General features: G+C 35.7%; 6 protein-coding genes across 8 annotated transcripts in view; 5 read left to right on the plus strand and 1 right to left on the minus strand.

Moving 5' to 3' along the window:
* Positions 1-11,692, plus strand: part of LOC148837464 (kinesin-like protein KIF27) — a 21,729-nt gene extending 10,037 nt beyond the window's left edge. Inside the window, exons 9-17 of the mRNA XM_088912340.1 lie at positions 2,336-2,541; positions 2,958-3,155; positions 3,568-3,675; positions 4,360-4,536; positions 4,664-4,879; positions 5,518-5,724; positions 7,671-7,869; positions 8,857-9,021; positions 10,499-11,692. Of these exons, the coding sequence (XP_088768466.1) occupies positions 2,336-2,541; positions 2,958-3,155; positions 3,568-3,675; positions 4,360-4,536; positions 4,664-4,879; positions 5,518-5,724; positions 7,671-7,869; positions 8,857-9,021; positions 10,499-10,935 (1,913 nt within the window). The 3' untranslated portion in view covers positions 10,936-11,692. The remainder of the gene's footprint in view (positions 1-2,335; positions 2,542-2,957; positions 3,156-3,567; positions 3,676-4,359; positions 4,537-4,663; positions 4,880-5,517; positions 5,725-7,670; positions 7,870-8,856; positions 9,022-10,498) is intronic.
* A 6,177-nt stretch (positions 11,693-17,869) lies between these two features.
* On the plus strand, positions 17,870-30,105 carry gkap1 (G kinase anchoring protein 1). The gene is made up of 12 exons (XM_088912341.1): positions 17,870-17,930; positions 19,567-19,814; positions 20,817-20,972; positions 21,432-21,509; positions 22,574-22,706; positions 22,796-22,818; positions 23,178-23,330; positions 24,345-24,431; positions 24,957-25,020; positions 26,154-26,224; positions 26,653-26,733; positions 29,566-30,105. Exons 2-12 carry the CDS (start codon positions 19,578-19,580, stop codon positions 29,602-29,604), a joined length of 1,122 nt encoding a protein of 373 aa, XP_088768467.1. The 5' UTR covers positions 17,870-17,930; positions 19,567-19,577; the 3' UTR covers positions 29,605-30,105.
* Positions 30,106-32,891: 2,786 nt separating this feature from the next.
* LOC148837466 (ubiquilin-1-like) lies at positions 32,892-52,787 on the plus strand. 3 transcript variants are annotated; one of them, XM_088910136.1, is made up of 12 exons: positions 32,892-32,906; positions 33,157-33,317; positions 36,979-37,130; positions 39,209-39,333; positions 42,111-42,373; positions 45,318-45,476; positions 46,723-46,948; positions 48,651-48,793; positions 49,546-49,629; positions 50,739-50,854; positions 51,164-51,335; positions 51,616-52,787. In XM_088910136.1, exons 2-12 carry the CDS (start codon positions 33,198-33,200, stop codon positions 51,766-51,768), a joined length of 1,713 nt encoding a protein of 570 aa, XP_088766262.1. In that variant the 5' UTR covers positions 32,892-32,906; positions 33,157-33,197; the 3' UTR covers positions 51,769-52,787. The 3 variants fall into 3 exon arrangements, with proteins under 3 accessions (XP_088766262.1, XP_088766261.1, XP_088766263.1); XM_088910135.1 differs by lacking the exon at positions 32,892-32,906 and adding an exon at positions 32,994-33,008; XM_088910137.1 differs by lacking the exon at positions 32,892-32,906 and having other exon boundaries at positions 33,045-33,317; positions 48,654-48,793.
* A 2,932-nt stretch (positions 52,788-55,719) lies between these two features.
* LOC148837467 (gluconokinase-like) lies at positions 55,720-62,917 on the minus strand. The gene is made up of 5 exons (XM_088910138.1): positions 62,777-62,917; positions 62,168-62,198; positions 61,994-62,080; positions 60,380-60,423; positions 55,720-56,793 (listed from the first exon to the last, which is right to left on the minus strand). The coding sequence occupies exons 1-5, from the start codon at positions 62,812-62,814 to the stop codon at positions 56,448-56,450; spliced, it is 546 nt and encodes a 181-aa protein (XP_088766264.1). The 5' UTR covers positions 62,815-62,917; the 3' UTR covers positions 55,720-56,447.
* Positions 62,918-64,628: 1,711 nt separating this feature from the next.
* Positions 64,629-164,039, plus strand: frmd3 (FERM domain containing 3). Its single transcript, XM_088911780.1, has 15 exons — positions 64,629-64,952; positions 112,921-113,025; positions 118,287-118,329; positions 121,601-121,679; positions 133,820-133,917; positions 135,360-135,483; positions 136,884-136,971; positions 137,260-137,348; positions 139,360-139,423; positions 140,302-140,337; positions 142,533-142,618; positions 144,654-144,728; positions 147,893-147,961; positions 148,215-148,339; positions 159,808-164,039. Exons 1-15 carry the CDS (start codon positions 64,848-64,850, stop codon positions 160,440-160,442), a joined length of 1,821 nt encoding a protein of 606 aa, XP_088767906.1. The 5' UTR covers positions 64,629-64,847; the 3' UTR covers positions 160,443-164,039.
* Positions 164,040-169,907: 5,868 nt separating this feature from the next.
* Positions 169,908-230,370, plus strand: rasef (RAS and EF-hand domain containing). The gene is made up of 29 exons (XM_088910626.1): positions 169,908-169,958; positions 170,575-172,891; positions 174,855-174,969; positions 177,391-177,479; positions 180,533-180,661; positions 180,968-181,029; positions 183,111-183,255; positions 188,128-188,291; positions 193,920-194,074; positions 194,933-195,010; positions 195,967-196,156; positions 196,481-196,608; positions 197,681-197,797; positions 210,062-210,208; positions 211,924-212,014; positions 216,313-216,408; positions 216,970-217,047; positions 217,146-217,261; positions 218,007-218,075; positions 218,424-218,508; positions 219,634-219,716; positions 220,001-220,235; positions 220,734-220,868; positions 221,780-221,927; positions 223,398-223,479; positions 223,933-224,047; positions 224,824-224,943; positions 226,868-226,944; positions 227,917-230,370. The coding sequence occupies exons 1-29, from the start codon at positions 169,908-169,910 to the stop codon at positions 228,017-228,019; spliced, it is 5,520 nt and encodes a 1,839-aa protein (XP_088766752.1). The 3' UTR covers positions 228,020-230,370.
* Positions 230,371-288,358: the final 57,988 nt, after the last annotated feature.

The raw sequence follows: 288,358 nt of genomic DNA on the forward strand, positions 1-288,358 counted from the left end.
TTGAGTGCAAAGGTGGGACACAGAACAGAATGTGTGTAGGTCTCCTGGCCCAGAACTGGGGTCCCCTGATTTAGGGGGTTAGAGAAGTAGAGAAGTCAAACCTGTTAACAGAAATAACAGTAAGCCAAAACATTTTATGTGAAACATGTCCACAAGAAACAAACCCTTGAATTACATATTGAAAATAGCTACAAGTATGCAGTCATTTTAACTGTAAAGAAAGTTATTTTGGTTCATATATGGAAAAAAATATTTATTTTCTTTCTGTATTTTTTGTCCATAATAAAATTGTGATCTGTCTATCCTTATTAGAATGGTCAGGCTTCATGCTGACCACTAGAGGGTGTGGCAGTTTACCCTTGTTACCCTTATATACCAAACCCTACGTGTAGTGAAATTTTCACTTTTATTGATGAGTGGTTTAATTTTAAAGTAAACTTTTTGATTTTCATTGATTTTGATTGAACCTTTTTGAAACTTTGTAATTTGCTTGTGCTTTCTAAGCCACTCTGTATTCTTCACTGTTTTGGGCTATCTGGTGCCCCATATCTGATAAATAATTTGTGTTAATCAAGAAACAAAGGAGAATGGGTTATTCTTAAAACTTGCCATCTGTTTTACCAAGCAGAGGTAGTCCTCACCTAGTTTTGCTTTTTTTCTGATTCATATACAAGGGAAAAAGCAAACAGCAGATAGTTTCTTCACTGTGAGGGAAGGCAGTATCGTCAAAATGTCCCATTTTAATCATTTGCGTACAAAGAAAGTGGTTAATATAATTTGATGAAAAGGCCATGTACTTATTTGCTGGCATTAACAAAATAGACTTGTCAATGGAAAAAGTTTTAAGTTCTTTTCTGTTTGTATGATCGATGTGTCTGACATGATCTTTTTGTGTTATTGTGTCAGTAAAGTAGTGAAATATGCGTGAAGTTTTCATCTTTGGTGTTGTTGTAGGCACACATCAACTAATCTGTCAAGAGAAAAAGGATTTATCAAATCTTTCAGCTTGATTTTGTTGGCAGTACTTTTAAACCTAAAAACGATAATTTCTGTCTCTGATTATTACAGAAGACAAAGGCTTCAACTCAACAGCAGAATAAAACAGATTTAAATCTGTCAGAAGCTGTACTGAGAAGCAAAGAGGAAAGCCTTTTAAGCAGATTTTGTGCTTGCAAAACTGGGCTGTATTTCCTTGTTACTGGACCATTAGAGAGATCTGTGTTATTACTCTCTGCATAAATATACTGTGTTGTGAATATTTATATGAAATGTTACGGTTCTGTTGCTTCCAGTGTTGATTAAGTGATTAGCTATATATGCCCATTTAAATATTATTGATATGTGTTATATTATTATATGTGTTCCATTGCTTTTTGCTATAACTTGAGTATACTGCTTTTGATTGTATTTAATATATTTTGAATGTTAGGTTTTTGAAAGCATATTACTAATTTTCATATTCAGTTTTGCATTTTATTAGTTAGTTTCTACTATGGTTTCTAGTTAAGCTGCAGATGTGGTTCTGGGGTGCATGTGTGAATCATTTCCAGTCCCACCTGTAGAGCACCAGATATGACTTTAACTTTTTATGATTTGAATTTTTGTTTTTAGGTAAAAAATAAAAAGTGCTCATGTTTGTAGGAATAAGCAATAGGTTTATTCCATGCTGAAAAGAGAAGAAAGAAAACACAACGTTTCGGCTGTGGAGCCTTCTTCGGGTATAAGAAAGATAGGGCAGTCAGCAAAGATAATATAGCACAGGAAAACAAAAGCCAGGAGGGAGGAGGAGGCGGGATCAGGGGAGAGGCAGAGTGGCCAATCAAGTGACAGCAAGCATCTAGCTCCTGACTGGAAGGTACCGGGTTCAATCCCAGGTAGGGGCAAGCGATGGAGCTTGCTCTAATTCCTTCCAGACGGCTCCCAGGTCCACTCAGCCTGCTTTCCAAGTGAGTTCCAGGGGTTAATCCTTCTGGGTGTAAGAGGCTGGCCGGAGGGTGATACTGACCACATCACCTCCACCTCCAGTGTCGGATGGTCAAGAAACATGGTGGCCCCTGCCCCCCATTCCCCCATGGGCCTTGATGGCCTGAAAAGTGCCTAATTGATCCAGGTGCTTCTTGAAGGAAGCCAGGGTATCAGTTTCAGCATGGCTGGGTAGCTTGTTCCACACTCCCACTACTCTTGAATATTCTGGGAATTCTGAGCAAAGCTTGAAAATGAGAAACTGAGGCCCATCTGATGTTAAGCAGCAGTCGTTATTTAGTAGCTAAATGGTGGAAAGAAATGATCATTTTATCATAAATTCATGAGCACATTCACGTCTTCATCCTCTTAGGTAAGGATGCCCAAGCAGTAAACAGGCACTATTCCATGAAGATTGTACAGGTGGAGCAAGAAGCTGAGCAGGCCAAGAGGGAGCTGAAAGAGACCCAGCAGCAGCTGCAGGAGCTGGAGGCCAGGGAGGGGCAGGATGGCACAGAGACAGCCCAGCTCCAGAGGGATGTCAGCAAGAAGGTGGACACAGCAAAGATCAAAGTACAGGTGGGCTATATTTCTCACAAAGCAAAGGTAATACCAGAAAGAAAAACAAAAACTGGACATGTATCTCCCAAATCATTTTCTCAGGGTTTCTGCAAGACATAATTGGAGACAGGAGGCACTGGAGGCACTTTTTTTCTTTCATTTCTTGCAATTTATAACTATTGAATGTGCATCAATCTATAGGTTTATTTACTTTTGATTTTAAGATTTGATCATATTTATTGAATAAGACGCTGACTGGTGAAGCATTTCATCGTAAAATATTGAATTCAAACATTGAGCATATTGGAACAGCACCAATCTTGATAGTGTAAAATCCAAATATTCTGGTATATGTTACTTATGTTTCAGAGTATATTCAGAAAATGGAAGCAAAAGGTTTGGGTGTGTTAAACATGCCTGTTTTTGTTTGCTAGGTACTGCAAAAGAAGCAGCAAGACACAAAGAAGCTGGCATCTCTCTCGGCTCAGAGTGAAAAACGTCTGGCCGAGCTGGAGCAGAATGTGGAACACATGAGACGACAGCAGACACTGCTGCAGAAAAAACTAAGGGAGGAGACAGACAAGAAGAGAAAACTGGAGGCTGAGATCATCAGGGATCAGCAACGCATTAAAGTGAGTCTTCTCAGACTGCACCTTTTCATTTTATTTTAGTGTGTTAACAATTTGTCTATTTTAAGGTAAAAGCAGAATGTATTAAAAAGGGAGAAACTCCAGTTTGTCTTTGTTGACCCCCTAATTTTATAATTATTATTATTTTATTATGTGCACTAAGAGGTATCTTTTTTAATTATAGAATTTCTTGTTACATTTTTAAAAATGCTTCACATTTATTTTTATTCATTTCTAGATTAATTTTGATTAAAAAGTTATCTTGTTGTACTGGAATGCAAGTACTGTATGAAGATTTAAAGACAATTTTCGTTATTTTTAATGTGCGTCAATGAAAAACACATTGCTTTACAAGACTGTTCTGACTTGTCTTCTGCCAAAAGATGTTATTAATTTGCCATTTGAAATTTCATAGGAACTGCAGTTAAAAACTGAACAACAAAAGAGAATACTAAAGGCAAAGACAGAGGAAGTAGCTGCCTTTAAAAGGACAAAGCACATCAGCACTCCTGATGATGAGCAGGTATAAACTTTTTTTCTATGCCCGGCTTCGTCTTTTCACTATCTCAGACAGCACCAGATGCTTTAGGGGAAAAAATGTAATGAACTGTAACAAAAATTCATCTCCTGTACTTAAGGATTTAATGGAATATTTTGAAAATACAGGACATAATGGAAGCACTCTGGTCCAGGGTTGATTTTGTTTAATTATGGAGGATATTAAGGAGATTTTTAATTTCCTGGACATTTAATCTGTTGTGTATTAAATAAGGCTGCTCAAAAAGTAAGGATAGAGGAACTACTAAATTGCTTATCAGGTAAAATGCCACTTTCTTTTTTTAACCTTGAGTTCTCTGGTTTGAAACAACGCTAACTAGCTTTCTGACTGTGACCAGGACTTTACAAGAGTAGTGCAATGTTTGTAGAGCACTGCCAGGTTCGGGTTTAATTGGATTGACTAGCGGATATTTGCCCTATTTGTGCACTGGGCACCGCATGTTTTGTTTGTGTTGTGTCTAGGCTGGGGTAGGTTTGCATTGATTTTTATACTCCTAGTAGTGTAGAAAATGGTATTTAGTGACTTTCAGTCCTTCTTCGGGTTAACCCTTAACTGAGGTCTCTTGGTTATGGAAATGCACGGTTATCTTAAATGCTGAATTAAACATGTATTAAAGACTGAAAATGATTTAACACCTCTCTATTGAAGAGATTAGAAGCACAGCGGAAATGGCTTGATGAGGAGGTGGAGAAGGTTCTGCAGCAGAGGCAGGCTCTAACTGAGTTGGAAGAAGAGCTGAAGAAGAGAGAGGAGATTATTGCCAAGAAGGAGGCTTTCTCTCAAGAGAAGAGCCAATTAGAGATAAAGAAACTGAGGTCCAGTCAGGTGAGGAGGATGCAGAACTACCAGCTTCTGCAAAGAAAAAAAATCTTATGTGACTGAAAATAAGTGTGAGGTGAATACATTTTGTTTGATTGTAACCTGCATTACTTTGATGTATCTATAATTGTAGGCTGTAAGCAAAAATATCTTAAAGCTGTCAGCTCAGCTAAACGCGGTGGACAGAAAGCTGTCAGAGAAGACTAGCCAGCTCCAGAGCAGCAGTGCCGAAAGCAAGAGGAGGATTTTCCGAGAGGTGGAGGAACTCCAGCAGGAGAGAAACCAGCTGCTGAAGAGAAGAGACAGCCTGGATGAGAAACTGAAGAATGGCAGTGTTTTAACAGTAGAGGTACTGCATGTGCCGCAGCCATTGATAGGACATTGAAAGTTGGGACAGCTGAAACACTGTTGCGTTTATTACAGAAAATTCTTACGAACCAGGAATAAACTGGAAGAAAATTTAGAAATGTTCACACAGAACCAGGAAAGTTTGAAAAGTTTAGAAAGGTGATTGTTACAGGACCGGTTCAAATTGAAAGGTGATAAGGAGAAGGAGTTTGCCTTTGGCTTTGGCTTCATACATTTTGTTGTGGTGCATACATATAATAATCATTTTCTATACTGTATATATGTGACTTTTTTCCAGCATATCATATAAACACACATTAAAAATACAGCCGATGCTATTAAATAATGTAGTACCTCTTAGCCCCATTGATACATATTCAAGACAAACTTTAGAGTTTTAAGCTCTATTAAGTTCAGCATTCATTGAAAATAACCATTTTCATTTTCAGATAATGCATTATGTCTAATTTAACCAAGATTTTCCCTCTCTGATTTTTATCCATCTTTTAGCTTGTCCATAGAAAAACAGGTGTTGCATGGCTCAGAAAATGAAAATTCAATACAAATGTTTCTTGGATTTTAAAGTGTCAGAATTGCAAACAAGCTGGTTTATTTGCATTTTCTGATTTGTTTTTTCAGGAGGAACGTCTCCTTTTCCAGTTAGAAGAATGGGTAGAGGCTCTGGATGCTGCAATAGAGTATAAAAATGACACCATTGATAGCAGACAGCAATCACTCAGGACTTCCACTGAACCACTGATTAGCAGCAAAGAAGGGGTCATGGATAAACTGACCACTCTTTCCTTCACTGAGATCAAGGTTTTACTATTGAAGTACTTCAACAAGGTTTGTTCTGAATTAAAACACAATTTAGGATTATCATCCTAACTATTTGGATACTAGTGTATACTGCATATATCCTATTTGTTAAAATGGAAATTTATTAATAATCTCAAAAGAAAATAGATGGAATGTGTTTCACCGGCTTTTGTCTACTGTATGTCAAAGTTGCATACTGTAAATGTTCGTCATTCATTTACACAATGTAATCATTAGATGCTGTTTTTTTTTGTCGATTTAGTCCACATTTCCTCCCAGAGCATGTTATTCAAGTTGCATTATTTGTTCTTATTCTCCTATCTTGTAGAGTTATCTTGTTTTTCTTTATGGTATAAGTAATTTATTGTGTATCTGTCTCTGTGTTTAGGCTTATTTTATCATGTTATAAAACAAATTATTCAGCCACAATCTACCATATAACTGTGTATAACACAGAAGAGTGTAATTATATCAGTCTTTTACAAATATGCAGTTCATGGTACCATTGACATGTTATACCATAGACACTTCACAGCATTTCAACTCTTTCCCAGATGTTTTCTCACATTCTGTTTCCTATTAGAAGTTACAAATTCAAATAATATTTCATAGGTCACTTTTCCCTATTTTTGATGAATCATTATGGTTTTAGTGCCCATCCTTAGTGTTTTTGATAATCTCATCAAATGTGGAAAAGAAAAGATTAAAGTTTGAGGCTTTAAATGGTGTTCAAGCTCTCAGGCTTATCTTAATTTTTAACTATTTTCCTCCTTTGGCATCTTGTATACAGTAGCTACATTGTAACCCAACCTAAGTGTATTATCTGTTTCCACAAATTTTCTATGCACTTAAATGGAATATTCTTGCTTACATTTAGTTGAATAGGAAAATGCATTGCAGGCTTTCACCTCCGTGTCACAGGGACAAAACTAGTCTACTGTATGTCTGCTATCACCAAAATTCTCTCATACATGCATACAATGAAGTATAAAGAGCAGTTATGAATACATGATCGCTGATCATGAATCTCCTTACTTTGATTTGTAATATTCATGTTTCTCCTCTGCCCTCTTCGGGTTCTCTATTAAAAAAACAAAACAAAATGTAGTCCTATGGCAGATGTAGTCCTTTTCCCAAAACCCTTGGGAAAAGGGTGTAAATAAAATCCTTCCTTCTGTGTTGCACAATGGTTTTACTGGTCTTGAACATCTACAAATGCAAATTATCCTTTACACAGTTTGTAAAGTGGCAAGTATTCTTTGTCAGCCAAAGACATCTTTATTGTGCAGCTGCCATCCTGAAAAAGAAATAAATCAGTCCTTGGATTAAATCCTCAGTTGCCATGGTACTTTCTTCGGTACTTTCCAAAATAAAGCAGCGAAAGGGAGTGCAGAAAACATCTGAAATGGAAATGTCACAGAATCAATTTCCAAATGTCTTGGAAGCAGAAATTAGGCCAAGACTAAAAAACAAAAGTTCACAGAAGTCCTTCTTGAGAAATTTACTTTAAATTAATAATTAGAAGATTATATAAATGTCTGTTTAAAAATGGTTATTTGGAGATAGTCTGAAATAAAGAAGCATAGAGGGTTTGACAGTCTACAACAGCAACTTATGATAACAGCTCATGGACATATTGAACCAATTACATTAATTTATATTGTTTACAATGCTAAAATAGCATGGGAGAATAAAAGCCTCAACAATTAAAAAATCCTGTTTCCACATACTGGATGTAAATTGAAAGATTTATGTGACAAGACCCAATCACATAAAACCTTGACCAGTCCTCATAATTTTATGTTGCAGAGTTCACTTTTAAGTAATGTTCTTTCTCTTGTCTTGTTATGTCTGTCGGGCTAGATTTAGCGGTACTTAGCTTTTTGTCTAAACGTTTGAGAGTGTTTTGAGCTGATTGACACACTTCGTGCCTACAGTAAAGTTGTCTCACACGCACAGATGTCCTCCCTCAGGTGGTGGGTCTCCGTGAGTCCGAGCGGAAGCTACAGCTGCAGTGTGAGGAGATGAGAATGCACCTCGAAGAGGAGGAAGGCGTAGTGCGCAATCTGGAGTCAGCCGTGGAGCGGCTCACGCTGGAGATGGACAGACGGCTCACACTTCAGCAAAGAGAGCACGAGCACAAGATGCAGTTACTACTGCAGGAGTTCAGAGGTAGCCAACTCACAATGTCCCAAAGACTGACAGTTGACAATATAATGGTTATAGCATTGAATGGTTGACTGTTATGTGAGACTTTTTCCAGTTTCTTGACATTTTGTGTGCCAACGTAAGATTGGAAAAACACTTTGAGCATTTTTTAATGAAAGAAAATAAATAAATTGCAGCTAATAAATATTGGGATTAATAGAATTTATGTTTTTTATGCCTCTCAGTATATTTAAAATATTTCCGCCTTTCTCTGTTGCTGAGGCTCCCTATGGCAGTTGAAGAGGTTAAACTGAGATTCAAAGCCCAGTTTACTATATGTAAAATTTTGTTCTATTATGACATCCGCTTAGATTGAAGATGACAGTTGCTGCAATGGGAGTAGGGTCAGTGGTGGGGGATTGTAGGCAGGGAATTGCTGGTATTTATCTTCTCCTGAACTTTAATAATGAGATCCATTTAATTACGTCTTTGTGTGTTTTAGGGGTTATTAAAGCCCAAGCCCTATATAAACTAATCTTGGAATAACCAAGCTGTGCGATGTATGTTAACTTATGTTTTGTGTTTCTGTAAAAGACCTTTTAACAGCTTCGATCTTTCATTATTCAGTGAGCTGAGTTTTAACCATCATTATCTAGAACTGTCTCATGGTATAGGTTGTAGCTTATTGTATTTTTCAGTCCTGAATATTGAATGATGTGGAGTATTAGAATTTGTCACATTTTTCTACTTCTGCTTTAAAATAATAATGTAATACAAATACATTTTTCAAATATAATTTATATGTTTGGTATGAGAAAAATAACTGTGATTTATGTTGTAAAATGTATGGTTATAAAATTTGGACAGAAATCTATATGCAGTTATCATCACTATGCATATCAGTTTGTGTGTGCATATTCACTATTTGTAAATTGTATTAGCTGCCATAAAATGCACAATCCAGTAACTACACTTGATCATTTTGCCATTACTCTGCTCTGTCTTTTACAGAAGGTAGAGGGGAGTGTTTTGTTGAAAATATTAAAACCTACGAAGCTAAAATCCAGCAGCTGGAGAAGGACCTTTTTTTCTACAAGAAGACAAGCCGAGACCTGAAAAAGAAGCTGAAAGAGTTGGTAGCGGATTCCCTTAACCAGCAGCCTGCTTTTAGAAAAGGTAGGCCTCACGGGAGAAAGCAAAGATTTACTTCAGTTCATTACAGCATTGCTACTCATTCCTGAAAACAATATTGATTAGTTCTTCATTATTCCTTAAATATTACATTTTGATATAAAATTAGTCATTTAAGAAGTACGTCTTGAGTAAATGTAAAAAAAAAAACTGCACTGCAAGATGCCAGGTGTGACCACCCTTGCTGAGAAGCAGTGTCTAATTTGAAATATTTAGATTTAAATTGGAATGAAATAATATAGCTAGAGCTCAGATTCCCCACACTGCAATTAACTGAAAAGGTAGAGGTTACTTTTTTAATGCTACAAGGATTATCCTCCCAGTTAAAGTCTGAACCTTTGAAACAACATATTGTTACCAAATATAGAGAAAATCAGGAACTGACCAGGCAGATTAGTCAATAATAAAATAAATTATCATAACCCCCAGCTTATAAGTGTGTTCTCCCAGAACACACCCGAGCTGTTGTTATAGGTAGAGGCATTTATTTATTATTATTGTTTATTATTAACTGGAACAGGTTTGGTGAAAAGGATAATAATTCACACACACTCTGTTAAATATTTATTAACAATGACAGTGACACTCACTTCACTACACACAACATAAACATACAACACACAAGTTTACAGACAAGTGGCTTCAGAGTCCTATGTCTAGTCCACCCAGAAAACCCCCAGTACAGGACTTGAGTCTTAAATAATGCCTGCAGAGGCCATAGAGGAGATAAGCTGTTTTCTAAACTAAATGCAATACAACCTGCAGTTAAATCTCTCTCACTAACCTGGATGCCATAAAATAAATGGATAATAAATCTCCCTATTTTAAATCCACCCACTAGCAGGAGAGGCAGTATTAGACTGAGGGATTCTCTTTACTCGGGGAAACTCCCAAGTCCTCTAAAAGTTAGAATATAGCAAACTCTTTTATCAAGATTCAAACAGTTAGCTCCGATCTGTTTTTTGGATGATAATGAAGCAGGGACTCTTGCCTCTCCTCCTGAGAACTCCTCCTCACTCCTCTCTCTCATGGCCTGACCTTCTTTTTCCCTTTTCTTTCCTCTTTCCTTCTCCTGATGTGATCTTATTTGACCTATTTTCTGGACCGTTGATTGACACTTAATCATTTACCTAGAACTTAATTAACCAAGGTAATCCAAAGTAAACTTTGTGATTGTTCTGATCACAGACTCAGGGCCCCCTACATCTCAGCAGACATCCCACTTCTTTGAAGATGGAAATGTGTTCACTTCCAGGTGTTATACACTTTATCAAGATTATTAGACACCTCCATTGTCACCTACTTCACCTTGTTAAATATTATACTATAATATGTATTTTATAACTCTTAAGATTTCTAGTAAAATTATTATTTCAGTATAACATTAATTTTTGGGGAAAAATGTACAGTATCTCTAAAACCTTCATGCATCACCAATTTCTTTTAATATTGTCTTCAACAGGTAATGCAGATGGCCAAGACAAATGTCTTGTGCCAGAAGATTACAAATGGACTTCCGTGTCTGAGAGCAGCAGAGAAAATAGGAGCTCAAAAGGGTGCAGTGATAGTCCTGTAACTAGTGGCCGGTCACAGAAGATCAGTGGATGTTGGGATGAGTTAGAACAAATAGCCAATGCTCCTTCCGTATTTCAGAGCAGGCAACGGGTAACGAATAATGAGGAACCGTCAGTAGGCTATGATGTCCCAAATTCAGCAGCCCCACAGACAAGCAAAAGTGGGATTCAGTTTCCTGAGTTAACTCCTGTGAAAATGTCAAGAAGAGAGTTGAGGCAGATTTCTGCATCTGACCTGCCTGTTAGACGCTTCAGCCTTGGAGTAAGTGCCACCTCCATCCAAGAAGACTCTATAGAAGCATTCCAAAGCAAGGAAGACTTTTAAGTCATGACACAGTCTGTAGCACGTTGGAGGTTCAAACATCTTAATCATATTTATGTGGTTTAATATTCCAGATAAGAGAGGCACCCGCCTTACAAAAGCTGAAGGTTATAAGCACTTCGGAACCTGGGTGTTAGTATAAGGTATTAATAGTTTCTTATATAAGTATAACTACAAAATAGTCAGAGTTTTCACCTTAAGAATTAATCGCACTAAGTGTATTGAACATAATTTAATGGTCTGTATACAGTATGTGACAGCTAAACATGGCACTGGGACTAAGTCTTTGAAGAGACATAAAAGGACCATTAAAGTAGTAACTTCAAAGGTAAAGCAGTGTATTGCCAGTCTAGAACTGTTATTTGTTTAAAGGCACTAGATGTTTTTTTTAAGTAACAATCATGTATGTAGTATTGTCAGTTGTTGGATTTTGTGTCTTTGTTTGCTTGTACTCTTCATTTGCCAGTTCCAGGATTTTTGCATCACCAATCACCCATTTCTCTTACGGCTTGGAAGACAAATATAATTTTTTAGTATTTAAGAATGTTCCCTTAATATTGCTTATTGTGTTCATGTGTAGTGTTGTGAATTGACTCATTTAGATGTCTTGTATTTATTCCTTCAGTACTTTACTGATATTAAATTTTGTAATGTACTACAGTATATTGTTTAGAAATAAGATGTTTTAACCTTTCAGATACCATTTCTTACATGATTTAAAACTTATTAATTTTTAAGTAAATAAAATGTTTTTGAAGAGAGTAATATATTGCTTTTATACTAGGAATTTACACTTTAAAACATAAGCTACTACAGTGGACATAACGTGAACTTTTTATTTCAATGTTTTTGGATAGGTATATAAAGGGATGTACAAGCTAAATAAGCAGAATGCCTAGATAAATGTGCTTTTCTCTGTGAATCCAGAATCCTTGTGTATGTGCACATGAATAATTGGACATTGCTGATATGCTGTTCAAAAACCAGGAATGTAAAGATGAATGCTGAAGCTTCTAGTATTTTTTTGCAAATATCCTTTCTTAATCCATTGCAGCATATTTTGCACACTTTCATTTAGGGTTCCTTTGTATCTTGTATGAGGTCAGGTTATACAGTGCCCTCCAAAGTATTTGGACAAAAACGTAAAATTTCATTGAGCATTAAACAAATTATTCTGTGCCCGAGTTCGAAAGATTGTCTATTATTTTTAGGATATGTTTTGCAAATAATCATTTTTCAACCAAAGCATATGTTGTGTTCAGTCCCCCAAAGTTTAGGTGACCATAATTATTGGGACACTTTACTTAAAGCAAATTAAAGCAGTGAAAAAGTCTATTTTATTGCAGATCCTTTGCTTGCAATAACTGCATCAAGCTTCTGTCCCATTGACATCACCAGACTCTTTGTTTCTTCACTTGGGATGCTTTTCCAGCCTTTAACTGCAAGCTCCAAGTTGTTGCTTGTTGGTGAAGCTTTCTGCCTTCAGTCTCCTTTTGAACAAATGAAATGCAATGCTCAATTGGATTCAGATCTGTTGATTGACTTGGCCAGTTTAAAATGTTCCTCTTTTTCTGTCTGATGAACTCCTGTGTTAAGCGCACTGTATGTTTCGGGCCATTGTCCTGCTGCATAAGGAACTGCAGCCCAATAAGTCTGGTGCCATTTTTCTTACATTTGCAGAAAAGATCTGTTTGTTGATCTCTGAATTCATCTTACTGTTGCCATCTTCAATTAAGATATCGATATCGAGCATTGAGCCTGTCCTGTTCATGCCCACATCATGATACTCCCTCCACCATGCTTTACTGAAGAAGTGGTATGCATTGGCTGTTCCTGTTTTTCTCCAGGCTTTAGCCTTTTCATCACTTTTGATGGATGTTTATTTTGGTTTCATCTGTCCATAAAACCTTGTTCCAGTACTCTTGTTGCTCATCTCAGTATTTGTTTTTACAAATTCCAATCAATCCCTTTTGTTTATGCTGCTGGTGAGGGACTTACACCTTGCAGTGCAGCCTCTGAATTTTTCTTTGTGAACTCTTCTGCAGATTGTGGTACTCGAGATTGGCTTCCCCACACACTGGAGATTATTTTTGATTTCACTAACAGTAATTTTGGGGGGTTTATTTACACTTAGAAAATCATTCTTTCATCCACTGCGTTAGTCTTTTTTGGACGCCCTGTTTCTCTGCCTGAAGAACTTTTAAGAACATTCCAGATTGTTGATTTGCAGTGCCAAGAGTCTTAAAAATTTCTCTGATGGTCATTTTCTTTCCTCTCATTTTCAAAATGGCCTTCTCTTCTGTCATAGTGAGTTCCTTTGTCTTCATGTTTGTTTTTGCTAATTCAAGTAAAAGACTTCAGAAGCAGTTTCAAAAGACCTCAACCATGCCTATACCTTCACAGCTCTTTTATGTCTGTGTGAAATGTATGTAACGTGTAACCCCTTGGCAATTAGAAACACCTGTAAACCTGTTTGTCTCAATATTTATGCTCATCTAAAATGTGGGGAGTTGATAAAAAAAGTGCTGTTGTTGTATAATGGTGAAACATTTATGCATAAAAATAATCATAGTTAAAAGGGGATATTCTCTTCTTTTGTCCAATATTCATCTTGTGATTTGAAATCCAAATTTCCTGAGCATACAGCTATAATGGGCTAATTTGAACTCTTGTCCCAGTACTTTTGGAGGACACTGTGTATATACATAGGGAGATATTTAAAATACAGAAAATGAATACAAGGACCAATAGCTAGTATAAGAACATACTCTTCGTTTGCAAACAGTGTTATTAAATGAATAAGTCAAGACTGGTTATAGTTGTTTTCTTTTACTATGGAGCACACTGAGAAAGGGAGTGGACACAATATTATGCTCTTACACTTTCTGTTCTTCAAGATAGAATATGGTGGCATCACATATCGGTGTATGATTACAGAACTGTTGATACTCTCAACACTAAGCTTGTTAATGAAAATATTTCACCTTGACATAGCGGGAATCTTTCTTCCTAACTACACTGTGTCCTTGTGATTGTAAAGCAGTTAAAGTATTGGGATGTTTTGACAAATCCAGGCCATCAGCTGACATTAAGAATACTAGTATTACTCAGGGGACAATTATATAATATGTGTAAATCATTAGCCAAAGGAAAGCATAGTAAACAGTAAGTAAGGCTTCAGTCTTCATTGTTACTTCAGTCACTAAGCGTTTGCTTTTGTAATCTATTGTCAAAGCAGCAATAGCAATTTTCATTTGCTTCTTTCTGAATTTGTGCTTCAAAGTAGAGATATTGTAAATTAGGGAAGATGTTTCTTTTACTGTTAAAAAGTTTAAAAAGATGCATAACCAGGAATGTGGGAATTGCCTACAGTATATCACACCAATTGGCAATCAAAACGTAAGTATGGAATATAATTATGTATAAAATGGACTTACAACAAGTCTTTTCTTTCACAATGATTAAAATTTAACATATAAATATAACTCAAAGTAAGACAAAATTTGTTAGTTGCAACTTCAAATGATATTGCAAACATCAAGCACAGAGGTGTTGAAAATCCGTGTCCTTCTGAATGTTTACTCGCAATACACTTATGATAAAATACAATGCACTTTGCAACCGTTGCACAATCAAAACTTATTTTTAAAAGAAAGAGTATATGAATATGCTCATATGACTAATGTTAGTTTTTATTAATAATACCAGTCTAAAGTGGGGTCCACATTGGGTATATTTTAGCTAATCTGGATTTTAACAGATGGACAATTTGGAATTGTATTAAGACATGCTGAGCACGGACTGATGAGGAATCTGCCATGGGCATAGGAATCATTATGTCCTATTCCCAGGCATTTTCCTTTATTGAGGATAAAGGTGGACAAAGCCAGGGGAGAATAGTGTAATAGTTTTTTGATAATTTTCTACTGAAGATGAAGTATAGAATCAGGTGGCATGTCTGGGAAAGTGTAGAATTTATTTCCATGCAGAGAAATAAATCTGGAGATAGGAATGAAAATATATGATAAGGTACATTTTTGGCAATGCTGATTAAAATTAGAAATTGATCAAGGAAACCAAGAAAGAATCTGATTAAAATTAGAAAAGGTACCTCTAATATAAAGGTCTATAAAACATTATGTCTAACATTTCTGTGGAAAATGTTAAAAGGTTCATCCACAAGGGAAGGAGGAAATGGCAGAGACCAAAGCACCTTTGAAACTGAATCCTGCTTTGAATACAGTGAATAAGCTAGGGATCGGTGCTGTACCAAGATGGAGAACATCCAGTGGTAGACCTAAAACAATGAAAATTTAAAGGTTTATTTGCAAGAGGTCTCTTCCTTTGAATTACCAATTCAGGTTGTTCGTGCTGAGAACGTACATACCATGTTATGGATATGATATGGCCCAATAATAAAACTGAAGGTTTCGAAGACCAAGACCACTGCTTGGCCTCCGGCTCTGAAAATCTTTCAGATTGTGATCTTTTGCATTATAAATAATGATGAAGTAATAATGATCTAGAAATGGAAAATGACTTTGGAGATAAAGACTGAAATACATTGAATAAAGGTAAGTGAATGTTGCCTGAATTGATGCAACCTGGGAGTGAAAGAGGTAGCACAGACCATGTGGATAATATTAATACAGTAAAATGTAGCAGGGAAGTAAAGTTAGAATATTGTAATGGTGGGAGATGGGGAAAAGTGAAATAAAGCAGAGAACGTGGGCTGTGCTCTTTGGTGTCATGGCTCATTGGAAATGACAGATTCCAATGTCTGGTGTACATCAAGAAAAACTAGAAGGTTTGGGTCAGATGGCTGATCAATATACTGTATCACTTGTTTATTTCAAGTTCTGTTCCAAAGTTTGTTTGCTCTGAAAATCTTCTTTAAACTAAAATAACCAAAACAAACAAGAAAAACTAGCTCCCATCAAGTCCTAACTATACAGTACTTTGATAGAAACTTTTTCTCAAATTACACAAGAAGGTTAAACTAATTCCAAACCTCTAAAGAATAATAATGGTATAACTATAATTCTGTCACTCACTACTCTTTATCTCTTCATCAGTCTTCTCTTCTCAAAGAGCCTCTCAGCTCCTCTAACTAGCCTTGTCAACAGGTGTACTTAATTGTGGCCTCTCAATCTCTTCTTTCACTGATTGACTACACCTGATTCTTCTCAAGCACGGGAATGACTTGTCCTTGCAAACCTGGCCTTTTCAGTTGAAATTACAGTGGGGAGAACAGTCTTAAGACAGTGTGAAAGGGTCTTGTTTAGGATCTTAACATCCACATTTCAAAGGGAGATGGGATGGTATGAAGACCTACAGTCTAGGGGGTCCATATTCGGTTTTTACTAGTAGTAGTATATTAGTAAGATTCGTTGTTTTTTTTTACTTCGAACATAAACTGGAATCAGAACTGAACACGTGAGAGTATGAAATTAGATCGGACCTTTGGCACAAAATATTCTTTTAAAAATGTTATGGTGAAGCCATTTGGCGTTCTGGCGCACTATAGCTGCCATCGCATCAACCGGGTGATTACCTGTAAAGCGCTTTGAGTGGAGTATCCAGAAAAGCACTATATAAGTGTAAGCAATTATTATTATTATTTGGTCAGTTCAATTTACCATTGTGATTAGAACTGATCAAAGAAATATTTCTTCCTGTGACGGAGGCTCAGGAAGTAATACAAGTGGGATATAAAAAAAATAGTTTACACTTATATAGCGCTTTTCTGGACACTCCACTCAAAGCACCTTAATAGGGAATAGGGACAGGTAATAGGGACAGGTAATTTTCAGGTAATAGGGACTCCCCTCCACCACCACCAATGTGCATCATCCACCTGGATGATGCAACGGCAGCCATAGTGCGCAAGAACGCTCACCACATATCAACTATCAGTGGTGAGAAGAACAGAGTGATGATGCCAATTAAGAAACTTACACCAAATATATATTTGGTGTAATTGAGCTGCTTTTCTGTTTCATAGGTATTGGGCCTGTGGCAAGTGGATTATAATTAAGTTATTTTTTAAATCTTTTCAATTGTTTCAGAAAATCATATTATTCCAGTATTGGCTATCTTTGGTGTTTTTCTTGATAACACCACTGTAACAAGATTACATGCTGAAACTTCAGCCTTTGATCCCTTGGAATAAGTCTCCCTCCCATGTCTTATGGACACCGATTAAAAATTGGACAAAGTGAAGATTCGAGGAAAGGTTTCTTAAGCAGCATTGCAGCCCAGTCTTATATACAATATGTTGATGAACTTAAACTGACTTTAGTGCCATAGCTATGAAAGGTATCGAAACTGGCAGTGCTATAAAAGAATGCTTATCTTTTGCTCTCTTCTTCTCATTTCTTTCCCCATTTTCCCTTTTGTTCTACTCTGCAGTGTGTCTTGACTGTTTTGTTGTAATTAGCATAAAGGATACAGAAATACAGCAAACCGTATTTTCTCCAATAAAAGTTTATGAAGAGACAAGGTTTCATGTGATGTAGTTGAATGTTATTCCCATGATTAGAGACAGGTATATCGAGGTAGGCAGACTGGAAGATGGAACAATTACTGTTCTTCCATTGTAATAAAATGTAAAAGAAAATAAATGTGGGTGTATTCCACGTATACTGCAGATACACAGCATCTGGGATATATTAGCTGCAGTATTATAATTAATATTATACTATCACACTATCAGGTTCGAGTGTTAAACAGTCTATTATGTTCAGTTCTGCTGTTATAAATATATTTATCCTTCATCCTTTAATTTCAGCAATTGTTTTTTTTCCAAATTGAACATAAAATCACGCTATGAAATATCGGCGCTCGCTATCAACTGAGAGAACAATGCAGCCCTTGAACCCAACCTCACCCTCACCTCAGCGTCAAACTTAGCCTGTTTTCTTTTTTTACTTCCGGGCCACCGTAGCTCAGGGGTTTTGTTGTGAAGTGACGTGAGACTGCAGAAGACACTCAAACAGGTTCAGAAATTGCTTTTAATTATCAATCTTACACGTTTACTTTGGTTGGTTCGTATAATTCAGAATCATGTTTATTGAGTTTTTAACGGTCTGTTTTGTTTGGTCAGTGGGTTTTTTGTACGTATTTGAAAAATCTGTTTGGCTTTACTTTTGGAAAAAAAGCGAAGGGGGAGTAAAAGCGATTAGATTTTCGGTTCACTTTACCGAATTTTCTAAGTTTTTGCCGAATCTTTCGTCGTGAGAATTTGTATTGGCAAGTTCAGGATTTTTTACATTCTGTTTTTGTTGGTATATCTGTAAACTGCAAGTTGAAGCTTTCGTTTGGTAAATCGATCTAGACGGGGTAAAAATGTTTTCAAGATCAATTTTGAATGTGCTCCTATAATAAATGTAACCCTCGGTCGCTTTAATCATATTGCTTTGTGAAGCTACAACACGATTCACTAGCCAGGAATTTGGTTTGAAAAATAACGAAACTTGGTGAATACGGTAGGCTTGTGTGAGGCTTTATTCAACTGCTACTACTGGCATTCTATAAACATGTATAGATATATAAATAGTTACATAAGCATTATTTCTTCGTATTGGGGAAGGGTTGTGAAGGCATGCTTCTCATAAAGAGAAACGATATTTATAACCTTTTATGTTTCTGTTCATTTCGTTTATGTAGCGCCTTTCACCCTGAAAAATCCCAATTTCATGGTAGGAGGTTATAGTAAAACGCATGAAAACATGCCAGCCTCTTATATTTATTTTTTAATAGCTGAGTTCATGAAGATTTTCAGAGGTTGATAATTTCCATTAAGGAGGCATCATGGTTTAGTTTTTGTCTTTCTACAGTAGTCTCCTTTTTCCGTTCAGTACACGGTTCACAGGTTGAATGTTGGTACTGTAAATGTTTTTAAGTGGTCATCTGTACTGCAAGTTCAGTAATGAATATTAAATTTACACTTAGTTTTACTGTGCATTTTGGGTGAATTTGGGTGGCATGGTGGCGCAGTGGTTAGCATTGTTGCGGTGCAGCATTGGGATCTGTGCAATCTGTGTGGAGTTTCCTCCCACAGTCCAAAGACATACTGGTAGGTTAAAAGGTGTCAGGGGAAAATAGGCCCTGCGATGGGCTGCTGTCCTGTCCAGGGTGTGTCCTGCCTTGCACCTGTTGCTTGCCAGTATAGGCTCCTTCTCCCCCACAACCCTTTTTGGATAAAGTGGTTAGAAAATAGCAGGGAATAAATGGAATATGCATTTTGCACATCCTGTGATGAAGTGATTTTATCAAATCATTTTCTAAAGGATTTCAATTGATCGAACAATTGTGTAGAAGAGCTGCACTCTGTCCTTATTAAGTGCCAATTTCACTAATGAGTGACATTGCCATAAACTTTGACTCTGAGCTTCATTTTTTGTGTTAATTTAGTCACATAACCTTTTTTAAGTCACAAATACTGTGGTTCTGGGAATAAAGCAGTTCCATTCAAAAGTACCTTTATTGGTGGGATAAGACTAGCATATCAGTGAAGATACAATCCATATAATGTTTTTCTAATAGTGCTTGCGTGTCGCGAATAAATAGAATAGATCTCCGCATCCTCTCGGCGTTGGTTGGCATTGGCTGTGACTGTGGAATTGTTCGCAGGTGCTCCAGAGATGGCCTCCGCCGTGCTGTCGTCCGTGCCCACCACTGCCTCCCGCTTCGCCCTGCTGCAGGTGGACAGTGACAGCGACTCGGATTCGGAGCCCGGGAAGGGCAAGGCTGGCCGGGAAGCAGGCAAGTCCCGCTCCGGCAAGTCAGCCGGGGGCAAGTCCAGCAGCAGCAGCAGCAGCGAGAAGAAGAAGGACAAAAAGAAGAAGAAAAAAGGGCAGCAGCAGAGTGAAGCCAATGAGGTACAGCCGTCAGAGACGCCGGAGTTCTCATTTGCTATATCGTGAGCAGCTGTTTTTTTTAATTGTGAAACTAAAAACAGCACGACAAAACTTCCGAGACTTTGATTTCCTGTAACACGACAACATTTGGTGCGGTCTGCATCTAAGCGTATACGTTTTGTTTCCACGAGATCTTTACAGAACAGGCTGCTTATGGATTTCTGGAATTGCAGAGCAAGGGAAGTCTTGATATGCAATACATTGTATATGATGGTATCCTGAAGTTAGGTTTTCATTTTAGAAGGCCATACAGTGTTTGGGTTAGGTGGTGCAGCTGGCTGCCTGTCAGGATACATTTTCTGCCCCCTGTAATATTACTCCAGAGCTGAGAAAGTGCATGTTAATCAATAGCAGAGATTCCATACCTTTAGTCTGTCTTAGTTTAGATGCTATTATGGTTTTTGAATTCTGCGTTCAAAGCCTAAATAATAGCCCGAAATCTTGCTAAAATAACACGCTTGTTTGCAAAACTGGCCATTAGAAATAAACCTATATGTTCACGTTCAATTAAAGCAGCGCTCTGTAATACTTGCCAGTCCTTTCATGAGCAAACTCCTGTATCTCAACCCATTTAAAAGGTGTTGGAAGAATGCCATAGGAGCACAGAAAGAAAGTCATAGGCACCAGATAACAGTGGACATTACCTTAGGTAGCATAGCTCTGATGGTTTCACATGACAAGGATTAGGTTTTCTGAATATGTTATTTAAGAATGAGCCATTGTGGGCAAGTCTGTTATGTATTTAAATATATAATTCATATAGGGTCATTAACTTTCTGTTTGGCACAGACTCTCAACAGGAAAAGTAGACTGAAAATGGGTGGATGGAAGTTTTCCCCCGTTTACCATGAGCCACACCCCTGTGTGGGGATTTTCAACTCTTTTTATAACTGTTTTCTTCATTTATGGCTTTCCTTGTTAACGCCCAGTAAGAGGCTGATGTGCTGTGTTTTATCTGGACAGCTGAGAAGCCTCGCTTTCAAAAAGCTCCCCCAGAAGTCCTCTGTGCCAGCATCCACGGTCAGTCTGCAGAACATTGCTGCTGACCTCATCCACAGCTCTTCAGAGCAGCAGGCCCCCGAGGCCAGCTGGCAGCAGTGGAAACAAAGGGATGAACAGGTAGAGGGTCCTCCTTCACTTCCTCTCTGTCTTGAACTCCTCTGAGCCGCTGCTCTGAACCCCTTCATCATCTCTTACCCACACAGTGTCTGTCGATGCCCCATAGGGTCAATGCACAGCTCGGAACCACAAAAGAGGTCTTGGGTTTCACACAAAAAAACAGCTGTTCAGTTTTAGAGGCATCATTCACCATTTTTTCCCACTATTTGAGCAAAGAAAAAGATTACAGTACCTAACAAACTTAAGTGTCATTTTGTTATTTCTCCTTATAGTTTAGTTAATAGTTAAGTTTATATTTAAGATGTTTTCATTGTTGCTGTATACTGTACACTGTATGTAACTGAAGTGTTAAAAAAACTTAAATGAATGTGTCCATGTAATGTTTACTTCTTGGAAAGGTTTAAGAATATTTTCAACTTTTCCACCTTGTTAATCCGTTTTCTTCTTTTTAACTTGTAGTTAACAAACGATCTCTATGAAGCAGATCTGGAAAAGGCCTTAATTTTAAGCAAACTGGAATATGAAGAGCATAAACAGGTACTGTGCTTGTGGTAATGGACTCAATTATTGGATAATATCCTAGTAAATAGTGGACTGTAGTACTTTATTACATCAGTGATGTTGAGTGCCACGTTTAACAGCTCTAGGAAGTTATTGGTTGTTCATATGACTCCTTGCCCATTTAAAACTTAGAATTATGAATGATTTCTCCACATGCTGTCTATAATTATTCATGTGGCATATGCTTCTACTCAGTTAAACTAAGTAGTGATCTTTATTACATTGTAATCATATATATTTAAAGCATGCTGTTTTAATGCTGTTCTTAATTCTTGCTTTCTTTGCCTATATCACACCTTTCCTGTATTGAACCCCATGATTTATAGGAAATTTCTCCAACCTAGAGCAAGAGTAGCAGATAGGAAAGTAGGTTTATAGATAGCAGCCAACCCGAAAATAATTCCAATTATTTGTCATTTCTGAGCTTCACTTTTTTGCTAAGTAGAGTTGTTCTGGACAATTATAGTGACCTGCACTGCCCAGTGCAGTTTACAGTTAATGCAGAATGTTACTGCTTATTATTTAAAATGAAAGAAGAATGGGCTTGTTTGCTTCTGTATTTTTTTTGTGTTCAATGAGTCATAATACTGCATCTGTAGGTTTTTGGGGGATAAAGAGATATTTTACCTTATTGAATATCTCTGATCTCCAATGGTTGTACAGCAGATTAGATATATAATGATAGACCTTAATGCTTAACATTATATTGTAGCATTTTCCTGAAAAGGATATTGACATTAATATGAAGAATTTGAAACGTCTTTAATTTACAGAAATTAAGTTCTGATTATACTTTTAAATAAGGATGTGAAGTTTTCTTACAACTGTATAATATGATTATACTACATAAGATCCTATTGCTGAAGAAAAAAACCTTGAGATTGGTCAAAACAAATCAGCCCTCTTCACTTACTTTAATGAATATAAATGATTTTTGTTGTGCCAAACGGAATGAGTAACATACAGTAGGACTCATCTTACACGTCTGAGATATAAAAGTCTGACTTTTTAAAATTATTTGTTAAACATTTCTTCCTCAGGATTATGAAACAGCGGAGACAACCTCACCGAAGTCCAAAGGTGCAGGGAAGAGAGATAAAAGAAAAAATCAACAGGGTAAAGACAAACCACTCACTGTGTCCTTAAAAGACTTCCAGACAGAAACACATATAGGTAAGTGTGGGAGATGCTTTTTAAGTCTTTTCTTTTGTATATCCATACATTCCCAGAATAAAAAAAATGTATACTTTCTTTTCTTTCAGATCATCTTAATAAGAAGCAAGAAGTAAGTATGATATGTTTGACTGTAATAAAACTATACCCAATGTACAGTTTTGGTTTTATGAGTATTGGTATGGGTCTGAAACAGACTGTGTATGCAAATAAACTTTGATTGTTAAATTCACATTAGAAAAGTATAAAGAACCAACAGTATTTTGGCCTTCTCAAATAATTCAAATTATGTTAGATTTGAACACTATCTACATGTACACAAATCAGCCTAACTTAAATCAAGAAGGGTTTTGTTTTTTTCACTACACCTTAGGTTTTTTCTTTTTTCTTCTGGGAAAGTCTGATGTTCATTTGCATTACTTGCTTGAGTGATGAAAGTTGTCCTTTGCTGCCTCTTCTGACTTTTCGCAGGAATCAAAGTCTATCAACCCAGTAGTCCATGATGACAAATTCTTCAACAAACTGGAAGATGATGTCAGTAAAATATTACTTAAAGAGAAGAGAAGGGAGCAGTTCACCAGCACTAGTGGCACTGAAATCACTGCATCTGTTGAGCATGAAATGGTCAGTGTAAACCATATTTACATTATTTTAGATTTAAAAAAAAAAACATGTACGAGTAGATTTTAGTTAAATGTGACTTTTTGTAGGAAGAGTGACTTGCTTCTTAATGTAGGCTTAATTATGTTATGGTATAACATTATACCAAGACTTTTTAATTTTTTTAAATTGTGTTAGTTTTGATTGCAGTCATGCAGTAAAACAAATTAAAATGACAGTCACACATAATAAATAGCTGTCATGTAACTCCTTACACAGTTTAGTTGATCTTCTTGTATAAGGATTGATACACTGGACTAAGGGTGTCTAAGCTTAATTTGCTATGAAATCTTTTAAACCAGATTTGATTTAAATTTAGTTCAAGCAGTCCTCGCATACCAAAAATCATAAGATTTCTAGGCACGACCATGACTGAACATGGTAATATTTAATTACTGGTATTAAATATTTGTAGTCTTTTGTGTTTTGGGCGTTCATCGATGAAGTACCTCTCTTTAAAATGTTATTAGCTACTTTTTTAGCATTATTTATTGAAATTATTTAAAATACCATAGTTATGGTTATTGTACGCTATGTATTTTTCTTTTCTGCTGCAAATAATATTGTCAGCATATCTTGTTCAGTAACTGGAGAGAATAAGTGAGCAATATGGTGTATACGCTGTATACTGCCCTACTGTTTACATTTTTGACACTTAAAAATACAAAAATATTTTGTGCTTATTTTCATTTTATGAATAGAGAACACTTCACCAAAGGCAATGTATTTATTTGTGTTGATATGTTCAAGATAGCGTGATTTGATTTTTATTTTTAAGTATCCAGCATAAACTGGTGTATTTGCAAAAGACAGCTGTCTTTTTGTGTTGCCTTCATAGGGCTTTGTTTAACTCTCCTTGGTTTTTTAAATTGAAGACATATTTGCACACAGTGCATCATTAATGTTAAACTTTTTTGTCTAAAAATTAAGACTCAATTTAGTGCTATTCTGAAAAACTAATATAAAAGTTCATTTTAGGATGTAAGAGCTGAACAGCTTAAGTATGAACTGGAAAAGAAAGAGTTGGAAATAGAAAAATTAAAGAAGATTATCTCACAGTGGGAGGTATGTAAATTCACAAATGTTCCCTGTGTTGTCATTCAGTGTGCTTCAGCTGTGACAGCTGTGATTACTGGACACTTTATTTAATTTTAGAAATATTTTGATAGTTTCTTTAATCTGCATTGCTATTTTATTAATATCAAGGCTTTGTTGTAGCCTTCTGTACTACTTCCAATATGGACGTTTGTTCTTGCTAAAGCAAACAACAAAATAAAGCAGAACAAACAACTTTTCTTTTCATCTGATGAAACAGTCAGGTGTCATCATGTTTTGTTTCATGTTAGTTCTTTGTTGACTGTAAGTTAGATGTTTTTTGTTGTGGTATCTTGAGGAATTTTCCAGTATTTCTAGCAAAGTAGTCTACTGTAAATGTAGAAAAAAAATAAAAATCGCAAAGAGAGCGTCTTGATTTAAGATGGTTCTTTTTTTCCAAATATAGTTGCTGTTATGCATCATCGTGTAGTTGGATTTATATTGTACAGTTTTTCCTGGGCAGGCAAGCCTAATACTAGATTTGAATGGTTTCAGGTCAAATATAAAGAAGTGAAAGCAAGAAATGCACAACTTTTGAAGATGCTTCAACAGGGGGAAAGTAAGTACTGTGTGTAATACTGTGCCTCCAACAATATACTGTGTTGATTTCCTTTGATTTGTGTAACCATTTTTGTAAAGGGTTATAGTAGAAATAAAAAACACAGAAATTCAATTGTACAAAAGGTGTGAATCTATATGCACCCAGTCCTCGAGGTACAAACAGTTGGTATATGAACATCTGCACTACGTCTAAACTGATTCCCATAAGAATTAAGAATTTGGCGGAATGCGCTAGGATTATATGAACAATGAACTAAGGCTCCCTCACTGGTATCGCTGGGGGATGTGGCTCAAGGCTACTGTGTACAGTGAGTCATTTGCTCAGTGACAGCACAGTTTTGCTAATGTTAATAACATCCAGCTTTTGATCTGTGATTTTCTGGCTGGGTGTTAATAGCCATAAAAATAGCTGAGAAAAGGAAAAGTTACAAAGATACGTCATATCATAAAAAGAAGGACAATGACCTTTAAAATGAAAGTCTCTATCACTTTCAATCAAATTGTTTCAACTTAAAAATTACTTGGGTTTTGAACGGGACTTTGGAACATAACCTATTGATAAGCCAAGTGTACTTTACTTAAATTGTCTAAACAGTAGAAACAGTATTGGCTCCAAATGCATTATTGTTAAATATACAATTCATGTTATTATAATTAGGGATCTTTTGATGTCTAGTAAACATGTACGGTCAATGTAGATAGGAATGAAAATCTAAGGATTTGGGTGCCAGAAAAGTCTGTGATAACATGCAAGTTTCTATCATTATCCATGCCTTTATCTGACATGACACTTTCCAATTGTATACTGCTTTAGTCAAGTTCGCAAAAGTATTACTGCAAATGAAAAGATGAGTTTTATGAGTCACAACAGTATTTTGAGTAAATGGTTTTAAACTAGTTCTGTATTTTTGACCTTTAGGCCTGTCTTGCCTCTATACCCTTCATATCCTATAAATATTTTTTTTGTAATAAAATTACTTTATTCATAGTGTTTAGTGAATGATTATAAACCAATCTCAAATCTTTACAAAATGTTTGACATAATAGGTGTGTTATCAAGGATCTGCATTGTTTCCTTAATATTGCATGTTTTTTTACTGTATGTTTTAGACTGATTTTATTTTGTTCTAGTGAAGGACAAAGCAGAAATATTATTGCAAGTTGAAGAGCTGATGAATATTAAGGAAGAGCTATCATCACAGGTGTGTTAAACAGACTTGGCTTTACTTTAAGAATGTTTTGGTCTGTAAAACAATATAAGAACAATATAAGAGATACAAACAACAGGAGGCAATTCAGGCTCTAGGTTCTGCCTTATTAGGTTGTTGTTAAGTATTGCATTTCATTTAATGCAGTTAAGAGTTAATGTTTCATTTTTTTCATCTCATTGTGATTTTTAAAGCACTAAATAAGGGCAATATATATTTTGTGAGAAGATTATCAGGATTGATGCAAAAAAGATCACAATGTATTGGTCATCTTTAAGTTCCTTTATTCTTCTGTGTAATTCACTCTGAGGTTCAAGATAACTGGAGAAAACCCTACTGCTTTAAAACTGAAAAGAACAGCTTTTTGGGTTTAATTACCTGTGGGATAAATGAGTGTGTATCTTTTTTGGCGTTTGTTTTAGGTGACTTCATTGCATGCAGCCCTTGAACAAGAAAAGTCAAAAGTAAAGGGATTACAGTCTGAACAGCCAAAGCACCATCAGGTAATATATTTTATTCTTGTGTTTCTCAACTTACAGAAATGCTGTGTTTATTGAGTTTATTGAGGAATTTGAGATTGTGAATTCTGAAATGCAGTAGTTGACTGCACATTATCTTAATATCCTCTCAGCAGCCTTTTATTATTTTTAAGACTAAGCTGGTAATTAGTGATTGTCCATGTCCTGGTACTGTGTGCCCTGGTACAGGGACATTTCAGAACTTGTATGGCATATATCACTGCCCATCATTCCACCGATATTTGCCTCCACAATCACAGCATTAAACAGGTATTTCTTAGTCCACAGGTTTTATATTGGTTGTTATTTGAACAAAATTGAGTTGATTCATTGTATTAAACAGTAACTGCACTCGTCGACCATGACAGTTGTTGCAGGCCCTGAAGTAAGTGGGTATCTCTCCCTCAAGCATATGCTAAAGGTCTGATAGTTCATGCTTTGTTGTCTTCAGGCATGTGACAGGGCAGTCATATCCAGGGGATCAGTGACCCAAGATCATACAGTGACCACTATGGCTGTGGTTGTTTCCATTGCATGATAAACGGAACCAAGCAATGTATTTACTCTAATATACATTAAGTACTTTATTGCTTCTCTGTATATATATTGAGTTTCAAAAGAAACATTACATTTAACTGCAACAGATTTTAAAAATTAATTAGGAAAGTGGCAATATTTCTCTAGAAAGTACACTGACATTTTATCAAAGCGCTATAACATAGAAAAATAAATCTACTGATCATCTTGCTATTAATATGGTTAATCAACAAGGGGCCTACAGTGAAAATCACAAGGTGGTAGCATTTTTGGCCACTTCTGAAAGCAATACAAGCTTTCATCTGTAATGCATGCTTTGCATCAGATTACAGATGATGTCTTGTAGGATTCTGTCATTTTTTAGCCCAGGCAAACTCACCCCACAGATATTCTTTGGGGCTCAGTTTTGATGAGTAGAGCATCCACAGTGTGTTACATTTCCATTTTGCAGGAAAGCCACTATACACGTACCATAAGGACATGTGTTGTCCTGTTGAAATGCTGTTACATATGGATAGGCCCCACAGAAAGGATAGGATGTGATCACCCCAGACTTTATCAATGTAGCGCTGTGCAGTCAGGCTGCCATTACTACAACCAAAGTCCTGTAACAACTAGAAACTCCTGCCAGACAATCACACTTGGACTTCCCCGTCAATTGGTCTGTTGTACACAACAATTAGTGTCATGTTCTGCATATCTACACAATATTTGCTGATGTCTGTCAGGGTAGTCAAAACAAAACCTTGATTTATCACTAAAGAGGATTTGACCCAGTCATAGATGAAGCCAATGACTTAATCTATAGTTCAGCCTCTAATTTACTGAAGACAGAGTTTGCTGGAAAGTGTTTTTAGGAATTGGAAGACTGCATTATCACTCTGCTTTGTGCCACTGCCTGTCCACACGTGGTGAAGAGTACATCAGGGCATTAAATTGCAGTGCACTGCGTTGAGGATCTTGGTTCTGAACTGTTTTAACTCCCACCTTACAGTTCATATCTCATACTGTTTGATTTCCTGTTTGGCCTGATGAAGGAAGCTCTCTCACGTTGCAACTTCATTCCTGAGAGTAAGGTCCAAGTGGCAGTGCAGATATGTCCTAGACACCAGCCATCATCATTTTATCATGAGGGAAACACTACCTTGTGATGTGATGGTAGAAGTGTGTGGATGTGTAAGTGGCTTACAATCTGTAAAGTGCATTTGGTCCATAAGCATAATTCAACTGATTGACTAATTTTACACACACATAGAGAAGTAGTTACAAAAATACTAAGCCTTAGAAGGATATTCATGGCAAGAGGCCTCTGCTTTTCAGCTTGTCATAGCCCAGACTGGTGATACTGGAGAACATTTAGCCAAAAACATTCTGAAAATGTTTCAAGATTTCAGTAGACATGATGGTGTGTTTTTTTTGTATTTCATCAGATATGTCATCCATTTCCATGGGAAAGCAATGTTTCTTGGTCACTGTTTTAATTATGACAGTGAAACTTAAATGTAGCATTTAAAGGAACGTGGAAAGCCATTAATCCTGAAGTCAATAATAGACAGAATCTTAAATGTTAAAATAATTTCTCACAAAAATAGCTTTCTTCTTATTTGGAAGCAGAATGTATTCTTAGAGCATTAATCCCTTGAAGGGCCTATGTGAGAAAATTTGTCATTGGAAAGATATTTCTATTAGCCCAGCTATTCACAAATCTGAGGGTTTTCACTGTTTTCTCAGTTATTCACAATGTAAAATCCAAAATATTTAATCACCTGTTTCTAATTTTGTATGAATTTTGCATTTCACAGCTGAATAATGTTGTATTAGTTTGGGCAAATTTAATGTAAAGCCCAGTTCCAAATCCTTATTTGAATAATTGTAATTACTTAGATTTAAGTTGTACATCCAAAAATATCTTCTTATAATGTTTTATTTTATGAAATGTCCATTCAGTTACTTTGAATATAAGATTGGTAGCAAACAAGAAGACCATTTGGAAAAGAAAGTGAATCTAAAATTTCACTCAGCTGTTGCTTTCAAGTTTGTCTTCAAGATCCTGGTAGGGAAGCTTGTTTCTGATAACCCATAACTGTAAAGATACATTTCCTATTCTCTGTCCTCAGTGGACAGTGGTAAATGTGTTGGGTTCTACAGCATTTAGAATGAGAAAGTGGACATTTGGGGAATGCATTGTAACAGCATATTGTACTCTTTGATTTTTTAATCTTTATTTTTAAAGAGTTTTAATTTTTAATCATAGTGACTTGCTGTTTTTTTTTTTTTCAGGGAAACAAGAAAGGTAAAAAGTCTGAATCTGATATATGAAGACCAATGAGGGAATACACAGCAAAAAAAATCTCTACAGGTTGATATCACTAAAAAATTGTACTTCACTTTCAAACTGTAATTGCAGCATTTAATTTCTGGGATGTTATTTGCTTGAAATATTAAACCCTGGTATTTAAATGGAAGGGGTAAAGTTATTCCTTGAATAAAGTGAATATTTTTCCCAGACCTTTTCTTCAGGTTTATTCAGAAACTTTTAAACTAGCCTTTACTGATGGTGTCTTATTGGGAAAAAAATAAGTATTATTGCAGTTCCTAAACTGTTACCTTGGTTAAACTGTTGGAAAATGTTTTCTTAACATTTCGTTAGTGGTGTAGTGGGTTTAACCTCAAGCTTACCTGTACCTCTAGGTGGGTATGTACCAGGATTAGTTGAGTTAGACCCCATAATCAGAAAACTCCAGCTGTTTTTCCTCTTTCTGCAAGTTGTTTTTTGTTAATTAAATCTTATACTAATAAAAGTTTCTAACTTTACAAAAATTCAGTGTTGCTTCCTGTCATTTGCTTTGTGTTCAAGTAAAATAAAATATGCAATGCAAGGATAGATCTCTTTTTAAGGATCAAGTCTATTTTTTGCTGCTTCTTTTCAATAATGTGTGTACATCTAATTAAGGTTAGAAATGTGGAATAATTGTCCTAAATTTAATTTGTGGTTTACAGGCATACACACTTTCCTCTGAAAAAGAACTGATATACAGTGAAAATTGTACACCCTCTTCAAACAGTACCTGTACACCAAGTTGATACTTATCAACCATAATTTGTTGTGGCAGCTGTTGGCTTTAATGACTGTTGCATCGTGACAACACATATTTACTGCTGCAGTATTTTTGGGTCATTCCCACATTCCTGCATTCAGGAGGCATGTTTCTGAAGAGGCGCTTTATAAAGTTGGGAGTACTGTGCAGGCCCTGATAGGGAAAATACATTTCAACCAACCCTGAGCCTGAGAGTTTGATAAAACACATTCCTATTTGAAGAGCATTTTGAATTAAATAGCTTATTATTCAAGGAGGTTGTTCTCCACAGTTCAAACAGTATGGAATCCTATTCAGGTATGCAGATACCTCACAAACAAGCTTGCTTCACAATAAGTGGACAGTGTCAGAGCCCCACCATTATCCTTCACTGCAGTGCAACACAATCCACATGTGCTTGGAGACTTAATTGGATTTATTCCTTGCAGTACATGCAGTTGCAGGCCATTGTGCTTACATTCCATGCCTATTTTTGAGCGATGTTAAATACACATTCACAGGTGTAATGGCTAACACACACCTGTCAAATGTCAAAATACCCATATTCATGCATAACCCACTGTGATGTCCAAATTAATGACCACTTAACGATACACGTGTTTAAACATTATTGCAAAATGCCTACCACATTTATATGAAAATTCTTGAGGCTTATTTAGCATTCTTTAACAATATAACTGCAATAGCTGTTGTAGGAATGTTATTTATAATGACTTTAATGTGTTTTTTTGTTTCTGGACCTTCATGGTTGATACTATAGGGTTATGCAGAAAACATTTTATCCCTTGAAAGAACAAGTAACAGACATTACAAAATTCAGACCTGCATCTCATGTGAGAATTAAATCCCTCGTGATGTTGGGTTCCAGTAAAGTGTTTTATTTCTTCTTAGCTTGAACTTTACACAATTAATATAAAACCCCAAAAATACAAATAAGGATTATGTAGCACAGGTCTTCCTCAATCTCTGCTCTCCCTGTCACCCTTACAAGGATCAAGTCCTTCTTTTATTGTATTTTGAAATAAATAGGATTAATAGGATCAAATACAGGTCCATAAATAAACTTGGTCCAACATCAGTGTTTTCTTCTAGCTCCTAAATCATTGACTTCGGTAGACCCATCATAGTACTTCCATGTACTGGTTGATGACTGTAGATTGGGCAAACTCACGTCTCATCCCTTTGACGCTTAACTGTGCAGCTAACTGTGATTGCCTGCCTTCCACGTTACAATTGTATTTAAATGGTCAAAGCTGTACAGATTTCAGTTTTGTCATGCAACAGCGTGGTGTGGTTTATACTTTTAAAATATGTTAATTTCCAAATTTTAATTTCATAAAGAGGTAGGTAAGGCGTTCATCAGTTAAGAAATACAGGTTTTGAATTTTAATTCAGACCATTTTATGATTTCTTTCTACCCAAAATTTTACAAAAGTACATTAGCAGTAAATGTATATTTCAATCAATGTAAAATTTCCTGTAAAATATAATTTTGTTACTTTCTCTTTTTAACACAATTCATTCTGCCTAGTTATTCTACAGGATGTATTTAGATGAATGTCTTAGTTCCAGTTTTTTTACATTTTAAAAGGATGATTAGTAAATTAAGGTTGAGAGTAGGAAAAAATTAAACTCTGGGATAAAAACTAAAGATTGAATTAAAAAAAGAATGAAGCACCGGTTTACATCAGTGATTGTGATCTCAGAGCTTAGAGTTCTCATTGATGGCTTCCCAGTCACATTCTTTCTTAACTGAGCACCTGAATTGCTTTATTATAACTGTTCAAGCTTGCGGAATTTTACTACGATTGTGAAATGTCCAAATGTTTTAAAAAGAAAACGTAAAACATTTTTAAAATGTCTGATCTGGCAAATTATTAACTTTAATTTAAAGCAATCAAATGTCAATTTCTGGTCCGTAACCACCTCTACAGATATCTAACTATCATAAATTAATATTTCTATATAGGAAAAATTTGGAAACTGTACGACAGCGTGGTTTAGTTTATACTTTTAAAATGTTATGTTCCTAATTTTAACTTCATAATAAAGTAGCTAAGGCATCCATCAATTGAAATACTGTATTTTGTAATATTAATTTTGACCCCAAACAGTCCATTATGTATTTTTTCTACCCAAAATGTTACAAAAGATACAATTCAGTATTGTTATTATATAATGCGTATTGTTACTTTTTATGAGACCTTATTACTTCTTGGGAATTAACTTTTTTTTAAATAAATGATTGTTCTGGATCTTCAAGAATACATAATATAGATTAGTGAAGTTTCACGGTGAAACGGTGAAAACATATTTACTGAACAACTGTGATTCTTTAAAAAACACGACCTGTATCCTCTATCTGCTTTCTGTAGTACTGCAGCATGAACCTACAGTCGAAGTCAAAGGTCACACATGCGCAGTTTACGTTTTCGTTGGGGGAAGTGGCCTTCCCCTTTCTAGTAACTTCCCCAAATGGCAACGTCATCGTCCAGCAAGTCAAGCAGACACAATAAAGCCAATGTATTTACATTCTCAAGTATTTTTAATTTGCGGTCTTTTACAAAATTCACGACTTTGCTTTGTAAGAAATAAGAAATTCTTGGAGTTTCCTAAAATAGCTGGGTACAGTTGCTGGGATTTATTTTACCCATGATGCTCTGGACTAGGTTACAATCAGGAAGCAATAAGTTGAAGTGATCAGTTTCGCAGACATTTAATTTTAGATTGCACGATTTAGATTTCTCACTTATCATTTTGTTTTTGTCGTCAGCTGAGAACCAACAGGGATTCAAACGAAAAACTAAAACCGACATGGCGGACAGTGGAGAGACCCCAGGACCCTCCTCTGATGCCAAAATCATCAAAGTGACAGTCAAAACTCCTAAGGAGAAAGAGGAGTTTGCCGTGCCTGAAAACAGCACCATCAAGCAGGTGAGTCTCTTCGAGATACTGTTACTGTCATTTAGCACAGTCTCACCTCTAGAATCAAGACAGTCGTATCTTGATCGAGGTGATCTCTATCAGTAACAGTGATATTAGTTAAATCAGATAGTCGGCGACGATAGCACATCTGTCTTCCCCACCCCTCTGCACACACGGTTTGCTGGGTGAATACCAAGGGAGTTTCATCAGAGCAGGTTACTGCAGTGCTGTAGCGTGAACTCGAATCTCTTGTATCGCACCAGAAACCTACGTTTCTGCACAATTTTCAGGAATGTATGTTGGGCTGTTTTGCTTCTGAGGTTTCAGTTTGCAATCTCAATGATGTGATTCGCTTTTTCCTGGCCTCTCCTTCCTGTATAGACCGCTGCATGTAACTTAACTGTTACCTGGGAATATGAGTAAAACACACAGAAACCTTTGAAGATGTAGAAGATTGTCCGATTTGGCATCAGAAATTTGTAGTTGGGTGAGCAAAAGTGGCAAAAATGAAGGGTGAAGAGCCCATATTAAACTGGTGCAAAGGGTAAAGGGTGAGGGATACTTTTTTGAAAAAAGTTGCATTTCTTGTCAGAATGATTTTCTAGAAAATACCAACTTCTCGTAGAAGAGTTGTGATGGTCGTTCCTGTCTTTTTAATTATGTAGGCCCTAATGTATGTAGGTTATTCTTGCTACTGCCAAATCACAAGTTTTAGAGACTGGCTAATTTTTTAAGCACCTGAAAATATTAATTTGCATTAGACGTTGGCTGGAGATGCACAGATTAGGTTAGTTATTTTAATCTGCCGTTTTTTGGAAAGAAAACCAACAGATCCTCCTATGCCAGGTTTCAGCCATTTCTACTGGTGTCTGTGGGGCTTTTATTTTGATGAAAACATGCTGAGCAAGTGTGCGTTCAGTTGTGAAATTAACTTTTAAAGTTGGAATTTTAACCAGGCTGTGGTATACATCGTGCCATACGTTTCTGATGATTCCTTGCAATTTTTTATGATGTTAGATTAAATTTATCCTACACAGAACATAACATCTGTTTTTACATTCAGGCTATCTTTAATGTGAATTTGCTAAATACTCCAAAACAAGAATAATTCACAATCAATTAGTTTGTGTTCTTGGTTTAATTAAATAGAGGAATGTTTTTATACATAGGTTTATTTTAAGCCGCATGGAAAGAATAAGACTGAAGATTTTTTCTTTGGGAGAACTGGACCTTTTTGGATAGTTGTGTGTTTATCTTAACATTTTTAGTGCATCAATCAAAGTGGCATAGAGGAATTAAAAGAGTTTTCCTGTCTGTCGTAAGACAATGTCCTCTGACAATTCAACATTGAATTTCACTAACGATGCTGTTTCATCAGCACTGCCATTAGGTTGATAAGATGAATTTGGCTGCTGCTTGTTCTGGGATTGCACAGGAAGAAGGGAATGAATGGAATTCTGGCAGCAAATAATATTAATTAATCTATGATTTTTTTTAGGTAGGGCATATATTCAGAGAAACCTTATACTGTGCAATTTACAGGAGGTATAGGTGAGTTTTAAAGAGAGCAAGAGAGTGTGTGCTTGCTGGAGCAAGTGGCACCTCTTTAGTACGTATTTGTACCACACACCAATGTGTCAAGTTCATAATGATTGCTGCGCACGCTTCATTTCGGCAACTGCTGGAGGCAACTCCTCTCACTACTACTGCTGTCTAGCTGATTTTCCAAAATTTTGGAGAATGTGGTGCATACAAAGACAGGCCTTCCATCCTGAAAGATGCACTTCATGGCAGTCTGAACTTAATATATTGTAATCGACGAGTTAGCCATCAATTATAAATCAATAAGGAAATCCAAAAAATTGGGTTTTAAACAATGAGAGTAGGCATGACACATAGGCATCACTGTGATGTCTGGCTGAATGTAACATAACTATATGGCAGTGCATCTTCTTAAAGGTTAGATAGAAACATTTCTTAAAACTTAAAACATTCAACCTTTCCAAAAACAGGGAGACCCTTTCTCTTCCAAATCTAGTCTTAATGATATCCAGCTCCTCTTAAGGCTTTAATAATTTGGATGAATGACAACTCCTCACCAAAATGAAGAGGACTAGAAATAGGTGAAGTAGCCATCTCACTTAAAACATTTTACATCTAATATATCTCTAGGCATTAAGAAAATGAATAACTGCTGGATTACATTACATTATGGATTACATTAAACAATAAATAAATAATAAAATAAATGTAATTTGAAAAAAAACTAAAGAAGGGTGTGATACATTCTAGAGAAGTAGTAGACCCTGGTTGTATACCCAGTAAAATAGATGGGTATCAAGGAATGGTCATTGGGGGCCTTATGGTTATACTGCCAGTTAATTGACAAAGACGATATTGTAGCATTTGAATGCTTGGTCGAGAAATCAGGCCTTCCTAACTCTCATTTTGGTAGATATATACAGGTCAGAACTTATCTTAAAGACAGTTTGAGCCAGAGTGTAACAATGAAAGATATAGAATCTCTAATAAAAGATTTCAAAGCCAGGTATATAAATTATATGCAGGCAGAATACAAGCGATAAGAGTAAGATCCAAATGGGAAATGGAGGTTGGCACTTGCATAGCAATTGAGGAAAAGGAGGACATGTTTAAATTGGCATAAAACTGCTAGTTCACGTTCATGGAGAGAATATACATGGAAAATTCATGTTTATTATTTTTAGCAACCCCCCCAGTTACAAGTCAAATGTGATGTGAGTACAAACATGAAGGAATTGTGTGAAACAGCTGGCAAATCATACAAATTGTTTGATCATAGAAAGTTATGAAAATGTATTGGCAAAGATTCTTGAAGAATTGCTTTTGCAGTACAGAGATATGGAGGAGACAGAGCCCAAAAAGCGAGATGGGACACCAGCCCATTGCAGGGCCAACACTGACACCAACGCACAGACTAACACCAGGGCCAGTTTTCCCAGAAGCCAGATTACCAAACAGTGTGTCTTTGGACTGTGAGAGGAAACTGGAGCACCTGGTGGAAACCCATGCAAAAACAGGGAGAACATACAAACTCCATCCTGATAGCAGTCCAGGTCCAGAATTGAACCTACCAGGCACCAGTGCAACCACAGCGCAACTGTGCCACCCTCAATAGGGATGAAGGTTCATAAATATGTGTAAATATCTGGTAAAAAAGCTCCATTATTACCAGTTAAGATGACCATATCTCTAAAACTATTTGAGATGTTAATGTTCTGTCTCAAGCAGAATTTAAATCCAACAGTTTGAACCTGTACACATGAGGAGGCAAAGGAAAATAACTAAATTATGTAAAAGTTACTCATTCTTGTCTAACACATGGAAATTGGGCATCATTTATTGCAGTTTGTTTAAAGAACGACTAAAATATCATTGTCAAGTATTGTTCTCAGTAAATCACAGTTAATAAAGTTTGCACTTTTCTTTAATTTAAGTATTCATAGAGTTTTTACTTCAATGTACAGTATTGCTGTCTATATCAAGCACCGATGGTAATGAAAGAGGAAGATCTGTATTGTTTTCCTTGTAAGAATTTCCTTGTTATATTTAAACAGTTTTGGCACAGGGCTGTAATTGATTCTTTTCATAACTAACAGTTTAATAGTAATAGTTTGTCTCTTCTTTTCAGTTCAAAGAAGAAATATCCAAGCGTTTCAAGGCGCAGACAGAGCAACTGGTTCTGATATTTGCTGGTAAAATCTTGAAAGATCAGGATCTGCTTACCCAGCATGGAATCCATGATGGGCTGACTGTTCACCTCGTTATCAAAACACAAAGCAGGTAAGCTCGCTAATCACTCTTGGTATTTGGTTGGCTTTATTTCATTAGTGCTTTGTACTGTAATAGGGGGCCAACGAAGAGTCCTTATAAAAATATTTATGTCACGGGATCCAATAAGAATTCTAACAAATATAATTACATGAGGCTAGAAACGACATAAACTATGGAAATTTTAAAAGATCAAAACAGGAAGAAGTAGCAGTTAGGAGAATGTAATTGTGTGTATAAATAGGGCCTTACTAATATAACTGTGTATGAGAATTATTAGCTTGATTTACAGTGCCAAAAAAGTTTATGAACCCTAAAGATAAATATGGAGATTTCATAGTTTTAATATGGTAGCCTACTTGCATCAAAACCAGTCTTTATGTAAATATCGAATAGGGTTTAATAGTATTACATATGGGGGATATGAACAAGTAAGTGAATCCCCTTGTTTCAAAAGCTCAGTTAAGGGAATAATTCAGGGAATCAGGTGTTTTAAAAAAAAAGAGTAGATATTGGGGGCTGAGTTTGGTGTGTGAAAACAATTCATACCACGAAATCTCTGAGGACCTCAGAAAGACTTATTGATGTCCACAAACGGGTACACAACCGTGTCAAGGGAACTGGGAGTCTACCAATCCACTGTTGGACAGATCTATTAATGAAGAAAGTTTAAGACCACATTAACTTAACTCGGGAATGATCATCCTACCAAAATCTCTCCCAGAACAAACAGGAAAATCATCAAGCAAAATACAAAGAACCCAAGAGAACATCCAAGGAAATGCAAGCCACTCTTGGCTAACGTGACTGTTCATGACTCAGCTATGAGGAAACAACTGAACAAGAATGTTGTTCATGGAAGGATAACACGGAGAAAACCACTGCTCTCCAAAAGTGCATTGCTGCCTGTCGAAAGTTCACCAATAAACATATTGATGATTGACAAGGCTTCTGGAACAATGTTCTTTTGACAGACGAGTTAAAGGTAATCAAAATAGTGCTTTCGAACAGTAGAACCTCATCCCAACCATCAAGCACAGTGATGGGATTTGGGTCTGCTTTGCTGCCTCAGGACCTGGATTGCTTTCCATCATTGACACAACCATGAATTGTGCATTACATCAGAAGACTCCAGAGGAGAATATCAGGCCAACCGTCTGTGACCTGAACCAAACCGAAATTGGGTCTGGAATGAAATGGCTGCAGAAGAAGAATTTCCATGTTCTACAATAGCCTAGAGCACCTGCAGCTATGTCACCATGCAGCTCTTAACTGGCTACCTGCTGAAGCTAAGCAGGGTTGAGCCTGGTCAGTACCAGCAGGGGGGCCCACCCTGCAGTCTGTGTGGGTCCTAATGCCCCAGTATAGTGGCGGGGACACTATACTGTAGTGGGTGCTGTCTTTTGGAAGAGACGTTAAACTGAGGTCCTGACTCTCAGTGGTCATTAAAGATCCTCGGGCATTTCTTGATAAAAGTAGAGAATTATCCTGGCATCCAGGCCAAATTTCGCCCCTCGGCCTTTACCGTGGCCTTCAAATTGTCCCCATGTATGATTGGCTTGCACTTGCCCTGCGATGGACTGGCGCTCTGTCCAGGGTGTACCCTGCCTTGCGCTCTAGTCAAATTCCGGACATAAAACCCCACAGAGATGTGACAGGATCTGAGGCAAGTCCAATGGCCCAGAGATGAAGGAATTCTGTAAAGAGGAATGGGCCACAATTCCTCAAAACCGATGTAAGAGACTGATTAGGAATTACAGGAAATATTCAATTGCAGTCATTGCTGCTCAAGGGGGAGCCACCAGTTTCTGAATATAGAGGTCCACTTCGTTTGTCAGACATATATTGATAGTGAATGTTGTATCATTGGAGCCTAAATAAATGTTGAAACATGTTGTGTGTGTCATTTGTCCTATCAGATTAACTTGATCTATTATTAGGACTAAGATTAAAATCTAATCAGATTTTAGGATCAAATGTGTGAAATATGTGAAATCCTAAGGGGTTTATTTATTTTTTTAGCACTGTATTTCTTAACTAGATGGAAGTAAAGGAGAAATTTAATTTCCTTTTCCTTTTTTTATTTTAAGGTCACAGGACCAAGCAGCCCAGTCATCCAGCAGCTCGTCTAGCAGTAGTGCAGGAGTCTCCACTGAGTCTAGCAGCACAACTACAGCTACTACAACACCAGCCTCCAGCAATCCTTTAAGTCTTGGTAAGAAAGGCTGCTCTGCATCTACCTTCAAAGCATTACACAGCTGGTGCTGAAAGTCTTATAATCATTAATGGCAATTATACAGGTATTCTTAAAGCTTGTGCTATATACAGTATACAGTACAAGAATAAACGGGCTCCATTTACAGGCTTTCCAACTTGTGGTTGTACTGAAAGTTTCAGTATCAGGCCTCACACCCTGTAGCTAAATATATCCTTTTATTATATTGTTTAATGCTTCTAATATGCCCAGAAATATTTTTCTGAATAATGAAGGCTTACACACAGTGTTGTTTAAATTGGGGAAAAAAAGCTTCAATAGTTTTTTAATGCTGTTAAGACATGGTGTTAAGACCAGATCGATTAGAATGCAAAAGTGAAATTCTTCTAATATAGCCATAAGAATCTATCTTACATAACTCTTAGAATTGTATGGGTTAAGGCAGCACTGTGTAACACCAAATACAGTACCTTCAGTGCCTTTTCACTTTTTGTACTGTTGTAAGATTTACATATCCTTTGGGGCTAAATACTGTAACAACCTTATAGAACTATCCAGAGAAGTTGCTGAGAATGGACTTTGACTTGGTTAAGAATCTTATGCTGGAGAGTTTTTTTATATGTATTTTTTTTAGTTTATAACTGATTGTTTAAAAGTGAAAAATGGTGTGCAAACACGATCCAAACATCAGAATGTGACCCTGTGATGGCTTGAGTACTGTATCAATTCATCTCGCAGTTCACAGCTCGGTTGATTGCTTTTCTGAAATTTTCAAAAGGTGTCTTTAACCTATTAACTGTCCAATTCCTGGGAAAAACTACATTTTATCTTGTTCACCTAACGCAAAAAATAGGATAGTAATTCCCATGTGGTCCACTTGAACAAACAGCAGAAGGGTTTGCTCTATGGTCTGTTTTAGGTCTGAATCGGTCTTGTTCTTGCTGTTGAACATGTTGGAAACTGCTGAATTCATGTCTAGCTGGGTCATTATTTGTTCAACTTTATCTGGACCACAATAATAATTAATTCACAGGAGCAGTCTTCTTTTTCCGTTTCAGTGAAAGTTCCCGGAGGGAGGCTGGTGACATTTGTACTAAAAAGGTTACTTTAAAAATTCCACCATTTATGTCAATTAATTTATAAAATGAGGAGAATTCAATTAAATGAAATCTTAAGTAACTTTAAATTAGGTTTAATGTGTTGTGCTATTCAAATACTTACAGGAGCAAACATGGCAAAATGGAGGTGGGCTTTATAGTATGCCTGCTGATAACAATTTATGACGTTTCACATTAACAGCAGCCTGTACGGTATTTACCACACTAATGAACAATCTTTACTTTCCCTCTTTTTGATATGTTTTGACGTTGCCAGGTAGCAAACCAGAATGATGACTTTTTTCAGCCTACACATCAACTTGCATTTTCAACCTCTGATGGCTTAACAAAACAGCCTGCAGAGATGGCTGCTGACTGCTCTTTGCAACGGTAAACTGTTGTTGTTTCTAAAGGAGAAATGGCTTGCGACTTTGTAAATGAACCTGTTGTCATCTAGTTCCAAAAGCGAACGTTTGGAAATAAATGCAGCCAACTGTATCTTTTTCTTTACATATTTTCTTTCAGATGCATATTTGCGTTTTGTCACTGGGTTTTTAAGAAAATAATCGTAATGCTTTGGCCAGTATGGTCACCAGCGATTGCTGTTCTTTTCATTGTTTTCTTTACTGTTACCCCTCAAAATTAAATGTATTTGACAAGACACTCCTGACCAAGAAGATCATGATAGAAAATCCTGTTTTTGCCATAGTGGTAAGCGTTGTATGTGTGCATGCATGCACAGAGAAGTACTTTATTCATTTTCATTCAGCATACATTTGCCTGAAACCTTTCATCTCGACCAGTGGTTCTAAGCCATTTCATGAAAGCATTCCCCGTCAACCCAAAAATCAGAAATTGAATAACAACAACCACTTGGGTGCAAGTAAATAGATCCACCGAGGAAGCAGCCAAAAAGGAAAACAGAGCAATACAAAAAATGTTTTATCTGAGAATTAATGTGACTCTTGGGGATGTAAAGCAGGCCTACATCTCCTAGAGTGCTGTGCTCCGTACTACTCTGATATGATACGAATTGTGTCAATTTTAGTGCTGGGAAAACAGTACTTGAATATTTGATAAAGCATTTTTGTACATTTTCAGATACAATATGTACAGTAAAGTTCATTCTCAGTAGGCTTCAGTTGACTGAAAGAAGAAGCTCATTTGCCACGTGAACTGTGCTGATACATGATGCCAACTTACCAGAAAGTATATTTAGTATGTAATGCGAAGGGTAGCACGTGGCTTTGATGTGTGATAAGATTGATGGAGATGGGAGTTAAGGTGAGCCTTTCAGCAGTGAATGGCAGAGAGCAAGTAGCTTACTTTTATTACTTTTTTTAAACCTAATGCATCTTCAAACTAATATATATTTCTTGGGCAAACATTTCAAAACATATGCCTCCTCTTTAAGGTAACACTGTCAGTCTGATATATATACATGAAACACTAAAAATAAGGGAGTAAAAGTTGTACTCGTGCCATTTAGATGGGTAAGAGAATTGCACTTCAAATAAATTGTTTCTGCATGCTGAGCTTATTCTAGGTACTCAGATTTCACTCTGATATTGTGCGGGGAACAATCTCAGCATCATCCCTCAGGACTACTACTGATGACGATGTTCTTAGCCTCTCCTTATGTTGTCATTTGTACTGAAAGTGGGTTTGTGTGTGTTTCAGGGGGCTTTGGAGGACTGGCAGGCCTAAGTGGATTAGGAATGAACTCTGCCAACTTCTCTGAGCTGCAGAGCCAGATGCAGAGGCAGTTGATGTCCAACCCAGAAATGATGGCTCAGATCATGGAAAACCCCTTTGTACAGAGCATGCTGTCAAACCCGGACCTGATGAGGCAGTTAATCATGGCAAACCCCCAGATGCAGCAGTTGATTCAACGAAATCCAGAGATCAGTCACATGCTGAATAATCCAGACATAATGAGACAAGTAAGTAGAGGTGCGCGGTACGTACCGTGGTACATTTTAGACCATACCGATACGCTCGGTAATTTCCGGCAATTTCTGGCAGCGGTTTTATTTTTTCAGTTTTGATTTTCTACTGTTTGCATTCATAAAATCTAATTTGATTCAAAGAACAAAATGACTGCAAAAAATGTCATTAGCTTTAAAATGAGTGAGTAAAAAGGTATTTCCCACATATCATTGGCTAGTAAGTTTAGAAATACGACGTGATTTTGGAAATCACGCGGAAATAGTTGCAGCTGATTGGTTCAGAACGACCTTGATTTTCAACAATATGGGCATTCCCAATGACCCATTGAACATGTGCTGTTTTTTCTAGTTTTTCTGATTCTACTGTAACTAGTCGGGAAGGAAGTCTAGTCTTGATCATGTTTTTAATTCCATTACTACCATTAGACATGCTTTGATTTTCTTTCCTTTTTTTTACGCTGTTTAAGTCAATATAGAATGTCTTGTCTCAGCAATGTTTTAAGTAAGTCTTGAGGATTCTTTGAAGTTTTAGATGAAATAGCCAAGGACAGTCGAACATGCTAAACATGTTTCATAAGGTTGTGAATGTCAACTTTACTCATTGTAAAGAAAAATGTTACAACTCACAAGCACCCATCATATTTTGAATTTTACATTATCCTGCTAAGCAAAATTAACCTTGTGAAAAAATATTTAATTATTTAATGATTGACTAAAATCTGCATGTTGTCAAATTGTTCCGTTACACTGTTCAGTGTTATTTCTAGTTCTTTGGTTCCAATAAAACAACAAAACAACATAATTTTCCTTACTTTATTTTGTATACAACTCAATATGCTTTACTAATCATGAAATCAAACTAGGAGAGAGACTCCATATATAAAAATGCAAATAGTTCTTGGTATACCGTGGTACGTATCGCAGTACATGCGTGTGTACTGCGGTACATTTTCCAGAAGGGGTACCCAACCCTACAAGTAAGTACAGGGAAACACGCTGGAGTGGTGTTCCTGATATAATATCGGTTTGTCTTTGTTACATCAATACGTGGGAGGGAATTTAAATCTGAAGGAGTAATGATTCTTTTGTTCAGTGAGGACCCTTAGTTTTACACTCAAAGATTGGGAGCACAATGAAAAAGAGTAACGTAGGGTAACATTTGGTGAATCAGTGGCAAACTTGGGGATGGAACCAAGAATTTCCTGGACCATTGAGCCATAAAATATATGGAAAAATGATTTTGTCCTTTTGGGTAATGTAAACTTGTAGTGAAATAGGATGTTTGTTCTCTTTATTTTGATTGTTTTACCTGAACAACATGAATAAATCAGGATATGTTAGAGATCCTTGGTAAGGTGGCATGAATAACTTGTCTTCTGTATTTAGAGAATCCAAGGCCAAGTGTTTAGATTGACAAAGAAAATGCATATCACTGGATTCATTTTCAAATTTTCAGTATACTCTAGTACATATACCAATGTTGTGAAGCAGTTTTTTTTTATCATTAAACATCTGTGACACTTAACTCTAATGCCTTGATACAGGATACATTTGAATGTAGTGGAGAACTAGTATCAAATGTCTTCTCTTTGCAAGAAGCATACTGTATATAAAATATAAAGTCTTCAAGCAGGGCTCACAGAGATAATACTACACAGTAAATCTTCTGAAGTCAGTGCCTGGATTCAATATTTCTGTGCAAAAACAATATCACATTATAGTGTGATTTTCACCTTTGAATATCCCCTGAAGACAAAAACAAAAAATGCAAATAAAAATGTTACATTAAAAAGCTTGCTGAATACATACCGCCTCAAGGAATCTAGGTTCTAGGTACAGTATATGACAACACAATATGCTTCAGATGTTCAAGTCCTAAAGTTATATGGGATTATTTCAAAGTACTGTGATGTGAAAATGTTAATCTGGCCATTTCCCTTTCAAGTGGTTTAATTCAGCATGATTCTCTGAAAAATGCAGTGTGGTGAAAAAGTACACCCCCTTAAGATTTTATGGCTCAACATATTTAGACTAATTTAATCTTCACCTCTCCTTCATCAAGACCTAACAGTAGGTAAAACTGACAAATTATGCACAAAAATCTATATTATCATTATTTTAAGTCAGTTAGCCTACAATACCTTTGTGTGAAAAGGTAAGTGCACCCTTAGTTCTACCATCTCGGTTAAGAGGGTAGAGTTCATGAGTCCACCATCAGAATAAGACTGAATAAGAATGACTCTAATGGAAGGATACTCAGGAGAAAACCCCTGCGCTCCTAGAATAACATTGCTGCGTGGCTTAAGTTTGCAATATTGCTTTTGAATGAAAAACAAGACTTCTGGCACAATGTGTTCTAGACAGAAGAGTCAAAAGTGGAGTTGTTTGGCCATATGAGGATAGCCTCATCTACTTTTAGAACTTGGTGAGGACCAGGTGAAGGTCAAATCTGTCTAAACATATTAGACCATAATAATACATAATATATACATATCCATAATACATTAAACATAATACACCATAATCTTCTTAAGGGGGTGTATCTACAGTTTCAACAACAAAGTATTTTTGAGTGTGATATAGAACATGGATTCAATATGTAAATAAAAGTAATATTGCAGTGTTACAGTATGTTGTTACAGCAAACATAACCTGGTGAATCCCTCTAGTAAGAACATAAAAATGGTTACAAACAAGAGAGGGGCATTTGGCTCATCTAAATCATTTTGTAATCAGAAGGAATTAAAGTCAAAGCTGTGCTACAATGTACTGTTTATTGCTCTTCACTTTCCAGCCGCCTCTGTAAAAACAAAGTTGTTTTATGATCCCTTAAGATAGACTGCTTCAGTGTCAATATGGTAATTAACCAGTTGTTTTACATTTTCTTATTGCTGTATCATTAAGATGCTTGCTAGATAATACAAAACTGCCTTTGTAGACTTTGGAGCTTGCCAGAAATCCAGCTATGATGCAGGAGATGATGAGAAACCAGGACAGGGCACTAAGCAACCTCGAGAGTATTCCAGGAGGCTACAATGCTCTGAGGCGGATGTACACTGACATTCAAGAGCCAATGCTGAATGCTGCTCAAGAGCAGGTGAGTCCTTACACAGTCCGAATTTGAGGGAGAATGCATACTCTTCTGATTTTATTTTTGTGGAATAGAACATTTTAATTCCACTTTATGCTGCACCTTAATCTGTAGGTAGTCAAATACCACTCTAAACTCTATTTCCAGGAAAATCTTTGAGATAGGATCTTTGTGGGTTCCTGGTAAGTGCGCTGCTTCAGTCTGAATGCCTTTCATCGAGAATAGTAGACTTCTTCATACAATCAGACCATAATGTAGATAATATTATGGGCTATATAGTTCTCAGGAACACTGACTGAAATGATCATTTTTCTATATTCCCTGTGTAGATATAGCTTCAGAAACAGAAATTCATAAGAACAACCTTTTCAAAAAAGTCGCACGTCACTCTGAGTATTACAAATACAGATGTGCTTCTTGTAGAAATTGTGTGTCTGCTTGGGAATTATTATTTGCTAGTTGATTAATTTAGATCAGGTGAAATAATTTTCTGTCAAGCCCCATCAGTTTGATGTTTGATGTTTCTGCCATCGTGATGTATGTCCATAATACCCTAGCAGAATTAGCTATTCTGGTCATTTAATTTTCATTAATTTTTAACCTGTAGTGTAGTTTCTCCCAACTTCTCCTTGTTGAGTTTACATTTTCTGCTTATGGCAGGGCTCTGTTTAATGCACACTTTCCATTAACGTTGAGAGCATTGAACTGAATACCCATCACTTGGTTGTAAAAGCCCTGTAATTAGTGAAGAAGGAGTAGAATCTGAGGTTTTATTTTGCGATTTCAAGGTTACGTTGAGCACAATTTCTGTGATCTCTGTGGAAGTAGGTGGGTGGGGGTACATATATTTACATTAGAGTTATGCTGTTAAATGGGTTCGCTGCTGGTACTGATGTTTTGTTATTACATTATATTATGAATTTGGATGAAAAGTCAAAAGCAGGTTACCACTGATACCACTTCACAATCTAATTACACTGAACTCGTTGACACCTGCACTTCCCCATTATAAAAATGTGCTTGTAAGTTAAGATAATGATCAGAAAAGAAGTGCCCAGAAGAAAAAAAAGGTTATAAGCCAATATGTTGTTCAGTTTACATAAATGAATGGAGTACATTTTTAATCTTTCCTAAATCCACAGGTTGGGGAGTTTCTCCTTGATATTTATTTTTTACATAGGATTGAAAGTATCACTTCAGAACTGTACTTGTCATGTGATATCCTGTTGGCTCTATTTTCCCCCAATTTCAGTTTGGAGGAAACCCCTTTGCTTCATTGGTGAACAGCGCATCTGGAGGTGGGAGTCAGCCCTCACGCACTGAAAACAGGGACCCTCTGCCCAACCCCTGGGCACCGCCTGCCAGCTCACAGCCTGCCTCCTCCAGTGCCACTGGCGTCACTGCTAGCACCACTACCCCTGCTGGTGCCAATCCGGCACAGGGCACCGCCCACCCCAGCCTGGGGCCAGGGCTGGGAGGTAAGCTTGCAGATGTCATGGTGTTTCTTTGTTGTTCAATAAAATGACATCAGCAGCCTTTTGTCTCGTTCTGATTTACTGTAAAAATGAGGACCATGGGAAGTCTCTCCCCCCTTGTAAAATTGTCCATAGGTGACGTATTCTGAAATAGTTTACATTATTTTAAGAAATTACACAGAGTGGAATACATAATGTGTTGCAAATAGCTTTTGCTTTTGTGTCTTTCAATTTGGGAAAAGCCATTTTTTAACAAACCTGGTGATGGTGTCACAGTCATCTACAACACTTTGGAAGAGATGTAGACAATACACAGGAGTCGTCTGAGATGTGCATCATTAAACCTTCAACCCTCCAAAAAAACAAGGCTTTAATTTCAACTGCAGGATGGGTTCTATGTCTTTGTACTCATGAGTACCTGTAATAGTGTTGTAACTTAAAGTCTGCTGCCCACAGTTCTACATATTTGAACTGATGACCTACCAGTCTATAGAACTCTTACCAGAGGCTTCTTGGGATAAACTGCCCAGCATTCCTTCAAGATTTCCTCCCCCAAAGATCTTTTATTTTAAATCAAAAAAGAATATAAGGCTGTTTTCACACATTATTCTAGAATCACAAAGGAAGATGTTCAATTTCTTCAGTCCAAGAAGTATTTTGAGAAAGATGTCCTTCCATTGTGGAGGCACTGTGGCTCAGTGGTTAACACTGCTGCGTCGCAGAGCTTGGGCCCCGAGTTCAGTTCTGGACCTGGGGTGCTATCTGCATATCTATATGTTCTCCTTGTGTTTGTGTAGGATTCCTCACAGTTCAATAACATACTGGTAGGTTAATTAACTTCTCAGAAAATTGGCCCTGGTGTGAGTGTGTGCTTGTCTGTTTTTGCCCTGTGATGGTGTCCCATCCAGGGTGTACCCAGCCTTGCACCTGTTGCTTGCTGGGATAGGTTCTGGCTCCCCAGTGACCCTGAATTGGAAGAAGTGGTTAGAAAATGGATGGTTGTGCTCTCGTTGATGATTTTGTCTTAGTGGGGTCTAATGTTTTTGGTCTCAGCTGTGTCATTACTGGGAGCAGCTTCCTGGAAGAGAAATATGACAGGGCTGGATGTTCATATTTCCTTCTGACGGCTGTGTCCTGGTAGTCGGACTGGATGCCATGCAGTAGAAGATTTTTCTGATTTACCAGTCTTACCTTAGAGATATGTTTATACAACTCTGCTGCTTTAAAATAAGCACACCAGAATCTAGTGGAATCAAGTTTTCCTGCAACAACTCCAGACCTGTTTTTTAAAAATACAATATCTGCTTTCTGCTTGAGTGCATCAAGTACAAAACCAGTAAATAAGCAGTTGCTCCATATTGTATTTTGTTTATCTCATGCTTTTTATTTTTGTGTTATGGGTGGTCATTTTCATATAGGACTCTGGAGAGAGGGGAAGAAATACCAACTACAGTTAGTGTGTTTGAAGTGCTTAATGGGTTTCACTTACAATGACCAAAATAATATTTGTTTTATTAACTGATGTGATCTGCCTTTTTCATAGAAGACTACAGATTGGGTGTTGCAATAAAATGAGATATGAATTTGTAAAAACCTAATAAAAAAAACATTTTTGATAGACTCTAATCCATTCCATCAAGCAGACGAAAAAATGAAAACACCATTATAATTTATCTGAATTAATGTTTTGATTTTTTTTTTTCAGCAGGAATGTTTAATACACCTGGAATGCAGAGCTTGTTGCAGCAGATAACGGATAATCCACAGCTGATGCAGAATATGCTGTCAGCTCCGTACATGAGAAGTATGATGCAGTCACTGAGCCAGCACCCAGACCTAGCTGCACAGGTACATAGAGAATAAAAAGAGTCTGTCTGTCTGCCTGACGATATATGCAGTATCCAGCCATATATCCATACATGAATTATTCAACTCCCCACACCTAAGTTCATATTAAAGGGAATAAAAGTGCCACTGACAAACATCACAATTATTTTAGTCTGCAATAAACTACTAATTGAAAATAACCCCATTGTTCCCTCAGCCTCTTTGAATTTTAAAGTATGACATACTTTTTATGTAAGTATGCATAATTTAATTATTTGAAAACTTTGCATGCTTACAAATTGGTTTTACATTGACCTAAAACATTCAGGCTTTAATTTCTGGTCAGGTGGAACATTCCTTTAAACTTTTGTTCACTCATTTGTTATTTCTTAAACTTTATCGTTTATCTTGACTGATGTCTTCTGAACGTTTTTCACTTTATTTTTGTTTGAAGTACAGTAGGGTTGTGACACCTGTGAATATAATATGGAAATTAAGGTCGGAAATGATGCAAAACTAAAGTGTGCTTTATGTGAAAGTACAGCAGGAGTGATTATTATTTCTGCTACAGGCAATTTACAATGTTGATTGAGAGCCTTATGTAATAATTTGGTTTATAAGTTGTCAATCTGTATTTAAAACTCATCTTGTCAGGACATGTTTACTAAGATCTTGTTAATGAAACATGCTCTGCATTATTACAGAGTCAGGACAGAGTCTGTAGAATTTCTCTTCCCATTACTTGGTAGTAAATGCCACCTGCTGTTTTACAGATGATGCTGAATAACCCACTGTTTGCTGGAAACCCACAGCTGCAAGAGCAGATGAGACAGCAACTCCCTGTGTTCCTTCAGCAGGCCAGTGTGAAAAACATAAAGCAATGTCCATTGATATGTAGTACTGTTAAACAAGTCATATTTGTTAGGATCACAAACCGAGTTAATATGAGTGAGTAGATATACTGTATGAGCTATGTGTTAGTTGGATTTTATATTTTTGAGATCATGCTAAAGTCGTACAGTTACTAAATGTAACTTCATGGGTAAAAACAGTTAATCATGCAGTTCAAAAGGGAAGTATTTAAAGTTTTATTTTTAACAGTCATTTAATTCTCATTTTAAGACCTTCATTTCCAAAGACAATTTTTACTTACCAAACAGGTGAAAATTTGTTAATGCTTTGTAAAAAAGATGCATCCCTTTTTGCAAAAGACATCCCCTTCTCAATAACTCACAGAGCTATAGTTTAAAGTGAAGCAGATCAGTGAAACTGTAGATTGATTTATGAGGCAGCAGATTTTATAGCTCAAATGTATGTTGCTTTGGATAAAAAGATCAGTCAGGTCAATAATTCAAATTGCAAGAAATTTTAAATATTTTAAATATTCCTGCAGATTTTAATATTACTTTACTTTGCATCCACCCATACAATATAGAAGTTATAAGTGGAAAGTATATTTGTCTGCAAAGAGCATGTATCTCTATTTACACTGAAACACCTAGTGTCTGCTTACATTATCATGATGCTGCTATGGTGTGCTTGCAGAGTTTGCTGACTTATTCAAACAATTTGTGGATTGATTGTGGAGAAATGGAATGTGATGCACAACCAAATGGGACAGTGAAAGACGATGTCACCGTCTTTGTACTACTTTATACCATGTGACAAGCTTGCAAGCTGTTGTAGACACAGCTGGCAGTTGCACTGAGCCAATGTAGCCCCTTCTGGTGTGAACACAAGAATGTGTCCCCGATGGTCCCATGTGTACACAGATTTCATTGCTCCTCAATGCTGTTTTCAAGAAATGGTTGTTTTAATTGGTCAAAAGATTTAATAAGCACCCTACGTTTTTAGATTATAAATGCTTGGGAACTGTAAATGCTTTAAAGTCTATTTTTATTATATACATTTTAAAATTGTAAGTTGTAATGTCTTATAATTGCTGTTGCTTTTTTTCTCTCTTCAGATGCAAAATCCAGAAACCTTAGCTGCCATGTCAAATCCTAGAGCAATGCAGGCCTTGCTACAAATCCAACAGGGTTTGCAGACTTTGGCAACAGAGGCTCCAGGCTTTATTCCAGGGTAAGGAGTGCTTTTTACAGGCTTAAAATTGGAGAAGGCAAAGAAACATATATTTATTTATTTGACAAATAATAAGTAAATATTTTAATATAATGTGTTCTGCAAAGCTGAGAGGTATATATGCTTCTAAAAAGAAATTCCCCTCTTAACCCCTTTTCTACAGTCTGCATTTTTTTACTTAGTCCACTTGAAATTACAGTACATTTCTTAACAGACCTGCTGGAACTGAAGAGGTCAGCATCCTCCAAGTCTTGTCTTGTCGGACAAGTTCATCCTCCTGCTCTTAGCCTGTGGTTGTGATTCTTACAGGTTAAACGTGGGTGGTCTCGGAGGACTGGGGAGTGCTGGTGCTCCAGGCAGTAGCTCTGTTACAGGCTCTGGTACTGGGGACATAACAAGCAGCAGTCATGGAAGCCTGGAGGCAGGGCAGCAACAGTTTGTCCAGCAGATGTTGCAAGCCCTTGCTGGAACCAGTCCGCAGGTAGGGAGAAATTCAGACTTCCAGATCGCTGTGGCTTATGAGACAGTCTCATGCAAAGACATGTTGTGGAAATGCCCCCAAACCTGAATGCTTGTAAACTACCTTTAAATTATTGGCTTCTCGGGATCTAGGTAAGAATATATTGACCCACTTGAGGACCTTAAGTGTCCCTTAAGAAATCACTTTAAAGTGATGAACCAAAGGTGGCAACAGAATTAACTACATTTTCAGTCACACACTATGTATTATGAAAAATGTCGTGTTTCCTTTCTCATGTCAGGCTCAGAATCCTGAAGTAAGGTTTCAGCAACAACTAGAACAACTCAGCGCAATGGGATTTCTTAACCGTGAAGCCAATTTGCAAGCACTTATCGCAACAGGAGGAGACATCAACGCTGCAATTGAGAGGCTACTGGGGTCGCAACCCTCATAGCACCCCTGTTTCAGGCTGCAAACAAATGTAATTTATTTTTGATATAACAGCTGTTCAATCTTTAAAATACTTGCTTTATTTCACTTTGAACCTGAAGACATTGGTCTTATGTTTAGGAAGTTTGGGAGCGTTGTAAAGTGAAGTTTAGTAGTTGTATATGAGCAGTGGGAATCAGTCCATTTTCACTAATAACGTTGCATGATTCCAAAACAAAACTGAAGACTTTAACACATTCATTGTGGTTTTTTAGACCATTCTCAGCTTCTTACAGTTGTGTGAGCTGGTGTATATGATGCAAAACTGTCATACTTTGTATTTCCGTTTTTGGTTCTTAGCCTTCAGTAGTAATTTATATTCAGTTCAAAGACAAAACAGGCTAGAGTACAACTGATCACGGCTGCAATTGTGGTATATTGCTTCTTGGTTAAATAGCATGTTATTTTTGCTAATGGAGCCTTAAGATACATGACCAGATGTATTAAACTGGTATGCTAACGTAATTATCCAGAACAGTGTTTCTAGAAGTATAAAACAGATGTATAGCTCATTCAAAAAATTATAATTATAACAAAATTTGAATTAGACAAGTTGTAGACTTTGAATTTCCACATTATGTAATTACATTACGTAATTTAAGTGAACTGAAGAATCTTGTTAGAAACACTGATCTGGAAATCTATACATGTAGTACACCTGTACAGAGAGACAGCATTATAATTTGTCTTCTGATATATACAGTGATTAACCATCCTTGATTGTTAAAATCCTGCGTCCCTCTGAAGGGCACTGTATACCCAAATTAAAATGGTGTGCTTTTTTATTTTATCATCGGTTGACTCCTCATTCTATTCAAGAAAAGCGTTAGGATTTGCATCTCAAGATGCATTTTCAATTCAAAATGTCACTTGTGATATTAATCTTGTTACTTTTAACTGCCTTGTAAAAAATTATATCTTTTTGGTTTTTATCCGTAGCTAATTCCTCCTGTTCACAGGTCAATAAAATCAAGTGTATAAAAATATGTCCTTGCAATTAATGCAATTTATGTTAAATTGTGTTGCTTTCATTTGATTTCGTTTTATAACTTTTTTTTTACATTTGCACATAAGTACAGAGCATATTTTAGATATTGGTGTTCTATACTTTGAACTTACTACTCTCAACTTCAACTTAATACATTTTTAAAGACGCACTCTTTTTACTAGACCAGAAAATTTAATCAATCAAATCCCTAAAAATGAAGCATGAAAGATCAGTAAATGTCTGGCATTATGTGGACCATGTTAATGTTAACATGTGTAACATTTCTTTACATATATTTGTAACAATGTTTAAGAATAAGATTACTTTATTGGCTATATACAGTTTCTTGTATGAGGAATTTCTTTTCGCATACCCCAACTTGCTCTCCATGAGAGACACAGACAGGGAGAGAAGCTTGGGGTCAGAGCGCAGGGTCAGCTATTTATACAGCGCTCCTGGAGCAGTTGGGGTTAAGGGCCTAGCTCAGGGGCCCAACAGAGTAGGATTCCTCTACCGGCCGCGGGATACAAACCACCAACTTTCCAGCCACTGGCGCAGATCCTTAGCCACAGAGCCATCGCGCCGCCCCCAAAGTTAAAGTGACCGAAAGCATGACAGGTGGCATCACTGCATGGCAGTGATCGAATCTAAACTGTAAATCTTTCTGTGCAGACTCTTTATGTTCTGTGTTTTCATTGACGTCTCCACACTGCCATTGTGTGCATGTCAGTGAATGTGTGTGTATGGGCTTACATCCTGGACAGTGGCCGACCTCAGCCCTCTAAAGGTAGATGGATGAAAGAGTGAATATACTGAATATTGAATGAATGAATATTCCATTACTTAAGTGGAATAACAGATCAGAAGAGTTTTTCTAAGCACACTATTCTAGTGGTTAATTCAGCATTCAGTAGAAGCCAACATTTTCAGTGAAGTCCAATCACCAAAAGAAGTAGAAGTAGTGACTCAGATTCCACTAGGTGGCAGTCAAGGTATCATTTAAATACTGTTTTACATTCTACAGGGACAGAAACATTTTAGACAAGAACAAGTTAAACCTGTACAATTTTTTTTCTATATTTTTATAAAGGCTCCAAGAACATTCAGGAAAATGTTCATTAAATAACTATGCATTACATAGGTTTTAATGGCCATAAAATGGGAATGAATTAAAGAACTCTACTCAAAAAGTCAGTAGATATCTACCTTACACCTATAACAGTGTTGCAAGCTACTATCACGTTTCCAAGTTAACCATATGTTTTAACATTGTTAATAATTCAATTTAAACAGACAGATAGACTTCATTTGCTGTTTTCTGTCAAAGGTTGAGAAAAACAACAGATGCACAACAGAAATTGAGTTACCAGAAGAAGCTCTTATTTACTTGCCTAAATCTTTAAATAGCTTAGTTTTCATGTATTTGACATTTTCAATTTTCATTTCTTAAAATGTTGATGCTTTCACATTTTTATAAAGCTTCTCAGGTGCTTGGCTGTTTGATAATCGAAGAACAGCTTGAAAGTGCCAATTAATCAAACTTCCAGATCAATTAAAAATTAATAATAAGGAAGTAAATGCTAAATTCAAATGAAATCTGCAGAATGATATTCTTTCAAGCTCAGAATTCAGACACAACACTCATTAGTGTCAAATGTGAAAGTAAGGAATATGGCATTTGTATTCATACGGCACCATGCATGTGCAATACACAGATGGAAGTTTAATACTCTCAATTCATTTCCAATTTCCAATTGTACCTACATTTTTATATAAAAGCAATGACTTGTTCCATAAACTATAAATTGTGTGCTCTTTGCTTTGTATCTATTGACAACATCTTGTAAAAATTGTAGTGCAGTACTTTGTAAGGGATTCTAAAATGCCCTGAGAATATTTGAGATGAATGTTTGTAATGACATGTGATGGGTTTTTCGAGACAATGGGTATAAACTCGATCTTGGTTCCAAATCACATCTTCAAATAATCAGAATGACACCTTTTTCGGAAGGAGTCCAAAAAAGTCACTTTAATTGGGTAAAATGTCTCCTGTAATAAAAAACATGCTGAACTGAATGTCAGTACGCATCAACAGCCAAACAAATGTGATAATGTCAACCCTGTCATGCGAGATAATACATATTGCACCGCAAGACCAACACAGATCCCTTGTTAGTCTTATCAGTCACCTTTGGATTCATGGAAGACAATCATCCTCAACTGCAAGGGATAGCCAATGAATGTGTGTGTCAAGAAAACGTTTTGCAAGGTTATATTTGAATTGGAATTTCCAGGATATCCCTACACAGTATTACTGTATTTAAAAATATAACGTACAAAACACATCTTTGACATGTACTAAAATAGTTATTAAAGAGTGGTAGCAGGATTACCACGTTACTGCCTGAGTTAAGAAACTAAGCAAAGCTAGACCTAGTCACTACTGGGATGGGAGACCTCTGAAGAAATCCAAGTCGTGCTGATGGACCACTATGTGGCTCTTTTTCTTTGGGACCAGTATTTCACGTAATTCATGAAGGACACTGTGGCCTTCATAAAGCTCCCACTTAATTCAATTGGTAAAGGAATTTTCCCTATTCTCTCCTGATCTGGGGTGTTGTGAGGCTGCTGGCATGTAAATGACTGTGTATCACCTAAGTGGGTATTGCCTTCGGAGGTGGATGAAGTGGGTCTCCTTCCATGTCAGGAATTATTAAACTGTGTATGAGAACTGGAATACAAGGGAGAACTAATCTTACTGAATACATTTCTTTATTCAACCTTCAGCATTTTAAGTAATAATTACCATTTATCTTCAGTAGCTTCATTGTAATTAACCTCCACTCTAAACCTAGAATTTGTTGTAGGATCAGATCAAATAAACCAGTGTAACAACATGTCTTGGATGATAAAGAAATAAACCCAGAATAGTTAATTCTGTATTTAATAGATATTGTTTTACAATATGTGCATGGCAAACCACAGTTTTGGGTCATCCAGATTTGGTCATTTTATTTCTTATGCTATACTAAGCAAAGATAACTAGAATCTAAAACAAGTTATGGTCATCATAAATGCTGTGCCACAGTAAAATCTGTATGATATACTGTACCATTCTAACATTATTGGCCAGAAAGATGCTTATTCATGGCACTGGACTTAGCAGCCCAATGCCTACCCAGACGTACAGGGTGCAAAATGGGACCACATCCAGGACAGACAGCCCAGGGCGGCACCAGGACAGTTTAAAAGTATATCTTTGGAATACAGAAGGCAGCCAGAGCAACAAGGGAAAGCCCAGAAAGAACCCTGGTCCAGAATTGTACCCAGCACCCAAAATTTGTGAGACAGCAATACTAATCAACGCTTCTCTACTTAAACCAGAGTAGGTCATTATCTACCAAAAATATACCCTGCTTAATTTGTACACAGGATATGTTTATTAGCTTTTATTTAACAATTTAAAAGATAATGGCAGAAATGAAAAATCCTGAACAAGATTGCAACACTGTTTCAGTGCGCACTTCCAGGAAAAATGTTGAAGTATTAAATGGGGTTTATGTATTGAATTAAAGGAACTGTCATTAATGCATTTCCCTCTGTATTGTGCATTCTGCCAGGATCCAGCCTGCTGTTGACTTGAAGTGTTTCCATGGTTACAAATGTGAAGAAAGAGCTTTCTCTATCTCAGCTGTAATTTCTTGGATGCCACTGTCAATGTCCACAGTAATAGAGTTCTCGTCTTCAGAAGGGGGCTCCAGGATGTCAAACTGGGACTGAATCAAACTTGCAGCCATGAAATGTCCTTTTCTGGCAGCCATTCTTTTACAGATGAGCTCCATGGACCCATGAAGGTACACAAACAGTATTTCCTTTACAAGATCGTGCCGAAGCTCACTGGGATTTAAGTATAAAATATCTGATCCAAACACCAGCAGCTCTCGGTAGACTTTCTTCAGAGCAGAGCATGCCATGATCGCATGTTTCCCACCAGACAATTCCCTAAATATAACCAACACAAATGTTATCATTAACATGAGTTTCAATGTACTGTTGCAGAAATGAATACTGCTTACATAGAGGAATGGATTGGGATCTTCAGATAAGAGGATTCTCCGGCTGTGCCACTTATTTAAAACGTTGATCAGTTTAAATTATAGAATATTATGTGTAAAAAAGACTGTGATGTTGGTAAGGAAAATGTAAAACCCCACAAAGAAATATTCTGCACTTTCTGTATTGGCACATTGGTTGTCCAATGCTCTCATCCAAGGTAGCTTGATCTTTTAGACTACACAGTGTAATAAGCATCAGAAAGTTACAAAAAATAGACAGTTTATACTGCATGATCTCATTAAGATAGGAATAAATATCTTTTTGACATACAGTACAGTGCTTGCATAAGAATTTAACCCTAGCTCAGAGGACAATCTTAATTCCTCAGTGAAGACTATGATGACATGTTCAGTCATCAGCATGACATAACCCCTAGCCAATATCAAACATTCCTGGATCTGTTGAGGTGTCTAAGGGCCAAGGATTAAGATTCTTGTGGGGCACAAACCAAAGCTAAGAAGCTATCATGATCCATGTCCTAACACACCTACCACACAAATTCCAAGGGCTCAAAAGCACACCGAAGCCAAAAGGCTGCTCATGTAATTAAAAGGATCTGTAACACCTACAAGTTCCATAGTTTAAGATCACTATAACAGGTTCACGTACCAAAGACCTCATTTTGTGAAACAGCTGCAGCTCCAGTGCAAACATGGATTGCTCATAGAAAGTATTATCCACCATTACATACAGATGTTCTATGTCTAATCAGGGAGATATAGAAATCTTGTCTGGAAGTTGCTTTGTCTTGAACCATGTGATTGTAAATGTGTACAAGCACAGATGAATTTCCAAAAAACTATTCACAGATTTTTCCAAAAGTTAACAAGAGGTAAATTACAATGCCATCAAACTCTAAAGATTGGTTTGATATACAGCTGTTGGTGCGCACAGTTTTAATTTGGTGGTAAAGTAATACCATCATTTAATGTGAAACAGTAGAAAATCACTTTCCCCATCAATATTGAGCTTTACCAAATATAGGAGTTGGTACAGTATATTTTAATCAATTGTAAGTGTTAGACCAGTAAGTGTTTAAGCAGCATAAAAATACAGCAATGACAAATTTATAAAACAACCAAAAAAAGAGGACACTGATCTAAAGTGATGTAAAATTTTGCCAGTCTAAAAAGTGGTAGGAGCACTCAGATGTGAGTAAAAGCATCAGATTTCAAGAATGAGATCATCTGTTTGAAGGGTGTTACACAGAATTCAGTGCGTAAAACCAATTTTCATGTGTTCTCTTTGCTGACACGCCTCCTTGTTTCAGAATCAATTATCTTTGGTGCCAAACTCCAGCGCAGCTGGGACTCTTAAACCTGTCACTAGCTTCATCTGTTCAAAGCTGACAAAGTAAGCCCTCACTTCCAAAAATGCAGATGAGCAGAATGCTTTCAGGCAGCTACAACTCAAACTGAATTGTAATGAAAGCAAAAATACCTTTCCTGCTTCTAGAATATAGCAGAATATTCTGTGGCTAAGTAATGTCTCCAAACCTTTAGCTTGAAAAATAAAAAAAAATATATAGAAGGCCAGCAAAGATCAATATTACATGATACAGATAGGGGGAATTTATAGAAATACTGAATATATAAAAAATAGTGTAATCTGTTTATGTTAAGGACAGATTTATTTTATCAACTGAAAGCATTTTGAAGAAATAATTAAATTCACAGAGGTTTAACTTTTCATTCGTTATCCTCTTGCATATGTAGATTATCATACTATTTTTAAAGGTATTTTAGAGCCACAGATGTCAAGCTGCATCTTTAGTAAAATCTCTGTATGCTCAGGTTTACACATCAGTGCGGTAACCTCATTTAACTCCCAAAATGTATTTTTCCTAAAACTGTTCTCTAGCATGGTTAACAAAACCTAAGCCCAGTAAACTAAATATAATTAAAGAAAACTAGCAAGGAAAAAAATGAATAAAAGCGCATACAGTCTTCTGAAAATATTCAGACCCAATGGTCCTATGGTGTCACATTTAGCAACATTACAAAATTATGCATACAGTACACATATTTAAATTAAATTTTATTAAAAATTATACTGAAGATCTCTAAGGATAAGACAGGTTACAGCAAATGTCATCAAAAGCTAATGAGAAAAAACTGAAGTATACTGAAGTCATAATATATAAAATAATTTTAACATAAAAATCAATATTTGGTGGAGACAAATAACAGAAATTACAGGCACAAGTCTTTTTTGATCTCTGTCAGCTTTGTCCCATTGCTTGGAGAAATTTTGCCAATTCTTCTTGGCAGATTTTCTCAAGCTCTCTCAAGCTGCTTAGGGAGCGCCTAGTTTTCAATTATTTTCATAGATCCTCAATAGGACTGAAGTCAATCACTAAACTCAAGCATATTCATCTTATTATTCTTAAGTCTTTTTTGGCCATGAACTTTGAAACGTTATCCTGATGGAAGGTGAATTACTGTCCCAATTACTGTCTAAACTTGCTTTTAGAAGCAAGTTTTCCTCTACAATTTGCCAGTACTTTACTCCATCTAGACTCCCATCATTCTACACAAGCTTCCCAATTGCTGCAGATGAGATGCAAAACTATAACAATGCTGCTTCCTCCATGCCTGACAGTAGTGAACTTAATATATATGACAGGATAGTGTCAACTGTGTGATGCAGTATGTTGGGTCTGTGTCAAATGTAATGACAGATGATGATTACCCACAAACATTTGCTCCTGTCTCAGCAATTTAACTTCTTAACTCTTTCCAAGTTGCCATTGGACCTGTGGTGGCATCCCTAACCAGATTCCTCCTTGCCATGCTGCCGATTGTGGAGGGACAGGCTTATCTATGTATATTAGACAGTGTCTAGGTACCTTACACTTAATAATCACCTTCACCATGCTCAAAGAGGTGAAATGTTTTCATAACCTGCTCCAGATCTGTGTCTTTATACAAGTTTATCCCCAAGTTGTTTAGAAAGCTCTTTGGTCTTCATGGCAGAATCTTCGCTTGAAATTCACTTCCTGAACGGGGAACCTTACAGAGGTAGGTCTATTTATTCTGAAATGTGAACCATTATTATTCGACATAGACAGAAGCCACTCAACTGATGGGGTGATCCTGAATTAATTATAGTTTGCTACAGAAAAATAATGATTTTTCCATTTTCTTTTAATGTGCCATTTTTATTTGAAACTTTGGAGTACATTTTGTTTATAAGTATTAATTGCCACATCAAAGAGTCATGAAAATAAGCTTAAAGCCCACAACACATGAAAACTGTGCAAGGGTTGAAATACTTGTACTGTGCAAGGCCCTGTATAACATCATGTTTATTAACTAAATGTTTATTGCTGTACTAAGTGTGTTTCAAAATACTTTTTGTAGCAAAATATTTGTGGAACTACATGTGAGTAGATCTTGATAATCTAGATGAGGAAAACGCTAATAATTCTTCAATAACAAAACAGAATGCAAGAGTTTTCAAGATTTGTTACCTTAGGATTATGTCATGCAAAATGAGTAACCAAGGAATCCTGTCCTGTTGAATAAACATATAAAACAGTCACAAGAGGAAAAAATATTACAAAATGTAATCATTTACCTAAATTAAAACACTGTCTTATAAAGCAAGTTACATTGCTTAGATTTTAATATCTTTGTCCTACGTCAAATGGCATTCTTTTCTGGATTCTAGATACTCATAATAATTTTAACAATTTTTTCATAAAACACCCATGGCAAGGAACAGATTGGATGATCCTGTTTATGTGGAAATGATTTGTGGAGCAACTGCTCATGGACAGTAATTACATATAGAGCTTTACTGCATGGAGTTGTTTTTAATTTTTGTAAATAATAACATATATAAACATACATTTCAAGAAACAAATGACTGGCCTCATTAAGAATATTTAATGAGGTCAACCAAAACATTTCACAAAACTTGGCAATCTTTTGAAACTGAAGCCATTATTTCACAACCCTAATAAAACCATACTTTAACACTAGGTGTCACCAATGTTAAAAGTCTTGCCATCAGTCAGACTGGATTTGTTAAATGCACTGTCATAGCCCATCCATCCATTTTCTCACTGCTTTATCTAATACTCGGTCGCAGGGGATCCGGAGTCTATCCTGGCAAGCAATAAGAGCAAGGCAAGATACACTCTGGATGGAATGTCAGTCCACACAGATACAGACACACAAATTTCCCTAAAGCCGAATTAACCTACCAGTATGCCTTGGACTGTGGGAGAAAACCCACATAAATAAAGGGGATAACATACAAACTCTGTGCAGACAGCACCCCAGGAAATTAACCCAGGGCCCCAGCACTGCTAACCATTGTACCACAGCGAGTCTGATTTTATTTTATAAATCATTTAATCGAATCGAGATATTGTAGTAACAGAAGATGGGAGTTTCTGAGGATCTTAATACGATGAATCACCAACCTTTTCTATTAAATATCCATTTGACATGTGATGGAAGTTTTACAGTAGTAAGATCTAATTTATTTTCTGCCTTGAAACTTCACATTACTGTGGAAATTTCCAAAGCTCTTCCCAAAATTCCAATTTAAAAAAAATTAGGACACTGTATAGAAAATACCATACACTTGACTTCATTTAAGCTTCCTTTCCAAATGAATGGCAGTATACAAAACCACTTGGAAATATGGTGGATGATTAATGGGTGTACCTGCCCTCAAACTTTTATCCAGTAGCTGTGATTAAAAAGCTGTGGCATCTCAGGTGGTTAATTTTGGGCATCTTAAGAAGGAGGTCTTCATAAGGTTTAAATATCTACAATACATCACAATTCTCAAATTTTGTTTTCTGCTTAACACAGTAAAGCATTCCACACATGACCCTACATTTTTCTATCTTTGGCAAAGATCAGGCCAGTACCACAAATCACTGATCTCTAATGCTGCTGCTCTTAATGGCCATCTTTAGTGAACCTTAAATACAATCAAAACTGTCTCTTTATCATTAATAATCATTTCTTGCATGTCAAAAAAATATTCTCAAATATATTTGAGACTTGAAACTGCTCATAGCAAAAGTGTAGCAGATAGTCACCAAATGACCTTAAGAGCCTAGTACCTGGTCAGTCAGTGGTATTCCATTTGACATTTTTTCTCTGTTTTCTTTGGGATGATAGTCGTCTCCATCAAAAAAAGTCCATCCTAGCTACAAAAAAGATGCATAACCGAAAGTTAACATTCACGTAAGTACACATAAGCATTTGAATAACCTACTGTAAAAATCAAAATTTACCTTGTTTGCTAGAGATGCTCCCACAGTACTCCTGAGAAGCAAAAGGGCAAGTTATTTTAACAACTTGAAACAAATGCCACAAAGGACACCTAACTGGCAAATCCTAATACAGCACAGAAATTAACAAAACAATACATGATATTGTAAAGAACTGTTAAAATACCCTCGGAAATTTCAGTTGTTTACATACTGGAGTGCAGGGACAGCTGAGCTTATATTGATTAGAGAATGAGATCACTTAAATCACAAAACCAAGAGAACTAAATAAACCCAATGCTTTAACCAAATTCATTTAAGGCAGTTAGGTCGTCTACAGTGTCCTTAAAAGCACACATTAAAACAACCTTTCCCCATTAACTTGGTACATTTCTGTTTGAAAGCGCAACAGTAAAATCGAAACATGAGACGCATTTTAACGGTTTTTAATTATTTTAGTGAACATCAGTCATTCTCAAATTAAATCAGTTAAGATGAAATCTTGATTTGAAATGCCCCCCTATAAAAAAAAAAAATTGTTTACTAAAGACATGCTTTCCATGACGAACGCTAACTCCAATATCAACACATATGTTCACTGATCAAACTACGTATAGTGAAGCAACAACGTACTTCCCACATCCACATACTCCCATTAAGACAAGTATCATTAGGCTCTGTGCAGCGAAACTCCGTTTATATAATCCTTATTATTATAAAACTGCTCCTGCTGCACCAGCAGAAGGTCGCAAACGCGCAGTACTCTTACGTGAATCCATTTCCGCCTTTACATTTAAAGCTGTAGTACACGTGGAGGCCCGTCACAGGGAAAGCTATTTAATACTTTAAAAAAAACAGACTTCAGAAAGTGATTTTTATAAATATAATTTAGTCTTATGTCTTTATTATATGAAGTTTTATAAATATAATTGAGTCTTATGTCTTTATTATATTACGGATATTCATATTATTCTTATTCATATTCACATTCATATTATTATTATTATTATTATTATTATTATTATTATTATTATTATTATTATTAGATTCTGAGCGGGCCGTGTCTGAATTTTCTACTGCTGCTTAGCAACTGTTTTCCAGAAATGCTGTGTATGGAGCTTTTTAATAAAATAAATGCCACTATCTGTTTGGGTAGCATGCTTTTAAATTTCCCTGAATCACTGAAAAAATAGAAAGGGTGAATATTTTAAATGACTGCATAGGCAGAAATCAGTAATTTACTTTATACCTTTGAAGTACTCTTATGTATTACATTATTAACCAATTCCATAAAGAACACTGGGAAACAAACCTAAAAATTATTGAATTAGCCTGCGCAACAATTCATATTTATAATTAGTTTAGTGAAGTATTGTGGTTCTTCTTAGTACCACGAACTGTTACCTTCTTAATATATATATATATTTGTTTTGGTGAATAAGAAAAAAACAGTTGTCCCAGTTGCAGTGAGATCATGCATATTTTCTGGGAACCTACCACACTATCTTGCATAAAAAAACAGGGCTGGGCGAAAGAGAACTTGTATACTGCCAAGAGCAGCAAAGGTTCACCGCTGGTTGACTTTAAACCTTATGTTATACATCCTAATAACCTTGAATATCGGATGTGCAAAAATGCTGTACATTTCTAGATGGATTTACCTACTGTTATTAAACATGCGCTTTAGGTGTTTTAAGTATTTTTTTATTAATGTAATGCAGTCAGAAGTTATCTTCTACAATGTAACACACATTCTGGGAGAATTTGTTTTTACATTGTTTTCCTGTGTCGCATTAAAATGAACCACGTTGAATCGCGCACACACACAGTGATGCTAAGTTACATTAGACATCTCAAGTACGGCCATTAAATTATTCATTGCATTTCACAGACATAAAGAAGAATGAATTAATGTTCTTGAATTGAAGCCCACTATACTACACTTTGGACCATAAACGTCATCAATTTTGAACACGTTAAATGAATAAATGATGTTCTGCTGAATCTTTTCAAGGGATACAAGATCACATGTCCGAATACCATGCGGGACGTATTTCCAGAGATATTTCCATAAAATTTAAAAACATCCTGAGGTGGTGCTATAAAATGCTCACAGGCACCCATAAGGATTTTGCTCCACAAAAACATTGCAATCAGTGATGAAAATCAAAAGTATTCTACACAGTGAACATTTACTTAAAAATTCGCTGTAGTTTATATACGGTTCATACTGTATGTGATTGTTTTCAGTGCAATCCGCTGTATTATTACTATCCCATGTACATTAAAGATACATTCTTGATTGCCAAGCAATGCATTATTAAATATGTGGATTTTAATTGATGTTCTTCGTCTTGCACTGCATTTGCATTTCCCATCTAGTTACAGAATTAGTCTGTGTGTTCTTGTTTGAAGACACTGGTCATGTGCAGGTTGAATAAAAGCCAGGCGTGTTTCTCGAGTAACTATGAATGGAGAGAAGCGCAGAGTAGCTTGTTCGCTGGGGACAGAAAGCGGCTCTGATCACAAACGTCAGAAAGAGCTCTCCTACTAGTCTGCAGCAAGGCGATCCTTCGATTGCTTGCAACTGATGGTTTCCATTTCATCATTTCAGTAGCCTTTTACACCAGTTCTTCTGCTTTACGTTGCCTTGTGACAGAGGTCTTCGCGTTGTCATGTAGAATTAATAAATAACGACAGAATAATGAAAATGCTTCGATTTCGCACTTCAAGTGTCAAATCCTTAAACCAGGAGATTAAATGTACCATCAGGCTGTTGGATGACTCGGAGATCTCATGCAATATACAGGTATGCGAAAAGCTTTCTTCTCATTTGTTTATTTCCAGCATTTATAAATTTTTGGATGAACGTATCGACGCACATTCAAACCTTGCGGTTACCAAGGAACCCCTTTCACGATGTAAAACGTTAGCTCATTGTGTTGTGTTTATGGAACAATGCAGTTACAAGCGTGCTTGTTTACCAAACACCACAGATTCTTTCTTACATTTTGCATCACATTGTAACACAACTACACTTCAATGTGAGAAGGGTGAACTGTGAAAGCTACAATTAGAACGGTATGTTCTAAATTAGCAGTGTTCTAAAATATAAAATCGATTTTTATATTGTTTAAACCAAGAGACTGGAAAACTTGTTCATAGGATATGCGCATCTATGGATGTCCCCAAGAATAGCCTCCTTAGAAAATAAATCAGAACAAAACCCATTTAAAAGCACAACTGCAAATGTGTTGTTTGATATAATACATTTTTGGAAGTAGGTAATACATTAACCGGAGTCTTTTGCATAAGGGCTATAGCAACACGAATTAAGCTTGATATTTTAAAATAACCCACTTCTACTGAGTGGACAGAAAGCTAGGAATATTCGTTCTCTAGTGTAATTTGTGCTGCATGGTTTCCATTTTAACTAAAGAAAGTTACGAACTAAGAATAAGAGGGAAAAAATCAGATGGGTGTGGTTCTGATTACGGTGTGGGTACTTAAGTGGACGCAAGCTTGGTGTGGTGATGTTTCTTTGACTACGGGTGTAGTTATACTAATTGGCGTGTGGGGCTGGGAGATTCGACAACACACGTGGCTTTATCAATAATGTCTGAAATCCTGGCTCCATGAATAGTTTTAATTGAATCTGCTTTTTGTGAAATATGTACGCGAAGGTGAAGCATACAGGCTGTTTTTTTTTACAATGACTTAAATGGGACATTGGCAATGGAATGGCAGACAAAACGTTTTGTGGTATGAAACCACTTTTATTTACTGGTGGTATGTGTTTGAAAATGACTTGAATTTACTAGACATGAGAGTCTATAATTTATTTTTAATGTGAACTAGTGACACAGTAATACCCTACTTTCCTTCTTCCTGAGGTGCTTTTTGAATGGTCTTAAGATCAGCACATACAGATAGGCCCGCTAGTTCACAGTGCACTGGAGGAATCAAAGCTTCAGATTGTTATTGTCGTCAGTGTTTAGTATTGTCTTTAATATTGGTGGAAAGGAAGGGCTTTACATTTTCACTTTATAATGCAGCCCCGTGAAAGCTATTGATAAATTGTGTATTTAATTGGCAGAATATCTTTTTTGCTGTCTTAATGTAGAAGAGGTAATGCCACATTTAATAGAACATTTAATTCATTTTTTGACTCGGTTCAGGTCAGGCATGTCCAGTTCTGACCCTGAAGTGTTTGAGCTCCGAAGGGTTTTCATTTCAACCCAGGTCTTGAGGAGTTAAAAAAGTTGTGACTTGATTGGAGCACTTTGACAGTTTCTCCCAACTCTTCAGTTGCTACTACTTGAAAGAGACCTAGATAACCTCCAGGACTGGGACTGGACACCTGTGGCTTAGGCCCCTATGAGCAAAGGACTCTTAGTATGACGAACCAGAGGACTTTGCACTTCAGGCAGAACCTGGAGCTCGTCAGGTTTCTGCCTCATAATATAGCACAGGATTGGTGCTGGCAGGTACTCAGCCTGGCTAAAATAAAAACACCTTGTTGTCTGAAAAGAAAAAGAAAAAAACTCAATAGAAAGACTGGCAATTTACATTTCTATCACTTCACATTATCGTGCAAGTATTACATCTGTTGTATTTGCTATCACCAGTAAAATGAAGTTATGACAGTGAATGTAGTATTTTTAAGAACTTAGTTTTAGCTATTTTAGCTAGCACAGCGAAAACAGATGTTGTTTTAAATCAGATAAGATCTACATGCTAAATAAAAAAGATAGAGAATATAGAACATTGGAACATACGATTACAAACAAGAGGAGGTCATTTGGCCCATCTGGCATGTTTGGTTGTTTGGTAGATAGCTGTACAGTATATTGATCCAAGGATCACTTCCAGTCATATCTTGATGGAAGTCAAGGTACTGTCTTGGCTTCAACCATAAGGCTGGGTAGCTTGTTCCATACTCCCACAACCCTTTGGGTAAGGGTGCTTTATGTTCTGGGTTCAAAATGCACTTCCACACAGTTTCCTCTTGTGTACTCTGGGTCACGTTTCACTGTTCATTCTGAAAAAGTCCACTGCATCTAATCCATCAATGCCTTTGAAGATTTTTTTGCCCATGTAATCTTTTCAATCTGAGTTTAAGTTTAAATTGACTAATGGAATACTGTTATCTGTGCACCATGCATGAAACGTCTTGTCATCATCTGGAGTTTTAAGGCGTGCCGAGAACTATTTTATGAACCTTTTCTTAAATTTGAATGAAATGAAAGTGTTTGCCTTGGGAAGATAGAAAGGGTGCACGTTTCTTGTTTGCCTAAAATGAATCTTAAATACATTTGACACTTCCTGTAGCATCCTTGACAACTGCACAAAAAAGATAAAGCAAAAGCTTGTATCTCCAGTGAAATAGCAAGATATCCTCAGGCCAGTGCAGTGCACTGAGTCAGTCTACACATACCGTGCAAATGGCAATAGGAGAAAGAATTTCTGAAGTGTGGCATTACGGTTGCAGAAACTCTCTAGTGGGTGAATATGTTTAGAAGAATACCATATTATAAGATATTTGTCATCACTCTATTGTTGCCAGATTTACTACTAACTTTGCCTTGCTACAAACCATGCAATCTAGCGATGATACAATAATATATCATTGTAAATAGCATTTATTTCTGTATTTTATGTTCTGTGGAAAAACAACGGTTTTGTTTATGTTTCACAAAAAAACGCTGTTCATACAGCCTTACCAGTAATTGGAAACAATAACAGTCTCCTTCAGCTAATACCTTACTGTGAAAAAAGCTGAAGGAATCAGGAATTTGTAGTTTCTCATGCAAGATAATGATACCTTATGGCAAAACAACTCAATCATCTAGTTAGTTAGACAGAAAAAGGGTTAATGGAATCCTGTTTCATGGCAGCTTGTGATTTATATTTTATGAGTAGTGGCACAGTAGTCACAAGTCATTAAATTCTTACCTTATAACCAAGTGATATACAGTATATTCAGGTTTCTTCATTAGATAATTCATTAGATAAAAGGAAGATAATTCTGAGAGAATGTAATTGAAACTAATAATGACTGCTATGACAAACAGAAATATTATTTAAATATACAGAATTGTACATCGTACCTTCTGAATGTCACTACTGCAATGCCAGAAATGTCTACCTGTTGTGTTAGTGCAACATAAAGAATTGTTAATTGTAACATTAATTCTACACATACCTTTCTTTTTGAAGATAAATATGGAAGCCTCTTCTGTTCTTCATGTGAACAAATATCTTCTGTATATGAAAAAATGCTTTTCTCAAAAATTGTATTTTGTTTTCTTAAAATTCTTGTAAAGGTATTCCGGTGAGTCTTCCATGGAGCATGAAACATTATAAGTCATGTATTACTAGTTTTATCATGCAATGAAGCCTTTACTTTTTTAACTTGACTTTTTCTGTCTGTTACTTCTTCCATTCTGAGGATTTGGAGGATTTGTAAACATTCATATTTTACTTGGAGACATTCCGATATGCTGGCACAACAGTACAACAGTGGTGCCCCACCTGAGAATTGGGCCAACCCTCCAGTTAGAACTTAATGGAGAGAAAGCAGAGTACAGTGGCTTCAATTATTAGATTGCGGTGATCCAATTCTAGGGGTACCACAGGGATCTGTATTAAGACTACTTCTCATCTTAGTGAATATCAATGATCCTGAGACTCAAATGGTCAACCTGCTTGAATTTCATAGATTACAGCAAAATAGGAGATAAAGGAAATGTTATAGAATTAAGTCATTAAAAAAAATTAAGACAAATTTCCAGAGTGGGCAGACAAGCGGAAGATTATACTGTATTTAATGTACACAATTTTCTATGTCATAGAAAATTTGTGAAATTCCTCTATCAAGACTGTGTAATTAAATAAGATAAACAGAATCTCAACATGAAGGCATGAACAAGTTTCTTTTTTATTAGGTTTGGTGAGATGCATGTTTTTTGGATAGTGTTAAGGCCATGCATAGCTTCAAGGTCAGATAGCAGTACCCTGGCTGTATTACAACCTGATGCACTTTAGGTAATCAAATACCGCTGAATAGACATCAAATCAAGGACTAATTACATTCTTCTTTTCAGGTCACATACCATCTATTTTTAACAACAGTTTCAAGCTGCTCTTTTACAACTCGATGAATTCTTTAAGAATGATAAGGATATTGATTCTTTCCATATTAACATCTCAGGACAAGAGTATGCTACATACTATAGAGTGTTTAAAATACAATTTCAGCCAAAGCATAAAAAGAGTTTGAAGTAGCAACAGTGTTAAGACAACAGTGTGGAATAGTGATTATGGTTCTGGATTCAAGACTGGAAACACCACTCTTTTACCCTTTAGCAAGGTACTTCTGTCAAATTGCTTTGCTTAATGCCCTGCTGTAAATGGGCCTCTGGGTTATAAATGATTTTTTTCTCAATTGATTTATCCGGTAAAGTAAAGGAATAAAAAACAGTCCAAAATCAGTTCAATTATGAGGTGTTAAACTGAGGATGTGATTTGTAGAGCACTGAGATAATTATGTGATACAACTTGACCTATTAAATATTATGGTGAAGGTGGTGCCTTTTATCTTTTTTTTCTGTGGCATTCTGTGAAGTTCATATTTTAACACTTAATATCTGATGGTGTGGATGAACATACAGTATAGCACGTAAAGCAAGTGTTTTGGACGCTCAGTTGAATGAATGTACAGTATATGAAACTATTTACAATATATACTTTTTTCTCACATTAAAATAACTATATTTCACTGGTATTTTTTTTTCTTGAAGATAAAAGAATTATCACAGGGGCAGAAATGAATTCTGCTTTGTCATTGTACAGTATATGGATAAATAAACAATAAGCATCAATAAAAAAGTAAAGCTAAAAAAGGATAAAAAAGAGACACTGGATTATTGCATGCATGTTTTAAATGCCCTGCAAGGCCGTTTAAACCGACTTTCACAGATGATTAGTTTTTGTTGTCTGCAGTATTCTGCTATTTATTTTACAGTATATTTAGCTGAAATAAGACACCTGGCCCCTACCAGCAGTGCTGAAAGTGAATGTGCTTGCCAGATTTCCACAGGCCTTGTCTTGCACCTGATGTACAGAAGGGCTGAATACCTCAGCAATAGAATAACAAATAGGATTAGCAACCTGGCATAAAAAGACTAATTTGATGTAATTAGACACTTCATGTTTGTTGAGGGAAGGTGTCAGAGAGACATTTTGCTGAGGCTGGGCTGTGTGTGAGCAACTAGGCTGACGCAGCTCCCCACCTGAAATAGTAGATTAGTATTTTAGTCAGACTCTCACAATCCTTTATAGAAAAAAAATGCCTCCTGGTCTCTGTCTTACACACACTTCTGTTTGTTGTTCTCTTGTTTCACTGTTGGTTCTGAAGAAGTCCAGTGGGTGGACTTTGTCAGAATGTTTGAGGATTTTGAAAGCTTGAACGAGGGCCTTTTACACTCTTCTCTGTTCAAGATTAAAAGATTACATTCTTTTAGCTTGTCAGTGTAGGGCATTCCTTTAAAACCAGGAAGGCATCTCATCTTCTTCTTTGGATCTTTTCTGTTGAGGTAGTGACAAAAATGTTCACACAACTTTTAAATTAGATCTTATTAATGCAAGGTACAATTTTAATATAACATCCCTTGATTTACATTCTACACTTCTGGCCTTAATATTCTGTGTTTCTTTTGGTGTGTATACAGCTGTTTTTTAAATAGCAGTTCTTTCAAACTTATAGTAAAAGCACCTTAGAATTTATAGTTTGTGTTTTTCCTACCTGTACTATATAAAACACTGATAATAAGCTGGAAGATTCACCCTATATGTACTCTGTCCATTCATTGACCAATTCTCAATCCAAATACCTGTATATGCATTTTCTAGAATGCCTACCTCTTGCAATTTGAGAATTGTTTTTTTTATGAGGAGCTTCATCAGGAGCCTTCTGGAAATCTGAGTATACCATACTTTATACTCTATTTGTATCCATTGATGATGTCATACGTCAAAAAACTCTAAACAAGTTAGTGAAACTTGAGACTTGTCCTTTTGTGAAACCATGTTATCCCCTAGAATAATCATGGTTCTCTAGAGATGACCCTGTAGTTGCTGTCATTCTTTTCATCTCCATAACATAATATGTAATAAAATTAAGAGTAAGTGGTATTAACTAGTTGGTTCACTTTTGTTACCTATTTTGTGGACAGGTGCTACAATTTTCCAGTCCTTGAATATTCACTGCCTGCAGTGACTGTTGGAAATGTTGTGGTAATGGCCTGTATTAAATAAGTAAAATCTTACATATTCTATTTCCACACAAGTTCACGTTGGTGGTGGTGGAGGGGAGTCCCCATTACCTATAAAGTGCTCTGAGTGGAGTGTTTAGAAATGCGCTATATAAGTGTAAGCAATTATTATTATTCCGACCCACAAAGACGCAGGGTGAGCACCCCCTACTGGCCCCACTGACACCTCTTCCAGCAGCAACCCTAGCTTTCCCAGGAGGTATCCCATCCAGGTACTGACCAGGCTCACACCTGTCTAGCGTCAATGGGTTGTTAGTTGTGAGATGTAAATCCCTTTGATAAAAGTGTCAGCAAAGTAATTCCCTCTTCTTCTAACCATGAAATTATGAATAATGAGAATAATGCCATGGGTACAGCTGAACCCTCTTAACTGTCTCAAAATACATGAAATTATGAAACTTATAAATTGAAACTGAGGAAATGAACAACTAGTCCACATAATTGCTAAACATTCCCATCTACTATTAGGTGAAGATGTGCACAGTTTCTTACTAAAAATCAGAATCAGAAGATTTTTACACTGACGTGTTTACTTGAATTTGACAATTCAATGGATATGTTTGTACTCCGATGGGATCCTTCCAGTGTGACCTTTCTACTCCAGCCATTATTGTTCCTTGATGAATTCTGGAGTCCTGTTGTTCAGTAGCCTTTTGGAAAGTGGTAAACAAATCGCCATTAAATGCTTCTTTTTGTTTTGGAAATAGTTTGGGACAAGGCTTAACACCTCAGGCCTCAAAAGCGATTGCTTTTAAATATTCTCACAGGGCTCTTACATCAATTAAATTAGATATTGTCCTTGATATTGATATTGGTGAAAATGTGTCTTGGACTCATGAGGAGTTTAAACAACCTGTATAGCTTCCAGGACTGTGGGCTGTCTTGAAGGAGGTCGACTGCCACTAGCTTTGCACATTATGTTCATATCGTATTGCCCTTTCATACCATTCTGTATCATGAGTCTGTTGTACATTGATAGTACATTTTGCCATTCTTTATCAACGCATAAATGTTGGGTTTTACTTTGTGTTTTCACTCTCTGCTGATTAGAATATGTTTTGGTTTCTAAGAATTAAAGATGGTTAAGTGTTTCTGATTTTATAAAAAACTGGACATGTAGGGAAACACAAATGTCTTTTAGAAATATCAGGTAGTTGATTCCAGGTGTTGCTGGAAGTGTTAAAAAAGCCGATGAGTTCATCTTCAGATACCAGGGAGTCCATAAATTGAATATAAACTTGATTTGCCTCATCTGTCAGCATCCCATTAAATCAGCCCTGTGCGAGAAATGAAATTATCTTACTGGTGACCTTTCCTTGGCTGTTGGCAGTCAGTGGTCTGTGACACTTCTAAGAAAGCTTTCCTTGCCCCAGAGTGAAGCGCAAGATGGGTTTAATTTGTGCTGATTCCACAAGGAACGTAAATATTTTTTCGACAACCTAATTTCCACTAGTTCATTTCAGGACATTTTCACGTAAATGTCAGAATGTGATGAACTCTTTCTGAAGCCTTGAAGGGGGATTGTTGGTTTCATTGTGAAATCCCAGTCTCTTGTGTCACTGTTTTTAAGGGGGGTAAATTGTTTTTTTTAATGTTTGTTTGGAAAGTTTGAAATTATTTTGTTATTTAAAATCCTTTACAGCCTATCTACACTCAGTGCTTTTTGTAAGTCATTTTAGGTACAGAAGGATTTTCTTTATGAATGTTTGCAACCAAATTGTGTGGAAGTGAATGAAAATATGACAGGAAATACTATATTCAAATATGAATGCAAATGCTCAGTACATTAAAATTCACTACCATTCATGGACTGCATGTTTGTGAATACCGTCCGTTTATCTTTCCCTCTGTATGTAATGGCTTTTTTAAATCAATCTAAAATTCCGTGGATTTTTTGTTTAGAAACAGTGTGATATAATCATCATTACAATGACTGTTTTATATAGAACTTTTCATTGTACATCATCTCAAGGCTCTGTGATGTATAAGCAGTTCTCAGCTTCTCAAGTGGCATTAACCTTTTTATACCAGAAATGTATAATTAATGAAGCTGACTTGCCACCCTGCCAGGTAGCTGTGTTTAATTTTGCTGATTATGATGTCTTTGTCTGAGCATCACCCTTTCACCTGAAGTCCTTGTCTAATGTTAGCATGCTTGTACTGGCAAATGAGCCCATATGATGACTACTTGGCTGTAGTAGTTCCTACAAAACTGGTCAAGCATGAAATAAAGCCATTCACACCGGTACCCAGCTTATCTGTGCAATAACCCCTCCCCAGACTTCTAGTCCACCACAGTCTATAGCTTCACTTTAATCTGTCATCTCTAGGAAAGCCTGTGATGCACCTGAAATGTGGTGACGTCAGCATAAGAAGTATTTCCCAGCAACGGGAAATTGGATATGCTATAATGATTGTTCTTCTGTCTGGGCTTTGCAGATTCCTCTTTGAAAAAGAAAACAGTAGCCCAGAATAGCTCTTTGTGCTGCATTTTTCTTCTGACATATTTTTATCACTGAATGTCACCTTGTCTTTACAAAAGCAAAATTAGAAAGAGATAAGGGCGCTCAAATTTCTTGGACCTAGACATTTTTGGTACACTGTTAAACACAAGAGTTTCTATTTATTTCACTTGTTTTGTTTCATTTATTTTTTTATCAGTTTATAAAGGTTTTCAATAGTGGTTTAACAACATGAAAACCAAAGATATTTAATACAAAAAAATAGAAGCCACTGGGTTTATGTTCAATACCAGTGGCACATCCCATCCAGAGCTAAGCTTAATAACTTTATGATAAGAGTCAGAGATCAGCTGCTCATTGAACAGGAAGTATTAGTTTCACGTGTGAAGCAAGACAGAGAAGCCTGTAGCACATGTTTGTGTTTGTTATGTATTGGAGGGTTTGCGTTGCTTCGTTACCTGTTAAAGTATATAATGAATTACATCCAAAAATAACTAAAATTAAGCAATTAACATCTATCCATCCATTTTTTAACTGCTTCTTCTAATTCAGAGTCACGGGGGGACCTGGAGCCCGTAAGCAATGGGCACAAGGCAGGATATAGCCTGGACAGGACGGCAGTCCAGTGCTGGGCAGACACACAGACACACTCACAGCAGGGCCAGTGTTATCAGAAGCCAATTAATCTACCAGTATGTTTTTTTCAACTGTCTGAGGAAAGAAGAGCACCTGGGGGAAACCCACGCGAGCATTGGAAGAACTCAAACTCACTCAAACACAGATAGCACCCCAGGTGTGGAAATTAATCCCGGGCACCAGCTCTACAAGGCAGCAGTGCTAAACACTGCCACTATTTTGACCAGTAATTCACATTTCTCCCTATTTTCCCATGTGGTACTGTACAGGGTTAGCAGGTGGAGAATGTATTGTTTTACTATGTATTACTACTGTTTGCTAGTAGTACGTTCAAGTCCTATCAATCATTTTTTTTTATGATAATAAAAGTAAACATGTTTAACCTTTGCTTTACATTTACTGAAACTAAACCTCTGGCATTTGTTTTGTGTGGGAGGTATTTTTTATTATATAGTACATTACTCATTAAATTCCTTAAATGCACAAGAGATGTAATGGACAAGGGAAGCAAAATTGACCATTCTTGCTTGTTTGATTGCTGGAGGTATTGATCCTAGAAGCTCATTTAGCAGCTCTTTCAAGAGCATCAGCTGTCACAACATGGATGAGTAGCTTGATGAATAGTTTGTTTCGTATTTCTGTTCCAAATTCACACGTTGTGTGAAGTAGTGCCTTCCTTGTTTGACATAAACACACTTCACTTACAGAAGACAATTTTGTGCTTCCTGTGCATGATATGTGGAGGTTACCTTTCTACACTTTCTTTCAATATGGTGAACATTATCAGTATCTTTCCAAAAGCAGATTTGAATATATATTTATTTGAAGAGGTTCTTTGTAGTGTAAAGTTATGCTTTATTTGCTACTAAGAATGTTAGCATAAAGTTAAAGACTTACTGTAGGTAAGTGTATAACATTATGAATGACAAACTCTTTAGAAAACAATTTCTGCTAAAATAAGAAACTCATTATGAGCAGTATTTATCTTTTAGCCAGGTTTTATTGCAGAATCTGTAATTACATACCTTTTTGATGAGCAAAGAATAAGTGAAAAGACTTTAAAATATTTTTCTAATGTACTTCTTAATATGCTGTGAAGGCACTGAGATGATAGTTGTCCTGTTGGAAAGTTAATCATACCTTATTCTTAGGGTTTTAATTAATCTTATCTTCATGACAGCTGCTAAAGGGGATATTATAAAATATTAATAAAATCAGCATACTCTAAATCGGAGCCATTGAATTTGGTATATCTCGCATACACCCTAGTTAGAAAGTTTTGTGAAAATGTGCGATATTTCCTAAAGTGTTCTGGTAATTTAAAAAAACATGCATTAGACATTGCTGTTTGCTGGATACTAGGAGCCAAAGGTTGGAGAGGATCTTACAAGGTTGATGTTTTACACTTTAAAAAATGCTTTTAAGCCAATTACACTCAACGTCTTATCCATAATGGATGCTAATTCAATTGGGAGAGCATCACAGTGGAAGAAATCAAATTTGGCATTTAAAACAATGCCAATGAGACAGCTGTTAACTGCCTAGCTTGCCTCCAAGCAGAAGTCATAATTTCATCTTTCAGTCTGGCTTTGACATATTAAAGGAATAAAGACTATTTTTACTTTTCATTAAGCAGTAGACTGGATGGGAGTGTCATTTATTGAGCTATGCTTTGTATACCCAGTATTTGTGAAGTTTTGAACCTTTTGTTTTTAATTTAGTTTAGTTTTAGTTTAGTTTTTTACACTTGATACAGGGTGAAGTGATACTTGAGGTAAAGAGCATAATAAATAACCATAAATATGGAAAATATGCTTCTGATTATTTGGATTACACTCTTCTATGGGCCAAACAAAATATAATCAACAACAGAAGAGTACCTACTGTTGTGGTCCGTCAATCCATTTTCTAACTTCTTCATCCAATTTAAGGTCATGGGGGAATTGGAGCCTATCCCACCAAGCAATGGGCGACAGTCCATCACAGAGCACACACATACACAAACCCAGACATGCTCAGACCAAGAACCATCTTTCCCAGAAGCCAATTAATTTACCAGTATGTCTTTGGACTGTGGTAGGAAACCCATGCTAACACAGGGAGAACATACAAACTCCATGCAGATAGCTCTCTAGGTCTGATAATGAACCCAGGGCCCCAGCATTGCAAGGCAGCAATGCCAACCATTGCACCGCCGTGCTGCCTACTACTGATGAGGTGTAGTCTGGTGTTTTTGATGAATTGGGAACTTTTGCTCATTTTTCTAATGTTGGGCAGCTTTTTAGAAAACGTTAGTCTTAAATAGTTTGATTTAAAATGAATTCTTCAGAACAAAATATCTTTTCTCATAAGTTAAGTTATTCCATTAACCCTGGTTCTCTGAAAGAGAAGAGTAGCCATCAACCAAAGATAGATAGATATTTCCATCCACAAGGTAGGACAGGGCTGAGTATTCCAACACTGCCAACAGGCCTGCAAAGTACCATGACCTTATCTCTGTATCTTCACCTGAACCTCTATCTGTTCTTCTAAATTGGTAACCCTGCACAGAGGCTGCCCAGACACCTGTGGAGATAAGAGGCTTCTCATCTCTCAGGGAACCAGAGCTACAGAAGTAACTTAATGTTTCTTTCAATGTTGAAGAGTCAATCGATTGGGCAGTATACCAGTGTTACGATTGTAATATGAGAGCAGCAATCCAAGGCCATGAAGGAGAACTCTGCAGGCAAGGCAAGGGTGCTAGCACGAGTAGGGCAGGCTGACAGACTGGAGTGTCCAAGTCGTAGCCAGGTTCGTAATAAGGTTCATAATAAGGTTCGTAGCCGGCAAAAGATGGGGCAAAAGGGCACAGGGAAACCCAGAAACAAAACATCAAAGAAAGGTCAAAAGATTGGAGAAACAAGAGACTAGGAATGTCAAGGTTTGAGACTGAAGCTGTATGACTGAGGAGGAATGTGACCTAGAGACAAGTCTTAAATATCCCATTCATGATGAGGTAAGCAATGATTATTTACATGCAGGAGGAAATTATCTTTTTTTTGGACCACATAGTCACGACAACCAGCTGATTAGTAGATTGAAGAGAGATTCTGCCAGTTGTCGTGCACCTTTTAGCGTCTTGTCCAGTGTTCTGGTGGGAGCGAGTATAGAAATTGTGTGGTAGGTCAGCAGAAAACATTGATGTACTGTAAATGCAGCAAGACTGAATGCCTAGGCATTAGAATTCTCACCATTGAGAAACGTAAGGGACCTCTCACATTCAGAAAAGGAAATCCGTGCTTCTTGTGAAGCTAGCAGTCTCTCTGGGGAATGGTGGTCTTTGAATGGATCATTCTACCAGCAGAGTTCTACCCAAGAAAGAGAAAAAGACCAGTAGCTGACTGTGTATACTATACATCTGATGTAACATAAAGGCATTGAACATGCCAGCAAAGGTCGAAGGTGAAACGGACCTACTGGAAGGGTGGAGGCAGCAGCTGCCATTAAAGCCAGCAATGCCTGACGTAGAAATACAGTAACTGCCCTTCCAAATCTGAAGTGGGAGAGACATGTGGCAAGATATTCTGTCCTGAGACAGTGCAGCCCTCACTGCTAAGTGGCTGTTCTCCAGGTTGTCTGCAAGACTGAACCAACAAGGGTGGTCTGTGTCAAGAGCTTGTTGAGACCCAGTTGGCTTCCTGGATAGTGTGCATATTAACCTGTTTTTTCAGATAACTCTTATTCCTTATAAACTTAATATATATCCAATGTCACCTAGAAAGGTCATTAATAAGAAGGAATGGAGGTTAAGCTGATGCTCCATTTAAGTAAATTGAAAAGGTGTAAATCAATGTAGTGAATACAAAATTTACTTTAGTGAGCTTTCCATAAATTCTCTTTACGACATGCTCCCTAAGGTGTGCTTTGTTGCTACTCTGCATTCTTGCTGATGAGATTATTACAGACAGGAAAATGAAGAGAGAAAGGCAAAAGGAACTTTGTGGAGCTTCTTGTTTATTTATTTTACCATAATTTAATATGCACTTTCAGATCATGCATCATGGAGAGGAGACAGACCAAAATGTCCTAGAAGGTGAATCAAAGGTATTTTCTGTGTCTTGGAAAAACAGGATTCAGACAGCATTGCAGAGCAGAGCTGGAATGGATGATAGTGAGCATGCAGGTGGATGAAGCACAATATTCCCAGTGGACAAGGGGATAAGGTTGGAGGGAGTGATGTTCCAGAGGCCTGAAGGAGCCTTTGAGTGGGTGGGGTAAAAGTGGCCATAGAAAAGGCCATTGGCTGTTGGGAAATCTATCTTGTCACCTGTGAACATCCATTGCCAGACCAAAGGTCAGTCCTACAGTAAATAGGTACATTCTCACCATCTGGGATACATATCTGCACCAGTGCTAACCATCATGCCAATGTGTTACTCAGATATGCATTTTTGTAAAATTAAAATAGATGAAAAAATGTAAAACAGATGGAGATGTAAAACCTAACAGTATAACTGTGCTTCATTACCATCTGTGAAAATTAAACAGTTTTTGTATTTTCAGAATAACCCCTGCTAAATATGTTGTAAGATGATTTGAATTAATTAAAAGGAAGATGTTCAGGCTTCAAAATGGTATTGTGAAATTGACATTTTGCACTCTTAATTGTTCACTATACCTAGATTTCTTGTTGCATTTCCCCAATCCAGATCTTGGGATCTAGAATCCAGCCAGGCTTTTTAATTTATGAACATGTTAAGGGTGAAGAGGAGAGAGAAATTTGTTGGCTACTTTTCAGTTCACATGCAACTAAAATTCTAGATAATCTAAATATTTTCTGTGTCCAGAAAAATGGGAACTCACATCTTGTTGTTTACAGGAGCCATATCTTTGTGTTTAAATGTACCTTGTTTTTAACACATTAAGAGAATTGTGTTAGAAAAAAAAATATCAGGCTATCCAATGTGTTCACAACTGAGACGATGGAAAAAGGATTCTAAAAGTGGAGATTTATGTTTGAAATCTGCACGGTTGAACAGATCTGATTCTGCGCATTTAATAAATTGAGTACATTCGAACTATTTTTTCTCTATTTTTCTATGTGAAGCTTACAACTAGCTTGCTGGTCACATTCACGGTTGTTCATTGAGGAGTGCTACATAAAAGCTGTGATTTAATGAATTTTCTTCATATGACATGGAAAAGCCTTTTGTACAGGAGGAAAAAACCAATTTGTTTACAGTTACAGTTGTTCTAGTCTGAATATATCTTAAAACCTTTTATGCTGTTTTTTATTTACTTGTCCTTGGACAGGAAATGGAAAACCTATGAATTATAAATACTTAAAAATGGCATTCATCCATCCATTATCAGTTAACTGCTTATTGCTGGTAAGGGCTGTGGGAAGCATGGCAGTACTATACCAATACCCTCACAGGATAAACTGACAAATTTGACTGTGATTTCCATTCACTTAATATTAAGCAGGTAAGAATGAAGTGAATATAATACGCAATTTTAATATACCTCACATAGATTGAGGGATGTTAGCTGCTGAATTGAAATGGTACACATGGCTAATGGTTGCTTACTATCTCAGACCACCCTTAGGATGGAATGCCTGTATTGACCTAGTCTTTTCAGCAGTAAAGATGAAAAAGCAGAGGTGAGATAGCGAATTAGGGAATTGTGAGCATAATACAATATTCTCTATTTGGAAATTATGCAGATTGAGTTTAAAACAATGATTTATGATTTCATATAAACAGAGGAACAAGATGGAGTTTTAAGAAAGGCAGAATAGAGTAAGTGGTATAGAATCAGTATAGAATAGGTGACAACAGACATCTGCTCGAGCCATGGAAAATTTCATCTCAAGGATAAGTAAACCAAAGTCTAGAAAACTGTGGCACAAATTGTTTAATAAATTAAGACACTAAGTATCTCTGCTACATTAATTACAATTTGCATGCAGACTGAATGAGATGTAGTATCCCATGGTTGCTGCACTTTATATGTGTCTGTCTAATATTAAGATATGAACGCAAGAAAACTGTAGTAAGCTAAATTTTAAAAGGTGGTTACAGGCATGGGCTCCCAACGTCTGCTGCTGACATTTGGTGAGGTCAGTGGTTTTATTGATGGAAATCAAATGAAATGAAATCAAACCCTTGGTGTTACAGTACCTTTGACCCCGTGCTGTAATTGACATGATTATTTTTCTTTCACCTGCATCTCATTTCTCTGTTAAGTTTCTTGATCTGACTATCTGATGGTGATATTGATACATGCCTTTATTTAAACAAGATTCGACTACTATAATGCCTTCTTACTTGGGTTATCTTCTAAGCTCCTAACTAACTAGACTTCAGTATTTCCAGAATTCCATAGCCCATGTGCTCAGCATTAAAGGACTCAGCACATAACTCATTTCCTCTGTAAATTGCAAAGGCTCCCTGTGAGATTTTTTCTGAAGGGCATTGATGATTAGCGTTCAAAGATTACTAATACTGTAGTTCTAAGTGACACATAGAATGCCCGAATGGATCTGATAGTAAGACACTGGTATATTCTTGACAACAGCAACCATGTACTGCGTGTACCTCCTTATCTATGGTTTTTATCTATACTTTCTCAGTCTGCGGTTTCGTGTCTTTGTGGTGTTAATTAAAAAAAGGCTAGAAGCTTTTCCAACTAGCCCCGGATCTTAATACTCATATTACCCAGCACTTCTGTCCAGCTTAATCACACATCCTTGAAAATTACGGTGTCCATTCACTTTAAAGGTACATGCTTTATTTTTTTTGTATTCATTTTTATAATAGAAAGCTGTGCAGCATTGTATTTTCTGTAATGCTATTTTGATATTTGGCACATTTGTATTGATTTGCACGGTGTATTAGCTAAACCCGTGGTGTAGAGTTATCATATTTGAATATTAAAAAAGAGAACACTTCATCAAGAGGGGGTTGGAGGGATATTTCTACCAGTATCTCTTAAAATGTATTAATACTATATACAGTAACATGTAATATTGTACATTTACTTGTACATTGTACACAACTTGTACATTTATAATATATATCTTGTTTGCCACAGAGATGTAAGTACTAGGTCTACACAGCAGGCACTCAGCTTCACATTCTTCTCTACCACTTCGAAAACACCGGATAGGCTCCGGCTCTCCTGTGGCCCTGTACTGGATAAAGTGGTTATAAAGTGGATGGACGAACTATTCAAATGAGGAATGTTTTCAACCTGATGATAGGGATGCCATTTTTTAAATCTTTAGCTTACAAAAGCAGATGCGTTTTCACAGTTTGAGGTTTAATAAACGTAAACTAATTAAATATAAATGGAGATTTAATAATGAATGTCCTAACCTAAATGACAGTCCTTAGGCATTCTACTGTAGCTTCAGAATATTTTCATGCAACAAAGAATTCCATAACCCCTCCTGTATCTCTGAGAATATTGCAGTGACTGAATAAATAATTTTGCAGTCATTTATAAGCAGTATAGCTGTGGCTCAGAAATTTTGATTTTACTAAGACAAGGAGCTGGTAAATGTGGTTGGTTTCTACCAAATAAAATAACAGGGAGGAAGCTCAGGTGTCAGTGCTTTTAAAGTAATGGACTAGAAGTCTGAGGTGAAAATGCACTGGTCTGTATTTTGATAGAAACTTTTGGGAGAAACAAATTTGAAAAGGAATACCCAATTAGTTATCGATTTGTTCAATGATGTGATTTGGTAAACATCAATATCTTTCTTTTTCCTTTTGAACATTTACCACAATAAAACTGTATTGGGATTTTTCAGTTTTACCAAGCTTATAAAGAAATGTGGATCACCATAGTTTTCCATGTTCTCATGCTTTCTAGTGCCCCCTCTGAGCTTTACTGTGCTTTTATTTCAATGAGCTTTACTATGCTGCTGTGCTTTGATCATGGTATACCGCATTAACATTTATAAGGGTTACTGTTTTAGTATTCTAATCTTCATCAAAAGAAGGAGATTCTTTACAGCTTTGTAACTAAAACAGCCTTCTTACAGATAAATGCCTATATCATATATTATGTCAAACTGGAATATTAATAGTTCTACCAGCAATTTAGTAAGAATAACATAAGAATATGAATTTGTTCATATACTTATATGTTAACATTAATTAATTTATTAATATTAGCATTGATAATATTAATTTGTGCAAATTATCATTCAGTACATACAGTATATTGAAGATTGCCACATTAGGATTATCTCTCTACATTAGTGGCAAATTAATACATTTTCCACAAAATAATTAAAAAACACTCTCCAAGATAAGATTGAAACATACAACATGTTATTTACTTTGTATTAGTTAACCTTGGGCTTTTTGCATCTTCAGTATTTTCCATGTAATTTTTTTTTCATGAATCAGTGGAAAAAACATACATTTGTTTCTTTTCACATCATAACACACAAAGGAATGTGCTTCATTTTACTATTTAAATGTGTGTCTTGCACGAGGATATTTAAAGACTTGAACACACTGGTTTGTGGGGAACAACCCTTAACTACAGGTGTACGTTGGGTTAGACCAAAATGTATTGGAGAAGTTATTAGTAGATTATTACAGCACTATTCCATATCCTCAAACAAACTCTACTCTACAAAAAGCACGGGGTTGAAAATCATCCAGGGATTGCCCTCATCTCCCCTCCAGAACAAGCAGCAACCTCCAGCACCAGGACGTCTTCCTTCCCAGTTCTTGGTGGGGAGACTGCGTCCCCTACAGAGCTAAAAATAACAAAGGAATTTTGCGATGCTTCTCAGTATCTTCCTTGTTAGAATGGAAATGATGTAAAAGAAGCCGAGGAACATAAATAAACATGACCGTGTTTTTTTTTTGCTACTCTTTAATAATGTGAATTTTGTGTTCACTATGATTAATGTAGCCTATTACATTATCCCATTAGGAAAACTGTATAATGCTATTAGAATACATTTAGGGATGCAAGTGCTCATCCCTGGAGTGTGTTTACATTGGGGTGGCTCACTGCAACTGGATTAGGCCATGATGAGTGGCGCCTTTACATGAATCTGTCACACAATGGCCTGAGCAAGGCCAAAGTAGGTCCGTTTTATTTCAAACTGGCTCCGCCGCAGAAGCACTCAAGCAAACAAGTGCAGTCTATTTACAGTGCTCCCAGTCCCCCACAGCAGAAAACAACCCCCCCCCCCAAAAAAAAGAACAAAAACTAGTTATTCAAAAAAAGGTAAATCCTCTCTTTTTTATGCAAAGGATTGTGGGAGACAGACTCCTCTGTCACAGAATCTAAATCGTTTTTTAAAAGAATTCTATGAAAGTTGATGGGAAGTCATATTATCAATGTGCCTGCTGCAAATGATTAACTTAATCAACATGTGATGTCTTGGGAGTACTTTTAAAACCAAGAGGAGGAGGCTCTTCTTTATGCAAAGGATTGTGGGGGTAGGGAATAATTTGCCCAGTCATGTTGTTGAAGCAGCTGGATGAGCTCCTTGGATCAATGGGCTATTAACTTCTACATGATGGACTAAAAGGTCACACGCAAGAGGCCATTTTTATATTCTTATGTTCTTAATAAAAAAAAGAATATTCAGGGTACTAAAATGCCAGAATGTCTGGTTGAAAAGATATTGTAAAGCTTTATTAGTGTCAGTTTAGTTTTTATTTAGACTGTGTGCAGATGAGTGTGTGAAACTTAGGAATATGACAGAACAGACGAGTGTTAGTATAGTGATAATAAAGTCAAATATAGTTTACAGAAAAAAGCCAAAACGTGTGTAGTAACAAATTCTGACTTTGCTTCATTTTAGACCCAATTACAGACCTGATTTTTAAAAAGTGCATTTACTGTTTTAAATACTTAGTAAATTAAGGGCAATTTTAAATTGGTTTACACATGATTAAATCCATTAAAGTTTTTTTTTAAATAATTTAAAATGGAAATTGTGTAAAGATTTATAAATATTAAAGACATTCATTGCAAAGACAGCTTAAGAGATTGGATACTATATGTCAGAGATATAGGTTTTTGTACTATCATACTACATTCAAGCAAGTCAACTCACTGTAGTAATCTAAAATATGCCCTGTGACAGCACTGGGTTTAGCCTGTCCTCAGTGTAATATACCTAATTGGGTAAGAATTGGGCCCCCTCCCCTAATGAATGTATTGGAAATTCTGATTCATGGATTGAATCATTGTATGTTCATATCAATACATTTATTACTATATAAACAGAATATCCTGCCTAAAGTTTTCTGTTTAGGCAGGATATTCAACTTTTCTACCACTTTCTATTGGCTTAAAGTAATTGCCAGAGGTCAGACATATAAAAACCCAACTGAGAACGTCCTTGACAAAAATGGAGGGCAAAGTGGTCTTGACTAGGTGAACTATTATTAATACATTCCAGTGCATGAGTATCCTTGAGGAATTATAGCCTTTTATACAAAGTAATATGAATTATTAAAATTACATTATCAGTTGACAACATCTGACTTCATCTGACAGCGTCTATGGGCCACTGAAATTGTGCATCACCTGCTGAATACACAAAGGCAGAGAAACAGTCACAAAAGATAAGAGGCCATTTAGTAGTTATTTTTAATATTTTAACACACCCCTTATGTTAATTTATTAGTATATGATAGTGGTCACTTCTCTTCTGCAGGGAGACACCTGGGGCTGGAAGTTGCGTCAGTCCTGGATGGGAGATGAGGACACATAGTGTCTCTACCTGGTAACCCGGGGAGCCTTTAAGTAATGAGTGGAAGAGAGTTTGTGCAGAAAACGTTTTAAGGATATGGAATAGCGCAAACCTGTTAATAAGTTCTCTAATCCATTTGGGCACAGTCCTCCCTGTAAATATTTAAAAGGGCATTCAAGCTCTGTTCTCTGCACTGGTGTGTTTGAATCTTTCAGTATGTTCACCATAACACATTTGTCCTGTCTTGCTCTTTTGTTTGTTAGCTATCTGAGGATCTAATCCTGCCATTTCTTGAAGGATGCTTCAACAATATGGCTGGATAGCTTGTTCAAGATACCCACAACCCTTTTTGTAAAAAAATAAGCCTCCTCTTCTGATTGAATGTCCACATTGTATTGGTTAAATAATTTGCAGCAGAGCCATTGTTGGTAGACTCAGGCGAGATTTGTTCTGGTAGCTTCCAGTATTGTCCTGTGGTTCAGTTTTACTGTTGATTCCATTTGGCTGACTCTGTAACTATAAACATTCCATGCTTACAACTTATCGGGGTACAACATTCCTTTAATCCCAGGGATGTATCCGGTTGCTTTGCACAGAGCAGCAATCTTGTTTTTTTAATCTGGTGACCAAAATTTAACAGTAAGTGATGTCTTGCTTGTTTACCATTTTAACATAACATCACTTGTTTGAAATTCTGCATATCCTAACATTCTTTGCTTTATTTATTAATTCTTCACATTGTTATTATCTCTGAGACACTTTCATTCATCGATTCTTTACTGTTCTTTAGTTGTTATAGTACTGAAAATGTATTATTATTATTATTGGAGATTAAAATATAATAAGTAATTCATCATACAATCATTAAAGTAATTACTTTTATTAAGTACTCCCTGTATTATCATTAATCTTATGTGCAGTTGGTCAAGGCATCTAATTACACATCTTATGAAACACACTTATAAAAAAGGTTTATCACCATCTGTTTTTGTCAGTCCATCTCTGTTCCTCTCCCGTATATGTTGGCTGTGCCCTCATTTTCATCTCCTGTAAAAACTATCAACCTGATCTTAAAATGAAGAGTGAGGATGTTGTGACTGTGAAGGCTAGCACACCTATTCAGCTCAGATTTCTCTTTCTGTTGAAGTGATTTCAGTTTAATCTTTCCGTTTGTATAGATTTGATACCTCAGTCTTGTGCTTGTTATAGTCTGACATAGAGTGTACTCACAATTTTCCCTCATAAAGCACAAGTTCAGTATTAACAATTTTGTAGTTTATCAACAATAAACAATCCTTAACAGCTACAGAAAAAATATAAATTGAATCCTGTGGCATTTAGTGTATGAGGCTGTACAGGCCAAAGGAGATTTTATGTCAAGTGTCCACTGTTATGTAACATTTCGTTTTCAAATTGGGATTGTTCTAAAACTAAACATCATAAGCTAACGGTATAAAGTACAATTTTCTCTTCTCACCAGGGTAAGATTTACCCCATTGATTAAACCTTCATTATACATACAATATATACAGCATACTGTGCATAGTTACATTTCTTTTACAGTTTGACTGTATCATATTTATGTTATGTAAAGATGAACTCTAAAAAAACTTATTTTAAAGAAATGTGAAATGCGAAAGTACTCCACAGTCACTTGTGAGGTTAAAAATATTTAGGTCCTGTTTTCTCGAACACTTTGCGTCTGTCTGAGATTTTGTCTGGAGTATGAATGTAAAGAACAAAACATTCTACGGATACGGCCTTGTTTGGTACTGAACAAATACTCTGAATTATTATTCTTAAATATATCCTCACTATTCACAGCATGTTGTTATGTAATCATGTATTGCACAGTCACAAGGATAAAGGGATTATATAGTGTACTATGTACAAATCATTGCTATTCTGTGCAAATAAATAGTCACTTCACTTTTCCTGATCATTATTAATATAATATCATTATTATTCTATTAACAGTGTCATTGAATACTACTAGGATTTTAAATAGTTAAAGATACATTAGGCACTTGCAGGCATCTTGTAGTTGGACTCTCAGAGCATTGAACTATTCTCATGGATTTAATTATTTTGTCTAAGGAATTAAAAGCCTCACACACATGAGCATGATTAGACTGTTTAGACACCCTTTTACTTTCTCATTTCAGCCTCATTATATTTATTTATGCTGATAGAACTTCTACACCAGTACTCTTCAACTTCAGAACTCACGCTCTTAGTTGAACCTGTTTTTTGATGTATTGTTTGACCTGTTCTAATACTCATGAAAGGGTATCTCTTCCTAAAAGTACTAATGAACACTTACAAGGACACAGTAAAGAGTGTCTTTAAGAAGCTAGCGTGTGCATTTAGAAAAGGATAAGTATGAGGATGGTGGTAAGAAAACCATCTAAAGTTACTTGAAAAGGCATTGAAATAATAAGGCTGGGTGAAGGAGCAATCGAGAACAGTCTCTTGGACTGATGAAATAATACTGGGAGTTTTCAGCTTCAGGTTGTAATAGCATATGGAAATGATTGGAGATGATTGTCAATGTATACATTAAAACAAGAGGCTGGTTTAGTAAATGTCTAAGGATGTGTTATTGGTTTTATAAAAACTGTTTATTCTAAATGTGAAGAGTACATTTGAAAAGAAATAGTCATTATCCTTTAGGAAAGTAGGTTGAGGGTGGGTGCTTTTTTTGCCATAAATAAAAAAATGATTTATATTTACAATCATATTATATTTTTAAACGTAACAGGTTTTCAATTTTCATATGATATGTCTGCATGATTAACAGGTTTTGCTATAAAGGTTAAATCTGAGGAATTGAGTAGGATGGAAAGCTAGTATATCTCATCTCCAGACAGGAGATCTTTGTTTCAAGTGGCTCTGAGGGGCTTGTGTTGCTACATGAAGTGAATGATCTTAGTAAAAGCCAGAAGCAGATGCTTTGATTAAAAAAAAAAATCAATATCTCAAATGCCCCAGAGGTTGAACCTGTATGATGTGGGTCACAATGTAGAGCACAATGCATCTTGTTACGGTGCAGTTGTGCAATGTACAATGAAGTTCTCTTCTATCTTCTTCAAGCATTTAGAGATATATACCGTACACTGCAGTGCAAAGGTCGTTTACATTTTGCATTGCTACACTCTTCACTCGATGGCTTTCTTTTTGTAGAAGTACAATTATATTGTGTTCTTTTTCTTTTCACTAAAAGATTGGTCATTTTGTTTTAAGATAATCACTTATCTTGATAGATTTGTATATTCTACTCCTGTATTAAAAGTAGCCTTTTAGTTTTATGGGTATACAGTATAAAGAGGAACACGTGATACTATTTCAGATGGGAATATCTGACAGTCTCTTAGTTGTAGTTTGTAAATGGGGTATGTTATCTAAATGGGATAGATTATCTGCTACAACACTTCATTTTGTCTTTGACTGCTCATGCACATCTTAGATTATGATCAATATGACTTAACAAATGCTGAATGACAAGCTTTGTTTCTTCTATACGAAGACAAGCTTATATCTCCCACTATAAGCTGTGAAAATAAAGTTTGTTAGAACAGTAAAAAACACTAATGTGGGCTTTGAGTAAATTTTGACACTTATAACATGTACAGAGTAAGTGCAGACCCTGTCTAAGATGTTAAAACTTTTTTAATTTCAGATGTGTTCAGTACATAACAAAATATATGTAGGATGCAATTCTGATTTTCTCTTCTTTTACTTTTCTAGTTATTTAATTTCCACTCAAATTGTTAGGAAGCATTAAGAGTATTCCTATCATGATTCAAATCCAATGTGCTGGAGTACAGAGCCAAAACAACAAAAATTGTGTCACTGTCCAAATCCTTACGGACTGCACTGTATATTATAATTGGTACAATATCTGCTTATATCTATATAGTGCTTTTTATCTCAAAGTGTTTTGTACGTACGATGCTTTACACCTTGGTTATAAGTGAAAAAGTACTCTGGGATCTTTAATGACCAAGTAGTCAACTCCTTGGTTTAAAGTCTCATCTGAAGGATGACACCTCTGACAGTAGTTATCTGGGCATCATATTGGGACATTGGATTGGAAAATAGAACAGTGCCACCTACTGAGTACTAAGCAGGTGTGAGCCTGGCTAGTACCTGGATGGGAGACCTTCTGGCAGAAGCTAAGGTTGCTGCTGGAAGAGGTGTTAGTGCGTCTGTGTGTGTCATAATGTCCCAGTATAGTGACAGGGACACTATGGCTATCATTGCATTATCCAGGTGGGGTCTGCACATTGGTGGTGGAGGGGAGTCCCCATTACCTATAAGGCACTTTGAGTGGAATGTCTAGAAAAATGCAAGTGTAAGAAATAATAATATTATCAGGGAACTGTCAGAACATAATGTCAGACTATAAGCTTCAACTTTAAATTAAGAAGTTCAGTATTCAGTAAAGGGAAATAAGCCCGTGGGAGGTACTGTACAGTATTTTCACTTCTGGATGATGGGAATACCCAAAGTGCAAACCATCTGCCAATCTTCAACCATGAATTTAAAGAGTATTAAGTGTCTGCTGTTCCTACATAAGTCTATGCCATCAGGTTTTGCAAGTTTTATTTGTACATGTATGCTGACTATACAGGCAATACATAGTCGCATCTTGCTTCCTGCATTCCTGTCAGCCACTCTCCTTGAAAATGGCAATCTTGGTCATATTCCTAATAACACAAACGTAACATGACTACCCTGCTGAGTTGCTGTAGCTAGATTTTTCCATGCATTATTTAATCTAGGGGTTCTTTTACAGTTTGGCAGATTAAACTTTCTATCATGAGTCAAGTGAAAAAAGCTGCATTCCCTGGAAATCTAAACCAGAAAGCAGGAAGGTTGGGAGACTTGATCTTGTTAGAAATGAAGGCTGCAAATGTTTCATTGAATGAGAATAAGCAACACGCTGTCAGCAAAAGACTTATTGGAAGACCTTTGCTTGGCACCAGCAGTGTGGAGCAGTGCTTAGAGTTTTGGACTTATAACTGGAAGCTTGTGGGTTCAGATCCCAGATGTAGCACATTGTTGTATACTTGAGCAAAGAGTTTCACTTGGATTCTTCCAGTATCATATCAAGCTGTATTATGGATACACATATAAGTTATTTTGGATATAAGCATACAATAAAGTAGTAATAATTATACAATAATAATACAATAGGTTCAGATGTTATGTACTCTTCATAGGCAGTCAACATAACATAACATCACTTTATTAGCCCTATACAATTTCTTGCATTACGAATTCGTCTTTTCGCATACCCCAGCTTGCTCTCCATGAGACACAGACACAAAGACAGGGAGAGAGAAGCTTGGGGTCAGAGCGCAGGGTCAGCCATTGTACAGCGTCCCTGGAGCAGTTAGGGTTAAGGGCCTTGCTCAGGGGCCCAACGGAGTAGGATTCCTCTGCCGGCTGCAGGATTTGAACCGGCAACCTTCCAGCCACAGGTGCAGATCCTTAGCCACAGAGCCACCGCTCAAGAAATTAAATTAAAATGAAGAATAGTATTTCTTTGTACAAATTGTAACAAAATGTTTATTAATACAATCAAAATACATTGCCAGCAGCTTTACCATTTAGTTGCCTCATCTGATCAGATTTCAAAGTTCAGCAAAACTAGGCTTGACCCATACTGGGATAAGGAGAGCAGATGGAAAACCTTGGATGTACAAATGGTGCCAGTAGACTAGCTGGTGGCACTGTTCTCAATTAACCAGCATTTCCAAAACCAATACAGCAATATAGTGACCAGAGACTTGCTGTAGGAGTGCCATCCTTCAGATAAGACTTTAAACCCAGCAGATGAAATACACTACACACAAGCAAGCAGTTCTTATAATTGTTATTTAAATGTTTATGTTGTTAACTATATTCACTATCAAAGTAGTTTCCAATGTTTTTTTTTTCTTCACAAGATAAGGAAATGTATTTCAAAATTAATCATTCCGTTCTTGGTATGGAATGTTTTAGTAATATTTTGCATGTTTCTGCTCTTGGGATAATTTCATTCATTTATTATTTCAGTTCTCTCAATTTCCTTCTAAAATATTTATAGAATATCTGCTGTAAGTGCGGTCTTTTTTTCATATTAATTGAATTTTAAATGCTAGTCACATACTGGAAGGATTCACTGCTGAGTCTGATAGTTCACCACAGAATTGGTCCTGATTTTAAATTCTGTAAAAAAAAATTATGCTGAATGACTTTTAAAAGTAAAAAAAAAATGATGCAGTAGGTCTAGGGAAACCATTAATATTTTAGAAAATGTTGCAGTGTTACTTATATGATATAAGGTGATCTGTAATTTAATGTACCTTATACACAAAGGAATGTAGCAGCCTTTGAACAGGATTGGAGAGCAACAATCGCTTTCAGAACTTAATGCTGCTTTCCAAGCCTTCCCAAGGTAATGCCAGTTATCCATTTTTTTTAACTTAATTCCACAGGGTTTATGTTGCTAAACAGACTTTACTAGTATGTAAGTCTGTATGCTTATGAATACTTATTTTTTATGCAAGGCTAAATCAGACTTAACAGATATTGAGTATTATATGCAGAGATCATTCAAAGTTAATAAATATGTTTGTATATGGAATTAATTAAAGCACTTATGAATTAGCTTATTCTTGCAGTAGTTACACTGTTTTTTTAACAAGGAAGATATTACTGCAAACTTAATGCATTGTAAATGAATAAAAACTTGTAGGGAATTAAAAATGAAAACAAAAAAACAGTAGGGAATGGATGTTTCTGTGTGACATGGATTTAAACAAATCATGGTAATATACTGTACTGTACTTTCACCAGTAACCAAGATTAGTTGGGACGCTATAAGTCTGCTGAGACAAGTGATCATTAGGATTAGGCTGCATCTTGATGATTCTTGATGGTACCATATTTTTTTTAGAAGACGGTGTCCAGATGTTCACCATCTATGATATACAGTACAAAGATATACTGTATAAGTGAATCTCCGACAATCACACGTTAAATTCAAATCCACTTCTTGGGATTGCATGAATTTCTGTGCAAGTAATGGTTACATCCCTATTGGTCAACATTGCTGCTAATATTTATGTACTTTGGCATAAAAGCAAACGCCAAAAAAATATTACAACTCCACTTTTACTTTTTACAGATACAGTATAAATAGGGGTTCTTTTAAATTATGACAACTATTTATCGATGTCAAATATCTATACATTGACATGCACCATTCTGTAGAATGAGTTTATCTACTGTAGGTACATGTACAGTATATAATAGTAACTCTTTGCACAGGATAACGTAATACTGTGAAATACAATACACTGTGTAGGTGACAGAATAAACACAGAATATAGAATGTGTTTTTGTGTTCACTACCTAAAATTGAAATTTATGTATCTCATATAAATCAGATTAGTTGAAAGCTACATGTTTAGCAGTATAATTAAAAGCTGTTCTTTGATACACTTCAACACTGAATTATAGAATCATCTCCTTTCAGGCAATTATCATTTAGCAAAGTGAAGATTCTCTGTTTTTATTCCTGTCATGTTTGCCTCACTAGCAACTGGTTGTTAACCATCTCTTGAATATGATTTAACAGGATCAGTAAGTATTATATAACCTTCAGTAACATCAAAAATACCACACTGCTAATTCTGAACATTTCCTGTGATGTTCCACAGTTATTGTATTTTTATAAAGGCAGGTTTATTATCTGAGCCTGTCACTGGGATTTGTTATATGTGTGTTTCACTATGTGGACAGCTTGCCTGCAGTATCAGCTTTCACTTTACTATATAGTCTAAAAGAACAGACAAGTATCTAGATCAAGCATCTAATGTTGTCCAACAGCGTCAAGCTACTCCGGCTTAGACAAAATCTTCTCATGTAAACTTGTGGACGAGGAGAAACGCTGCTGCATTCAGGACTTGCAATGTATCCATCTTATTATCTGTTATGTTTTAATAATGCAAACCTTACTCTTAGTTTAAAATATTCCTTATGCAATTTATTTTAACTACCTGTTTCCCAGGATGCAATCAATTTAAAGCAGCTTGTGCAATTTTTTGATAGTGATGGAGAGCTTCTTTCAGATTTATTTAATACCCAGATATGTTTCACCTAAATCACATTTTATGCCTGGTTTTCCATATATAATTTGAAAAGTCATTAACCCCTAAAGTCTCAGGCAGGCTAATAGCTTGAACAACCTCAGAATATCCATGTCTTTAAGAAGATAATATTTCTATAGATTAGTTTTAGGGTGTCCATTAGGAGGACAGTGTCATTAGATATGTAGTAAAACTATTGAACGAAATACATTTTTAAAAACTCTAAGGAAAATGTTAAAGAAGCATATTAAAGTTAAGAAAAATAAGGCAGAGAGAAAAACATCTCAGGAGTGTATTTCAAAGCTTTCCAATTACATTTTTGTGTAATTTGTTCCTGTAATTTATGGTTAACCTCTACAAGAAGCCAAATAAATTTAATCTGTTTTAGGTTTTTTCAAAATTGTTCTCTTTGGTTTTATTGTCCCCTGGAATATTTAGTATTCTAAAGGATTAGGGCAACAAACACAAAGACTTATCTCTGGGCTGTGAACTCCGACAGAGGACACCATTGGGCCTGAAGCCCAGAGATTTGGATGACCTGAAAGAATATTAGTGTTGAAGAGGATAACACATAGGAGAGATAGAAAAGTTGAACCTCCACATTGAAGAAAGGAGTGAAAGCAGGACTATACTATAACTATACCTTGCTAAAGTAAAGTGTGTTAAGTGGTAACGATATGAGAAAATGGCCCCCTCACGTTTGCTGTATCAGTGGTTGGCTGCTTACACAGAAAGCAGCCAAGAAAGCAGCAATACAAAGGGTCAAAAATGCATGATAAACACTTTCGTTTTTTATGGCATCTGCAAGTTAAGAAATGCAATATGTAACAGGAAAAAAAAGATGAATTCACAGTGAGAAACAGAGTCTCCCTGTGAGACTCCAAGAAACTGACAGATCTAACCTCGGAAGGTGTCCGGTTACAGCAGCAATTAGGGAGGGGAATGGAGAATTCTACAGTCTGTTCCAAGGGAGAGAGAGTGAACTGGGCTATCTGATGGAAATGTTAGTTCAGGTTTAATGGAGAGGCAAAGTCTCGCAGTGAGACTTTCACATACTGTCTGCTCAGGTTTGGGCGAGACATTTGTTTGGAGTTTCAGGGCTCGGAGTGAGACACTTCTTTAGAAGTGAAAGCCCCAAGGTTCCATCTGGGTGAGTTCAGGGTGAGTTGTCTGGCAGTGGCAGGAAGGCTCTCACAGAGCAGCAGTCTCAGTTGTTGCCGTGCTAGACAGCCAGTAAGGTAAAGAATGTGGCAAAGCGGATCTGGCCAAATAGGAACAACAAATTTCACTGTGACTTACTAGCAAGGTATAAAACCGAGACGGAGAAGGCAAAATTCAGGTTAAAAAAAAGGTTAAATTAAACAGCACTTGTCCAGCCACCACTTCCATATCATGGTTATAAAGAGGTTATAATGTGTGCAGATTCCCCACACTTGGGCCCCTGCTAACTGTCTATAAGGGGATCTGTAACAGGGATGCTTCGGTGCTCATTATATTAAAAACACTTGTTTCTCTACATCCCAACCCTTTCTTTGAGCATAGTCACTACATTTAAATCTATTTTGTAAATAGTATATACTGTAACTTGTTTTAAATGTGCATTGTATAACAGTGCTCAGTATAATGCTGAATTACAGCTCCCATGGCTTTTCTTAATTGTTATGAATTGTGGTTTTGAGTATGTAGTGCTACTGTTAATTGCCTCATTGGCAGTTAAGATTTTCACTTTCTCATGCTGAACAGTATGTACAGTACCGTGAAATGTTGTCTTGAGACGTTCATGCTTCTACATTAAAGGCAGCTGCATGCAGTTTAAAAGTTTCTGTTTTAAAATTGAACTGTTATCAAATGCATGACAAAAAATAAATACCTTACCTATATTTCTTTCGTGAGCTCTGCTGGATACTTCTGCTCTATGTCAAATAAGGGTCGTAAAACATATATACAGCACATGTATTGAAAAAACAAAAGAATAAACAGTGACATTTGTGATTTGTATAGTCTATTTAATCTCAAATCAATGCAATATGATTTTCTCAAATGTTTTTTTTCCTTTATAGGTCTGGACTTATCACTGTCTTTGTAAAATGTTCTTGGTGGTTATAATACGGTTTTTACAGTTTGTCCTTTGGCTTTATTGGTTTACCTGGTGCCACTTTAAACTTCCATAAAAGCTGAGAGAAGGCAGCATCCTGTCAATTTGAAAATGTATGATTTGCTGTCACAGATAAATAAAGGACCTTTGTGTATGCTAGACAATCACATTTTGTGCTACTAATTTAGAATTAATAAGAAAAAGACAAAATATTAGATTTGCTATTCCACTGCTGTTGGAATGTGAGGCTCCATATTCTGTACTATTTTGTAGTGATGAAAAATGCCCAGTGTGCAAGATACTGTACACAGACGATCAGAAGGATTAAAAGTCAGTCATGGAAATCTTTTAATAGTTGATGTACATGTCCAGATTACACTAGATATTAACCACTACAGAGAAAAAAAAATGAAATTTTAATATATTGATATTTTCAGTATTCTAAATGTATTTTAAAAATACAATTACATCAAATTCACCGAAAGGGTTCAACAACTGATGAATGGCATGTTTGAATGTTTTTTTTTAATCTGAGGATTATCCAGCTGTATAATTTAATTGCTAGAAAAGATGGAGATACAGCAATATATGGTATAAGGCAGGTACAGTATTTAATTAATTAATTGCTTACACTTATATAGCGCTTTTCTGGATACTCCACTGATTAGTGAGGGCCAATGGGAAATTTGGGCAGGACACCGGGGTTACACCCCTACTCTTTTTGAGAAACACCCTGGGATTTCTAATGACCACAGAGTATGAGGACCTCAGTTTTACATCTCATCTGAAGGACAGCACCTGTTTACAGTACAGTGCCCCCATCACTATGCTGGGGCATTAGGACCCACACGGACCTCCAGGGTGAGCAACCCCTGCTGGCCCCACCAACACCTCTTCTAGCAGCAACCTTAGTTTTTCCCAGGAGGTCTCCTATCCAGGTACTGACCAGGCTCACACCTACTTAGCTTCAGTGGGGTCCCAGTTGTGAATTGCAGAGTGATATGGCTGCTGGCCATATTTACACTAACAATGGGGCTACTTTCTATAATATTTACTTTTCTGATTTTCTTTATTGTCCTTAATTATCAACAAACTAAGTAGCCCAACAGAGTAGGATTCCTCTGCCAGCCATGGGATTTAAACCAGCAACCTTCTAGCCACAGGTGCAGATCCTTAGCCACAGTGCCACCTCTCCACCCATATATGAAATATGTGAAAATATATATATTTATTTCCTTTATATATGAAATAATGGCCAAAAACATAGTTCACTGAAATTGTTCCAGCTTTGTTAATGTTTGCTCCCATTACAGCTTTGTAATTTTTTTGGAACTTTCCATGCTCATTACCATCGATCAAGTAAATAGAATAAGCTATTCAGTATATACGATATACGATATTTGATTACATTTTGCTTGTATATGTTTTGGTTTTGAAGAAGTTTTATGTCTGAATTACATTGGTAAAATCCTTGCTGCTTCTCTGCTGCAGAGATTCATGAGCCCTCTCTACTCTTTTGTTTTTTCTTAAAGTATTGTTCTGTTGCACTATTCCCCTGACAATTGTACATTGCAGAGAGCTGAGACAGATGTAAGGAACTTTGTCATTTATTCCAGCTTTTAAAGCCATGCTGTTTCCAGTGCCAGAACTATGTGATTAAGCTGGGGTGTTAGAACAAAGTACTAATTAACTTTGTAAGAAAAAATTTGGGGCTGTATTTCTCACATCACTCTGAAACCTACATTTTAATGATTTCCCTTATACATCCATACTAAAAATAATCAAGGGAACAATTCTGAGAAACGTCACATTTGAGCTTCTGTTTGGTCAGTATTTGTGACAAGAGCACTCTCCTTTTATACAAATTGGGGAGTTTAAGTGAGATTCAGGTCACGTTATAGCTGTAAAAGCCTGATTAGCTTTCTGGTGGTGTGTTGCACAGGCGGTGTAAATGCAGACACTGTTTATAATAAAAAACAATGCCTTATTTGAAATGAAGACATGTAGCGCAGCATAGTAGAATTCTAGCTTGGATCATCTTTGTATGTTGAGCAGAAATTACAGTTCATTTGCAGACTAATAGCTGTGATTATATCCCAGACCTCTACAAATCTGCCATGATCTATCCTACCATCTAACTCGTACAAGTAAGGGACAAAAGAAACACCAATGTAAAGTCAGCTCATAGGGTATTGGGTCATCACATGCAGCCAGTACAGTCTTCCTACGCATCTACTGGGATCTGGAATTCTGCAGTAGGGCTGCACCATTCTTCCGAAACAAAAGTGGAAAACATTGTCTCAGTTGTCATTCCAGAATATCCCATACAGTAAATGCTTGCTTAGGTTCAGATCTGGTGACTGGGGAGGCCATGATACATGGATAACATCACTGTCATGCTCATCAAATGATTGGGTGACCACATGTTCTGAGGAAAAAGGCATTGTCATCCTGGTGGACACCTGTCCTGGCAAGAATGAAATACTGCAATATGTGGTGAAGTTACTCAGTACTGTTAAAAAGCGATTAGCATTGGCCTTACCTATAAATGGAATGAGAGTACAGAATCTATACCAGGAAAATGTGCCCCACAACATTATGGAACTACCTGAACCGTTCACTGTTGGAACCAAGCACACAAGTGCTACACGTGCACTTCTTTGTTTCTTGAGAACACGGTGAAGGAAATTATATTTGACCGTATCCCATTTCTACAGTTTTCTATAGTGCATTGCAGTGCTCTTTGCATCACTGGACTTGCAAATGTGCATTGCCGTGTGTGATGAGCACTTTCTGTATTGCAACATGATTATGTTATTCTGCTCTGGAGAATTCTTGACAGACTTTCCTGTTTCTCTTCTTTATTACCATGTTCACCTTGTGCATTCTATTATAAAATTGTTACAGGAGTTCAGAAAAGAATGACCAGGGTCATTTCAACCCAAAGGTCTGATTAAAAGAAGCTGTGAATCTCTTCATTCTTAATAAATAATAAGTAAGAAGAGGCATCAATGTAAAGCAAAATACAATGATAAATATTTTAATATGTCAAGAACAAGTGTGCAGGGATAGTAAATTCACTTTTAAGAACACCAGACAGGTTATAAAAGAGAAGGAACAATTTAGGCCATTATCTTATTTGGTTGCTAATCACTAATGGAGATGAGTATCAGTATTATACAGAGAGCATTATTAATAATTTTACAAGCCATATTGTGGAGAATGATGGAGAGGATAATGGAAGGGCCTAAGATATTGTAAAAAAATGTCTTATATTATTATGTTGAAATTAGATTGATTGCTCTTGCTGTATTAGATATCCGGTATTACTTGTCCCAGAGATGACATTCATCTCCTTTATGGCATTAACTAATTGCTTCAAACCCCTTATTATGACTAAATACGGGTAATTTTTATGGTGATGGCTTTCACATGCTCTGTGCAGGTCAAGGCTGTACAACAGTTTAATATAAATCAAAAGACAATAAAATCAAGGACAACTGTAGATCACAAGGCTCTCTAGTTTAGAATCTAATGAAGGTGAATTTTTCTCTTTAAAGGAAACAGTTGTCTAGGCTCACAGTGTTGGATTTTTAGCATTAGTGGAATAAAAATCAAATATTCAAAAAATTAGTTATGATATATTTAGATTTATTAGAGACTTTTAAGAAAATGGGAAATGCTGAGATTAAGAAGCCACAGCACATGTGAAAAAGACTTTTATATTTTGTAGACAATGTGGGGTGTAATTGAAATGGAAAACACTATGTTAGGATCTATAGTTAAAAGTATATAATTTAAATCCAGGGATGTTATCTTAAAATTGTTTAACACACTAGTAAGGAATCATTTAGATAGATAGATAATACTTTATTAATCCCGTAGGGAAATTGATGTGTTACAGCAGTCCAGCCCAAGACAAGCAAAAACAGACATCAGAATAGTTATAAAACAAAAGACAACAAAATAAATAAAAATAAATAAATACATACTGTAGGTGTGTGCAAAATATGATGATCATAGTCGCTGTAAAAGCAATAAAATATGTGCAAAATGTGCATAGGTTTATACAGACTGATTGTCCAAAAAGTACAATGGAGCAAACATGCTGTCCATAGACAAGCAAATGAAGGGCTAACAGTCCTAGCGTAGGGCAGCGTTATACACCCTGACAGCTGCCGGGAGGAAAGACCTGCGGAAACGTTCCCTTGAACACCGTAGCTGGAGCAGTCTGTTGCTAAAAGTGCTCTGCTGCCCAGTAACAGTCCCATGAAGCGGATGAGAGGTGTTGTTCATGATGGCTGTGAGCTTGGTCAGCATTCTTCTCTCAGCCACCACCTCCATGGGGTCAAGGCTTAGCCCCAACACAGAGCCAGCCTTCTTGATAAGTTTATTGAGCCTATTTGCATCTTTTGTCATGATGCTGCTGCCCCAGCACACAACAGTGTAGAAGATGGCCGCCGCCACCACTGATTCATAAAAAATGTGTAGCATTGTTCCACACACACCAAAGGACCTGAGTCTCCTAAGAAAATAGAGTTGGCTCTGACCTTTCTTGTACAGGGCGTCAGTGTTACCAGACCACTCCAGCTTATCATCCAGGTGTACCCCTAAGTACTTGTAGGAATGTACGCCCTCTATGTCCTCACCCTAGATGGAAACAGGGTTCAGCGGAGACTTATTCCTTCGAAAGTCAAAGATCATTTCTTTGGTCTTGCTGGTGTTAAGCTGGAGATGGTTAAGATGACACCACTCCACAAAGTTGGTAATCAAGCTCCTATATTCCTCCTCCCTCCCCTCTCTAATACACCCCACAATTGCAGAGTCATCCGAAAACTTCTGCAGATGACATGTCTCAGAGTTATACCTGAAGTCAGAGGTGTAAAAGGTGAACAGGAATGGAGCAAGGACAGTCCCCTGTGGAGCCCCAGTACTGCTAACAATCTGTTCGGACACACAGCTCTGTAGCTGTACATACTGTGGCCTGCAGGTCAGATAGTCTATAATCCAGGACAGCAGGGGAGTGTCCACCTGCACCGCCCTTAGCTTATCTCTCAGTAAAGGTGGATGGATGGTGTTAAAGGCACTGGAGAAGTCAAAGAACATAACTCTCACAATGCTCCCCGTCTTCTCCAGGTGAGAGTTAGCTCTGTGTAGCAGATAGATGACTGCATCCTCCACTCCCAAGTGTGACCGGTAGGCGAACTGCAGGGGGTCCAGTGCTGTACTCACCAGGGTTCTGAGGTGGTCCAGTACAAGCCTTTCCAGAGTTTTCATTAGGTGTGATGTAAGTGCCACTGGTCTGTAGTCATTCAAGACTTTAGGGTGCCCCTTTTTGGGTACTGGCACCAGGCAAGATGTCTTCCAGAGCATCGGAACCTTTTCTAATCTCAGGCTGAGGTTGAAGATGTACTGTAGCACTGAACCCAGTTGGTCCGCACAGATCTTTAGCACCCTGGAGCTGACACCATCAGGACCTGCTGCCTTCCCTGCATGGAGTCTCCTCAACTCCCTTCTGACCTGGTCAGCTGTGATGGATAGGCCGAGGAGGGCAGGGGAAGATGGAGTAGGAGTAGGAGGGATCACATGATGGGGTGACTGAGGACATGAAGAGGGTGTCTGGGGTGAAGGCCTGTGAGGTGAATGGACAGTGGACCCTGTATCGAATCTGTTAAAGAAAAAATTCAGCTCATTGGCCCTCTCCAGGCCTCCCTCACTCTGTTGGCCGCCGGACAACTTGTATCCGGAGATCTTCCTCATGCCATTCCACACTTCTCTCACATTGCTCTCCCTCAGCCTGTCCTCCATTTCCTCCCATAAGCCACCTTGCTCTCCCTAACTCTCACCTTCAGCTCTTTCTGTGCTCGCTCCAGCTCCTCCTTGTCACCTGCCTGGAAAGCCCTCTTTTTCCTATTTAGGATGGCCTTCAGATCACTGGTGACCCAGGGTTTATTATTGGAGAAGCAGCGCACTTTCCTGGTGGGCACTGCACTGTCAACACAGAAGTTTATGTAGTCAGTGATGCAGTGGGTAAGACCATCAATGTCATCTCCATAAGGCTCACAGAGTATCTCCCAGTCCGTTGTTTCAAAACAGTCCATCAGTGCATCATTAGCCTCAGCTGACCATCTCCTCACTGTCCTGGTGGTTACTAGTTGCTGTAGTACAAGAGGCTTGTACAGAGATAGGAGGTGAACAAGGTTGTGGTCAGATCTGCCAAGGGGGGGGAGTGATGTGGAGCTGTAGGCATTCTTGACATTAGCATACAGCAAGCCCAAAGTCTTGTTATCTCTAGTAGGGCATTTAACAAACTGACTAAAAGTAGGCAGGGTAGAGGAGAGCGAAACAGGATTAAAATCGCCAGTTATCAAGAACATGGCTTGTGGGTGACGAGTCTGTACTCCGGCTGTAACAGTGTGTATGACGTCACACGCTGAGGCTGCGTCGGCAGAGGGCGGGACATATACCAGCACAACAATAACCTGCGAGAACTCCCTAGGTAGGTAATATGGCCGCAGGCTAACTGCTAGTAGCTCAATGTCCGGGGTGCAGAGCTGTTCTTTTACAGTTATATGATTAAAGTTACACCATCTGTTACTCACAAACACTGCTAGCCCTCCTCCTCTCTTTTTCCCGCTCTCCTTGATTTTCCGATCCGCACGCACCATCTGAAAACCCTCTATTGTAGCTTTAGCGTCGGGAACCAGTTCGTTCAACCAAGTCTCTGTGAAGCACATAATAGAGGACTCACGATATTCCCACTGGCTCCTCGTCAGCGCCGCTAGCTCCTCCATCTTGTTGGCAAGAGATCGTACATTCCTCATTATGATGGAGGGTAAAGAAGGTTTGTACCTCCTTTTTTAACCCGATACGTTGCTCCGGATCTACAGCCTCTACTCCGTTGAATTAGTTCTCTGGGGATCTCCAATTGCTCACCCGAGAACACTGCCGGCTTCCGTAACATGAAGAGCTGGTCTCTGGTGTAAACAAAAGAGCCCGGTTTGCTCGTTGTACACGCCGATTTAAAAAGTTGCTCAGAGACCGTCATGACTCCGAGAGAAAAAAAAACAGAAAAAAAAACGAAAGTAAACGATATCCCAAACTAAAACTAATGTAACTACCGGTAGTAACAACAAAAAGGACACACAAATCACAAACTAACTGGAGCTCTTGCAACAGGCTGCCGCACTCACGGCGCCATATTTAATATTAGAATTGTGTGTACAATTTTGGCTATCATATTAGAGAAATATGTTGCTGCTCTGGGCAGTCTAGAGAAGAGCAACTAGATAGATTTTGGGGCTTAAGTGATTGTCTATTCTGACAGGATAAAGGAACCAAACGTTTTAGTTTTAGAGAAGACTACAAGGAGACAACATACTGTATAAGTATTAAGAATTCTCAAAGACCCTTAACAAAGACAACCCAGCGGATGTCTTCATTAACCCAACAAAAGGTTTCTAAAGTGTGGAATGATTCAGTTGTCAACCCAGTAGCTAAAGTCAAGTTCACTCGATGATTACACACCAGTAGCCATCACCTAACTGGTTATGAAAAGAATACAGTTCGCTTACAGGGCAGGTAGGGGGTGGAAGATGCTATAACATGCCATCTCAATCTAGTCCTCCAACACCTTGAGAGAAACAAGACCCATGCTAGACTGCTGTTCGTGGATTTCACCTCTGGATTTAATTGTATCCAACCTCACCTATTGGCAACTAAGCTATTGTCAAACTTTGGTTTTGATCTCAATCTCTTTAGCTAGGTTACTGATTTCCTAACAGGCAGAACTCAGAGGGTGAGAGACAGCAATGTCTTATCCAACAAAAAGCATTCCTCTGTGGGTCCCCCCAACGATGTGTATTGTCTCCCTTACTCTTTGTTCTATACACAAAGGTTTACAAGAGCTATCACCACTCAAGACACATAATCAAATTTGCAGATGGATCAATCGTTGATGAGTTTGCCACCTGGTGTGAACAAAACTTCCTCAAGCTAAACATGTCCAAGACCAAAGATATGATAATTGACTTTAGGAAGAACACCCACACTCCCACCCTAACCTACATCGGGGGAGATTCAGTGGAGCTGGTAGAACAGTTCTGGACTCCAAGCTTAATTTCGAAGCCAATACTAGCCTGATCCTCAGAAAAGGTCAACGGCGTCTTTTTTTCTTAAGGAACCTTAAGTATTTTAAGGTCTGAGTAGCAAGAACAAACTGGGCAGTCTTATGAAAATATGGCAGAAGGTCATTGGCGCTGATCTAACTCTATCATTCATGTATGTCCTTCACATCCCCTTTTAATACTTTCCAGTTACTCCCATCAGAACGCAGATACTGACTCTCCGACTTCAAAACCAACAGTTTCTCAATAAGTTCTCATTCATACCTGTATCCATATCGTTACTTGTCCCCCCCTCCCCCACCCTGGGGATAATAAAGACACTTTCTCTCAGAGTGGGCATTGAAACATGAAACAGAGAGCACATGGAAAGCAAGTGGAAGCTTTTTGGAAGTGCACTTAAGATTGAAAACAGGGAGTTGTTGTGGGAGTGGGAGTATGACACAAAGAGCCATTTTGTTGAAGCCGATATCCTTGGTTCAATTAACTACTAACAATTAACTACAAACTACCAAGAGAATTGCCTTCTCTTGTTTGTGATATTTCTTACGTACTTATGTTTTAAAAATGCTGGCAACGTTCCAATGAATACCACCTTTAATTATGGGCAGGTTATAACTTGCAGTCAATATTGCCACTTTCCTACACAATATAGTTAAAGGGCAATAATTTAAGGCTGTTGATAATTCGTCTTGTGTATACCCATCTTGTGGATGGTCCTGAAATATATCCATTGGCAAGTTTGATTTTGACAAAATATTTGACCTGCTTCATAACTGATTGTATATAAATCATAAAAGTATAGGACATGATTGTGGTGGACCTAAAATAAATTAAAATAGATACAGGGAAAGAAGGTTTAAAAAATATGAGTTAGATGTAATTGTGTTTCTTTAAGTGCCCAGTAAAAAAGCATAATTCTGAGCAGCAGAATGACATGTGGTATATCTGAGGTATAATATCAAAGTGGTGGCTCCTTGGCTAAGGATCTGCACCTGTGGCTGGAAGGTTGCCAGTTCAAATCCCGCAGCTGGCAGAGGAATTCTACTCTGTTGGGCTCCTGAGCAAGGCCCTTAACCCCAACTCCATACAATGGCAGACCCTGCGCTCTGACCCCACGCTCTCTCCCTATCTGTGTGTCTCATGGAGAGCAAGCTGGGGTATGTGAAAAGATAATTCCTAATGCAAGAAATTGTGAAGGATTAATAAAGTGATGTTAAATAATAATGATCAAATAATACATGATATGTGTTCTGCAGGTTGTACTGGTTAAATAAACAACAGCTGAAGCACACACAAGGTGATTACAAAAACAGAATTTTAATTCAAGGTACTGCTTTGTTTTGTCATTATCTGAAGAACATTAAATGTAATTGTGCGTTCCATGTGAATATGGTATCATTTTTTTCTATTTATTTGGTTGCTTTTAATTTTTAGTCTTGTGCCTGTGCACCTTTGCAGATTTGAACATTAATGAATGCTGTTTTATAAGGAATACTAAAAGTAATTCACTCTTGGTTTCATTAGTATGACAGTCAAGGGTCACAGACTTGTTCTCGTGTCTAAACACTGTATCACTGACAACAGAATAGCAGAATAAATCATAGCTAAGGGAACAATTTCCGAGCCTGTTTCTGCATCTCAGAATGTCTGTGATTATGGTTATTGCTTTAAGGGTGAGCATGAAACTGTAAATTTGTGGGGGTATATTTAGCTCCATCTGGTTCATCAGTTTTGTTGAAGACCTTGAATTGTCTCATGTGGGACGTGATATATTTACTTCAGGAAACATGTTTCCAGCCAATCCTATGACGTGTTTTTTTCTGAGAACAAAATGCTTCAGTTAGTGTGATGGTTCGAATCAATGACATGAAATGTGTCTTGTATTTGGCTACATTAATTCCTCCCTAGTGGACATTGTACAGTCTCTATGTAGTTTACACCTGCTGACTCTGAGCATTGCACTTTTTCTGAAGCAAAACAATGTTAAAAGTTCTTCTCTTGAGAAGGCTGTTCTGTGTCATACTTCAATTCTTTATTTAGCTGCATTTTAAGGTTTTGTGAGTTACAGTTCATCTTAATTGATTGACAGTAAGTTCTATGTGATATATAAGATATTGTGTCATTTTATAGTTGCAGTTAGGTCCCAGCAAATTGTGATACAGGAAACTGCAAGGTGGACTTCAGCTATCATGGTAATGTACAGTAACTTGCTAAAGGAAGCAATACCAAAACAAGTCTGTGAGTTAACAGGCCAGTTTCTCACTATAATTCTCCATTGTTCTCCTGTGCATAAATTATCTGATTTACGCAACTTGCAAATTGTGAGAGGTTGTTCCGCCCCCTATCTGAGAGTTCCAGTATGATTAGAATCAGTTCTACTTTCTAATATTCCATACTTTACTTTGTCTTGAAAGGTTTCCCATTTAACAAATGTAAAGGGTGATACTTCTTTTTCTATAGGGTTTCTAGATGGAAATTTACTATATTATTTAAGGTTGGTTAACAGTTACAAAACTGTTACATTTCATTCCCCTTTGAGCCTTGCCTTTTCAGTATGGAAATCAGACATTTCATTTCTTGTGGGCTGTAATTTACAGTATCTGCAGCATACAGATGTACAATTATGCTGTCAAATAAACAGCTAGTATGTTTATGCTTATCTTTAATTTTGCCTAATGAGTATTACTTGGAACTAAGGTCCCATTTCATCTCAAGGATTGTCACAACTCTCTTGATTGTTTTTTATCTTACATAGTGAATTTAAATCCCTTTGCTCTTGCTGTCAAATATTTGTATTATTTTTTAAAAGCCATACATTTTGTGTGTAAAGTGAAAATAATCATCTTTGGAAGGTCTCAGAATAGCATAAAATGATACAAAAATCATGTTAAAAGCATGTTTTGTGTGGCCATTCCATTTTTTTAAAACCAACTGGGCTCAGTACTTGACTACCGGGTTAAGGGGTTTAAAGAGTAAGAAACAAATGAAAAGGGATATTAAGGTAAAATATGAAACATGCTATTGTTGCAGGTGTAAGCAGGTGACAAGGTGGTGGCACAGGAGTCAGGAGCAGTGTCCTTGCGCAGGCTGGTAATTAGTTCCCCGCTACCAGCTGCAGTACTCCTGTCCTGTACCATCCTGAGAAAACATCTAGAATCACTCCCATGGCATTTTCTCATTTCTCTAGAAAATAAACCTTTAAATAAGGAATCCCTTTTGAGTCCATTCTCAACGCGTGCCTTTGACAACAGACCACCACTGGTAAAGCTACCAGCTCTGGGCGGGACCTGCAGGATATCAACACTGATCTGCAGCTTAGGGACTCACGAAGTAGACCTTCAGGTTTACTGGAAGTGTAGTTCCTACAACTAATGCTGATATACCAGCCAGTTTCTGTACTCTGCTTTCCGTGATTGATGTTAACCTGTGTGCAAGCACCGTACACTACCAGTTACTGCCTGCTGTAGGGAAGTGTTAGGTCATGGTTACACATGCATCCTTTGCATCTTCACCAGATGTAATTTAAAGTTGCTTGGGATAACAGCTTCTGCCAGATGAATACAAGTAAATACATTCAGACTGTCCTTTATCTTCACAATACTATCCTCTCAGTTTTCTTGATATTGTGAGATTCTTCTTGTGAAAAATGAGGGAAAATAATTTTAATAGAAATATTGTACAGTATGTTTCAATTAATCCATAGAAATTTTGTGCTTGATTAGGGAGTTAGTAAGCTACAAACAACATTCCACATGTCTTACAAATGTTTTTAAATTGAATAGTTCAAATACAAAAAGATAATGTTTTGAGTGAAAAACACTTTATGAATTTCTGCTGATTTGTCTGCTGATGATTGTCCTTAAAACAGATTCTGGTCATTAGGATAAATACGGATAGGATATGATAGCTTTAAGGAGGCATTTTCTCATCACAGACTGTACTGCAGACCTTCTGTGGTGTGCTGGGAAGAACTTTGTCCATTAAACATGCCTGAATTGTCTTTGTAGATGTTGTGAAAGGGATTGAACTGGGAAGCTGGAGAAATGATATTCCACCTTTTAAATGGGAGATTTGGGGTGCTTCAGTATCTGGCAGCTTAATTGTGGTACTTACCTAATTTGATTTTCAAAGCATTGCTTAATTGTATATGTGATGTTTTTCATCTGAACACTTCATGTACTTTCATATCTGAGATAAGTGACGTGAATACTATATTTTTTTGTGAATGAAAGATACAGGCTAGATGTCTCTTTTCTTCATAAACCTCAGTACATTTCAATATTATCTCATTTAATGTCACTGTAAAATAAATTCTCTTGTTCAAAGAACACACAAAATGATTTTTAAAGCTGATTATTTTTTGAGTGTGTAGGGTTGGTATAGTTCATAATGAAAGTATTATTGGATTGGTTTTCAAGAAATTTGATTACTGGTGATTTTTAAGACTTTAATCTTCAACATTCAGTTTGCCATTCTGTGCACCCGCTTCTTTTCAAACTAGGATTCAATCTGTGGTAAACAGTACATAGCTCAGAATTGTTTGGAAACAAAAGTTTCATGACAGTGTGGTGCCCTGTTATAATTATTACAAACAATGAGAATATGATGTTTCTGGTGTAGCTGCAGTATATGTAGATGTATTACTAAACCATTGATAGAAACTAGGCATTTCTATGAAGAATAAATACTGTATATTCACATGTACAATACCTACTTGCTGCTGACAGAGAAAAGACTATTTACTAGTTATTGGGTTTATGGAGGTGAAACTTCAGCAAGTTTTAATGTCCAATGTATTAGTTTTATGCCAACTCTGTCGGTGAGATGTCAGTATAATGGTTAAAAACACTTCAGTAACAATAAGATTATCTGAACTAAGCTGTAGTTACTGATAAGCAGTGTTTTACTTGGAATATTGTGGTCAGTTGTGGTCACCAAACTATAAAAAAGATATGACTGCTCAATAGGCAGTAGTAAGGACAGCACCCAGAATAATTCCTGGTCTGCACAGAGTGTCATCATCTTAACACAGGATACTTCTTCAAGATGTGCAGTGATATAAGGACCTGGGAACACAAGAGCCAATTAACCTTAAATATTTTAGGACAGCACCAGGAGACACTTTTTTACACAGAGGTTTGTATGTTCAAGATGACTCTGTGGAGACATGGCTTTAAGACATGGCTTAATGGAGCTCTTGCATCATTAAGTTACCAACAACAAGTGAAATGGATGAGCTGAAAGTCCACCTTTTGATTGTAACCTTCCGGATATTCTTGTTATTGTACTGAACACATGGCAAAGAGATGATGTTTATCCTGAAATTTGAGAGTGGGCATTGATTCAGACAACTGGCTATATTGAAGACACTATTTCTACTATTATTAGAATTTTTGCAGATGAGTGACTTAATGCACTGTAAAGAGACTGAGTGAGGCAGAGAGACAGGCAAGACTACCTCACATAAAATCTCCATTAGAATCTCACTGTTGGCTAAATAAGCTATTTTTATTCTCAGTTTAAAATTCTGGTATCTATCTCTTCTAAAATAATTTTAATAATGTTGAAGTGAAAGCGAAGAAGAGAACATCTACAACTTATAAATATAAATAATTTAATACATGGTAAATTGTAACATCACGCATGGAGTTAACTGGTGAAATCCAACGTAGCTTATGTAAAAATGAAGCACCATTTTATTAAGCTACAAGGCTTTAAGTTTATTTGCATGTATTACTTGTAGTACTTCAACAACATATATTGCAACATGCTTTCATAAACTCCTTAGCTCCAGAACACTCTACTGTTCTGTCTGTGGTGTTTGGTATATCCCTCAGGAATTATTTTCATGCATAACATTAAAAAAACAAAAACGGCAAGGGGAAACTTCCAGGCCAGCTCAATAGATCGCTACCTAATCATTCATGTATATGTAATCTCTCTGTAGATGGCAAATAGTGAACCTACCAACTGTACTTGCATCTTGTGTACAGTTTGTGTGTAATGTACGCATAGCCATGTTATTTTCCTTAAGAATCAAACTTTAGAATTATCACAAAAGTATGTTTATCAATAATGCTGTAATTAGAACTTTTTTTGTCATTATCCATGGAATTAGTCCAGATTGAACTGCTGTAATATTAAGCTTGCAAGTTAAGCCCGTTTTTCAGCTGCACCTCGTATAAACATCAGGTTAGAGTTTAATATAACAAAAAAGTTGCATAATTCCCCAAACAAATTAAATTCTTTTTGGACTTTTCATAAAAAGAAGGCTGTAACATTTATACACATAAGGAAGTGTTTCAGTTTTCTGAACTCCCTTTTTCTTTCCTTTTTGCGGAATGTCTAGCATGCATAGTGGGGCAAAATATTCTTTTAGCTGTATAGATGGTCTTGCAAAGCTGTCACAATTTCTGGGAAGGTCTGACTTGCAGAATATGTAGAGTAAGGTGTGAGATCAACAACGTTAACATTTGCATTTGCTTTGTCACTTTGTTTGGTGTCCCATAAGAATGAAAAATGAAATGTATGATGTTTTAACTGCCTGCCTAGTATGATAATAAAGCATTTATCTGTATCGAATGTATTCCTAATTTGTCCCAGGTATTTTCTCTGAGGTGCACTCCTTACACTCGAGTTATGTGTGTCTCCAACTTGAGCTTGGGTCATTAGAGAAGAATGGAAAACAAGTGTTGTTTAATCCCTCGTCATTGACGAAACTGACAAAGTATTCAGGCAAGGATAGATCTAAAATTTGTTTATTGACTTCATAATTGCTGCTGTATTGCACAGCCTTTTCCCATCCATGGCAATTTCTAATTGCTTCAGCAAATAATTGTTGTTGCTGAGCAGTGCAATCCATAAAGTCAAGCTGATAGTTGCCAGTTGGGATAGACTAATTTATTACCTAGTTGTAATCATAGATCAATAAAATGCAATTACATGTGGCATTCCCACATTCAGTATGTAATAATGCTCTGCTCTTAGTCCAAGTTTATTGTAAGTTCAGCACGGCTGATACTTGTTTCAAGACAGCAGTGTGATAGATTAGTTTTAAAGTGAAAGTCTAGTAGAAGGCCATTTAAACTGAAACATCAAAGATGGGCTCTAAGTTTATATGGAGGAGTTTTAGAGTATTATTATGCGCACAATCTGTTTAGATTCTGAATTTAGAAAGCTGAGCAGGAAACCCTAAACTGAGTTTAAATCGCTAAATCCCACAGTTTTTACCCCATAGACATTATTTTCCTTAGATTAAATGAGAAAAGCTAAACCAAATTTTGTCGCTGAAAAGGCATTCTGATTTAATGTTCAGGTGGGTAGCTGCGTCAGCATGCGTAGGCTGCAAAGGAACAAGTAATATATCCTTCACCTGAAGAAGGCTCCACGGCTGAAACGTTATGTTTTCTTTCTTCTTTTTTTCAGCATGGAATAAACCTGTTACTTATTCTGATTTAATGTTTGTGCAGTATGAAACAATATGCAGCTGATTGAATCCATTAATGATGAGCCAGGGCTCATCATTACTCTAGCTTCCCAAGTGCCTTTATTGTTTTTTAGCTAATGTAATATTATAAGACATAAACAATTCCTCAGAGTGCTGACTGGTTACAATTATTCTGTAAAGCTACTGCTATAAAGCAGAAGATTGGCTTTCGTTTTAGAGTCTCCTTTTGCCATTAATTTGGACCCAGAATCTTTCCTCAGTCTATGATTCCATATATCTTCAAAAAAGAATTGAGAAAGAAGTCATTGGTCATTTGAATAACCAAAGGTGTTTGTCTCCATTTACAAATATCATTTATATAGTTGTTAGCATCTTAAGTCTGTTTTCTGTCATGTTAGTGAAGGCACGATTAGTGTCCTGAGCTGTAACCCAGATTGCACCCTAGTTTTTAATCAGCCTAGAAATTTTAAAAAGTAATAAAACGCCTTCAAACTTGAATAAAACCAGTTCAAAATTGGTCCAAAAATAACTCGTAACACATTTACACAATGTTGGAAATACTGTACAGTAGGTAAAGTAGGTAATTTGACAGTAAAATACTATCTCAGACTAACCTGTCAGAAATAAGAATCAGAACCGTATCTGAAGATTAAAAACTTAGGAAAAGTGGTAGCATTATAAATTGTAAAATGTGCATAAGTATTATCATAAATCATAATGAGTTCTCCTTAACAGGTTTAGTTGAAAAAAGTGATACAATTTTATAAACAGTAATACAACGTGCAAAATGAAAAACTGAAAAAAAATAATGCAATGGATATTGTAAAGGCTTGGGTTTAAATACCACCTATGAAAGGTATCTAATTTCACTGAATGATGATTCTGAAGTTGGTCCCAATGGGAACAATTCTGCCTTATATCCTCACCATAGACAAAGAAAAGTTTACTATGTAGATAGCAAGCGAATCATTTGAGATACAACCTCCCCATGATGTAGAAGGCATGTTCTGACTTTAGACCTAAAGTCGTTTAGCATATAAAGACTTTGGGTGTAATCACCATACATTAATATGAAGTTCATGTGCTTGTAAAACTTACAGTGAGTTATGTCCACAAGTTTGAAAACTGAATTATTGTTGTATCCAATAAATTATCCTTATTATTCTGAAAGCAAAAGCCACCCTATATCCATCGATGGTGCAGAGATCACAATGCCAGCTAAAGGAAAGCTAAAACAATATAAATTATTACAAAATAATGAGATTGTGCTTTATGTTGTCTGATTTTCCCTTTCTGACTTGTTTGTGACTAGGCTAACATCAGTCATCTTCTGAGATCTAAGAAAACTTGATTGAGTGACTACATAGAAATTAGAGTTTTCTACAGAGAGAGAAGCCTTACATTGTTCAATACTGTATTTCATGCCATAACTGCATTGTTATAATGAATTACCTATTATTTTATAAAGGAAAAAAGCACATTGCTTGATATTTAGACATGCATATTTACTGTATGTTTTGTAACTCGTATGCCATATTTATTTTTTTAAATATTTCATACTCATTGTTAAGCAAAACGTATAATACAAGCCATTCAAATAGGTCACCGTGTGGCTTACATTGAATCTTACTGTCAATCTTAACTTAAATGATTTTATTTCATGCCTTATTTGCTTCACTTAGAGGCAGGGTTGGAATAGGGGTAATAAAGAAGTACTGTTGATAAAATATGGATGTCTTTGCACACTATAGAGAAGGAATTTTCCATTGTTAATTATTTCTCATTTTGTTTTCTTCTCTTGTGATTCTTCTGCAGAGAGATACAAAAGGCCAGTTTCTTTTGGACCATGTTTGCAACCATTACAGCCTCCTGGAGAAGGACTACTTTGGCATCAGATATGTTGACCCTGAAAAACAGAGGGTAGGTAACAAAAACCTCTAACAACTAAAAAATATAAATTGCCTGAACCCCTGTGCCGTCATTGACTGTGCAAGATTCGCCTGACTTTCTTCGTAATTTGAATGATACAAAACTTATATTTTCGGTTGGAAAAATGACAGATAGAGACTTACTTACCTCCTTTTATTGTCCCAGATGGGAAATTTGCTTTGCAGGCAGGTACAGTAAAAGGTACATTAATTCACAATACATTTAACACAACATGAGCCCATTAACAAATAAGAGACATACATTTATGATGAGAAAGAAAAAAATCAAGTCAAGTGAAATATACAATCAGTTGTACAAATTAAGGTGGTTAATAGCTGTGGGAATAAGTTAACTTAGTTTTATTGCACTTGAAAGTGGGTAGTCTAAATTGACACCCAGGTGGAAGGAGCTCAAATTCATGGTGCTCATGACCATCGATGATTATACTAGCCTTCTGCATAGATTTCTGACAGCTGTAGCTCTTGTGCATCGATAATTGTGATTATTGTGAACCTTAGGTTCAATAAAAAGTTCTATGGACTGAAGTCATTGTTGTTTTACACACAAAATAAAGAAAGAGTAGAGTTTTTTCAGGAAGAACAATCGATGTTGGCTCTTTTTACATGTGGCATCCATCTTTTCCTCAAAGCTTAGGTTGTAATCAGCAGTAGTGCTAAGATATTTCTAACTTTTGGCAACTCAAAGACTGTTGGTTTTGCAGCTGGTGGTTGCTTTCTATAATCAATGATCATATCTTTGGTTTTTGACACCATTCAACAAAATAATTCACCACAGGCCCATGATCAGAGTCTATGTCTTAGAGGAGACTGACAAGGACATCAGCAAACTTGATGATGTGCCTGTCCTCCAAAGGGCTTCTACAGCTGTCTGTACAATGAATGTATATGGACAGACAACACTGCAGCCATTGCCACTACAAGTAAAATGATTAAAGGCAGTTAAAGCTGTCATACAAGAAGTCTGTAATTCCCAAATGAATTAGAATAGGTGGAATTAGAAGACCCACAATCAGCCTATATATATCCATGTATTCAACACAATGGAATGGTGGTGATTATGGTACAGACCTTTCCTTTCTTGAAGAGTAAACTAGAGGAAAGTCTTGAAGACATCATTCAGACAGTAAATGACACATTTCATATGACTGAAAATACTGTGAAATGTCAAATAGGTCCTTTTAAGCATTTTACCTTGACAGAGGGATCTAGCAAGCAATGGTTCCTATAGACTCAATATAGGTGGTTAACTATGAGGGTCTGAAGTTGCTTGTTTCATTTTTCAAGAGATTATTTGAATCCTTCTGACCGCCGTTTCTGGAAGCTTACAAAGTGTGAGTATTCATAAAGGTCCTTTTGTGAGATTAATTTTATGTGTAGTACATTAGGTATTTATCTGCCATCATAGAGAAAGTATTGTTATTTTATTGCATGGGTGGCTTAGAACTATGTGCCTTTCTCTAAAACAATTCCACAGCAAGAGAAAGTGTGTCTGAGACTGGCTTACAGCTGGTCATTGTATGTCTCAGCCTCCTAGTTTACTCCTACATGGAAACATTGACGACAGCTGAACGCCTCTTACATACTCCTACAAATTAATCCGCTCACTCACAGGACTGTAATCCAGTATTTAGCGCTCTTTTTTTTCCCTTTTAACTTGTAAGAGTGACATTTTGTATTTTGCCATCGGGATGGTGCTTGTGCTTCATACTGTTTTTAGATTTGTGGAAATAAAATAGCTAATCTTCCTTTATTCGATTCTGCTGTAATTTACTGATGTCGGATCAGCTTCAGGGACAAAAAACAACTCTTTTGTTTGCCCATTTTCATAGAATGACTTGAAAACATGGTAAAAGCATAAGCTCTGACAGTTTTAGGTTTGGTTACCATGGAAATGTGAGACAGGAAAGCTCCACAGTAGTTTCCCAATATATCTGATGTTTCTCGGAAACAACCCTCTATCTGCCGATCCTAGTAACTAATTGTAAATTATTTACATCTCTTTATATTTCAATATTAATGCTTATATGCTAGATTTATGCACCGGTCAGCCCAGGAGATGTAGTACTGAATCCTGAACATAGAGAACCTGTTTTTAATTGGTGAGAGAAACAACATGACTCATAAAAGCTAAAAAATGTACCATACTGGAATGATGCCTTTATTTATGTATTTATTTTTTAAAAAAGGATTAAACTGAAGTAAAAACATAAAAATATTGCTAATAAACTGTACACCTACATCGGTGATAACATTTTTTCTAAAAGAAATAATAGAGTTATTCAAATATTTCTTTTTATACAGAAAGAATAATAAAGTCTGAAGGAAATCATTTAAATCTGTTACTATATAACAAAATGCAAAATTAATCAGGCTGGAACAAAAATTCTTTCATCACTTGATTGTTTTATATTTTGGTCAGATAGTTTTTCTTACCTTAAAGATTTTTCCCTCCTTTTGTTTGTTTAAATGTGTGAGAATTCCATTCTTTGGATCAGTCAGTAATAATGTTTTGTCAGGTACATGTACTCTATATAACATTTTAGAATCCCCTGTAAAACTATTAGTGGCTTGTTTCTGTGCAGTGATTTTTGAAATTCGTTATTATTAACTTTATTTACTAAGAAGAGTTAGTTGAGAACAATGATGACTTCTTGATCAGCAGTATATTTATTTGAGCAAGGTGAATGAAGTACCTTTCTTAGAGGTACAATGGGAATGCACAACTAGCACAGCCAGGGTAATCTCAGCTTGCTGTGCAGCACTAAACTTAGGTACTTGCCCAGGTGTCTTTTTGCTCACAATGTGTTTTCAGTGCCACATCATTTCTCCAGTTTTTTTCTCTCAAAAAAGTACATACTTTGGACAAGTGTACATTATCACCTCTGTTATGTTCATATTGGAGTCATAGTGGTACAGTTAACTTTATTTACAAGTTGGATTTTCCAATTAAGGATTGTGAAAAGTATAGTAATTGTCCATTTCAATTTTAAAATTTGCCCATTTATAATAAGACTTGCTCTGTAATAAGAGTGTGATATAAAATATATGTTTCTTAAAGCAAGGTAGAAGACGATAGTTGGAAACAAAAGTTTCATTCTATTTGTGATTCAAAAAAATATAAAAATCGAAAATATAAATATAAAAATCTACTTGAAATATGTCAAATGTGTGATTAAATTATTATTCTGAATTACACACAAAATCAAAGTGTTTAGTTTGTTTCTTTTAATGTTTAGATTTGAATACAGTGCCCACATGCACATTACATCTGTGTGGAAAAGCTAACTTTGGGCTGAATATTCGGTATAAATTTAATCTTGAGTCCTGGGTTCTTGATTGTTAAATGTGTAGTTAAAGGTATATTTGGTGTTTACATTTATTTATCTTTTCAAAAAAGACATTGCAGAAGATATTATTCACTAGTCCGCTTTTCTCTTCAAAACACTCCAGCCCTTGTTAGACGGCTCAGCTGCACTTACTGTAAACATTCTTCCACACAATCTAAAGAGTGTGTCTTCCAGTGTATACTTTTACTGGCTTTTTTAATTTCATCCTGTCAAGTTAAGTCCAAGAGTCTGGAAACTTCATCTTATCTTTTCACATGTTTTTTTTTCTTTGTTCTGAATTAAGTTAAACTATTCTGGTCATGCATTTAAAGTCATAATGAAACACAAACTCTTTACCCTCTGCTCAGGGACCTGTAGATACTTCATAATTGTGACCATCTGTTTAAGTAGATTTAGAATCAATTATCTTAGTAAAGTCTGTATAATCGTGATATTTATTTTGACATTTCTTTGGTACATTACTCTTTGTTCCATTGAGTGGAAAGCTTTTGAGTCACGTAAAAGAATACTGATTACAAGCATTACGTACATGCAAATTACGTTTCAGTGTGCCATTTAAATTAAAATTTTTGATTTTCTGTTTTAATGTGCAACAATGTTGCAGCATTTCTCAATTAAAATGCTTTTAAATTTTAAATAATAGTTTCTTCAGCATGTGGACATTTTTGAAGAGCGTCCAACTCATCCATTAACTGTCACAGAAATTAAAGCTCTAGTTCATCATTTATTTCTGTTTGGTGACATTCCATTTCCAAAAAAAAACATATTGGCATTCTTCAATTTCCAGTTCCAGTTCAGACATTATCCGTTACTGTTGTATACTGCATACACCTCCTTCCAATTAGGGGCTCCATTTGGTTGATTTACTTAATGATGTATGTACCTCTGTTTTTTTAAAGTGAATATTTTTAGTCAAAACTTGAATATTCAAACTCCAAACAAAATCTGATGAGTTCGTAAGTATTCAGCCGCTTGAGTCAATACTCACCAGAAACACCTTGACAGCAGTTGCAGCTGTGACTCTTTCTGGAGTAGTCTCTTCCAACTTTACATATCAGGATCGTGCAACTTCCATCCCAGTTCCAGTTTTATCTCATCATACCACAAAAGTATTTTGCCACGTCTGCATTATCCCTTAAATGCTTTGTTACATACTCCGTGTGGGATTTGAGCTTTATTTTTTCAGTAATGGCTTCCTTCTTGTGACTCTGCCCCAATGGCCACCTTAAACTCATGGACATTTTCTCCAGTCTCAGCCATAGACCTCTGTAGCATTTTTAGCTAACCAGCTTACCATAAATGTTTAGCATTCAAGTTTTGGTTAACCACTTTGTATGTATAATTTGTAATTCAATACAATGGGACATAATTGGAAAGGGGCAAATACTTTTGCAAGGCACTGCCTATGAGCCTCATTAACTGCAATGCTGCTTTAATGTAATTAAGCTCAAATTATTTTGGATTGTCAGCGTTCTGTAACCTTCTTTGGGTATTACTTTTCCATATTCAAAGGATGAAAAGGATGAAAATAAATAAAATTTATGGCTTGGAAAATTAAAATGTACTTTTGAAATGTAATCAGGATATTAATATCACATTCAAATTTACCATTAACACATTTTTTAAACTACATTTCATAAAAGGGGTGTTACATTTTTTCCCAGTGTTATCTGACAAAAAAATAATCACACATTTATATCAGAATCTTCTTTTGTTTACCATAACTTCACTGCATTGTGGCTGAATTTTCAGAAATGCAACAATGTTTACTTTCTGCACTGGCACTGCAGAAATGTGAAGCATCCAAAACTTGCTACCTCAATAAATTATTTTTGCTTAGAAACTCTTTAGATGAACTAATGCTCTGTCCATTTTTCTCTTTCAGCACTGGCTGGAGCCCAACAAGTGCATTGTGAAGCAAATGAAATGTAAGTGTTGGTGGCTTTTTTTCTGTGTCTGTTAAAAATAGACGTTGCTTTAAAACATTTGGCCAGATGGTACAGGCTTATTTCTGTGACAGACTGAAACACTGAAAAGGATTAAGTATTTTATGGTTTACAGCACATTTGAATATGTTTAGAAGGTCTTGGTTGAGAGTCATTAATCGAGTGTCTGGTTATAAAGATATCGGCACAGGATGTCTATAATTATTATTGACCCTGCAATTGTTTACCCCAGTGATTAGAATTATTAGTTAATTTGAAATATTCTAATTATTAATCCAATGGTATATGTGTCTCAGTTTTACGTAATGTGAAATCTGTTTTTTTAGTAAGTGCTTGATTCATCAGTGTTTTATTCAGGACTACCTGAAAAGTAGAATTTTAAGCAATAAAAAAGGGGAAAAAAAAGAGGCAAAATATGAGCTTGGTCACATAACATTTTCTAAAAGTCGTGAATTTCTAATTACATAAATGCATGTCTCGTGTAACCATAACTAAATTAAATATTAATTTACATTAATCAGGACTTAGGCATCATTTTGTAACCTAGACCTTTTTTTTGCCTCTTTCTGAAAATTGTCCTGAGGGTGTTTAAGCTTTCCTAAAAAATAATGTACTCAGTTTTAAAATGACAGCACATTTAGAAAGAAAACACACAATTGTCTGTTTTCTGGATTACAACTTGAAATTATTGTCAATGCAAAAACTGCATGGACATTATTTTGTTTATATATATATGCACATGTATAAAGAAGCTTTGTTTTAACCTTGCAAAAAGATTGTGACAATTATCTGATGTTTTCATTGCATTGCAGTGTTATATACTCCAGGTCTGCATTTCACATTTTACCACAGACAAATTCTAGACTTACTTTTTGAGGATTCATTTAAACTGCAGATGTTATGCTTTGTTAAGTAGTGATGGCTGCCAATGATTTGCAGGCTCACTGTATCTTGTGCAACTGTAATCTTGTGCCTCTGACTAGTGAAAAGCCATGCGTATTTAAAAACTGAAAACAGGAGACAACTTTATGCAGAGGTTTGTCAGAATCTAGAAAAAAGGCTGTCCATCCATGTTGTTCCATGTTGTTAAAGTCTCTTGTTTCAAAAAAGAAGACATCCTTCAGTCACTTAGCTACCAGCAACAAGATGCATTATGTAGATTGATTGCCTCCTCTCATTTGGAACCTTTTTATGTTCTTATGTAAATATGGAAAAACAAGGCTTAATATCAATCAACTTGCCTTTGTGTCTTGATGCTGTCATCCCTGAAAATGATAAGAGAACTGTTTTTGGTAACATTTTACCATGCTAAAGGATATGATATTGTGGTGAATATGTATGTAGGCTTGCAGATACCTTTGAATTAAAGATGATTCTAAAGATCTGTGACTGAAATCCTATTATACTTGTTAAGGATAGTATTTTATTTATTTTGTCCTTGATGTAATTATCATAATAATATAAAACTTTACAACTTACATGATTTTCACATTTGAAGGAGAAGTCTTTTTTAATTGTCTCACAGAGAAATCCAACTACATTTACAGATTTTGCAGAAAGATGCTTTAAAAATGTAAAAAGACAGCTCAAATACTAAACCTTTTCAGTGTGTTTTGAAAGTATTCTATATAAAAAATGTATTTTCTAAATAATTAACTTAATAACCACTTTACTGAAACTTATTTTAACCTCATTGTTAATACCTCATTTAACTCCATCCATTAACTGGAATTTTCCACTCCAATACATTTTTCTTTCTTAATCAGAATATACAGCAGTATGTACCTTTTCAGTGATCATTTTTCTAAGGTATTTGCTTTTAACGTTGCGTGGTGGTTTGGTGATTAACAGTGCTGCCTAGCAGCACTTGGGCCCCGGGCTTGTTGTAGGTCTGGGCTACCTTTTGTGTGTGAAGTTCCCATGTTTTTGTGGCTTTTCCATGAGTGCAGGCTAGGTGATTAGGTACAGTAATTAGTGTCTCTAAAATGACTCCTTGTGCTTGCTTGTGTGTGTCCTGCAGTTAACTGGCAGCCTATTCAAAGAGAAGTCCTGTCTTGTGCCCAGAGTGTCTTGGATTGCCTCCAGTTGGCTAAGACCCTTAACAGCACTAAGCAATTAACTGATTATGTATGACTTTCTGATATTTTTTTATCAATCTGATTAAGGGTGGGTAAAATTAGTTGTCTAAAGGATGACAGAGAAGAAAGAGGATCTCTTTCACCAAAATCTCCGTCAAGAAAATTCCTTTTTCCAGGGAGTCACAGATTCAAACATTAATAAATATGTAAAAAAATAAGAAACAGAGATGTATTTTACTAGTAATTAATGGGATTTTAAATCTGTAAATGAGTCTCAGGTGTATCCTTTTTCGATTTGTAAAATGTGTGTTTGAAGGTGTAAGTGGGGGGGGTAATTTATAACTGCATGGTAAAATACTGAAAATCTTTTTAGACACTCTCGCTTTCACTTTTAAAGCAGGGCCTTCTAAACACACTCCACAGTTCTAATACAGTATTGCCTCTCTAGAATCAGTCCAGAGTGACCTGATACATTATCATTCTTAGAGGGATGTTGTACTCTAACAGGGTTAAAGAACAGTATTATGAGGGAAGTATTCAAAATACTTGATGTATTTTTATGTAAAAGGTTGCGGGAATTTGGAACAATGCTGTGAACTGTTTAAATCAACAATCTCCAGCTCTGGTCCTGCAGACCCACAATCCTTCAAGTTGCAAGGTTCCTCAACTCTGGAACTTTCAGGTCCAGAACCCATCTGGTTTTCTGTCTCTATAAATCTTCAACAACTTAAGGCTTTGAAGAAGGGATAAATTACTCCAAATTACTCCAATTAGTCTTTATTGAATCAATTTAACACTTCTCCCTGGAGAAGAGCTACTTCTAACTTGAGGAGAAAGAAAACCACTGGATTGCACGCTCGGAGGACTGGAATTGGGAATGCCCTTTTATTGGAATCTTGAATAAACTACTGAAGATGATGAATGTTTTCCTAATTAAGGCAGTAATTATTACAAATTAGTAAATAAAAGCTTGGAAGGAATGAACCAAATGAAAAGAATCTGCAAGATGCAAGCATTGAGAATGCAGAGTCCTGGTACCGCAGGTTGTTTACCATTTGTAAAAAAAACCCAATACAATTGTGATTCACCAAGCATACTGTGGTTAACCTTTGATAAGACTCACTTTAGTAATAAAAGTTTTTTTTGATTATCTGTTCTTATATGCTTTTTTTCAGCTCATTCACCATATACCATGTGCTTTAGGGTGAAATTCTACCCCCATGAACCCATGAAGATAAAAGAAGAGCTTACCAGGTATTTGATTTGGTTATGTTGCTAATAATAACTCTCATCTGCAAAAGACAGGAGAAGAAAAATAAGTAAAATAAAATGAGCATGTGACTGTTCAGCTGTACTATTTACATTGTCATAGTAACCATAAAGTGGTACTGTAGAATAGGGCTACTCAAAAGGCAATTGTGCACAGATGGAAAAACAACAAGAGAAAACAGGGATTTTTAAAATACAGTAAACTTCACAGAAGGGATAAATCAAAAGCTTTCAAGATTTTGTGACCTCTTTTAGGTAGATAAAGTAATGAAAAGGAGAAATGGAACATAGATCTTCAGATGATCAAATTCATGGGTCTTCTTAGAAGTGTAATGTTTGTACTGTCAAGTAGTGCAATGTGTTTGTGTCATCATGTGTATTTTGTCAGAATGAAACTAAACTATCTGCCTTCAGTATCAGTGATTTAAAAAAAACTTCAGGGAAAGAAAGATGAAGATTCTGCTACATGTTTTGCACTTTAAGGAAAAGAAAACAGACTGTTCTTGCTAAGCTCAGTAAACATTTACTGTGTTTATTTATATATTTACCTGGTACTTTATATAGTCAGATGTAGTTCTTACTCTTGTCAAAAATTCGTTTTCAAGAAATATTCTTTTAAAATATAACAAAACAATTATAGAAAGAAACTCATTGTTTCTTGTAGGTTGTGTTGCAAATAGTTCTGCAGAAATTAGAAAGATTTAGAGAGAGGGGTGGAGAGATTTTGACCTCTAAGGTTAATACTATAGGCTTTGGTTTAAAATATAGTTTGTCTTTGTAAAAGACAAGTGATAAACTGCATGTTTGTTTTTCTTGCATCATTAATTCTTAACAGAGTTATTTTGAACAATCTGCTGTATGACCAGATGGAAAATACAGATGGTTACACAATGCCCCATTTGTCAAATGTCAATGTTTGGTGAAAAGCTGGAATCTGCTTGAGAATGAACATTAGGCATAAAAGCAATGTATATGTCTCGTAATTTAGTTACAGTAGCTTTATATATATATTATTTTATACAGTACATTACCTTAATTGACCATTATATAACCGCACAAAAAGACACAAAAATCTTCAAAGGCATTGCAAAGAACAACACGTTTATAAGAACTAAGATCACATAGAATATTTTTTTGCAATATTTTCAAATTTCATTTTTGAATTTAAAATAAAAAATGCAGCCACTCAAAGTATGTGACTGATTTGATCTCTGTGATGTACTTTACTATAGGTATACATAAAGTAGCTACATAGCATCTCTCATGTAAAGCCCTTTCTTGCTAGTTTGAGTTTTGTCAAAAAGACAAGTGTCAATCATTCTATCAAAGTAAATTTAAGAGTACAATATAGATAGATACTTTATAGATCCCGTGAGGGAAATTGCAGTGCAACAGCAGCTTAACACAGACAACACAGCCACAGTGTAAAGAATTATACAATAATAATAATAACAATAATAACAATAATAATAATAATAATAATAATAATAATACAATACATTCAATACAATCAGTACAGTGAGGGGTGCACTAAAAAAGTTACTCACAGTCAAGAACACACAAAGTACAAACTAGAACAGAACAGTACGCAGAAAAATCGTATTGCACATATGAATATAAGTATAGATGTAAATATAAATATAAATGTATCACACGGGTCCCTGGCATATATTGCACAGAAAACGGTTGTAAACGGGAAAAGAGAAAGAAGAGATGTAGCAGTTTACTGTTCAGTCCAGAAACAGGTCACTGTCAATGTTGCCTCTGCCCAGACGCAAGGTGGATGCGTTGTACAGTCTTATGGCAGAAGGTAAGAATGACCTCCTGTAGCGCTCCCTGTCGCACCGTGGTTTAATCATTCTATTGCTGAACATGCTCTTCATTTCTACAAGCCTGTCATAGAGGGGATGGGAGACGTTGTCCATGATGGCCTCTAGTTTGGACACCATTCTCCTCTCAGCCACTACCTCCAAGGGGTCCAGGTCAGACCCAATGACAGAGCTTACTCTCCTGATGAGCTTGTTCAGCCTTTTAGAATCCACTGCTCTAATCCCAGGGCCCCAGCATACCACTGCGTAGAAAATGGTGCTCGCTACCACCGACTGATAGAACATATGTAGCATCTTACAACATACATTGAAGGACCTGAGCCTCCTCAAGAAGTAAAGTCGGCTCTGTCCCTTCCTATAGATGGCCTCAATGTTCTTAGACCATTCCAGTCTATCGTCGATGTGCACTCCCAGGTACTTGTACGAGTCCACCATCTCCACGCCACTCCCATGGATGTTGACAGGAGTAGGTTTGACCTTTTTCCTCCTGAAATCTACCACCAGTTCCTTTGTCTTTGTTACATTCAGTTCCAAGTGGTTCTCCCCACACCACTCCACAAAGCTGCTGACCAGTCCTCTGTACTCCTCCTCCTGCCCACCCTTGATACATCCCACAATTGCAGAGTCATCTGAGAACTTCTGCAGGTGACATGACTTTGAGTTGTATTTAAAGTCAAAAGTATAGAGGGTGAAGAGGAATGAAGAAAGAACTGTCCCCTGAGGAGCCCCTGTGTTACCCACTACCTGTTCAGACACACAGTTCTGAAGTCTCACAGACTGTGGTCTGCCTGTCAGGTAGTCAGTGATCCACGAGATCATGTAGGCAGTGATCCACGAGATCATGTAGGCATCGACTTGCATCTCCTCCAGCTTCCTCCTTAGAAGTAAGGGCTGGATAGTATTGAAGGCACTGGAGAAGTCAAAAAACATGATCTTTACGGTCTTGCCAGCCCTGTCCAGGTGTGAGTAGGCCCTTTGCAGCATCCTCCACACCAACATAGGGCTGGTAGGCGAACTGTAGGGTGTCCAGTGATGAGCTAACCAGGGGTCTCAGGTGGGATAAGACCAGCCTCTCCAGTGTCTTCATGACATGAGAAGTCAGTGCAACTGGTCTGTAGTCATTGAGGACAGAGGGGCGCCCTTTCTTTGGTACCGGGACCAGGCATGATGTCTTCCAGAGCACAGGGACTCTCTCTAAGCGCAGGCTCAGGTCGAACAGTCACTGGAGCACTCCGCTCAGCTGATCAGCACAGGCCCTCAGAACTCTGGGACAGACGTTGTCTGGTCCTGTGGCCTTACCCTGGTGCAGCCTCAGCCGTGATGGTCAGCCTGGCCTGGGGGATGGTGCTCATAGCGCTGTCAGTGCTGCAGGTGTTAATGGTGGAGGTGTTGGAGAATGGCAGCTGTGGGGGATGGGTGGGTGAGTAGCTGTTGGGGGTCGTAGCTGTAGGCGGCCATGATTGTGGGGGGATGGAGGAGGTGTTGGGCAGTCACAGCTGTGAAGGGTTAGGGAGCGTGTGGCTGTGGGGGGATGGGTGTTGAGTCACAGATGGCCCTGAATCAAACCTGTTAAAAAACTGGTTCAACTCGTTGGCCATCTCCAAGTTCTCCTCCGTTGCACCCCCAGCCTTTTTGAAGCCAGTGATCTTTCTCATGCTGCTCCATACATCTCTCACCCTATTCCTTTGTAGCTTGTCCTCTACCTTCCTCCTTGCTCTCTCTTAACTTCTACTTTAGTTCCCTCTGTACATGCTTGACCTCTTCCTTATCCCCCCTCCTGAAGGCTCTCTTCTTGTTATTCAGAAAAGCCTTCAGGTCGCTGGTGATCCAGGGTTTGTTGTTGGGAAAGCAGTGTACGTCTTTGGTGGGGATGGTGTTGTCTACGCAGAAGTTAATGTAGTCAGTGACACAGTCCACCATGCTGTCTATGTCGTCCCCATGTGGTTCGCACAGCACATCCCAGTCGGTAACCTCCAAAGCACCACGTAGATCCTCCATAGCCTCCTGAGACCATCTCCTCACAGTCCTCATGGTCGCAGGTTGACGCTGGACAATAGGCGTGTATAGTGGTGTAAGCAGGACAAGGTTGTGATCTGATCTGCCAAGGGGGGGAAGGGCTGTGGAACTATATGCATCCTTAGCATTGGCATATAATAAGTCCAGTGTTTTGTTTTCTCTGGTCGGGCACTTAACAAACTGGTGGAAAGTAGGCAAAGTGGTATAAATAGAGACGTGGTTAAAGTCCCCTGAAGTAGCTATAAAAGCGCTAGGGTGCTTTGTTTGTAGCCTGGCTGTGACTGTGTTTATGACATCACAGCTGCCTCTGCGTTTGCCGTAGGTGGAATGTAAACAACAACAAAGATGGCGCATGTAATTTCTATTCAATTAAATTGTGAAAGAATAAAGTTGGAGTGCATAGTTTTAGAAAACAATTGCTTAATAATAAGATAAAAGTTGAGAAGAAACAGTAAGTTGCCCTGAGGAATTTAAGTCACATTCCATACAGTAAATTGATCCCTTTGAAAATGAATTTAATGAGCAAAGTAATGTTATGGTTTTGGAATACATTCAGATATCCGCAAAAAGATAAATCATTTGTATGCAATGCAAAGCATTGCAAAGATAAAATACTCAGATTTCCAATGCCTCATTGGCTCTAGAGTTCATAATGACGAAAAACGTAATATTTAACACACCAAAAAAGCATGTTTGTTGAACACAGGGTTAAAATGTTTTTTTATAAAACTTATTTGTTCAAGGTCATTTCTGACAAAAATTCTTCTTCAGCCATTTAGAAAAAAATGTAACCACAGTACAGTATACATATTGAATGAATTAAAAAAACATCTTGAGTCGTTAGAATAATCTTATTGTACTACAGTAATGATTTGTTATTACGCAGAAATCCAGTACAAACAGCTGGAAAATTATTAATAAATAGTAATCTTTTGAACTGACACTTTCTGTGTTTCTGCTGTCCTAGAGCATTGTTAAAATTAATTTTCAAAGGAAGGATAACACTGAGTACTTTATCTCTAGTCCTAAAGGGCCAGACAGTCCTATGTTTTAGTTCCAACAGAGGTCTTAGATAATTGAACTAATTTCTCACTTAATTTGACTAACTGAAATATTTTTGCTTCTTTAAAGGAAATTGTAATTAAAAAAAAACTTCCAAAGCCTGCCAAACTACGGCTCATGAGGATTGCATTGAGAAACACAGTAATAACAAGTATGACTGAACAAAAGCAAAGGTCTTACAAAATCTTAGTAAGTGATAGCTATGAGACATTTTGAAAGTGGTCTGTGCATTTGACACATTTTAAAATAAAACAGAATCATGTCTCGCTAGTTTTATTTTTCCAAAAGGAATTGATTCATTCATACTTTTTTCAGTTATTAGAGACTGAAACTAAAAAGTTTATTTTTAAATTTAAATTTTAGTTTAGTTTTTGGAAACTATAGTTTGTGGTAACACTTTAGATAAAGAGTGCAAATATTTTGTTTTCCCAAATAATTTATTTTATGTAGTTTCCATTCCATAAAGGCGCAGAAGAAATGGTGGTTTTCTAGAAATGAGTAATCTTACATGCCTATAATCCAATACTCAAGTGTAAGAGGTCAAATAGCAAAGCCACTTTGGCCTGCTGCTGGACCACCTTTAAAAGGATATACTGTACAGTATAGTGCAGCTGTGAGCTGGAACATGTGAAGTGCTTGGCATGAATGTCACTTCAATAACACTGTCATTTAGCGCAGTGCATTTGGAATGGCCCAAAAGACAACTGAATTAACATCAAAGGCTTGTACATGCCTTACTGTGATTAGATTAGTTATGAAATCTGGTGCTGTATTCTTTGCATTTTTTTTATTTTTGTCAAGCATCAATTAAACCTTATCAGTTTTATGAAGCCAAGGACCAGTCTGAAGTATTCCAAAGTAAATATATTATGGAATTGTTTTTTTATTTTTTTTTTGTTTGATGGTGTGAGAGTGGAGAAGCCTTTGATCTCTGGAGTGGTGTTGAAAGCGAGGAGGGGACATTGCTTTTGATCACAGTCTAATGCACAATGGAAAAGAATGCATTCCCAAAGTTCTACTTAATTTTACTGACAGTTTAATACAATACTTACACTGAAATGTTTGACGATACGTTATTGACTTTTTATCATTCAAAGTTGTCAGTATTATCTCTGGAATGGATATTGTTTTAAAAGACCTTTGACTACAATGAAAGATTCTCTATGAAAGTAATACATCTATCCATTAAAAAATGTTACAAAAACAAAAATGCGATGACAGATCAGAACTGTTACATTAGGCCACCCAGCAGTTCGATTTTAAAACAAAGTTTGTTACCTCCACTGTAGGTTAAACACACCACTTTAATCACTGCTGTTTACGTATGATTTTTGGAGCACATTGTCCCAAATTCAACTATAGTTTTCAGATAAGCTTTACCATGGGAGCAGTCAATACAGCTGTGCATTTTAACATACTGCTGTTTTACATACTATGTGTCTTTGTGTCAGATAACTCCTCTTCAGTGCTTCCATAGCAGATGACAATGTCTGGAGAGGACCGATTTGGCTGTATAAACCTGTAATGAACAGCCCCACAGGCTGACAGTGTTCTGAAATAGCTGGACTATATCAAATGTCCAGGGATACAGGGAATTTGCCACTGGGGTTTATGGTTTGTTTATGGTGTGGGGGCTTGTGAGAGTGCCATCTACACATCTGTATCCCTGAAGATGGGTTGCTAACTGGTTTGAATAGACAATGGCATGAAATAGTAAATTAGACAAAAAAAAATGAAAACTAAAGTGCTTTTTAAACATTTCATTCCATGTATATCTCTTGTTGTAATGAGAAGGCATTTCACATGACATGGCATTGCACTATATGGAATAGGTCTGTAAACATTAATCTGTAGGAACAATTCTGATAATTTGATGATTTTCAAATTTAATTTTAACTACATGTTTTGCAACATTTTCTGCTGTTCTAAAGTGTACAGATACAGTATACAAAAGAGGGTAAGATATACATACAGTTGTGGCAATGGAGGGGTTTTCTAACTCTGGACCTCTTACTACAGAATCTAGGAAGTTTGCTACTGTATATGAGTATCTCTTTAAACTGTCAACAGATTAAGTTCAGTTAAAATTTAGACTGTAGCTATTTGTAACCACCCATTGGATTCCAGACCTGAGAGGAAACATTAAACAAAACCTAGATCCGGAAAGAAACTTAAGAACCTGCTAAAGGCACCCAGACACTTAAAGGGCTCCAAGACACTGAAGAACAGACAAAACTAACATTCAGGGAGATGTGTTCCCTGGATTGTCATCCTCCTCCACTTTGCTTTATATCCCTACCTTACTTTCTGTCCCTAAAACCCGAAGAAGTCTCTAGAGCTCAAAAAGTTTTTTTGTCCTGCTTTTCAGAGTGCAAGTAACTTTTACTTGTTCCTATGATGTTTTAAAGGTGACAAAAAATATATGGGGGTGGTGTGGTGGTGCACTGATTAGCATTGGTGGCACGGGTTCGGTTCTGGGCCTGGGGTGCTATCTGTGTGGACTTTGTATGTTCAGTTACAAAGACATCAACGAAACACCAAACCTAAATACAGAACACAGCAGAAACAACAAAATAAAATAACATACAACTCAAATAAACTTAAATAAGAAGATGGTGCAATCAATGGGCAAAAAAAAACACCGGTGTGAGTTAGTGGTAGAGGTAGAATTCAATAACCTGACAGCTTGCAGGACAGCCGATCACCCCCTGTAATGCCTTTCTGTTAGACAACGAACTGCTGTCAAACCACACTGTAATGCCACACGTGTGCACACTTTCAATAGGTGTAATAGGAGTACCTGAAGACAGACTACATTTTTTCAACTGCCTGAGGATGTGTAAAGGCATTGTACTTTGTAGCTCCAGTTACATGCTGGGCCCTCATTAAATCGTTAGTAATGAAGGTACCCAGGAACTTGAAGCTGCTAAATAACTCTTTAGCCACGCCAATGATGTGACTATGAGTATGGTCCCCACCCTGCTTTCTGAAATCGACACTCAGCTCTTTGGTTTTGCTGATGTTAAGAGAGAGGTTATTGTCACAGCACCGCCCCACCAGGTTCCTGAACTCTTCCCTATAGGCTGTCTCATCATTACTGGTGATTCGGCCAACAATGGTAGTATCATCAGTATACTTGTAGATGGAGTTGGAGTTGAGTCTGACCACACAATCGTGAATAAACAAGGAAAAGAGCAGGGGGCTAAGCACATAGCCTTGAGGGGCACCTACAGTATATTGACAGTCAGAAGAAAAGTTTGGAAAGCATGGAAAAAATCATAAGTAGTTGCAGAAAAACTGCAACTGTTTTTGGTACAGTGTATTCCAGCAGAGAAAGACATTTTATAAATACTGTCTTTTAAAGACATCTTAAGTTTGCTTGAAGTTTAATTGAGTTATTATAGTTCAGGGGTCTTCTCTAGAGGGCCTGGGTGATGAAAAAAAAAACACCTGAAGAAGATTCCTCTGAATATTTAAAAATTAGATATTAAAAAAACAAGATGTTCATTTGTTACTCATTTAATGCATGTATACATGCTTTTTTCTTGCTGTCATTATTAGCAAATAGGATATAATGAAATCATTACAAATGTAAGGCATGTGGAGTCCTACATTACAAATCAAAAGAAACATAATGGATTTTCCAACCTACTGTACTTCAAATGGAGTCCAAATGAATGTGATGTCAGCTGGGGTACTTGGAGGTATCTTTCCAAGCAGCTGATTGTATCAGTGATCATTGAGAATGAGGCATTTGGCTGTTTTTTTATACATGCCCATCAGACGTCACTAGGGAGAAGAGACTCCGGCTAATTCTTGGGCTAATTCTTGAATTAATTGCAGGGTTGGAGTGTTAAATTATAGTGTACATTTAAAATGGTAAACTTCTCAGGGCTGTAGGGAATGAGCTAAGCAAAGCTTGTGTGAAGTCTGTGGTGGTGGTGAGTATATGCAGGGCGATCATTAATGAGACTCCTGTTCCTAGACACTAGTAACTTGAGGTTTAAGTACAGACTGTTCTTAAAGTTACTGGCTGCGTGGAAGTGGATGACATTATCCTTGGACAATCATCCTGTATGTTTGTAGGACAAGCACACTTTAATGTGCTCTCCAGTTAATAAAACACAGGTTAACATTATATATTAAAATACCTTCTGACATATATAGAAAGTGCAGATTTATACTGCATTATATACTGTACAGTATGGTTAAAATTATTACCTGGGTTAATTTAGCAAGAGAATGTATAGATCTTTATTTTAAAACTGGGAAAGAGGATGCATTATATTACAGAGGTCTCTGAAGAAAGCAGTACTTGCATTTTGAAATTCTAAAAATAAACTTGGTTTTTAGCCAAGTTTAAAATTTAATGCACTGCAACCTTAAATGCATAGTAGTAGTATCTAGTTGGCGAATAGGGTGAGGGAATGCTATAGATATTGCTGCCTATTTTTTCTGTGATGCAGACATCAGAAGCAGAAGATATTTTTCGTTTTTTAATACACTTCCGTGTTGTTGAAAAGATGTACTTCACTAATACATAATCAGTATTGAATATTAGAGTTTACTGTAAGCTTCATACCTTTTTATATGTAGCGTTTATGTGATATTATGAATGATGTTTAAAGAAACAGAAAGCATGCTTGTTATATACAAATTTCTTTAATGATATCAGCCATTCCACAGCTTCCAAATCATTGACAATAAAAGCATTCTGTAAAGGAATTTCCTAGAAATGTTAATGTTTAGCATAATGAAGTACAGGACACTATCAGCAGAATAAAAATGGATTGTGCAAACATAAGTAACAAAAGCAGAAATAGAAAATAAAAGAAGGGCAGACTATTTTTTCCTAACTAGCACTCGGCCTACTGTGGATATTATTTCCATAGCAAATTTCAAATTACCAAAGAAAACAATAAATAGATTTTTCTGATAAGGTGGACGAGCCCTTTGTGAACCATCAAACTGAAATAGGCACTAGACCTAGACACATTTTCCAAAACAATGACAAAATGGATGGTTGGAATTTTTAAGAACATGTCAGCAGAACATATTTATCATATTTTACATATTTGAAAATATTTTTAGATTTAAATCTATAGATCCTCTTTAATTATAATTCAACAACTTTTCCCAGAGGCCAATAATTCTGACCATGAGTGTATATGTATGAGAAGGATTCTGAGTTCCCCAAATACCTAATTAGACATCAAACAATCACAGAGAAAAAAAACCCTTTAAAAATCTTGCACTGACAAACAGTATATTAATTCACTAGTCCTTAGGCTTAAGGAACAAATGTGGTTGATGAGCCTTTTCATTTCCACAGGCATTTTTTTTTCTTATCTCAGCTGTCAGCCTTTACAGCTGTGTAACATTTTATTCTGCTTCGGAGTTTCACTGTGTGGTGTGGTAGTTTGTCTCATTAGGTCATCATTAAGTAGAATTTGTTTCATTCAATATGTAAATATCCCTCATTTTATTTTAATAAACCTTTTAAATTTTGTGCTTTATCTTTCAAAACATTTTGTCTTTAGAATTCTAAGACACTTTGACGTTTTTTTCTAATTTTGTTAACTACAAGAAATATGTGGATCCTTATGGTGTGCAGTACTGCCCTTGGCCTTCTGTTGATTGGGGATTGGAAGTCCTCAGGGTTGTGACTTCTCCATGTCATAGCAACACATACTGAGTAGCCCCTGGTGACCTCCTGTGTTGCCATGGTGACAGCAGGCTGTCCAAACTCAGTCATGTTTTTATGGCTAAGCCCATTGGTTTGATATCATCCACTTGCTAAGTTCATCAGATCAAAAGATGGTCTTTACTGAATTGTTTGTAACTATCGTCTGGAACAGTCAATTCCCGGCTAATTTTCTTTTATGATTTGTGTAGTTAAATAACTAAAAATCTTGGTTAAAGTAATTTAATCTCCCCATGTCTTTTAATATTTGTATCATTACTGACAAGTATTTTTTTGTATCTTCCTCACAGGTATACTAGTATAACAGTTGTTTTTTGTTCATAATTAACCCAGGAATATTTTAATGCACAAGAGGTATTTCATTGCTCAGTGTTTATATCTGAATTATTTTTATTAAGTTGCAATTTTATACAAATTATTCACTCTGTTGTTTAAGAAAGAAATATTTCCAAACTAATTATAACATAATATACAACCAAAATTATAAATTGTTTGAAAATAATGTGGAAATGAATGTATCAATTGGGAGACAAGGCAGACCCCTTTGTTTCGTTCTCAAATCATTTGATTTTATAATTGTTATACTTAAAGAAACAATCACTGAGTCAGAAATAACTTGTGCAGTGTTATTTTATTGGTAGCAGTGAGTCAATATATATCAATTATATATAAATTACATTGGAGTATCTGAACATGAGCCTTCATTCTTTAAGATCAGTATCTCATTACTGCTATAATAAGTTATCATTCATACTAACATGATATTCCTTGCTAATCCATGTAAAAATCACCCTTTTATTTTTTAATGAAATGCACTGGTACTGTATATGTGGATAGAAAAATAAGCGTACTCAAGCCTTCTTCAACTGTGGTGCTCCCTCTAGTGATGTTATTATCTGTTACTTCTCTTGATATTTTTTTCTTATCTTCTTACACTCCCTAAAAAGGCTCCACAGCTAGAATGTTATGTTTTTTCTTATCTTTTCAGCATGGAATAAACCTTTGCTTGTTATTTAACTTGTTCTGTGTTTATATTTTGGTGTTTCCTTAATGTCTTTCTATTGAAGCATACATGCAAATAAGCATTCCACGTGTGCTTATAACAAATAAACTGAAGTGAACTGAACTTGCTTTTCTTTAAGCCCTGTAGTCAAACATATTTCTGCTAACATTTAAATTGTATACACAGTTAGGTTGGCTACATTTTTTGTTAGACACTATTACTTTCTTTATTGCTTATTCTTGTACTGCACATTCAGCAGACGGAAGCTTTGTAATCTGCTACACTTTCCATTACTATTTTGCTTTGTAATCATTGGCAGAAAAATGTATATGCATGCTTAAGGCTCCAGTTTTAAAAAACATGTTTATAATTAACTTTGCTAGTCAGGGACTTTTTATTGCAATAAAGTACATTAAAGTATTATTCCATTCTGATGTTAGGAAGATTCCCCTGGTATTTTGAAATGATTTTGCCAAAAGTATACTTTAACTTTTTTTTTCTATTTTGCTAGGTATCTTTTGTACTTGCAGCTGAAAAGAGATATTTTCCATGGGCGTTTGCTGTGCTCTTTCTCTGATGCTGCCTACCTGGGAGCCTGTATTATCCAGGGTAAGTCTGAGGATTTTAGCACTTTTCTTTAGCATTAAAATGCCAGCATAATTAAAGCAAAACATTTTCCACAAAACAGTTACTGAAATATGAAAATGTTATTCTGCATATTACTGTAGACCACATTGCATTCTAGAAAAATGTACCAGAAGAAGATATTCATTTGCCAGAATGTTCAGTTTCAGACTTTTTTGAAAACTAAGTCTCAGTCTTAAAGTCTTAAACAGGTAGACACTGTAAGGACACTGGGAATAAAACCTAAAATCCTTCCACTGCTGTTTAAAGAACTGTTTTATATTGATAAAGTAATTATAATTTAAGGTATATGATGATGTTCTCAACTCTCCCATGTTAAAGCAGTATACCCCATCTAATACAGATGTTCACATAACATCTTTTTAACAGGCAGTGGAACAAATTCAACTAAATTAATCAGCCTTGAATGAATTTCTGACATAGTTAGATGCGTCTTAGGCAGAAGCTAAGCCAGGTTGGGCCTGGTCAGTTCTGTGATAGGAAACTTTCAAGAAGATCACCTTGTTTTCAGAAGACCGGTGTTAGTGGAGCAGTAGGTGTTGCTCTTCCTCTGGGATTAGAATTTCCAAGCCAGTGGCACAGCAAGGTGGCCATGGACACTGTGCTGTAGGAAATGCCATCATTCAGATTAGACGTTATACCAAGATCCTGAATGGTTAGTTATTAACAAACCCACTGATTGTTTGGAAAGAGTAAGATTGTTGCCCCATCAAAATTCCAATCTAGCCTCCCTTTATTCAAATAGAGAATCAGTTTCCCATTTCTCTACTTCATCTACTATGTATTTGAGCTACTGACTCACAATGGCTATCGTGTCACCCAGGTGGAAGAAGTTCTGCGGAGGTGGATGGACTGGGTCCCCTCCTACTGTATATATGAAGAGCACTTTGGAATCCTGATGAAATGTGGGATTATTTTTATGTGGGATGAATTAAAATGGATTATATTCAGTGTCCAGTGTTCAGGTTACATTACATGTTCTGTTATGCTTATTTGAATGTTGATCAAGTGAAATATAATTATTTTGAATGGGCTTTAGGGACAGATCCTCCTGAATAATACTGCAGATTAATATACTGGGAGAATGCTTCGGATGTATAGCTTCTGTACATTTTGGAATTGTGGTCTGACTTTTTAAGGCCAGCTGGGTATTTCATTCCAGGGTCAGATAAATGTCTTTGACTTCAGTGTAATAGGTTACTCAAAAAGCTGACCAGGGAGGTCATGCGTGATTAAGTCCAAAAAATACTCATTTTATATTATCACTTGTACTAATTAAAAACAAAAAGGATTTTTTCCCTTTGTACCTCTGCATTGTTAACTATACTTTTTCAAGACTGTTCAGTTAATTTTGTAATACAATAAGTGACTTGTTGCAATTCCTAATAATTTTTATTGTCTTTTAGCTGAATTGGGAGATTATGACTCAGATGAGCATCCTGAAGATTATGTGAGTGAATTCAAGATGTTCCCTAAACAGACCCTGAAACTGGAAAAGAAGATTGCAGAAATTCATAAAAGTGAACTTAGGTAGTTTTGACTTGATACTGTTTGAAGTATATTGTAACATTATATATGTGATCTGAATAATGTCAAAGAGGTTAATGTATAATATAATTAATTTAATTGTATTTTCATTTTTGTGTAATGCAAGCATTCTATAATTTCATAATATAAGTATGATAAAATGAGAGAGGGTAATTTCCATTTTTCTTGTCTTGTTTCTATTACATCAAAGAGCTGAGAATTTTGTAAAAATATTTATTCAAGCAACCGCAAAACAGTTTAGAACATTTTTTCATTGAATTGAATGACCATACCTTGTCCTGTTCTGTGTAATTTTTTCATAAACATGTTTTAGTTCTGTAGTTTCTGCGTCTCTAGACTCTTTCCAGCATATCATTGTCCTTCACATTATATGGTTGCCAGACTTGGACATAATTTGACACACAATTGGAGTATTTTGTTTATGGGTGGCAATCAGATTCTGGATCCAAATCACCATCATAGGCACACTTCCAAACATCTGCTTTGCCCAGTCCATGCTCGTCCCCTTGTCTCCTGGAACATTCAATTGCTCTTGATAGACACAGGGAGTGAAATCACTACAACAATCTCATGTTGAAATCTCTTAATTCATGTGTTAAAAAGATAATGGATTTATTTTTAAAATGGAGAGATATTTGAGAAATTAGATTTTTTGTTAACATGCTAGATCAGAGCCACCCTGAGTAAAGATCTGTTTATTTTAAGCTCTTGTACTATTCTGAAAAGTTTTAATTCTCAGATTGATAACATTGTAAGTTGGTAGTTGGGCTAAATGGCATCCATCACCTCATTCTACTCTTTATGTTAAAATTACTTGAGACTACAAGACATTAAGTGTTATGTAAGTAAAATAATTTTTTGTTGTATTCTTTTCAATATAAACTTTTCTTATTTTGTCAACATATTCACCTCAACTGTTCAAGCTTACAAGTTTTAAAAGATAATCTATTAAGTATATTGGAATAGATGATACTGTGTTTCACCAGCTGAAATGCAGAGTCAAACACAATACTTATGGATGAATATACATTTTTTATACTTTATTACATTGGATATACTGTACTTTTAAGTAGACGTTTAATGATTGTTTTTTGACAGTAATGAAAAACTTGTTATAGGAACTGCTTTCCAACATCATAGGGGGAGTGAAATATATTACAAAAATTGACCATAAGAACTGTATATATACAGTACAGTACCTTAAGAGTTATAAACCAGATTTTATAAATTTTCACTAAAAATCTTGTATTAAAAAGTTGTTTTGTTTCTTCTTCTCAAGAAGGTGATGTATAGCATAATTCTACAACCAAAACTCTAATGGTATTCACATTTCTAAATTTCTTCCATCACAATCTTTCATCTTCTCAATCCTGTTTTTACAGGGGCCAATGTCCTGCCATTGCAGAACTAAATCTGTTACAGAGAGCACATACTTTAGAGACCTATGGAGTTGACCCTCACCCGTGCAAGGTAATATCACCGCCATAAAGCACTGCCTTGTTTCAGTTCACTCTAAAATATTGATCCCCAGAACTGAAAAAATTGAAGATAAAGCATTTTTGTCAACATAATACATGCCTCAAATCACTACAATGACAATATTTGAGAATTCCATTATCTCAGAAGATGCTGGTGAAAGCAAAAAAAAAATCTTATATAGCACACAAAGTTGTTTCGTCGGCACATATATAAATACATTATACTGGCAAGGTGTCTGAAATTTATATTTGATCAGTTTATTTCCTGCTTTGTCTGTAGGACTTCACTGGATCTACTGCTTTCTTGGGATTTACAGCCACAGGGTTTGTGGTTTTCCAAGGAAATAAGAGAATCCACCTGCTAAAATGGTAATCTGTCATACCTCATAAGTACTGTACGGCTGTGAAAAAGGTATTTAGCAATGATGGGACATCAGTTCTAAAGCACATTTCTTCTTACACTGCGGGGGTTACAAGAGCTAGAATGCCAAGAAGGAGGCAATGTACTGCTAACTACCAAAACAAATGATACACCACCATGTAATAATAATAATAATTCTTACACTCATATTGTGCTTTTCTGAACACTCTACTTAAAGCGCTTTACAGATAATGGGGTCTCCCCTCCACCACCACCAATGTGTAGCCCCACCTAGATAATGCGACGGCAGCCAAAGTGAGCACAGTACGCTCACCACACACCAGCTATCAGTAGGGAGGAAAATTTAGTAATGAAGTAATATTCAGAGATGTAGAGAAATGTGGTGTTTGGCCATGAGCCACAAGCCACCAGAACCGCTTCAGTGCACCTTGGCAATAATTCAGCACGTGTCTAGAACTCTAGTGGAGGGATTCAACACCATTCTTCCAGTGGAAATTCCATCATTTGGTCTTGTGTTCATGGTGATGGGCAACCTCTCAGCTGCCGCTCCAGAATCTCCTAAAAGTGTTCATTCGGGTTGAGAGCTCGTGAGTGGGATGGCCATGGCATACAGTATGGTTTACATGCTCATGCTTATGGTTTCCGTGCTCATCAAAGCATTCAGTGACCTCTCGTGCCCTGTAGATGGGGGCATTGTCATCCTGAATGATTCCACTCCCATCAGGATAGAAGCGCTTGACTACAAGATTGTATGATCACTCAGAAAGGGTTTGTATTTATTTGCATTTACCGTGCCCTCTTAAGGGATTAAGTGGACCTAAACCATGCATGGAAAATACATAGATAAAATGTTGTAACCCCAGATGATTGTGTAAGTATTCAAACCTTGGCAGTGGCAAACCTAAAATAATTTATGTACATTAGGAACCACACAATAAGATGAATGTAATTTGCGTACAATAACAGTGATTCACATGATTTGAGAATAAGCTCTCTCTGTAAGGTCCCCCATAAGTACTCTCTGTAAGGTCCCCCAGTCAGGTAGTGAATCTCAAGTAAAGATCCAGCTGTGAACACCAAGCAAGGACAGGGAAACTTGTCAAGACTGATGATAACATAAAGTCAAGTACTAGCAATTCAGAGAGGAAACAAAGCAAAAAAAAAACAACAAAAATTCCCCATTCAGCAGGACAATGATTCAGAGCTACATGATTGAGGTTTACTGTAAGAATAAGAAAGTGCCCTCAAGTGGCCCAGTCAATTTGTTAAGGGCCCAGAGAAGGGCTCACTTCAAAGAGCTTAAGCAAATCTGTTTAAAAACAAACCTGGAACCCATCCAGTGTGTAAAGTTGGTAAAGATGTACAAAAAAGACTTGAGGCTGTAATTGCTGCCAAGGGTGCTTCCGTCAAATATTGACAGAATGCTTATGAAATCAACACATTTTATTTTCTGTTGACTTTTACCATACAGTAGCTTATCTGCTATTGAGATCCCTTATTGAGGTGAAATCTACTGCAAAACAGAGTTGATTTGTCTCCAGTAATTTTGGAACTGTTGTTGTTATAGCATTTTGAAAAGGGTTTGGTGCTAGTTAGGTCATTTACAAAAAGTAGACATGATTTAATCTGTAAAGCTTTCAGCTATGCTGTTTGCTTCTTACATAGTTCAAGGGTTGGCATTGGTTGGTAATTTTTTTAGATGACAATTATAGCAATGATGATGACAATGATGATAACTATTACTACTGTTATTAATATTTGCAATATAGGTATGGAATATTTAAACATGTATGGCTTTTTATAGGCTCAGGAGTTTCACATTGTTAACTTAAATTCTACAATATCTAATTTTGTGTTATGTTTTATAACACCAGACCCCATACACACTGAGAATGTCACCAATTCCTTATACTCTGAATGAAGAATTAAGACACCAGGATCCACTGATCCTATGATTTACACATGCATCTTTGTTTCATAATTTGCTTTTCATTCTAGGACTGATGTAAGCAAATTGAAATTTGAAGGGAAGACTTTCTATGTGATTGGCATTCAGAAAGAGGTAAGATAAAGTGGGATGGGGTTCACCGACTGATGCATTCTGGATTAATTTACTTGTGTAGATTTTGCTGTTAAACAATAAAAAGAAATGTTCACACATTAAAGTGATAAACAGATACAAAGAAACACGTTTTCGCACTAATGGTTGCCAGGTCCATGTACATGTAATGTAGTAGTAATGCATGCAATACCATGCTGAAAGAAAAGGAAAAGAGACACAATGTTTCAGCTGTAGAGCCTTCTTCAGCTTTTCCTTTCAGCATGGAATAAAACGTTACCTGTTCCTTTGCAGCCTACACATGCTGACACAACTACCTACTGAATTTGAACTTATACGATCTAATACTGTGCTGTATAGGCTTTGAGGGTATCTGAGAAACACTCAAACATTTTGTCACTGCCCTCTATAAGTGATGTAGTATCATTGCTTACTGTACATCTCTGTGTCCTCACTTGTTTTCATATCACATATTGTGTTTACAAATTATTGTCTTTTGGGTTGGAATATTCTATGATCTATAAGTAAGTATGCAAATATATCTATATTGAACACACATAGAGTGGTGTCACTACTGAGAGACAACAGTAGTAGTTTTAACATAACTCTAAACTGCATTGTGTCAATTATTTTCATCATGGAAGTAGCACTAAGAGTACTACTGAATGTCTTTCTTTAGTGATGCTCCTTGCTACAGTATGTTTAGCAAATGTGCTATATTTAATATATGTTCTTTACTAATATGTGTGTTTTGAGTTATGAAATGTCTTGGTCACCCTTTAAAAATCCCTGTAGCAGGTTTTATGTTTTATTGTAGTGTACCTGAATGTATTTTCTTTTTCATTGATTCTTGTTAAATAAATGATTCATTTATGTTACAGATCTCTTTCAAGGGCAGGATGCATTATAGTAAACTGGTGGGTCTTAGTGCCTCAGAGGCCTGCTGTGTATCACAGCCCCTTGATCCTTGAGATTTCAGATCCTTAAAATGGATGGTGATGTTATAATTCACAAGAGTGGAACAACAGCAGATTCTTAGCAACAAATAGGTTCCCAATAACGTCTGGGTAACAAATGGAAGTAGTCTGGTTTCGTTGGGGGCTGGTTGCAGATGTCTTTTTACAGGAGAGCCAGTATTTGTTCACTGTTGGCAATTGTCAATTAATTCTGAATTGCTTTGCCTTTTGGCAAACAAAACTGTAATGTGGATGTTGATGGGCCACAGGTCGTGCAGGTATACATGCCTGTCTGGTAAACCTGGTTTAATGTAACTGGGCCAATGTTGGGAACATGACAAATGTTCAGGTTTCAGTCATATACTTAACCCTTAATTGGGCCATGTTTATATATAGTAGGAATATGTCATAGATGTGAACATGGTGCCTGCTAAAAAGACATATGGGACTAACCTGCCATTCTAAAATGACTTAAGTAATTTCTGTATTTCAAATTTTCAAGTCAGTTGCTTAATTATTTCCCTGCCATTTTGGGTTGTCAGCTTTCTCTTGACCCAGTAGTATTAATCAACATAATATTCATTCATTCTTGTTCCAGGTTTCAGGACATTTGTTTCATAATAGGTTTCTTTTTAAATTGAGTTATTTGTCCTGAAAACCATTTATTGTACAAGAACACATTTTTTCTCAAAATGTCTTTCTAATTGCACATTATACAGCAGACCCTATAAATTAAATATCAATAATACATTTCAGTGGTTTGGATTTATTCACTAGTCCTACATTTTGGCTGGCTCCTGTAGTTCCCTCTGTCCAACCGCATGGTGATAGTACATACTGCACAGCTGTATGTACTGTGGTTATGGTTAACTTCTAATGCACCTAATTTATGCAATGTTCTAATGTCAGTTAAGACTCTTTACACATTTGCCTTATGTGTTATGCATAACTGTGAAATCATTACCAAATGTAATTCCTTTTAAAGTCTTCTCTGTTTCAAACTATTGTTTTATCCATTCAAAGAATCTGTTACATTTGCATGAAGTGTCACCATTTATGACTGTTACTGTGATATTTCACTGATATACAGTTATTCTTGTGTTTTTTTTCTTTTTATGTGTATTCATTTCCATTACTGGTGAGTAAATCATATCATAGTGTGTTCAGAGTGTATAGAGTATCTTGTTTTCTTTTTTTGTCCTTGGAACATTGTGTTATCCATGAGTAATGTAATACATCTGAAGGGATCTTTTAGCTTTAGGTTAAATGTGTGAATTATAAAAATGGGGATTCTACAAGAGACCTTCTGAGCTGAATACGTAACGTAAATTTAGTGCTGAAATTGCACAATATTTTAAAAATAAATTATTTATTCTAATCCCATAGTGAGCTTTTTATTTTTCAACCAAGTGAAGATATTGCTCTCGATGGTACTTTTTGCTGCTTTGTATGTAAAGTGATGCTAAATATGAGTATTCAACTTAGTATAATATTGATCAACGGGCTTTGATAGTCCTGTACTTATGTGTGAATGCAGATTCATTTGCCTTTTTACTAATTTAATTGCCTTTGTACCAGCACATTACTGAAAATTAAGAGTCTAGCTTCATAAATAGTGGAAATTACTCGTGAATACACAATTGATATGCATGTACTCACTACTGGCATGCATTGAAAGCGTAACATGTTTTTGAGAGTGTGAGCAAGTGCTGAGGCATTAACCTTCCTTTTAGAAAAGGGAACATGACCTGTTAGGTAACCCTGCCTCACTTTAGTCTGTTTTGGTTGAAATTAGCCTTTAGTCTGTTGTATTAATGGAATTTAGATGGCTTGTTTTAAGCATTTGAAATTTAAATAAAGTGTTAGCAATTGATATAGACAGCAATTATGTAGATTTTGTTCTTATTTGAACTTGTTAGCATCTAGCAATTTTATTTACTGCAATCTATTATATTTATCCATAGTGATTTTTTATCAATAATGCTAAATCCAAGCTACTTAATACACCCCAAAGTGGAAATGCCCTGAAGGGTTTAGCTTCTGTAACCTCTCATTGAACTTTGCCAACTAAATGTTCAGCACTCTCTCCTGCACTCCCCTTTTCACCTGGGTGGTACAGGTACTAACTGCCCTTGTTTCTTTGTTTTAATTAGAAGAAACTTGTGCTGACATTCCACACATCCACACCAGCAGCCTGTAAACATCTCTGGAAGTGTGGGGTGGAAAATCAAGCTTTCTACAAGTAGGTACCGTTGCCTGGGCTTACTGCAGTATTGTTCTTCAAAAATAATGCTTCAGGAAAAAAACAGAAAACATCACTTGGCGAAATGCACAATATGAAATTTAAATTATTCATAAACACTTCTCATAAGTTCTGTGGTAAAAGTGCATTACTTATTCCTGACATATTGCGCAGCCACAGAAAAACTCAAGATCCAAGTACAGAAACAGCTAACAAGATCTCAGTATTTAATACCCCCGGTTTATGAATACCTCTGTCAGCTGGAGCAGCAACAACATCAAGAAGGGAAGAGAGAGAAAAATACCTAGTAAACCATGGTGTAAATTAAGAGTAACAGTGGCATTTTTTGTCTCAGTTGTATACAGTATATATATATATAGGTTAATTGTCAACTATTTGTGTAATGCTGTGCATTGTTGATGGTCCCTGATATGTTTGGCCTGAAAACTAGTTGATTAAAATTTTTCTTTTTCATTTTTTTATATTTCAAAACATTCCCTCCTTGTATGGGAGTACTTTGGATTTATGTAATGGTGGAATATAATGAGAGGATAATGCATTGAAAGGGTATTTGAGAGGAAATGGACGCCTAAGCAGTGAATTACAGATGATTCATCTGTGCAGTGAGGCTTCCTTTTGTTGTTTTTCCATCTTCATTTTCCATTTGTACATTTCAGTCAATAAAAGCCCCCTGCTGATGTCACCATGTAATCAATTTGTTTGAATGGAGCAAATTATAAATAATATCCAACATCCCTGTATAAAATGGCTTCTGAAGCTTTTTTTTTTTAAATTGTCTTCTTGGTGTTTCAGATCTTCACTTGACACAAATCTTTTCAAGCCCATTTTCAGAGGCCTTGTTACAGTACATGACATGCATCACTAATTTGTTCTGATAACTGTCATATTGAAAGAGAAACAATAGATTTTGTGTATATTTTTATTCATGCATATATTACTTTTTGGTCCTAGAGCCTCCCAAGAGAAAATAACTGTACAAAAGTAAGCTTGATAAACAGACATACTGACCACTCATCATTATGTAAAAGCACTGCACGTTTAATGATAAGACCCAGTTGTAACTCTAATTTAAGGATGTTGATATTGGAAGCTCAAACAGGCCACTGCATCTGCATCAATTTGAATTTTGCACGTCCTCTGTGCAGTTTTATGCACAGTTAATTGTTATTAAAATGTTATTATAATAATTGTTATTAAAATACTTTATTAATTGTGAAAAGGTCAGACAAGCAGATTTATTTATGTAAGCTATATTAAATGTCCTTGGTAAAGGGTTCAAGGATATCTACACACAGAATGCTCTTTAAAAAAGTTTCTTATTTAGCACGTAAATTTAGCACGTGAATGTGTATTGGACATTTTAATACTTTCTGTTTGAAAAAGAAACACAATCAACAAGCTGATGTTGTTGAATGTTTTAGTGCATTTTATGTAGTAGTTTTTATGTAGATAGTGGATTATACTAGAAAACTAGTAAAAGAAAATCATTGTTGTTAAACATTAGAATTTAAGGTAAATGTTTTTGTAAACACAGATTTGTGTCAGAATAACACCTTAGTCTCATAATCTGACATTAAAATGCTACAAATCAATTCGTAACTAATACCATTTATAAGATTTTTAATGTGCCTACGAGTATATAATGAAAAGTATAATTTTGCAAATGATAAAAAGGTGAAGCATAGTTCTTAGCTAAATATGTCAATAGATAAAATAAATAAGTTCTTGTGCTGCTCTAAATTGTCAACTCTCTTACTACGAACAAGTAAAGTTTTATTCCATGATGAAAAGAGATGAAAAGAAACACAACATTTCCGCTGTGGAGCCTTCTTCAGGTGTGAAGAAGGCTTCTGAAGAAGGCTCCACAGCTAAAACATCGTGCTTTTTTCCTCCCTTTTCAGCATGGAATAAACCTTTACTTGTTCCTTTGCAGCCTACACATGCTGATGCAGCTATCTACTTGAATTTATTCAACTCCCTTACTAACCTGATGTTCATTAATTTTCTCATTTAGGTGTGCAAAATCCAGTCAGATAAAGACGGTTTCCAGTAGTAATATATTTTTTAAAGGCAGCAGATTCCGATACAGGTAAGTTATCATTTTCATTACATTTCCAAGTAACTGTTTTACACTTTCTTTTTTATTAAATCTCTAATAGTTTTAGCAGTAGTAGTTTTACACTAGGGTTTAAATTGTATGAGTGACATGACTGCCTGCTTTAGTTTGATCCTGCCTACTTCAGCTTGATTCCCACTGCAAATGTCAAGTACCTAAGATTTATCATAAGATTTTGCCTTTGCGCTGCCCTTCGTTATCTAATCAGACAATCATTGGGAGCAGTGTATTTGTGAATCTTCTCTCACTTGAGTGCACTCCTCATCTGTTTGTGCCTGTCATAAAATTTAAAGTATTACCTCATATTAACCTCTCCAAGGTCAGATTTACTGAGATTTACTGAGATTTACTGAGATTGAGATTCAACCTATGACAGGTGCAGTAAAGCCCTTGCCACCCTTGATCACATGTTCTGGTGAAGTCCTGAGCTGCTTCTTGTACTGCAGCCTATGGATTTCAACCTAACGATTGCTTTATTTGGAGTAACTCACAAAGATATATTGTCAAAATTGCAGTTTGCCTGCACTCACTGACATACACACACATTCTTGGAACACCTTAAACCTGGGAAAAAGATAATGTATAAAATTTCAGAAGATCTACAAACAGAGTTTTATGAGTTTTATGTTTTGTTTTATATGACAGCCTTCCTTTTAATTTCACATAAAATCTAATGCATTCTGAGTTCTGTGTTTTACCCATTGTCTGACCGCTTGTCAGACAATGGCTTCTTTTGTGTGATTATGCCTCTTTGATTTGGGTGGTTGGCTTTCCAGATCTTCATTTCATATCTGTTGTTTAATCATTCATTAATTGAAAATAGTTTGTATCTACTTCTGAAGACTTTTTTTTCAAACAAACTGATGCAGGACTGCACTACTCAGTGAACCTACCAGGTGGTGCAGGACCTATTAGTGCTTTCCTGCGCTAATCATACTGTGTGCATACTGTTCAAGAGAACATTTAATTAATATTAAATAATTAATCATTAATATTTAAGACACTGATTACACTGGTTGGGACATGATGTTACCAAGTTGCTACCACAACTCAAAATTAGATGTCAAAATATTGCATAACACTAATAGATGTATTGTTTTTTAATTGCACACAGTATACAGAATTATCTGTAATTGTGTAAAATTATTAATTAAAAATGATATAAAATATTATATACATACTGGTATTTAAAAGCAAATAAATACCTAAAAAACATAAAAGGCCAGGTTATAATAAGCTTTGAGTAGTCATTTTAATTACTTTGTCAGTCATGTACTGTAAATTGCATTGTAGCTGATACAAGTCTACACTAAAAAAAGGTTTTTTCTCTAATTAAAGAATAGTTGAATCCAATAAACATCATGGTTTGAAAGAAGATAAAACTGGAAGAATATTGATAAAGTGATGCCCAGTCTACAAAGATTTGAGATCCTCAAATTTTAATTGTTTATTTCACAAAACTAAAAAAAACATTGGATATGAGATAACACAAAGATTCCGTTCTCCTGATGTTCTATTTTGGTGAAACAGGACACAGGTACCGGTGAAACAACCTGTATATGGGGCCTTACTCACAATTGCTTACAAACACCCAGAGGCTTCAGTCTAACATTACATAAAGTGATCATTTAAAACAGAACAAATACATTACAACATCTTCTCACCATTTCACATTAATGGACTTATATTCCCAAATCCCCTGCATTCTAGAATATTTGGAAGAAGAACAAAAAGTCTGTTAATATAATTATTGCACATTTGTTTGGTCAGCACCAGAGATCCTCTTTAAGGAGCAGAAACTACACTTTCACTAGAACACTGTAATATGATGAAATGCTTTTGATTTATGACACGCTTTGTTTTGGTGTGTTTTTCAGTGTTAATTATTCATATGGTTTTATTTTCAAAACACTTCTGGTTCAGTTTGGTTTCACTTCCTCTGCAGGCAATGGAAGTTAAACATTTTTTTAAATGAAAATTAAATTTCCTATCAACTAAACCCATCACCAAACAATGTCGTTTTTAATTTAGTTCATGAGTACATGTCCTCATTTCCCACACATTCATTAGTCCAATCAGAGTGACGCATTGGTGATTCAATTGATAGGATTATCACCTGCCATGCAGGAGGCTTCGGTTCAATTCAAAAGCTGTACTTTCTTTAACAAAGAAAGTCACATTTAAAAAAAGCTTTTAAGAAAGCCACTTGGGAACAATAAAGAATCTCACTAATAATAAAACAAGTATAATGAATAATATGTAGAATATATGTCATATGTATTAATTTATATATCACAGTATATTACATATTAAATTAACATTAATAATAAATATAGTAATAACTAAATTGTGAATAAATGGAATTACCATTTGAATCAGAATTGTAATTGGTTTGAATAATTGAATACAATTTACCAGCATTTAATTCCTTTTAACACAATATCTGATTCATAGTCATTTGGAATAAGTAAAATATACAGGCTGTGAGGATAAAAAGCATCTCTATGTTGTTACATTGAAAAGCAGGGCTCACATACTTTTTTAGCAAGAATGACCCTTTCATAGTGAAGAGCAAAGAGGCAAACGGGGAGTAACGGAAACCAGTTTTACCAGTAACCGGACCACAGCAAACCGTTTTTGTAACGCATTAAATGTTAAGTACATCATATAATATATTTTTATTAATATATTAAACATTTAGTACTATATGTAGTCTGACAACCACATGCAGCTGTGGTACTTTAAGGATTCACTGCCCAGCATATTGCAATTTAGCAATTTCAGTTGCTTTGATTTAGTTTATAATCAATTCATGAAATTCAGAAAAAAATGTACAGTGATGTTATATTTGAAAACAGTAGCTAGACTACTTATAAAATATGTTTATATGACATAAAATGTTATATTTAAAAAATATATGATTATTAGACTGAGAAAAAATCAGATTAAATGAAACTGCCATTTACCTACTACTACTTTATCTAACGCAAAACAGGTGCCACCTGCCGATTTTCTTTGAGCACTAAATTTGCTTTTCAGAAATAAAGTGCAGTAAATTGCAGTTTCCTCAATAAAAAATCTCTAACACTTCTGTTTTTATAAATGTTTGTTGTAATGATACTGTATGTTTTTTGCAGCGGAAGAGTTGCAAAAGAAGTGATAGAAGCCAGCTCAAAAATTCAGAGGGATCCCCCTGAAGTACACAGGTAGGAGTAAAGTGCCCATATGCTTGATACTAAAACGTGCCCCTATTTTTAACTCATAACTTTTTATTTCGACTCATTCAGGATTATAGCATTACACCATTAGAGCCATTATATTGTATTCATTACTGCAGTATGATTCCTGTATTTAAAATAGGCACTTATCTTAGTTATAACAATTAGCTGTGCAATTAGGTGCTTACTGGTAAGTAAGAAAAACAATGAGTTTTCAACTTACTGCCTGACTTATTTTCAGGTCTGCCATTGGCCAGAGTAAAAGTTTTAACTCTCTGAATAACAAACAACTGATTATGAATGTGGAGCCTCTCTTGCCAGCCCTTCCATCGTCAAACGAACATGAAGAGAGTGCTTCTGAAAATGGTAAGATCTCCTGTTTTCTAGTGTTCCTTGCTTGTGCTTGTGAAGATTCCCCCATTCCAGGTCTTCGATTTTATTTTATTTTTATTTTGTTAAATCTTTCAACGGATTCTGTGTTGCTGTGTTCAAATGGTCAGGCTTCTGAGAATCTTCTCTGTGGTCAAACTGTGCTGAATTTGTCATTGAAATTATTTGCAACAAAATTGTTGTAAACATGGTATAAAACTGGGGAAATTACATACAGTAAAAACCATAACGTGCTGTATTTATATTTACAGTAAATGCATGCTGCAGATTTTTAAAATTCTTCACTGATTCTTTAAAAGAGAAACATCGATGTGATTGTGAGGTATCCCCCCAACTGTGCATTAATGAGATACCTTGTAATATATTGAAATTCTATGCTAAAGTCTAACATTGTGAAAAAATGAATCTTTAGTAAAATGCAGTCGTTACCCAAGCCTGCTGTTCTCTAAAGTGACAAAGTGTAGGCAGTAGTTTTTTGCTTGTATTACATAGCTCTAACAGGTGTTCGGAGCTCCATTCTGTCAGCCCCTATGAAAAGTGAGCAGCTGATGTTTCTGTCAGGCTTTTCCCCCATGGATTTGTGAATGTGCAGTCCCAATCAGAGAGTTATATATTTATCTGAGAAGTACCAAGGGGAGACAGTACTAATGACCAGCCTATGTATGTGCTGACATCATGGAAACTCATGGGGATCCCACTCTCAGTAGCCTTGCTTTACTTTAAAGAAACATTCATTAGCGGCCTCAAATGCTGCCTTTATATGCCTATTAAAAAACAAGTAAATGTTTATTCCACACTGAAAGGAAAAGAAAACAGAATGTTTCGACTGGTGTGTAAACAAGTGTGTTACCTATTCCTTTGCAGCCTACCCAAGCTACACTGCTACCTACTCAAACTTCTTTACAGCATATGGCTATACTGAGCACAGTACTTCTGAGCTCTAAGAAAATAGGAACAAACCTGAAATCCACTGCTTTTCAGGAGCCCTCATTTATCTTCAGCTTTAACTTATTAAACACGAAATAGTGAAATGAGTTCCATGTAAATTTCTGCTGCATCATTTATTTCAAACTTTTATATTTTTGTATAGCCCACTGATGCAGGGCAGGATGCAACATATGCAGTCATAATCTTGTCTCGCCTGCTTCTGTCTACCTTACATTACAGATTTTGTTTTCTCATTCTTTCATTCAGTGCTCACACTTGCAATAAACAAACCTTCCCAGGCAATTCTCTGTTTCTCTAATCTGGTTGCTCAAAGAAAACCAAAGTGGCTTTTTCTCTTACCCAACTTTGTGCTCTTCTCATCCATTTCAGTGTTTCCAACATTTGCACCCCTATGGCCAGCATCATTTCTCTCTCTCCTTCGTTCTCTCTTGCACTTTCCTTGTCTCCCCTACATGGTTCAATTTTTTTGCCTTTTTCCCCTTCTCTCATTTTTCATCATTGTGTCCTACCCAACACACCTTCATCTTCAGGTGCCCTCACTGCTGTCACCGTACGTGTGATCAACTTCAAAATGTTGTCAAGGCTCCCAATAGACCTTGCATATTCCCTTTTCTTTGTTCACTCTATTGGCCATATTTTTGTCTGTATTCTGTTTTAAACTCTGTAATTTAAGAATTCTGCATCGCCATAATACAATTACACTCACATCTTTCATGGGTTCCAGCAGTTCAAAAAAAGTTTTGAACTTTTTTAACCAGTTGTCACCTTTTGCCTCATAGCATTTCATATAAGTCTGCAACATGAATGAATTGTTTCCAATGTGGAAAGGAGCACATTCTTTACTTTTTGGTTTAAAGCTGAGACTGAATCTGCATAATTTTGCTACTTATATAAATGAGAATAAAATTATAATGATTGCTTAAGTTGCTTAATTTCATTTAAAAAATCACACATAATAAGATTTGAGGAGAAATGAGAGAAAGGATATATGTTACATACTACCCACAGCACTTAAAAAGTAACTTGCACTAAAAAAAGTATATAGTATCTTATACTTATTGTATTTAATACCTACAATATAGACAGTTGTAGTCTAACTGATACATATAATTCAATTCAAAATATTATATTTGAATGATAAATAAAATATAGCTCTTTATATTGTGGTTGTTTAAGTATTAGTTGGTCATCCAGCTAGCCTCAAACTGGTTCTCCTGCTGCCCTGATAATGGATCTCTGCTTGACTCTGTATCCAGTCCCCTAGGCTTAAACATTTTCCTTTGCCTGCTGGGTGAACTGATCCATCAACATAGCACATTTCCTCCCCTCTGTTGTTAATGACATACCGATTCATTTTAAAGTCCATTAGGATCACCTTTCCACAGATTCTGTGCTTCCAGGCAGCCACCCTGACACTGAAGCTTGAGCAACTACAGCTAATTACAGGGAAATCTGAACTCTTTTTGATTTTAGTGCTTTGTTGAATATCAGTCATCTATAGTGCTAGATTTCAGCACTCAGCTGTACCCATGCTGCTTTTGTGAACCATAATTATTATGTTTTGATGTATCCTTTTAACTTGACTATGGAACAACTGCCACTGTCCACCTCTTTTATTATTACAGTGCTGCATTACTGATCTGTGTTCACACTCTATTCATAGAACACAGCTTGTGTACAATTCTGCCATAAGAATTTTAAATGGGACCAATTGTATAAAACCAATTAACTTAATCCTGTCTCAACAGAACTGGCTGTCAGGCAAATAGCATGTTGTTTTTTACAATCATGTTCTTTAGGTAAAGGAAATATATTTTTTTTGATGATGTGATGAAAAGATAACAATACTACAACCTAATAGTACAATACTCACACAACCTAATATAGTGTACAGTATAATCAGAAAATTTACAGTTTGGGTCATGCAATCAGTCAAATCTAGATGTCAGAAATAACTCTTTTAAAACACTTTATATCCAAAGAAACTGGAACTTTGAATATCTAATTAACACAAGGTGTTCCAGAAGGACTCCTGGTTTTGGTTTTGTTTGTAAATTGGATAGTAACAAAAAGGAATGTCCTTTTCTTCTGTTAAATTAAAAATAATACAAGTTATATATATAAATTTATATATATAGATATACGGTAGAATCTAACTTTGGATTAGAGCAGTGGTTAAGCTTAAGGTTGCGGTATGTGTGAGATAAAATCTGGTATACATGTGTAACAGTGTAATATACAAGGCAGTGTGAAAATGGTTAAAATCTTTAACCACATTCTATCATGGTTTTGGATAGCTTCATAATTATCAGAATTGGTAATTGCTACAATGTTTAGAAACAGGTATTTGATAAAACAATTATAGAATCAGTGGCTTTAATTATGGGTTTCTTATCATTTCTTAGTCAGTTTTACTACTTTTCAAATTTGTCTTCCAATTCCCAAATAGATTGGAAACCATCTCCAGTGCTGTTTACTGATACATACTGTACCACTGTATGTCACTGTGATCTCTTGTTACCATTTCTACTCTGGGTTTATAGTTGACATTGGTTCTTGTTTCTTCTTGTTAAACTCTTTATGAATTATGATTATGAATATTTTGGATTGTAAAGCCCCTTATATTAAAATAATTATCTGTAAAGCCTTCTCTGGTTTTTCTCTTATTCAGATTTATGCTAGCTTTAAACTTCTCTGAGATTATACATTAGAGAGCATTCCATGACACTGCAATTTTTAGAATTTACAAACACAACCTTTAGCAACAGAAGATGACCAAAAAGGCATACATTAAATATATATCGAAAGTAACCACAAAATTTCTGCAGGTACCCTGGAATGAAGAACTTAGCTGAAAGATACCTAGACCTAGATAGATAGATCACAACAACTGCAAATTACAATTTCAGAGACAACTAAGTGAACATTTAATTGTCCTCAATTTATTGTAAGGTTCTCAGTAAACAGGAAGAGGAAAACCAATGTAAAAAAGAACTTACTGATTTGCTTTATATTAATTTACTAATTAACTGAAGTGACTAAGTTCCAAAGATTTTGAAATAGTCATTACATAAACACTTTTTATAGACAATTATATATCAGAATTGCACAATATCATAATATTAAGGCCTTTAGTATTAGGAACTCATTGTTTCTTTGTTTTTTTAAAATTTATGGAACCCATTGTAAATTTATAGAACTTCTAGCTAACCAAACTGAAGATCATAGCTGTGTGTACCAGAATTACTTTTTAAAGACTTTTTTTCTTTAGGAAGTTAAAATTTCAAGATTGCTATGAGATGCATCTTCTGGAAGAAAAAAAATGAGATATTGTGTCTTTGATTTAATCACTGAAACAAAATATGAAACAAATTACATACAAAAACTAGAATTTAAAAATAGAATACAATGTTAGAATCAACCAGCCCAAGAAGAAAACAAGAAGAACATAAAACAAACAGCAACATTTGCTTTCATCCCTATAAATCCTACAGAAGATTTTTTTCAGATAATATGTGGAAGATCATTGTCATGTATTAATGTATTACTTGAAGATGAAAGAGTTATAAACTGGAAGGTGGACTGGAAAATTACAAAGCCCTTTGGCACCAGCTCAGTCTGAAGCATTTAGAGACATGTGGTACTGTACCTGAGCCCTCTGGGAGTTGATGTAGATTAGTGTGCTTGTAAGTACACTACGACAATTAAAAAGCTCAGTGAAATGTTTCTTATCAAAGCAATAATACTGCAGGCTCTCTGTAGTGCTGTTTAGGTGTGTATACATTGACATGTATGGTTTCTTCTAACCATATACTAATATAAAGATTAGTCATGTAAATTACAGGAGAAATACAAGTTAAAAGAATGATCACAAAGTGAATGTCATAATTAAATAACAGCATTATTAATAGACTAATGGTAGTATAAACAGAAGGAAATGTTAAATATTGCATGCATTGTTTATAGCCTATTTAATATGATAAAATTTGGTAGATTAAGGTGAATGTATCTTAATGGTATATATTTTATTATTTAAAGTGTGATAGAACACAAATTTCTGAGTGCTTAGTTAAGTACAAGTTTTTAATCAAAGAACCAACAGTGTTGTTTCACATGATGTGGAAACAGGATATTAAAATTATCTTAATATTCTAGTGTACACAAGTAACATGTACGCATGTAAACATGACTACCCCAGACTTTGAGAGACCATGTTTTGGATCTAAAGCAGTGTTTAGGGTATCAGTATAATTTAAACAAGATGTAAAGAAGGTACAGTTCATCATCCCGTTCACATAAAAACAAAAGAAAATGCAAAGATTGAACAAATGCAACATTGCAAATTATGGAAACTCTAACAAACAATATAACACAATAAAAGAATATGTACTGTAGTAGAGCTTGTTTTGAATTTTTTTACCACTTCAAATAAAAAATAGTTTGAATGTTTCTTACTCAGTTTCTGTTATCAAAAATGATTGATTGTTACTTCTCACATATAATAAGAAAAGTCAGTCCCAGTGTTTCCCTCTTTTACCTTTAGAAAGATCAATATTATTACGGATATGTCTTCTGGACATTCAATAAAGATGGGTAACTAAGTGCATATTGTAAGAGACTTGAATGATCTGAATGGCTCAATACTGATGCAAAATATCAAAACAAAAATCAAATATTTGTTTCTGCATTAGAATTAGAATACCTTTACTCAGAAAAAGCTTTGCTTTTTATCCTCAGTTGTTTAAACAAACAATAAACTGCCTGAGGTCTGAGAGAAGTAATTTAAAATTAAACCATGATTTAAGCCACAAGAAAATAGAGTATGGTATGGCAGCAGAAAATGCATAAAGTTTCACACTTACGATGGGCCAGTGGGGTATTAACATGCTACAGCAGTAAGCATTAAGAGCATGATATATAAATAACATCTTGCATTAAGTTATCCTCTCTCTAATGCCCTATCTTTGTTAGTGCTTTCAGGCTACTGACATTTGATTCATTCTGAGGGACTGGGGCCGGTTCTTCAGTAACACTCACAACAGCACTCTGTATAAGGTCACAAGTAGTATGAGCACTGTAGTCTAGGATTGGAAAAAACTCAGCTGATATGATGAAATGCCAGGTAAAAATTACAACCAGGAGAAGCATTCAGCTGCGAATGAGAAACCACACCACCAGAGACATGTACGTGCGGCTATTGGATCATGGAGCAAGAATTTCTGGAACAGGTAGAGACAATTCATTTCTGAAGGGGTGTTGGTGTTTCCTGTCTCTGTGCAGCTTCTATTGATAAACACAGCAACTCAAAAAGCAAAATGTACTGCATCTAGGTAGAGTTGTGTGAACCTTGTTAGAACACTGCACTATTTACCAATAATTAAGTTCGCAAATTTATTTTACATTAAAATAGTCCAATAGTTTATCTTTTAATTGTGCTTGGAATTTGCAATATTAAATTCTGTTTCTTTCTAGACAACATAGTGTAAGGTTTTAAAGCACTATGGTACTAAGTGCTGATCCATGACTTAATCCATTTTGTGAAGATGACCATCACCAATTAGACAACCAATAGTTATTCTTAAAATTTTTAAAATCTTATTTAAGTCATAGTTACAGAGGCTTGATTTAATTTGCTTAGGAAACCTTATTGAGATAAATGTACTTAAATGTATTTGCACTTCATTGTACATACAGTATGGAACCATGAGCTTAACTTTATTCTTAAGCCAAAGAATACATATTGTGTATAAATTGATGTAAATTTTGAAGTCTCCTTATATAATGCTTTAAAACATCAGATAAAATATAAAACTCACGATACTTATATAATTCAATAGAAGACAGGATGTTTATGTCAGACAGAATGCAGTAGTAGCATAGTTTCAGTAGCTGTAAAGTGATAGTTTTGTCCTAAAACATACATCCAAAATTACTGCAATTGGCCAGATTTTTATAACCATTTTAAAAGTTTTTTTAACCATTTACCTTTCTTTAACAAATATAACTTTTCTTATTTCTTCAAAACAATTTTAATAGGAGACGAAACTAAATTCCAATGAATGGCAATTCTTCAGATCACTTACATGAATATTTGTCAGCTGGATTCTACTAATTCCTTGGTACCAGCAGTAATTGTCTTTGTATCTCTTTTTAAATAGAACATTACAGCTGGACTGATGTGAGTCAGATGTAAATAGTTCAGTGCCATATGACAAATGATAGTTTAATACTGCAAAAAAAATCTGGAATTAGAAGAATGTTAGTGCCTTAATTCCTTAAAAAATCTCTTTATACTTAACACTTTATAGGGTCTGTTAATTCATGTATAAACCACATATAATACATGACAAAAACATTAATACAGTGAAATGACCTGGTAGAAAGTGACCTTTACTATTATTGTGAATGTACTAATTGAAGGTGGATAATTGCCTTTTGTTATTAATAGCTACTTCACTGTGTTTTATATGTGCCAACAGTAGGATTACCAAATACAACATTCCCTGTGACATACTGAGGTCATTCTTAATCTGTAATGGTGAACTCTTTTAAATATGTGTGTAACTTGATCTTTAGAGCTCCATTGGTAATTACAGTGTGAGAATGGTAAGGAAACACTGTGTCTCCATAGTGAAAGAATCACAATGGTACACATTCATTGTCATCCTAATGTTCCAAAATGTATTTACTGTACAAGTCCATTTGATTTTTTTCACTGTGAATTTGTTTTACTGTATTTTCATAATGAATTGTATACAACGGGTGCACCTTTAGAAAGGGTTACTTGCAATGTGTACAAAGACTACCTCACGCCAAGATTCCAGATCCTTGATTCCCTTAGTAACTAACTTGGACATATAATTTGATGTACTATAATCCTATGTCTGCCATTTCTATAATAGTTTCATTAATAATACCTATGCAGCTGTCTTCATGGTAATTGGTAATCACATTGATGAAGTTAAAGGTGTGAGTTTGTTTTTTTTTAATAATGTATGTAAAGTATGTATTCAATGGTGTGTAGCAGTTTTTTTTTCTATGCAGCAATCTATTTTTCAGAACAGATTTTCAGACGTGCAGTGCTTATGATCATTTGAAAACAAGGACTTGATTTACATATAAATTAATTAACATATAAAAGGTTCCAAATGAGAGGAGGCCATTTGGCACATCCAACCGGTTTGGTAAAATTCGATACATGATAAGTAAATGCAATATACAGTATTAGTCCCTGTTAGGATTTTGTCTGTTTGAAAAATAAGAATTTTGTTACAATTTATATGAACATGTAATATTAATTAAAGTGATTTATTTAGCAAGGAATACATTTACTCAGTGTGTGTGAAGCAAGTTTCATATTGCAAATAAATACTCTTGATGTACTTTTGGAGAAAAAATACATTTCTGTGAAAAGACCCAAAAAGAGGTTCTTAAATGAAAATAGAATGTTCTGACCTACAGCAGTGTATCCAGTGTGATCAGTCATTCTGTACCTCATATATAAATTATGACCCAATCTCTTGAACCAACATTATTACTCCACTTTCCTGTCTGTGACAGCCTGACAGCCTGCATGTTGTAGAGAAGATGAATAGCAACGGACATAATGAGATGTGGTATTTTATCAAAACAATCTTCTGTATGGTAAAATGTACTTTTCTTATACATGTGAAAATTGCTTGCATACTCTTCTCTCGTCTCTGCAGTTGTCTACAATTTTTGTTTCTTCTTCTGTTATCTGCAGTTGTTTTTGCAATATGTTAGTTGCGAGTGGTTTTTGTTTTCCTTTTTTATAAATTGTAATTTCCAGTTACTTTTCATCATATGCTCTCTTAATTTTATTTTAAATCACATTTTTATATGCCATATTTCGCATTGCCACTGATGGCACAGCAAGCTCTGCGGGACCCAAGAAGCAAAAGCAGGAGATAGGCCTGACCGACTCAAACCCACACAGTATTGTCAGTGCTTGGCTAATTGTGCACCATGGCTTCATCAGTCTGTCTTTTCTAATCATTATCTTTTCTAATTTGTTTTCATGAATTTTTTCAATGATGATCTCCCATTTTAACAATAACCTAAACTGTTTTATTATGCATTTTTATATAGTAGTTGTACACCTTTAATTTTGATGTTACATGTCTTCATTATAACCTTTTTGGTTATATATTGTTCATTATATGGTTATTTTTATTTCCTCATTGGTTCACCACGGTAACAGGAGCTAAACACAAAGATCATGCAGTATAGTATTATAGTATTAATCAGCATATCGCAGAGCAGACCAGGCATTTTGCATAAAAACTTCTGAAGTGCGTTTTTAAAGTTACCCATGACCCTATAGCCCTATAGTCAGTATTCTCGTATAATAAAAGCTTACATACATTTTTCTTCACTTGGATTAGGTCTTCTTGTAAAAGCAAACCAATTTGAAAAGCCCTGATGTTTTATCAGTAGTAAACAGAAACAAACAGCAGAGCTTGGTAAGTGCTTGTCTATGTCCACCCAAACACTATTTTTAAGGATTTAGCAGTAGGAATGTTTTACTTATAGTGCCCTCCAAAAGTACTGGGATAAGTGTTCAAATCAGCCCATTATAGCTGTATGCTCAGAAAATTTGGATTTCAAATCACAAGTTGAATGTGAGACAAAGGCAGAGAATATCCCCTTTTACCTATGGGTATTTTTATGCATAAGTGTTTTACCGTTATACAACAACAGTACATTTTTGTTCAATCTCCCACATTTTAGATGAGCATACGTATTGGGACAAGCAGATTTTAAAGTATTTATAACTGCCCAATTGTTACACATTGCATACATTTCACACACATAAAAGAGCTGTGAAGGTATAGGCATGGTTGAGGTCTTCTGAAACTGCTTCTGAAGTTTTTTACTTGAATTAGCAAAAACCAGCATGAAGACCAGAGAACTCAATATAACAGAAAAGAAGGCCATTTTGAAAATGAGGAAAGAAAATGACCATTAGAGAAATTTTTAAGACTCTTGGCATTGCAAAATCAACAATCTGGAATGTTCTTAAAAAAAAGGAAACAACTGTAGGAGTCAAAATCAGCCAGAGAACAGGGCGTCCAAAAAAGACTAATGCAGTGGACGACAGAAAAATATTAGTAGTTATAAAGAAAAATCCAAAAATTACTGTTATTGAAATCTCCAAAGTGCAGAAGAGTCCGCAGAATACCAGTTATTGCTGAATAATGAGTCCAACCATATTGCTCCGGTGATCAAGTGGATGCACGGTGGTAGCTAGATGGTCATGAGGCCTTGGCTACAGGCTAGACCTCGGGTAGAATTGTTTACGCGTGGGCTCACTCTGTGACTTTACAATCCGTGCCAAATGTTTTAAGTCCAAAAGTTTAGACACCAGTTGTGGCCATGACTTGGTTCTGTTGGTAGTAAGCTGAGTTGTTTCAGTGAAGAGAACCAAAGTTAGAAGAGATGTTCACCACTTTTTAACTGGGGACAATGTGGTTGGTCATTGTTTAAGATGTCACCAGGTGGAGTGGGTCTCCACGCCTTACAAGTACCTGGTTTCTCGGTCTTTTGGGATGATTGACCACTATCTGTGACTTTAAGACCATCATCCAGATATGCGTATGGCTCTCTACCAGACATCCAGGCTCCAGGAGTGGACATACAGTACATCATGGGGAGTGCTGGTTCTGTTTAGTGTCGCTGTCCTGGGAGAAGCTACATATCAAAAGCCAACCTCATATCCCATACATTCCAACATGCATAGATCAGTAGGCTATTCTGGGACCACAGAGAGAGACCTGTGAGAGAGAAGAATCTACTGCAACACTTAATTATGTGGCTTATTAATAAGCATTGCCAAGACCACTAGACAGCTGGGCTTCCAAACCATATGGTTTCACTCTGAGACTCAACTCAAAACTACATCACTCTCAGAGACCTGACCAGTTTTTTTGAGACCTGACAAAATGTTTCTGTTAACTCAGAATTCGTTCTCATCAGTAAAGGTGGGTGAGCCAGCTCCAGAGGCACTCATGCATAGTACATAGTTTTCATGCATTATTTTTTTATTTAAGTAATTTATGTAAAAATATACAAATAGAAAAAAGAAATACACAAACAATTATTGAAGTCTTTTAGAAATTACATCTGTATTTTTATTCATAGTCCTGCAAATATTCTTTGAGAGGAAATATTCATAGAAAACATTTTGTTTTGACTCAGATGTCATGAATGACACACTGCCAGACTATTCAAGATCACTTCAGTAGGTCATTTTTTACTTATCTATTTTGGGCAATTAAAGTATTTGAAAGTGTGTTGGCATTAAACATGCGTTACTGAAAATTTTGTTGTGTGAATTTTAAGATGAACACGTTTAATGTTGTGTACATGAAGCTTCAAGTGTATTTTGATCAGCAGGATTAACTCTCATCTATCCGTGCTCTTTTGTATGATTCAGCCTCTTCTTCATGCTTCCAATTCATTTTTTGTATTTACAGGCCTACTAGCTTTGAAGGATGTGGTGCACTTATCACCCATGAAGTCCTCCCTGCTGGAAGTGGATCCTGGGGACCTGAACGAATGCAGAGCCTCAGGAGAGAAACCTGCGGAAGACCTGCCTTCAGAAGACAACCCAGGAGGTGATGAGGAAGCCCTCACCATCTCGGAGTTGATGTACAACCCCTGCACAAGCGTGCTTCCTACCCCAGTGGAGGATGGAGGAATTGACCTGCTCTTTGATCATCCTGTGAAGCCGGCCAAGGAGCCTGATGTTGACAACGAATCTTATGAAGAGCTTGAGGCTGATGAGAGGGCGTTTCTGATTGCTGAAGAGGAAGAGATGAAGGAGGTGAGGAGGGTGCTTGGCTGTAGCTACAAACTGTTAACAGGCAACAAGCAGCTGAATGCTTGCATGCAGAGTTTTGTGCGTCTCCTGGCTGTAGGCCTTGGCCTACTTGTGTTTGCCCTTCCTCTACTCCTGGTGCTTCTGGAGTCTGACATTGACATCTCTTTCCTTCATGAGATTCGGCAGACCCCCGAATTTGAGCAGTTCCACCATGAGTACTACTGCCCACTCCGCCAGTGGATGACCTGTAAAATGAACTTCATCCTTGACAAGCTTGGAGGCTCCTAAAAAATAAATGGTGGCAGCATCTTTATCCTAAAACATTTAACGTCAACAACATAAAAGGGAGGGTTGCTTTCATTTACTGAAGTTATTTCTGTGTTACTGGTGTGAATGTGATCCTGGAGATTTCATCATTATTTTAATGATCGGCAACCTGTGAAATGTTCATGAAGTAATAGTACTCTACACCTCAATCCAGGATTAACAAGTTTATTTATTTTTAAATATTTTGTTTCATGACAAATCATTAAAAGTAATATGGCAAGTGAACAAAAAATTGTCACCAGATATTTTTTACATGTTTTTCTGTGTAAATGAAATTTAAAATGGGTCAGTGAGAGGCAGTTTCAAGGAACGTATTGATGGACTGGAATTCGTTTATAAAATAAAGAGGAGGATTCCAGGTGCATTCTCAATATACATTAAAGAATCCATTGACAATGAAATCTTTTCTGAATTTGCATCTTAAAATATACATGCAAACCTACAGGAAATGATTGTATTTTACATTTGTTGTTTTGGTGAATGTTTAAAAGTTAAAAATGAATTTACATTAAATATATAAACATAAGGTCAAACATAATTTAAAAAATATGTTAAAATATCATTGCAAGCATTTCAATACTTTAGTTTTCAGCCACATCTTGTCTTTTATTTTTTTTATTTTTGTTGGATGAAAGAAGGAAAAAAGTATAGCTTAGTTTTTAGTTTGAGTGTGGGAGAAAAATTAAAAGTTGTTCTGCTGGTTTCACTGTAAAAAGGAAATCCTTAGAGAGATTGTTTGGTGGTTATCCAGAACACAGTGAAGATAGCAATAAAAAAGAAAGTAAAACAAAATAGAATTACAAAATTTTAAAAATACAAAAAATATTTTTAGTATGCGTCTCACAAGAATTCCATGAATCATACTATAAAAGGTCTTTGCAGAATTAGGTTTAATGAAGTCTGCTGTCAGGAATAACTCAGAAGTTATAGGTTTCTACTAGAATATATTGAAGGAAACAGTATTTTCAACAGAATACATCAAAAGTGCTCTGTATTTTTTTTCTTGTTATCCGGAAATAGCACAAAAGGTTTTGAAAGCAACCCTTGTTCAAAACAAACAAAAAAAACTTACCATGGCCTATACAAATAACTTTGTTTATGCTGTTTTTAATGTTTTGTACATTTTTATGTGATACAAGTATTTCAGGAACTTTTTTAGTCAGAAAATCTACTTTAACTTATTTATGTGTACAGATTTGTTGAAGACAGGGGCATGGGGTAGAGCATGTTATTTTTTAACAAAAAAATACTGTTTTGACATTGTAGGTAGTACTGTGGGTTTGTTAGGCATTATAGCACAATCCTTTAAATCAGAATGTGTTAGGATTGAGGGTGTTACTGAAGGAATGAATACTGAATGCAGCAAATGGTAAGAGTATGATGGATTGAGTCTTGTATTTCAGTTTTGTGTAATTTGTATGCATAAAACTAAGATAAGGATTATTTTTACAAGTCAGAATTCAGAAGGGGCTTGGATGAATAAAAAATAGTTCATGTATGTCAGTCTAAGGCAGCTATTTGGGGGTCAATATAGTATTAATAAGGTACATGTCTTGAGTTTGTTTGAAAAACCTAACATTTAGGGATGAAGTAAGGGGTATTGTCCTGAGTGCGAGACAACTTTCCTCAAAACTGAAGAAAGGATTATTATCCGATGAACTAAAAAATAGGCCCATTCTAAAATTCATAAACCACCCCAAAACAAATACAGTATATGCAAATACCTTCTTGCATATCTTAAATTATATAGACCAAATAGGGTTACAGAAACATTTACACTGGCTAGTATTATAAATCATGTTAACTACTTTGAGCTAGGCTGCCATCCCAGGTTAGAAGGTTAGAAAACAATAGCTGATTGATCTTTTTTTGGTGTTGATAATCATAATCTGTAGTTACTGGAAATAGCCATTTTTGTTGAATTATCATCCTAGAGCTATATGATTTATTCTCCATAACCTTTCCTACCAGTAATGTTTTTCAGGAATATATTCTATGAGAGTTGCATAAAATTGTTTCATATTTGGTTGTTCTGGTGACATTAGACAATACAGCTATGAATCTTCTATAATGACATTTAGTTACTAGTAATATTTTCCTAAAATATTATGAGATACTGTACAAAACAATATTATACTTTTGATTTTCACTGTATTTACACCGCAGCCTATCTTTGTGGGATTATAGTCTGGAATTCTAATTGCGCTACTGTTGTAATGCTTTCATTAAATTATTTATGAGTACTATTGGATTCATCATAGAGTTTATAATAAAAATAAATATAATGAAGTAAACCTATGGCATGCAATACTCCTTTAATATTACAATATAGAAAAACATAAGTAAGAATACAACATGCAGGGAAATTAAAAGTTTTTTCGATGATCGAAAAATCAGTAATTAACAGAATCTTGCTTTATAAATCATCGATGTCGATTTTTCTACTAAGCCTAAATCAAACCTGCCCCTCTGAATAAACACTTAATTTATTTACAAAGACATTGGCCAAAAACAAGTGTGTTTTAATGAGCTGCCCTCAACAAAGACTAAAATGCCACACAAATATAAAAATAAAAAGCCAACAAGATGAGTCAGCCTACAATTGTGTTTCTTATGGAAGATAAAGAGTCTGCTGATTGCATGAATATTAAATTGTTGTAAATAAATCGAAGGAGAAAGACATAATGTGTAACAATAATATTAAATACTGTGATTACCACCAGTTGTTTCCCTTCTACCCCATAGACATGTGCATGACTTCTGTAATAACAAATTTGACACCTTGCTGTTAAACTAAAAAAAATATTTTCTATTGTGCACTTTTGTTGGCTTCTTCATTCTCTATTTTACAAATAGTTTACAACATTTCACACCATTATAACTGAATTTGTTTACCCAATGAAAGGTCAACTAAAAACCTCACAAGATACATGTATAATAATGTTTTTGTGATTTATACAGACAAAAACCGTTGTTTTGTCTTATAAGACATCTGTAGAAGATTAGATATTTGGTTTAGATTAACTATACGATCAAGCAAATAGCTTTGCAATTTCACCAAAGGGAAGGGCAGAAAGCTAAAATGTTTGAAACTAAGTATGTCATCAAATTTGAAATGCAGACACACAATTACAGTAGGAACATTATCTATTGTCTTTTTTTGTTGGTGTGATTATGAAATAACCATGGTTTCCCAGTAGAATTTTATTTCTATATAAATTGGACTTAATCCATATCCATAGTGCATAAACACAGGGACATCATTAAGATTGGCTAAATCATGAAAAGCTAAAATGTTCTAGTTTTATTTAACACGGTTTATAAAAATTCATGTATTTGTCTTGTAATTAATATTTTGGCTGCCTGCTCCCCCTTTAGGTTAAATCATTTTACCGTCAGTTTTGCATGATAAATATAATTGTGTAACTTTGCTTTTGTCTTAGTATGTAAATATTGTTTCTGTTATAACTACTTTGACCATGCATTGTATTAAAATGGTACCTGATGAAATTTGTTACAAGAATAATTATCTTAACCCAATAAAAAGCAAAGAAAATCAGTTATTAACAGTTTTTAATCAGTTATAACAGATATGATGATAAAAAAAGTAAAATTGTATTATACTTGGCTTTTTTTCCAAGGTTAACAAAATATACTGTACGTAAAAAGAAGCAAAAACGATGTATTGAAGAAACATTCAGACTTTGCTTAAGTGTGTAATTGGTTCTGGATTTGAATGAAAAAGGAAATAATTTGTCTTTTTTTGTAAAACAGACACAAAAAACGTGTCTGTATGGATTATTTTGGCACATATTACTATATTTTGAATTGCAGCTGTTAGCTGTCATCTGTTTGTAACAGCTGTTTTGTTAATGTTTGTAAACTCAACTCTGGGAGGAATTAAAACGTTTCCTATGGTTTGACTGATGCCGGAACTTAAGCCTTATGAACTTTGTAAAATAAATTTTGAATTAATGTTTGTATGTTAAATATAGATTGTTTTATATGTTAGTACTGCCACAATAAACCCCCCAAATTAATATATCAAGTATCTTGATCTTTTACTATTCATAGCAACAGACTCATTAGCTCTATAATGTTTTTTTTTTAATTTTTGTATAGGAGAATTTAAAATCACTTGGAACAATTAGTTCATTAATTTGTCATGTGGGTGGCAACCTATTTGTCATGAAAAAAATCTTAAATTCAATCCATATCTTATTGAATTTCTTTTGCAACCTCTTGGCTAATCCTCCTATTTACTTTAGGTATCCTGTATGAGTTAGCTCACTAAACTTACCAGAATCCAGGTTATTGATATTAATTAAGAAGACGGTAGCCTTAACACAGATTCTCGTGGCACTGTACTCCACTAATTACTGTGCTTCTCCACAGACTGAGCGTTTAATTTACTGTGATGATGGTTTGAATTTCCTGGAACTTGAGAGTTGTTTTGTGGCTACTTGGATTCAGTAAAACAACAAATGATGACACAAATACATGGATTCCGAGAGTACAACACACAGTTCTTTTAGGAGAAATAATAAATGATTTCAATTATTGATCAATTATTCGGGAATTAGTCATAGTTATAGTAAAAGAATAATGACTATAACAGGGTTAAGAAAAACAAAAACACAAAGGCATCTTTAAAAACGGACATTAAATATTGCATAACCAGGACTGACTACAGGTCAGTAGTTAACTCATAGTCTCAACTATCAACCCACGTTTCATATACTCTAAAGAAAAGTAATATTCAGATACTGCACTGAATTAATACTTCCCAAAAGCACATTCCTTTGGAAGAAAAGATGAATTCTCATTTTTTACAATCATAATATTGAATATATACTCATCAGACTCATACAGCGGCCAGCACTTGTCCAGATACAGTCTGAATGTCCCAGAGGGAGAGGAAGACTCGATCAAGGTTGCAGCTGTTGCCTTACTTTGCTGGCTCTGTGTCAAAGGGTGTTCGTTCAGTCCTGGAGGAAAGTCATGCTTAAAGGGAGAGGATCCTACTCCACGGGTTAAAGGTTGGACAATCTTGGTCACTGTCATGTGATTAATCAGCCTGTCAGGCTTTAGAGTGAGAGGAGATCCCCAAAATCCCAATTGCTGCGCAGTACATTCTAAGTAAAGACATCATGAGTGCTGATTGGTCATGACCAACAGGCTCCTTATTGGTTGGTCATTCTAGCGCTGTCAGTGGATTTATCACAGGTGACCCCCAGCGAACTTCCAGTCCAGTAGTGTCTCCCTTGTGAAATCGTAGACAAAGAGACACCAGCATGGACCGTTCATCACTGTGGGTATCAAAATTGAACCAATGTATGATGTCACAAGAATGAAGCTGCACCACGATCAATTTCTGTTCAAGGCAAGAGAAAGATGTTTATTAAATTTTTCTGCACACTTTACTTCTGCTGCATAAAAGTCATAGCCTTGCTGCTACCATCTCCTCCTATCTGTTCTGTATGTTTCTAATCCATTGCCTAGTTTTGAATTCAAATACCTAAATGCGTACTGCCTGCAATCTGAAAATTAATATTTTATAAGAATCATTAAATGCCTTCTGAAAATCTAAATGTTCCATGTCCCATGCTCTGTTTGTATCCATTACTACTGTTGCTTGTACAGGGAGTGCTATAATTTAGTAAGGTAAGATCTACCTTTTCTAATTCCTGTTTCTGAATCTTTCTCAGACATGCTCTAGCCTAGTTCCCATTATTTTCTCAATATATTTTTGTGATATTTGTAGTGCAAGTAATACTTATTTGTCTATAAATTTTTGTCTTCGTACTGATGCACATTGCATTAATAATTTTCTAATCAATTGGTAATACCACTGTCTTGAGAAACTGTTTGGAGAGTTTTGTTAACAATGTATAGATAGCATTTCCTGTTTTTCCTTAGTTTCAGACATGTTGTAGATTTCCTCTATGGGAAATACCTGAGAGAAATATTTATTACTTTTATTATTTAATAATACCCTTATCCAGCATAAAATATTAAATATTTATTTCTATCTGAAGTTTGGCCATGTTCATTCAGACAAAGCAACATTTGAATGTTTTTTGACAGATCCAACAGTGCAGCCCAGCCATATTGCCAATCAACCTGTCCTTATTAAAAATAAACCCTCCACATGAGGTAAACTTTACACTAAGTGTCAAATCTGTTTTCAACAGTTTTAAAGAAGACTATTTTGAAAAGTGTAAGGAATTCTTGAATCTTTGTATAGAGAAGCCACAACATTTGATCTGAGTACAGTATGTCACCATTCACCTTCATTTCCACATTCACTGAGGTTGCTGTGGTAGGTTGGACAAAGATAAGCAGGTTTCACTAATCAAGGTTTTGGTATCAAAGGAGAAAATGAAAGGTGATTATATACAGTATACAGATAAGGTTACTATAATACTGTATGAAATGGCTGTATGGGCATGAAATGATGAAATGAAATGACAAGCTCCTAAAGGGCTTAATAATTGATTTTAGAGTTTTTAGATGTACCTTTAAGCACAGAAAGGTACAAAACCACTAGACTGTTCAGAAGAGAATCACATGTAATTTGTTGAGTCTGTGTTCTGAAAACGGTGAGTTAATTTTAATTTCCTCTTTTTAGAGCAACAAGTTTATTGGTGCAATGTGTATCAATTGTCATAATAGAAAGTATTCATCTTAAAGCATTGCTGCCAGTTATTTATTTTACATAAGACCATAAAGACATAGCTACAAATCAGCCATCAGACAGACTACAAAAGAGAGGAGGCCAGTTGGCCCATCCACAGTAGTTCATTTGCTTTCCTGTTGCCAGCTGTTACGTCCCAGTGTGTGGTCTGTGTGTTTTTGTTGTTATGTTCCACACTGCTGACCCTTGATTGTTCTCTCTTCCTCATTGGCCCACCATTACACCACTGTTCTGTATGACATCATGATCAATTAGCTTCTTAGCCTATCAGAGTGCATCTTATTCACCATATAACATGGAGGTTTTCTGAAGGAAGAGGCCTTTCATTTGACTTCAGTCCTGCTTGGTTTTGCTTTGCTTCATTTCGCTTTGGTTATCGCTTCGTTTCGCTTTTGCTTCAGCTTTATTGGTTTGTTGTTTTGTTTTGTGTGTGTGTATTTTCCTATCGCTTCAGCTTTGTTGTTTTGTTGGTTTCTGTTCATTTCTTTGTACTTTCGTTTGTTTGTGTTTATCCTTGTTTTACAATTACCTTGCCCTAACGTGTTACATGTTCAACTTTTGTGTTCTTTTGTACCCTGCTCCTGTTGATTACATTTCCCTTATTTGTATTCCTGGTTCACTTGTGTTTTTGTGTGAACTTTTGTGTATAAGGTTAGTTTAGGTTGTTGGGTACGCTTTACACACTTAGTTGACTTTGTATTAGTAATACTAGTTTAGTATGGGTGAGTGCCATTTGTCTTGTATGGTTTTGGGTAGTCAGGGAAGGTTAGTTAGGGTGTTGAAGATGCCGAAGACGGTGTGTTTCGGGTTTTCTTTTGCAGTCAGGTTAGCTTCCCTCACTTTCCTAGCCAGCTCCATTTTGTTTGTTATTTTCTTTTCTTTGGCACCACTCTAGTTCCTTACCCTTGTTATCATGCTTCCTAGTCCCTCACCAAAACCCACCTGCTTCCAAAAGAATTATCCTAAATGTTACACCCCTTTACCCCTAGACACTTGGGGTTGTAACACCAGCCGACTAGACTCTTATCCAGCTCCTTCCTGAAAGGTGCCAGAGCATCAGCTTTAAACAATAAGAGTGGTTAGATTACTTCAGACACCCACAGCCCTGTGTGCAATAAAGCCCCTTTCCCTTTCATCACCTGAGTGTTTCCCAACACTATGTGTTTGCTACATCCTTTACTATCTATTTGATGTTGTAATAATGATAAACCTTTATTTACTCTCAATTTCAACATATTTTTCTATTTTTGACCAAATAATCTCTGCTTGTAACTCATTATAGTTATTTTCATTATATGGATCCTATTCTTTTTAAATAAGTTTGTAAAGTGCTTCTTTAAGTTTGATTTACTTGTGAGTTGTTCAGACAGCATACAGTACTGTATACTGTACTGTATTTATTCAGTTCCCAACCATTCTCTTGTGGTTCCATATTTAACCTATCGCGTTAAATGTTTTGGAAACTTTTTCTCAATCTTTTAAAGTGTTTGTCACCCATATAATAAAGGTGATTTTACCAACTATTGAATCAGGGAAGTGAAACCTGTGAAATCAACATACTGTATTTCGGGTGGGTAGCTGCGTCAGCATGTGTAGGCTGCAAAGTAACAATAGGTTTATTCCATGCTGAAAAAAAAAAAGAGAACACGTTTCGGCCGTGGAGCCTTCTTCAGGTGTGAAGTGTGAACTGTATTTCAGTTTGGGATTTATTTTTTTTTGCTGCTATTGAACTTCTTTCACATATGAAAGTATTCAGTGTGAGAATTCAATAAAATATTTACAGTTAAAAAAGTGTATACATAATTTGTATCTCGATAAATTAGGACATAATTGGACGGTTGTGAATAGCTTTGCAAGTATGTACACACACAGTATACATGCTCACTCTCATGTTAATAATTCACGGACCGCCCCCTGAATTTGTGGAAATCCCAGGAGCAGTCAAGGTATTTTCTGCGTTTGATGTTAATAAATGTAACTTACAGTATGTGACGTCGTCACGTGCATCTAGCAATACAGAACCGGAGTAAAACTAAGCAGCTTATCCTCATACTAAAAAAGTTTATTTATTATTTATGTTGACAACATTTTAAGATCACAGCTTTTCCGGGCTCGTTGACATAACACTGCTCGTTTCCATAGCGATGGTTTTGTTGATACAACGACGCAGGATTCCAGAACCAGGGTAAGGTATTCTTTTATTTATCATGTTAAAAGACTACATAATGGAGGGGATTTCTTATTTTGAAAAGAGAGTTACATAAGAATATGTTACCTATGGGATTTATTAACAGTATATAAAGCTCGTCTCTGTAACTTCATAGTAAAAGCAGAACTTCTGTTCCTAACACTCCCCATATACTGCAAGCTTCTGAATCTCCATATTTTTCTTTTTTAGTTAAACCGAAGTCAGGAAAATAGGTTTTTAGGTTGCAGTGAAATATTTTGTTAATTTCATACCCATAAGTACGCAGAAAAAAGTATACTTCACATAAAAGTTTAGCGAACAGGAATCTGGCAGAGGAGTACAGTAAATGTGTATTCACAGACTGTACTACAGGAGTGCTACAGCAGAAACATTAACATTAAGCAATGAAACAAATGCCATTATCTCTACTAATTTAAGCATACGGTACGAGAAAGCATAAAAGGCAAAAAGGAAAACTGAGACTGATTAATATTTTAATGATTTGTGTCTGTGGAAGGTTCGTTGACTGATAAAAGGGACAATGGCAGATCTGCCCGATCAAGAAGTTCCAGCTGCACCACCGCAGAGTCAGGTAGGAGATACTGTATGATGTATCGGTTTGTGATCAAGCGCACAATTTAATTCAGTAAAAATAAATATCTAGTGAGGAAGGTACTCCATGTCACTAATCTTCAGGTTCTTGTAAAATTGTGTTTTAGGACTTTTCTTTATTTCCCAAATTAAAATACGCTCTTTGAAACCACCAGTTGGAGGCTGAAGTAATTATCTTATATTTAACAGAGACCTTTATCTAAAAATATATACAGTGCAAATGCTACATTATGTGGAATGGAACAAAAAAAATAGAATTCAACATAATGTAGCAAGTTACACAGGAACTAGCACAAATAACAGAGATACAATTCTACATGGAACTTTTATTAAAATAAAAGTTTAAATATTGCATCTTTTCTACTGTATCTATGCTTTAATCTTTTTATCTTTTCCTCTTTCCTTCCTTCTCTGCAAAAAACCTTAGTGTTAGTCTCAATCCCTTACTCCAATTCCTTGACCAGCTGTTTGTATGACATTATTTTAATTACAGTTAATTTTTCAATACATTGTTAAAGAATAAAATTAAGCTAAACTGGAATTATGAATAGCAATTTTTCTTTGAAGTAGTTAGCTCACCTTTTTTTTCTTATCAGAACCAACCTTTTACAGCAAGAACAATGAGGCAGCTGAATGCTGAGACTATCTATGCCACAGACAGCCCAAGAACACACAACCTGAAAACCTTGAGGGCTAAACGTCTGGCTTATTTTGCCAAAACAGAGAAGCCGAAGAGTGGGGGAGCATCAGAACATATTTCAAGCAAATCCCTATCTGATTTAAACAAGGCATCTGACGTAAAGAGTATTGCTCTGAAGAACTCATCAAAAAGTTTGGAAAAGAAAGATGACAGCATTTACAAACAACCCACAGATGGATTTATATGTCTTAATAATGAAACAGCAATGGACAGTCAGTGCTTTCCAGGAGAATGTGGCGAGACACACCTAGATCATGGCCTGCTTCAGGACAGTAATGTGCCAGAAAATCAGAAGCTCAGGCATGTTTTAAGTTGGGCTCAGACATTTATTAATATTCGCAATGGTGGCGATAATAATAATCAAAGACACTCAGAAGGCATTTCTGGGAGAAGGTGTTCTCAGTTTTTGCAAGATAATGAATCAGAGTGTTTAGGTGCATCATCCCAGATGATAAGAGACTCCAACTGTGCTGCATCTAGAATCATGGCGAGCAAAAAGTCACAAGCTTATGATTTTAAACACACTGTATTAGAAGAGGAGACATTAAATAATGTAATTGGACAAGAAAAACATAAATGGATGCATAAAGACTTTTTACATCATGTAAACAAACCATCTAGTTTCATTAATGCAAACAATTCCCTTGATGAAGCCAGTGCTGATAGATCTCTTTACATTGCTTTTGATAAATCTGACCTCCACGAAACACAAAAAGAGAAACAGATCTTTCCGCTCGGTGATCTACAAGGCATGAGTCCTGAATGTATAAATGAAGGAGGTCAATCAGGTGTCTTTGACTTTAGTGAGAGAGAGTTAACAAGGAACACTTCTACCAATAACTGTCTTAAATATAAAGACAGTTCTTTTTCTTCCTCTGATCTTAGCCAGTTTGAATTTCGGTCCCTCCTTCAAGATGATTGTGAACAAAAAAAAATACAAGAGATAGCAGGCAGAGCCAAAACAAGTACTCGTCTTTCTAAAGAGTCAGATTTTGATGAATGTCATAAAAGCAATCTGTCTAAAGCAGCATCATTAGAAAAAGCCACTGTAATAAATTGGCGTAAGTCAACAGATGTACCAGAATATCCAAATCATAAAATGGCAGATGCAACATCCAGGTGGTATTTACAGTTTTCTGCTTGGGATAACAATGAACATAATGACACAACACCTGCAGGGCATACTTTAGCAAACAGCTGCTGTACTGAACTGAGTCAAGAAAACATGATTAGTAATCCAAAGAGAGATTTAAAAGAAATCCCTGGATTAAAATTTTGTACCAAATCACTGAAAATGGATCGAACCAAAGACAAAAATGAAGAAATGAAGATAAATTCACAGATATGTTTAGAAAGAGATGAAATTAAATGTGGTAGAACTAGAGATGTCAAGGAGCAATTCATTTTTCACCCGGATTGTGATTCTGAAAATGTAATCACTGACAAGAAGAAAGGCGATGGCTTGGTGAGGTTCTGTCCTGATTGTTCTAGGCCGAATGATTCAGATATTAACTGGTGCACAGCCTGCGGATGTGCTCTTATTGGCATTGTTACTACAGCTTATAAAGAACACAGTGAAACTCACAACACTCCTGTATGTGATGTAAAAAGTGAAAGTAAAAATTATTTTGGGGGAAAAATAAGCGTTCAGAGAACAAACAGCATTCCAAGTTTTGATGATTTTGGAGATATTGACCCAATCTCCAGCTCTCTTTTTGATGTCAGATCTGATGTGAGTGTTTATGATAAATATATTATGTGTGTCCAGCATCTCAATAATATTAAAATCCAGCACAACAGAGAAAGCCATGAACTGAACAATGACAGAGACTCTGATCAGAAAGAGATGTTTTTAAATGGCTGTGGTAATTCTGTTACACAGAGCTGTGCAAATTATGAAAGTAAGACCTCACATGGAGGTGGCATGCTGGATATAGAAATTGCCTTTCCCCGGCAGAAGGATTCAATGAACAAAACACAGCCAAAAGATAATAATGTGAATGTGGAAGAAACCTGGAATCTGGGAGTGACTTCTTCTTCTGCAGGCATGGAGGCAGACGTGAAGATAACAGAACCTGTTAAGGACACTAGTGTAGAGCAAGCTGCTCAACACCAAGCTGAATGTGTGCTTGAAAATGATTTTGATCTTGTTGAAAAGGAAAAGGGAAGCAGAGCACAAACATCTAAGAAGTTAAAAGGAAGGAAAATGCAAGGTACTCTACAGAATGATTAATAATTATGCATTTACAATATTTTAACTTTAATCAGGTACTGTATGTAGTTGGTAGTATTGGTACTACATACAGTAGAGTTGCTTCCCCCCCTTTTGCATTTGGAATGTTCTAAACAGAATTTTTAGGAACTGCATGAAAGAGTTTAGTGGAAGCTAGTTCACTAGGGACAACAACATCTAGGATTTGAATGTTTTATCAATGCTTGGAATAATTTGTGAGAAAAGTTTGTCTTAACCCGCTTGGTTAATGGGTAGCCTCATGACCATAGGAAGAGGAGGCTCGAACCTCATTCAGAGTGAGCGAATGAAAGAGTTGCTGCAAGGTGGAGAGGGGGCAGAGGAGTGATGCTTGAGTGAAGCAAAGGGAGATATTTGAGTTCAGTATATGCAGCTAGTTTTGTAATGATGGTGAGATAGTGTGAGATTGACTTAAACTTCCCAAACTTCCTTGTATTATAGAAATGTATGGGATTGAAAATGATAAACAATATCTTAAATATCAAATAATGTAACTCATATATTTAATTAATGTAAATAAAGTATTAAACAATACCCAAGAAATGCAGTGCATCAGGTCATCAATGCTATGTTTTTTGCTCTCCACTTCATCCTATTTTATCCTTGTTTAAGTCACTGCCACTGTTTTTGTCTCAGATGGAGATATAACATACATTGTTATATAAAATACTTTGATGCTTTACTACTAAAAGTAATTTAGAAACAGGGCTGTTACAAGTTAAAATAGACACCATACTCCAAGATCAAAAGTGAAACTTTGGGTTATACAGTATACCAGGTTATATAACAGGATTATCAGTCCAATATACAGTACTAGAATGGGACCAATTAACTACAAAGCTTATAGAATATTAGTGTTCTATAGTTCTAACACTCCTATAGTTCCCTCCTTCTGAAACAATAATGACATTTTCCCCAAATCAGCAAAAGATTTGTATAGGCAGCTCAGGAAAGAAAAAAAATACTTGGAAAAGAAAATACCCAAATTCTTTAATTTTCCAACATAGAATAAATTCACTATAAGCAGGGATAACATCATTAGATTAGATTAGTTTTATCACAAAACAAACTCTACCAGTAAGGTACCTAAAATAAAGTGGATAGCAGAAAGAAAACAACTATGACACTTACCATAAGAGAGAAATACAATCTATCCAGAATTAGAAGAAAAATAGAGGAATGTTTCGCGTATAATGCAAAAGCGATTTTAAAATGCTAAAAGCAGTCAATATGAAAGTAAAACACAAAAAAATAATTTACCTTTATATTGAACTGATGTGATCAATATGAAATTTAAATGCAAGAAACATATCTGTTTGTGAGTTTTTGATCAGTTTCTCATTTTATTTTGTATTTTTTTTACTGTTCCAAGTGTCCAATGATTACATCTTAAGGACATGGAGTGGTGTAAAAGTCATTTTAATATAATAAATAATATCATAAACAGAAAAGAGAGCTAATTAAAGTGACAGAAAGTGTGCTTGGTTATGTTGGCCCTGCTTGTTTTCTCTTATTAAACTCTATGTTCAGTTCTGCTGAGACAAGAATGCTGGAGCATCATACTTGGTTGTGACACATACTGTCCTTCTGGGTTAGTTTTAACTGGATATATTCTGTTCATACTGTATTCCCTTGTGATTTTGGATCTCTAGTTCAGTCTTATATAAGTATTTCAGTATAGCAAAGATAGCCTTCTCAGCATTAAATATTTAAAGAAAGATTTACCCTCGCAACTTCCTGCATGAAAATGCATCTTTCTTTGCAGTAAACATTACTTTTACTGTACATCAAAAACAATTCCTACGGTCTTCAAGGCTTTTTGTATATACTGTTTTTCATATAATACTACATTAGTTGTAATTTTACCTTCATTATTGATGTTATTTTTGGTAACACACATTTATATATTTTTATATTCTTTTTAGAAATTAAACCCAAAAGGAGCCAAAACATTGATCTTTCCCTGGCAGGTAGCAAAAGATACTGGGAGAAATCAAGTATTGCCTGGTCATCTTACAATTGTGGGGAACTAAAGCCAAGGTAAGGATCATTACTCTTCCTTTACTTCATTCGGTCTCCCAAGTAACAATTTCAGCTTGGGACTGCATTGATACTTTAACTTTAAGGGTAATGACTTGCACAGGGTTTTTGAATTATTGAATAGGATGCCCTCTTTAAAAGCAAACACTTCACTTCAGTGACGTACACAAAAAGCACTGATATTTATTTTTGTATAATATTTTGAAGGTCTTCCTGTTGGAACTTGAAGCTTATTAGATAACAAGCTCTTCAGAAACACTTATTTTTTCAGTAAATGAATGAGGCATTTTATTTTAATGGGTGGGTATGCATCTTAACCCCCCCCCCCCCCATGCACAATGTGGAGTGCACCAGGGTCTATTTGTCTCACCCCTGCTGTTCAGCTTGCAAATGGTTCCTTTGGGATCAATTATAAGGGCTTATTTCTTGGAGTTACAAAATACAGATAAACGGATGACAGAAAGATATATGGGATATATGATCAAGTCCCTGATTTAAAGTTTGCAGCCCTCCTTAGAAAGTATTCCCAAAAAGAGATACTGCATTGTAGTTCTCAATTAAACATAAAAATCAATAGTGATTTTTGAGTTGCTTCTAAATTTGTCACTATGCTTGATTATATGTGGAATGCTGAAATGCATCAAATCTCTCCACAACAGCACAATAAGAAAATCAGAGATATTCATCTATTTGGGCCTTAATACTTACAGAGTGTACTGTCTGTTTATAAAAAGGGTTGTTTTTGACATGCTTTGAAGCAGTAGAAAAAAAGGATCATAAAAGCAGCATATTGTTTTCAAGGAAAACAATTTTGAAATAAAAACAATTGAAATTAATTACACAAGCTCTGTTTCTTATGTTTATGAAGGGCATATTAAGTTATTTTATGTATCATTGAATATATCCAGAATATATGAAGTCTGAAAAAAGAAAAACCCTGAAAGCTTGTTGGAAAATACTGTAGAAACAATAAGGAAATAAAATAAAAAGCTGGAGTAGTTTCATTAACATTAAGTGAAATATTGGATAAGCTCATCTCAATTAAATTATTTTAAAGTACACTTTAGAAATTTTAAATTATTTATTTTCTAAATCTTGTGGCCTAGCTACTTTATGAACTATAACGTCTATAATTTCATGTGACAATGAAATATATACATATTCAGGCTGGATTTTGTTTGTTGTTGTATTTTTTAAATTGTGCTACATGTGAAATTGATCGAATAAAAATAAAATATTATTTGGAATATGATGATTAAATGCTAATATTGGGGAAAATGAAAAAAATATATAATTTCTGGTCAGTTTCTATTTAGTAGGGCAATAGTTCCATCTGCTGGTTTAATTTTGAACTGCAATCAACAAGACTTGTTTAGACGTTAAAATATGAAAATAATTTCAGACAATATTTTAAAACAAAAAAAATGTTGTACAGTACTTCAAACTTGTTCTCTTTATTGATGATGTTTATTTCTCTATCTTCGGGTTCCATTCAACATTTTCTAAAACCCTTTATTTCCTTGGCTTTCTTTTTTGTCTGTATTTTACTATTTTTCCAAGGCTCTGTCATTCTCTCTGCCAGTCTATATATTTCTTATCATAATCCTTGTACCTTTACAATCCATATAACTGTAACTTTAAATAATTTTCTCATAAATAAAATTAACATTAACATGTCATATAATGTAAAAACACTGAGACTGAAAGAAAAAGCTGTAGAGTTGTGTTTATGTTATAAATTTAAAGGAATATTGAATACAAAGAATGTTGGCCTTGTCTTTAATACAATGTGCTTAGTGTTAGGAATTCTAGATCTTAACAAAATGTTAATCGTGTAATAATACCAAAGAAATATAATTTTACTTTATTGAAATGCTGTAAGATACAGTTCAGGGGCACACGCAAAGCAGCATTAGCAAAGGTAGAGTTTAACACAATTCCAGGTCCTGCTAGCTGTCCAAGTATATAGCTAATTTAGCTAGATGCAGGCAATTCTTATCATGAATCATCACCCAATCTGTGAGCTACACACTCCCCAGCGTTATATATTTCCCATTGGCCCTTACCAATCATGGCCTCCTAATAATCCCCATCTATGAATTGGCTTCATTACTCTGCTCTCCTCCTCACTGATTGCTGATGTTTGGTTAGCGTTCTGGCGCACTATGGCTGCCGTCGCATCATCCAGGTGGATGCTGCACATTGGTGGTGATGGAGGGGAGTCCCCATTACTTGTAAAGCGCTTTGAGTGGAGTGTTCAGAAAAGCGGTATATAAGTGTAAGCAATTATTATTATTATAATATATTCTTTGCAGAGCACAATACAGTATTTCCACCAGGTTTACTTGTTTTAGAATGAGCAATTTTCCAACCTCCTCTTCTCGTAAAGCTTAATCTGCTGATCACTTCTTTTTAATGTAGATCCACGCTAACAGGTAGACCACTATCGGCAGAGAAATGTAGACCATCTACATGTCAAGCATGTCAACAGGAAGCCACATCCATAGAAGGTGAGTTTTCAGGAAGATGTAAGCAACGCTTTCAAAAAAGAAAAGAAGAGCATGCAAAGTTGTAATTTCCTGTGCTTCATTATAAATAATTCATACTCAGGAACACTACACGCTTGGCTGTTTTTTTGTTTGTTTTTAGAAATCATTACTGTACTGATACAGTAATGACTGGTCTTGACCTGTAGTATTATTGTAGTTATTTTTAAATGCAGCTTAACTACAACTGGGGTTGGTTTTTTTTAAAAAAAAAACAGAAATAAAGGATGCAAAATGGAAGGGGTTGTTAAATGTCTAGGACCACTAAAATGTATATTAATAATCCAACTTAATGAACTCAATCACGACTCCCTGTGAAAATCCCTAATGTGTTCCATGAGTTCTCCCCACTAAAAGTAAAAACGATCTTCTCTTCCCATCAGTATAGTTGGAGTTGAGGTTTCATTTATTCCTCCTGATGCAAGTGACATAAAAATATTGAAAAATAGAACAGGTCATAGTACAGGTTGAAAATCTGTCCCTAAAGTAGCCAATTAATGTATTAACAATTAACAATCAGTACTAAGAATTAGTTAATAAAGTGATGGGAATAACATCAATGTTAACAACAAAACCAGCAAAATCTAAAACAGAATAATCTCTTGAATTTTATTTCCTCAGTACTCTCAAGAGTTGTGCAAATGTTGTTGAAGATGTGATATGGATGTTAGTTTTTCCAGTAAGGTACTTTTAAATTGCAGATATGCTGTTTTTTGTTTAGTTGTAGTTTTTATTTCATCCATTTATTTTTTTTTTCTTATGCCATTGTACCCTAACTGTGCTGGCTGTATTTTAATAACCTGTTTCCATGGGATCCTTCCCACAAGGGCAAATGCACTCAGCTTCACATTATTAAAGCAGTGTTCTGAGAATCAATTAAAATGGTCATAAGGCTTTTGAAGATCAGTGGTGTCCTTTAAATGGGTTATTTTTGTTGTAAGCAAAATGAAGATATATCAGTAAATTATCTAAATACTTTTAGCAATGAATTTACAAGCTTATACAATCTCAATAAAAAATAAAGGGCCCTTTTTCTTGTATGTGTTTTTACCAGAGTGACTGAATATTTTTCTAAAGGACATTTGTTTTCTGTTTTTTCTCTTTATTTTCAATTAGGTCAATTTTCATTTTTGGGTACTGTTTCATATTTTAGATCAGCTGTAACATCTGTTCAGACTTGCAGCAAAAAAAAAAAACAGCACTTGCTTTGTTAGACATATTTATTATTTTGTTAGACATTATAAATAGGAGTATAGAGAACATGTTTCCATGTATAATGACAGCACCCAGCAGAAGCACACACCAGAGGGTGTTGGCATCTATCCAGTGAACATGAGTAGAGTCTGTTGTTTACACTTTGTGTATCAAATTTGTATTCCTTCACAGTGCAGTTTTTAAAACCATCTAACTTTAGAAACCAGCTGTAGTCCTCTACAAAGGCTAATAAACATCTTTAGCAAGAATAAAACAACTCATTATTTCCATAAAGAAACAATTTTAATATTGCTTTAAAAAAATCAGGTTTAGTAAAACAGCAGCCCATGGCTACAAATAATATTGAAGGCATAATTTCCATGTAAATACTGAATCTACAGTACTTTGAATATCAGAACATAAGAAAGCTTCTAAACAAGAAGAGGCAAAGTATATATATATATTTTTTTACCAAATGTCTGGGTAGCTTGAACCATACTATAACAGTTTTGTGCAAAGAATTGCCTCCTATTCTTGATTTTAAATTCACTTCCACAAAGTTTCCACTCCACTGTGTGTATGAAAGTCCTTTTTTGCTGATTGCGTTTGTAAAATGAGAACTTTAAAATAACAAACTTCAATATGTAATACATGTATGTCCTTACAATACAGTTAATAAAGGTTTGAAGACTAGATTTACCTTTTTTTTTCCCAGTAAACAAGTTTTTCTGACTTTCCTTGTAGTATGAAGACAAGAAATAATGGCAGGCAACAGATCTTCTTCATTGGTGAAAAATTGTTGTTTTGCAGGTGTAACCATTTTACAACATATGGTGCAGGGTTCCTAAACATAAAAATGCAATGTATTTCTTAATAAATATTATTTTTTATTTACACAGAATAGGCTGTATGTCATGTAAATGTGCACTTATTTTGTGCACACTATGTTATTGTGTTTTAGGAGCCAGTTCAAGTATTTTCCTCCTGAGAATCAAATCAAGAAAAGAAAATTTGCATAATAAAAAGTGAATCAGTCAGATCCTTTAATGCTCTAATGAAAGGAATGGCTGCAATTACCTGGCTCACTCAATTCATACTATGTAAAAGTATGGCTTATATGGTATTGTTTGTTTATTATAACTGCGAAAGCAACTAATGTTCACAGTTGGCGGTTTTACAATTATATGTGCTGATGTTTATGGAATAAGATGAAATAAATTCATATGCTACCTATTTAAGAACAGCCTTGTAGATAATGGAAATCAAAGAAGACCAAGGGGCAGACTCTGTAACTTTATTTATTGCTCCTGTTGTCTACATTGTGTGGTGTTCTCTGCTGTACTGTGTATGTTCTGAGAGATCAGCGCGATTAAGAATTCCAATGTACGTGTACCTGTACATATGGCAATAAACTACTCTACTCCCTATTGCTCATGAATTAAAAGTAGGTATTGCTTATACAATATAAGAGGCTTTACATATCAAGCTTTCTCCTTTTCTGTCCAATTCCTTGAATATTTAATTATCTCATTTAGTTCAGCCGTTTTATTGATTTTTGGGCCAGGGAACCTCATTGTGTGGAGTTTACAACCTGGGTAGTTTAATTGCCACTGCGTAATGATGGGGCAATCCCATCTTGAACCGTAGGAGTCAGGGATTGTTTAGATCATGGATGGATAATCTTATTTCATAATGTTTTGCTATGGTGAGTTTTTCTTTCACTAACATTATATTCTCAGTGTTGGTTTTGCCACCTCTCCTGATTTTAAGAGAAGGTTTCAGAATGCTGTTTGTTTCAGTTAAAATTTCTTTAACCATTTTAGAACACCACAGTTGCAAGGGACTCAAAGAACATGTCTTCAAGAGACCTCTAAGTGCTGGTACTATGGACACTACACAAGCAAGCTTACCGAACATTCAGAATGCCTCAGAAGCCCGTAAAAGGCATGCATGTGAGTGTAACACTGATTATTTTTATTCACCCCTCTTCAGGAAAATAATCTGCAGTTTATTGCAGGGGATAGTAGGGAGTCTTTCATTTTTAACCTTTCAAGTTTGATATCTTATAGTATAATTATTCATTTGCTGATTTACAGTGCTTCCATTACTTTTATTTTACATTTACAGTGTTTCACAATGCATTTGGACCTTTATCAGATAATGTCCTCTTAATTTTTTACATGGGAAAAATCACATTTTTGTTGTTATTCATTTATGAACAAAAATATTAGCTGGACATTATATCTTATATTTTACAGGGATGTTACCAAAGGACACAAAACCAAATACATTGGTAGACTTTAGAAAACAGAAAGATCAGGTAAAGCTATTTTGCTTATCTCATTTAGAAATGGTATATTGTATCACACTCACTCTGCTGTTGATTCCAAACCCATTTTTCTTTTCTTTCACATTTCACTACAGATTCACTCATCGCACCCAATGTGCTTCTCCCTTACTTTTACATTTCTTTAAACTACATTCTGCTCATCCCATTTCTCTACTTCCTGAATGACCTATCCTAAACTGACTTAATATAAGTTCAGACTGTCAGCTTAAAATGAATCATCCACTTTAAGGCTTTTATTCACCTGTTCAAGAATACATCATAACAACAACAACAAAATAGTTTATCCACCACAATTCTCTACTATAGGATTATGGTCCAGTTTCTTACATTTCATTACTTGACCTAAGCATTTTCAAAGTCTAACAACTTCTGCATTTGAGTGAATTATGTCAGTTGTGTAACTGAGTTGATGATTTATGGTTCCCTTTTTTCTCTGACAGAGAGTGCTTTTTAATTGAAAAGCTTTCTTTTGACTATACTTTTGTATGATGGTTCATTATCAGCTCTGTATTTGCCTAGACTGTATGGAGGACACCGCATAAGAATAAATCAATATTTTATTATTAAGGAAAAGATGAACATGTGTTCACTCTCTGCCTACATATTTTTTCTCTGCACTTTATATACACTGTGCACCTCCCTAATGACTTGTACATTAAACCTAATTGTTTGGCTTGTTTGCACTATGAAAGATTGAAGTGGATTACATACTAGCTCTTGAAGACCCGAATATTTTTCTGATGCCACAAAATTGGTAGGGTGCAGGCTATTACAAAGCATACTGTTTTTACAATCCTTGAAATAACTCACGTATTAAACTGGCTGTAAGAAATGTTTTTTTAGAGCTGATTGACTAGCTCGAGAACTGTGTCAATTGCTTCAAATTCAAGATCAGCAAATACTGTATATTGCTCAAGCTTAAAAATCTCAATTCGGACCTTCTGGCTCTCAAGCTCCTGTGGCTAAAGAGGACAAAAACACTTGATTAAGCATAATGACTTGCTTTACATCTTACATCTCAATCAACACCAGACCTTAAATGGTGTTGCATTGCCTTGTATTTAATTGCAGTATATTAAAGCCCACCAAGATGATATCAGGGAGTTCTGTCCACCTTGTCCATAGGGCCAAGCTGTCATCCTTCAAACCAATTTCTGTCAAAAACATTCTACAGGAAATAATTGCTCAGTCACTACTGCAATTACATGTCTGGAGTCAACTGCTTCCATGTAACATTACTTTGGATAAATACTTCAAATGTTATTGTGACATTGATTACTTTGTTAAGGTGTTAATGTCATTTTTGCATTTTTTCTGATTCACTTAGCAAAGTGAGTTTGTTTGGTTCTCTTCTTTGAGCATCTAACTGCCTTTTCCACATAACCAGACTATCACACTAACAGACTAACATAACTCACTCCAAGCTGATTAATACCAAACACTTGTAATCTAAATGCTCTTTCTCCTTTTGTTTACATAGTTTTGCTAGCTGTGATCTATGAATGTTTTTTTTCACTAATCATGCACTTTAACTGCTAATTCTTAAATTACAGTATATACCCCAAAAATGCTGTCTTCATTGTAATATGATTATTGTTTTTATTATTGGGTTCAATGGTTAATTGCTTAAATATATAAATATTCTCCTCTTCATATCTTATTATGTTTCACGTACTGTATGAAATACAGTATGTTTAAAGGTAATCTTTTTGTCAATAAATTCTCTGTTGACTTCACATGGAAATTGGGGTTTGTCTTTTACTATTGAAGTTTACATTAAACCTCTAAGTGATTAAAGATAATAAAGTTGCCATTCATAAAAAATATTTTCAAGTATTCTTCCCTATTGCAAGGCACCAAAACAGATTAAATTACTGATGCTGAAAGCATTTTTTATCTATATTTATAGGTATTTCATATGTTATAACTGTATTTTGCATTATGAGATGCAACCCACTTTTTAGAAGCTGTAATAATGTCAATAAATTAATATATCTGTGTGTTGTTTTATGCATTTTATGTTTTTGAATTTAATTTTTATGTGACTTAAGACAGGGGATACTGCTCATTTTTTGTGGCTTGCCCTTCCTGACGAGTTGTGGATATACATTTTGTCGATGATTTCTCACAAAGACCTCTGTCAAGCGGCTCAGGTGTGCCATCGTTTACGATGCCTGGCAAATGATAAGACACTTTGTAAGTCCTCTTCTTTTGTTTAGTTTTTTACTTTCCCAGAAAATTCATTACAAGTACAGTTTTAAAGACATCACTTTACCACAAAACTGTGATCAGTGTGTCCAATTCAGTTTTCTGTCCTAAAGCCAAAATACAAAGCCTTCCAATTCTAGGAACACAACTTTCTATTTTTATGATCAATGAACATGTTTTCAATTTGTGAAAATGCATGAAAGTGTGATTTGACTTGCAAATCACTGTAAAGTCAGATGAAACATTGAAAATACAGCACATTAGTCTGAAAAATCAATTTAAGACCGTTTGCAGCTAAAAAGGTTACTGGCAGTCAAGAGAAGAAGCTGAGATGTTACATAGCAGGAAGGTCAGACTGAAACAAGAAGCATGTTTTAAAGAAAAAGTACATCTTTCATAAAGCACTTTGCTTATCTAACAGGGAATAGTGTCAAACAGTCAAAAACAACAGACGGAAAATCTACTGTAGGTCACTTGTGCTTTTCCTCAAAGAAACTTAGCAAGACAAATTAGGCGTAATTACTGACAATAAAATAAGATAAGGTAGCACAGCTTTCATATGACACTTTATATGAAGTGCCATCTGGCATATGTTTGCCTCAAATTCATTATGTGATAGGTATGTGGAAGAGTTCAGGAAGTGGTAATGACCAAACATACTGATGCATAATATAAGCTCATCACTCAAGTGTAATAGAATTATCAAATATTTCCAACACAAATCAAACAAATTCACAGAAAATGTGAACAAAAGTATAGGTCAAAGAGCTGATTTATTAGGGTGGAGCAGTGGTTGGGATTTTGGAATCACAACTGGATCACAGCTGGGTGGTTGTGGGTTCAAATCCTCGCAAAGACATTGCTGTTGTATTCCTGTGTAACATATTTCATCTGAATTGTTTGACTAAAATACGCAGCTGTATCATTAGGTCAAATGTAAGTTGCTTTGGATAAAAGCATCATTAAAATAAAACTTGTGAATATTATGAAATTTGACAGTCAAAATGAAAACTTTACGAACTTAGTATCAGGTATGATCAAGGTATCACCATGCAGTAAGTTTGGCCTAATGTTTCATAAGTAAATCATAATCAGCTTCCTCTCCACAACAGCACAACAGTTGGCATAACACTTAAAATAGTGTTTCCACACATATCATCCATCAAGTCTCTCAAGGGAGTAACACATAATTCATCGGTGAATGAAACACTATGTCACTCTTTTGCAGTCACCTCAGATGTGCACTTATATGTACTATACCATATATGGATATAGCAGTAGACTGCTAATTTCTGAATTGTGGAGTAGACTCTCCGTTCAGCTTCTCTCGAAAGCAGGCTTCCTACAGTCATGTTGACAGCAACTATGCGCTGATCTTCTGTGTCCATACTGGGCATGGCTGTATCTTTCCTTGTCACACAATTTCACATCAGTACTTTGTTATTCCGAGCACTAGTACTTCTTGGAAATCAACAAATCTTTCTCTGCAAATCAGATTTAAATAGCTTTACCTACAGTTTGGAACTAATAATAAACTACACATTTTTATTGTGTATCAGTATACTATATAATTGCTAAGGTACTTTACTTAGCCCCTTCCAATGATTTCCTATTTTTTAGAATGACGAATGATGTATGTATACAGAATTTTAAAGTGAGTATTCTGAATTAAAATGTCAATGCTTAAACTTAACACTTTTATGGCCAAAAGAAGTTAAATTTCAGCAAATTACTAAAATACACTCATATTTACATTATTATTATTGTAATTATAATATAAGCTTTATATTATAATCATATTAATATAACTAATTTGACATCAGTGTTGTGAATGTTGGACTGGTTGTGGCTTCTGTATCCTGCATATAGAAGAATGTTTTTGTATATCAGAGTTTATTCCAGCTGGGAATAGGTGCACACCAAGAACTCACTGACCAAATCTCAATGAATAGAGCTTAATGTGGGATATTGGTAGATTTCAAAATAGTATTAGTCTAGTTACAGTGTATTCATTAAGATGCATAAGGGCCAAGGTATGACATTTGATTCTAGTCACAACATTAACTTGAACAATAACACTCAAGGAATAGTTTTTAACTTTTAATAATGCAGTTCTTAACATGCAACATTTGTTTTAAAATGTCTTTTTTCATCATATCTTCCTCCTGATTTAAACAGAATATACAGTATTTGTCATTCCTGTTCTGGTTTTTGTGTAATTTTGCCAAGAATATGCCTAGCATATCTGTGGATAGGCAGCATCTTTCATCTAACAGGGATTATCTGCACAGTGTGATTCCACAGACGTTCCTTAGTCTATATACAAAACGTTCAAATGCTCCAGATCCCTGTCATGCTACTATAAAAGCTGTAACCTGCCAACAGTTGACCACACACTCTATTCTCACAATAAAATTCCTGAAGTACCCACACCTTTGGCAAACAGAAAGTAGATAACATGAAAGCATAGGTCTACGTCACTAGCCTTGTACAATGAAGGCCTAAGAACGGTGCTATTCCTACCAACACAGGGAATTATATATTGCGTTAACACTTCCTTGGAAACCAGCACAAATGTGAATTACTTATGACATAGTTACAGTACATAGCAGAGGAATGTTGGGTTACACCCAAAGCTTGAATTTCCCGATCTTGGATGTACAGTATAAGGGAAGAAAAGTAAGAGTCATACTCAAAGGGAAAAGTTGTAATGCAGAATAAATAATAAAAAAATGTCCATTTTGAGTAGAAGAATAAAATTATCTTGTTTTCTATAACAAGACCTACAGTAGTTGCCCAGTAATCATATTTTGTAGGAACTCAAAATGAAATCATACAGCACCAATTCATTTTGAACTGCCTTTGTAGAGTAGAGCTATCCTGACAATATGTTTTTTATAGAATGGAATTTCTAGCTAAGTAACACTTTATAAAGTACTTTAAATTACTTTATATAGTATAGTATGGAACCAAGGAAGCACTTCATCATGCATCTTTAGATACAGTAGGTCCTGGATTTTGGTATTCAAAGCCATTTTTTCTTGAACATTAAGGATGAGATTTCCAAAAATATTTTTTTTCTGTTGTTGCTATTAAATATAACTATAGTGCAGTAAAATGTTCATGTATACATTTAATTGAATACTTCTATCTGGAATGCAATTGTTTTCACGGGGTGCGTAAAAATGCTTAACTTCACTCAGCACCACCTCAAACTAAAACACTACATAACTGAAGATAGTGTTGTGTTTTTTAAAAAAGGAACCAAGATGTAAGTTAGGATGAGGAAGCATTTTCCCAACATTTTCCTCCAATAATTGTTTTAGATACAAATTGTAAAGCTTAAGTGTACTGAAAAAGGTGTGTGTATGTGATAGAATTACTGTCTGATAACTAATCTCTGCTTTAACAGTAGGAAAAGAAGGGAGAAGAATATTCAGACTTTAGTCTGGACAGCCTTTAGTTTACTAATAGTCAGAAGTCATCTGCAAATCGTTACCTATCTTAGGAAGCTCTGTTTTGGTGTCTTGGTCTATACTCAGATTGAATAGATTCAAAATCCGTATTAGATACAAAACAATGATGATGATGACATTTTAATTTAGCTATACTGCCTTTTAGTTTTACAATAAAATACGAACTGAAGACTTAATGGCAGCTGTTTAGTAAATGCAGATCAGGTTTCTTAATACGTTCTGCTTGTCCTAAGCTGATCATTTTTAAGAGCCATTTAGACTGAAAGAAGGTAGCAAATGCTTGAGTAACAAATTTAGGAGTATGATATGCTGAGATAGTTGGAACAATGCAAAAATCTAAACTAGAAAGCCGACAAATTAAAGGCACAAATTAGAGTCTGTGATCAAACAGTTTAGTCGGAATGAGCCTAATAGTGGTCACCAGGACTGTGGATGTGAACTACAACTGTAGATGAGCATTCAGCCCCATCCTCCTTCAAAGACAAAGGAGATGTTATGCTATGATGTTACACTTTGTAAAGTGTATGGAGAAAGGGAAGAGCTGGCAAAAGATAAAACAAATTCTTCTAGGAGCTAGACTCTCCATATGTAGGGCTAGTCTCATTGTGAAGAATCCTTAAGCAAGACAAAATGAGCTTTGGTAAGTGGGTTTTGCAAAATCCTCCACCAAACTAGTTGGGTGGTAAACCAAAATGATCAACAGTACCTCTGTTTAAAATCCAAACACACAAAGGATGTAACATTCTACACAGGACTTATAGTTAAACCAGCATCTTAGTAATCAATGACTCATAAACCAGACAGATTTCTAAGATTTTATTTAGAAAAAATCTAATAAAGATCATTATCAACAGCAACATGTCACACTTTTAAGAAAATAATAATGATTAATTATAATAATAGTATAGTATTATACAGTATATAAGTAGTATTAGTGCTATTATTATAAACTGACTATGATATCCAAGCCTAATAGGGAGATTTTAATGTCAGGAAAAAACGTAAGGAAGTTTTTAACAAATATGTGGTTAGAAAAGTGATTTGGGAGAAAACCCAAAGGGAACAATTCAGTAAACTAAACCTAAAGAACAATGGTTTTTGTCTTAAACATTGAGTGTAAAATGCAATACATGTCTAAAATAATATGTTTTTGTAATTAACATTTTTTCTTACCAGAAAATAACCATAGTAATAGTAATACAGAATTACTATCTGCTGGACTCTACAGTATATTAAACTTCTGGGTCACAGAAAATACAATTTGTGCATTTATAAAAATGAATTTCATTTTCTCCTGTTAGTTACCAGTCCACTCACTGGCAAGTCTTCAGACATTTCATGCTCTGACAGTATTAACCATATTTTCTCCTTTTTTTATTTGCAGGGCAAACTGTCCGGATTGAAAACTGTGTATGTTTGAATGATACCTGGCTTTCCAATATTGGCAGACATTGCCCAAAGAGCCTTACACTGTACCGATGTCAGTCTGAATCCATTACTGACAAAGGGCTAGATGACTTATTTAGGCAGTGCAAGTACTCCCTTAAGGTAAATATATAGAAATTTTACATGTTCTTCTCATCTTCTGAATTTTAAAATTGGATAGTTGATTTATATCATAACTTCATATAACAGTTATGGAATTTTTGTTTACTGTTTCAGACATTATCCTGACAGCTTTGTAATTCTGAGGACAGTATGTTAGATCTCAGATCATTTCACATGCATCCTGGATGAATGGCATTGTTATAAACCAAGTATATTACACTCATCCATGCTTCATTTTCTGTACATTTCCTATTAGCCTAAGGCAGTCAAGTTCTCCAGCAAATAATTCCACCCATCCATCTATTTTCTAACAGCATTATCCAAGTCAGGGTTGTGGAGTAGCAGGTGCCTGTCCCGGCAAACAACAGGCACAGGGCGGAATAAACCCTAGAAAGGTGCCAGTCGATCATAGGTCACACACAGATACTGTACAAATACAGACATGTTCAGTACACACTCACACCAGGGACAATTTTCCCAGAAGTCGACACAGATAGCACCCCTGGAATTGACCCAGGACCTCAGAACTGTGAGGAAGCAATGCAATCATTGTCTCACCATGCAGGCTTCAGGCATTAATCTGATTCAGTAAATCAGATTATTTTGCACTCCACACCTGAATTGAAAACAGTCATAGTGATATTGTACACATGGTTCTCTTTGGTTCTCTGTACATTACTGGATAACTGCATAGCATTCTACCGCTGATCCTGTTTTGGGCTCCTGGACCTCCCTAAACACAATCCTATAGGTACCAATTTTGTGAAGACCTCCTTCTTTGTTTTTTCCTCATGGCAGCATATTAATGAAACTATTTTTCCTTACTAAAACTTAAACCTGTTGAAAATGCTGTTTAGAAAAGCTCCATCATTATTAGAAAAAAAAACTTCTAAGTCCTCTACTGCTTTATAGCTTGCAACTTGGGATTCATCAGAACTCTCAGTCACATCTGAAATATTTACCCTCATACACAGTGATTGTTATTTTTGTGGGATTAGTATTTGTACAGTATGTTCTAGGGTAGGGTTACCATATGTTCAGATTTTCCTGGACGTGTCCTCTATTTTGATCCTTATATCTCTGTCCGGGATGTTTTCAGATATCCAAAAATGTCCAGGATTTCGGCCCCATTATTTTCACCATGAAGAATAATTAACACAAGTTTTAAAGATAGAAAAAGAGAGAGAGAATTTCTTAATTTCTCTAGTTCACTTTGCGATCTAAGTCGTCGTTTAGTTTTCGTCCTGTATGTGTATGATTATGTCATGAGAGAGCGAAATCGGGCGCCAATATCAGTATTTTTTTACTCAGTCTGTGCAGTACAGAAGCATTCCCTTGAAAGGCTCCCTATTTCGTTTCTCGTTTTCCTACCCTCAAACAAAATGCCAAAGCGAAAGTGTAAATTCACAGCAGAACTAAAAAATACATTTCCATGGTTTTGAAGTGGCACAGAAGACTGGGAATCTGAATGTTTGGTGTGTAAGCCTGGTACTTTTGTCTCTGTGGCAAATAAAGGTGTACTTGTCTTACAAACTCATGTTGACTCAGACAAACACATAAAAGCAATTTGAGGAGAGAGTTCCTCAACCACATTAACAGATTATTTTGTAAAATCTGGCAGCAAAACAGAGGATACTGTTATTGCAGCAGAGGGGACATGCATTTCACACAGTAAAACGTAATCACACTTACTTTACCAATGAACATAAAACGTGGGATATTTTGAAAACCCACTCCATCCCGACCCCCTTCCCAGATAAGGCAATAGGAAAGCTCCTCAGGGTGTCCTCTTTTTTTGATGTTCAAATACGGTAACCCTATTCTAGGGATCCAAAATCTTAACTTTTTTGAAGCAAAGAAAGATAGATTCATTGATACTTTTGTACTGTACACGTGGGACTTTACTTTGGGACTTTACCTTTTCTTTTAAAAACAATATAATCAACATATGAAGATCTGTAATTTGTCATTTTGATTTTCAGTAACATGTTTCTATTTAGAAAAGATCCTTTGGTGAGGAAAATCATTGGTGAGGAAGCTGTTAGACTACAGTATATGTTGCTTATATAAATTTGGTGTTTTTGGTAAACAAATTGGTTCCAATTATAGCTGTTTGCCACATAACCAGGAAAAGAAAAATGTAATCTGCATCATCATTTCCTAGAAAAGATTGAGCCTTTCATATTTTGATCTCTTGTAGTATAAAAATATTAGAATAGTGGAAGACTACTTGTCACTGCAAAGCTATTACATAGAGGTATATTGGTACCTATAGGATTGTGCAATTTGACATCAGATATCAATAGCCTTGGGATGTGGGATATTTTCAAAACTAAAACCTTACTAGATGCATTTTACACTTGCAGTACCTGATAGTGTTCCTATTAAGAACTGCTCATTAAAAGGTTTGTATATGACAGTCTTTGTGAAATGGTTGTGGTATTTTCCTATCTGTTATGGAAAGGGCATCTGTACTGCAGAAGACAGATAAGATTAGGAAGAAATGAATGCTAATATACACAGAGTCATTGAAACGATACACAATGTTGTCACTTTGCACAGATGCCACTGCATTTAATTGGAAATAATAATGAAATTATCCTGAAAGTTATTACTTTCTGTATTAAAGTGACTATATTTAAAACATAGTGATTAAATTACTGCACAATAGTTGGCAATAAAACGTTAGCAATTATTTAATTAATATATGTTCATATATACAATCAAGTTATAAATAGGAAATAATATCTTTTGATTTTAAAAGTTTGGTGAGAGTGAAAGTAAAATAAACAACAGTCTAGCTCAGTATTTTAATACACCTCTGTTTTTAGCCACATCCTGCAACTAGAGCACTGAGTAAACTTTGAATCTTGTATATAATGAATGCACAAGATGAAAGGACCAACCAAAGATTCTGCTAATGTTACACAGACATCTCAATTATCTCATTTTTGAATGTTGTCCAAGAAACAAATGCCAGCTGTTTTTTAGTTTTTGTGATTCGTCTCAGATATGCAAGTCTTACCAATATAAATACTTCTTGCAGATCTTTTAAAAAACTTAAGACATTTGGTTTTTGAAAAAAGAAATAAATAAACAGATGGTTCCTGAATGGATAGGAAAAGGAATGTATATAAAGACAAATGATTAAGGGCATTTAATTGTAGGTGAAGCCTTTTCTGTATGCCTTTTCGGTGCAATGAGTTACTGGTTCATGAAATGGCTGGGCAGAACACACTACCAGACTATATTTATTCATTTCACCTGGTCATATAAAGGGCAGCGTTTAGATAATTTGCTATAGCTCCATAACAAATAGATAATTGAATATTGATCTTTATGGAGGGCTGATACTAAGTCCAGAAAGGTTAGACTATTTAGCAAAGAGCGACATACCTGTAATAACCATTCAAGTTAAATATTTGTATCGAGTAATAACAAATTCAGAAAAGTTAGTGAAGATAATTTATTCATATCAATATTATACACTGAATATTTTTTCTTTCAATGTGTGAACTTTACACAGGAATGACAGAATGAAATATTTTCAGAAAGTGAAATTAATCATTAAGTTCATATCTGAAAAATATTTTAAAATTGTGCAAGGTAGTTCTACCACTGATTGGTCAGGGTTGTGAAATTTTTTAAAAAATAACTTATTTTTAAAGATTTGTGACCGATTAAGGATACAGCTGGAGTCTAATATTTAGTAAATAAAAATATAGCATGAACATTATATTTTTATATCACAAACTCTGTTTTAGAAACCATCTATTTGCCACTTATTTATACATGAATAAGTCCTGTTCTTTCTTATTAATTCAAATGCCTGCAAGTCTAGAATAAACTGAAGAAAGATTAAACCACATTTTGACAAATAAAAATGTTAAATAAAATAAATTTACAGTAGATTTTCAGTTTACGTATTTTGTACTATGGATTTCTGCAAGAGTCATACATAAATATGAAGGGTATGGTAGTAAAGTCTATCACTGTTTATCAGAACAATGTGCAATACACAGTCTAAAGAATATTCCTCCAGTATTAGCTGTTTCAGGAACACACAGAAAATAGAAAAAAAATGAAAAGAACTGAATACAAATGAGGTCTTTTATTCTTTGATGTTTTGCAGCACTTCAGAATCTTCTCTATTATTGGTTGTTATACAATATTAATGGTTGCTATACCAACCCCTGCGTAGTCACCTCTCATGAAAGAGGCCTTTTTATGACTGTCCTGTCTTGCCTTTTTAAGGCAGAAATGCTCTATTGTAGCTTTCTTTATGGGAATACATTAGCAAATGTATTTAGTAAATATTCATTCAATAGGACTGAAATGTTGATGAGGAAATTTAGTGTATATTACAGTGTTCATACACCACTCAACCGCCAACAGAATACATTTGTTGCTGTTTGCATTTTCTGCTAATCATTTAAGTCAGAAAACATTAAAATATTTCAAAATGTAAAAACTAATGAGGGAAAATCAGTAGAAATCTAGAAAACTTCATTAGGAATGCTTCAAATTATTGATGGACACTTCAAAAACATCTTATATTGTCTTCTCCAGTTATGAAGTTTTTTCCGATATTTTTTTTTTTAGTATAAATGATTAATTACTACCCTACATTGAAGGCAGAACATCTGATAATGTGAAAAATATGTATTACACAAAATGAATAGTAATAAAACTTAAGTAAAATACTTTTTAAATAAAAAATACATCCATTTATTTTGTAATGACTTTATCCAAGAGATTGTGGGGGAGCTGGAGGCTATCGTGGCCAGCAACAGCCGCAAGGCAGGATACACCCTGGGTGAGAAGCCAGTAAATTTGCAGAAAATATATACAGTACACTGAAAATCAATCATTCAACCACTCATTGATTGGGCCTACTAGTAAAAATAGGATAATCTTTGTGATTACTTGTAAGAATTAATTTTCAATGCTGTATGTCAACAACTTGTAATTGTTTACAGCCACCCATACAGTACATCCATCTTCTAACCTCTTCGTGCCATACAGGGTTGCGGGTGAGCCAGAGCCTATCTTGGCAAGCAGTGGGCGCAAGGCAAGATACACTGTGGTTGCCAATCCATCACGGGGCACACACAGACACACTCACATCTAGGCATAATTTTTCCAGAAGCCATTTAACCTACCATAATGTTTTTTGATTGAGTGAGGAATCCAGAAAACCCAGAGGAAACAAGTGCAATCACAGAGAAAATATACTAAGTCCACACAGATAGCACCCGAGGTCTGGAATTGAACCCAGGGCCCTAGCGCTACGAGTTAACAATGCCAACCACTGCACCTCCTTGCAGCCCAAGATTATATATATGTTTTCAATATTCTTTAATGGAATATTTGGCTATATATTAAAGATTTTGATTGTTTTAAAATAAATATGTAAATTTATTTTCGAATGCCTTTTTTTAATGTAACAAAAAAAAACTGCTGCTTCTGGACTTTTTAAATATGTGGTTAATATGTGCTTCTCGTGAAGCCTCTGACATTTTGTTTCCCAGAGGGTTCTTTGAACAGCTGCTTTTTCAGTTCTTCAGTCCAAGATGATGTTGTTTTATACACCATGCAATGTAATGTTTCTGTCTGGGGGGACTGCAGGAGCTCAGTGTCACAAGCTGCAATGGACCTAGACTAAGTGGAGATTCTGTGCTGCTCCATTGCACTGCACACTGCATTCAGCTGACATCAGTTGACATCAGCTGGACAGGAGCCACAGATATGGGCGTCCTGTCTCTTGTGAATTCCTGTAATAGGTATGTACTGCATAGAGTACCGAAACATACTGTATATAATAATAATTCTTGCAGCATGTGGTAGTGCATGACTCTGCATTTTTCAGATCTTCGCTGCTTTTTCTTTAAGGCCATTTTTACTAATGTAGTGCATTACTAAATAGTGCATTGTGTAACCCTTATCTGTTTGCTATGAAATGTCTTTATTGAAAAGACACGACTGTTCTTCACACACATAAAAATACTGTAAAAAGCTTGTTAGGATTGTGTGTATATTTAGACAGAGTGTATAAACCTCTGATCTGTTTCCTGAATTCTCACGAATTTTCAGTATCTTGAAGTCACATCTGAAATGTAAAATTACATACATTACAGTATATAAAGTATGAAAAATTAACAATGTGATACAGTACTTAACAAAATTTTATGCATAACATATTACATTAAGGATTTTTTGTTTTAAGAGAATTATGCCTTTTCAGTTAAGTCTTTTTGTCCTGAACTTGCACGTTAAAACTGACCTATTGTGTAATTTTATTGATTGTTTTTTTATTTAACCATTTTATTATTTAACACTAGTGTGAGCTTCTTAGCAAAAGTCATAATTATAAATAATAATTTGTTATTGATTAACTTAATGGGTCATTTTATGGATTATTATCTATGAGTTATAAATAAATCCAATTTGATTATCTATTGTATTTTATGTGCTGTGGACATTTTACAAAGGTTCCTGTATAACATTTTTAAAAAACATATGTCAGCTAGTTTTTCCAATGTAATATTTAAATTCATATTTCAATGGGTAACATGTTACAATGATAAAGTACATTTAATAAAATTCAATAATTTAAATGAGTATAACTGTAACATTTTCAGGCTACAAAGTCTCTCCATTAATGGATGCCAAATGACAGATGATGCTCTTAAGGGTCTTGTTAAACGACATGGAAAGAGGTATGGTTTTATTTAGCTGTGTCAGTTTGAAAATTGCAGAGGAACAGGTAGATATTAATTAATAAAGTAAAAAGACAACACCCGAAGAATACTGCACAGCTGAAATTTATTTTTTTCTGTTTTCCTTTTACTTTTCAGCTTTTCAGCATGGGATTAACCTTTTGTTTCTTATCAGTATGTATTTACAGTAGATGAATAATTAAGGATAATAAAAGGTACTTCAGGGTACATGAATATTTCCAAATCTTTTATTTTCTTACAGGAACACCAATAATCATAAGATTTTAATCACAAGGTTTTTAATCTATTACAATGTAAAACATAAAACATACTGTAATAGAATTAAATTAAAACAACACAAGAAAAAAAAACAGGCATTATTTTTGCTTACTAATTTTTACTTATTTTTTGTATTTTTTGTTTGTATTTGTTGTATATACAGTACAATAATCATTTAATTATATTATATGAACAGAATAAGGCATATTTACACGATTAAGGTTTTTTTCATTCATACTGCTGGTTTTTCTTCTTTTTATCCTTTATTTGCAATCAAATGTCAATCAACTTGACTGGTTGCAGCTAGCTAATGGCATAACCTGCCAGGTCTGCCTACACTCTGGGTCTTTTCTATTTGAGGCATTTAGGAGACAGTTAACTGCATTTTAATAAAAGATATTTGGCAAGTTCTTGTCAGGTAACAAGTTCTTGGTAAGCACCTTAATGTAATTAAGGAAAACAAATACTAAATTTGCTAAAAAAAAATATTAGTGTATACACTTAACTGCAGTGTTTACTATAGTATTGCACAAGCAATACACAAGTCATGTCTTCTTCTCTAGAAAATTAGTTTTAAATTATTTTGAAAAGAGAGACTATTTTGTATTGTACAGTATACTTTCTATATTGGACTTTACGTGAAAGAAAACGCATTACAAATGTGTATTATTCCCCAGTCTCAACAGGTTAGAGGCTTTTGGATGCCATGCCCTCAGTGCTAAGTCTATGAGTTCTTTGGCTGATGAATGTCCTAATCTGAGGGTTTTGAATATTGGTCAAATCCCAAAGATTACAGATGTCTGTTTGACTCACATGATTCCCTGTTTCAAACATCTGACTTCAATAAATGTAACAGGTATTAATGTGGTAAGTGTTTGCCTTTCAGAATTATTAAGGAATGTTTAATAGAATTTTTGCTTGGTTTGATTCCTTTCCAAATAGAACAATCTGTCTTGATGATCTGTCCTCTTTGCAGGATAGAGGACATCAGTTACTAAATACTGTATGTCAAATCTGGTAGTATTTGGGAAAATAAATGTCAAAATGGAATAAAAGAGTCAGATAGAAATCCATAAACTATACAGAAAATAAACTCTAGAATCCTAGCTTTCCATTTGTAGTCTGCAAATTAATTAAAATTGTACTATATAATTAATTTTAAAATACTATATGCTCTGTTTTCTACTACAGGTACAAGACAGGATTGTCCATTGCATTGTAAAGCATTGCTCTAAATTGGATAGCTTAACTCTTAGCTCCTGTCCCTGCGTCACAGATGTGAGCTTGGTGGAGGTTAGCACCTATCTGCCCACCATTCGGTAAGATACAAACCTCTGTATAGGATTGAAGTATCATCAAGCAGACAGCTTCAGAATTAAATAAATAAGTATTTACACCATGTGATTTAAGTTTACAAAAAATGTAGAGGTACAGTTTTCTACATTCTACAGAGGTACTACATTTACTACAAACCTGCATTTCACTTACTATACATTTGGAAAAAAAAATATTTTTAAAATAGTTTAATAATATTTATAACAATTAAAAAATTACTAAATAAAAATGACAGTGTATTGTGCCAATAATAACATAAGAATTTAAAGATCTAAAAGTCTTACAAATAAGAGGGGGTCATTCAGGTAATGTTTCAATTGGTTTAATTAAGCATTTACAGTACTACTAATTCAAAATCATGCTTTCATCACTGTCAGTATACACAATAAGATAATTTTGTCGAAGCTGTTCTAGTTCTGGATGACAACAACCACTAATTATACCAGTTAGAGAAATATTAGGTATAAATGTGCTAGTCTTATTGCCTCCTGAACTTTGCATTTCCCATGGAACGTGATGGGATAAGCTGGACATTAGAATAAAAAAGAAAACAGCATAACTAGCATAAATATGTTCTTAGGAGATTACTGCATTCAACTATATAAACAGATCAATTATATAGTGCTACATTTGTGTGACAGAATTGATTACATATAAGAAGGAAACTGATAAAAGTTCTGCCAAAAACAATGGCAAAACATAAATTGTTGCAAGTTCTATAGTGAATTTATTCACTAGAAATTGTTTATACTGATTCATGCTCTTGACATTGTTTTTCTGGAGAAGGATTGCTTCATAGTATTCTCTAAATTAAATCTTTACCATAAAGCTCTCATTACTCATCTATTAATATAAATATAAAAAGTTTCTGTTTCATTTTCAAGTTCCCAAATCCCCCGACTGACACAATGTTGAAGCATACAGTGACCAGAATGAGAAAGTCAAATTTCTCAAATTAGTATTGCATTTACAGTAATGACATAAAATAATGGTAATTCCATAGGAATGCAATTTTCTAGCTGGGATGCTTAAATCACTCCCTTTGTTCTGTGACAGGTATTTTGATGTTAGTGGCTGCAGGAAAGTTACTGACACAGGAGTGCAAGCAATAGCTCTGACCTGTCGCCATCTACAGTACCTGGACCTCAGTTCAACTGGGACCGGCAAGAGGGGGTAAGAGACGGTTTACTGGTCACCTCCTCAGCTGCTAGGTGGCTGAGGTGGCTTTAAAATAACAAAGCTGTGATTTTAACAGTGGCATCCCATTACCATTGTTTCTTTGCAACATCCTCCCTTGTTTTAAAGTTGAAAGGTGTCTGAGACAAAAAATTAATACACTTAGCATTTTATTCTTGGCTCACTAATTACTCAAAAAAAATGTGGAGGGCCAGAAATGTCTTACTAAACATTTTAAAATATTATCCTTTCAAAATTTTGTACAATATTTATAAAATATTTAGTTGTACTTTACAAATTGTTGGCAGAGAGTATGGTTTTTGATTACAGCATGCAGAGTTAATAAGAGGGCACTCTTTCATCACAGTGTCATTTATTCAGCTTCATACACAGGATAAGACATACTAATTAAAATACCTCTTTGAGAACAACCAAGGAAGGACCTGTTTCCATCCAGTTCCAACTATATTTCCTAAATTGTAGCACATTAGAACACTACACTGTGGGCTTTATTTCACCATAGTAACAGCTCATTTCCAACTCTTTCATATTTTCAGTAATTAAATGAAGTTCATAAAGTAGAAACTCTGCTATTCTGCTATTTTCACCTATAATCACATCACTATAAATGTGAACCAGATTCTTCTCCCCTGTGACTACTGCAACTCTCCACCATCTTTATTCCACTGCCCATGCAGCTTACCTGGGTGGGTCATTCGTATAGCCAGGTGTTACCACTAAACCTTTAGTCTTTAGTTACAATAAAAACATTCTAAACAACTTTTGCATTATACTTGGGTTGTCTGAAACTACTGAAATAATGTTATTAATATCTATACATGGTTCCATCTTTTATTGTGATTTTATTTACGGTGATTTTAAATGTCTATATTGAACACATTGTTTAAACATTCACTGTCTATGCTGGAAACAATATGTCAACTTTTAGATTTAGTAACTGGTGGAACCCCCTTTAGCATCAATGACCTTAACCAAAAGTTTCCTGTAGCTGCTGATTAGTCCTGCACATTGGTTTGGGGGTATTTTGGCCAATCCATTAATATGTTTGGGATGTCTTGCATGAACGGCTTGCTTCAGGTCATGTCGCAGCCTTTCAATGGGGTTAGGGTCAGGACTCTGACTTGGCCATTACAAAATGCAACATTTTCTCTGTTAAAGCCATTTTGTTGTAGATTTACTCCAGTGTATAGGATCATTGTCATGCTTCTATTAAGCTTCAGATCACAGGTAGATACCCTGACATTTTCCAGTAGAATTTGCTGATGTACAGTAATTTGGAAATCATTGTTCCCTTAGTGATTGTAGGCCATCCGAACTCTGTGGTGGCAAAGCAGCCTGAAACCATGATGCTTCCTCCACTGTTTAATGTATCAAATGCTTCATAGCTGGGACCAGGTTTTTGTGTTGGTATGCAGTGATTGTTTTTCCTCCAAACATAATGTTGTGTATTTCTGCCAAAAAGTTCCACTTTTTCTCATCTGTCCATGGAAGGCTGTTCAGGTAGCATTGTGGAACATCCAGGTGGTCTTTGGCAAACTTAAGAAAGGCTGCAATGTTTTTTTTTTGGAGAGCAGTGGTTTTGTATGCCCAGTGCACACCACTCTTGTTCAGCGTTTCTCATGGACTCATGTGCACAGTTATTAGCCATTGCAAGAGACGACAGCATATCTTTAGCTGTTACCCTCCTTGTGCATTGTACAGCTCACTCTGCAGTGTTTTTTTGTTGGATGACCACCCCAAGGGGAGTAGTAATGGAACTGAACTTCTTTCATTTGTACACTATCTGACTGTGCATTGCTGGAGGCCTAAATTCTTTTGTACTCTTTCCAGCCTCATGAGCATTGACAACTCTTCTTCTAAAGTCCTCTGAATAAAACTCTTTTGTTCTGGTGCATGTTTCACTTCAACAAATCTGTGTAGTGAATGTAACATCTCAGCTGGATACAGCAGCACAGGTGGTGATTTGTCAGGTCCCAAGCGTGAGAGATCGGAGAGTGAAAAGTGATAGGCGATAATGAAATAATTGATTACTGGTTGGCAGGGCTTAATCAGCCTAGGTCAGTCAGTATTGGGAAAGAAAACAAATGTGGAGGAGCAATGGTCCCAGGAAAAGCTGGATAACTGCATCCCTGGTGAAGAGAGGCTGATAAAAACATCCCGTCGGTCAAATAAAGGGAGTCTTGAGTACGGAGAAATCGAATAGTGAGACCCCTGAAAAGGGATCCAAACGGGCTCTGAAGGGCAGCCCTCAGGAGATCCAGGGGTGCAGGTCAGCAAGCTTGAAGGTCAATGCGGTGACCAGTGAAAAGAATAAGGGCAGAATGGAGTGTGGCCTTGAATCCAGGACTCCTGCTTCAGGCAATATGGAGAGCAGGCAAGGAGCTAAGGATGGTGTGCCGGGCGATGTTGGAGCGGAGGCTACTGCACCAGTGATGCTGAGCTTAGAGCTTAGAGCTGAAGCTGCTGCACAGTGCGAAGTGCTGTATTAAAACCGAAATTGCTGCCAAAAACTGTCCACCGGTCGGTGACAGGGAGCCTTGGGTATGGGAGAAACTGAATGGCAAGCCTCCTGGGAATGGACCCTGATGGATTTGAAGGGCAGGCTTGACGCTGGAGAGACTGCTGTGCAGAGTGAAGTGCTGGCTTGAAACCAAAATTGTCAAGCAGAGCAAAATGCTATCTGCCAGTGAGGAAAACCCAGGGTGAAATGAAAAATCAAAGCAGCTCCTCGCCTTTAAATAGAAAGGAAATTGCTAATTAACATGGATCACGAAAAGGGGATCTGTTCAGGGCAGCAAACCCTGGAGAACCATGAGCCCTTGTGAGACTGTAACAGTTTCCTAGGGCAACCACCAGCTGAAGGATGCTGTCCTGACAGTGAAGAGCAGACTGTGTTTTTTTATAGGGCAGGGCACTTGAAGTTCATACCTGAATGTCTCATTGATTGGAACTCCTAATTGGAACTCCCAATTCCAATTACCCCCTTAAATAGAAATCATTATCCTAAAGGTTCCCATCCTTTTTCCAGCTTAGAGAGTGAATGCTGAAAGTTGTACCCAAGTACATTTGGGTATGTTTGTGAACATTTTTGTATCATTTGCTTCATTTTGATACATTTGTGAACATTAGGGTACATTCAGGAATATTTTGGATACATTTTGGTAGCTTTAAGTACCTTTAGGTACATAGTTTGAACCATTGGGTACATTACTGAACACCAGGGTACATTTGTGAACACATGGGTACAGTTGTACTCAAACTATTCAGAAATGTACAGTATCCACATCTACCAAAATGTACCCGTTCTCAAAAGTATGCCAGTGTACCCAAATGTTCAGAAAGGTACCAAAATGTATCCAGTTGTCCCCAGATGTTCACAGATATACCCAAATGTACATCTGGGTACAGCTGAGTACGTTTGTGAACATCTGGTAAATTTGGGTATCTTTGTGAACATTTAGGTACATTTGTGGACCTTTGGGGTACATTTGTGTACAGTGTGTGATTTGGACATATTTGTGAACAGTAAGCTACAACTGGTAACATTTTGGTACTGTACATTTATGAAGATTTGGATACATTCAGGTACAGTATATTTGCTTACAGTTGTGAACAGTTGGGTACATTTTGGTGGATTTTTGTACATTTGAGAACATTTGAGTATATGGGTGAACATTTGGGTACATTTGGATACATGTGTGAAGAGTTGGGTAGATTTCAGTAGATTGTTGCCTAGATCCCTTCCCTACGACATTATTCAAAGCTTACCTCTCTGTCATCTGTACGCTAATAATCAATATCATCAACAGTTCCCTTTCGCTTTGAGCTATGGCTCAAATACAGTGGTTGTCTGAATTCAGTACAAGGCTAAGGCTTGATTCAGATATATGCAGTATGAGTCACTATTTGTTAGCATAGCATTGAGTCATATATTCATTTCATATTTATCCATTGCAGTGTGTGCCTCCTGGCTAATTACTGTTACAGAAGCCTGGAATGTGTGAAACTTAGTTTCTGCAAAGATGTCTCTGAGGATGCTGTTAAAAAACTGTGCAAAAACTGTAAAAGGTAACAACCGTTTATGTATATGTGCATTTTCCTTCTTTTTTTTACAGAAGTTTAAATTGTTTAAAATGTTTCAAAAGAACTTTTAAATAACTTTCAATGTTTATACATTTAAATCAGATCATCTTATATGCAGCAAAGATCAAGTTAGAAACAATGATTAGCTAAATATAGAATGGATATCAGTCACAATATCCAAGCTAGTAACAGTAAGATAGTCTTTCATAAAAATGACCCACTCATCAGCATAATAGAGACACTTACAATTTCTGTGACAAATGTGATTATTTGCTCAGCCTTGTACAGTATATAGAGTCAATGCAGGAGTCACTGCTCTGGCTCAACATAAAAGAACTATATAAAGAAACGTTCATAGATTGAACAGCAATTTCAATCGAATGCAAACCTGGTAAAACAAAAACCTTTAAGATTTAATTAGCTGTTTGTCAATTTTGAAGTGCAATCCTGTGTACAGTATTTTTCAATTGATGGATAATTAGCATGTACTTGGGGTATTTCAGCAGCAAATGCTGCAGTGTTTACATGTCAACTAGAGGGCATACAGCTAGCTGCCACACCACCTAAGCCTGCAGCTATCCAGCTAATGACACATGATAATGTTTTGAGAACAGCCACATGAACTATAACTAACTAACCCCACCCAATTAAAAAGGCACTCAACCAAATTATCACTGGTACTGGGAATGTCCCAACAATGTATACATATGTACATCTACTCAGAGTGCATTTAAATATACATAACTTAGAATCTGCATAATTCCTTAGTCTTCCTATCCATCCATAGCCAACTCATGCTATAGTAAGGTAAGTTTGAGCCTAAACCAGGAGACACAAAGGATGAGGTGAAGAATCTAAAATGGTACCACAATATCTTTACTGAACTGGGTGTAAAAAAATAATAAACAAGACATAAGCGGGAACTGTAGTGGAATGACCAGCTCTGCCACTCCTCCCAGTGGAACCACCACCAACACACACACTCCTGAATGTAAAACTTTGTAAAAAGCACTTCTATTTCTTTCATGCTGAAAAGAAAAGAAAGGAAACACAACTATGGAGCCTTCTTCACACCGGAACATTGTGTTTCCTTTCTTTTCTTTTCAGCATGGAATAAACCTGTTACCTGTTCCTTTGCAGCCTACACATGCTGACGCAGCTCCCTACTTCAACTACAGTACTTCTATTTCTTTTGCCAGGCTGAAGCTGCTTCACCTCTATGGCTGTCACGGCATACACAATGTGAAGGGCATCAGGGAAGTAAATCAGAGGATTGAAGTGCATTATGATCTTTCAATCAACACATCATTCCTAAAGAAGATTTAAATGTCGTAAAAATGTGAGAAAAGGATATGAACATCACTTAAATACAGTGATTACCACTTGCCATACCTATTAGTCACAGCTTAAATATTTGTAAATAGTTGCCTTATATTATAGCTTACAGTAAAGCCTTGTTAAAGCCTTTATTGAATCTTAGTTTCTTGTTTTAAAAATAGATGTGACACTGACATACACATTTATGTTTTAAATGTAATAAATATGTTTTTTAATTTGAGTCTTTAATTATGGAAATATGTTTGCCATTGATTTACTAAGCATGCTTGTGGACACTGGCGTATCTGTGCACATTTCAAAGTGTTCTAACAATACTGGCCTCCACATGAAAAAGGTTAACAACCCATCCTATATAATGCTTTTCTTAAAGGTGGTAAGCAAAGCTTTTGTTATTAATCTCTCACAAAACCGCTGTATCACCAGACCTTAAGTTCATAGAAAAACATATGGGACAAATATGGTGTCTGTGTTTACCAATGTCAACAACTAATGTGAACCTTGGTCCGGTACAGTTGTGAGAAGAAGTTTGATATGATCTTCATCAAAGTCATAATAATAAATAACACAATGTTTAAGCATTCACTGCCTATGCTGGAAAAATATGTGAACCTCTAGGATAATGATCTCTGTTAAAAGAACAGTGTGAGCCATGTGGTATATTCCTGATTCTCTCAACATTTTGTATAGCATAATGTTTCCTGTTCTCAGTTTTATTTCTGTACATTATACTTACTAGCACTTACATACAGTGTCATTACCTTTAAAAGTCCATGTCTTTTCCTTCTGGTAACAGTAATTTAATACATCATTCATTTAATACACTTTTGCGAATGAGGCCCTTAAATGCCACGTGCCACAGCTGTATCACTGAATTATTCAAATACAACTGACATCCCATCTAAAGCTTTTCGTAATGATGGTACTATGTAAATAAGTCCATTTCCAAAGGGTTCCCAAGAAAAACCCACTACACCAAAGAAGTACACCAAAATCACTGTGAAGAGTAACATCTACACATACTGCTATAAATGTATCACCACTATGTGTCTTATTATTTGTGTAATTCATGCTGACCAAAATGGATATGGATATACAATATGGATTGTATGGTTTATAATAAAATATAATAAATAATAAAAGTATTTTATTTACTGTATATAACAGGGGCTCCCCCTCCACCAATGTGCAGCACCCACCTGGATGATGCAACAGTAGCCATAGTGCATCAGTACGCTCAACACACACTAGCTATCAGTGTGGGGGAACAGAGTGATGATGCCAATTCATACAGTAGATGGGGATTATTAGGATATTATTGGAAAAGGCCAAAGGACATTTGGCCAGGGCACCGGAGTAACAACCCTACTCTTCTCACGAAACATCCTGGGATTTTTAATGACCACAGAGAGTCAGGACCTTGGTTGTACTTCTAATCCAAAGAATGGCACCTATTTACAGTAAAGTGTCCTCCACCTGGTACAGGGCTTACACCACCTACTGGCCCCACTAACACCTCTTCCAGCAGCAACCACAGTTTTTCCCAGGAGGTCTCCCATCTAGGAACAGGCCAGGTTCGCATCTGCTTAGCTTCAGTGGATTGCCAATTGTGAATTGCAGAGTGACATATCTGCTGGAAATTTATTTACATATGTTTTTTAAATTTCATCCTGTCATTCTTTTGTTACTTAAACTTTTGTCCTTTAATCACACATTTATTTAGATTACATTCATTTTACCAGTGAATGTTATGTTTTAAATCACATCTCAATATTTTTTTCACCTGTTAACACAGCAAGGGTCAGTCAAATTTTTGCTTCATTCAGCTATTTAATTATATTTCTTTAAATTAAGGTGAAAAATGCCCACAGTCAAGGAGTCAATGAGTAACTACCATTAACATAGAAGTATTTTCTTCCATGAAATAAGGTCACTCCTAGTTTGCAGATAAGACTTTAAAAGCATTCTTCTTTTAAATAATTCAGCTGCTGGAGAAAAGTATATTGCAGAAGTAATTAAAGAGTAAATGTTTAAAAAAACTAATTTGGTAATGCTGTAATAGACAAATATTTTCTCTTTGACAACAAATGGTTATAACTAAGAAATTCCTAGCTACTTATGGTAATTTTTAATGACCTACCTTTAGATATTTACCTACTGATATATCCTGTTACTTTGTACCTCACAGGCTCACACTGCTCACCATTCTAAGACATCTTATTATATTTTTAGGCTTCTTGTCTTCATTAATATTCATCTGACACATTTTACAATATTCTCTGGAAGGTACAGTACATATAAAGTAAATATATGTTGAGTTTTCAATTGTATGAGTCATTTGAAGAATATTCAGCTGTAATATTAGTACACTAGGCATACTGTACACATTTTAATACATCAGGGAGAAAAAAAAACAAGGACTTGAAAAGCTTGTTTTTCTTGTCCTTCTTGACTTGAAACACTTGGTAAACGAACAATCATTTTGCATGAACCTTTGCATACCATAGTGGAGCTTTCATTGATAATGAAGTATTTGCAGGAAAACAGGAGTATGTTATGTAGAGGCACTTCTGCCCATAACCTAAATCTCGCTGTCAACTATACAGTAATTGGCAGCCAGGAAAATATTGTGCAAGTAATTTAACTTCGAAGTATGTTTCATTAAAGCTATTTACTCTATAACTATCATTTTCGAGGGTCGTTTCTTAGAATTAGCTTATATTAAAAATAAAATATCATTTTCATTATCTAAATAAACACTCCGTTTGTTTCATACAGTACATCTTCATTGAAATCTGAGTAGCTTAGTTTATTTTCATTTTTTTGACTGTCGGATTACGGTTAATTCTGTTACAAGTGGCAGTGAGCCCAACCAATGTTTACTTTTACCCCGTGCACTTCAGAAGTTTAACAGGTGAATAATAGAACAAAACTAGGTGAGTTTCACGTCAGCAAAACGCACTCCTCCCATTTACAAAAGAACCGAGTTACCTTCGTGCAAGGTGATTTGAGATCCGCGTAGTAGAATCTGTAATACTCAAAATAAGGAGGATGCTGTGAGAATACCTACAAAATTTATATTTTTTATTTTTGTTTCGTTTAAAGCGAAGTCTGGATTTTAATAGGAGATCCTGTTTTTTATCCGGTACTTGGGAAATAGTAGAGACCTTTTTTTCTGTGGAATAATTTTCTTTATTTGATATATTTGGACCTACAGTATAATACTGTTTTTATATAATACCTAACGACGTATTTCTCTCCTGATGGAGGATGAAGAAGATCTGGACAGACTACGCTTGCTTTTTCACGCTTGTGATGTGAATAATTCGGGGAGAATTGAGAAAGAGGAGTTTTTCTCGGTTTGCTCAGAGTTACAAGTCCAGCAATCTGAGATTGAGGCGATATTTGCAAAACTAGACGTGGACAGGGACGGATCCATTAACTTCGAAGAGTTTACTAACGGATTTCAGGAAGTATCCGACCTCATCTACTTTGTAGAGATGGAGGGTGAAAACGGTGACTTCCGACAAGCTTGGGAAGAATTTCATCACAGACTTGGGGAGCAGGCGAAATTTATTCCAAGGTGAAATACGAAACCCATATTGTATCCGCTTAACGCTTTGTACTGTTATGCGTTTTTTATTTTGGTTTTATTTGTCAAAACATTAGAGATCAACAGTGGCTTTGTAGGATATCTTTCCCTTTTACAATTGTATTTAAGACTCAACGTGTGCATTGCAACATAATAAGCATATTAAATACCAATACCGGCTCAATAGCACGAACTAACACAGTTTAAAGATAAGTTTTTAAAAATTATTATAATTGGGCAGATTTTTTATCTCCTATTTGGAAAGACTTTACTGTAGCAGGAATTAAAACTCATATTTCCAGTTTAAAAACAAGAAGCTTTAACGTGGATATTCAGCTTAATTTTATTCAAAGCAGGGATGATGGACAGTTAAAAGACAGAGCATGCTAAAGTATAGTTCATTTTAATTAGGGTATACAAACCAATATTTAGTGAAATGGAATGTGTGTGAAACCAAGGACAACAACACGGGACATTCATAAGCCAAACATTTAGCCTCGTATGAGACAATATAAATTAACCCTGTGTAAATAACGACAGATGAGTGGTGCGCAAGTGTTACGAAAAGCCCAGACATTGCCATTCATTTTGGAATGTATTTTAATATGACATAATTGTTGATTAACGTACATCCATTTATTGTCTTACAGTGCCCTTTCCACATATCTTAACTAGTATAAATGTTTTTGACGACATATTTAGCCTACAATCACATTGTATTACAATGTAATAAATTATTTTGTCTCAGTAAATGAACGCTGGACACTTTCTTATTAAAAAGAAACTCACATCTCCCTTATAAGACCGTACCGTACATACAGTATAGTACCCCACCCCGTTTAGTTTTTAAGGGTTTACTGTACTGTTTGTACAGTACTGTTTTATTTTTTCATTAATCGATCCAATGGGCATTTTCAGCACTTGCTGGCTGTGAAAAAAATAACAAAGACGACTATCAATGAAATACGCACCTCTGTAGGTGCTATTTCGGATAAGTGATGCTGGTTCTTCACGTTGATTTACTGACTGCAGGATGTAATCTAGTAGTACAGTATTCAGCCGGTACTACCAATAAGAAAGTTAATGATTCCTGTACAGTTGTTTGGCTCACTGACAAAAAATGACTCGGCTCTTTAGAATAAATGAAAATATTTTTTAAAATAACATTTTAAAACAGAGCGTTATTGTTTCTCTTTATTGTTACATTGATTTATCTGGATCTACTAAAATTATGTGACCACTTTTAGAAAGCTTTAGTTTTTAATTTCAATTTGAAGTTGCAGTCTAAGAAGTTACTTTGAGCGTTACGTGTCAACAAGAAGAACGTTAACATGAAAGTAACTGCTTTTTTATTAATATACTCGATGTTCAGTACATGAACAAATCGTATTGGCGCGTATTGGCGTATAAAGAACCATAACCAGTGCAGTGAGAATTGAAGTATTTCACTGAACCCATTAGCGTATAATTTACATGTAACGGCTTTTTAAAGTGTACTATTTTGGTAAGATCATGCACCCTTCCCTGCATTGACATGTGATCTTTCTAGTTTTACTTGTCATATTCCCTATCTAGACATCACGTAATATAAATGCACAGCATAGAGTGGACCAAGAAAAAACCGCGGTACAGTAGCGCGTCATCTCTCCCATGTCTGCTCAGACTGCAACGTCTTTCACGGTTTGCACGCCAGGTTTTTTTCCGAAGTGATTGAGCATATGTTTTGTGATTAATATTAAACTGAACATTTTTAGTATTTGGTTAGTGAAGCAGAGAATGACAGAGATTGCATTTGTAGTTGTACTTTTTGTAGGATGCTCTAACAAAATATTTAAAGGTCTTGTTCCTGACTAGAACTTTGGGAAAGACATGCCCCATAACTTTTTATTGTGAATGTCAAATATAGAGGACTGGTAGAGATGCTTTTAATATTCTATTTTTGTTATACCTTTTTTACAATGAACATAATTTGTTATGGATCTGTTAAATATAACCAGTTATTTTTCAGAATGATGGGAAACAGTGTAGTAGTATCACAGCCCAGCTCTGTTAATGATGGTGTTCCATGAGTTTTGTTATTTTCTCCACATTGCATTCTTTTCTTACAGCAATGGTGATTCGCGTACACACACTTTACAGTTCACTCAGGCATTGGTCCATAAACTACCTTCAAACAGTGGACTGCCTTGCCCTCAGCCAGGATCTGAGGTTGAGAGAGGACCAGCATGGCCAGATCAGTAGTGTGTTTTTTTCATAGCTAGCACTGGAAGACTCCCATTATTAATCCACAGTTTGATCTTGGAGTAGCGGCAGTAGTTGACAAAACACACTACAGTGATTGAAACAAGCCACAGAGTGAATTGGCACTAATGAATAATTTATACAATCTTTTACCATCAGAATATGGTGTCTGATTTCAAAATTAATATGTCTGTGAACCTACTGTCATATCCTTCCAAAAAAGGGTACCCATTTATAGAATTTTCTCAGTAGAGCTCTGACATTACCTTGGATTGTTTGTATTTTTCAAAAAGGAGTTTAAAACAAAAGTTTGGGAAAAGGCCAAATTCTAATTTTGTTAACATCTGCTTATCCACCCTACAAAAAGAATATGATAGCGTATGAAGACGTTCCAGAAGTTAGGTAACATTGTATCCTCTAGAATAATACAGCTTGGTTAATGCACAGTTTTCATAGTAATGAAATAATTGTCCCTTTACTGTGTATATTTACAGCTGTGTTTTGAACTCTCACTTTCTAAGTGAATTTGTTCTATGCTAATTAGTATATTGTGAACTTTTAAATGCACATATTTGTACTGCACAAGGCTACTTAAATCTTTCTGCTGTCTTAGCTGGAGGAGATAGAACATTGCTTTCCTACATACAGTATATAGGTCTCTACAACACAAGTGAGCCAGTGTTTGGTTATAATATAGTTTTATTAACTAACTCCAGTTTAATTAAAGAAGCATTGTAACATAAAGGTACAGTGAATTGCTCTTCAAGAACATCTTTTATCATAGGAGAGTCTCAAAGTGTTTTTGGTCACACAGTTGATATAGAATAACCCTGACATGCTCTTACAAAACTTAATTTAAGCTTTCGGTACATTAGTTGATAGTTATTTTTCTTACTAGGTGACAAATTCTGCCCAAGAAATGATCTTTTTTTAATATATATTAGGCACAATTTTCACTAATGAAATGTTTTTATAATGCTTGCTTGCAGGTCTGAGCAAGTTGCCACCTTGTACCAGAACATCAACCTCACAGAGCCAAGGATGGTACCTCAGTATGAACGGGTCATAATGAATTTCATCCGAGAAATCAGGCTTCAGAATTCAGAGATGGAAAACCTAGCACTTGCAGTGAAAAGGTAAACGTGCATGAGAGATTCTGTAAAGAGAAATGTAATCAAGCCTTAATACCTGCAGTTTCTTGTTCACAGGGATTCTTACAGTCTTTTTTACATGGATTCACATAGCTTTTAAACTGTATTGTGTTTTGGGTAAAGTTACTTTAAAAATGTGATTCATTACAGTTACAAGTTACTTGGGTAGAGGATATTTTTTAAAGTATTCCCCTACATTGTGACCTTTATTGTGACACCCTGCTTGTTCTTTTCATCATCATCGTCATCATCATCATACTAACTGTAACTATACTAAAGAACATTGTTTAATTCATATATTCACTATTTTATATAACTCCCCTGTCACGCTAGCACTATATCTTTTTTCCCCAGATTGCAGCATTTGATGGAAAATGGTCATTTTAAATGTCAGTTAATTCTAACCAAAACAAATTGCAATACTTTCTATAACCACTTATCCAATTCCGGTTGTCTATGGTCTTGAGCCTGTTCCAGGGAGCCAGTCCAATGTAGAACACACAGACACAAACATGCACACTATACAAAACCAATAACTTGAGCATTTTTATGGTCATAGAATGTACAGTATAGTAATTATTATATTATACAAGAAATACTTTGGGGCTCTCCTTTAGACAAAATGTTTCTGTTAAACATTAACTAAGACTAATAAAAGCTGTTAAACCAAAAAAGTCCCTTTTCTGATTCACTAGTCAGCCAGACTGACTCTTCCTCAACATCACATGCACCAGAGATATAAGAGGTATTCTGTTACTCCTCAGCTTTCATTCAAAGTATCTTTTTTCCAGACCTAATTCTTAGAAAGTGTTGGAATAGTCAAATGAAAAGTTGTTTTATCCAAGTGACAGACATGCCAATATTAGCATGTCCTAGCTCAGATCAACTGCTGGAGAGGTCAGCTGTTCAAATGTACCAGCAGGACGTCACAAGATGAGGGTCAACATACAACATTAATCGAAAAAGTAACTTTTTAAAGTGGAAAGGAAGAAGTTAGAATGTTGGTAGATTTCAGTAAATACTGTCGGACACAGGAACAGGAGACAGGTTTGTTAATGCAGTAACAAATTGGATTGCAAATAAGAAAAAATATTATATTCAAAGTTTTTTTTATTTATTGAATATTGATTTGTTGATGTGGCTATGAAAATTGTTACCAGTAAGCAATGGACTCAGCATACAGCCGCAAACGTGTTGTAATCTTGCTTTACATGGAAGGAGCAAGAGCCAATAACTATCTCTACTTACAAAAAAACAGAAGAATATTATAAGCCTGGCAATTATATTCTTGTATTTTTGTATTACAGTGTATGTCTAGTGTTTGAAATTGGACTGAATGGCTTAGACAATTGAATTTTAGAAAGTACGTATAAATAAGGCAAAGGAACAAGTAATAGGTTTACACCATCAGGTTGACACCTGAAGAAGGCTCCACAGCCAAAACGTTGTGTTTTCTTTCTTCTCTTTTCAGCATGGAATAAACCTATTACTTGTTCCTTTGCAGCCTACGCATGCTGACACAGCTATCCACCTGATCTACATAAATAAGGCAATATCTGCTTCTCCTCTTTTATGTTTTAGATGGTCTTGGCACTGACGTTGATTATGTTGATGATTTAATTCAGTTTGCCCATACTGATCATTTTGTGCTATAGCAAGGTATCATGCATGGTAAGCCTTGGTTTTTTGTGACACAACAGAGCTCAAGATAAAGCTGCCATGCAGCTGAGCGAAATGGAAGAAGAGATGGATCAACGTATTCAAGCGGCAGAGGACAAAATGCGACAGCAAGTAAGAAGCTAAATTTGTCCCTTTTTGTTTTAAACAGAACGTTTCTGAATAGGAATTTAATGCTTGTGCTTGATAAAACTGCCATACAAATGTTCTGTTGCTTAAGTCTTGGATATGTCACCCTGCCTAAAAATTAGTACCCACTCACTGGGTTTGGTTTCAGATGTTACAAAATGCTTGTGAGAAAATAGAATAAATACTGTACATATTTTTGCCCCAGCACTTTTTGGGTATTTACATCTTAATTCTCCAGGCTTAGTAAGCCTTGCTTAGGACTGTAAATATTAGTTCATGGGCATTAGTGTGGCGTCTGCCTTAGTGTTGGCATTTGCATGTTTGCTTTGGAACAGTCACTCGCTTCCTCTAAGAAAGCACACATATGCACACACCTGCACACATTGCTTGTCACCAAGGACAAAAAAAGAAATGAGGGTGGAGTGTCGCAGTGTCTAATGCAGCTGACACCCATGTGAAAAGCAACCGGATTGCTACAGGTCATGTGCAAGCTTAACTTTTTGCTAAATAAATGCATGTACTCTGTTTGACGGAGCCGTGGGAGCTCAGACGGCAAGGGTGTCTAGCTCCTGACTGTAAGGTCCCCGGTTCAATCCCAGGTAGAGGCAAGTGGGGGTAATAGGCTGGCTGGAGTGTGATGCTGACCACATCACCTCCACCTCCAGTGTCGGATGGCCCTTACCCCCCATTCCCCATGGGCCTTGATGGCCTGAAAAGGGACCTACCTACCTACTGTACTCTGTTTGACAAAACAACAACATGCATAACAAAAAGTAAAGAAGCTTTTACAACAGTGCTACTGGTATTACCATGTCCTTGTGCACTAAAAAATGTGTGTTTCTTTATGTTTAGTTTTTGATTCACGAAAATATATAGATTTGTTAGTTTTGTAGTGGACAATCTTCATGCAAGATCAACAATTATTTGTATGTTTTGGACTTTTGGCTAATTGAGCATTTGCATTAAAACGATACATTATTGAAATAGATTAATTTTATGAATGGATTTGATTGTTTAGGCTGATATTTTTTTGTATTGAGAAACATTTTTAAATCTGATGAATGGATGGCTTCAGAGACCGATTGCGGAACTGCTCAGTTCAACATCATAGTGAAGCTCTGTTTTTACAGGGGAGGTTCACTGAATTGCCAAATCAATGCAAATGATTTTCTTGCCACAAATCTAGGTTCTGATAGCGTTACTGTATGTTCTGATGAGTAGTTGGCTAAGCTGAGTAGCTTTAGTGGCCTCAGTGAGCTGACCTCATACAAGAAGGAGACAATAAAGGAAGTGAACAGCAAGGTAGCCAGTTATCACTTCTAGCAGCATGGGACCACTTGTGTAAGAAAGGGGAAGAGTTAAGGTGAAGATGTTAGAAGGAAAATTTGCATAAAGGAGAAATTAGGGGATGGCTAACCTCTAGCCATGCTTCTGTTCTGTCTCAAAGTGAATCAGCTATATTATTCAACAAACAAGAACACTGAGCATACTCACCAAGTACACTTGCACTGTCCCTATCAGTGGCTAATATGGCTGCAGTGTTAATTTAGTCTCAGTTTTTTATTTAGTCATAGTCTTAGTCAAGTCAACTAGAATGTCTGTTAGATCACAAATCACATATCATTCATGCACTTTTAATTTAGTCTAGGTGACTGAAATTTGACTAAAATCATTTTTTTCTTTTAGTTAGCTAAAACCCATGTAGTTTTATGCCTGTTTTAGTTAGCCAGTTTAATTTAGTCATATAACCTGTATAAATGTTTAGTTTAATTTATTTTTAGCCTTTGGAATATTACAGAAATGAAGCTAACATGCTTTGAGATTATCTTTGCAGAAAAGAACAGGAAACAAATGTGTAGTTCAGTTTTAAACCAACACCAACAGGAAACACCAACAGGTGTAACAATTTATGGGAGAAGGGTTTGATATTCATCATAATGGATACACCAAACATATAACAACACCAATTTTAAGTAACTTGGCTGCAAAGTAAAAACAAATTAAGGTTAGATCTTTCTAATGGAGTACAATGAACCTTAGCCCTTTGAAATGTTTTTGGATGGTTATATGGAGAGAGGAAAACAAGACTGATAAATGTGGTCTTTGAAATGGTTTCAGTCTATAAAATTAGAGAATTCTGGTAAAGTTGTTTGGACTAACCACTTCTGATTGCCCATAAGAGAATAGTTGGCTACAAAATAAAAGTATTAGTTCTTAAAAAGTTTGTCATTATGGTAGTTTAAAATAGAAAAGTAACAGAGTGAACATCCAGGATTTTTATGTATATACTGTATACACTATACGTTCTACTTTTGATCTACACCAAACCACTTATTTTTGTTTCATACTCATCTTCAGAAGCATGTCTGTAAAAGTTAGTTATTTACTTATTGTTACTTATTGTAATACTGCTACAATAGCCTTTATATACAGTAACCTTTTACAATACCTACAGTACATTGTTTCAGTTCACAACTATAAAACTAATCATGTGCAGAGTTAGAAAAAATCTCCTGATTCTTTTGAATGCTGCCTCCAAAATATTTTGATTTTTAAAATATGTTTAAGAAACCGGACAGGAAACTCATGGTCATAAATAAATACATATATATACTGTATATGTGCTTTTCATTTTATATATTCATATAGCTCTTATGTCTCCATAGTACTGTACCTTGCAAGTTTTCCTATTGAAGACCTTGACTTTTTTGCTTTCTTCTGTCCTTTGAATGGAAAGAATTACCTAATAATACTAGTCTATGCTACTAATTTAAGCCTACCAGCGATGTTGTTTGGCTGACATTCAAGGTTTCTCTTGAAATTGATAAAGGAGATAACAGTGAAATGTACAGAACGTAAGTAGGTGTTAAGTAGATTCTGGCTCCAGAAACAATTTTATTTGCATGTACAAGCAGATTGTTTTCAGAATATTTCAGGAAGATCATTAAGGGATAAATTAACTACACTGGTCAAAGTGTAATATTCATTATGTCAGTTTATTTACAGTAGTCCTTTCTATTTTATCTCAGATACAGCTCTAGTTCTCTCATTTATACCGTCAAGGAGTATGGTGTATGTCAAGCTATGTTGTTTAATGTGCCTTCAAGTTTAAAAAAATTAATACAATATGTTAAAGAAATGATTTATTTGCATCACAGTACTACTCATTCAAGAATTCAAAGATCTAAATTTAGAAATGAAGGAGAAGGGGAGATACTATATACTGTATATATTGTAAGAGAATAGAAAATACCCAGAAAAACACACTTAATGTTTTAAAGAGGTTCATGGTTAAGAGAGTGTTCATGAAACAATACCCTTATTAATGAATCTGGTGCTGAGGTAAAGGAACATTTGCAGTATTATAAATCAATTGGCAGTATATACTGTATTTACATATACATGAGATTAATCTTAAAATGAACATGTAAAATGACTAGGCTGGGGTTGTCTATTTCTTGTTCTGGATGACAGATGTGTCTACAGGTTTCTTTTTCCAAGTTGTTGTAGTTAGCAAGATACTCCTCAATTACTTCTCAAACAATAAAACAGACAGAGCTGGTGTAGGACTTGGCAAAAAAGTATATAACCACAATATGCATCTCATAGACATACACATTCATAAATCAGGCAAAAATGTATTATTCACAGCCTTTATAAAAAATTGAACCATACAGTACATTTTTAAGTGAATATTAAAAAGGAATATGCAACATCCTGTTGCATGACAAAATACATCCTTTGCATGTGTTTAAAGGCATGTTATTAATTATAAGATCACTTATGTGCTTGTGTTGTTTTTACATTCCATGTTGCTGGTTTGCTCCACATAATCCTTATGACATCATTTTCATTTTTATTATGGCTGTAATGAGTACCCTTATGTAGGAGTGGATTATGATCCCAAGTTTTGCAAATGCCTGGATTATAGTTTCTCAACAGAAATACTTTCTTTGCAATAACTACTTATTCACACAGCATAAACTTTTAGTTTTTTGAAAATAAGGAGTGTTAACAAAGTATCTATCTTCACATTTGTCATACACAGTGTGAGAAATTCCTTCTGTTAGGAGGAGATTCTATTTTTAAAATGTAAAATCCCCATAGAAAGCAGTGGGGATTTAACCATTGCTTTTTTGGAATACAAGGCCTCCAATGTTTAATAACAGCACATTATTTAGTCTTGTCATTTGTCACCAGTTCTAAAACCGCACCTGCATTGATTAGCGTTATTATAATGGGATTTCCACAGAATACTTGTAATGTTCTTTAATGTCTTCTAGGAAAACAAAAAGGCTGAAGCTATGCTTAATGAACTCAAGCGCCAGTATGAATCTGAAGTCTATCAACTACAGATGAAAGTCCAGAAGATGAAAATGGTAATTCTTCTAACATTTAAAATCATAATCATAAAGTGCAATCATGCTGAAAATTTGAATATCTAGCTATCTGGTAGCCTGCAGTACTTTTATTTAAATAATAGATATTTTTTTCTTTGTTTCGCACTGGAATTGATAGACTATTAATATAATATAATCTTTTTATTATCTTTGCAAACTGGTTTAAAAATGTGAAAAGGTGGTACGTTATGAAGACATTGACAATTCACACAGAATGCTGCCCCAATAGTGTACATCATGTAGATTTTTTCGTGGTGCATATTGTTGTCAGACAAGGTAGGTTCATCGTGTGGAAAAAAGGATTACAGGAAAAATGTATCAGTATACTGTATAAAGTATATTAAACATATAAAATATGCATGCAGAGGTTAACTTGGAGTTTGTCTGATACATAAACAGAACATTTATGGTTAAATGATGGTTAAATGTAAAAGGTATATGGGTCCTGTGAGTTTTAGTCTCTAACAAGGTAGGCAGTTGAAAGCAATCTGAAATTATATTAATAATATTTACAGATGGAGATGCTTTTTTGTCTTGCAGATTGAGGAACAATACAAAAGTATCAATCTGAAAGATGAGGTGGTGGGGTTAAAAAGAAAAATAAATGAAGTTACACTGGTAAGGGTTAATTTTAAGTTTTAAAATCTTCAAACTTCACAAACTATTACATTCATGAAATATTTGTACATTTAAGAAAAAAAAAATCTTTTTTGTAGGAGAATCAACAGCTGAAGAAGGAACTACTTGAATCTCAAACTAATATTGCATTCCTTCAAAGTGAGCTTGATTCTTTGAAAAGTGAATACACTGATCAAAGTATAAACTTTGAAAGGTGAGAAAATTCACTTGGTATGGCTTTTTCTTTAGTGCTAACTTTATGGGAGTCATCTGTCAACAGGATTCATATTCAGGATTTGAATTTGCATGTGTTTACAAAGACGTCTTCATGAGAACTATTGTTTTATTCATGAAATGTGCCTTTCTTTGAGTAAATTAAAGAAGTTCTGAAAAGTACACCTTTATTAAAATGCACATGATTTTTTCAGTTAATTCAGTTATCATTATAATTTTCATTTAGATATTTAGGTCATATAGAGATTTAAAAAAAAATCCACCATGATGTTTTCTTAATGTCTGGTTTTTAATTTCATTTTCTCTTGTGGCTTAAGGCACAGTGTAATCCATGTAAAGAGAACAGTGACAAGCCCTCAACCCTGCTGTTAGCGTGCTTAGCTATGTTTTATGTTTTCCTATGTGATTTTAGTTTTGTGCACTACAATAAAACTTGAGCCTTTCGGGTGTTTTCCACTGATTGCCCAGTTGTTAAGGTAGAAACAGGATATCCTGAAATTACGTCATTGCACCTGACAGTGAGGTTAGTGGTGTCACAGCAGTTTATTCTTCAGCACAGGATTACTTGGCAACACAAGCTGCTACCCAAAATTTCAGCCAAGTGTTCCTTGATCTTTTGATTTTGCCATGTTTAAGTTTTCTTTTTCAGACTTCATATAGGAATGCAATACTATCAACATCTTCAGTTTCCTGTAGTAGTAAGATGCTGTTTTCATTCTTTGCAGGGATGAAGCAATAATGAAAGGATACTCTGATGAAAGGGATAATTTAGCCCGGCAAATTGAGATGCTTCAGTAAGTTTGCAAACATTGTTAATCTGTCTGTGACGTGCAGTAGATTTACAGGTACTGAGCTGTTTATAGATACTGTAAATACAGAAATATAACTTTTGAATGGGAATTTCAGACAGCTGGCTTTGCAATAGAAGGCTTAATAATCATAGGAAACAACAAAATAGTATTTTTTTAATTCATTTTATTGTGACTTTTATTTGTTACTTAAACATGATCTAGTTACAGCAGGTTATCAAAAGCTTTAAATTTTCATCTTCTTGTTGCTTTAAATGTAGCCTTATTTTACATGTGTCAGACCCAGATATATATTCAGACTACTCTTAATGTGTCATTTCATTATCTCTAAAGGTCAGCAAACAGGAAGCTGCATGACAGCAATGATGGTCTAAGAAGTGCACTGGAAACCAGTTTCGTAAAATACAACAGAAGCTTAGTAAGTACCTAAACATTACTTGGTTTAAAATATGGAACTTACAGTTTTATAAGTATGGTGTCTTCATTGATGGATCCTTGAACAGCAGTAGTTTCGATAGTGACGGTACTTTTAGTTTCGTATTTAATTTAATAATGTCCTCTGTAAGTTATGAGGGACTGAATACCTGGAAAAGTTTGGAGCTTGTTCCTGCAATCTTCTCTGGTTCCTCCTTCTGCTGAGGGTCCAGCAATGTTCACCTGCCTTGATGGCTTTTAGCAGCTCTCTATCTGTTATGTTTAAGGACACTCCCAGCTCCTGGGACAAAACTTTTCCACAGTGCTTTAGCAACTAAATATGTCAACAGCTTGGTGCTAATACATTAGCTATTGCCTGAATGTAGACAACATTGCCTAAATGTTTGGCCACTGGAATGGTTTCTCCAAAATCTCTCCACTTGGGCTGTAGTGACCTTTATACATATCTGCCTCCAATTACAACTGCCTTGCAGTCATGTATTAAAACAGTATTAAAAAATAACATTGGTTTGAAATAAAGTTAAAGATTAGTTTCTTGAAATTCAACATCCTGTAGATCCATTTCTTTCTCAGGTGATATACTATAGCCCACCCTTTGTTTATGTATTTCTTTAGTATTCGTGGTCAAATGATTCATGTACACTTATTATAATGGTCGTTTGTAATACAGGTATTATTTTCTGAATAGCTAGGTTATTTGATGTTTCAGTCTTGTATGCCATCATGTCCACTACACAGTTTGATGTACATGGCATCTTTGAGGTTTTATTTTAGAATTAAACAGCTCTGGAGTGGAACACCCAATGTGTTTTTAAGGCCTGCCGCACAAAAATAAATGTTGCGATATTGTTTAAAGAAGAACACACAATATATATACTCATATCTCTGGAAAGAACAATTTCTTTCAGGAATCTGCAGCAGAGTCAAGGCCGTTACCTCTGACTGCTTCAAATGCTTTTGCTGAAAGTGAAAATATTGTACTTCTTTTCTTCTTACAAGTTAAGAATAGGTAGGGTTACAGCATACATTTGATACATGCAAATATACAGTAAATAATCATTTTTTACAAAGATGTTGTTTAATACTCATGTTATTATTGTTATCCTAGCGAGTGCACAACACCTCCCCAGGAAGTACAATTTCTAGATCCAGTCCAAAATTCAGTGGGCGTCAGTCTCCTTATTTTGACAGGTAAGTCATGACTTCTATTTAACTATTTCACTATAGAAGGTGGTGTATTTTGTCTAGAATACTTATAGACCACCACATTGTCATGGTTACCTTTTGTCTGTCATTTGTGCTGCTATTTCCGGTTCCTGGTAGAGAGTTAACTTCCATTATAAAAAAGGAGGAAGGAGGAAACTCCTGATCAAAATGTTTACCATTATAGTACAATGTAAAAAAAAATACCCCGATCTCTGAACCTGAACAGAATTTGGTCTCCTTATGTGGGTGTTTTCCTTGAAACTTTGCAGATCTTCTCGCTCTTCCTACGTGGATGAGGACTGCGATTCCCTGGCCCTGTGCGACCCCATGCGCCGGGTGAGCTGTGAGATGGAGAGCCCGACTGGGAGCTACTTCGACAGCGGCCTTTCCACTCTCAGAGACTCCAACGACTATGATTCTGAGGCCGAGTTCAAGCTTCAAAAGAATTTCCATAGGTCACCAGAGATGACAGAAAGCCTTGCAGGAGATGCTTCTGATACAGATGTACGCCACTCTCACTTTGAAGTGTGATCTTTACTCCTCATTTATGCACAAAGCAGACTGATCTTTCCAGGCAACATAACCATGGAATTACCCTTTGTGTTTTTCTTTGTAGCATCTAAACATCAATGCATTTTGAAACATTCAACATTAAAAACATATATTTTTGGAATCCTTTAAGCTCAGTAATTGCAATTTGTATCATGTGCAAGAGAGAATAATGTCAACGTTGCATGAAAGTCTTGATAGGAATAAAGTACCTTGCAAAAATAAATTTCAAACTTAGGTAAATGCAGTACAACCTACTTTAAAAGACAATTCAAAAGTCAAATTTTGTATTTAAAAGTTACTTATGAGTACTTTATTATAGTAGTCTTTTGTTCTGTGCAATTCGTGCTACTTGATTAGACATATTTTGTGCGTCATAACTCCAGGGATAGAAGAAAAAGCTGGTTGTGTTGAAATTCTGGTGGAACTAAAAGGTTTAATCACCATTACTAGGTGCCAGAAATCAGAGACGAGGTGGCCTGCAGTTCCAACAGTGGTTCAGTATTAGACTGGAAACCATCAAATCCAGTCAGCAGGAGCAGTTCTGGGGCCTCAACTCGAAGATGCATCCCTGCCATCTCCCCACAGGTACGGTACCTCACATCTGCACAGACGACTAAACTGAGCAGTGCTGTAGGTTTACAACAGTAGAACATTCTTAACGATGTTTCCTAACTTTTTTCGGTGTAATAAAAATCTTGTTGACACAGAGCACTATGCAAAGGAGTTCAGTTTCCATGTTAAATTTGTGTTGCTCTAGTAATGAATCCAATTTATTTCGCTCATGGTTGGTGAAAGTATTGTGGGATGCAACTGAGTTCAGAGGCAATATATTTGATTTTAGAGCCCAATTTTAAATAACATGCTTATATCATACATAGAAAAGAAAAAATAATTTAGAAATTCACAGTAAATTGTAAATTGTAAGTGCACATCCACTCAGCATATTAATATTAGAGTGCATATTAATAGAAATACTAAGTACAGTATGCTGCAAATAATGTGAAATCCAAGTTCTACTACACTAATGACACTAATCACTAAAATAAGATTTCTTCCCAAGGAAAAAAAATGTGCCATACCTTAAATCTGTATTAATTTTATCATAGTACTATATTGTTTGTTAGAATTACATTTAATGAACCTTGCTCTAAGGGATCATTTACAGTATTTCCCCACTCATTTGTAGTTTTCTGCAACAACATGGCTTATAGAGAAAGGTGACCTGATCCCTGTTATTGGATTCACTCTGATTTGCCTGTCCTATATTTTGCAGACCAGGAAAGATCACATTCATAGAGTGACCTCTGAAGATGGAATCAGATTCATAGTTGTTACTGTATGTTTTTGCTCTCAGAAGTTGCAGAGCGTGTACTGATAAAAAACATTTGAACTAAAAACATTTTAGCATGGATGGATTTAGAATTTAAATGAGATTTTAGATTCCATCTACTCAGTACCTGTCCTTGTGTTTTCGTTAACTAATTCATGTTTTTTAGGCAGACCAAGATGACAGCAATTTCAAGTACCCAAATTCGGAAAAGGCTTACAAGATAGTGTTGGCTGGAGATGCAGCTGTTGGGAAGTCCAGCTTCTTGCTAAGACTGTGCAAGAATGAATTCCGGGGAAACACCAGCGCTACTCTGGGTACATGAGATAGATTCTTAGCTTCATGCTTTGTTTCAGGACTAAAGACAATGTACCAATGTGCAGAAGTCTTATGACATTTTGTATCTTTCTACTTTTTTCATTCAATGTTTTCCCATCTAATTCAGAAACAATTCTCTGGCAGTCTTCTAATGAAAGTTTAGCCTTTTTTTAAGTACAGACTTGAGAGATTGGTATTCTGTAGTACAACACAATAGCCATGTAGAACTATTGGTAAGAGTTTAGTCTAGCAGCTTTATGGACATGCTGAATGAAACAAATTGTGTTCACAATAAAAAACACCTGGGTGTGAGTCATTTAGATTTAATTGGTTAATGTGATGGATTAGGTATTACAATACTAGTAAAAAAGTATTGTCAGCTCCCATGTAGTTATGGAGCCTATGACACATTTTGAATGGATAAGGCTATTTTTGGGCCTGGCTAAATTCCATGGAATAAAACAGTCTGGACTCCCTACATTTCTCTCTTAATTTGGCTGTAAGAAATTGCTTGTTTCTCTACCTAGTCTGCTGTGTAGTGGGGCTGATGTCTTACAATAGTTGCCATGTGGGAGCTGCACTTCAGTCGTGGAAGAAGTGTGTCCCCTCCAAAAAGCACTTGAGGATCTGAGGATCTTGAGGATCTGTCACGAAGCGTCTTTCAGGACCCTATGCGAACAGCACAATCCGGAAGGGAGTAAGACAAACACAGGGAAAAAGACTAGGTTAGGGGCTGGAAGAAGAACAGGGGGTGTGTCCAGGGCAAACAAGTCCAAGGGAGTCCATAAGATTATCCAGGGAAAGCCAATGTCCAAAGCCGGGTGATCCATCCTGACACAGACAAATGAGGTTAAGAGCCGGAGCGGGATCCGGCGAAGGGTTGGGGGAATAAAAGGGGGGTAACAGAACCAGACACTCCCAGTCCCGGACCCAGATGGTCAGGACGCCCAGATGGTCTATGCCGTTGATTCGCTCCTGGACTCGCGGGTAGGGTTGCTTCCGGTCGTCCATCTTCCAAAGCTGAGCCCAGATTGGCAGGAACGTCTGGCTTTTATAGGACGGAGGCAGGTGCAGGAGATAAATAATAAACTAGGAAGAGCTGGAACATCCTTAAGAGGAGGGGTTTACGATCGTGACAGGATCCTTAGGGAATAAAAGAACTGTGTAAATACAATGAATTCATTTACTAATTCATTAGTTTACCTTGAGTTGTTGTGATCAGGATTTTTTGGGCCTGATTAATACTAAACAACACGATTGGTCTCTCATCACACAAATTATGTTATATGAATAAGAGTCAAAGCTGTTATAATAGTAGAAAATGCAAGTGAATGCTTAGAGTATATTTTTATTCTCATAACATATATGAAGCTTCTGACTCTGTTTCTAGTATCTGATGGTTTTGTATAGCAAAGCGTATATTTTTCTAGTTCTCTCAGAGCTGTATTTTCTTTTAACTCTTATTCTAGGTGTTGACTTTCAAATGAAGACATTGATTGTTGATGGGGAACCTACAGTCCTACAGCTCTGGGACACAGCAGGGCAGGAAAGGTAAGTTTGTTGATTCATTTTCATTTAGTCGAAGTTTAGGATAGAGATCCATTGTTGAAGCCCATGCCTTCAATTAGCTACCAGTAACAAAATAAACAAGATGAAGCAAGGGACTCCTTTTGCTTAGTACCTATTCTTATTTTCTCATGTTCTCATGTTAAAGTCTTATCTTCTTATTACAATGGATGGATTACTACTAAGGGGTTTTGATGTAAACTATTCATTAACAGTTTCCCACTACAGTAGTACATATATTTATCTGTTCTCCACTTTACACTCAAATCTTAACTTCCAGTTTCACATAAATACTTTAACGTGGAACATAATTTCTCAGTAATCTTTTTTCTGCAATCAACATAATAAGAATCACATTTGGGAGTTCCATCATTTTTTTGACTGTTGTTCCACACAGACATCATTTTTATAAAAATAATTCCCAATGCTCTGTTCCAGATTTCGAAGTATTGCTAAATCCTACTTCAGACGGGCAGATGGGGTGCTACTGCTGTATGATGTCACTTGTGAAAAGAGCTTTCTGAATGTACGAGAATGGGTGGATACTATCGAGGTATGTCGGAAGACACACTAAGGTCTCAGCTCCCTGGAAGTATGTGGCTTATCAACTGTAGGGTGAAAAAAACCTAATGTAACAATTTGTGCACATAAACTAATAAAGCTTTATTGCTGAGTATTGATCATTGGCACCATTTAGTTTAAAAACAATGTTCATTTTAGCTGTTAATATTGAAAGCACTCTCTAATACTGTATATCCAGTGAATGTGAGTATTTGAATCATGTTATTAATAAGTATAATATGCTCTTTACTGTTTTTTGGCTAAATCTTATGGTTACTAGCATACGTATGAACCAGTATATTCTGAATAGCAGCATTCTATATTTGGGTATTTCTGAACACCTTTACTGTACATTATTAAATATACAATGCAATACATATCAAAACACTAATGTTTTATGTATGCATTATTTATTAGTATATTGCAAAAAGATGTTGGTCAAGGTTTGGTTATCCTTTCAATAGAATATTACCTTTGGCCATTGCTTTTGCCCTTAGATTCCATGATATCTTCTTTTCCAATTGAATTAATGGCAGGCTAAATTAAACTGGAAGACTGTGTGTTTCTAAAAGACATTATCTTGAGGTGCAAAACATTTTAGTGAGGTAATGAGGATTAATACACTGGGAAAATTATTGAGTGTCATTTGAAATTCTGAGATATTTTCATTCTTTTTTCTAAACATGTGGTTTATATGTCCGCTTTCATTTGTGGTTTACTTCCCACACATTTATGTGCTGAAAGTGATATTTGTGTTTCACCCATCAGGATGTCACCCAAGGTGATATTCCCATTATGCTTGTTGGAAACAAGGCAGACTTACGTAAGCAGGCAACTGAGGAAGGAATAAAGTGTATTCCAACCAGCTATGGAGAAAAACTAGCAATGGTAAGAGGAAACTTAAAATACAACTCTAGCTTTATGTTGTATTTCTACAGTATATGTAAAATAAAATTTTCCATTTAAATGTATTAAAATTTTTACAAAAAGCTTATGTACAGTATACAAGGAGTAACTGAACTATGCAGTACACAACTTAAATATATTTACATGTATGCATATTATTACTCAGCATTTATTTTGATTTATTTTATTCCTGTGAATTTATTCTAACCATGTCCAGCAAGTGTAAATCTGAAGTGAAAAGTGATACTGGTGCAGTGAAGAAGCAGACTGATTACATTAGAAACTGAATACATTGGAAATAAAAATGGATATTTTAAACAGAATATGAAAAGGCATTTTTTTTTATCAAAGATTGCACATGAACTGACTATCTGTGGCATATACTGTTGTTTAAAACAGAGAACAAATAGTAGAACATGCTAAATATCTGCTCCCATGAAATCAACTGTTATAACTAAGCATAGACAAAATATTGAGGAAAAAATACTTAAATATTTTGTATGCAAGATCAATTTTTTCTCATTAATTAAGGTACAGTATGTGCTAATAAATATTTCATTAATTTTATAGTTGTGTTAAATCATTTTTCTTTTTTAGTTAAAGTATTTTAATACTTTTTAAAAGTATTTTAATAAATAATATACAATGACAGTAAATACACATATTGTAATTTTACATACTGTATGAATGCATTAGATTGTGTCTGTAATGCTTAGCTTTGTGTTAGGGTCATTACATACAAAGTATCAACCCCCTATAAAATGCAGCAATTAATAATTATGTTTGTGCTTATTCTTTTTTATAAAAGAATATTATAAAATATAATAAAAAAGAATGTGCTTATTCTTTTTTATAAAAGAATAATATTGTAATTTTATGTGTAGCATAAACACATTAAATCGTTTCTCTAAACATAGGTTTACTGTACTTGTTAGGCTCATTACATATACAAATCCTTTATGTATATTGTAAAAATATGAAAAAGCAACTTAGTTGCAGGTTCAGGTATGTACCCCCTACATAATTTGATGACTGCATCCTAAGAGGCATTAAAAACACAACAAATGCCAGTAGTTCAAATGCTTGTTTATTGCACTTTTAGTGCCTCTCAGTATACAGCACATTAAAAAATAGAATTTATGAGTGAAAATATAGAACACAGAAGGAGAGAAACTATAGGTAGTATGCATTACATTTTAATTGGAACTAGTGTTTTGTATTATGCCTCTGTCACTAAAATATGTCAGGTTTAGTATACAACATAAAGTATGTTAAAAAAGTATTCACTTTCAAGCGAGTGAAATGTTGTTCCAGTCAAGCATATATTCATGCATTACCTTGTGACTAATTAAATATATTCCATTTCTACTCGCATATGTGAAAGATTAGGAACCATACCTGTAGTTTCTATTGATGATACCTGTAGTGGCTATTGATGATATTTATCATATATACTGTATATACATCTGTTTGAATCTTTCTGAATGAATTGCTTCACAATTTGTGTCAGCATCCTAAGAGCATTTAAAGTTAAATCTTCTGAAGTGGAGTCCCTAAAAGACTAAAATGAGTGGCCAGAAAGTGAAACCTTTGAGAGGTGCTACTTAATGCTGTTTTTATGTTAATGTTAATGTTAATGTTGTTTATTTTCAGTGGGACATTTTTTGAAAACAATTAAACTGCTTTGGGTGTGTTTTGCACAAATGTGTCAGCTATATATTGTTATTTTCTGAAAACACATTTCATATTTATCACTTTATCTTTAAGTATAATCCTTAATTCCCATAAATTCCTATTCACATTTACAGTATACAGTATAACATGATAAAAAATATAATTTAAATTAATCAGTTTAATTTAATCTGTTCCTGACTGTTTGAAGCTGTATTTGTCATTTTTTCCCCAGACCTACAACTCTCTGTTCTGTGAAACAAGTGCTAAAGATGGTTCGAATATAATTGAAGCAGTGCTGCATCTAGCACGGTGAGTACTGGTACCGATCCAGGTACCGATTGTCCAGGTGAACTTTTTTAGTGAACCAGTATTTCTGTGTTGTTACAATATGGATTTTATACCTTACTTTTCTGAAATTTCAAAAGTCAGAAAGTCCAAAAGGGTTTTTGAGTAGAATACAAATACCGTACACATGTATTATTATTACTGTATGATTCTTAGAAAAGTGGATCATTATAAGTTTTCTTGTAAAGTAGATGAAAGAACTAGAAAACGTGCAGCTAAAAGTTACTGTCTATTGCAGTCCATTGCAAGACATACATAGATACAAACACAGACAATCACACTAGGGCCAGTTTTCCCAGAAGGTAATTAAGCTACCAGTATGTTTTTGGACTGTGGGAGAAATTGAGGGAGGAAATTCACAGGAACATAGGGAGAACATAGAAACTCGACAGAGAGACCACCCCAGGTCTGGAATTGAACCTAGGGCCCCAGAGCTATGAGTTAACCACTGTGTCACTATGTCACCCCTGTTTTATATTTTTACATTTTTAATCGGAATAAGTATTGTTTAAAATGTGTGATTCACAAGGTTTACATTATCTTCTCTATTTGGGACTAAAATGATGTGACAGAAGTTGTAAGAAATATTATAAATGAGGTGTTACTAGAACATTGTACAATTTTAACAAACCGTCCCTTAATTTAAATTCTAATTCTGTGCTTTTAATCAAATAGCCTAAGAGTTTGCCTTTTATTGCTACAACCACATTTTCTAGAAAACCTAAATGTCAACATAAAGACCAATTAATGTGTATCTTCTTTAAGCTCAGTGAAGTACAGATAACATGTATTATACTTCAATGAGCTTGAAGAAGCTACTGTACAAACAGCAAAGAGGCAATAAATCAATAAGTGTTTAAGTTTAATAATCAATAAGTTTAGGCATAATCAAAATGAACAAACATAATGTTATGTCATTTTTTGTGAATTTTACAGTGAGGTGACAAAACAGAATCGTGATGAAGAAGACCTGGAATCTGTGACAAATCTCTCAGGAATTCACAACAAGAAGGCCACAAAGACATGCTGTACAGTATAAGAACTCATGACAATAATTGTTAAAGAAGTGTAAGTCCAGTTACATTAGAAAAATGTAAACATTTAGAAATAATTCAAGTAGGTAGCTGTGTCAGCATGCGTAGGCTGCAAAGGAACAAGTAAAGGTTTATTCCATGCTGAAAAGAGAGGCTCTGGAGCCTTCTTCGTGTGTTCCTGGACTGCCGAGCTCCATAGCTGAAACGTTGTGTTGATTTTCTTCTCTTTTCAGCATGGAATAAACCTTTACTTGTTCCTTTTTAGAAATAATGATGCTAGTGAATGATATTGCCATTTTCTATTGTTCAGGCGTAGCATCTCAATGCTTTATTACTTACTTGGAGTCTTGATACCATGCTCATTTATAAGATTAAATTCAAGGGCCAATACTATTCTAGGCCTTCTTAGTCACATTCAGGAGCCTTAAAATTTAAAAAACATAGGGGGTCAGTGAAAATGGCGGCGGGATGGGGGGGTGGTGTCTGCATCAGTGAGGTGTTGAATTTCTCATTTTGTCACATAGAAAAACTAAAGGAGATGTACAAACTATAACATATCTGTAACATAACAGCTATAACTATAATGTCTAAACAATATGTTTAATTCTTAATTATTGTACAAAAAATGAACTGATGAGTTTTAGATTTGTTTGTAATAAGGCATTTTATTTGTGAAAAAGGAAGGATCGGGACTTCAAAACCCTAGTTTTACAGTGTATTTTTTAATATTCCTCCTGACCTCATGAATGTAAAATGTCTATGGACTGGGTGTTTAACCAGTAATGGCTTTCAGATTGTGTTATAGGCGGTATTCAGTATGCCTCTTGTGAAACTGTGTATCTAGTGCTCAAAGTATATACAGTGTAAAGTGTACTAACTGTATGAAGATTAAATTTCTCATGGATTAATTTAGTGCTTTTTGCACTGTATATTAGCCCTTAGGTACTGTTGGAAATGATCCCACATGCAAGTCTCCCTCATTCCAAACAAACAGGATTGGAAATTAATCCCTTTTCTTAGTATGAAATCTTGTAAAAGAATGTATTCTGTAATATCATACCAAGATATATGACAATCTGAAAAATTAGGTATTTTTAAATGTTATATAAAACAGTATTTTTAAAGAGTTAATGGAACTGATATTTGAAATCCTGTTGAAAAGTGGTAGCCAAAACTACAAAGAGCCTGGGTCTTAAGAGTTAGATTAACTTTAGTATATTACTTACATATCACTGTGGTATTTTTGACAGAGTACCCTGGTGAATTCCTAAAAGGAATCTAAGGGTTCTCTTTTGTAGTTTACAGAAAATACTGCATAGTTTTGAATGTGTATTTAACCCTCTTATTGCATGTGGAAATTGAAACATCTTATAATTGTCGTTGTGTATGTAATACTTCTGATGAATACAGAAGTTCCTGTTCAGAACAATCAATGTGATATTAAAGGGTGCAGCTCACAAATGTGAATAATGAGTATGAGAACTTCAACAAAAGCACATGTGTTTTTCATGTTGGGCACTTCATTAAGTAGTGGGAGTATTTATTCAGTTGCAGTGAGTTGTTCATGGTAACTTGACCTTTAAATCAGGTATTTTGCATTTCAACAGCCTCCACAGTAGCTTGGATTTTGAATGTCGTCACGAGTCATCATTTGTTTGATATGCTCTCCCTCTAGTGGTAAAAATAGAAAACCAGAAAGAAAAGTGTAATTTAATGTATGTTCCTTCTAAAGGAATAACACCATTTCTGCTTATTATAATAAAATGTTATTTACCTATGTATTTTAATAAATGAAGGATATTTGCCTGAAGGTTTTGAAGTAAGCTATATATAAGAACAAATAAACAATTTGTCTTATGTGTGATTTAGTGTTTGTTTACAGCATTTTACATTTAATGATGTTATTTTTTCAAATATCTATAAAATTTCACTTGAAACAATTACAATTTTATTCACCGATGTCTTTCCAATATATAATACTGTGATATTTATTTTCATATTTCCTTTTTCAGTTCACAGAATCATTTGTGAATAAAGCTGTTTATGATACATTCTGTAGAAGTATTTTTTATCATATACTGTATTATCATTTTTGACTTAAATATTGTAGTTACATAAGTTCAGCTGGGTTCCTTGCAATCAAGACAACTGTGCTGAGCAAAAGAGCTGTAATAGTAAATTGTAAGTCATTTAACATACATAATTAAGATTATTAACAGCCATGGATTAAAAGTAAGTAATTTCTGGTGTTTACTTTGCTTACTCCATCATTTGAAGTATAAGTTGTATGTGTTTCGTATGGGCTTACTGAGAAACCATTGGCATTAATGTATAATTATGTTTCTTTAATAAAATATTGTGTGAAACACTATTAGTTTTTTAAGAATGTATTTATTGCTATATTTAGGAAAACAAACTGTGGCTTTTGTTGGAGTGACATGTAAAAGCAATGCTTAAGGTAAGAGAAGAATAATGGAACAAGTACAGAACCACTAAACTGTATGTGTTCACTAAGGAAGTACTTAAATGAGGGCATGACATTTCTTTTTTTAATTTTAGAATCAATTTTTTATTTACTTATGTCTTGACTCAAACCAAAGCACCCTGTACCCATTTGGAATTTGGAGAGAGAGAGAAAGGCCAGACAGGGTCTTTGAATCGAACCATTCAATTGAAGCATTCAACTCCTGAAATTCTCTGACCACGACAGTGAGGTGCAGGAAGCTCAGTGCTGATTAGAAGAGAGGTGCATCCATCACTGATGTTACCATGTATCTGTTGACACCCAGAAATTTGTGGAAGCCATTTCATTAAATCTGAAGGAATCCCTGACTGACTAATGTTAATTCTGCCTCAAGTGGTCCTGAGACAAATTACAATTACAGCTGGCAAGTGACTTGACCCATACTCCAAACTGTGATACTTGGATCATACTCTCTAAACCCACGCTTTTAGAGAGTACATTCACACTTTAGGAGCTGGACATCATGCATTTTAGTAACACAATCTCTTCTGTCGGTTCACTGAGCAGCAGAATAAGGCACAGCCTTGAATTGCTGAACATTGGAAGTACTGTAGTATTTGTAAGTAGTTCTGCTAACTAATGGACAAAATCCTTCCAGTAATTAGCAAAGATAAGTGCATCAATAACAATCTTAGTTCACCCTCAAGATGTAGGTTCAGACTTCAGTTCCGGCTTCTGTTGTAACTGTCAATAAACAATCTACTGTATGAACATTCCAAGTAATAATGTTATAAACTGTCATAAAAATGAGTACATATCCCTCCTAAGAATAGGATTCATGCTGTAGTCATGAGTAAGGTTTTGTTACTTACATCCACTTATTTGTATAATTGACATTTGTAATTATCACAATTGTGTCAATTTATTATCTATCCATCCATTTGCTATCTGATTCATCCAGTTCAGGGTTGCAGGGAGTCGGAACCTAGCCCGGCAAGCAACGGGTGCAAAGTGGGATTCACCCTGGGTGGGATACCCGTCCATCACAGTATCACTCTGTTACTGCTTTGTAAACGTAAACCTCTAATTTATTTTAGAAGTAGGCTACAGGCATTTCCTTAACATAGTACTCCCTAACTGTATAATTCCACAACTGAATATAGGGATTTAATATATGGCTAATGATTTCCTTAACCTAAGAATTGTATGTGAGAAGTGTTCATAATTATGCATGCAGTATAAAATATGAAAAAATAGCATAACATCAGAAATACGATAAGACAATATTGTTAGATTTTAGTAAATTCCTGCTTTTCTGGGGTAATTCAAAAAAGGAACTACAGTACGCATATAATGTACTGTAGTTCTTAACTCAATCATATCTATGATTAGGAATCATTCCCTGTTAATAAGAAAATATAGAAAAAGTTACAAATCAGATTTATAAATCAAATTCCAGCTTTTTAAGGTAAGGACAAATTAGACGCACAGATTTTCCTTATATGAAAATTTAAGACAAAATGCTGAAGGGCTGGTATATCATCAACATCATCTCAGTGGATAAATCCAGAATATGACTGAAAGAATCACATTTGTGACATGATGGTATACAGTACTAATACACATTTTAAAGTGCATGGATGCTTGTTGTTTACAGTATGTTTTAAAAACACATAAGGGGTTATGCAACACTTATCAAATCTTTTGTCTTTGCTTTTTATCAAATGGTAGATTATACAGATCATTAAAGCAGATACATTTCCAAAGGTTTTAAAGACTGTTTTGATTGTTTGAGACTCATTTTTTTTGGTTTGAAGGAAAAAATCAAATTTGATGATTGGAGGGCTTCTGAGACACCCTGTAGGAATGTACATTTGAAACCCTAGAGAGGGTTAGGGTTAGAATTCCCACACTAGGTAGAAGTTTTTTACTCTCAGTGCTGCATTCCAGGCCCCCAGTTATCTTTAGGATGAGTGATAACTTGCTCCTATCTGCACTTTTAGTTTTCAGACAGTTTGGACTACCTTATTGTATTTTTGTATTTCACAAAAATGATCAGATGAAAAGTGTCAAGAAATCCTGTTCTATTGGGTAAACTTTCTTAATTTTGTCATTTAGCCTGTTCTCACCATTGACACATTTAGCCAATTTCTGCCTGGAATTCCCCCCCCCCTTAAACATTTGTTATATCTCTGCAGCAGAACATAGTAAGAGCCTGGTTCAGGTCTTAAATTGAAGGTAACCCCCTTGGCTTTGGGTGTGAACAGTCAAATTTCTTATATTTCTTAATGTGTCCACTCAGCAGACAAACATATAAAACCCCCCCCAAAAAAAAACAGGAGGTAAAAATGTTTTTTTGGTCTTCAGAGGTCAGATTTTTCAACTATATGCATGTCAAGGGCTTGGGAATGATTTGAAAACCTTGTTCTAGGTGACTACTAGCTTGAACAAAAATCTGGGACAGATTGATCAATTAGAAAAAATTCTACATCATGTTTTGTGAAGACTGGACCTGGAACGAAATTTCACGCCTATAATAAAAAATCATAAAAATATTGAAAATAATAAGAATAAAAACCATTGCAATTGCTATAAAAACCTTAAGACACTGCTAGAGAGCCTTTATCTGCTGTTATGCATTAAAAAAAAACCTCAGAGTTGCCTTCTGGTGTGAAAAAAGGAGCACTGATAAGGAACTGATAAAAAAAAATGATTACCCCTTCTGAGTCAATGATTGACAGCTAAAAGGCAGGCGTAATGCAGCTCGAGGCTTTTAGAGGAAGTCTTACCCCCAAAGGCCTCTGAATGGCTGAAAATACAATGAATGACAGCGCTTTTTCCCAATCAGATCGCCTTATTTCTCGCGGTCGTTCTTCAAACATTTACTACAAAGTCAATAACGTTCAATAGTCTCCAGGTCTGGAGATAAACTAGTCTGGGTTAATTTGGATATATATCATGCTTCCAAATAAGGTAAAAACATGGGATATATACAGTATATATTTTTTGCTGGTTTTTGCTTTTGCGGTTTTGTTGGTAAAAATGTATGATATTGACATGCTGTGCTGGCCGGGTGGCCGGGTGTTTTTATTGGGATTCTGCTAGTTCATTAATTTATTGGTTTATTGCACAATAGTGTCATATCTGTGGAAACAAACTTTATGGTTTTGTTGTGTTGGTATTGGAGAATATGTGCATGTGAGAAAATTTGTGGAGCAGTTTGAAAAAAAAACGTTGTTTATCTCGTGTTTATCTTAAAAAAAAAGTGGCATCTGGGGAGACAGGCGACCACGATCCGGGCAAACATACATTTCCTAGAGGTTTTAAAAACCGTTTTGATTGTTTGAGACTCATTTTTCTTGGTTTGAGGAAAAAATTCAAATTTGATGATTGGAGGGCTTCTGAGACACCCTGCAGGAATGTACATTTGAAACCCTAGACAGGGTTAGGGTTAGCATTCCCACACTAGGTAGAAGTTTTTTACTGTCAGTGCTGCATTCCGAGCCCCCAGTTATCTTTAGGATGAGTGATAATTTGATCATATCTGCACTTTTAGTTTTCAGACAGTTTGGACTACCTTATTGTATTTTTGTATTTCCCAAAAATGATCAGATGAAAAGTGTGAAGAAATCCTGTTCTATTGGATAAATGTTCTTACTTTTGTCATTTAAAGTTGAACTAGAAGTACCTGTATAACTGCAGGCAACATTCTATTGTTCTTGTAACCCTTATCCTACACTGGCCTACAATGCTTGCCGATTTCAATACTAATTTACAATATATTTCACCTCAAGTGTGCAGTCCCACAGGGTATCTCAGTAGTCCTCCAATCATCAGAAAAAGAGGCTTTTAGAGACTTTAAGAGATTTTACTCATTAGAATAGGTTTTCTTCATACTTTTCATCTGACTCTGTGTTGGGACATAAACACTGAATGGGGTAATGTAAAGTACAGGCAGCCAAAAGTCTCAGATAAATATTAGTGGAGATTGAAACAAATTATCACTCATGCTAAAGTTGACTTGGGGCCCAATATCCAGCAGTGAGAGTAAAAAACATCTACGTAGTGTGGGAATGCTAACCCTAACACTACCTGGAGACACAATAATTAGATCACATTAAAAACAAGAAGGGGGAGAGTTGAAGCAAAGAAGCAGAGGAGGGACAAGAGTCTGAAGGAGTCGGAACCTGAAGCTTGCACTGGGTGAGAGCCCCTACTTCATGATCATCCAAGCAAAACCTAACCGGAGCTAAGCATTTGAACCTTGTTAGAGAGAGCATGCTATTCAGTGTTTTTAGGGAACTTGGGTTTCCTGGGTAAAAGATACTTCAGTTAGAAATGTCTTTCCTGCTTAGGGTGCATTTTTCTGGCTAGGGATGTAGGCTCCCATTTATTTTGTGGCATCCGGGGTGCAGAGAGAGAGGTTTAACTGCAAGTTGCTTTGCATTTAGTTAGGAGACAGTTTTTCTCATATGTGGGCTTTGCAGGCATTATGAGTTTATTGCTTAGGAGCAGTGTAGGATTTTCGGGGTGTCCAGAATGTTAGCCCTCTTAAGTGCCTTGTCTGTAAATACTGTACTAAGCAAAACTTGTGTGTTGTATGTTTTGTTGTGTGTAAGTGTAGTTTGTGTCTTGTCATTGTAATACATTTTTGTTTAACCAAATGTGCCTGGATTATTATTCCTCTCAACAAAGCTGTGCCAGAGAACAAAGAATTCACATGCCTCTAATTATACCAGCCACTCGTTATATTGCTAGAAATCAATATACAGTATCAGGATTGTCAGGATACCAAACCCATCATGTCTCCAGATAACATTGGCCTCGCCCCCATTTCTCCCATTCCCAGCAACAAGATTCGACAGCACCAATTTGAACTCATCCGGATTTCACACTGCATTGCCGACACAGGCCAGTGGGCACTGATTTGATCCAGAGCAGCATTGTTCCCGGTAACCCAGTGCTGCTTAAGAAAACAAGGCTGTTATTGTTGTTTTGTTTCATTTTAATATACAGTAGGAACTGTTTTAGTTATTTTTTTATTCTTCAATATCTTTTTGACATGTGTGTTCTTGTTTTAATGTCCTTTGTTGTTATTTGCGTTGTCTCACCATTACTGAGTTTAATCATTAGTGAAGGACATGGCAAAGATGTTTTTCTTGCTTTTATTACTAGTTTAGTTTTAAAACCTGTTATAGTTCTGTTTACAATGTGTTTGTGTTTAGAATCATTCATGGTTAGTTGACTCACAGCAACAGTATATTGTGTTCACTTGTGTCTCAGGTCTGCTAGTTCAGTGCTGCTGTATAAAGGTGGGTACACAACCGCACACTTTCATGATAATCAACCTACTAATCAGACACAGGTTTACAGCAGCATTGTTTTCCAGTGACTGGAGACCAGACACCTTAATACTCCCAGCAGTGTCTAAAAAAAGGTAATTTTGATTGTTTTCCTTTTGGTTACAGCTTTACCTGGGACCAAATCTTGATCATTGTTTTATGTCTTAGAGTCATGCCAAACAATGTCACCTTAAAGTAAGGAAATGTTTTCTCACTTTCATATTTTTATAATGTTAAAACAGTATCTGCACCGCTGTTGCAATGTAAGGGTTCTTTAAGAGTGAATTTCAGTGGTTCATACTGAAGAGCTTATTTTGATTAGGGAAGTGGTTTTTTTATAATGAGTAATGGACGCCTCTGTTTGTCTTTGAGTCAAAAAAAAGCTGTGGTTAATAACAAACAGTTTTGGTCTGTTTGCGTGGCATCAGAAATTTCTGAGCGACACTTGAAGGATTGATCAGCTCTCAGAGGCAGAGGCTGAAATCCATCTGTATCGTATAAATAAGGGTGGCTTCCACTGTTCAGTACAGCTTTGTTGGTTCCATGTGGGGAACCTCTATGCAAAGTTTTGCATTTTTGTTTTGCGAAGACCACTAGCCACATCACTCTATCAGACATTTCAGACACAGATTGATTGTCCTGATGTCGCAAATTGGACATCCTCTTGAAGCCTATAACTAAGGGAAAAACACTATAAGCTCTGTCAGTATTTAAAATTTGAAACCTACTGATCAAAGACAAAGGTTTTACAGTTAAGTCTACAATGTTACTCATACTACAAATTCTGCCAGTTCCAATATTGACCTAACATTATTTGAAACCTTCATTTATGGTGAACACTAACCCTAAGCCAAATTTCACTTACAATTAGTCAATAAGATACTGTATGTGTAAGCATGAAACACTATTAATCAAGTAGCAATCTGTAATGCAGTTAAATGAGTACAAACACAACTGTCAAATATGTAGAATTTAATATGAGTGAATAATTTTATAACATTTTCTCACTTTTGAGCATAAAACAAGTGTTAACTGAGCCCTATTTATAAAGGGATAAAAACAGGCCCTAATTAAAGTAATGGTTCAAAATACCTTAAAATGTGCACTTTAATGAGTGTGGTATTTGCATTTCAAATGATTCAAATAAGATAATAAGCATTGTATTTTTTTGCATTTTTTGTGTGGTGAATGGTTAGCCGAGCTTCCAGCGCTAGTTCACAGATGAACCTCGGGAGTCTATAGGAAGGCTCGAGGCTTAATACGAGATTGATGAAGTAATAACGCAGGCTGTATGATACGAGAATGATGCTGTATAAATTAATGCAAGCCGAATAAAGGCTGACGTGATGCAGTGGAGAGAGTGGCTTGAATACAGCTGTCTGAATTGGAGAGGGTTTGGAAAGAAGCTGTCTAAATAATGTAAAGGCTCCTAGCGGAGTGAGACTCTCTGTAAATGCCGGCTAACCCTGACCTTAAATTGTCATGCTTGTAGTTATGAAACCATTGGTGTGCCTACCTGAAGCCCTTCCATCTTCAGACAAAAAACAATCTGTGAATACACCAGTTACCATAGTAATGAGATCGGAACTGAGGTCTTTACCTTCAGAACACAATTAAATCAATTTCTTACCATGTCCCCACTCTGGAATATTGGAGTTGATGGAGTTCCATCAGTGCCTTTGTGTTCCTTGGCAAAACTTTCTGAGTTACTGCACTCAAGCTGAACAGAAATGGAAATTTGATTCTGATTAGTACAGTATATGAAGACAGAGTTACCAACTAAAGTTTGAAATGTAATTTAGAAATTCTCTTTAGGTCTTCAGTGTTTTTAAGGCTATTGTGATTAATGAAAGTCTATGTGCCAAAGTTTGAACTGTAACTTGCAAATGTACAGTGGTGTGAAAAAGTGTTTGCCCCCTTCCTGATTTCTTATTTTTTTGCATGTTTGTCACACTGAAATGTTTCAGATCATTAAACAAATTGAAATATTAGACAAAGATAACAAAAGTAAACACAAAATGCAGTTTTTTAATGAAGGTTTTTTATTTTTAAGGGAAAAAAAAAATCCAAACCTACATGGCCCTGTGTGAAAAAGTGATTGCCCCCTAAACCTAATAACTGGTTGGGCCACCCTTAGCAGCAACAACTGCAATCAAGCGTTTGCGATAACTGGCAATGAGTCTTTTACAGCGCTGTGGAGGAATTTTGGCCCACTCATCTTTGCAGAATTGTTGTAATTCAGCCACATTGGAGGGTTTTCGAGCCTTAACTGCTTTTTTAAGGTCATGCCACAACATCTCAATCCGATTCAGGTCAGGACTTTGACTAGGCCACTCCAAAGTCTTCATTTTGTTTTTCTTAAGCCATTCAGAGGTGGACTTGCTGGTGTGTTTTGGATCATTGTCCTGCTGCAGAACCCAAATGCACATCAGCTTGAGGTCACGAACAGATGGCCGGATATTCTCCTTCAGGATTTTTTGGTAGATAGCAGAATTCATGGTTCCATTTACCACAGCAAGTCTTCCAGGTCCTGAAGCAGCAAAACAGCCCCAGACCATCACACTACCACCACCATATTTTACTGTTGGTATGATGTTCCTTTTCTGAAATGCTGTGTTACTTTTATGCCAGATGTAATGGGACACACACCTTCCAAAAAGTTCAACTTTTGTCTCGTCAGTCCACAGAGTATTTTCTCAAAAGTCTTGGGGATCATCAAGATGTTTTCTGGCAAAACTGAGATGAGCCTTGATGTTCTTTTTGCTCAGCAGTGGTTTTCGTCTTGGAACTCTGCCATGCAGGCCATTTTTGCCCAGTCTCTTTCTAATGGTGGAGTCATGAACACTGACCTTAACTGAGGCAAGTGAAGTCTGCAGTTCTTTGGATGTTGTTGTGGGGTTTTTTCTGACCTCTTGGATGAGTCGTCGCTGCGCTCTTGGGGTAATTTTGGTCGCCGGCCACTCCTGGGAAGGTTCACCACTGTTCCATGTTTTCGCCATTTGTGGATAATGGCTCTCGCTGTGGTTCGCTGGAGTCCCAAAGCTTTAGAAATGGCTTAACCTTTTCCAGACTGATAAATCTCAATTACTCTGTTTCTCATTTGTTCCTGAATGTCTTTGGATCGCAGCATGATGTCTAGCTTTTGAGGATCTTTTGGTCTACTTCACTTTGTCAGGCAGGTCCTATTTAAGTGATTTCTTGATTGAGAACAGGTGTGGCAGTAATCAGGCCTGGGTGTGGCTAGAGAAATTGAACTCAGCTTTCCAAAGATGTGATAAACCACAGTTGATTTATGTTTTAACAGGGGGGGCAATCACTTTTTCACACAGGGCCATGTAGGTTTGGATTTTTTTTTCCCTTAATAATAAAAACCTTCATTTAAAAACTGCATTTTGTGTTTACTTGTGTTATCTTGTCTAATATTTCAGTTTGTTTGATGATCTGAAACATTTCAGTGTGACAAACATGTAAAAAAATAAGAAATCAGGAAGGGGGCAAACACTTTTTCACACCACTGTATTTACGCCAGTGAGTATCTTCTTGTATGACTTAAACAGTGACTTTATTCCCCAATGCATTGAACTACCACTAAATATTAGTCTGGTTTATTATAACCTTAATATTTATGAGAACTGGAGGAAACAAATTAATACTAAAAAAGAACTGCTGCTTTCTTCTTAGGTAGAGCAGCAGTTGCTGAGAACCTCATTTGCATCAGCTTTCTGACATTGAAATTGCTATGCAGTATTTTATGTTTCATAAATTCAAGTGAAACAGCAGAACTACATCCAAATTTGAATTATCTACTAATACTGCTACCAATATTCACCCTGCTCATTTTAGTTCAGTCAAGGGGAAGATATTGTTTGAATTAATGTGTGTTTAGGGAATGACTTTGTAGATCATTTCCTATGTTTGTGAAACCATGAAAAAGGAGCTATTGAGCAACACAATAATAAAAATGTAGGTTTATCAGTCCTTGCACCTTAGATGAATGTCAAAAAGCTTGAAATGTGGTTTAAGAGATAAAAGCATTATTTAGTATTAATTTGAAAGCTTTGCTGCCCCATTGAATACGTTGGCATAAAAAAGGGGATATATAGTTTTTCAAACAGTAAACATTTTGTGTGAAAAACAAATAAAAAAAATAAGGTTCTTTATTCCACTTGATATCCCAGCATGCTCTGGGCTACATGAGTTTTCCTATCTTAAAACATAGTTTTGAAGAATTTACTGGAATGTAGACCTCATTGTAAAAAGGGATTAAATAAGTATCAAAACTGTAAATTCTTTGTATATATAGCCCAAATTGGTCTAATGTAGCTCATTGTTTCTTGTGTTTCCTCATTTATATTGAAATAACCTGCCATTATGTATCTTTTCAGTACCAACTGATACTGTATATATAGTATATATTGCACATGGACAATGTGCAGAATAGAAATCACAACTAATGCACTGCAGTACTTTCACAATGGCCTCTGTGGGGTTCAAAATCAATCTCTCATTCAAAACTGTTCTTAGAGTTAAAATGTTATTTGGCAGTGAGCTAAAAAAACAGCAGGAGTAAAATAAAAGAGATGGAGAACAGCCCATATGCTGATTGATGTCCCTTCATATTGATGGTAAAGGAAATCAACTGAGTAATCCTGACACCAAGAAAGAACTATTAACACTGGATAACAGACAGGTCTGTCATAAAACTAAAACATAGTTATATTTACAGTTTAAAATGTTCTTGTTCTAACAAAGATAGTGTTTCTCCCTGTTGGTTATGACTTGAAAAACATAAACAGACTTGTGTGCACATCTTGTGATCTTTGGACTTCAATGGCAACAAGACTTTACTCTTAATTTTATCTTGCTTTTATTTGAAAGGAAAAACAATCACCATACATTAAAAAGCATTTTAATTCAGAAGCACTATTACTTTAATACTTGTTTATTTAAAAAAATAATAATTTGTAAAAGGCCACATATTGGCTGTTTTGAAATTACTTTGAAATTCATCATTTACTTTGAAATTAGACTTTGAAAAACATAAAAGTATTAATAGGAAACACTGAGATAGAAGAGGAGGCTTATGAAACTTACTTATTTTATGTTTGTATTTTATGTTGAAACATCACTTACTGTACATTTTCTAGACAATGTGGGGAAGCAAATAAAAAAGCAAAAAACCTGTATAATATACTGTGTACAGGATATATATAGCTACAGTATAAGCACAGAATTTAAATAGGACTAGAACTTACGGAATTTAGAATTTAAGGACTCATTTAGAATATTGTGTACAATTGTGGTTACCACAAAGCCTTTTTAACACAGATGTGTTGTGGGAGTCTGGAATAAACTATACAGCCGTTTTATTTCTAATGCCAGTGCTTCTTTTAAGAAAGAATGGTAAGGGTTGGCAAGATACTTACAGTATGTTAACTGGCCCCTAACAACCAAACAAGCTACTGTATATGAACTGAAAGTTTTGTAACCTTTCTGACATGAAGGTGTAGTGAACTTTAATCTAAGTGATAGTCTTAAGTCACGGTATTCATTATAACAGGTGAGATGTTATAACAGTAAAGGTGTGGAATCTCCTTTAACATCAGAATGCCTTTGGTGCAAGATTGGGAGCAGTCTTACTGCTCAGAAGTACATTGACAAAGATTCTTCATTTACCTGTTTTTTGTTTTCACTCTTGGAAGTGCGGAACCTGACCTGACCTGACTCCATTCCTAATCTGGCCCGATTGTACAATATTTAAGAAATAACTGAAAGGCAGGAATAACATTAGTAGAAATAGCAAGGTGTGGAAGTACTTTGTATAGTTCAAATGCATGTGCAATGACCACTTCTAAACACCCATTTGTAATATTAATAGAGGGTGACAGGTGCTGTACACAGGCAATAAAACGTCCTGCAAAACCTCTTGAATTTAGCCCAGTCCATGGGCTATACAGCTTGTATGTGTCTTCATTGATGTTCTCTGAAAAATACTGATTAAAACTCATTGCAAATGTTCTCTAAACTGCGCTGTGACTTTTTGCATCCTCTACCATTCTGCAAGCTTCCATCAGGGCAATGTTAAAACACACAGATAGAGGAATGTTAAGGTATAGTGGTGCCTAGCTTTTAAATTTCGATAAAACTATTTGCTACAATCATAGAAAGAATCTGACCTGCCTCAAAGTAAACTTTTATCAGTGTAAAAGGCATCTCACATAACAAATCACTCCTCAATTAATGAACAACATGGCTTAATTTTGCTGGGGAACCAAACCAAACTTTTACGCTACAATGTTAAAGAATCTGAATAATACAAAGAAAAAATAGACTTAGCAGAGGTTTTCTGAATTCTACTGTGAACTGCTATACAGGACGAAAATAGTATATTTGTGTAACAAGGCAGAATGGTAGTGTAAAGACAATGTTGAACCACCAAAGCCTGATGTTGAGACACTCACAAAACTGGAAAATTCAGCATTATCACAGGATTACTGGGAAACTGCTTTTATCTGTAGGAAGCTTAATTGCTATAAGAGACCATACAGAGGTTGTCTATTCAGACCCTTGCAGTGCTCTAGATGGTGAGATCATCTCAAAGTGATTATGTGTGGTTATTGATAGGTTCAAAAAATACAATTTGGTTTAAAATAAATAAAAGGCTTAAGAATGGTATAACAGAAATAAGAACAATTCTTATATTAGGTAGCAGCGTCAATTGCTGCTGTGCCAGCCCACCAGTAAGAAAGAAGACCAGTAGAGCAGACTGGTGTTAATAAATATAGAAAAAATAAAACCAAAGGTTTGATTGTAAATCTTTCAATTTGCTGCTACAACAACCTAATGATCTATACATTCCTATTGCCTTATTTGTGTAATAGTGGAGCTTCTTTCAATTAGAATCAGATACAGAAAATAGGACAATAACATGAAAACAAAAAACTTTTAATTTCTATAGAAAACAAACTAAAACATCATTGTTTTTAATTTTACACATACTGTATATACTGTATTTATATTTATATGAATTCAGATGAATGTAATCATAAAAAGTAAAAAAGTAAAACAGCCAATTAATGAAATGAGATGACACTCTTACAAGCCTGTGATGTGAGGCCCGATTATGTGCAACACATTTCAATCATCTGCTTTTCTCACAAAGTTTTTTTTCTGTCAGTGATAGAACTTTTCTCAGAATTAAGTGCCTAAGCTTTTAGACTGCCCACAGCCAGCCACAATGTGAAGTGAGAAAGTCATTAAAACCATAGGCCTTATGTGTATTGAATCTTTCCCAATATCTGAATGTTCAGGTCTTGTTTCTTTTGAGATGAGCACTACAGAAAGAATTATTGCATTGATGAGATGTAATGAATAAATATAGATTCTTTGTAGATTCTTTTTATTTCATTATTTTTTGAAGTCAAGTCGTCTTCATATTTACTTTAAAATGACAAGGTAAAGGTCTCTCATACTATAGGCTCCATTTCTACAGAACTGAAGATGAAAGCAAAACCTTACATCTGTGCAGGTCTAACCTGTGATGTGAACATCACAAAGCTCTGTTACTCCAGACGGAACAGAAACAGAAGACTAATGTTCTTTGTGTCATGAAGACATTAATATATTTTCCATTAATAAAAGCTATTGATTATAATTATAATATCTAATAAATGAAACGTATTACAATTACAATGACATTATAAAAGAAAAACATAAAACTATATATGGCCCTGGATGCTACTACTAATTGGATCCAATGCACAACAAATCATGACTACTACATTACGGAAAGGACTTCATTGTGCCCTAGAAAGAATTATACATTGCATTGTTCTCTAATGCATTACTTTGGTTATTTAAATGTAAAAAAGAAACCTCCAACATACAAAATGTAAGGATAAAGGTCTCTCACAGTTTGTGAGAATTACTGGAATCCAGTTTTTGATTGAGTTGAAGGACTTGTTTGCCTCCTCCTTAATCTAGACATTCAAGCCCCTTGCCTTTTGCAAATTGAAACCTGCAGCTTTTTTGATTGCAAAACGTCCTGCTTCTACCCAATGGAAACAACACATTTATTTTGTCACCATAGTGGTTTATAAGTATCTCTTTCAAAGTCTGAAGAATCGTACAGATAGATATAAGTTAACTTACAAAACTCAAGTCTGCACAAACTAATGATTAAAACATGACCTGTTAGATTGTCCTTCTCCTGAACCTGATTTGGTCACCTCTGACATAAAGACTTATGTCCAACCTATACAGGCATCATTATCGTTATTATTATTATTATTATTTAAATCTTGTTTTCAAATTAAAAAAAAATTACATCTCACCGCTGAAAAAAGACCATATGACTGAATTTAGCTGTAGCTTAGCTATCCTTTCTAAAATGCAATATTGAAAGTTCCATCTGTAGACAGGAAGGAAAGAAATACTTTCAGCTTCTTCCACTTGATGGCAGCATTGTAAAACTATAAATAAAATGAGGCAAACAAAATTCACCTTCAGTAATGCATTTTTAGACCTTTTTGCTTGTAGTGTCTTTAAATGATTGGTACTTCCTGGATCTTTTATATTCAGTATGAATTTGTATCTACATTGATTTCAATCTTGGGTAAGCTAATCATATGTATAATCCATGTTTTACTTTAACTGCACTTCTCATTGACTGTACTGACTGTATTGTATGTATTATATTGTTGTACTATTGTATCATTTCATTATACTGTGGTGTTTTGACTGTGCTAAATGCTGTTGCACTGCAATGGGATCAATAAAGTATTTATCGATGGTTATATAACTTATATATCATATATATATAAGGTAGCAATAGCCATTAAAGGAGGATTCTTAACTGCAGTGAAATTAAATATTCCTTTTATTGTCCCTTGATAACAACTCTTCTATTTCCAAGTTTGAAATGAGGTTACTGTACAGGGAAGAAATTGTGAAAGTACATTGGTGTCCCGGTTCTTTGTGCTAGCCAGCAGGTACTAAAGAGCCCTAAATGCTAGCTGGTAGTGCTTTTTTTAAATGAAATGTCGTGTGTCTTCCCCCACAGTTCCAAGAAAGTAGAATAATACGGCTATTAGTAAGTGATTTGTCTAGATAGCCTCTGTTCTTAGAGTAAAAATAGTATGCACTTTGTCACAAATGAATGGGGTTTCAGGTATTTGTTAAAGTATACTTTTTAATGTCAACTTTATTACTTATAATAATATAATAACAATGAATTTATAGTACTTTACTGAGAAATGTTTTTAGAACGTTTAAAACTTTGACAAACTTGAATAAAGCATAGATTTGATAATCCTCATGGGAAGTGTATAAATAAATTGTCTGACTACATGAACATTTTCTCTCATACTGTATTATGCAGGTTATCAAATGACTTCAAAAATGAAGTGAAAATAAACCAAAACATATGCTGAACAAGCAATGTAAGTGGTTTTAAACAACAAAAGAAAGATTTGTGTTTTTTTGGGATATGCTCAAAAATGTAATATTCTGAGCTTTTTTGGACTATGCAGGACTGACTAAAGAGCACTAATCCATGTAATAATATGACATTTTGCTTCACTAACTAACCCTCATTCCTCTGTGATGCTACAGTTCATTTATTGTAAATCTGAATATGCACCAAGGAGAGCTCTGTAAAACTGTGCTTTTTCTCTGTTCATGCCCAAAGGTTACTCACTTCCTGATGTGTTCCTGATGTGTTCTGTCTTAGTCCGTATTTCCTCTAGAATCATTCTCACAGTTCATACAGGCTGCGAAGGGAGAAGACAGTTTTCAACTTTTCAATTAAAGCAAAATATTATGGCTAATGAAGCAAGATAACATTTCATGGTATCATATGATCTCTTCAAACTGAAAAGAAACAAAAAAATAAAAAAATAACAGAAGGTTGAAGACAGAGTAGAAAAATACCAAAACACAATTGTTTTAGATCTTTGTCATTCATATTGAGTAAAGAGTAGCACTATCAGGCAGAATACTGTCTTTAAAAAATTAAAAACAATGGAACAAACTTTGTATTATGAACCATTTTTTTTAAATAAAGGGTGGTGGTTTGGCCTGTATCTCTTTTTCACCTTAGGCACGATACTCTAGCCTCATACAGTGCATATACAGTATATACAGTATATTTAAACCTTTCTGTGGTCTTCATGTATTTAAAATGTGTTTTTAAAAAAATAATAATTGTTTTTATTTATTTGTGTGCTTTAAACGTGCAGCTATCTTTGAAACAGTTTTGGGGTAAAACCAACATGGCAGACTGCTAAAAGATTTGTAAATACAGAGTACTGAAGATGAAAATTTTCTGAGTTGCCAGGTAACACCAGGCTAAATTATGGGATACATACAATAGATGAAGAAATTCTAACTTTAAGTGTTGAAATAAGACATATATAAGGACAGTAGAAATTCTTACTGTTGCTTTTTATTTTCCTTCTAGTTTATTTCTATCTGTGCTCAGTGATAAATAGTTTTAAAAAGTTTCAAAATATAACCCACTTCATTATACATGCTTTTACAATATTTTCTTTAAATGCAGATTTGTTAAAATTATCTAAACTGTGTTTAATATAGGAAATTTGACAACCTTATAAATAAAGTGCCTACAGGCAGAAAAATATTATATTTTTATCTCCTCTGAAGGGCAGTGAGAGGCATATATGCTTATTTTAGTGTTTTGGGGGCCATTTTGAAGTAAATTATTTTCAAGAATACAAACCTTACAAATTGTAAAAGCAATTATAATAAATATGACAGTTGGGATCATAACCGTAGATCTTCTTAGAACAATTCACACTGTTCAAAGATGGTCAAGAAATTAATTTTGGATCTAAGAAAAAATAAAGATTTACAGATTTAAGGGGACTATATAAAAAATGTACCATGTACATTTTCTTTGTATATTACACATTACATTACATGCTGTATTTCTCATTTCAGAAAACTAGTTATTCTACTGAGACTAGCACTTTCATATGTACAGTGGTGTGAAAAAGTGATTGCTCCCTTCCTGATTTCTTATTTTTTTGCATGTTTGTCACACTGAAATGTTTCAGATCATCAAACAAATTGAAATATTAGACAAAGATAACACAAGTAAACACAAAATGCAGTTTTTAAATGAAGGTTTTTATTATTAAGGGAAAAAAGAATCCAAACCTACATGGCCCTGTGTGAAAAAGTGATTGCCCCCCCCCGTTAAAACATAAATCAACTGTGGTTTATCACATCTTTGGAAAGCTGAGTTCAATTTCTCTAGCCACACCTGTTCTCAATCAAGAAATCACTTAAATAGGACCTGCCTGAAAAAAGTGAAGTAGACCAAAAAATCCTCAAAAGCTAGACATCATGCTGCGATCCAAACAAATTCAGGAACAAATGAGAAACAGAGTAATTGAGATTTATCAGTCTGGAAAAGGTTATAAAGCCATTTCTAAAGCTTTGGGACTCCAGCGAACCACAGTGAGAGCCATTATCCACAAATGGCGAAAACATGGAACAGTGGTGAACCTTTCCAGGAGTGGCCCACCGACCAAAATTACCCCAAGAGCGCAGCGACGACTCATCCAAGAGGTCAGAAAAAACACCACAACAACATCCAAAGAACTGCAGGCTTCACTTGCCTCAGTTAAGGTCAGTGTTCATGACTCCACCATAAGAAAGAGACTGGGCAAAAATGGCCTGCATGGCAGAGTTCCAAGACGAAAACCACTGCTGAGCAAAAAGAACATAAAGGCTCGTCTCAGTTTTGCCAGAAAACATCTTGATGATCCCCAAGACTTTTGAGAAAATACTCTGTGGACTGACGAGACAAAAGTTGAACTTTTTGGAAGGTGTGTGTCCCATTACATCTGGCATAAAAGTAACACAGCATTTCAGAAAAGGAATATCATACCAACAGTAAAATATGGTGGTGGTAGTGTGATGGTCTGGGGCTGTTTTGCTGTTTCAGGACCTGGAAGACTTGCTGTGGTAAACGGAACCATGAATTCTGCTGTCTACCAAAAAATCCTGAAGGAGAATGTCCGGCCATCTGTTCGTGACCTCAAGCTGAAGCGCACTTGGGTTCTGCAGCAGGACAACGATCCAAAACACACCAGCAAGTCCACCTCTGAATGGCTTAAGAAAAACAAAATGAAGACTTTGGAGTGGCCTAGTCAAAGTCCTGACCTGAATCGGATTGAGATGTTGTGGCATGACCTTAAAAAAGCGGTTAAGGCTCGAAAACCCTCCAATGTGGCTGAATTACAACAATTCTGCAAAGATGAGTGGACCAAAATTCCTCCACAGCGCTGTAAAAGACTCATTGCCAGTTATCGCAAACGCTTGATTGCAGTTGTTGCTGCTAAGGGTGGCCCAACCAGTTATTAGGTTTAGGGGGCAATCACTTTTTCACACAGGGCCATGTAGGTTTGGATTTTTTTTTCCCTTAATAATAAAAACCTTAATTTAAAAACTGCATATTGTATTTACTTGTGTTATCTTTGTCTAATATTTCAATTTGTTTGATGATCTGAAACATTTCAGTGTGACAAACATGCAAAAAAATAAGAAATCAGGAAGGGGGCAAACACTTTTTCACACCACTGTATGTTTTGAATGTTTTTTAATTTAAATCACATTTTGCGCTACATGTCTTTCGTATGACCCTCTGCATAACTATAGATTAATTCTTATCCCTTTTCAGAAGTTGCTCAATGGAATAAAACAGTGAATGTCGTTGAATGGCTTTGCGTAATCATGTGCCCACTAGATAAATATGAAATGGGAATTTCTAAAAAGGAAGGATGCTCTACTCAAAAAGAAAGACAAATAGGCCTTCTGCCTTTTCAATTATTGACCATCAGTACCTTATGTATTTCTTAGGTAATGCTGCGAGTTTAAGGAAGATATTTTTGTAAACTCTCTATTTCTAATTTGTGTTATCAAGAATAGATAAGATGGCATCATCTAAAAGAACAGAACTCAACTGAGTCATTGGCTTGGCCAATCTTACAGCTCTTACTGTTTACATCTTTATGTTTACATTATATTTTACAGTTTGGCACTTTTCTGTGAACATGATCATTATTGCACTCTATCTTCTCATTAAACTAGTGGTGTTTAGACTGATTCAGTTTTTTGTTCCAATATACCTCCGTGTCATGGACAGTAAAACTATTTGCATGAGAAATTTGGATGCTGAGGACAATCTGGGCACATCAATCTACTGTTACTGTTGAAATTTGCAGTGTTAAGCAGGAAAGAAGAAATTTAAACTGCATGTGTCCTGCAAAATGAAAATGGACGCCTTTAATATGAATGCAATACTTGTAGGTATTATGTTGAGAGATGAGAACATCTTGACCTCATATTGTTAAAATAAAGGTATATGTCTTATTTCATAACAGATGCACACACGCAGAGTAACCTAGAGCCTGCTATGCTTATTACTGTGTATACCAAGCTGATATATACAGAACGAAGTCTGAATATCTACTCTTTCCAGCAGAACTGGGAATTAGGGTCTTTTTAATTGATGTGCTCCAACTGTTAAACAAATGACCCCTACATTAATAATACCTCTCCTGTTTTCTTTCCACTGAGAGCACCATATCAAATTAAATACACCATCCTAACTAACTTACAATGGTGTAGAAGAAAGAATAATTGATTTACATTTTTTAACAGTGCTGCCTCCCTTTAGCAACTGCAGTAACCAAGCACTAATAGAGCACAGACCACATCAGATTAAATAGGCCACCCAAACTAAAGTTCTATAGGAAATCAATCTGCTCTGAATCATTCATGCCATTAGATTTCTTTCAAAGGCAAAAAATGAGAAACAAATCAGTACAATGACACCTATATCTCCTCACTCTTTAATCCTGACAAGGCTTCATTTATGCGGTAGCATTTCTCTTGCAGCTAAAGCCTCATGTTACTCATAATGGTAACTGGAACTGAGCCCCAAAGGCCTCAGAGAAGTTGTATCCTCTTTACACATGAGTGACGCTTTAGTGATAAACTTGAACTTAAAGTAACTGAGGCGTAACTGAGGGTCCATTTGATATCTAGCAGTCCCCAGCAGTGCTGCTAGGGTCCTGGGGCTGCAGCATGAGCACAATCATAAATGTCCTGTGAGGGAAAACAATAACACATTTCATTAAGCGCTCATGTGTGAAGCATCCATTAGTGCGGTGGAGGTATTAATGACGTTATGCTTTAAACTGACATGTGGGGCATGACAGGAACTGCAAGGTCTGATGAGAACAGATGACAAGATAAGCAAATATTTGAATGGCTTCATTTGCCTGCAGGTCAATCGTTGAGAGTGGTATGAAAACAGGAGAAAGCAAAAACCTGGGATGCATCATAAAGGAAAAGATGACTGGTACGTGCATTTAATGAAATAAAATGTGCTACTCCAGACAGCAGATGCCATTTTATTTGTAATATATAGCTACAGTACGCAATTACTATTACTGTTTGCAGATTTAAAACAACCTACCTGAATTAAGTGCTGCTACAAAACAAAATATTTTGTATGTGCTCTAAAGACCTTTGGTTGTAATAAGGAACATGATGTTTAACATTTATGAAATGCTATTTTTTTTTATAAAACAACAAAACAAAAGCTGGCAATAAAATAAACTGTTTATTGCCTTTTTTTTTTACTCACTTGATTTGCAGCATAGTAAGGACTTGTTAAAGTGGCCAGGGGTCAGAGGTAAGTAAAAGGCTAATCTGAATTATGCGAGACATATTTAAAAGAATAAAATGATTTAAGATTAATGTTTCTAATGGAGTATAGATGCAGTAACCCTTTAAGACCTTCAGCTGACTTTAACCGTGTGTGTTGGAGTTTTTGAAGTACTCAGGTGTAATCACATCCTTCTGTTACAACAGGAAAGACCATCTGCTGCAGCATTCGGTAAGCAACATAATGTCTCTCCCGGGAGAGATTAGCATTCAGGTCACAGAGAAGAATGGAAGGGACTTGTAAACAAAAAGAGACAGGGAAGGCAATAAAGGAAGGGCTTCTCTGAAGAGATAAAATATGTCTTTGTCATTAAGAATGAAAGCAGCCAACACAAATGGGATTAAAAGTTTTCATTAAATTGAGGTTATTGTAAGATTTTGTAACCCTTTACTACTGCTTAGATTGTTTGTAATTTGGTATAGGCCCAATGTCAAAATGAACTTTGTGTATAAAAACCGCAAAGACCTATCATTATCACGATTTTTATAGAAATATAATTTTTACTTACATACTGTAGTTTATTGTTAATAAGCCCTGTGTTTTGTGTGGTTTTATTTCCTATGACAAAAGTTTGACTTCCTCTTAAACCTTCTGAATTATCAAGCATATCTGAAAATTAATATAAGGAATGAATAGATTTACTTTGCTAATATGCCATTATAATGTTAACACAACATAGATTTTGTCAACTAAGTCTGAACTTCGCACAAATCATATACATATATTGTGCTCATTATCGACTTTGTATTAAAAATCAATTTTTTTCTTAATAAGTAACATGATGTTTTGCCCTTTTGCTAAAGATGCAAAAAATCTTAATAAAAGGAAATGATGAACTTTTGGTTTCAGATTTAAGAGATGTTTTGGTTTCAATTCATGTGTAAGATTTGTGAAGTTTGATAAAGCTCAATGCCATTTTAAGTTTGCTATCTTGGTATTGTAGTTTGGACCTGATTTCAGAGGTGTCTAAAAGGAAAAGCTGTCAAGGTATAAAAATAGTGAAAAATGTAGGAGTCCATTCCTGAGCATCTAGATGACGACACATGCCTGGGCTGTCTACAACACTAACAGAGAGTGATAAATCCATGTTGCTTTAGAAAGGAAGTGGCTTTCATTCCACTTCTCCATAAAGGATAGTGGATATGCCACACCTTATAAGAAAGTATATGGTAATATTCAATATTCAGTTAAAGTTTAATTAACATGCTTATTTCCCTTAATTACCCACATGAGGTACACAGAAAAGGTAAAGCACACATTTAACAAGTATTGTTCATGAATTGTACACATTTCATTTTTATGTCAGAGGCAGCCAAGTAATCTGTCTGCTTTCTCAAAGAAAAACCTAGGTGAACACATTAAAAATTGCTCAATGTTCTTGAAGCTAATATCTGAATATTTTTGCTCTTTATTTAATGTCTCAATACAAGTGACACAATTGCTCAAACTCAATAAATGGCGTTCTTTGATTAAAAAAACATTTTTTGCAAGGTGAAGAGCATGCTCTCAGAGCTTAGTGACTGTCAGTAAAATCAGATTAAATTAAAGTTTAATTACAAGAATACAGTAGCTGAAGGAAAAGACAAACACAGCATAGACGAATACTACCCTTGTCCCATCCAAAGGATCTTTTTTATTTGTCATGTGTGCTGAATGTTAGCAGGCAAGGTAGACCTCTGTGCCCTCTTATTGCTTGATTGCAAATCATTCTTCATTGCAACCTAAATTTATAGAAGGACATTGCTCCCTTAGGTGCAGTATGCTTTCAGGTCTGTAACCAAACGTGAGTGATGGCTCCAGTGTAACAGTTGCTTATTGCAGCACTCACCGAGCTATGATTGCGCCAATACTTTATGTTGGCAGATGTGTTTTCCTCTGAACAGCATCTCGGAGACAGAGGTCATTGATCATACCCCCCTCAGGCTCTTCCATTATGTGCAAATTATTACTAAAAGCAAAGAGACCATGGGAGTATGCATTCAATTTTTATAACTGTGGAGAAAACAATCAATACCAAATACCTGGATCAGGCAGTGCCAACAATATGAGAGCTAAAGTATAGTCGTGAGACACATAAACATATTCAGGTTTATCTTACACAATGCTCCATTTAAAAATGTTAAAAGAAAAAGACCGAAAACTTTAAGTCCTCGAATAAATTTTAAGTCAGTCAGGCAGTCATTTTTCCAGTAAACCACCTGCTTTCTGAAATATCTTTTTTATTTACTGATTTTTTATTTCTATTTTTTTTCTAATTTCAGAAATGATCACTGAAATTTAAATGAAACACTTTGAACATCTGTAAGAAGATATTATGGAAATGATGTAATGTATGAAATTAATTTGCTAATTCTTCAGTCTGCTGGTGAATGAATAATGAATGCTTCTAACGAATTGTTCACAGAAGCCTGCATAGATCCAACCTGTGCCGGGTTTGTTACACACTGATGTCCAATTTGTGTTAGTATCCCATGATCAGGTACAGAGGTGAAATCTGTTTATGGCAATGATGTCATACAGTGACGTGAAATATTGCCCGAATATCAGCATGGCTGTCTTTATATACTTCAATCCATGACCCTTTATTCATGTAGGTGCAAATAATTCCTATTGTGCAAAGCACAGTACAGAAAAACCAAGAATAAGAAGTAATTTAGAATAAATAATACAACCGAGATCATTAAATGCAATACTCTGTGTCATTATGTGTGACATACAGTATTTAGTTTCTTTTGATATTACCTTGTTTTATGTTTTTTTCAGGTTCAAATGACACATTAAGATGTAAGGATTTATTGTGTGAAACAAACTCACTCAAGCAGCACTGAAATCTGCTGATTTATTAGAATCATATTATATTGTTTTTTAAAGCAAAGTCTTTGAAATCAACTATGAATCCAAGGGACTTCTGGATTATCAGAAATTGAGCATAAATACCTTGCTTCACTCTCCAGTTTAATTGAGCTAAAGTAAACGATCATTCCCACTTGTGTTCATTTATTTATTTTTTAAAGCAATATTTTCCTTCTGTGCATCCGATACAAATTTTTTCCCCATGTTCTTGTCACTTTGAGGAAGTCATCCATGCACACTGCAGAAATCGCATCTTGCATTAATGAATTGCCCTGTCTGCTGGCGTTTCATGGGTTGTTGGTTTGATGAATTTCACAAGAAGTAAATGGCACCTGCTGACATGAAGTATCCCATCTGATTGGTTGTGCTGGGAGTATGTTAGGGTCTAAACGTCTCTTCTGACAGATGGTTCCTGGACAGCAGTTTGTTATGTTTCGGGACAGCATTCCTGTGTCTCCAGTTTGCACTTTATTAGACTGTAACCCCTTTACCCTCACAAAAAGGTAAATTCTAATGCATTCCTGAATGCTTTTTTTCCTGTCCTGTTTTATCTTTTATAGGACAAGTTATGTTATTTATCCAGCTGCTGCTATTGCTGTTTATCAAATTAATATTTCATTTAGATTGCAATCAAATATTCTGTATTTCATTTTCTAGTCATTCTTCTAGTAGGTAGTAGTGTGGCAGCATGGTGTCTCAGTGGTTAGCATTGCTGCCTTGTCAGTCTGGACCTAGGGTGCTATGTGTGTGGTGTTTATATATTCTCACTATGTTTTCGTGGGTGCTCTGGTTTCCTCCCACAGTCCAAAGACATACTGGTAGGTGAATTGGCTTTTGGTAAAATTGGCCCTAGTGTGAGTGTGTGCATGTCTGCATCTGTGTTTGCTTCTGTCTGCCCTGTGATGGACTGGTGTCCCAGGGTCCAGGGTGTACCCAGTCTTATGCCCATTGCTTGCTGGGAAAGGCTGTGGCTCCCCTGAAATCCTGTATTGAATATAATGGTTAAAAGATGGATGGATAGTTGTAGTTGTATACTGTATACACAGTAGTATAACCAGATTCTGTTCAGTTTACATTTAAAAACTAGTGGCAGAGCAGAGCATTCATCTGCAGATATTGCTGTTAATATTTAAAATGGGCATTGACTGAGAGGAGCAAGAGAACACGGTTTCTTTTTAAGTCAATAATCAGAAATGTAACCCACTAGCAGTTCTCAGTGTTGTCCATTTTCTCCTGGATCTTATTCCTGTTACAGTTCCCCTGCTGCACCACAGAGGGGCGTGACGTGGTCGCAGCGGCCAGCAGCCAGCGGCCACACCACCTCTTTTCCATGATTGGTGTGCAGACAGGATAGGCAGAGTACCTGGCTGTAATGAGAAATCCCATGGTAGCAGGTGCCCTGGGGTATTTAAATCCTGTTCAATGTCTCTTCGGCAATCCAGCATTAATGTTGAGACCTTCACTTCACTTTCTGAGCCACCTTATAGCTTTCCTGTGGAGTCCATCTCTTCCCGGCTTCCAGTTTTCTTGCCTCGCTTGGCTTTGCCTGGGATCATTGCCTGCTGTTGTGCTGTCCAGAGCTTTCAGGCTGCTGAGTGTGGACTAGAGGCCAGGACCCTGCTTTGGACCCAGACCTCAGCAGATGACACCCTCGTTGTCCAGTGTCTGATGCACCTCCCCTGCCCACCCTGATGGAGTGCGCTGGCCTGATTTCGGCAGAAGAACCCCCAGGAATGCGCGCCTTGCTCAGCTTGACATTCATTGCAACTTTCTTTATGACTGCCCTGACTTAAAGCTTCCTGCCCAGCCTCGAAGGTTGGACCCCTCTGCCATGCTCTACCTTCTGGAATAAGCGCAGATCTGGACCCTGGTTGTTCTCCCCTGTCCTGCACCTGTCATTCCTTCACTCCTCTCCTGCGTTTCAGTTTCAGTTCCTTTTTGTGATCCCCCGGTCACTCCCCCTGGACTGTGATGCTCTTGCTCTTGGGTTCGTAATACCTCCATGCTCATTCCCTGAGAGGGTGGCACATGGTTGTAACAATTCCAGTAAAAAAAACCTTTTAGGTTTAAATTTACTTACTGGTGATTTTGTGAGGGATTTGAGTAGTGAGTAGAATAGACATCCTTTGTTCTAATCAAGGAAGCAATAATACAAGGAATGAAATATACCAGACTATATACTACAGGGTAGCAACAAAAATTAGCTTGCCAATGCTTCTGTATAAAGCACATGATGCAACAAATATGCTTTAACCTTTCCAAAACAATATATTGACAATTTCGTATTCATACTTCACAAAATTAATTTACACTCACACCATTTTCATTTTTTGTGAGCAAGATATAACAGGATGATTGAAAAAAGCGTCAGTTCATGAAAAGAGTATTCCGGCAAGTGAGAGCTACACCAGGCTGTTCAGCTGTATCACTGTGTTCATGTTACACTCCCAAACGACAGTGATTTTCTGTATGATATATCATCACACCATAACCAACCCCTTTAGATCATTATTGATTTTCAAGATTTCATGGAATGGTTTTGGAGGTATTATTAAAAATTGAGCATAATGACTGCACACAGGCACGGTGTTATCTCTCGCTGTGAGCACCAAGAGGCTGATGGCAAATTGGTACCTTTACCTAGCCAAGGTTATCTTAAAGTGAGCTCAGAGCCATTGGGGATAATACTCAGTGAGGTCGATGGGCATCCTCTTAAGTGCATCTGCCTTCAGACTCCTCTTACTTATCTGCCTCTTTTTCTCTTGAATATTTGAAAGAAACAGAAATACAATAATTTCATATAAGGTTTTACATCTTCCATAATATCAGGCATGATATTACAAATGTAAAAAAATCCGAAATGTATGATGATCACCTGAGGAAAAAAAACACAGAAACAAACGGAAGCCTTTCATTCATTTACTTACAGTACCTGGTATTTACTGTATTTGTTCAAAAGCTATTGTGCTATGTACTTCTTCCAGTATTTTCAGGACACATTGAGTACTGAAAACCAAGCAGTAGTGAACTGAACTTTACTCCCACTGTTTGTAAAAGCAAAGGGAATAGGCTTTAAAAAGGCTGATCTAAAATAATTTTCTAGTTTATAAAATCAAATACAACAAACATGAAATAAATCCGTTTGGCATACTTAATATCTATATTATTTATGATATATTTATATATCATGTTAACAATATATTATTATTTTTGACAATTCACACTTTTTGTAATATAATTGATAAAATAATTTAAAAAAAACAACCTTTGGTTCCGTTACTGGTGTGTTTGACTCATAAATTAAAACGGGTAAAACTTCAGTTCAGGAAAAGTTATGTAAAGAGCTCTGAATAATCTGATTTATTTTTGAAAATATTTTCTGTATTCAGTGGTATCTATTTTTTTTAAATGAAGAGATGTCAAATATTTAAAAGTCATAAATAATTTACTTTCTGTGTACGTTATAGTCAATTGCTGTATTCAATACTTGTTCTAAAATATAGAAGTAGATATTTTTAACTTTTAGGCTTTTAGTGGAAGGAAGACCCATCAAAAATGGAAGTGGAAACTTAATAAAAGGAAAAGAAGAATGATTGCCATCATGTGTAGTTATAATGCTGATGGTTAATAATGTATGCATTAAGCACCTTTCAATTAAAGTCTGATACATTTAGCACTAATGCAAGGTCATCTACAATATGCATTAAATGTAATTTACAGAACAAGAAAATACAAAACTTGCTAGAGGGCAGACGTGTAAAGAGCATTCTTTTTCATATATAGTAAGTGGGATTTTTCACTAGTTGAATAAGTGACATGTTGCCATGTTGTTTTCAATCTAGTTTTAAAAAGACTGCTAATATGACTAATATGACAAACATGACTTTTTCAACAATTTTCAAATGGTTATTCAGCTGTTGCAGTGCCTTACCACAATGATGTTTTTCAAAAGAATTATAATTGCCTGATGATGAAAAGAACATGATCCGTTACAAACACTTTAACTGAGAAAAACAATTCTATCCCTCAAACTGAACATCACAGGGATGTACAATAAAGGTGATGTAAGACAAAATGTGAGGATTTGAGTCCCCAATTTTACGATATAAGACAAACTGTCCCGTAACACTCATTCACAGAAGCAGTGTGTTAGCTGTAGCTGTAAGTTTTGAGTTTGGCTCCCCCTCTCATTGTCATTTACTTGCTCATCACGGATATAGGCACTGTCGGAGAGGAAACCTTGCAAACTTTAAATGCCTCACAGTCCATCATTTGGATCAACTATGAGATATTCCATCATCACAGTAGCTGGAAGGTTTGATCTCAGCCTGAAGTGCAATTTGGTAAGAATAATCCCTGGGCTGGTGTGCTTTCAGAACTCCAGATAATCAGGATGTTTCATTTCACATTGCTGCTTATTCCATATTGAACAATGCGGTACTGAGCTCATGCCATTCTCACAGAGAGATGGTAATTATGGCCATTCTTTGTGGTAATGATGGACTGAACAAAATGGAAAGCAAAGTTATAAAGCTCCTTTTAAAGTTCTCATTAATAGAATATGAACAGGAGTCTTAAGTCACAACCTTTAACACCAATGTTTAATAAAATGTATGAAATATATTATTTCAGTTTGCAGGTCATTAATTTTGAGGAACTGTGAGGATTGTAATTTATTGTATGTCCCATTGGCTTAAAAGCAGCCTACCTTCATTTTTTTGTTTCTGACAGTGTGACCTCCCACTATTCTGCAACAGGCCTTTTTTATTACTTTAATTGCAAATAATTAGATGGCTTGTGAATAATGAGAGAATAGTTCAAGGATTGTTCTGTAGAAGATGTCATTTGTTACAAGACGTTTTTACTGGTCTCTAAATCAGGTAGACAAGTAGAATAATGATCACCCTGGCATAATGAGGCACAATTAAGAACTGCTGTAGCAAATGACAGAACAGTTCATTAAGTACTAAGTGTTTTAGGGAAGATCAAAGCTTATTAGATTGACCTGCAAACTAATTAAGCCTTAAAATGTGAGGTGCTTGTTACATTTAAACTGTCATCGTGCTCCAAAAGACAGGAGTACAAGCCATTAAAATTGTTAATTATACCTCTGAAGAGAAGTAGGGCTTTCTGAACAGAGAAGAACTAATATATCATGCTTAGGAAAGTATCAATAAGAAAGAAGTACAGGTCTTTTTTTATATATATAAAATTTGCATACTGTATATTGCATAATAAACCTTAATCATATACTTTACATTTAAATGTATACTACTGTATATAGTATAATCAAATGGTGCATTTAATTTAAGTGATGTTCAGTAGCTGGTGTACACAATACAATATACTGTATATGTATCTCATATATAGTGTATGACATTCTCCTTTTTAACCCTTATGTTTTTTCAGTATTTCTGACTGAGAATCCTATATTCAATAGGACCAGAGATGAGAGATGGAGTCTTAGATAGTTTCAAATACCAATTAATTAACATCTAAAATACAGGTGAACTTTAGAATGACTACAAAAAAGAAAGCCATAGGCCATTTGGCTCATCTGGCCCATTTGGTAGACAGTAGTTAATTAATTGCATCCAGCTATGTCTTGAATGAAACCAGGGTATTGGCTTCACCAGCATGGTGGGTAACTTGTTCCAGACACCCATAACCTTCATGTTAAAGAAATACATCCTGTTCTTGGTTTTAAATGGACTTCAACAAAATTAGGAACAGCACTGAGCTGTCAGAAAGTCAGGTGTTGAACTTGCAATTGTACTCAACTCACTCCGCTTTTGTCCACTGAGCTATCATTTTCATATCACTGTTTAACTTATTATGTAAATAATTTGGTCAGTTAACTAATTAAACCTTGAGCTGAAACAGAAAACATAGGAAACTGCCACGATATCTGCCCACACATGGGCAAGACCGATTTCTGCTGCTTCATACAGTATGTATGGCTTATTTTCTGTAAATGGTGCTATTAATGGGTTAAGACAGTATGAAATGAACACTTGGTGTATAACTTAATATAAAAAGTAGTCCTATTAGAGTTTAATTCTTGAGGTCATAGGCTTTACAGAGGTACTGACTGACTAAAATAAAAATTGAAAAATATACAAAGGAAATTAAGTTTGACCACTTACTGTAGGTAGTACATACAGCCAATAAAAAGCAAAGATGATCTGAACATGTAAATCAGACTTGAAGAGCAGTTTTTGTAAGTTTATTTTTCCTTATTGCTTGCTAATATTGTAAGCAATGTTACTGTTTTTATTTTAATCTTTTACTTCAACATTGACAACTGAATCAGGTATTGAAATTTTTCCTTTTCTGAAACTTACAGAAATGCTGTGATGTGTATAATGCAATTACCTGCCATCCTACACACACAGTACTATATATGAGCATATACTGTACTTGCTGGGCCTTGGCCTAGCTGGATGAAACCAAACAGAAACGCCGGCGCCTGCAGCATCCTAAAATATAAATTAATCATAATTGTAATTAATCAGGCTATTTTTGTACAACTTACAAGTGATCTGCAATATCTTCTAAATCAAACCATGAAACCAGAACAGACAAAAAGCCTTTTTAAGGAGCCATCATCATAAACTGATAATAGCAACAATCCCACACACCAAAGTATAACTTATAAATCAAAAGCTGAGCAAAATACTGTATATAAATTAGAGTTATAAGTACTGAAAAACGGTTTATGTACTGTACCTGCTAATCCATTGGGTCATTGGAAACCGAAAGAGTAAATTTGTTTGGCTGGCCACAACGGCAAAGTCTGAAAAACAGGGGTCTAATTGGTTGAAATTGCCTTCATTCATTATTTTTAGACCATTCAGAGCATTAGGAGAAGTGAGTGCTTCTGTAACATGACTCAGGAAAGAAAAAACTCAGCCAGTCTTTGTTTACAATAGCAACCAGTTTTTTTACATAGCAACCAGGGTGTCACGGCCTCTACAGCTAGAGGGTCCTCCTACTCTGTCCTGTCCTTAGTTTCCTGTGCTTTGCTTGTCCTTTCGGTGTGTCTCTGGGTTATATATTTGCGGGTCACGCTTTCTTCCTGGCTCAGCATTAAGGTTCGGATGTCCTGAGACCTGCCTAGCACCAGGTTGCCCCATGTCCGTGGCCTGTGGGCATAGGTTTCTATACAGCATTTCCTGAACAGCTGAGCCCGGGCTAACCCCAGTCCGGCCACTACGCATAGGGTCTTTTTCCACTCTCCTGCCATTCCACGGTTTGTCACTTCCGACATCCGTGACACAGGGGCCATCTACTGTATGATTCACAAATCACACCTACAAATAAGCTGGCAGGGAAAAAATAGCACTGCCTAGAGGGTTGCTATAGTAATTGCAATAGCTCTTATAACTTTTAATTTTTATATATTTTTATAAATTATACGACATTATCAATGTGAACATTATCATCCTATGTCATGTCTTCACAAAAATATGTATATTATATTTGTCCTATTTTTCTAAATTTTTTATCCAAGCTAGTAAACACATAGGGCACAGTCTACTAGCATTTTCAGCTGGATGAGGAGGCCACAAATTGAGAATTTGAAGACAGGGGAAAAAATAATTTCTTGTTCATTACAAAGCTCAGGGTGTTTCTGGAAAAGAGTAAGGGTGTTACCCTGGCATCCTAGTCAAATTTCCCATTTGTCTTTACCAATCATGGCCTCCTAGAAAAGAGTCTAGAAAAGTGCTACATAAGTGTAAGGAATTATTGTTATAAAATTATAGTTATAATGTTATTAAAATTATTACTATTAACTTTTATTAAACAACATTGAAGAACACATAATGAATAACTTACAGTCTAGCTACAAGTTGTGTATGGTTCACTAGCAACATGATCTGACTCAAAACCACATGAAATACAAACGCATTATTACGATGACTTGATTTGAAAGAGCTGTTTTGAGATCTCTTATCCTGCTCTTCTTTCATGTGCTTCCTTTATCAGCGCCCAATACTGTAGGTACAGTACGTTCTTCTGGAGGTCGAAGTGCGTTTGCCAGTTGGTAAAGATTGTAATTTAAAACCATTGCAATGTAAGTAAAAGGTCACTTGTGATATTTCATTACGTTAAATGTAATGACAGATTCATAAAACTTATCGGCACAACATTTACTACATTCTGAAATTAAACGGTCAGCATTTGGTGTAGCAGCAGCTGAAACTGCACTGATTTTGTCATCTTACAGCAAAGATGAGTCGTTTACTACATCAGCAGTGAAATAAACTGTTACACTTGCACTCCCAACTAATACCATTATAATTTGGAATTAACGGACTTTAATAGCCTAGGTTAGCACAGCAGCAGCTGAAGGAGACACTGGAGGGAATTTTTGTTTCACACATGTGAAGGTGCCAGTAAGAACAATTGTGTTGTGCATGGGGGGGCACCTGGTGGCCTCGGGTCCCTAGGCTGCCACCTAGTTCACCAAAGCCAAGGGCCAGCCTTTCTGATTAGCAATGCTTCATGAAGATTTCCCCTTCTTTTTCCTGGTGACCTCCTTGGTTAAGTGTTTGGTATGTGTTGAGTCATTGTCTTGCTGCAGGGTGAATCCCTGATGAATCCCAGAATTCATTCTGCAGTTGCCATCACCAATTACATAATCAATAAAGACCAGTGAGACAGTTCCAGAGGCAGCTGTGCATACCCAAGCCATAACACTACTTTCACCATGCTTCACAGATAAGGAGGTGTGCAGATCCTCTCTCGATGAACACTTTTGCCATTTCATCTCTTCAGTAAAGGTTAATCTTTGTTTAAGAACTGTTATGGCTCCTCTTTGTACTTCTTTGCAAAATCTAATCTAGTCTTTCTATTTTTAGTGTTGATAAGAGGTTTGCATCTTGCAGTATAGCACTTGTAGTTCTCTTGACCTCTGCACATAGTGAATTGAAATATATTGACCCCTGCACTCTTGAGATTCCCTGCAATCTCTTTGACGGTTAATATTTTTCTTTACAGATTTAATGGTTTCTTTGTCATCAACTTCTGTTGTTTTCCTTGAATGACCTGATCTTTAAGACCAATGTCTTACTCCTCCAGCAGTTTCTTTCTTTTTCAAGACATTCCGTATTGTTGATTTTGAGATGCCCAGGTTCTCTGAAATGACTCTAATTGGAATTTTCTTTGCTATCATCTTCACAATTTCTTGCTTTTAATTAAAAGACAACTCTGTAGTCTTCATCAAGGTGTATGCCTTCTAACTTAAGAGGCAAGTCCAAAAAGTAAACTCCATATTCTGAAACTAAGGCTGCACATTCACAGCTCTTTTATGTTTTCAATAATGCAACACGGAACACCCAAGCAATTATAAGCACATGTCAGCCATTTGTCCCAATACTGCTCACCTGAAAGGGGGGGATTGAAAACATCAAAAGTCAGTGTTCTTACATCGCTAAACATGTATGGTATGCAAAATAAAACCCAGAAACAACAGCTGAAATTCTATACTTTTATCTCATGTTAATGTTTTTATCTGAAATACAAATTCCATTACTATATAGCAAAAAACACAAATTTCACTTCACTGCCCCAATACTTAGCTTTTCTCTGTACATACCGATAATGCAATTTCTGTTGTGAACAGTGTGTTATGCAAGGTCTTTACTATGGTTTTGTCATACTACATTTAATTATTGTGATAAATTTTCATCTTTCATAACCACTGGGAATGTTTAAATTACAATTACATATTTGAGGGCAGAGCACCAGAATTTTATTTTAAAACACCCTTGTGTACATTAAAACATAATTAGGTCATATTTTCAGAGTATCTTCATTGTCTTGCAGTTCTACTGCACAGTAAGTATAGATCACAACATGACATAGAAGATTTGTTTAGAACCTTTAATGAACACCTGATGAAAATGTTACAGAAATGCTATAGCACTTCATGTTGAATCAGAAACAATGGTATATAACATAGAGAATAAAGTAAACGTGTTTCAATCATAATTAAGTTCTCAGAATTCAAGCATAGTACATTAAATTGGTTGTATACTTCTTGAATAACAGAAATAATCTTTTTAGATTTAGATTGGTCTAAATTATTGTTAAAATGGAAAAAGCTCTGTTTTAATTTGACCCTTTATTGTGTATATTTCCCCAATATATCAGTTTATTGAAATAGCTCTGTACCTATGTAAAATGCATAAAATGTAATCAGTTTGTAATTAGTTAGTTTTTAGTCATTAGTCTTGTAATTCCTGTAACAATATAACAATATAACAATATAAATATAACAATATAACAATATAAAACCAATATTTATATATTGCCCTAAAATAACTATTAAGTTACTACTTAAATTTAAAAATTAACAACAACCTGCAGGATTTAACGTATTAAAGTCTTCGAAATATTTAAATCATGAAAGTGATTCTTATACTTGCTTCAATAAAAAGTGTTGGCAAAAATATTTACATTTAATAGTGCCTGAGCTCCAGTGATGATACTCAGCATATTTGATTCCAAATTCAATTTTATTTCTTGCCAGTATTAACAAACACTCAGCCTTTTCTTGAAATGACTTGAATGAAGACAAGCATTTTAGACAACAGATTTATATGAATCTAATTACCTGTGGGAGAAAAAACATCACTATATCACTAGTCCACCTAATGTAAGTAATATATTATTCACAGTACATTTACTTTTACTGTTCATGCAGACTCCTTTTGCCTTAACCTACAGTGTCATAGTTAAAACAATAAAGATAAAATATAGGTTAGCAAAAATTCCATAGCTCTGTATAATTACTATGTAATAGTTTCACACTATTTTCTTACACTGTACACATCAACCACTGCTGGCATCTTTGAATCAGTCCTTTCCCCCAGCAGATGTATTAGAATGCTCAAGCACTTTCCTGCTCCTTTGGCCTTGGAGGTAGTTCAGTGAGACACAACAAGCCATCACAGGTTTATCCTCAAAGGCTGACACTGCCTGTTTGATGTATAGAGACTTAAAAATTCATCTCTAGCAAAGCAAGTCTTTTTCATCAGTGGCTGGCACAGGCCTTTTATCAACTCATCAGTATGCACCAAGCACACCTGCTAATAGCTAGGAGGACAGAACATAGTGTCTCTTTTGTGAAAAACGTATTACTTGGTATCGATTTATTCTTCTCTGTAGTTTTATATTATTTTGGTGTGCGGGCACCGGAGGCATCTTGCACACCAGAAATACTGAAAGCTATTAAAAGATCCATAAATTGCTATACATCTCCAAAGTCTCTTTGTGTTTTCTGAGAGAATACACTATCTCACTATCTACCAGGTGCTTAAGTAAATAAGATATCTAATTTATGACATCCACTTCCACTGGTTTCCTGCTAATTTCACAAATGCATACAGTACTGGTATTCAATATGAAGCTTTATGAGAATTTTACATGACTCTAACCTCTGAACAGTGAAACAATCACCATTACAACATGTAAAATGTTGGTAATCTTTTCTGTAAACATGATCAAAATGTAATGATTGAAATACTCTAGCATATTGATGCTGGAAGCATCTGGTATAGATTGTTTCAGGACTAATTTACTCACATTTAGAAGATTATTAAAACTTTGAAACTAATATAAATACATATGCTGTTCCTATTTGAAATTAAACTTTTCTAACATTAAAGTTTAGAAAAACAGTTCAATCAATCAAAGTTCATTTATCAAATGCACAACAATACAGCGTGCAGCAGTAGTTGCTGGCAAGCTCACCAGGGGGTAAAAATCACAAAATTACAAGTTACAAAATAAGGTAACATAATAATGCATAATAGTGCAATAGAAATTGAATAAAATAAACTCAGACAGAGCTCAATATAAAAAGAACTGCGATGTGTCCAGGGTGTATGCAATACATTATGTCCAAGTAGTGCAGTATGCTGAATACAATGAGAACTATATGTCCATGTAGCCATTACGAGTGATTTGCTGAAGGAACTGCAGCTTAGCTATTTAGCAGTCTTATTGCCTGGAGATAGAAGCTGTTCCATAATCTGTTAGTCTTTGTCTGAATGCTTCGATACTGTTTACCAGATGGTAGGAGAGAAAACAGTTTGTGACTGGGATCCTTGAGAATGGACCAGACTTCTTAAGACATCTAACTGAGTAGATATCCTGGATGTCTGGCAGCTCACAGCTAGTAATGGTAAATTCACCACCCTCTGCAGTACTTTGCGATTCCGGGCTGAGCAGTTTCCATACCAGGCAGTGATGCAACCAGTCAGGATGCTCTCAATAGTGCACCTGTAGAAGTTGGCCTGGATATGTGATGGCATGCCAAACTTCTTTAGCCTATGAAGAAAGAATAGGCAGTGCCGTGCTGTTTTGACCACAATGTTGGTATGGTGGGTCCAGGTTAAGTCCTCTGTAATGTTAGCTCCCAGGAATTTAAAACTGCTGACCCTCTCCACTGAAGTCCCATTGATGTAAATAGTTGTGTGATCTCCTCCCTGGTGTTTCCTATAGTCCACAATCATCTCCTTAGTCTTACTGATGTCACCATGGTGCCAGGGTTTGAACCTCCTCCCTGTACGCAGACTCTTTACTTTCTGTGATCAGGCCGATGATTTTTGTATCGTCCGCAAACTTCATGATGGAGTTTGACTTATGCCTGGTGACACAATCCTGGGTAAATAAGGAGTAGAAGACAGGGCTAAGCACACAGCCTTGGGGAGCTCCAGTGTTTAGAGTCAGAGTAGAGGATATGCTGGTGTCCACCCTCACCACCTGTGGATGTTCCGTCAAGAAGTCCAGGATCCAATTACAAAGGGAGGTGTTCAGTGTCAGATCCTGGAGCTTGATGACAAGCTTTGAGGGCACTATGGTATTAAATGTTGAGTTGTAATCAACAAAGAGCATTCTCACATATGTTCCTTTCTTATCCAGGTGTGAGAGGGCAGTATGGAGGGTAGTGGCAATAGCATCCTCTGTTGACCTGTTCTAGGAATACGCAAATTGTAGTGGGTCTAGGGTGTCAGGCAGTGAGGAGGTGATGTGTGCTTTGACCAACCACTCGAAGCACTTCATGATAACTGATATGAGTGTAACGGGGCGGTAGTCATTCAGGCAACTGACACTGGGTTTCTTAGGGACTGGGGCGATGGTGGTTTTCTCTTAAAGCAGGAAGGAACTGTAGTCTGAGCTAGAGAAAGATTGAATATGTCTGTGAAGACACCTGCCAGCAGGTCTGCACATGCCTTCTAAACACAGCCAAGGATAGATTTAGGGCCAGGAACCTTGTGTGGATTGTTCTTTTTAAAACCATTACACACATCCGCTCTGGATATGATCGGTGAGTTTTCATCTTGGATTTCTGGAATCCTCCATGCTGGATCTAGGTTACTGACCTCAAACCGAGCACAGAATGAATTTAGCTCATCAGGAAGAGAGGCAGACTGTTGTGTGATATAGTTGGGTGGTGTTTTGTAGTCTATAATGGAGCGTATACCACTCTTCATGTTTCTGATTTGGATATGTGCAAACAATAATCCTGGGAACTGTGTCTTCAATGCATTTACTGATGTAGCCAGTAACATAGTCTGCATACATGTTAATATTATTTCTGGCAGCTTCGCGGAAGATCTGCCAGTCAGTGGTTGCAAAACAGTGATTTAATATGAAATCAGATTCATCCAATCAACGTTGAATAGTTCTTAACACTGGCCTCTCCTGTGTAAGCTTCTGCTTGTAAACTGGAAGTAGCAGAATGGAGGCATGATTGGATTTGCCCAAAGGAGGTCGGGGGAGGGCTTTGTAACCATTCCTGAAGGGATTGTAAACATTGTCCAACGTGTTTGTTCTGCTTGTTGGGCAGTTGATGTGTTGATGTAGATTAGGCATTGTTATCTTCGAGTTTGCACTGTTGAAATCACCCGCTATGATGAATGCCCCCTCAGGATGTGTATTCTCGTGTCTGTTAAGGTGAGAGTGTAGTTCATCCAGTGCCTTTGTGAAATTTGCCTGCGGCGGAATATACACCACTGTGAGAACTACCGATGTGAACTCCCTCAGGAGATGGAAAGGGCGACATTTTATTGTCAGATGTTCAAGATGTGTAGAGCATGATGTTGAAATAATCTCCACGTCTGTGCACCAGGAATTGTTTACCATGAAGCATACCCTGCCGCCTTTGCTCTTACCCGAATCCGTTGTTCTGTCCTGACGGTGAATAGAAAATCCTCCCAGAAGGATAGCAGAGTCCGGAACAGACGGGTCAAGACAGGTTTTGGTAAGCGCCAGCACGTTGCAGTTCTTGATGTCCCGTTGGAAAACAAGCCTTGCTCTTAGTTCATCCAGCTTATTGTCCAGTGACTGAACATTAGCAAGAAGTATACTCGGGAGCAGGGGACAATTGCTGCGCTGCCTCAATCTTATCAGAATGCCCACCCATTTACCCCTCTTCCTTCTTCCAAGTACAGGTACAGGTGAGACACCACAGTCCTGATAGTCGGCAATAATTATTGGTGTAAGTTTAACCGTGCCAGTATTCGATCTTATGTCCATAAGTGCTTGTCGGTCATATCTCACACCGAGCAAACAGTAAGCAGTACGAAAAACAACAAAAAATAAAGAAATAAACAAGGACGGATGGGAGCTTGCAGGACGGCATTAGTGGGAGCATTAGTTTGTCAATTTTTCGGTGAAGAAGATTAAAAATAAAAACAGTATAAGGAAAAAAATCTTTGCCGATTGGTAATTATTCCTGTGGTTTCTTTCTTCTTCAGTATATTCCAATTTATTGTTTTTTGTATACCCAGTTTGTGTGCTATGGTTCTGATTGCGTATTTTCAGCTTTGAAACTTTTTAACATCTTATTTTGACTTTTAACTTTGAGCTCCAAACACTGGAGTAAAAGCAAGAAAGAGTGAAAGGGTTTTTTTTATTGTCAGTGTTGTATTAGTATAGTCAGCCAATTGTTACACTACCTTTGCTCCTTAAAAATACAGAGGTTCATCACTCTCAATTTGTTTTAACTGAAAAATAGGGTAGAACTTAATTGACATTGTTAAAATTAAAATAATTTGAGTTGTACATATCAGTCATATATTTTGTTTCATGAAAGATTATATAATTATTGATTATAATTAGAGTTTGTAGTGAAAATCCCAGTTTCTTCAATGCATCTACAAATGTTAACAACTATGAATGTTAATCCATCATTACAACACATGTATGAGGACATGATTTGCAATAGAAGGCTTATGGGACTTTCCACGTAAAGGCCTTATCAACAGATGAGACTGGTTACATCTGAAAAATAGGCTCCAGAAACATTTAAAATACAGTATAAAGAAAATCAGGGAAAAACTAAAGTACATTGAAAAGGAAATTACAAGATGAACAAAGACCAAGAAGGAACCAAAGGGAAAAGCAAAACTAGCGATCAAGTAATACTTACTGTACAGTAAAAGCTAGGAGCATTAGAAACGAATCATATGAGACAAATGCATATTAGACCGACACTAGAAATCAACTATGTTGTTACAGGATTCACAGAAAAATGTGAAAAAGAAGACGTAGTTTCTAGGGCAGACTTTAGCTTTCCTACAGAGACTGGGAAAGACCAGGAGCAGCTAAGAAATGATAAGCATAGTTAATGATTGCTTTTGCAACTAGTTTGTAAAAACACCTACAAGAGGAAATGATCATGTAGATCTTATGTAAACAGACATGAGAGAACCATCAAGGAATTTTGATCATAGTGTGTGCGCTTTTTAGTATATTTTAAAACACTATTGAGACTGAGTCCAAAATAAAAGTTTACAATTTCCAAAGAGCAGACTTTGAAAGAATTATACAATTTAAAGGAAGTAACATGGTACAGGATAGATATGAATTCAGTGGAAAATGTAACACTACTTCATATTGGTTGCTCATTTACCCTACATTGTTGTAAGAAAGTTAAGGTTGAACCCTTTTTTCTCACCCAAACAAAATTTATTAATAAAACATTAGAGACTTGTGTGGGAGGTACACAAGGACAGGAAAAGGGCCAGAATGACAAATTTGAAAATTATTTCTTTTAATTCTTGAATAAACTGATATATCTTCTTAATATTGAAATTATACAAAACAACTTTAAACTTTAAAGTAAGTCTCAGTACAAACAGGTAACCATCCTTTCTGAGTTAAAAAAAGAAACTAACAATGTATCAGACAGGTCCAGAATTGAACCCAGTGCCCCAGTGCTGCAAGGCAGTAATGCTTACCATGCTAGTCCTTGGGCCTAAAGTTTTGGAAATGTAATTTTAAATTAATAAAAACTTCCTTCACATAAGAAAGAAAGCATGACAAGTCTGGGGTTTGTCTGAGGTTAAAGTAATTATGAATCTCTTGAATATGTCACCATATTACTTTACATTTCCTTTGTGAAGCTTTTTCCATGAAGCAACGTGGAACAGGATTTGGATCTATATGAAATATACATTTTTATTAACACTCATACAACAAAAGGAAGAGACCATATATGATCTGTTAATTTTTCAATATTTAACTTTTGAGAATTACCAGTTAAACTGATAATGAATTTAACAGAACTTACTTGTGGTTGTGCTAATATTCAGAATTCCCAAGTCTATTGTCGCTCACCCTCTCATTTTCAGTATGTATATTATTTAATAGTTTGTACTTTTCAGTTCCTAACTGAACCTTATCTTTCAGAACCAGAGCAACTGTTTATTTTTCTTTGCTGTTAAATGTTTCCCGATTCATTCATATGAAGCTTGCTCAAAGAAACTTGTTCACTGAATTCAAAGTTGGGGGGAAACACAGGCAGAGAAGCAACCAAGCATTACAATGCAGCACCTTTGAAGGCTTGAGCAAGGGATTCCAAAAAGAGCTGCATTAAAAATAGAATAAAGAAACATTTAATAAAACATTACATAACTTACAAAAATCATCAAAATCATCTGAAAGCAGTTTTTACTATCTTTAAATGTCCTTATTTTCTGTCATTATGCTCTATGAATTACATTGCCTCAGTCCCATTAACATAAATATTAATAATGATGCATTGCAATAAAAAATAACATTTTAAGATACAGAGAAATTCTCAGGTGAACATGTATATTTTATGTTTTAAGATGTTAGGAAAACATAAATTAGTTTTCCTGATCCTCAGATTATGATGATGAAATTTCCTTTTAAACCAATTTTGATGTTATTCCTATATTTATAATTTAAAAATTAAAATTGTAAATAAAATACATCACAGTTTTGTCAACTGTTTTAGAATCTTATAATGCTGGAGTCTCTTAATGTAGTTTGTGTTATTTTTTAATTGAAACACTACTAGTGTACTAGTTTCCTTTCATTTGATTGTTGTTAAACCTCTCAGCAAGAGCATTGATATAACAGGTGGTTCTCACGAATTAATATGGAATCATGTAACTAAGTTCCACAAATATTGGCAGTTCCACAAATATCACTTGTGGATATTTTGGAAACATTTTGATGTCGTTTATTTTTTTAAAAACGTTTACTGTCCTTACAGTAGTAATGGACATTGAAATGCTCGTAGCGTGTAATGTAGTGCATTGCACTACAAGTGGCAGTTTAGCACAGTGGTTAAGACAAATGGTTTCTATTCCAAGGAAAGCAGTTCAAATCCCAGCCAGAGTGATCCTTTTGGTTTTTTATATAGTCAGATCTATACAAATAGTTTATTATTATAGCTTGTTGTGAACATGATGTGTTTCTTTCAGGTTTACATCCGCAATTAAGAAAATCTATATTTTGTCCTAATGTAAATTTCAGCAACAAGAAATCTACAATTTAACTTTAAATTTTGATTATGAAAAAACATTTCACACATACTGTACTGAAGTGGCTTTAAAACAATAGAGCATCATAAAATATACAGCATACAGTATGTTTATACAGTATACGATCACACTGCAGATCACACTGGCGTGTACGCTACTGTTTCAGTATATCTGTGAACCTGACTTCATGGGATTTGCGTGTCTGGAACGTTGGGAGACAAGACCCCGCAGGTGTTTTGTTTTGATTATACTATGAATGAGTTCCTGAGGCATATCATCCAAGTTTCAAAATTATAAAAAAATGAAACCTTTGTTGAATTTCCACGAGAGAAAAGGTTACCTTTTGAGTAGTCATGTGCTGCTTGCAAAGAATTTAAAAACTGCCTGTACTGTAGCTTTTATTTAATTGAGCAGAAAGTCACCTTGCTCTTACAAGCGGCTCTGTTAGCAGAGTTTGTGTTAACACTACATCCTTTTGAATGAAGTTTTATCACCTTTGTCTGTCTGTCTGGGGTTGGGGAAAGTGATGGAGAGTGAAATAAAAGCCCTCACGCTGTTTCCCTTCCCTCTACTACAAGGTGATAAGGATTGGCACGAAACAAACCTTTCCTAGCATCCTGGAGATGATCTGGAGGTTCATTCATGTTATTATTATTATTGTTATTGTTGTTATTGTTGTTAAATTACGTTATTTTAAGTTTCACAAAGCAAGAGAAAATTGTATCCAGCTGTGAGTTAGCTATGTGACTTCCTGTGAAGTTTTCAGGAAAGGGGATAAGTGGGCAGCATCCCTCACCATATAGCGCCCATAGAGTGTTAGTTTTAATATAACAGTGTGATCTGCATCTTGCAAGTACGTTTTTTTTAAATGTTTGCGATTGCTATTCTTCCCAATACACATTGTATTGTTATTCAGTTTGTGTCTGCATGTGAGTTGGTGGGCAAAGGTTTGAGGGGAAAATTCTTCTGCGAGGAGGGTACCTTTAAAGCAGAGATGATGGCACCGAAAATTTTTGGCAATCCATTTCTTTAAACCCCTGGACAAATACTCATACAGTACATACAGTTAAAATTCAAATTGAACTAAAAACTACACATCCCAGTTAACATGGCTGTACTTGTGATCATTGAATTTAATTAACGAAACAGGGTGAAAAATCACTTAGATGACTTTAAGGCTGCGTTTCGAAAGCTTAACCCATCAGCAACAAAGTGATATTTACAGGATATGCTACCTCACACTATCAGCTACTTGGCTCTGTATGTCACTTAAGCCATTCCTATTTGGCTTTTTAGTTATAGAGGCGGGAATACTTAACACAAAAACGTAAACTTTTTAAGGCTAAAGCTAAAATTCAGTCTAAATAATTAAGACAAATGAAAATTTAGGACGTTAAAGTGTTAGAAATATGAATAAATGGTTTAGATGTAAAACTACAAAAATGATTATAAGCAAAAAGTTTTAGAAATGGAGCAGGTGCTATTTTGAAGCAAAAAAGTGAACCATGACCAGAGATACAATAGCACAAAAGAGGAATGCAGGAACACTTGCAAAATTAATAATAATAATTACTTACACTTATATAGCACTTTTCTGGACACTCTACTCAAAGCGCTTTACAGGTAATGGGGACTCCCCTCCACCACCACCAATGTGCAGCATCCACCTGGATGATGAGACAGCAGCCATAGTGCGCCAGAATGCTCACCCCACACCAGCTATCAGTGAGGAGGAGAGCAGAGTGATGAAGCCAATTAATAGATGGGGATTATTAGGTGGCCATGATTGGTTATATGCCGGGGTTATACCCCTACTCTTTTCGAGAAACGCCCTGGGATTTTTAATGACCACAGAGTCAGGACCTTGGTTTTACATCTCATCCGAAGGATGACGCCCGTTTACATCACTATTCTGGGGCATTAGGACCCACATGGACCACAGGTTGAGCGCCCCCTGCTGGCCCCACTAACACCTCTTCCAGCAGCAACCTTAGTTTTTCCCAGGAGGTCTCCCATCCAGGAACTGACCAGGCTCACACCTGCTTAGCTTCAGTGGGTTGCCAGTTGTGAGTTGCAGACTGATATGGCTGCTGGCTGCTAAAAGGGTAAATATAAAAAAAATCACAGAAAGCTGTGTGTTACAAAAGAACATGTGACCAACGTTGAATGTTTATATAGAAACTGAAATGAGATTAAACATATTTTAATCAGATTTTAATCTAAATATATTAAATGTAAACATATTTTAGATTTTGTGTAGTTGCTAGCATTGAACTGTGTGTTGGACATAATAGAAGGAAAAGGCAAACATACAGTAGCTGATGCTGATCCACGGAGCCAGCATCTTGAGATGTTTACATTTAGAGGGAATTTGTTTAAATAAGACACTAGCTATGGATACTGATGTGCCAGAGAGTTGGAAAGGCTGTTTCCTTAAGCCAGCACTTTAAAATGTATCCTTAGCCATCTCATAATGGTTTTCTATCACCGTGTATAGTAACACAGTAACTTTAGTTCAATCCATTTCATAATCTCTTCATCCAGTACAGGGGAGCTGGAGCCTATCCCAGCAAGCAACAGGCACAAGGCAGGATACACCCTGGATGTAACACCAGTCCATCACAGGGCAGACATACAGACAGAGACACACACACTCACACCAAGGCCAATTTATTCAGTAGCCAATTAACCTACCAGTATGTTTGGACTGAGAGAGGAAATCAGATCACCTGAGGAAAACCATGTGAACCCAGAGAGTACATGCAAACTCCACACATGCAATACTCCAGAAATTGAACCTAGGGCTCCAGCACTGCAAGACGGCAATACTAACCTCTGTGCCAACATTAGAAATGGGTGGCTACATAGTCATCTTTGTACTTCAAATATTTGCTTGCATAATTTAATTTTGAAAGCCGCTGAGACATCTGGTGCTACTGTTGTATTTCTGAAAAAAGATACAAAAAGCATGCTAACCACTGTGCCGCCCTATTCTTCAGGTAATACATTTAATTTTTATAAACAGTTACATTGTTAAACATTTTTATTAATTGTTGATGGTTAATAAAATATTTTAAATTATATTTTACCCTAATTTTTCATTTTATAATTTTATATTTTACTTATAAAGGTATATTTGAACAAAGTTTTTACAAGATGTGGAAGAAGTGCAACACTTAATTACGGTGTAAATTTTAGTATTAATTATTGATTACTAATAATTAAAGCTAACACCTGACTTTCTTCTTTACATGTGCAGTATGTTACAAAAACAATTAAAATGTATGATCTTCCATTGTGTAATGTCATTAGGAAGTACAATAACCCCTGCTTTGTTTAACGATGGTTTGAAAATAAAACTAACTGATGAGAAAGCTATGTTTACTGATAATGAAAATAATTTAATTTAAAAGAAATGATTTACGTTGCTTGATTAATTTTAAAAACTAAGTTTTAAAGGCAGAGGTGCTCGGTGCTGTATGCACTCCAGGCTGCAGGACGGTCCTTCTGTATTCCTGAGCTCCACAGTCATTGTGTTTTGAATTGAATTGAATTAAACCAGGTGAACTGTTTTTTACTCCCACTGTTGACAGTATTCACATTTTTCTCGTTTTTATTAATATCATTTAACATTGAACATGTTGTGATATATAAAAGTCAATATAGTGTACATAGTATTTACTATTTTATTTTTTAAAAAGGAGTCTTTGTTACAAAACTTGTACCCTAAGCGAGAATAAAACATGGACCTCCGGGGGTAGAGGCATGCACCAAAACCACTGTACCAACACGCTGCTCAGAAACAGACTATACCTGAAACAGATACAGTAGGTCAAAATGTTTCCACGAGCAAATGAGTCAAAGAAATTGATTCAGATGTTTACAAAGAAAGTGGAATACAGTAATACTACCAGCTATTTAAATATATTCTTATATATTTAGATCCTTAAATTAATAGCGTTATTAATTTCTTTATTTACGCGCTTCTATAGTACATTCCAGCAGATTCTAAAAAGTATGTTTTTTTAAAATAATGACAGAAAAGGCTAAAACATTATACCTTTTTATAAAATATATAAACTTAATATAGTCAGAACAAGCACATTAAAACTTTTCCAAAATAACCACTGTAAGTGACCAAGTTAGACTTTGATGCATAAAATGTTTGTGAAGAAAGTGGAATACTGTTGTGTATTTTTTTTATTTTAGCTACTACTACCAGCCCTATACAGTATGTATAATATATTTATATTCCTAAATAAATATCATTTATGATGTTCAGATACATTATGCTCCTGTTATTTTTGTGCTTAGCTACCAAAATTTCCTTTTAGTGGTATAATTCCATATCAATATTCCCTATTAGGTGGATTTAAACATGCACAGTAGAGAGATCAAATGAAGCAATCGTTTCACTAACATCTAATGCACCACAAGTGCAACTTATCGATCATTTTTGGCCTGTGAATCACATGCAGTGGTAAAGCACAGCCCCTGTAACATGTTACGGGGTTTTAATGCACATTCTGAAGGGCTACATCTGTAAAAATACTGTTCTTAATACTTAGAGCATTTTCAAATTCTTGCTTATGTTTTAGTTAAAAATTTCAAAATGACTTCAGCTTATTACGGCTGAACTATGTTGTTAGCCTTGTGTACATTATGATGCCCTGAATGTCAAAGTAATCTTTTCTTGGTGTGTTACAGTGGTTTCTTTAAAGGTACCAAAAGGAAATTGAGAAGTTCAAACAGAATAAAATATTGTATAATAAAGACTGTAGGAATTTTGCACCAGCACTCTAAATCCCAAACAGAACATATGAATTATCTGATTTGACATGACTCTCTGCTTTATTTATATGCTTTTAATAATTCACATTTCCCTTTTGGGTACCTTCTTCGTGGTATATGCTGAGTAGACAATATTTTTACATAAATAGACATTCTTTTCTGCTATGTGTTCCCTCTTAATGGTGTCACCTTCTCTTAGAAAAATAACATCACAGGAAAGAACTTATTAAATCTGAAATCTTTCCAGTTCAATGAAAATCATCAAATCAGCTGCCTCAGGGCTTCCATCTAATACAGCCTCTACTCAGAGCAGTCAACCTGGGCACAAATAAATCACTGCTTGACTAACTCCATCTGCCAGTGACATCTTTGAATACATAAATATCTCACACTATTTTCTGACTTCTTCTTGCCTGTCTGATATTATGTAGGTGATAAAAGGCCAGTGTTGATTTCCAGTGACTCCATACTTATACTACATTCTAAACACTTAAAGAAAATGAAAGAAGTGCCACAGCAGGGAAAATGGTGTGGGGGTTCCAATCTGTTATGTTTCCCATATACAGTATTTGTTTCTTAAATGTTGGACTAGGCATCTTCCAGAGTGTAAATCATCAATAACCACCCATTGCTGACTTCTTGACTTCTTCCAACCAGCACAATCCCCTCACCTGTCTTTGAATGAATTGATATAGTTTTATCTACATCTTGCCTTGAGGAAAACTTGTATATTTACTGCATTAGCACTATTTTAATGGTTCTACTTTTTATACCAGAACACCCGCTCACCCGAATCTTAGCAATTCCTTGAACAGACCTATCTCTTCAAAGCAAATCTGAACTTCAAAGGGATCCCATCCTGATTGGATACAGAAAGTGTTTTTTCAGGTTTTCTAGCACTTAAAGAGGTGGGAGAACCAGGTAAATAAGACAGATAAGACAGATTTTATTGAAAATTAAATAAGCAAATGCTCAATGTAATGAATATAACATGCTATTGGAAAAGTTATCTTTCTTATTTTGAATTCTAAATACATAATATTTATTAAGAAATTCTGACTAGCTGTCAAAAGTGATTAGGCAACACATTACTGAGTTTCATGTCGCTGTAACAGTATTTCTGGAAAGCTGACCAGTTAATCACCTAATTAGGCTCAATAGATACATTTGACATATGTAATCTTGTTAATGACCCCACATGCCCACATGAATCAAAAGTAATGATTACTTAAGAAAGCGACTTAGAATTGAAGAATATGCTTAATATAAATTGGCAATAGTGTAAAGGAGTGGTTAGGGCCCTGGACTGGAAAGTTTTAAGTCCACATCCGACATATTAAACTGCTTTTGTGCCCTTGAGCAAAGTATTGACTTATATTGCTCCATTAAAGATGTCCAACTGTATAAATGTATGCACTTAAGGTTGCCACTGTTAATGAGAACTAGTAGAACTAATTCTTAATTGACTTTTCAAGGTTTATTTATATATTTTTAAAACATATGTAATTTAAATAACTGTGATTCCATATATTGTAGTATGGGATTGTTTCAGTTTGTTGTTTATTCTATAATAGTTTAGTATTTTTACTGTACAGTATATACTAATGTGCCTTTTTATCTTGTTCTAAAAGCAGGAGAGGGGAGCTTTAATTGATTTTGAGTTTTGATTTACCAGTGTCTGGACCTAATTGCTATACTATTTCATTAGGTTTGTTTGCTTACAGAAACTAACAATTTTACAAACTGACAGTTTGTATTATTTTTTGGGTTAAGATTTGCCAAGTACCATAAAGTAATTTCAGCTTTTTAAATTATAAATATGGAATTACTGTACACGAATTTGTCAAAAGCAATGTGGTACTACAACTAAAAAAGACCTCAGTAAATGCTGACATTTCTCTGAGGGTCTGTTTTTTTCTGTCCTTAAATGTACCTTAACTTTTGTAAAGGTTGAGTCAACTACATAAATGTATGACCTTACAGAGGCTTTGGGCTGTGATGCCTCATACTGCTCTTCATTTGTTTGTCACACACATTAAGGTCAGATATACTTTATGCACTCAAAGCTGTTCATTCACAGTCACCATAAGAATAGTTTAAGGCACAACAATACAATTTATAATTCAGTGACTATTATCAGAATACTAGAAAATAACATTTATTTTAAAAATCTCTTTACAATAAAATCACAGTCTTGCTCATGTAAGGCATTGCAAATGTACATTAAAATATCAGCAAAAAATTTTACAGTTGAAAAACTAAAGCTAAAGATGTACTGTATGCTTTAAAATATATTGCATTGCAATTACACCTTGACTAATGATGCAGGTACACATTGTGGTTGAATGTAATTTATTCAGCAATTATCACAGACCATGTGCTAAATATGTGATAATGGCACACAATAACTAATGCAAACCTAGACATGAATTTGACAAGAAAGATTTTTTTTCTTAATTAGGACCAAATGGAAAGCTTTCATAAATATCTGTAAGTAAAGAGGAATCACTATGTTCAAGTTAACTATTTGTTAATTTATGATTACAGTGAGAATTTTAGAGACAAAATATTAAATACATGTCTGCTGTTGGCAGTAAGCTTTTTGCATTATTAAGGTCTGGAACACATTAAAAAAGACATTTTATTGAGAGACACCAGATTAGTAATTTTAACATCTAATAGACCATCCTGGTACATCTCTTCACGACATGTGCCAGAGACCAAACACACATACACACACATAAACACAAGGTAGGATTTTTTTCTCATTAAGCAGTAGAGTCATGTTAGTGCAGCATGTTTTTGATCACAGGCCTTTTATTGACCTCATAACCCATAAAAAAGATTAGTGTGCGATAACAGTTCGAGAAAGTATTAACTACAATACAAAATAACAGAAGACTGCAATGCAATGTTCTCTCTCATTCAAACTTTTTCTATAGCATTTCTATACAAATTTTAAAACACCATTTTAAATCCATAATTCTGGCATTTTAAATACCATGCAATTCAAATTCATATTAGTAATATTGTTGTAAAGTAGTTTTTGTGTTGTGGAGATCTGTTGTGTGCCATTGGCCTACTGTTGCACAGATGCATCTGCAGGTCTGGGCGCTTGTTGGGTGGTCATGGTCATGGAAGCCAACTGAATTGTTTGATCCGACACTGACTCTGGTCTACATGACACACCATAGAATGGACTGTTTGGTTGTGAGTGATTGAAAAAAATGATGAACATTTATGTCTATGTAACTGCTTTGCTGAACAGTGTTTTCTGGTGCTATTTCCAATGCAGAAATTTGATAAAATGGTAGGTTCACAATGTATAGAAATATTTGTACTGGAGTTCTGAAAGAGCACACTAATCTTACAACTCTTCTGGCACTGAGCTTCTTTTCCTTCAATTTAGTAAGCTTTTAATTTGAATTACAACTTGCCGACTTCTTTTGCTTTGACTACGTATAAAAACTATAACATATTTAAAGAAACATATACTGTACAATGATTTCTGTAATATAACATAGAATAATGTTTTTTATTATACAGCATACTGTACAGTATATGTTCTGTATTTTATTACAACAATTTTTGAATTACCTGGTATAAATTTAAAAAAATGAAAATGATAAGGCATGCATTGTATTATTTGCTTGTTTTTCACTCTATACTGCATTAATAAATAAAAGCAGAGAAAAGTATTCTGCTTATTCATGAAGAAGGTCCCTTCCAGCTTGTACCAAACTCTTAAAGCTTAAATGCATCAATATTAAACAACATGGAAGAGCTCTCCTATTTAAAATCAAACAAGACAAGCACCATTTCATTTTAACACCGAGGCTTGCTTTCTGAAGTGTATTGAATACAAGGAGACACACATACACGGAAAGTGATGGAAATAAATAATTGCTCAGCCATTGGTCTGCAGGGAGAGGGATCACACCATAAGGCACATACTTCATAGATGATATGTGGAATCTCTGCCCTGCACAATCACTGCTTATTGAGTCAGAAATTTCACATTAGTGAATTCATCAGAGCGCATCAGTGTCATAAAGACACTTTTTCCTGAGGTAAACATACCTGCTTCTTTACTGATCTACAGTTCTCTTGTCTTTGGCACTGGAAGAAACTCATCAGAAATAGAAATATTAACTCTTTAGAGTTCAAGGTGATGGGATTTAAAATAACAAGGTTGTCTAGATTTAAAATAACTTTATTAACACTGGTTTAACTCATTTCATATCACTCTTGTTGTTGACAGCACAAGGAAAAAATATTCAGCATTAGTTTGCTTAGTAATGACAACATCATTGAAAGAATTGTTTGTGCATAATTTATCTTCCTGTGCCCAGCTGCATGACAGATCTCTAGAATGGTACAGATAAGTAGTAAATAAAAAAAGAATAAATGTCAGGCAACAATTTTAAAACAATGTTAGCACAAATTGTAGAACTGTATGGTGGAATAAAAAACAGAAATAGTGGACCACCTGTCTTTTGGAAGGTATTTGGAAAGTTGTGTTAAGATTAAATAATTGTGAGTATAAATTATTTTAAGTCAAATTAGGCATTTTACATTCTGGTTGGGTCCAGGCATTTACACATGGGTGGAACATGCTACAGATCTTACTGGTTAGATTTTATTTCAAATAAGTTAATGCTACCTCTATGCTTTAAACATTATCGCCTGGTGAAGAACAAGAAGTCTCTTGGCCAGATGCTCACCTATAGATTAAGTAATCTACAATCAGTCTCTCAGGTTTGCCAATGAAGTGAAACTGGAAAAGAAGGCACTATGAATGCTCAAATTGTTACTGTACGTTCACAGAGATTAGACAAAATGGATTTTAGAAATGGCTGATTATACATTGGATGTGTGAAGGAAGAAGCATGGTTACCTTTCCTTATGGTTGTGTCTAGGTACAACCTGGCTAGCAGCATTTGAGACACTATTGAAAAGAGGTCTGGGTGAGGTGAGGAGCATGTCAGGCTCTCTCCAAGGTTTACTTCTGTGGTTGGGAGTTAGGGCCTTTCCCCAGAGGAGGTGGAGCTGTTAGGTGTGAGAGGTGTTGGTGACAGGCAGGGTGGACAAAAGAAATCTCATCATATTTAAAATAAAAAGGATGACAAGAAGTCCAAAAAGGTAGTAACAAACCTGATTGTTGATATATCAGGGTGGTGGTGTGGTTTATTTAGAAGTGTCCCTGGCCAAACAGGATCTTCTGAGTAGCGTAATATATACAAGACATAAAATTCAAATTGGTACAGTCATAAATGTTTATTAAAAACATTTAATTTTACTTTGTCGTAGTACTTATAGTGTGTGCTGTGCCCAAAATCGGGACATTCTTCTGGCTTTTTAAACCCAATTCATTCCACTTCATGCACTGTACTGTAATATCTGATGAATTTTAATGAAAAAATGTTATTTTCAGTTTAATATCTGATACGTTCTCTAATAAAAATGGTGATGCACAATAGTGTGAAACGCTTCCATGAGCTGGGCAGCTGCTAATCGATTATGGTGCATATCATTTGGTTTTTGGTAGCAGCTAGTGACAAGGACGTAGTGGATCACACAGACTTGCTAACCTGCATTTCAATCATGCTGTCCTGCTGATCTACCTCAGACTTAATTATATATATTGACTACTTGGACTGACTTAAAGAGACAAAGAAAAATAACACATATTTACAGTACTGTTACAAATGGGGGATTACGAAACTGGTGAAATCAAGATTTGACTGAGCAGTTTAGTCAATAATTATTTTAGAACCCCCAGCATGTAAGTGATTTCTAGCAATATACCCAAGCAGCTGGTATAATTAGAGGCATGTGAATTCTTTATTTTCTGGTACAGCTTTGTTGAGAGGAGTAATAATCCAGGCACACTTGATTAAACAAATATTTATTATAATGACAAAACACAAACTACACTACACACAACAAAACATACAACACACAAGTTACTCTATGTACAGTATTTACAAACATGGCGTTTCAGAGTCCTAACATTCTGGTCACCCAGAAAACCCTAGACTGCTACTAAGCATTAAAATAAAAGTATGAGTAGTAATTTGAATGACTTTATCATATACTGTAAGTTGCAGTGTAGCTGATACAGTACAAGTCTGCACTATATTTGGAACAATATATGTAAATTGATGAGGTACAGTATGCACTGCTCAAAACATTTTAATATAATTTTAATGATTGCTTGCAAAACAGTGGTGTAAGTAATGGCTTCTAGATGAAGGCAGTCTACAAAAACCAAGCTAATAATGTAATTGATGTACAGTATGGATATCCATGTATTTGGCTCACGCACAATTAAAAATTACATGCCTCAAAAGATACACTTCCTGTTCCTTTTTAAAAAGACCCTTTAGCATTAAAAAAGTAAAAGTAATAATTGCAATTCACATACTTAATTCAAAAGTACTGCTACAGCTTTAGGTGACTGAGAAGTATCTCTAAGATTTTAGATAAAAGTTTGTGACACTTGGAAGAGTAAACACTTCTAACTTCAAAGGAGAGAGGATGTTTGTTGAGGTCTGGTTAGTTGAGCAGAAACAATTGTAGTTTATCTTAGTATACCTAGGTAAGTTGTGGGTTGACACATTGTGGGTTAATGATTGTAAAGGAGCGGGACAGAAACAGGCAATATAAGATCACATTAGGAGGAGGAATAGAAACAAGAAGCAGGAAACAAGGAGAAGAGAGAGGAATCCAGAGGAATTGGGACTTGAAACTTGCACCAGGCAAAAGCCCCGACTTCATGATCCAAATCAAACCTGACTGGAGGTAAGTATTTGAACCTCGTTAGAAAGAGCATGCTATTTTGTGTTTTTAGGGAACTTGGGTTTCCTGGGTAAAAGATACCTCAGTTAGAAACACTTTTCCTGCTTAGGGTGCATTTCTATGGATAGGGATGTAGACTCCCATTCATTTTGAGGCATCCGGGGTGCAGAGAGAGACATTTAACTGCAGGCTGCTTTATATTTAGTTAGAAGGCAGCTCATATCTTAGGTGGCCTCTGTAGGCTTTAAGAGTTTAAAACCTGTTAGTGTTAGTGCTTTCATGCAATAATTGCAATTATACTACCGACGAGAAATGGGTCGAACAACATTGTACATAAACCGCCTTTCAACTTCACAACCCACAAGTGACAATTCCAAATTAAATGTATCACAAAGTAACAATGCTAATTAAATTAACTGTTTTATAATCACTATATACTATATACAATATAGAATACTTATTTTGTACATACAGTAATTACAAAAAAGTAATTTGTTCTATATTGTAATTGCTGTATATTAATCTAAATATTATTGCAATTCCACAGTTTATTGCTTACATTTGCAAATCATGTATACAAGTCATACACGTGTGATATATGAGTACTTTTGCTTTTATAGTTCACTTTTGTACTACCTACATGCAAAACCATTCTTTTATCGACCTTAAACAACACCTGTCAGCTGTTTGCCCAGATGTGAATTTTATGAAAATCTTTTTGAATTTCATTTTCTGTTTCTACAGTGTTTGCTAGTCCTCCTATCTTGTTATGATCTTCAAACATGACTAGTTTACTAGCTTTAATTTACTTCTGAATTTCAGAAAGGTTACTAGTGTCACAGAAGTCACAGTGCAGTTCAGTGAAAGTTTGAAAACCTCACACCTGGGGACACAATGGAGTCTCATACAGTAGATGGGAGTAGTATAAATTCACAATGGAGGAAGTGTGTCACACACTCCATATTGCCCTTGGCCTTCTATAACAATCCAACACCAACTAACAGTATGAATCCCTTCATATCTGAAAATACTTAGTTTAACCCCGTATGACAATTGGCTCCTAGCCCTCCACTAATTAACTACTTAAATATGCAATGCACCTCATGTGAAGTTATATACTAACAACAGGCCTCAACGGCCTCTAGGGGCAGGTTAGTTGAAACCACTATCCTCACTACAGTAGGCCTGCCACGCATGTGAAATGTGTTTGTGAGATATCCCTCACCCTGTATAAATCAGTTAATCAATTCCTGATGCAGAAGGCATAGGATGGTTCACAATTTGTCTGAATGAGATCTTGGGATCTAAAAGCTTTAACAGTCAATTGAGAAAGACTGGTCCAATGGTTTTCTGTCATTTCTAACCTTTCTTATCTTTTTATCTGTTAGAGGAACAATGTGAAATTCCCTTTGCAACAACCCTAGCCTTCCTCAATTATACCTCACAATTGTAGTATGCACTATATGGAGGCCTTGCTAAATTATTCAGCAGCAGGATGTTAACGGCAGGCGATGTGATCTTTTCATGCTACATCCCACTCAGTAAGTGTTTATTACCCTGTTCGACAGCAGCCTGCTATTACTGCAGGCCAAAAGAAATCTCTGCACACTCGCTTGACAGGTAATGGGAGACAGTGCTTTTAAGACCATCATCTGCCAAGAAGGTCGTTTGAAGGTTATTGTGAACAAATTATTTCTTAGTTTCTTTTGATTGAGTAGACAGCTGTAACAATCTGTCACCTAGCAATAACTATTAGCCAGTTTAAACATTGAAAGACATACTGATGAGCATATCAGTTGAATTAGTTTATCTGAAGCCTCTCTCGTGTGTTTCTGTTAGGTGTATAGTATTTATATATGGATCCAAATATAAAATATATACTTCACATGATAATGTAAAACACTACTGTCACCATAATTACTAAGATAGAACATAAGAACATAAAGTTTGCAAGCCAGATGAGTCCATTTGCCTCATTAGAGGCATAGCTGTCAAGCTAACACATGGCTTTCAGTAAAGTACTGTATTGTACAAAAATGTTTCCAAATAACCCAATGTATGTTGATATGAACATCTTTATATATCTCTATATATTGAAATCACAGGTGCATTCTTTGGGGAGGCTTTTATTGCTCATGGATTGGATTCATTGACATTCTTGGGTTTTCTTGTCTTACAGTATGTAATCTAGAAGAAAGGAAACCTGACCCATCACATACCAATGTTGAATGAAAGATGACTGACCAGCAACACCCCACCGCATTCAACCCAGACCAGCTTTCATGCAATACTCCAATAGTTTGAACTTGCTTTCATGATTTTATGTTTGGCTTTTAAAGCAAGTTCTATATATTTGTTGAGCAAAAAATAAAACTGAGTTGTATTAGTAAAAGGTCACCTTAAGTATACAGTTTTGTACAGTTATATAACTACAATATTATTATGCATTGTTTCAATGTAATTTGCAATTTTGTAGTGTAATATAGTATACTGTGATACTTTTACAGAAAAGTGTTTTGTGCTTAAAGATATTTAAGCTTCACTGTGATAAAAAATAAACATTTTTTTACCTAAATCTCAGGCTGTTCATTTGTTTTAAAATCCTGTGTTTTTTATTGCTTATAAAGGTTGTTGTATTTTTTAAAATGATTTAGAAATATGCAGATGTCTTGTTCTGCAGGAGCATAGTGTCATGTTGTCTGAGTAGACATACCTGTATTTATGGGCAGAAGTAGTTCAAGTAGGTAGCTGTGTCAGCATGCGTAGGCTGCAAAGGAACAAGTAAAGGTTTATTCCATGCTGAAAAGAGAAGGAAAGAAACACAATGTTTCAGATGTGGAGCCTTCTTTGGGTGTGATAGTGAGAGGAAAATCCGCAGCTCATATAGCATGGGAAATCAAAAGCCAGGAGTAGAGAGTGGACACTCAGGTGGTGTGAAGCCGAGAGAGGTGAAGAGAGGTGTGAAGTCAAAACCTGCAAATGAATAGAGAGGATTAGAAGGAAATTAGTTTGTCGTTGAGAGAAGGGGGAGGCTGTGATCTTAGTTTCAGGATAATTTTGGTTTTGGAGAAATGCTCATCTTTGAGAATGCAGACAGAGAGATCAGTATGATCATGGCCTGCTCCCGCCCCAATTCCACTCCCGGCTTTTGTTCTCCCACGCTTTATCAGCTGCCGATTTTCCTCTCTCTCTCTCTCTCTCACACCCAAAGAAGTTCAAGTTTATTTGTCATTCCAGCCATATACAAGTATACAGTATTTAGTGAAAGTACCAATCTTAATGGACAATGAAATAATCCTACTTAATTTTGATTTTAATGAGAGCATAAGACAATTTACAAATGAGTGGAGGCCATTTGGCTTATTTAGCTCATTTGGTAATTGCCTGGGCCCTGGGATCAATTCCTGGTTTGAACCCTATCTGCGTGGAGTACTTTTGTTTCCTCCCACAGTCCAAAGACATACTGTACATGGTAGGTTAGTTGGATTCTGGGATAATTGGCCCTGGTATGAGTGTGTTTCTGTCGGTCTGTGCTCTATGATGAGTCCTTCTTTGCACTCATTGCTTGTCCTGGCTCCCCCACCACTATTGTATTGGATAAAGAGGTTAGAAAATGTATGGTTATTTTTTATAAGAGTTTTGGTATCCTTGTTACAATTTTCTACTTCTTAAAGCAAAAGACCATTTATGAAAAATAAAGTTGCTCTAATTTGTAAGTAGGGCATCTTAGAATTTTTTAAAACGCATTAAATCTTTAAGCTCTTTTGATTATTAATATGGTCTACTGCTAAGGATATATTTCAAACCTTATATATTTTCTGTGATATATTGAGATAAATATGGGTAAGTGCTTCATCTCTGTCAGGTCTTACTTCATAAAAACAACTTCCCCCAATTTGAAACACCTAAATGCCTTTTCATTGCACAGGGAAAGTGTGCCGACTGGCAAATGAATCATATTATAAAAATTGATCTTTTCCCAGAAGGAAGAATTGTTATTGAAGATCCAATGGCTCGGGATGATATCCCATTGATCATTGTAAGAAATACTTCCAGAAACTGTTTTTAATCTTTCTGCCAAAGCATTAGCAATTATGCTTTAGCCAGTAGTGAGTAATGACTTCAGTTTCCTAGTTTCTCAATCGATACAGCATTTACCCATCAGCTACAACTGTGCTCAATACATAGAGAAGCAATACTCGCTTTATTCATTTTTTTTATTTGTGCAACCTTATTTTTTTAAATACTATATTTTTACAATATATTGCAAACCCAAGGTATTTGCACATTCATAAAAAAACACATTATTTTTTCTATTTTAACACTGAAGACTAAAATGTAGTCCTTACAGCTTGAAGAAAACTTTCATGCTAAGTTTGACAAAAAAAATGACGATACTTAGAGACAACATAATATAATTTTGACTTAATCAAAAAGTGTGTGTTTATTTTCAGCAGTTAATAAAATCCGTGACATACAGTATAGCAATTTGTGCACTGTTATGGTCGATACAGACTGCAACCAGCATTAAGTGTCTGGATTTTTTAGGATATTGATTGAAGACATTAAGAAGGCACTATTCTTTACCTATTATCTTATCTAATCAGATACCAGTTGCTTCTTAGTGATAAGCGTATATTGTACAGCAGCTCTGTGGTCTTTAAATATTTTCAGTACTGAAGACTATAGTTTTGTAGTTTGTACTGTACCTTATGTCAAGTTTTCAGTTAACCTCTTTGGATTTATTAATCAGCTTCTGAGCTATAAGAAACTTCAGTAAAAACAACTGTAAAACTCAGTATGCAAAATAAATCCATTAAGCAATTATTTTTTATGTTTGGTTGTTAATGAGAATTAAATTTGTTCAGTTTAACGTCACATAGAACAAGGTATCTACATTAACTATAGTCATTTGGTCCCTAGATAAATTAAATGTTTAATAACTCACAACTGCACATAAAAAACAGTAATTTCTTGTTCCTCTACTTGGTTATAATATATCTGCTAAAATAACACTTCTCTCATAAACACATGGATCTCACTAAAATTGAGCCATAAGGCGGCAATCACATTCCTGGTCAAGGCAGATGAAAATACTGAAAGTATAGTTATAATTCTCCTAAGAAAGTTAAGACAGAGGGATAGGTGGCCCTTGCCCATGGAATTGTTTTTGATGAACATCTAAAAATATGTGGGTGTGTCTAAGGTCTCTGCAAGATTCACTGAAGCCTCAGTACTCAAGTCATTAAGCTTTGATAATTTCAATTGGTGGAGGTACTCATAATGTTTTTAAAAATATAAAGTGCACCAATTTTGGATATTATAATTAAATGTTTTTACTGTAATTATGTGAATATATAAGGTTTATACACTATGTGGCTTTGCTGCATGAGCAGTTAATGAGCAACATCATTAGTGAAAGAGTTACAGGGATGAGGGTACAGATGACAAGGTGATTTAATTTGTTCAGTGCAAAGCCTGGTGCGAATCAAGAAAGGTAACCAAAGAATAGAACCAATGTG

This window comes from Atractosteus spatula, chromosome 3, assembly GCF_055471065.1.
Source record: "Atractosteus spatula isolate fAtrSpa1 chromosome 3, fAtrSpa1.hap1, whole genome shotgun sequence".
NCBI classification, from domain to species: domain Eukaryota; kingdom Metazoa; phylum Chordata; class Actinopteri; order Semionotiformes; family Lepisosteidae; genus Atractosteus; species Atractosteus spatula.

Bases quoted from the DNA above. Each gene is read 5' to 3' on its own strand.
- gkap1 (XM_088912341.1), top strand. From the start codon at position 19,578: ATGGCCTCCGCCGTGCTGTCGTCCGTGCCCACCACTGCCTCCCGCTTC. The intron at 26,225-26,652 runs GTGTGTTAAACA...CGTTTGTTTTAG, and splicing joins AGGAAGAGCTATCATCACAG to GTGACTTCATTGCATGCAGC. The intron at 26,734-29,565 runs GTAATATATTTT...TTTTTTTTTCAG, and splicing joins AACAGCCAAAGCACCATCAG to GGAAACAAGAAAGGTAAAAA.
- LOC148837466 (XM_088910136.1), top strand. From the start codon at position 33,198: ATGGCGGACAGTGGAGAGACCCCAGGACCCTCCTCTGATGCCAAAATC. The intron at 42,374-45,317 runs GTAAGTAGAGGT...CTGCCTTTGTAG, and splicing joins ATCCAGACATAATGAGACAA to ACTTTGGAGCTTGCCAGAAA. The intron at 46,949-48,650 runs GTAAGCTTGCAG...TTTTTTTTTCAG, and splicing joins CCTGGGGCCAGGGCTGGGAG to CAGGAATGTTTAATACACCT.
- LOC148837467 (XM_088910138.1), bottom strand. From the start codon at position 62,814: ATGATACTTGTCTTAATGGGAGTATGTGGATGTGGGAA. The intron at 62,199-62,776 runs GTACGTTGTTGC...TTTGCTTCTCAG, and splicing joins GGAGTATGTGGATGTGGGAA to GAGTACTGTGGGAGCATCTC. The intron at 62,081-62,167 runs GTAAATTTTGAT...TCTTTTTTGTAG, and splicing joins GAGCATCTCTAGCAAACAAG to CTAGGATGGACTTTTTTTGA.
- frmd3 (XM_088911780.1), top strand. From the start codon at position 64,848: ATGAAAATGCTTCGATTTCGCACTTCAAGTGTCAAATCCTTAAACCAG. The intron at 136,972-137,259 runs GTAATATCACCG...CTTTGTCTGTAG, and splicing joins TTGACCCTCACCCGTGCAAG to GACTTCACTGGATCTACTGC. The intron at 137,349-139,359 runs GTAATCTGTCAT...TTTTCATTCTAG, and splicing joins AGAATCCACCTGCTAAAATG to GACTGATGTAAGCAAATTGA.
- rasef (XM_088910626.1), top strand. From the start codon at position 169,908: ATGGCAGATCTGCCCGATCAAGAAGTTCCAGCTGCACCACCGCAGAGT. The intron at 216,409-216,969 runs GTAATTCTTCTA...TTTGTCTTGCAG, and splicing joins AAGTCCAGAAGATGAAAATG to ATTGAGGAACAATACAAAAG. The intron at 223,480-223,932 runs GTAAGTTTGTTG...GCTCTGTTCCAG, and splicing joins GACACAGCAGGGCAGGAAAG to ATTTCGAAGTATTGCTAAAT.